The sequence below is a fragment of the Camelina sativa genome, chromosome 17 (genome assembly GCF_030686135.1).
Source record: "Camelina sativa cultivar CO46 ecotype springtype chromosome 17, ASM3068613v1".
NCBI classification, from domain to species: Eukaryota; Viridiplantae; Streptophyta; class Magnoliopsida; order Brassicales; family Brassicaceae; genus Camelina; species Camelina sativa.
The window spans coordinates 38,709,530-38,980,877 of record NC_141896.1 but is presented as its reverse complement, the minus strand read 5'-3'; the positions used below and the strand labels follow the sequence as shown (position 1 = coordinate 38,980,877).

The following is a 271,348-nucleotide window of genomic DNA, read 5'->3' as shown; positions in this document are numbered from 1 at the left end:
AGCTCAAGCCGCGTCCGTGCCGCGACCGTACCATGACCGTGTCTTCGGGTCACATCAGTTTCAGTCGAAGAAAGGATCTTAATACTAGCTTACCTTTGTCAAAAACAAACGCATGTTAAAAAAGTTTTTCTCCTTTAAGTATGTTTTTTTTTTTTTTTTCCCTTTTTTGACTTTTATTTTGCTAAAAAAGTTTGTGGATAGGATAAAACATGTATTCCGTTTGGTGTTAAATCCCGGAGATTAATTAAATTATAGAGTGGTTTTAATTGAACAATCTACACACCGTTGAGTGCCCGAGACATTGGCTCTACATGGGAGCAAAAAACTAGATGCAAAAATACTTATTGAGCTATTCGTGAACTTTGAGAATATATAAGGCAATTCTTTTCAGGGACGAGTGATGAGAACCAAACCGGTGTGTGTAAACCAGTGTCAACTAAGTTAAAAATTGAGATGAGATGTTGCGCTACGTTTTCTCTTAAACTAATGAGATTGTATATCCAGTTATATATCTACTACTTCACGTTGTAAACTCTGTAATTATTCCCAACCCTCATCGTCCTACTCATTCTTGGAACAGAACCTTTGAATGAATGTGTTATTTTTTTAGCAAATAAGTTTTTTACTCTCTTTAAACTCTCTCACAAGTCACAGCTTCTAAAATCTTTCATAAATTTTTCTGAAATAAATCTCAGCAATCATCTTTTGAACACATGTTTTACTAATTTAACTATCCAAATTCCAACAATTAAGAACACTAGTATAAAATAAGGAAAATAAAAAAGTTATTTAACTTAATTTCAATAAATAATTATTGTTAATATGTAATCGCAAAAAATATATAAAAAAACTAAAAATATAAAATATGAATTAAAGGGGTGTGGTAAAGTGTTGAATTTCAGTAAACGAAACTAATGTAAAATGAAAAATAGTGGATGTTGAAATAATATATAGTGGGAAGAGCATGGCAGCATGGAATTTAGGTCCAGTTATAATATTAGGCCCCAATTTTTTTCCTTTTTATTGTACAAATAGATCTCAAAATTGTGAAACTTTACGATTTTCTCCTATGTTTTAAAGTTTTCTTAGATAATTTCTGTAAAATATAGAAAATGATGCGGAATGTAAAAAGATAATAAGAGATCTGTTGGAAAAATAAAACCATTGTACATATAGTCTAAGACTATCTCCAATGTAATTTCATATTTGCCTCTAAAATAGAAGAACTCTTTTATAAAGGTGACTTCTACTCCAATGTAATTCTTTTTTTTCTCTAAAAAATATTCCAAATAGATTATGTTTTATTTTAGTATTGAAACCTTTTATTTATAAACTTTACAAATTAACCCATTTACTTCAAATTTTACAAAAACATTATTACATTAATAATTTCAAAAATTATTTGATATTGTTAATAATTAAAAATATTTATTTTATTTATTTTAATGATAGATATATAAAAAAAAATTTAGAGACTATTTTGCATATAAAATAGTTTAAATCTATTATAAAGACAAAAATAACAATATTTATTTTAGAGGTGGATATAGAAATGGGTTGGAATAGATTTTACTCTTCAAAGAGTATAGTCAAATATAGAAATCAGTTGGAAATGCTAAGATCCGAAATTTATGAATGTTTAGTGTAAGCCCATATTTAACTTGTTTATATGAAAGCCCTTACCCATTAAGTGTAGGCTTCTGCATAAAACCCTAGCGTCTTTCATTTCCTCCTCGTTCTTGTCACTTCTTCGCTTGTGTGCTCTCTTAATCACGAAAAATCATGGAATCAAAGCCAGAAGAACCTGTTGTTACTTACGTCTGCGGAGGTAATGCTCTAACCATCTTCTTCCTCTCGAAAATTTCTTCCAATTTTTGGTTTTAAAATTGGGCAGGGTTTTCTTGGAACTCTTTCAACCCTAATCCTTTAGGCATGCATGAACCAATCAGACTCTGTTTGATCTATTTGACTTGCGGTATTTTTGAGGCTTTTTGCTTAAATCAAGCTTTCTGCCAAGCAGCCTCAGACATTAACTTGTTTGTCTGAATCATTTTGGTTTGTAAGACTGTGGTCAAGAGAACACTTTGAAGCGTGGAGATGTGTTCAAATGCAAAGAGTGTGGGTTCCGTGTTCTCTACAAGAAGCGTATCCGTCAAAGTCAAACACGGCGCATACCGGCGAACTAAATACTAATCTTTAATCCTTCCTTTTGATTGTTGATAAAATTCTGTAAAACTATATGACTTCTCAACGAAGTTTTCTGATCGGTGCTGTAATCCCTGACTGTAGATATCTACTCTGAAGTAGTCTATCTCTCTACTTTTGCTGTGTTCTCTTCTCCCAATTGGTCAGCTTATTCGGTGAAAAAGGTTGTGTCACCGAATAAGAGGAAGAGAGAAACTACCAAAAAGGGTACTTGCGAAATTCCTTGTAGGAATAGCTATCAGAAGAGTGAATTAGTGCTTTATGATCTGATGAATCCTTTAGTTGTAATAGCTATGTGTGAACTAGTCTCTTTCTTTTCTCTTTGTGAGTTCTTCTCCTTACTCACCCGAACATAGTAACTCCTCTCCGTTTCTCTTGACACTTGTCTATTACATCGTACTTGCTTCTCTTGTCCTCAGTGTAACATTTATATCCGTGTTGCTTTTGGATTTCATCATAACCACAAGGACTTCCCCCTGCCATGAAGACCTTGCTCTCTCTTTCACTCGTGGTACTTTTAGTTAGATCTCCCTCAAACACCATTTCATAGCCTTCGCTTCTCTCCTCCCATGTTGCTTGTTTTGATCTGTCTAACCTGTAAAAACATTTAGCACACTAGCTTGTTAACTTTCCATCTTTTGGCAAAGAATTTGAAACGCAAGGAAGATTCTCTTGATTTGTTTGGTCTAAAAAGGAAAATGGGCTTTATCATCGATCAAAGTTTTTTTTTTTTTTTTTTTTTTTTTTTTTTCATCTGTAAACAAAAAACAACTAGTTGTTAAAAACTTCAAATAATATACCGAAGCAAATGCCAATAATTAGCATTCACCAAAATATATTTGGAAAAAAATGCATCTTAATGATATTACAGTACCTTACCAATGACCATATATGATGATACAAATATATATCTGAAGTTTGACATCGAAAAGAAGAGAAGGAAACAGAGCCAAAGTCAACTTGCCGGACCACCATAATCAGTTAAGATTTGTTGATAAAAATCGGCAAGTCATCCTTGGCTCATCCTCATTCTCTATTTTTCCATGCAAGACTCCATGATACAACTGGTGTGATGACTCCCATCATCATCAATTCTTTTTTGTAGCTCTCATATTGTTTTGTGATCTTTTTTTTTTTTTTTTTTTTTTTTTTTTGATAATTCAGGGTAAATCCCCAGGCCTATGGAGGGACCCGAGACTAATCCCTGGGAGAGGTGCAGTCCACGGATAGACCCTCTCTTCGGGTATTCAAATGGGCCGTAAACAAAGACCCATATCCATGTGGCCACATAGTAAATGAGTTGTGGCCACATTGTACCTCTCATATTGTTTTGTGATCTTGTTGTGGCAAAGTTCTTACTCATGATGAAGGTATTTATAGACATGTGTAGTGCGATAGATATGTGTGCATAGACTTTTTGCAATATTATTAGAATAGTCTTATCTTTTATCTTTTACTCAACCAGAATAGTCTTATCTATGCATGGTTTTAGTTTAGTGCATCAGGCAAAAAACATTATTGGAAATTTGACCACAACCGTATATTGAAGAATATGATTACTTTAGAAGATTGGCTGACCTTTATACAGTATTATCATATTCGAATTCCTTTTTGTATGAATAATTAATATTCGTACTTCACTGCTTTCAAAGGCATATCGTATATGTCTGCGACATAAAATTCCACCTGTCGTACTTTTTTCTTACTATTGGACTCATAATTTTGTGGTTGATTATGACAAAAGAAGTTTAAACATAAGTCAGAATATATTACCGACAGAACCGTCTTTGTTTGCTAAATGTCGACAAAATCATCTTAGTTTAAACATAAGTTTTCGGTTCTCGTTTGCGGTTTTTCTAAGTGATAAAGGAATTTGTTTTGCAATTTTTTTTTTTTAATATCGAGATTGATCTTACCTTTTTTTTAGTACTAGAAAGTAAAAAAAAAAAAAATCCGTAAAATTTTTTAAATTAAATTTGCTTTTTTTTTTTGTTGAAAATATGTGAATTTTTATTAGTGAAATTGGATTGTACAAGATACAATAGCTTTGTTACCGGAAGATAGAATTTTGCCAAAAAAAGTCAAAAACAAGACCTATAGGTCTTAGATAGATAATGAAATAGGGGAAAAGACCCTAAACATATTCTTAACTATTCACGCATCAAATTCTTGAAATTTTTCCTGTGGCTCTTTGTGAGAATTGCATCCCTAATCTGCCTGTCCAGTCTCTTGAACAATACATGCGGTGGAGTTGTAATATTGTTATGAAATCGATTGTTCCTTTCCAGCCAAATAGCATACACTACAAGAAAACATATCGAATTCCGACCAGAACATTAGTCGGAAAATAATAGATGACTACTTGTGCGATCAGTCTCCTAAGAGTTTGCTTAGAAGTAGCATCTGACATACCCATCCAAGCCGATAAAGCTTCCCAAGTATGAAATACAAACGGGTTGTACCCCAGTCTTCTTGTTGTCTGCAGCCACTACTTATTGTTTTTTTTTTTTGTGTGAAATTTAAATGAATTTTATTGTTTGTTTGGCCGATGCAGCAACTAAAGAATTAATAATTAGTAGGTCAAAAGTTTAAGAAACAATGGGACATACATATGGGTGTAAAAAAGAATTTCACAATTTTTGGTGATACACACAAACCTTTCCCGGTAAAATCTCCTTTTAAAAAAGTTTTCGTTTATGAATGTTAATACGTAGTGTAACGCTTAAATAGGAACCGTGTAATTTCATGGATATATTCTAAACTTCCAATCAATATGCATTTAATGTGGTACCAGTGAAGTTTATACTATCGAATTTGATTGTAGATACATGTTTTATTTGAAATATGAGATTTGAGTTTGCTTTTTAAAAACGAGAAAGAGGCTAATGAAGACACAAGTGAATCTAGCAGATAGTTGCAATTCCGACAGTGAACTAGTGCAATTAGCGATTTGAAATCTTGAAATCTAGACAATGATATTCACTTTCGTACAAATTTTAAGATTTTTCTTTAATGACTATGATACTATAGAAAAGAAAATGAGAAAATTTTGTGGTAAATGAGTTTAGACAAAAATGGAAATGAGTGCTTAATTTTATAGTTGACCCTATAAAAATGTTTTAATGTTCCAAAGAATCTTATCTTACCTTTGGTCTGACCGAATTGGTATCTAGTTGACCAATCGGATAGGACGTTTCATAATGTCATGGTGTGATCCATCGATAGATAGAATAAATATTAAGTATTAACTTTGCAGATTAAACTAGTTTACTAAATTTATCTACGAGCTTGTCTTTAAGAATGAACCTCAGAGCATAATTATCCATAGTCTCTCTTATAAGGGGGTTGTTAAATTTTTTATGAATTAATTATGTATTATTTTGAATGTAAGAACCAATGATCTTTTATTGGTAGGTTCTAATTTTGAGTCTCTTACTTTTAAAAATATTATTTTTTTTAATTTAAAAATTTTAAATAGAATAGAAGTGGTATAAATGTGTAAACATTTAAGATTTTATAAAATTAGAAAATATTTCATTTTAATTAATTTTCAAACATACAAAACATAATAAAAATATTAATACATATTACAATAGAAGTATAATTCATAAATAGAGAAAATGATTAATTTGCTCCAAATTTTGCCCAAATATTCTCAACCAAATCATCTTGCAAGCGTTTCTGTTTTTCTCGATCACGAACATCCTTTCGAAGCTTGAGCATAGTAGCGACACATGAAGGCCTGGGTGTTGGAAGCGTGTAGTCAACTTCTAAAGCTCTACTTGAATCCATTTGTGCGAATTCAGTTTCATCAAACAGAGTGTACCCATCTCGTTCGTCCTCTACTATCATATTGTACAATATGATACTCGCTCTCATTATTTTCCCAATTTTTACCTTATTTTATAAAAGAGCCGGGTTTTTGACTATGGCAAATTGAGCCTGCAAAACTCCAAAAGCACGCTCTACATCTTTACACACATCTTCTTGTTGTCTCGCAAATAAAGAGGCTTTTGGAGTTTGTAGCAGTGGAATAGATTGGATAAAAGTAGACCATTTTGGATAAATACCATCCGTCAGATAGTAACCCAATTTATACTCATGTCCGTTGACATTGTATTTAACTTTAGGAGCTTGACCATGCAAAATATCATCAAAGACTGGAGATCGGTCAAGAATATTAATATCGTTTAATGTACCTGGTAGTCCAAAGAAAGCATGCCAGATCCAGAGATCATACGAAGCCACCGCCTCTAAAACGATTGTGGGCTTTCCAGATCCGCGAGTGTATTGACCTTTCCATGCGGTGGGACAATTCTTCCACTCCCAATGCATACAATCGATGCTTCCTATCATGCCGGGAAATCCGCGAAATTCGCCACTGTCGAGTAGTTGTTGAAGATCTGCTGGTGTGGGTCTTCTTAAGTACTCATCTCCAAATAAATTTACGACTGAATCTGTAAAATTGTCCAAGCATGATAGCGCCACGGTTTCAGAAAGTCGGAGGTATTCGTCAAACGCATCAGCTGCAGAACCATATGCCATCATACAAATTGCTGCTGTACACTTTTGCAATGTAGACAGACCCAACCTTCCGGTAGCATCTCTTCTTTGTTGAAAATAAGGAACTTCATTTGCGAGCTTATCCACAATACGAATGAAAAATGGCTTGTTCATTCTAAAACGGCGACGGAAAATGTTGGGAGGGTAAGTAGCATCCTCACTGAAATAATCATTCCACAAGTGGTCATGACCAACTTCTTGATTTCTTTCAATGTGAATTCGCTTTTTTTTTGGTTTAGGTGGTGGTTGACTTTGGATTGGTGGAATAAGAAGATTTTGCCATACATGATTGGTGATTTGATCTCATGTTTGATTAAAACATTCATCAAGTATGTCATCAACATCATTTTGGGAAGAAGAAGCCATTTTTAGAGAAGGATAATAAAGGAAAGGTACTTTGGTGTTTAAAATTTTGAGAAGGAGTAGTGTTGGTAATCAGGTTGGTGTGAATATTTTCTGTGCTTGCATTGGACATATAGAAAATTTTATGGTCAAAGTAAAACTATAATTTTGTGGTACACAAACATTGGATACAATATGTGGTCTAAAATGATAGACAAACATGTGGTAGAAGTACAAAAATACAAAATTATAGTACAAACACGGGTAAGAGTGGCTTTTGGTGTACTTGTACAAACACGGCTTCTTTTGGTGTCACGGGTAAGAGTGACTTGCCTCTTGTCGACCTGCATTACAATGACAAACCAATTACCATAACCAACTGATTAATTACAAAACCAACCAAAACCAACTGATTAATAACAAAACCAACTAAAACCAACTGATTAATAACAAAACCAACCGATTAATAAAGCATCCAAATACACAAACATAAACACAAACAAACTGAAACAAAAACATAGTTAAAACATAGTTAAAACATAGTTAAAACAAAAAACTACAAGGAATCATCCTACAATGATAAAACACTGCATCCTTTAACATTCAAGCTGATGATATCATGTCATCAATTAGCTTATCCTTAAGAGTTTTTTCTGATTCAATTAGTGAATCCTTCTTGGCAATCAGATTTTCAAGCATCACATGCTTCATATGCTCCTTTTTCATAGCAAACTTCTTTTCTTTCAATTCGAAGTCCTTCTGCTTCATCTCATACATCCTCGACACACACTCCAACTGAAACTCCAAGTAAGCTTTTCCATCTTCCTCCACATCAATCAGTTGGGTGTTAGAGCTTTTTTTGGACTTCCCCTTGGCAGCCTTAACACCAGGAGGACGGGGCAATGGTTCATCCACATCAATCAGATGGTGTGCATCCTTTTCAGACCCATCAATACTCACTCTTCCACTTTTCACTCTATTACCTTTAATAGATGTGGAAGCACACCATTTTTGATTGTATCTTAAGTCTCACCATGCATGCTCCAAGGTAAAATTTTGTCCATGATCATTAAAGTATATCTAATGTGCTAACTTCATCACATCATCTTCATTCTGTCCACTAGACTTCTCCCTAGTCGCAGCCTCATAACATCCAACAAACTTGCACACCAAGTCGTTTATCCTCCCTCACCTCTGCTTACAGTGACTCGTCTCTCTCTTTGGCCGACCAACAACATTCGGACAGGATGCAAAGTATTTTGCAATCCTTCCCCAAAAGGATGCAAGTCTTTGCTGGTTGGAAGTAATCGGATCCTTGCTAGTGTTGAGCCAAGCGCTGACCAACATGATATCATCCGTTGCTAACCGTGCATGCCTTGACTTGCGGTTTTCTTGAGGGGATGGAGGTTCGGATGGGGGTTCAGATGGAGTTTCAGAACATGGACTATCAAGAGGAGTGTATTCGAGGTTTTGGTTATCAAGTTGGCTGTGTAACAGGTTCATATAGCTAGAGAAGGGAAGATATGGATTCATAAAGTCGTCTGAATCCATATCGTGAGAAAGAACTTCTTGTGTTAATAGGACGATTAAAGAGATTGCTAAAGGGTTTATGGTTTATAAGAAAGAACTTGTGTAATTTACTTTTGTGTGTTAAAGAGTGGTAAATGGTTTATAAGAAAGAACTTATGTGTTAAAGATATTGGTAAATGGTTTAAATTTTCAAATTAAGTGTTTACCTAACACAAAGCAACAAGTACTAAAGCAATGACATCAATGACAAAAGGGTATTAATCACAACCACCATCCAAAAGCAATGACATCAATCACTCACTCGACTTATACCTAAACTAACACCAAGTAAATTAAGAAAGAGAAAGATAATAAATTACCTTCATTGATGCCCGAACAGACACAAGGTCTCTATACTCATGATCTAGCTTTCTTTTTGCTGTTAAAGAATGAATAAAAAAAAAGAGAGTTAGATTGGAAAACAAACATTACATGCTAAACTAAACAAACAAGAACCATGACTATCAAAACAAACAAGAACTGTGAAGAGATGGAAATGTCAAGTAAATCTGTGAAAAGATTACATCCTCTCTTTCATAGCGGCTTGGACTATAAGAGTAACCACCTTCTTCTCCAAATTGTTCTGATCCTTGTCTGCAACAAACAAACAATCACCATTAGCAAAACCAATCCCCAGGAGCTCAATATATCTTTATACAAAACCAAGACAACAAAGTCTTTACAACAATCACCTACTTGTTTTGTATAGTCTCAAGTTTTTACACTTGTTTTGTAAAGTCTCAGTCTACCAATAATCTTGCTCTTACACTGCTAACCAAACATATACAGAGATTAAGGATTCGTCACTACCAATATAAAAAAAATGGATAGTACCGGATAACATGGATACCAAAATCCCTAATTTTCCAACTAACATCAAATAACCCTAATTTCCGATCCAAAATCTAAGAACCCTAATCATAAAACAGTAGTACTAAATCTAAGAAACGTACCATGTGATTCCAATTGCTTCAATCTCTTCCAATTTATTTGACTCCACAATACGAACCGCATCCATCTCCAACTGAAACTCGATTTCTTTCTTTCGCGATTGACTTCTGAATCGCCTTCGCCACTAATAGCCTTCTCTCCATTCCCATCGAATCCAAACCCTTCCTCTGAAGCAATTGGTCCTTCGATTCCAAACCTTCAATCTTCTGATTCCAATTTGTTTTCTCGTTTCGGAGATACAATCGCGAGAGAGAGAGAGAGAGAGAGAGAGAGAGAGAGAGAGAGAGAGAGAGAGAGAGAGAGAGAGAGAGAGAGAGAGAGAGAGAGAGAGAGAGAGAGAGAGAGAGAGAGAGAGAGAGAGAGAGAGAGAGAGAGAGAGAGAGGAGGAGAGAGAGAGAGAGAGAGAGAGAGAGAGAGAGAGAGAGAGAGAGAGAGTATCACCCCCAATTTTTTTTCATTTTGTATTTTCTATTCACCCAACAGACAACTGACATGTAGCGCCTCTTAACCTACATTCGAATATACTACATAAAAAGAGATCTTAGATTTTTTCTTTTGTTCTGATTTATTTTTTTGCCTAAATACATTAAGAACTCTCCTATGAACCCACCGATGGAGAAGGTTTCAAACGATTTTGAATTGCTTTCACACACGGGTACCAATAAGGCAATAATCACACACACGTACCAATAAATAACCATATTTTTTGTATGATATGAATATTAACTTATCATACCAATCCCATTTTCGATCTTTTCACAGATGATACAGAGAATAGAGCTAGTAGCGAAAAACACCGAAAATCTTCAGAATAACAAAGCAAACAACAAATCTACAAACACAACAAACCAAATTAACATGCTAACGAAAGGACAGGATGATAACAACTTGGACGGACCAGCAAACATCCAAACACTACAGCAAAGCTCAGAGTGCAATATGCATTGAAGTTGCCACGAGCAACCAATTAAGATCCGAGACCAGCCCTCAAATCCCAAACAAACACTGCCTACAGGCTACAGCTACTCCGTTGACGAAACACGTAATGACCCTTCAACTAAACAAACATGCAACTAGTGAGCTCCTTTGACGATAAGATGAGTTTCCAATATATTCTCATCTTAAAAGGCAAATCTAGAATTTTCTATTTGTATTCCATTTTTGTCAACATTTATATTCCATTTTATCCAAAAAAAGAACGAAATTAGTGGGTACTTTTTTGTTTTTTTAAAAATATTATAAATAACCTTTCAGGTTTGTTAGACGATCGATAACTTATTTTTGTCGATCAACCACAAGAATATGAGTCGAATACTAAAGGAAATTACGACATGTGGATTTTTTGTCGCAGACTATATATATACGATGCCTTTGACTTTGGTCTAGTGAGGTTAGAATAAATTTGGAATTCGAATATGATAATAAGGTCAGCCAATTTTCTAAAGTGATATTCTTCAATATACGATAGTGGTCAAAATTCCATTATTATTTTTATTCTTTTCTGCATGCACTAAAAAACCATGCATGGTAAGAAGACTATTCTTATGTGACAATACTGACAACTTTAAATTTAAATAAAATCAATAGACACATATCTCATGTCTATAAATACCTTCATCATGAGTAAGGGTTTTGCCACAACAAGATAACAAGACAATATGAGAGATTGAGAGGTATAACAAAAAGACATAATGATGACGAGAGAGTCGCACCAATTGTATCATGGAGTCTTGCATGGAAAACTAGAGAATGAGGATGAGCCAAGGATGACTTGCCGAGTTTTATCAACAAATCTTAACTGATTATGGTGGTCCGGCAAGTTGACTTTGGCTCTGTTTCCTTCTCTTCTTTTCGATGTCAAACTCCAGATACTATCTGTCCACATATCATCGATCATACATCACGACTAGGTTGTAGTGTCACTGAAATGTCAAATGTGTTTTTCATATGCGTACGAGTACTTGGTGACTGCTGGTAGCATTTGCATTTTTTTTGAAAAATAGAAGTATAGAACATAAAACATTTATAGACCATTTAAATAGATGAATCATACATACACCAGGAAAAAAACACTCAATTATTTCTCAAGAAGCATGTGCAAAGCGATAAAACAAACAAAGACAAAAGAAAGAAAAGTGAATTCATAACAAGTCTTTGTTTTTAGTGTTTCCTGCATTCATTTTCTTCAACACCAAAAATCAGTCTGAGCATAAGGACTTGTTGATAACTTTCTCAGATTCAGGCAATGAAGCAGCAACACTGTTTCGTTCAACGCATCTCTTTCCCCAAGCCACGATCTTCGGACATGCAGCTTCGACAGAGAAGTCACCACATTCCTCGAGTGCGTAGAACCAACTGTAGAATGGGACAAGAACTACAGTATGTCTACATAACCAAAGGTCTCTCCTCCAAAGTAAGATTTGTCTCCAAGCTAATTTTCAAGAACCTTCATGCTCTCTCTCAAGAAACTCTTTTATGCCTTTGTCATGTTCTTCTCCTATCTTGTTTCCCCAAATCTTTCTTCCTCCTTCAAATGATATCTGCATAATGGTGAATGGAGTCAAAACCAAGTGGACATTAAAACAAACCGAACAAGAAATAGAGGAATTGATAACAGAAATGCGTTAAATCTATTTACCGTTTTATCAGCGAAGTCATCCCAGAACCTTGCAGTGGCTCTAGACTGAGGATCAGTGGGCAAGAAAGAGGCAGCCTTGGTCCACGTCTCATCAATAATAAAGATTTAGAGACTAGTTTGCATACAAAAAAGTTTAACTCTATTACAAAAACTAAAATAACAATCTTTCTTTTAGAGGTGGATATATAAATGGATTGTAATAGATTTTACTCTTTAAAAATACTAGAATTAGATTCGTGCTAGAGCACGGGTTAAATTTCTTGTTTATTATGTAATTTGTATTTAAATCACTATAAATGTGATTGTTTTATTTGTTTTGAAAGTTTTTTTTTTTTTGGTAAAACACTATGCCATGAAATCATATTCTGAATATGACTTATGGAAATAAGATATATTTTGTAAGATCTATTTTAGTAGATTTAGTATAAAACTTTATAGTATGACTTTGAAGTATGACTTTATAGTATGATTTCAATGCTTGATAAATCAAAGTTTATGCTTATTCGTATTCAGAATCATTTTGGTCTTTTTTTCTAGTATAACTTTGAATTTTTGCTTAGTTTTCTTAGGCGATGTGGTTGAGACATTTTATACATTTTTTTATTATCAGTTGAGCAATATATGTCCGTTTAAAAAAATTTTAATTACATTATATGAAGAAAAAATCATAAATTTTATTAACTAAATATATTATATAATAATTTAAAGTAATTTAAATATAAAATCAAATAAAAATGAAAGAATAATTTATTTTGTATGGAAATAACATCTATTTTGTAACATCTATTCTAGTAGATTTAGTATAAAACTTTATAGTATGACTTTGAAGTATGACTTTATAGTATGACTTTGAAGTATGACTTTATAGTATGGTTTCAATGCCTGATAAATCAAGGTTTATGCTTATTCGTATTCAGAATCATTTTGGTCTTTTTTTATAGTATGACTTTGAATTTTTGCCTAGTTTTTATAGGCGATGTGGTTGAGACATTTTATACATTTTTTTATTTATCAGTTGAGCAATATATGTCCATTCAAAAAAAAATTACATTACATTATATGCAGAAAAATCATAAATTTTATTAACTAAATATATTATATAATAATTTAAAAGAATTTAAATATAAAATCAAATAAAAGTGAAAGAATAATCACATTTGTTTGTTTTAATTAGGTTGAAAGATTTTCTTATCTTTTAAATGTTTCATATAATTGATTTTATATGTTACTATAATTAACTAAATCCATACTATTTCTAATTATCAAAAATCAAACTAATCCGTATATTATGATACACCTAAACTATGAATGTCATAATTAAGTCTATAACCAAAAGTCATATACATATCTATTATATTGTCTAAAAAAAGTTATGTAATTCCGAAATAATATAGTAGGGATAGGGATAGTTGCAAATTTAGAAATGAGTTGGAGATGGTAAGATCCAAATTTTATGAATTTTTAGTGTTAGCCCATATTTAACTTGTTTATATTAAAGTCCTTAGACCTTGTTTATCGGGGAGATCATGATAGAGTTCTTAGGTTTTTGGGTAAAAAAAATTAATCAGAATTGAAAAAAAATGTAAGATGTCCCCTTATATAAGAGACGGAATCGTGGTCTAAGGGGCGATACGTGTCGCCATTATATTGGTCTAAATAATAATACAAAAGAGAAAAAAAAACATTTCGTCGATTTATTTCTTTTTTCCTCTCTTTCTCTCGGTTGCGATTAATCGACGATTACGATTGATGAATATGGAATCTGAAGCTTGAAGGCTTTAAATCGAATGACCTGGAATCAGAGGAAGGGTATGGATTCGAAGAGACTGGAGAGAAAGAGATAAGTAGCAACAGTGATTTGGAAGCCAATCTCCGAAGAAAGAATCGACTAACAGTTGGAGATTGATGCGGGTTGAATATGGAGTCGATTTAATCGGTAGAGAGATTGAATCTATTGGAATCAGAAAGGTATGTTTCTTAGTACAATTGTTTGAATCGGAAATTGTTTTATGATTAGGGTTTTTTTTTTATTTTGGATCCAAATTGAGGGTTATATGATGTTTGTTGGAAAATTAGGGTTTTTGTTGTGCATGTGTTCCAAATTGATCATTTTATTTGATATTGTTTCACCTTCAGTTTCATTTATCATATAGTAAAGCAATACCTCTGAGTTGATTTTCTGATGATTCTCATTGTATAGTGTGGATTCAGTCTTTTTCTAGATACTAATGTTCAGGTGGTCTCTTTGCAGGCTCCATCTGTGGTCTTCATTGATGAATTAGATGCTGTTGGAAGGGAGCGTGGGTTAATAAAGGGTTCTGGAGGACAAGAAAGGGATGCCACTCTTAATCAGGTTCCAAACATTTTAGATTGTGTAATAGTCTTCTTCGGTTTTTAAGGGATGAAAAATTTATTCGTTTTGTTGTGTGTTACAGCTCCTTGTTTCTTTAGATGGTTTTGAAGGAAGAGGAGAGGTCATTACCATCGCTTCCACAAACAGACCAGACATTCTAGATCCTGCGCTTGTGAGGCCTGGAAGGTTTGACCGCAAAATTTTTATCCCTAAACCTGGTCTTATTGGACGGATGGAGATTCTGCAGGTAATGACTTGGTCTTGGTGTATGTGTTTTTGTATTCTTAAACTTGTAAATTTGCAAAGTTCTTCCGCAATGTAGAGTTTGTCCTTCGGTTCAAAGCTATATCTTTGTTTTGGTGTTGCTGTTTTAAGTCCATGCTCGTAAGAAGCCAATGGCTGAAGATTTGGACTATATGGCAGTTGCTAGCATGACAGATGGCATGGTTGGAGCAGAGCTTGCCAATATCGTTGAGATAGCAGCAATTAATATGATGCGTGATGGAAGAACAGAGGTGTGATCAATATTTTTAGTTCGAATAGTATCTGCTTTTACTTTTGGATGGGTTTGGTTTGGAATGTTAGGATAGTGTACCAATGGTAATATGGTGTGAGTGAATTTGATTAAGCTCTTGGACGTTGTGCTAGAGAAGCAGTTTAGGCTAATAATAAGTTGAATTTATTTTTGATACCAGCGAGTAATCGTATATTCTCTGTAACTCTAATGCAGTTAACAATAGATGATTTGCTTCAAGCTGCACAAATATGTATTAATATTTTATTATGTTTTATATGTTTGAAAATTAATTAAAATGGAATATTTTTTTAATTTTATAAAATCTTAAATGTTTACACATTTATACCACTTCTATTCTATTTAAAATTTTAAAATTTTTAAAGACAATATTTTCAAAAATAAGAGACCCAAAATAAGAACCTACCAATAAAAAGAAAATTTTATCTAAGAGATCATGGATTCTTATATTCCAAACGGTACACAATTAATTCATAAAAAATTTAAGAACTCCCCTTATATGAACCCCCCAATAATCTTGCTCTTACCCATTAGGTATGGCTCATTAATATGTTCGAGGCTTCCGCATAAAACCCTAGCGTCTTTCATTTCCTCCTCGTTCTTGTCACTTCTTCGCTTGTGTGCTCTCTTAATCACGAAAAATCATGGAATCAAAGCCAGAAGAACCTGTTGTTACTTACGTCTGCGGAGGTAATGCTCTAACCATCTTCTTCCTCTCAAAAATTTCTTCCAATTTTTGGTTTTAAAATCGGGCAGCGTTTTCTTAATTGGAACTCTTTCAACCCTAATCCTTTAGGCAATTTCATAATTGGCTTAGTTAGGAGGCATGCATGAATCAATCAGACTCTGTTTGATCTATTTGACTTGCGGTCTTTTTGAGGCTTTTGCCTAAATCAAGGTTCTCCCAAGCTGCCTCAAACATTAACTTGTTTGTCTGAATCATTTTGGTTTGTAAGACTGTGGTCAGGAGAACACTTTGAAGCGTGGAGATGTGTTCAAATGCAAAGAGTGTGGGTTCCGTGTTCTCTACAAGAAGCGTATCCGTAGAAAACGGCTCATACCGGCGAACTAAAATACTAATCTTTAATCCTTCCATTTGGTTGTTGATAAAATTCTGTAAAACTATATAACTTCTCAACGAAGTTTTCTGATCGGTGCTGTAATCCCTGACTGGCGATATCTACTCTGAAGTAATGTATCTCTCTTTTGCTGTGTTCTCTGCTCCCAATTGATCATCTTATTCGGTGAAAAAGGTTGTGTCTAAATAAGAGGAAGAGAGAAACTACCAAAAAGGGTACTTGCGAAATGCCTTGTAGGAATAGCTATCAGAAGAGTGAATTAGTGCTTTAGTATCTGATGAATCCTTTAGTGGTAAGAGCTATGTGTGAACTAGACTCTTTCTTTTCTCTTTGTGAGTTCTTCTCCTTACTCACCAGTCACTCCAACATTGTAACTCCTCTCCATTTCTCTTGACACTTGTCTATTACATCGGACTTGCGCTTATCTTGTCCTCAGTGTAACATTTATATCCGTGTTGTTTTTGGATTTCATCTAACCACAAGGACTTCTCCCTGCCATGAAGACCTTGCTCTCTCTTTTCACTCTGTGGTACTTTTAGTTAGATCTCCCTCAAACACCATTTCATAGCCTTCACTTCTCTCCTCCCATGTTGCTTGTTTTGATGAGTTTTTACAATGTACTTTTAGACTCACGTAGTCTTTAGCAACACGATTTGTCGAACCTGTAAAAACATTTAGAAGACTAACTTATCAACTTTCCATGTTGTGGCAAAGAATTTGAAACGCAAGGACTCTTGATTTGTTTGGTCTAAAGAGGAAAATGGGCTTTATCATCGATCAAAAATTTTTTTTTTCATCTGTAAAAAAAAAAACTAGTTGTTAATAACTTCAAATAATATACTGAAGCAAATGCCATTAAATTAGCATTCACCAAAATATATTTGGAAAAAAAAAATGCATCTTAATGATATTACAAGACCTTACCAATTACCATATATGATGATACAAATATATATATCTGGAGTTTGACATCGAAAAGAAGAGAAGGAAACAGAGCCAAAGTCAACTTGCCGGACCACCATAATCAGTCAAGACTTGTTCATAAAATCGGCAAGTCATCCTTGGCTCATCCTCATTCTCTATTTTTCCATGCAAGACTCCATGATACAATTGGTGTGATGACTCCTATCATCATCAATTCTTTTTTGTACCTCTCATATTGATTTGTGATCTTGTTGTGGCAAAGTTCTTACTCATGATGAAGGTATTTATAGACATGTGTAGTGAGATAGATGTGTGCATAAACTTTTATGCAATATTATTAGAAATAATGGTATATTTTATGTTTTGATCAACAGAATAGTCTTCTTATCTATGCATGGTTTTAGACTTTTAGTGCATCAGGCAAAACAATAATCGAATTTTGACCACAACCGTATATTGAAGAATATAATTACTACAGAAGATTGGCTGACCTTTATATTATCATATTCGAATTCCTATTTTGTATGAATAGTTAATATTCGTACCTCACTACTTTCAAAGACGTATCGTAAATGTCTGCGACATAAAATTCCACCTGTCGTACTTTTTTTCTTACGATTAGACTCATAATTTTGTGGTTGATTAGGACAGAAGAACTTATCGATCTTCTCACAAAATATTGCCGACCAAATCGTCTTTTTTTTTTTTTTTCTAAATGTCGACAAAATCATCTTAGTTTAAACATAAGTTTTGGGTTTTCGTTTGAGATTTTTATAAGTGAAAAATAAATTTGTTTTGCAATTTTTTTCTGGTAACTTGAAAGTTATAAAAAATAATTCCCTAAAATTCTCTACTATATTTGTTTTTATTGTTTTGTGAAGAAATTTAAATGAATTTCATTGTTTGTTTTGGCAACGTATATAGGCAACAACTAAAGAATTAATATTTAGTAGGTCATATATTTAAGAAACAATAGGACATACATATGGGTGTAAAAACGAATTTCACAATTCTATAAACCAAATGAAAAAAATAAGTTCATGACATTTTTGGTGATACACACAAACGAAGCTGCTCTCTTGATTTGCCTTTCCTGGTAAAATCTTATTTTTTAATAGTGTTTGTTTATGGATGTTCATACGTAGTGTAACGGTTAAATATAGAAATCGTGTAATATCATAGACATCTTCCAAACTTCCAATTAATGTGTTACCAGTGAAGCTTGTGCTGAATTTGATAGTAGATATTCCCTCCGTTTCAAAATATAAGATGTTTTAGAGAAGTTTTTTGTTTCATATTATAGGATGTTTTCAAGTTTTTATGCTATTTTTAGATTAGTTTTGTATTTTAAATTATGCAGTATTATTTCTGATTGGTTGAACTTGTTAAAAGTAAAGACGTCTTAATCTGCATGCTTTAGTTAAAACATCCTATATTTTGAAACGGAAGGAGTACTAGATTACATATTTTTCTTTGATTTATCGAATTCGATGGTAGAAAAATGTTTTATTTGAAATCTGAGATTTGTGTTTGCTTTTTGAAAACGAGAAAAAGGCTAATGAAGACGCAGGTGATTAACTCATGCAATTAGAGGTTTGAAATCTAAACAATGATATTAACTTTCACACGGATTTTAAAATTTTCTTATATGACTATGATACTATAGAAAAGAAAATGAGAAAATTATATGTGGTAAATGGGTATTTAAAGAAATAAGAAATGAGTGATTAGACAATCATTAGTGGTCGTTACTTTTCCCAATTTCTTTTAATAAAAACTAATTAAAAATACAAAAAGGAGAGAGAAAGAGAGAAACACCGTTATTTAGGGGGTGTTATTGAACAAGGATTTTAATAGATTTCAATTATTAGTGGATTTTAGAATTCAAAACTTTTCTAATTCATTTAACGTGATATTGTTGTCATTATTAGTGGATTTGAATGACATTACTAATGGATTTGAAAGTCATTAGATTTTATTATTTTTGAAGTTAGACAAAAATAAAATAAATTACTCATAATTATATCAAATAAAACAAAAATATGTCCCGGCAATATTTTCTGGTTTTGTCGATCTGAGTTGGAGATCTGATTGGGGTTTCTTCTTGATTTATGGTGGTGGATCTCTGCTGGAGACTTTTGTTGTTTGATTCAGCTGTTAAGAGTTTTGATTTTTTGGATTTGAGATGGAAAATCAATCTTTTAGGGTTTTCTTTCTATGTGATTTCTCCCCTGTTCTTCAATCAAATGAAACAAAAACAAGAGGAACAAACATCTTCAATCAAAATGAAACCAGAGATATAAGAAAAACCAGTGAAATTGTGTAAACAGTTAATTTGATAGGCAGAATCAGATATGAGGATCTGCAAACTGTGTCAAACCCTAAAATGATAGATCACAGTGGTCTTTTGGCCATAACTATATTTTATTTCTTAATTCTTAGATTAATCTCTTGAATCAATTTTGAAAAAAGAGAGAAAGATAAAGAGATTGAAATACTTGAAAAATATGTGAGATTGTGTTTGTTCATCTTTTTGAAGTGAAATACGTTGAAATCTAAAATAACACCAAATCCAATGGACATTGAATAACAGTGTTTTTAAAGAATTCTAAAATCCATCAAATAAATCCATAATCCAATAACAGCAGATTTTAATGTACTTTTTTAAATACCTAATTGAATAACACTGGATTCCAAAATACATCAAATTCTTTTAAAATCCATTATTCAATAACAGCCCCTTAAATTACTTGTTAAAGAAACGTTACTTAATCTTTTTTAACACTTGTCTGTTTCTTATTAATCATATATTAAAATATTTTTTTATTTTTATTTTGAGTAACGGTGAATACTATTTCTCCGGTAATGATGCTCTTTTAAAGTTGACCAAAAAAAATGTTTTAATGTTCCGAATAATCTTATGATATCTTACCTTGGTCCTACCGAATTGATATCTTTTTGTCCAATCGGATAGGACATTTCATAATGTCATGATGTGATCCATCAATAGATAGAATAAATATTAACTTTGCTGGTTTAATTAGTTTACTAAATTTATCCACGAGCTTGTCTTACAAGAATTACTTCAAACGAGATTGGATTGCTTTCAAACATCCAAACACTCAAGCAAAACTCAGGGTGCGATATGTCTTGTAGTTGCCACGAGCAATCAAGAACCGAGACCAGCCCTCAAACCCCAAACAAACACTGCCTACAGCGACTCCGTTGACGAAAACACGTAATGCTCCTTCAACCCAACAAACATGCAACTACTGAGCTCCATTGACGATAAGATGAGTTTCCAATATATTCTAATCTTAAAAGGCAAATCTAGAATTTTCTATGTGTATTCCATTTTTGTCAACATTTATATTCCATTTTATCCAAAAAAAGAACGAAATTAGTGGGTACTTTTAAAAAAAAAGGAATATTGTAAATAGTCTTTCAGGTTTGTTTTAGACGATCGATAACTTCTTTTTGTCGATCAACCACAAGAATATATGAGTCGAATACTAAGAAATTACGGCATGTGGATTTTGTGTCGCAGACTATATACGATGCCTTTGGTTAGTGAGGTTCGAATAAATTTGGTATTCGAATATGATAATACGACTATAAGGTCAGCCAATCTTCATTAGTGATTATATTCTTCAATATACGACAGTGGTCAATATTCCATTATAATTTTTATTCTTTGCTGCATGCACTAAAAAAACCATGCATATGGTAAGAAGACTATTCTTATGTGACAACTAACAACTTTAAATTTCAATTAAATCAATACACACATGTCTATAAATACCTTCATCATGAGTAAGGGTTTTGCCACAACAAGATCACAAGACAATATGAGAGGTATAACAAAAAAGACATAATGATAATGAGAGAGTCACATCAATTGTATCATGGAGTCTTGCATGGAAAAATAGAGAACGAGGATGAGCCAAGGATGACTTGCCGATTTTTATCAACAAATCTTAACTGATTATGGTGGTTCGGCAAGTTGACTTTGGCTCTGTTTCCTTCTCTTCTTTTCGATGTCAAACTCCAGATACTATCTATCCATATATCATCGATCATGCATCACGATTAGGTTGCAGTGTCACTGAAATGTGCTTTTCATATACGTACTAGTACTTGGTGACTGCTGATAGCATTTGCATTTTTTTTTTTGAAAAATAGAAGTATACAGATGAATCATACATACATGATACACCAGAAAAAAAAAAAAAAACTCAATTATTTCTCAAGAAGCATGCGCAAAGCGATAAAATTAACAAACAAAGACAAAAGAAAGAAAAGTGAAAACATAACAAGTCTTTGTTTTTAGTGTTCCCTGCATTCATTTTGTTCAACATTAAAAATCTGTCTGAGCTTAAGAACTTGTTGATAAACTTTCTCAGATTCAGGCAATGAATCAGCAACACTTTTGCGTTCAACACATCTCTTTCCCCAAGCCACGATCTTCGGACATGCAGCTTCGACAGAGAAGCCGCCACCACATTCCTCGAGTGCGTGAAACCAACTGTAGAATGGGACAAGAGCTATGTCTACATAACCAAAGGTCTCTCCTCCAAAGTAAGATTTGTCGCCAAGCTCATTTTCAAGAACCTTCAAGCTCTCAAAAAACTCTTCTATGCCTTTGTCTTGTTCTTCTCCTTTCTTGTTTCCCCAAATCTTTCTTCCTCCTGCAAATGATATCTGCATTTTGGTGAATGGAGTCAAAACCAAGTGGACATAAAACACAAACCGAACAAGAAACAGAGTAAATGTGTTAACAACAATTACCGTTTTATCAGCGTAGTCCGCCCAGAACCTTGCAGTGGCTCTAGATTGAGGATCAGCGGGCAAGAAAGAGGCAGCCTCGGTCCACGTCTCATCAATATACTGAACCTGGACAAGCGACTCACAGATTGGTATGTTGTTGTGGATAAGAACAGGGACTTTCTCGTGAACAGGGTTTGATTTCAACAAAAGCTCACTCTTGTTCCACAGATCTTCCTCTTGAACCTCGAACTCAACTCCTTTCTCTCTCAGCGCAATCTTCGTCCTCATCGCGTAAGGACTTGCCCAGAAATCCAAAACCACAACTTTGCCGTTCTCTTTCCCCATTGTTGGTTCTACACAAGCTCCTTGACACAAACTAGTAGCCAAAACCATATATATATATACACACACACACACACACACGACACACTCATGTATGAAATTAATAAATGGAAATGGTGAAGACGTGGGAAAGGGATTGGAGTAAACAAATTTAAGAATGTGCTGTCTATGAGATCGTGAGATCAACTCAAAGTTTAAATCTTTCGATGGATTAAAGTTGACTTATGATACAACGACTTAATACGAGGAATTACAATGTATATTAGTTATATATCATGCAATATGAACAAATCCTTGTACCAGAAACTCTCAATCTCTTGTCTTCTCCAATGCCTTAAGTTTCAGAGCAGCACTACAAAAACACACAAAAACAGAAACCTCCAGATGAGAAAACTCAAACCGAGTCAAACACATTCTTGATCAAATGGAAGAAACAACTTTCTTGGTTTCAGAAAATTTGATATTTAGACTTCATTTGTTACATAACAAAGCTTCTAGTGTTTATGCAAGTTTAATATATAATTGAATAGTATTCAATAGTAATAGAATGATTAGGTGGATATGGTAGACATGTTAATGTCTTAATAATAATGTTTGTTTGTGTGGGAACATTCAAAACATAAAGCTTTATAATACAAGAGAGAATATACGTTAGCCTTTTGGGGAATCTTGAAAATAAAGTATTGAGGGTGAATGACAAACCTGTTGAGACAATATCGTTTTCCGGTTGGGCGTGGACCGTCATCAAAGACATGGCCAAGATGAGCGTTACAAACAGCACATACAACTTCTTGTCTAGGCATGAAGATGATAGAGAGGTCTAGCTTTGTCTTCACATTGTTTCCAATTGGTTTGTAATAAGATGGCCACCCTGTTCCACTATCAAACTTTGTTGACGAACTGCAAGAAATCATTACTTCGACATATTAATAAACCATTCATTCATATGGAAACATAATCAACATATAGATGTACAATTTCAATTTCACACCAATAACACAACTTACTCAAATAAGGGCGTGTCGCAACATATACAATTGTACACTCCTGGTGTCTTTGAGTTCCAATACTCCCTGAAAAAAAAAACAAAAGAGCAGCCTCATTGGATTGTATGAAGATGTTAACTCCATATATTTTGACTACAAACTAGTAAGAAAAGGCGATAAAGTTCAAAGAGCGTTCAATGATTCATCATCACATACCCAGTGAAGGCTCTCTCTGTTCCCTTCTGTCTAGTGATGTAGTACTGTTCCGGTGTAAGCCGTTTCTTCCACTCATTTTCACTTAGAGAAGCAAAGTCACTCTTCTCAGCCTCTGCACCCATAATAAAAGTCTCTCAAAATCTTATAACTCAGAGCTTACTAATTTTTCTAAACAACATGGCATTGAAAACAACACTGTCCACACAATCAATAAGTTCTTAAATCTGCTGTTTCACTACTTCTCCGAACCAATTGAGTTAAAATTCTTGACCTAAATCTCTCTTCCAAAACACGGAACATAACATCTTGGATAAAGCCAAATCAATTGATGGACAAAACTCGTTAACCTAACTAAACCCACAAAGAAAGAAATCATTTTTTCCGCTAATTAAAATAAAGGTTCAATTTTTATAAAAAGAACCTTGGACGTTGTCTGGTTTCTGAGAAGAACTAGAGGAACCCATGGAACGAACAAAGAGATTCAAGTTTCTGGGTTTTGAAAGAGAACGACAAGCGAACCCAGAAAGATTCGGCGTAGAGACGGAGTTGAGCCTTGTTCTTGCTGAGAGGAAGCTTGATTGTATGGTTAAACCACTAGAAGAAGCCATCACAGAACACAATCACCTACTCAGTATATAATGGTTGTCGCCGAAACTTGTTCTTCAATAAACAACAACAATTTGAACAAGTCTTTTCTTCTGTGAACGGAAGAAGGGGACACGTGGCACGTCGAGGATGCGAGATGAGATCTGGAACTCTAGCTGCCACGTCGACTCATTCGTGCCATGTAACGAATTTTTCCAAAGGTAACCGTTATTGGGCTTTTTAGTGTACTTGTGATAAACCCATTACAAAATCGAGATTCGAGAGAACATGTTTTTATTTTTTTGGCATATTTTATATTAGGTCTCGGCATTCGGGTATCCGTTCGGGTTCGGTTCAGATATTTCGGGTTTTCGGGTTTTCGGGTTTAGAGGTATAGGACCCGTTCGGGTATTTCTAGACTTCGGGTTCGGATCGGATTCGGTTCGGATATTTCGGGTTCGGATTCGGATTACCCGAAGTTCATAAAACTCAAAATTTTAGTGTCTAAATTATTCAATAATACACAATATATCTAAAAATTTAGAGTATATTCTACCCAAGTTTACTAATAAACAGTTTAAATACTTCAAATTGTCGAAAATATCTAAAAATCTGAATATTTTGAACACTTATATTATTAAAATTATAAATATTACTAATATATTACTACTATATATTAATAATGTTGGTATATTCAGATACCCGTTCGGATTTCGGTTCGGATTGGGTTCGGATTCGGGTTTTCGGATTTAGAGATTTAGAACCCGTTCGGGTATTTTACAATTTCGGATACGGATTCGGATCGGGTTTTTTGGATCGGGTTCGGATCGGATATTCGGATCCGGGTATTTTGCCCAGGCCTATTTTGTATATTTCTTCACAAATGTTCACATGAAGAAGGTTTTATAACACAGCACATCTCATCATCACCTATAAGTAATAGGCTTTGAATGGTTGTACGGTATGGTGTAGACCGGACAATGTATACCACTATTTTGATATTCAAAACATTGAACTGTAGTATGGAGTTTATAATGGTATGAAGCTTTAGTGGAATGAAAACTGCAAACTAACAGTGAAATTACATTGGTATGGAGTTGTATGCTTAGATGCATACTAGTATAGAGATTTTTAGTATGCAACAATGCATACTGATATGCAATGATGAATGGTAAATCAAGTATGCAACAATTTTTTTTTTTTAATTTTTGTCAACCAAACATTAAATTAGAAAATCACTCCACGGTTGGTTGCCCAAACTATTCAGTTTGCATAACTATTTTTTATTTTTATATGCATAACTATTAAGTTTTAAATTGATCTCACTTTTTTTATGAATAACATTTTTTATTTATTTAATGCTCGTATTTGTTTTAAAATTTAAATTATAGAGGTGAACGAGATGTGTTCGCTCAAAGATTTTATGACTTCATCAATGTTTGGTCGGCTAGGTTAGGTTTGACAATCAACTTTATACGAAAGTTTATACCAAAACAAATTTGTCAAACACATTAACAAACAACAAGAAGATATCATGTGCTATAAAGCACGGATCAACATTTTTTCCAAAATTTATAATGTAATAATAAAAATTATTGTTATATTTATTTTTATATTTATTTTTAAAATTATTTTGTATGAGACAGTATTTATTTTTTAATATTATAATTGTTTGATAAATCTACATATATATTTTAAAATACAAATTATTTTATAATATTATAGTATTTAATTTGTTTGATATATATTATTATTTTATATTGTTTGTTGTATTTGAATCATTATTCTGTGAAATATTTAAAAGTATTAATTATTATATTCTAATCGTAAGCAAATAAAATTTATTAATTTATCAACCGAATATATTTAGGTTTGTCAACCCGCTGATGTGGAATATTAAAATACACATTTTTTCTTTACAGATTGAGTAATATATATTCGTTTTTAAAAATTTAAATCACAACATATTTGAAAAAAAACTACATATTAATTTATCATATGTATTATATGATAACTCAAAGTCATTTGTAAATAAAATAAAAGAAAGATAATATATAGGAGAATAATAATTTAAAACCTTAACAAAATCTTTCAAATATAGTTATTAAAATAATAATTTGGATAAATAAATATGAAATCATAATTTTTAAAATTCTGACTGGTTTACAATTTTTAAAACTAATTAATAATTTTCGTCCATTATTAATTAGAGACCGAAATATTTTTTTTTTTTGAAAATAATAGTTATTTTAAAATTTTATTAGTCTAATATTAAAATTATATTTTTATCCTTACTAAAACATTAAACATTTGCCTTAAGACCAAAGGCATGACAATGTAATTTTTTACACTTTATAAGATTAGTTTTATATTTGGACTTCTCAATTAATATGATTAACAATTTTATTATTTTATTTGATTAACAGGTAGGCAATTATTTAAAATCTTATTTAACATCAAAAGAAAAAAGATCTAGAGTTAAAAGTAGATTTGAGGTAAAAAGAGTTTCTTGAGATGATGTGTACGTCATAATACAAAACACTACTCTTGCGATTTCCTTTGAAAATTTTAGTACACATGTTGCATTTTGGTGGACAAGTAATTCTTATTTGATCTTTTAATAATTTTTATTGAATTCATATCTAATTTTTTGAGAGAGAGAGAGAGAGAGTTACTCTTTTTGTGTACATTTGAGAGAGAGTGAGAGTTACTACAAGTTTTTAAAAGTATAATTACGAATGTGCAATTAAATTTTGTTTAAAAATATTTAATTATAAGATATTCATGATATATCTTTTTACCAACTTTTAAAATCGACAGAAATAAAAAAAAGGAAGTGCAGGATCATGCTCTTGTTGTCGTGGGAAAATACCAAACCACAATTGGAATACAAAATTAATGGGGAGAACTTAAAACAGAGTCCTATGATAGGTGACAAAACTGTAAAGATAATGGTGCAAAACAACAATATGATTTCTTTTGATGAAGAGAATCATGTTTTTTTTTCATAAAATTTTATTGTTATTTAAATTAGCCATAGGAGAAAACAAATAGTTGTATTTTGTTTTGATCTAACGATATTGGTCATGCTGCAATGGGAATTTGTACTTCTAACACAAAAATATCATATATATGTTCCTAATGGAACTTTGATAGATGATAAAACTTTTGATGTAAATTTTAGGGAGGTTAAGAGTGTCATTAGTAAAGATCTGTAATAATTTATTTTATATATATACATATATTTTTTTTAATTACTAAAAGGTTCTAGGCTTAGGTATTTACCAAAAAAAAAAAAAAAAGTTTCTAGGCTTAGGTCCGTATATCCCCTCAGCTCAAGTACCAGAGCGTTTTATATGGACTAGAACATTTTATCTTATATTTTTTACAACACTAAAAACATTTTCTAAACCAAGTTTTAAATCTTATAAATGTATTTTGCCAATAATATAGTATTATTTTATTCGTCTCAAATTGGTTGTCGTTCAAGATTTTTCTACACATATTATGAATATTTTAACTTTTCTGCTTCATCTCTAATTTGACACGTGATCATATTAATGTTAAATAATTAATTATTCTACAACGTTTTAGATTTTTGGATCTTTTCTGACGAAAAATCATTTCAATTTTTGTATCAAATTAAACAAAAGATTATCATATTGTTGTGTGGTTACTGTTATCACACTTATCTGTGGCATCCATACAAAAATAACTGAAAGCAAAATATTAAGAAAAACAGAAAAATATAATAACAAAGCAGAATAAAGTGGAACTATAGGGAAAATCCACTGCGTGCGTTGTGATGTTTTGGCCGAAGAATCTCACCAATAGTAGAAAAGAAAAAATGCCAACAAATCCAAAAGATTTATGGACTTTTTATTATACCAATTGCAATTATGGAGAAAACATAAAGGGGATCATAAAAAACATTCATTCTTCTGCTGTTGATATGTTCACGTAACACATTTCAATGCAGTCCATATTGAAAGACAAAAAAAAGTCACTATCCATAATATAAAAAAAAAAATCCATTTAAAAAAACACACTTAAATAATAAAATGGAATTATATAAGTTTCACAAGAGAATGAACATAAATTAATAGAGAATCATCTTTTTATTTTTTATCTTTTCCGATTTATTTATTGTTCCATTTGACGAAAAGAATATTAAAATTTCTTAATTAGTCCGGAAAAAGGCCAAAGCAAGAAACCAAAACCCATCATTCCTTTTTCTTCTTCTTCTTCTTCATCGCCACAGCCACAGCCACCGAATCAGATTTTTTGTATATATCTACGATCAAAGCATTCTCGTTTTCGAATTCTGATAATGGTTGTTCTATAAAACTCGCATTTCTTAGATTAGTCTCATCAAAATTTTGCATTTTTTTTTTCTTATCCCAAATAAAATACCACTGAAAGAGAGAAATTAGAAAAAGCTCGCAACTTTTTGATTCCTCTGTTTGGAATTTTTGTTCTGATCTGAAAAATAATGGCTGCGATCACTGAGATGCCCACTGATCCAAATAAGGTAATCAACGATGGTGGTGACGGAATTGAGAAGACGGAATCTAAACCGGAAACCGAATCGGACCTCAAAACCAAATCATCCAAACCGGAATATGATCAAATGAAGAAGCTTGTGGCTATGTTCAAGAAACTCAATCCTCAAGCTAAGGAGTTTTTCCCTTCTTACAAGAAGAATCTCTCTTCTGACGATTCTAAAAAGCCATCTGCTGAAGACAACAACAACAACAACAACAAAAAGGATGGCACTCACCGGAGGGTATGTAATAATCCTGTTTCTCACTGATACATTTTGATTGTAAAGTTTGGATTTTTTTGTTGAATCTGTTAATGGGTTTGGGTTGTTTTCATATGATTGTCAGATTACGTTTCTCAATTGAGTTATTTGTGCTGGAAAGTCTCTAGCTTTGAAGGTTCAAATAGAAAAGTTTTGGTTTTTGATCTTGTTTTGTTTGTTCTGGTTGTTCCATAAGTTACATTGTCAAGTTTTGCAACACTTAAGTTTTGTTAAAGTCTCTAGCTTTACATAAGTTTTGGTAAACTGTCTGTTTTTTTTGTTTTGTGGATTACAGAGAAGAAACAACTTTAACCAAGGGAGGAGACTGAGGTTACCTGGAAGAGCTTCTAAGGCTCAGAGGGAGGATAGTATTAGAAGAACAGTATACGTCTCTGACATTGATCAGAGTGTAAGTTACCTTAAAGACTCTCTCTTCAGGTTTTCAGAAATGTAGTTCAATGTTGCATTCATTAATTACCTATATAATATTGTTTTTTCAATTAGGTGACTGAGGAAGTCCTTGCTGGCTTGTTCAGCAGCTGTGGACAAGTAAGTTGAACTCCTTTTTAAGATTTTTATTGCCGGTTGTTATCTATTGTTGTTGAAGTAATGACATAGCATTCTTCTTCTGAAGGTTGTTGATTGTCGAATCTGTGGAGATCCAAATTCAGTTCTTCGCTTTGCGTTTGTTGAGTTTTCTGATGACCGTAAGTTAAAGCTATTGGAGTTTTTTTGTTAATCTTCTTTACCAAAAATTCAAGTCTCAAATTTGACTTACATTAGTATTGAATGTTTTAAATAAATAAACAGAAGGTGCACGAGCGGCTTTAACTCTCGGTGGAACATTGATTGGATTTTACCCAGTTAGAGTCTTACCTTCAAAAACTGCTATTCTTCCAGTGAATCCCACATTTCTCCCCAGGGTAACTAGAGACTGCTATCAAATTCGATTCTAGTATATTCAGTGTTGTAACTAAAACTTGTGGTTTCCACTATTTCCTTTGGTGTTTTATCTTTATCCAGTCAGAAGATGAAAGAGAGATGTGTACAAGGACCATCTACTGCACAAATGTTGACAAGAATGTAAACACTTTTTTTCCAGTTAATATATATTTTGCATTTACGTCCTTGTTCCCAGTTTGAAGATAGTTCCTTTAAACTGCAGGCTACTGAAGATGATGTCAAAACCTTCTTTCAGTCTGGATGCGGTGAGGTCAGTCCAGAATCCAAACACTCTACTATGTTCTTCTTTCTGAAAGATAATATGAAATTTGTGAATGCCACAATAATACTCAAGTTTTCTTTTTTTTTTCTTTCTTATCTGCATAGGTTACTCGTTTAAGGCTTCTCGGTGACCAAATGCATTCTACTCGCATAGCTTTTGTTGAATTTGCCATGGTAAGCTCCTCAGATTCTGGTAAAAAACTCAGCTATTGTGTCTTACTGAACATCTGATTATATGTTTGTTTTCGGGATGAAAAAGGCAGAGAGTGCAGTTGCGGCACTAAACTGCAGCGGCTTAGTCTTAGGATCTCAGCCAATAAGGTACGTACAGGTTTCTCTTTTGTAATAAACCTTTCATTGAATATTCAAAATATGATATTAACTCTTTTGATTTCTTCAGGGTAAGCCCTTCAAAGACGCCAGTGAGATCACAAATCACTCGATCACCATCCACAAGCTAGGAGAAACTGACTCAGTACTAGCTTTTGCTGATGAAGGAGGGTGATGATGCAACATTTAGTTTTTCCTTTAGTAATATTTTCCAGTTGTCATTTTCTTTTTCCTAGAGCAGTTATATTTCCAGTTATGTAGTAGCTGGAAAGCAAAAGAAACCATGAGCATGCTCTTGTTCTGAGTTCTGAAACTTATTTTTAGTCTGAGACTACTACATTACAGTTTAATATCTTTCTCAAAGGAATTTTTGGAGCATTTTGGGGTGTTCTCGTGTAGGGTCTAGGCTTTAGTGAATAATCTTTTTTCGAACGGACTCATTGTTTTAATGTTTACCAACAGTTCAAAAGATGTTACCATAATGAAATTACAATGTTGTGTATATCAAATCAGGTCCCCAGTGTTGTACTATCACCATCTTCCTCACGAAAACAAAGTGGTACGATGCAATGGAAATTGACTGCATAAAGTTTTCCTTAAAACACAGTGGGAAAATATGAATGTGTCAAATATTCACTCTGTCATTGCCTGCAGTGTCTCTTTGCAATATAGATGTTCTCTTAAACTTCAACGTACCTCCAGCTCGGCTTGAAGCTTTTTTTCCAGCTTCCTTCAATCTGAGGTTAGTTTTCTTCCTGCAAGGAAACAAAGCAACAGTATGAATATTTTACTGAATATGGATACGTCTTCTGTCTATGTAAGTTCTCAATGTCATAGAAATACATGTCGCTACTATGTACCTTCAACGCATGAGTTCTTCACCATCAATCACCACCCGCTGGATATGCTTGATCTTGAACCATTCAAATTTTTTTCTGAATATCTTTTCTTTCAGTATAGGACAACCATTTATGCGCAGGAGAGACAGGGAGGAAGGAAAGCCTTCATCTGGTAGTGATGCTAACTTATCACATCCGCTGATTTCTAGCATCCTTAGAATCCTTAACGCTCTAAGTGCTTTGTTATTCAAAGTCCGGAGATTCTTGAATTCGCTTATCCGTAGAGAGTTAAGACCCCAAGGCAGGAGGTTAAGGTTTTCATCTGGTGGGAAAGATTCAACGTCATCATTTCCTCCCTTGATCTGAACATCACGCAAGTTAGGAAGGTTATTCAATTCCCACGCCATAGGTCTGAGCTTTGTGCAGAAATTGATGCAAAGCGTTTGAAGACTTTTCGGGAAACCGTAGTAAGTTCCCGAAGCATAGAACACAACGTGCTGAACTTCAGGACACTCGTTTATATGGATGGAAAGAAGAGAAGTGAACTCCTTCAAATCTGGAGGCAGTTTTTTGAGATTCCCACAATTCGAGATTAACAGTGACGTGAGTTTCAAGGTTCCCAGTCCGCTAGGGAAAAGTTTCAGCATCGGGCAATCCATAATCTCTAAGGACTCAAGAGCTAAACCAGCCACGGTGAAACCAATCAGTTTCTCACAGTGTCTTAATGAAAGGCTTCTGAGATTCTGGAAACTAGCAAACCGGAATTTCTGGAGATTGCTGCAACTACTGTCTATGAAGAGATCCTCGAGCTGTGGGAATATGAGATTTGTTTGCACAGTTTCTAAAAATTCCAACTTCATGCAATCTCTTATATACAGGGTTTTCAAAGTGGTGGAAGGGTATTCTCCAGGCAAAGCCTCCAGGGAATGGCAACTAACGACTAAAAGTTCTTGGAGACTGGGACAATCTTGCAACAAGCTCTCTGGTAGATATTTTTCTCTGAGGCATCCTTCAATATGTAGTCTTTTTATACTTGCAGAAACTTTTTTGAGCTGCGGAACTTTTGTCACTTTAATACTCTCAAAACCAGTTTCATCTTCGTCTACCTGAGGCATCCTTTTCCCATGAGTGCTAGCAGCAGCATCACTAGACGAGGTTCCAAAAATATCTTCATTGTTCCGTGATGAGCTTTCAGGTTCTGGCCTACATAGCTCCTTGTTTTCTTTATGCAGCTCTTCGTTTCTAGGCAAATATGGTTCTGAAATTTTGCCGTAGTCAACTTTAGTGGAATCTGGAAGCCCCTTCAAGAAATTTTTTGTGAGTCTGGGGCAACTTTTAATGGTCAGTTTATCAAGGCGTGGAAAGATCCGACCTTCTAGTTCAGGAAAACGCCATTCTTCCCATCTTGGCATGTCGTAGAAACTTAGATCCTCAAGGCATGGAAATGGTTCTAGGGTCGAGACATTGTCGTTCTCACCGTAGAAAAACTCTAGACCAACCTTCTGCAGTATCTTGAATTTCTCAATGCTAAGGTACTTTAGTTTTGGTAGCTGTCCCAGTGACGGCAGCAATATACAGAGACTGCAGCTTGTCAAAGAGACAGAGGTCATGCTGGTGAATGAAGTATGACCCAACCACTTAGGAAATGTTGCACCCCCATACGAGTTTATGCTAACCTTTTTCAAGTTATGATGAGGTTGCAGCATTTGGAGCAACCCACTTTGCTCACAAGCTATTGTATTGCAACCAGAAATTTCCATATTCCATGTGAGGACCAACTTTTTGAGGAGTGGCTTTTCCCTCAAACAAGCGGCACTTGTTTCTTCTAAGGTAACCACATTTTGCAGCTCAGAGATGTGAAGTGTCCCTCGAAGATGAGAAAGTTCTCTCAATTCTTCCAACGAGGCCCCATTCAGATTTCCTACAACGAAATTTGACAGATTCTGCAAGCTTGTAAGTTTACTAATTCCCAATGGCATCTCTACTAATGGAGTCCGTAAGAGGACGAGATAACGCAAGTTGATGAGGTCTACTATGCTTGCTGTCAGTCTTCTTAGTTGACGGCAATTTGACAAGAAAAGCGTCTGTAGATTATGGAGTCCCATCACAAAAGCTGGAATTTCTATCACTTCGGTGTTGGACAGATCTAGATATCGCAGCGTCATTAGTCCCTCGAATGATTCAGGCAATCTGGTTATATGGTAATGAGACAAGCTAAGAATACGTAGACACCTCAATGTCTGTTCTGAGAAGTCTGGCAACGGGTCCAGAGCTTTCTCTACTAGTTTAGAACACCCAAAAGATGAGACAACTAGCGGAAGAAAGGTTCTCAGATACTTAGCTCCACGGATGAGAGTGGAAGCTACAGAAGAATCCCATTGCTTCCCACAAAAGGATATATGTCGGACCCTCTTTGGTATCTGCTGCACTAAACTCTCATCTTCCAGCCTGTAGCAAAAATCTACTGCAACAGTTTTAGCTAAATCATTCATGAGATCGTGCATTGTAAACCTTTTCTTAGAGTCCACTGACTGGAGAAAAGATCTAGCAACTAAATCATCGAGGTACTTGTTACCAGTGTCTTCCAATCTTTGGTTGCTCCCGGTCCCGGGTTGGTATAAGAGGTCAGCTGCCATCCATAGAAGCACCAAGTTCTTCCTATCAACCTCGTAACCCTTTGGGAATATGGAGCAGAATGCAAAACATTGCTTAAGGTGACAAGGGAGAGAATCATAGCTCCGCCTTAGAACTTCAAGGACATCGGTAGTGTAGTGTAAGAAATTGCTTGATACAACTTCCCATTCACTGAGATCTGGCTTGGATTGGAGATGAGATGCGATAAATGTTGCTGCTAATGGCAAGCCCTTACATTGTTCTGCGATCTTTTTGCCAACTCTTTCTTGTTCTTGGTCTATAGAGCTTACTGACTTATTCTCCAAAACAGAACTACGGATCAGCTCCCAGCATTCTGTGTCAGTCATCAGCTTCAGTTGGTAGGTTTGAGCGGCCTGCGTGATAGAAGCGACAATATCATTTTGAGTAGTTATAACTATTTTGCTTCCTTCGGATGCGCCAGTGAAAGCAGAGAGGAAAAGTTTCCATTCTGAACTGCCCTCAGACAAAAAATCATCTAGAACAAGTAGAAACCTCTTCCCCGCAAGCGTTTCCATCAGCTGACCTTGAAGTGAAGGTAGATACTCAGTGTTAGCTACAGCAGAAGTGATTGTTTGGAGAACATCTTTGGTTACCCTGAAGACATCAAATTCTTGACCAACATTGATCCATACTTTATGATCAAAATACCTGGCCAGATTTTCGTCATTGTAAACGACTTGTACGAGTGCAGTCTTTCCAATCCCTGGCATACCATTAACTGAGATAACAAGAGGAGTTCCACAGGGAACTATACCAATAGACAATATCAAATTGGTTAAGGCTAGCTTATCTGCCTCTCGCCCAAGATATCTGTCATGCGAATAAAGAAGACGACTCATGTGTGACCTTGGCACCCACTGTGCTTCTCTCAGTCCAAGCACTTTTATTTGACCCACAAGACGTTCCAGTAGTGCAAGCACGCCGGGTATCTTTTCATGAGCCATGTCATGCATCTTTTTCTCTTCTTCTTGCGGAAAATTAGAATTCCATGTCCAATGCTTCCGAGTAAGTAATGGAATCATAGATAGGACTTCGAGAATATTTTCTGCCTTGAAGGAAGCATCTTGGAATTCAGTGAGCCACCTTCTAACTCCTTCAACATCATCTGCTTTTTGATCTGCATCAGCAAGCACCTGAGTTCCAGCCAGCAAAGACGCCTTCATTTTCCCCAGTTCATTGATTTCCGAAGGTGTCGTAGCAATACGGTCAAGCCGGTTAAACGCCTCCAAACAATCTAATAAATGAGGGTTTGTCATGTTCTCTCCTTGAAAGCTTGTTGAATGAGACTGAGAGACTTGTACGCTCTATGCCTTTCGTCCAGGTTCTTTGTCTGATCACCCGCAACTATGAGAGGATGAAGGGAGACGACTTTCCATCAAAACATAACCAATAAAGATACTCCTAATATTCCAGGATGTCCAAATCTGCTTCCGTCCTTACCATCATCAAATTAAAGGTTTTCTTAGTTGTAAATACTTTTATTTTTTTAGAAAGATGCACGACGTAACGTGCAATTTATTATGTAGCTTTGTTTATCGTAAATTAATACTAGTTTAATACTGGTACAACAAGTTTTCATTTGTTTATTTATTTAAAAGTCAATGGAATGGCCTAGTGGATCTCATCAACTGCAAAAATAAAGATGGAACAAAAATAACCTTCAATTTCTTGGTTGACGTTAGCTTCACAAAGACTGAAAGGATGTTTCTCGTTGCGACGATTCTCTCAGGTATCATAGCAGGTCTTATCAAGGCTGTATCGTCTGCTGTTGTCAAGGAATTCCTAAAGGCGCAAAAAGATAGTGAGACAATACATGAGAGGGTGCACACCGCACTTTTGATTATAAGTGCAGTGCTTATTGATGCAGAGGAGAAGCAAATTAAGAACCATGCAGTGCAATCTTGGCTCAATGAGCTAAAAGACGCCTTATACCAGGCCGAGGATGTTCTTGATGATATTGCTACAGATGATCTTCGCAAAGAATCTACCAACTTGTCTGACATGGTAACTACCAAATTGACTTACATGATGCCCGCCTGCTGTTCGATCGGCGATTTAAAGAAGGTGAAGGAGAGTCTCGAGCGTCTAGCCTCACAGATAGGTTACCTCAACTTGAAAATCGACACACAGGCGATGACACACATAGCAAGATTGAGGACAACATCTCTATTTGAAGAACAAAGAGTGTTCGGTAGACATGCAGACAAGGAGAAGATCAAAGGATTCTTGAAGCCGGATGATAAAGACAATATGAAGATGGTTGGCAGGGCAACAATAGGAAAGTACCTGGACAATGAGAAGCACTTAGAGAATCAAAGCGTGATATCCGTGATAGCCATTGTGGGGATTGGAGGGGTTGGCAAGACCACACTTGCACAAGTCATGTACAATGAAGAGCACTTAAATAATCATTTTACAAAAAAAGCATGGATTTATATGTCAGAGGGGGTTGATGTTTTCAGCCTTACCAAGACAGTTTACGAGTCGATCACTTCAAGCCAATGTTATTTTACTGACTTAAATCTACTTCAGGTTAGCTTGAAAGAGAAGTTAGGAAAAGAAAAAATTCTGCTCGTTTTTGATGATATGTGGAGCTGGAGTGAAACTTGTAAGGAATGGGATCTGCTATGCCTACCCTTTGCATATGCTGCTGAGGGGAGCCGGATTATTGTGACGACAAGAAGTCACCATGTTGCAAAAAATGTTTGTGCCGCTAGCTACACCCTCACACTTCAGCCTCTATCTGATAAAGAATGCTTGGAGCTGTTCAAGGATCGAGTACGTGATGCTCATGATCAAAATCTAAATCCAAAACTGGAAGATCTTGAAAAAGAGATACTGGATAAATGCAAAGGCTTGCCTTTGGCTGCAAAAGCATTTGGTGGTCTGTTACGGTTTAACAGAGAAGTTGATAATTGGAGGAGGATCCTAGACAGCAAGATCTGGACTCTTCCAAGTTGTTCGACCAACATACTCCCAGTTTTACGAGTCAGCTACCATTACCTTCCACCTCACTTGAAACGATGCTTTGCCTACTGCTCCATATTTCCAAAAGGGCATGCTTTCGAAAAGGAAAGAGTAGTTCTTTTGTGGATGGCTGAGGGACTCGTGGAGAAGGTGGATAACACAGAGAGAACAGAACATGTTGGAGATTTATACTTTTCAGAACTAGTTTCAAGGTCACTGTTCCAACAAGGCAGGGATACAAAGTTCACAATGCATGATCTTATCAACGAGCTAGCTCAATTTGCAGCAGGGGAGTCCTCCTTCAAGTTTGAGAATCAAATTCAAGGAGTTTCAGGAAAAACCAGGCACATATCATTCTTACGAGACCAATATAGTGGCGAGGCTATAAAGTTTGAGGTACTGCACAATGCAAAGTCTTTACGAACTTTTCTTCCTTTGAGCGATGGAAACTCTTCCGAAATCTGCAATTTAAATACTATGGTCAGAGACAAGTTACTTCCGAGTCTTACCTGGCTGCGTGTATTGTCTTTGTCACACTATAGTTTGGTGATGTTGTCCGGTACTTAGACCTTTCTGGAACTGATCTCAAGAAACTTCCACCATCCGTTTGTTTTCTGTATAATCTTCAGACTCTTCTGCTAGCGTACTGTTACAATCTGATCGAGCTAGACGAAGCTATCTGCAATCTTACCAGGCTGAATCATCTTGATCTGACTGATACAGTGGACTTGAAACAGATACCAAAACACTTTGGTAGATTGAAGAAGCTCCAGACTCTTACCAGTTTCGTTGTTGGCAAAGGGGAAAAGATCTCTGTACTCAAGAGAATTTACATAACTTGGCGGAAAACTCACAATCCTCGACCTGCATAACATTGGGGATATCAACGACGCGGAAGAAGCAAATTTGGAGAGCAAGACCCATCTGAAAGAGATAGATTTTACTTGGAGAACACAAACTCGTGTCGAGAGCTATTATCCAATGAAGGATAATGAAGAGGCAATCTTTGACAAGTTACGTCCAAATAACCAGATAGAGAAACTCACCGTAACAAAATATTATGGGAAAAGTTTCCCTACGTGGATGAGTGATCCTTCTTTCGCTCGCTAGCATCGAACGCTTAAAACTCATTGAGTGCAAAAATTGTAAGCATCTGCCATCTCTTGGGGGACTTCCAGGTCTCAAGGAACTCTGGATTTCAAACCTCAAGGAGCTGAAAAGCATAGGTTCAGAATTCTACTACAGCAATTCTGAACCGAGTGTTCAAAGACTACAACAACCGTTTAAGTCTCTTCGAGTATTGTCATTTGAAGACATGCCAATTTGGGAAGAGTGGGTGAATGTAGAGGTCTATGGAGGAACACTATTCCCTAACCTCGAGGAACTTGTGATAGAAAGATGTCCAGAACTGGTCAGTAGTCTACCGGGCCGTTTCCCTTCTCTGATCACTCTACTAATTCATCAGTGTCAAAAGTTAGTTTTTCAGCCGGATGTACGTAAGTATAAACAGCTTCAACAAGAAGGAATAACTAGAGACAGTGAGCTCTCTAGCCACATTTCCGCTCGCTGAGCAAGTCAATAAGAAAAGAAACTAAACGAAGGTTTATTGAGTAAGTCTTTAGTCGCTCTGTTTCTCTTTTGTAACAAAACCTTTCATTGAATATAGGTTTTTTTATATGAAATGTTTTGAAATCTTCATGGGTAAGCCCTTCAAAGACACCAGTGAGACCGCGAATCACTCGACCACCATCGCCAAACTAGGAGAAAACAGAAGCGAAGAGGCTTGCTGATGAAGGAGTGAAGTGATGCAACACTCAGTTTTTTTTTTTTTTTTTTTTAGTTTCAGTCCTCCTTCTTTTATTATAGAGCAGTCAATTTCCAGTTACAGCAGCAACCATGAACAATGAACATGCTTCTTGAATTTGGAGTTGTTGTTCGGAGTTCTTAGACTTATTGAGTCATATCATCTTCCTTAAAAGGAATTATTTTTGGATCATTTTTGTTCTTCTCAGGCAGCAAAAAGAATTACTGTTATGTTGACGCTAATTATGAGGTTTCTTGGATCAATGTAGAAGTATAATTTATTTTTCCTCGGGTATTAAAAACTCTGGGGACTAAATTGCAAAATAAATAATTGGATCATTTTGGTGCTTCTTATTAGTGAAAAATATCTAAGTACGTATTCGTTTGTCACCTCGTTGTAGGGCGAATCTGATTCATGATTAGATGTAGGACAATAAGTAAGTACTCGTGTTATTGTTAGCATAATTTATCCGACAATAGGATTTTTGGATCAATTGGAAAGTATAGTTGTTTCTCCGTCGGATATAAAATCTTTAGGGACGAAATCACAAATACGCAGTTCTTGGTCACCTGAAACGGTGTCGTGCAGGAAAACCCCCTTCATTTTTCCGATTGAACACAGTAGAGAGTAAAAACTCAAAACCCTCGAATCCTCTCAATCGATCGACAACCGCCATTGTTTACAAAAGAAGAGATCTGTAGATGAGAGGTGCTTTAGGAAGAAGATTCACAAACCCTAATGGCTTCACCATTGCATCCATAGTCAAACAAACTCCATTTCTCACCCAATCCACATCTCATTTCTCCTCCGACTCCGCCGGCCGTGGTCGTGGACGTGGTTCCGGTGGTGATGGAGGGTTTCCCGCCGCTGGAAGGGGACAATTCGGTTTGAATCGTGAACCGGAAAAGGCTAGCGAACCGGTAGTGGTTCCTGGACGTGAACCGTCGTCGTCATCTGCCGGCGGTTATGGTCATGGTCGTGGTCGCCCGATCCAATCTGATTCGGTATCTCCTGCGTTTTCTTCTTTCGTTAGACCTGATTCTTCTAGCGTTGGCCGTGGTAGAGGATCCGTTGGGTCAGACTCCGTTTCACCTTTCGCTCCTGAACCTCCTCGCCATTCGCCGCCTCCACCGCAGCAACAACAACACTCACAATCGCAGCAGCAGAAGCAACCCAGTGATGAATCTGAGGGAAGTCCTGTATTTTCGAAGCTACAGGAGATGAAGGACGTTACTTCGTCGCCACCTCCACCACAACCAGAGTCTAAATCTGGTCAAGCTGATCCACCTATTACCATATTCAATGCGTTAGGAAGTGAAGTTTCACATCCAAGTGGAGCAGGTCGAGGGAAGCCTCTTGTGGGATCTGCTCCAATCCAACAAGAAGAAAACCGTCACATTAGACGTCCTCAGCCTCCACCACCGCAGCAGCAGCGTTCACAACCGCAGCAGAAGCGGGTTCAAACGCCTAGGGATGAAACTCCCAGGCCAAAATTGAGTATGGAAGAGGCTGGAAGAAGAGCAAGGAGCGAGCTTTCGCGGGGTGAGGCTGAAGGAGGAGGCGCTGTGAGGGGAAGAGGAGGGAGAGGAAGAGGAAGAGGAGCTAGAGGGAGAGGCAGAGGAAGAGGTGGTGAAAATTGGAGAGATGATAAGAAAGAAGAAGAAGGTGAACAAGAGGCTATGAGTATATTCGCTGGAGATTCAGCTGATGGTGAGAAGTTTGCTAAGAAAATGGGACCTGAGTTGATGAAAACGTTAGCAGAAGGTTTTGAGGAAGTATGCGAAAAGGCGTTGCCTTCCACTACTCATGATGCCATTATAGATGCCTATGACACCAATCTCATGGTAACAGTTTCTGTGTTTTGTTAAGTATACAACTTCCTTTGGTGACACTGAAACTGAAAACAGTATTAGGAGTAGTGTCATGTCATTAAGATTGATTCATTTTGCTATAATGTGGTAGAATTGGTTGTGTTGGATTTGCAGTTTAGAAGTTGTTTGACTTAAAATGGACAATTTACAAAAGTAAGGAATCAGTTCGTCTTGTAGGATTCTCAGATATATATAACTTCCTCTGAGGTTTTTGTTCTTTCATTGTGAAATTGGTCTTTCAGCCAAATGACTGATGGAGAAAGTTCCTTTGTTGTTGTTTGGTTTTGCATTGTAATGGATATTGAGTCTCTAAGTCTTCTCTGTCTTTCTCTGTTTTTTTGCTTTGTAGATTGAGTGTGAGCCAGAATACATTATGCCAGACTTTGGATCGAATCCTGACATTGATGAGAAGCCACCAATGTCTCTGCGTGAGTGTCTTGAGAAAGTGAAGCCTTTCATAGTGGCTTATGAGGGAATCAAGGATCAAGAAGAATGGGAGGTAAATACCGTTCAATTTGTGAATTTTGTTTATTATGAAATCCATGCAATTTTTGTTTCAGTTGATGATCACTTGAAATTTCTCCCGTTTTTGCAGGAAGCAATTAATGAAGCGATGGCACAAGCTCCCCTTATGAAAGAGATTGTTGATCACTACAGTGGTCCTGATCGAGTAACTGCTAAGAAACAGAATGAGGAACTCGATAGAATTGCTACAACGATTCCGAAAAGTGCACCTGATTCCGTGAAACGATTTGCAGATCGTGCAGCTCTTACTCTTAAGGTTTGATCTCTTTAACCAAAACCCAAACTTTTACCATCAAATATATCTAAAGAGGTATTGATGTTTTTCTGAAACTTTTTGGCAATGCAGAGTAATCCTGGTTGGGGCTTTGACAAGAAATACCAGTTCATGGACAAGCTCGTTTTGGAGGTGTCACAAAGCTACAAATAGATAACTCAGATTTTAAACTCCTTTAAAAGCTTCATTGGCGGTTGAGTTTATATAGATCGTACTCTAGATCTTGCCTCTACTTAAAACGGTACCCATTTCTTTTGAACAAGTACTCGAAATTTGGGCGTTAGCTTTTTTCGTCATGCGTTTTGAGGGTTCCCGTAATAACGGCATTGTTCTTTCGATTATTGTTACTCAAGAGATTGTATTGTATCCTTTTTCTTTAAGGGGTCATAAAAGGCTTAAGCCTGTTCTTAAAAATTCTGTGTAATAGAAAAGAGAATGGTTCTTGACTGTTAGTGTTAATGCATGCCTTAACAGAGAAGTAGAGATCAGTGTCTGTTCATCGAAAATCTTTTTGTTCGAACTTCGAACCAATAGCGTAGAAACATATTTGGTCACTTGCATAATTGCAGCTGCGGTTGTGGGACTTGTGGCGGCAGCTTTAACCGTAACCATGATCTCGTCACATAGTAATATTTACTTATTTAGAGACTTTCTTTAGCAAAGTTGATATGCACACTGGTTCTATCTCTTTCTTTTATGAAACACTTTTCCCACTAGTTGATGTATGTTGGGAATGTGATATTCTTCTTTTTAATTAATACACATTTACAATTTATAATTTATAATTTATAACATATAATAGATAATATTGGGGTGTAAACAAAACCTTTTTACTATATATATAATAATTAGTTTATGAAAAAAAAAATTGTGACTGCATGGTAAGATTCCTAGTTGATATTAAAAAGAAAAAAAAAACCTAAAAAGTAAAATCTTGTGAAAGGTAAGAAGTTTTTTTTTTTTCGTCTGAATGATTTCATTGATATACCACAGGTGAATTACAAGGTGAAATTACAAGAGCTGGCAAGGAAATAAATCCTTCCAGAGGCTAGAGCCGGCAAGCACAAAACGGTTCTGGAGACTTAAAGGGAAAAAACCCAGACAAGCTTAAAACATAGCATCCAAATAGATTACAATCCGGATCAAGATCTAGAGATCCAAAAAAGACAATAAAAACTTAAAACTTCTTATAAAATTAAAATTAAAACAGATCTGAGATAAGAAAAACCACACAAACGGATTAAAACCAGAATCTCCTTTACCACAATACTTGACCTGGATTGAAGTGCCGTGCGATCCTCTTTTTGTTGCTCCGGCGTGGAACTACGGAGGCGGTGAGACACCTTCAAGCCCTAAAGACTCTTCAAGAGGAAAGAAAGGGATCTAGATCTACGATGGTGAGATTTCTTCATCTGAGACAGTGAGCGAAATCGGTTGATAACTGTCTCTGCCTTGGAAGGAGCGGCCAAATCTGCAAATGTGCTTGACTGAAACACAAGAACCAAACGACAAAGCAACAAAGCTAAGGATAAGAAGATTTAAGCTTTTTAAAATCTAGATCTGAATACTAGATCTAATGCCGTTGGGAGAAAGAAGATGGATGAGCCGAGATATAGAAGAAACAAAACTAAAACAAAAGAGAGAAACCGACTCCGGTGCTAAGGAAGCCACCGGAGCCGGTTAAACTAAGCAGCGGCGGTGGTTTTAGGTTAGAGAAAAGACAGAGAGGTTTTTAGGTTTTTTTTAGAGAGAGAGGGTGTGAAAAGGTAAGAAGTTAGTAAAATCAATTATTACACACCCAATTTCTGAAATACAATTGTTATCAATATTGAAACATCGTTCTGTTTTATTTAAACTCTGTCTATCTCACTCTTCCCCTTCGAGCACGTTGAGAGAATGTGAGAAACTGTGGCCAAACTTTCTTTAGTGGTTGAGTTATTGGACCTCCAATAATGCATATTTGTATGTTATCCGGAAATAGGACTCTAACTTAAATCTATGGTTTAGTAGGTCTCTAAAATGTCTTTCACGGAATTAGATAAAAAATCAACAAATCCCTGGTTTTCCTATTAAATGCGTATTAATCCCCTCATTATGTCACATGCATGCATCTTCTACATTCGTCTTTAACTCTGCTATATATAAGTTCCCAAACGAAACCAAAAAGAAAAGAAAAAAATTCATGAATGATACGTATAAACTTATTGCTATAGTCATCATCGCCGGCGTATTAACGGTAGTTGTTTTCATAATGTTTTCATGTTTCATGGGCAAGAAGAAGAAGAAGAAGCTTCAGCTACAGCAGCAGCCACAGACACCGCAATGGCTGCGAGGAATTGTTTCTGCTCCTACATATCAGCCAAGGAACATTGATGTGGAAAGTGGTAAATGATAATTTTTTTTCTCTTAAATATATAATGTAAGTTTTTCATCAAGGTGTGGCAGATTTGACGTCGATTTTTGTTTTTTTCATGAAGATGGCTTTCGGAGTAAAAGCGACACCATTGTGAAGAAATCTCTTGCTCCGATTAAACCATTCACTGTAGATGGCAGCTCGCGCTACCAGGCGACTAAAAGATTGGAGAGGGTTCGGGGTAATAGAGATGATGGATCAGCTTTCGGTGGTGGTTGTGGTGGCAGTGGCGGCGGTGACAGCGGTTGTGGTGGCAGTCACTGTGGTGGTGGTGGTGGATGTGGTTGAGGGGGAGGAGGAGGTGGAGGAAGTGGAGGTGGATGTGGGGGCGGCTCTTAAAACTCGAGGTTCTCTTAGTTATTAATTAGGTAATTATAGTTATTTATTTCTGTTTTGGACATTAGCTTTTTCGTCACCGGATTTATTACCGTGGTAATAACGGCATTGTTGTTTCGATTTTAGCTATTGTATCCTTCTTTAATGGGTTATATAAAGGGTTGATCCTGTCTTGAATCTATGTAAAGCATAAAAGATCGACTCTTGATTGTTTTTAGGTTCCAATGTCTAATACATGTAACATGCCTTAAAACCTAACAGAGACGATAAATCAAAGAAAGAGATATTAGAGTTTAATTTGTTTATTCATTTCAAAATCTTTTTGTTTGAACAATTCCGTAGGAACATATATATATATGGTCACTTGCGATAGTTGCATCTGTGGATACTGCCGCCGCTACAACCGTAAACCACGATCTGCTGCTATGGTAGTATGGTCAAACGAAATGTTCTAAAAGTGTGTGTGATTTCTTTTTCTTTCCTTTTTTCTTACTTACCACAAGACAAACAAGCCTTGCGTGGTCCGAGTCCTATTACCACATACTATTAACAAGTAGCTTTAATATATATATATGGAGCTATAGTACTCAAAAGAGAGTTTATTCATTTCTCAACAAATTTGCTTAGGTATGTAGAATTGAATGGATCTCCTATGTATTTGAAAGAAATAACGGCCACATTCGTTAGCATAATCGAAATTTCCTATGCAATTTCTTGTATCGTTTAAAGACAAATAATATGTTATGAATATTTCGTAAGTTTTATATATACAAAGTCAATGAACGGAGATTTAGGTGTTTCTACATATAAAGGAAAAAAACATTTCATCACACATGTATTATAGATACATCTTTTTCGTAAAAACAAGGACAAAAGCTGTCGCTGAGTTTTACTATACGATCTCGATGGTTCGTATGTTTTGCTGTTTCTTCAGCCGGAAGAAGAAAAAGCCTTCGTCATCCTCGTCTTCACCGCCGCAAGATATCAAAAAGGGTAAACCCGGAGAGAAAGATGGAGGTCTTCGTGTGATGACGTCAGGTAGTAAGACAAGAACTAGCAGGGCTTTTAGCCGCGGCAAAGGGTGCCTTTGTGGTGATGGTGCAGGCTGTGGAGGTTGCGGCGGTTGCGGAGGTTAAAACATTTCATTGTCATTGTTATGTAATAATGGTTTTCTTATTCGTGTGATCGTAATTTTTGTATACATATACGGTTGTGATCATCCTTTGTGAGTGGAAATGAATGTACAATATATATTAGATGCTCTACTGTATGATGAATCATGTAAGTGAAAATTACTACTATTTTGTAATTTTGAAATTTACGGTTTACAATTGGTTAGAGATACACTTTTCCTAAATATATACGCTCCAATATAAACTTTCAGTACAATCAATATTTTAATCAAAATTTTGTGAATAAATTACTTTTTATTTTTTGGCCAACAAATTACATTTCTAAGGGTAATAGTGATTAATATTATATGACATGTCATAGTATTCTTTTTTTTTTTTTAAAACGAAACTATTACAGTAGTGTATATATACATTATACTGAAATTCCTCTAAACTTTTCCGTACATACTTATAACTAGATTTGGACCCGTGCTACAGCACGGGTTGAAATACATTTTATTATTTTTAAAATATTATATATGTATTTGTATATAATATTATTTGGATGCAACTCATGCAAATAATTTTTATTGTAAATATTATTCATGAAATGTAAATGTATTATGTAAGTCTTATATTGTTAATTTTAACCCGTGTTAGAGTATATAAAATTATTAATCCGTGCTAGAGTGTGTCCAGCAGCTTCCGTGCTAGAGTATATAAAAATTTAACTCGTGCTTGAGTTTGTAAGTCTTAAAATTATAATATAAAAACAAAATTCAATCTGTGCTCTAGCATGGTCCTAATTTTTATTGAACGTTATGGTTTATCAATAAAATCTGTGGAAAGTAAATTTCTAATATTGTGTTTAAAGATCTTTGGAAACAACTTGATATATGACTAAAATCTTCTAAAAATACAATTTGAAAGATCCATGATTTTATTTATTACCATTAATATATCAATTATCAATTTGGAATATTTCCAATTAAGGTTGCACCCAATATTTAGGTGTAACCATTAATATATGAATTAATCTATAACCTATCTATAACCTATTTGTAATCATTTATAATTAATTAAAAATATAAAGTCTACAAAAAATATGTTGTGTACTTCTTTTTATTAAAAAAGAGATCATTTGAAATAACTCCGCGATTATAATTTTAAATTAAATAATATAATTTAATCACTATAATATAAACTATATTGTGTACTTCTCTTTATTTTATATTATAATATAAATAATATAAACTATGTTATGTACTTTTCTTTTATTAAAAAGAAGATCATTTGAAATAACTATGTTGTGATCTTCATGATATATTTGCTCCACGATTTATGGATTTATTATTTATTATCTATAGGCATGGGCATTCGGGTACCCGTTTGGATTCGGTTCGGGTATTTTGGGTTTTCGGGTTTTCGGATTTAGAGATATAGGATCCGTTCGGGTATTTCTAGACTTCGGGTTCGGATCGGGTTTGGTTTGGGTATTTCGGATTCGGATTCGGATTACCCGAAATTCACAAAACTCAAAATTTTAGTATCTAATTTAGTGTAAATTATTCAATAATACGCAATATATTTAAAAATTTAGAGTATTTTCTACCCAAGTTTACTAATAAACAGTTTAAATATTTCAAATTGTCAAAGATATCTAAATATCTGAATATTTTGAACACTTATATTATTAAAATTATAAATATTAATAATATATTACTACTATATATTAATAATGTTGGTATATTCGGATACCCGTTCGGATTTCGATTCGGATCGGATTCGGATTCAGGTTTTCGGATTTAGAGATTTAGAATCCGTTCGGGTATTTTACAATTTCGGATACGGATTCGGATCGAGTTTTTTGGATCGGGTTCGGATCGGATATTCGAATCCGGGTATTTTGCCTAGACCTAATCTATATACTCCACGATTTATGGATTTATTATTTATTATCTATATATAAAGGGTTATCTTATGAAGAGTACATGGTTAATGTATATCTTATATATAACTTATTAGTATGCATTTGTAACCATTTATATAGTCTACAAAACTTAAGTTGTGTACTTCCCTTTTATTAAAAGGGGATTCTATATGGCTCGGTTGTTCTAAGCTAGCCGTTTCTTGTTTACATCGGAAAATTTGAGTCATTTTCTTGTCATACGTTTTATAATGATTTTGCGGTAGAGTAACATACATTTTTCAACAGTTATCAAGTTAATTATCATGTATCTGTCGTGAAATTGTTTGGATATTGGATGAATTTTCCTTTTCAAAAATGTCTCTCTTTTCTTTTTTCTTTGTTTCCTTCTTTTCTCGTAGATTTGTATAAATAGAATGTTTCCAACATTTGCAGCATGCGTGACTGATGTGTTAATGTGTTATGGACCGGGTAAGTCACGCTTTCTATTTTTCGTAATTTGACGGGAATATATAGCTTGCTTGGTCTTCCAGCAAGCTCAATAGTATATCTAGTTTCATTAAAATATTCGATCCAAAAAGATAAATGTGTAATATATATCAAGTGTAGACATGACATGAGTATATATATGACATATCTAATGAATATATTATAACCCATAAATCTAAAAGTCATATTTTCCGTGGAATTTCAACTATTCAATCTATCACTTGGTTCTTATTTTAGATTTGACCGTATAATATATACATTTTTATTCTTTCTTAAAAACTAAATAAATAGTTAGAATTATTCCATTTATTTGCTAGTAGATTGAAATTTCACTGTAAATACTTGTATTCGTACGCTACAAATTATATAGGTTAATGTTGTCAGCTTATATATTAAAAGTCAACGGAAATATGGGGCTAATTAATTACACTTCCAGAGTATCATTTTGGCATTATAATGTTTTGTTACTATTATCGAGGTGGGTCTTCTCTTATGCTATTACGTGTGTCGCAAGGAGGCCGAACCGATGGATGACATCAAGAAACGTGAAACGACGACGACCGAGGACGAAAGATGGAGGTTTTGTTGTACGGTTTATAATTATTGCACATGAGTGATGTGTATAGACTGTAAATTAATTTAAGTAACGAGCTTTCAATTTTTATATATGTAATTTCACGGTAAAGGTTGCTTGGTCTTCAAACGAATCTATCAATCATCTAAATTCGTAAAAAAATATTTCATTCAACAAGAGAATGGGATGATCATATATGAAGTGTAGTTGTTGCATAGATGACATATCTTATGATTATTCAATCCAAAAATATATAAAGTCTTATTTCCAAAAATTTCAACTATTCATTCTATTAATAGGATCTCATTTTATATTTGACTACGGTATAATATGTATCTACATTTGTTTTCTTGAAAAGTTATTAATCAACAAGAACGGATCTATTAATTGCTAGAAGATTGAAAAATTCGACTGCAATTTCTTGTATACGTCAGAAAAATATATACAAATATGTTCAATATGTTTTAAGCTTATCTTTAAAGCCAACGGTAACTTAGACCTATATATATGAATGGACAATACTTTATATTTGCATCATTACATTTTCAGAAACATTTAAAGACAAAAAGGTTCATAATTAAGTAGTATTGCCATTATAAATTTAAAATCTTTTGTTAATACTAGGCCATCGCGATGGGTCTTCTCTTATGCTATTACATGTGCCGCAAGGAGGAGGAGCCGACGTCATCTCCTCGGGGAGATGATGTAAAGAAAGGTGAAACGGCGGGAACAAAAGATGGAGGTCTTGTTGTCATGTCGTCTTCGGGAAAAAGTAAGACCAAAGGGTGTTGTTGCGGCGGAGGAAATGGTCGTGGTCCCTTCGCAGGTGGAGGGGGTTGCGGCGGCGGCGGTGGCGGTGGTGGTGGAGGTGGTGGCGGTTGTGGTGGAGGTGGTTAGAAATTAGGGTTATGTAATAATTATGATTTCTTGTGTGTGTGATTTTGGGCATGTAAGATACAGAAATGATCACTATGTGTGATTTTGGGCATAACAAAAAATAAAAATAAGATTACTATGTAAATTTTAATTCTTGCCTAGAAAAAGGAGTATATATGAATATCTATATTTATTTGTCAATGTGCTAAAAAGGTAAAATAAATAAATTAATGTACATATATATATATATATACACTAAATAAAGTCTTATATCGATGATATTGGAAATTTAAGTGATAACTTATATAAACTTGAATTCCAATCATATATAATGAGTTTCAAATTAATTAAGGCCATGAATGGTAGGGAGTTTTTAAATGGTTTATAGATTATGGTTTTTTGTTTTTAGTTTTTGGTTTTGATTTTTGAATTTTTAGTTTTTGCAATAAAAGAAAAATGAGAATTGTCGCAAGTGTTTTTAAAAAATCTCTAATAATGTGGATTTTGGTTTCTATTAATAAAAACCTAAAAAATATTTTTTAGGGAATTCATTAGACTAAAATCTTGATTGAAGAAAAAATAGGTTTTTCAAAAACAAAATCCAAAAACTATTGTAGAATTTACTACCATCGCCTAAATTATGTTTGATATATTAAAATTTAGATAAATAATAAATAGGAGAATTTTTGGTTTAAGGAATAAAGGAAGATATACGTTCTCATCAAGTATGAGAAAATTCACTTGAATGAGTTTATTTTAGGTTTTTAAAAGTTTATCGCTTCTCACTTTCTTGTAAGACTCACAACGGTTTAACAATATATAAGAATTTTTTTTGTTTAGATGATCTAATCTTATTATATATGATAATTGTTTTATAATTATCTTTTTATATATCATCTACTTTATAAAATTCAACTAAAATTAATTATAAATACAATTCTTAACACATACTAAAAATATTTAATTGATCAAAAGTACTATGTCAGATGACCAAAAACGAATTGTTATATATAACTATATACAAGTAAATTTTAAATATCATATGAAGTACCTAGAAATCTACAAAACTTCAATTTTTTGACATGGCATGTGATAAGTAATAATAACCAATTATTCCACTGTTACAGACTTTTCAAATTATGATTGTTATGATCAAAAAACTCTCATTATCTCTAGAGCAAAAAAAAAAAAAAAAAAAAAAACCAATCTCACTATGTAATGCATCTCGTCCATTTCTTGGACCTCCAATAATGCATATATTTGTATGTTATCCGGATATAGACTCTAACTTTAAATCTATGGTTTAGTAGGTCTCTAAAACTATTTTCCGGAACTGGACTTAATCATCTGCGACACTAAATGCTCGTTAATCTCATATCTCATGCATCCTACTTTTTTTCTCTTATCAGATCGAAAATTGTCATAATAATTTTTTGGTTAACTTCACAAAATTACAAACCATGCAATTACTACACTGTTTCCAATTGATATCTTCAATATTTTCCGTTATTTCTTTAAAATAAAAATATATGGCCTGCAGTGTTTTAGCTAAACATAGAAGACGATAATACACACATTAGATACTATAGCATGGTCCGTTTAATTTATACAAATTCTGCAACTTGGTTGTCCACCACAACTTCCGTACTTAGAAAGGCCATTTAATCTTAACCATTTTCTTTCTTTAATTATATCAATTGGTTAGTCTTCTTAATGGTTTGCTAAAAAGGACCATGTCAAAAGAGGAAACAAAGACTTTTAATTACAAGCAATTTGGTTAATCAAAAGTCTCAATCAGTTCGGCTGGCGAAACCATTTGAGCGTCGTTTGTTCCTAGTAACCGGAGCTTTTTTTTGTTTATTTTTTTTCAATTGTGAAAACATAACAATACCCGGTTCAGTTCAACCAAGCAGGTTAGGTAATTATCATCTTGTAAGTTGATTCCATTATTCTTATTTTTGAAAAAAAAATTAGAAGAGAAACTTTTGTAAGAAACAAATTGAAAGTCCCTTGGCTCATTCCGGTAAGTTTATCTACATACATAAAACTATATTAAAGTGAACAGAGACAGCAATGAAGAAAATGTCATTTTCTCATATATATGCGTATCACCACAGTTTCACATTTACCTTTGCTAATATAATAACGATGGTGATGTGTCGTATCTTGTGTTGTTTCATCACCTGCGGCAAGAAAAAGCCTTCGTCGTCGTCTCCGCTGCAAGCGGTCGAAACGGTAAAGAAGCCTCCGCCGCAAGTGATCGTAAAGGAAAAGAAAAAGCCGCTGTCACCAGACACACCACCGCGAGTTAAAAGGCCTCGACGCCGTCGCGACACCTATAATGACGTCGTCATTTTCGCAGGTTGTGGTGGTGGTGGGTGTTAAGGCGGCTGTTTCAAAGATGAAAATTTTCCGTTGTTACGTTATCACAACTAATACGCGTAATGTGTATGATTTCTTCAACGTACGTAACGTGTGATATATATGTGCTTATTTGTGTCGTGAATTTAAGGTGTGATTCTGAAAATTCAATTTGAATGTATCATGTATTTATCACTAGAAGTCATCCCGTGCGGATTTAACTTATATTGTTGTTCAATTTTAGTAGTTTGGAGATTATTAGTTTTAATTTGTTTACTCAGCAATGATGATTTTAAAAATATATTGATCATATTAATTTTTTTTGGTTCATTTGTTTGATGTTACATGAGTTTTCCTTTTATATATAGTATTAGACTATTTCAACACATGGAGAAACTTTTGATTTCATAGTAAAGTGTTTATGGTTTTTTCTTCTTTTAAATTTTCAATACATATTAGAGCATGTGCATTGGTAAGAGACCCATTGAGTTTCTCATCATATAATATTATTGTTTTAATATAGAGAAATTTAGGAACTTCTTTCTAATATGAGAATTTGTTAGAAATACCAGTTTTGAGATACTCTTTTTCCAAATATACTTTTTTGAACATTTTCATTTTGACCTCTTTTACACAGAGTATAATTTTAAGAATTTTTTTTAGGTCTGGTTCTTTATTTTACATTTAGGATATAGTTTTGATTGAGTAGGGTTTAGTATTTGGAGTTTAGAATTTAGAATATAGTCATTTTATATAGAGAAAATGGGTATTTTTGAAAAATAACAACATGAAAGAGTATTATTGAAAAGTGACATAGGAAAATGGTTTTTTGAAAATGTGCTATTTGATACTAAGATTCCTAAAAAGATATGATACTAATATACAATTAGCATATACTACTCAAAACTATAGAAGTCAAATTAATTATATATAGTACAGAAAAATGCAACTCATATCGTACCATGAGATAAAAAGACATCACAAGCTTAACAAAATGGTTTTTTAAGCATATGATAGTAACATACAATTTTCCTTTTTTTATAATAGTTTACAATACATTTTTTCTTAAAGATAAAGACTAATAAGAAACTAAATTTATAATGGAGAGACTCATATGCATCGTCCAATACAAAGAAGTTTTAGCCTGCTTTACCACATGAATGCCCAAAAAAAAAAAAAAAATAAAGATTCTAGAATATAAGAAAGAAACAAAACGTAACATGTTCAACATATTAAATCATGATAGTTCATTTTTTCACGATGTAGTAATATTAACATAACCAACAAATACGACAACCTGAAGTAAAAATAAAACATGGTTCAAGGCCCGACCCATAGGCCAAGCAAGTGAAGCCAAGGATTAGGGCATCATTTTTTCTAGTGCATATTTTAGGCCAAAATTTTTAGGTCTTTTATGTAGGATAAAACAAATTATAAGTTCAGTTATTATTAGATTTTTTTTATAAGTTCGAAAAAGATTAGAAGTTCAAGTTTTGTATAAGAGAACAGTATATTATTAATGTATATATATCCAACTTAAAAGAAAATTTTAATTTAGTTTTGAGACAAAAATTTAATTTAATTTAATTTAATTTAGTTTTAATTTAATTTAGTTTTTATATGTTATCCAAGTTTTGAGATTTAAAGTAAAATTTAATTTAGGAAAAACAAATTTGAAACTCTGATAAAAACTTTCCATATTCGAAAAGTTTGAAAACAATAATGAGTTATTAGGCAATATGATATTTATTTTCGTATAAATGTTTAAATGAACATAAAAACATTGAAAAGACAAAAAAAAATTTGAGCAAGCAAAACAAAACGAACTACAATATGGAAATAATGAAAATAATTTTTATTAGAATAAAAGTGTGTGAAATTTAATATATTTTTTATTTTATATATATTGTCTCTATTTCTAATCATTTTAATATAAATAGGATGATTAACAATAAATTAAATTTTGAAATTATTGTTTTCTGTTATATCATAGGGTGATAAAGCAATTATGTTTTGATATCATTATGTTTTTTTTAGTACATATAATTTAAACACAATCAAAATGTTACTTATAAATTTCTATTAAATACAAATTTGAGTTGTGTCTTTAATAAAATGTATATATGATTATTGAATGTAGTGTGAGTTTTTTATATATTAGAAAATCTTTTATATTAAATTAGTTTATCATAAATTAATTTGGTTTCAGTGTTTACTTTGAAATGTATGAAACCATTTTATAGTAATAGGAAAATTAGTTACAGCAAAGTTAATTAATTTTTGTATGTTCATTAAATAATTATGATAAATTAATTTATTTATAGTTTGGTTTTTTTCTGGAAAAAAAACTGATAAGTATTATAAGGGAAAAAGTATAATACCTTACTTTGATAGATAAATTAGGTTGTCCTATATATTAATTTTGTTTTCATATCTAAAAGTAATAGTTAACAACAAATAATTTTATAATATAATAGTTGACAACAAATAATTTTATAATATGATAAGTCAATTTTAAAATAATTAATTAAAACGATATCACAAAACATATATCTTATATATACTCTAAGTCTAACTAATTTTGTATAATAATTCATGAAAATAAAAGTGTGTCAAATTTAGTATACATATTTTTTCTTCTATAAATTGTCTCTATTTCTAATCATTTTAAAATAAATAGTATAGTTAACAATAAATTAATTGTGAAAGTATTGTTTTCTATTATTCTTGGGGGAGATAAAACAATTATGTTATGATACCATTTTTTAAGTACATATGTTTTGAAGACAGTCAAACTGTAACTTATAGCATACTATTAAATACAAATTTGAGTTGTGTCTTTAATACATTATATATGATTATTGAATACGATATGATTTATATATATATATTTGAAAATCTTCTATATTCTTAAATTAGTCTATCATAAATTAATTTGGTTTCAGTTTTTACTTTAAAGGTATGAAACCATTTTCTATTTTTATTTGGTTTCAATTTGTTTATATTTTTTAGTTGGGTTGATCAATATTTTTTTTTTAGGTTCTGTTGTGTGTGATTTCATTATGAATATATTAGATGCTAAAACTAAAAAAAAAAAGAAAGAATATATTTTTGTAACAATATTGAAATTCAAAAAGCAAACTATACAACAATTGTCTTTATTTTAACAAAATATACACACCATATAAGATACAAATAAAATAAAGTCAAATTAAAAAATAGAATGTTAAATTTGAAACATGTGTCACAAAAGTAAAGTGCCAAATGTCAGATTGTTAGGCAAAGTTAGAAAAAACCTTCGCTTATTATATAAGATATAAATAAACATGAACATAAGAGGGATCATCTATAGATGATAAAAAGATTGTGTAAATGTGAAACTTCTGGTTTGCGTAAAGTTATTTTTTAATATATAAGATGTATGTTCGACTCATCATCACATAAAGTTTTGCTTTGCATAAAGTTCCACTATCGATATCTTCATGATCTATTTGTGGGATCCCTCAGTGCTCGGGATGTTTCTTCTCATATAACGCGTGGATTCTTGGTCTCAACTCTCAAAGTTGCTCTAAAAAAAGTTTAACTCCATAGCCAGTTTCATAATTCGAAAACTCCTGTCAAAAAAAAAAAATTACCTAAAACATTACATTTACATTAATTGATGAAAACCCTACATTCGTTTACCATATACTCTATGATATTAATACATTTCACGAAAAAAACCTAAAAAACATTAATTTGTGTGAAACGGAACAGGTAATAATAACCAACTATTCCAATTGTTACATAACTATTTCTCTTGAAAATAAATATCGTTCATTATACCTTATTAAATCATATATATGGGGTTCGGACCAATTATTGGTAATGAGTTAAAAGTCTAAGATAAGTTCAAATTTAATTTGATAAACGCATAATAAATCAATCTCGACATGCATGCATCTCGTCTACTTCGCGGCCAGATGTTCACCAGTGGTCGACTTCTTGGACCTTTAGGAAAGGTAATTTGTATTTGTATGTTTTCCGGGTAAATTCTAACTCTACCTTATTTCTTTGATACATACATCGAATTCATTGTATTTCACTCCAAAGGCTTTTTCTGTAACTGAGGGTGAAAATAACTTTGATTCATTCGATGTATGTATCATCCAAAAACTCATCACATATATCCATTGTCACAATATTTCCAACTGATATATATATACTCAAAGGTGTACAATTGTGGTGATATATCGATGCTGTGGGTTGACGACGTTGTGGCGGACGTCGAAAATTAGATTTCTATAGTTATAATGTAATTATCACATCTTTACATTTCGTTTTGCTCAGAAATATACAGATTTGTATGAGTCTCTCTATTGGATTATCTTAAATTCACGAATTTATTTTCATATTCTCTAGTGGATCCATGGACTTTCTGTGTGATATAATATCTAGGAATTCACATATACATATAAATTTATACTTCAGACGTTGACAAAAGAAATTTATTTACATAGACTAGTATATAAATAATCTAGATTTCGTGATACAACAACTTTTTACAATATTCAATATTTCCACTTGCTATCTTCAGTATTTTCCGTTATTACATAACTCTTTCATTCTTTCCGATAAATTATACAGTATAACATTATTACCTAAAGAATAGAGCTATATTAATCTATCTATATCCAGAAGAATAAAACTTGAGAATATATTCATGGTTTTTATATTATTAATTCCCTTTCATAAAATACCTCTCCATATATAACAAATTATTAAATTCATTAATGAGATATTATAGCATGGTCTGTTTTATACAATTTCTGCAACAATTGGGTTGTCCACCACAACTTTTCTTCCGTACTAAGAAAGGCCGAATAGTCTTAATTCTTTCTTAATATCATATGGCTAGCTTGATATTTTTATGTTGGCTAAAAGTACCATGTCAAAGAGAAGATAGATGATTAAAATAACTATATATATATACACTTTAATCACAATCACATTGACTAATCCCAAGTCTCTCAATTAGTCAGATGGCAAAACCATTTTGAGTATCCTACTTTCCTTTGTTCCGCCTAATAACCGGTTTTATCTCTTCATTTGTGGATCACAACGATTACCCGGTTCAACCAAGTAGGAAACTCAGTAGCTTGCACTTTCTCGAAAAATTAAGAAATTGTATTACCAAAAGTCATATAGCTTGTAACTCAGTAGTAAAACATTTACCAAAAAAATCATTGCACTTAAATCGTTTTCATTCATTTATTTATCTTCCTACAAATTGTTGGTAAAGAAACAGAAAGATTACCACATTATAATTACATTTATGTAAAAACAAATTGAAATACTTTCGCAATTTTTTGTATATCTCTAATTATATATTATAATAAGCCATGGCTCATGTCGGCAACTTTATCTACATACATAAATATCTACATCAATATATATAAAAGGTCGCTTTATCATATATACGAATCACTATAGTTTCACATGCATCAAATTCATTTTTGCTATTACGATGGTGATGTTTCGTATCTTGTGTTGTTTCATCAGCTGTACCAAGATAACGCGGTCGTCTCCGCCGCAGGTGGCTGAAACGGAAAATAAAATTCCACCTTCGCCTCTACCACCCCAAAGGATCGAAACGACCAAGAGACAGCCGCCACCGGGAGTAGTTAAAATTGAAAAGTTTACAACGGTCAAAGATGGAGGACTTGTTGTTTCAAGGTCGAGTAAGACCAACATGAAGAGCTCACGTCGTCGCAAACGCTTTGGCAATGACGCCGGCAGTTTCGGCGGTTGCGGCGGTGGGTGTGGAGGCGGTGGCTGTTAATATGATTTAATAATTTTCTTGTCTTGAGCGTATAGTGTAATTTCTTTACTTTGCACACCTTGTGATCTTGAAACTCGTATGTATATATATATATATATAATGGATCATATAGGGTGGTGAAACGATTGCTCATATATATATATTTTGTTCAACCAAATACTTCTATTAGCAAAAATCAGACAAAGCTGGAAGCATACTACATTTTTGCTGCTCTGGAAATAAGATAACTAAAACTGGAAAAAGGATAAAGAATAAGAGAAACTATCAGAGAGAAAGCCATGAATATTTGGAATGGTATATCTAGTGTGTGTTGATGCCTGATGGCCTGAACCAAAACACACTACAATCCGATTCTATCTTGAGGTGTGGAAAATTAAGTTCCTGATCGTCTTTGAGCGAGCTACATCTCGACTCATATATAATTTGTCGAATATATTTATTCTGTGTACATGCAAATATAAGCCATTATTAACATATAAGAGAATATCATACTAGAATATTATAGTTAAAATAATCAGTGTTGTTTTTGTCAGCGTGAATTCAAGTTTTTTTTCGTAGACGTTATGGATATAGAATAATATACAAGAATGTTTCGTGTTTTCGGAAGATTTCGATATAGAATTAGATTGACCTTTGCTTGTTGTACTTGTACAGCACGTATAATTGGACACGAATATTAAACTCATATATTAACTGTAATGTGTTGTTTCTCCATGGACTTTCAACAATTCAACCTATCCTATTATATAAACGAAGATCTCTCTATTGACCGTATATATTTACAATTATAAACAAGAGGAAAATTCGCAGTATCTTTCAAGAAACAACTCGGCACTAGCGCTAGGCAGGCTATGTCATATATAAGCTTGTATTTATTTTTTATTTATTTTTGGGTTCAAATGTCTTAAGCTTGTATTATAAACAAATATATGCGTTTTCAACTTGAACGGCAATTTGGGACTATACTATACTATATAATAGATCACTTTTGCATAAATGTTATGTATATATATATATATATTCGGAAATCAGAAAACAAAGAACTACAAAAGTGATATTTTTTTTTTACTTTATTTATAACTCGTGATTGCGATGATTCGATTCTTATGCTGTTTCCTCAGCCGCAGGAAGAAAAAAACGAGTAGGAGGCGTTCCCGCCGCAGTAATGGAGGAGGAGGTTGTTGTGGCGGCGAAGATGGAGGCTGTGGAGGTTGTGGCGGCGGTTGTGGAGGTGGTGGAGATTAATTGAAGACGAATTTATATATAGTTATGAATGGCTTTTTGTGGCGTGCAATGTATTTATGTATGTAGATTTTAATGTGTGATATCTTATGAGGATGGAAATTTAATGTCTACTAGATCAAATTTATGTGTATAGTAGATTTTTGACTTGTATCACAAGTTATCTAATTAATAATTCACTTTCGTTGTTAATTTTAATATCTGCTTTGTTATTGTTCCTGTAATTTTCTGATCTACGGAAATTATTTTGTAGAGATATATATGAAGAAGAACTTAACACATTTGGGGAACAGAGATGAAATTATTAATTAGATCTTCAATTATTATTGTAGATTTCTCGTTTTTGTAACCAGTTTGTTATTAACATCGATTTTTAGCATATAACATTTTTTGTTTTTTTTTTGATAAGTGTCTCACGTACAGCTCCATAACATGTCTTGTGATTTATTTAGATACTGTAAAATCATGTATACGAGTCTTTGGATATTACTATAGTGTTTAGCCCTACCACACTTCTTTTTGTGGTCATCTTTGGTGTTTATGCGTAACATTTATCTCCCTTTCCTTACCCAATCTATATAAGACATCCCTTCGTCGTCGGGCCTGACTTGTGAAAATATGTGACGATCTGATCATAAGCAAATACGACGTTTTTACATCTAAACACAGTTTTGTCTAATACTATTTTGTCGACTTTTTAAAAAAATAGAAATAACTTTCACGCCACTATTTCAAGACTTTCGACGCTAATTAAAGAAAATACATCTAAGTGAAATAAAATAGGATGGCTGGTCGTAGGCCGCGAGGTATAGATCTTACTCGTAGTCGTAGAATTGAAACATCCCTTGTAATTTCTTCTATCTTTTAAAAACTTACTAAAATTAGCTAGGTCTATGTCATAAGCGTGATAGGTTCCGTGGGTTCTTCAACAATAATAATTCCTACGATGTTGAAAAGGACCTATATCGTAAAATAATGAAACTCAAGTCTTTATCTTGACTGTAAATAGGAATCAAGAGGGGAAGTCTCATTTGTCTGCTAGGAGAAGTGAAATTTCTTGTGCAGTTTCATGTATCTTATCAGAATAAAATTAGTTAACCCTCGCAAACATATATTTGTATATATATTTCAAAGTCAAAGGCAATTTGAGGCTATATAAAAAGGTTTTACATATCACATATATTGCATCAGATTTCAGAACCTTCAAAAACAAAAGCAATTAATACATTAGTTGGTTGACCGTTATCAAAAAGCTTATCTCTGTGATTTTGCATTTGCTATACGATCACACGATGTGTCGACTGTTATGTTGTTGTTGCTTCTGCCGCAAGAAGAAGAAGCCGCGAGATGTGAAAAAGGATAAAAAGGGAAAGAAGGATGGAGACCTTGTTGTTTTGAAGCAGACTAAGCCTAAGAAGAAGCGGCGCGATGAAGTAGTAGATATAAAAGTAGACTCATTTTGTTGTTGTGGCGGCGGTGACGGTGGTGGTGGCGGAGACGGCGGAGGTGGAGGCTGTGGTGGTGGCGGTGGATGTGGAGGTGGTGGTGGTGGAGGCGCTTAATATATGATCATATATTTGTTATTTCTTGTGTGTCATGTGTTTATTTGTTTGAAATAAATAAAATCTTTTATTTATATATGTAATGTAAGAATTATTTTAAGGTGAGATATATTGTTAGACTGGAAAGTGAATGTATGTATATATATACATAATATCTGTTTATTTTGATGAAAAATGCTATATAATTTAGTTGAATATATTCAATTAATTATAATTAATAAGAAACAAAAAGCTAACAGATATATAAATCATTGCTTCATAACTAAAATTTTTAAATTAAAAGTATATCATGCTATACTAAATTATGTATTCATTTTTTAAAAATATATCACACTAGAAATTAACTTTTTAAAAAATAATTATTTTTGATTCATCATAAGGTCAGCATTGTTTTTCAAATGAAACAAAAATATCATATTAACTGATATATAATACTTAATTAGTATAGTTAAATACACATAACTACATAAGTTTCTATCACATAATTTTCTAATATCTGCCATCGAATTCGTATGGCATACGGTATGACAAATCAACTTTGTATGTTTCTACACATATAGCGTATGTATTAACGAAGTCTCGCAGTCTCATGACTCACATCACCTATCTTGTTTTATACATCAATTTCCAGATATCTTCTTTTAATTAGAGTTATGTATGGCTTTATATATGATTGAGAGATGAAAACAACGTTTCAAATAATATCTGTGTAGAAAAAGAGTATTCAGTTTGATCTCAATTATGACCAATGAGCTAATTCATACACTATTTTATTTGATATAAGTAACAAATGAGCTAAAAACTATATAGAGATAAAATCAAAATTTTTTTTATCAAATATCTGCTTTAAAAATCTAAAAATAATTATTGTTAAACAAAAGTTAAGTCTTAAAACGACAACTAAATTAAAATGGAAAAAATATATTTTTCAAATCAATTTTTTCCTGAATTCTTGATATATTATCAGATATATAGCTGGTCAGTCCCCAACTTTTTCCTGAATCTTGAATATCTGACATCTCACTTTCATATATTGATTTACAAATAATAAAATCTTTGGATTGCATACATATAAGTATATAACCATACTTGTGAGGTTAATAACTTTGGAGTAGGTATCACCAATATAAAAATTTTGAATATCCAAAATAGTTAGATTGGCCACACACAGAGCCGTGCGTACATGTGACCAAATGAAACATTCGCCTACGGCCAATTTTTTGGAAAAATTATTAAGGTTTATTATGTACTTTTATCTATTATAATAACTAGAAGCTCATTGTTTATATAGAAACATGACATTTTTAGTCTTGGATAATAATATTGTTTATATGGTCTTTTAAACTAAAAACTTAATAAACCTAAAATAAACATAGAGATTAAAATTTATGATAACTAATATATTCACATACTAAGATAAAAATAGTAATGGCATCACTCTTTATGCCAAAAAGGGGTACAAGTTATTTTTTGGACTTAATATTTTGTTACTATTTTCATTTTTTATATGTAAGATGTTAATTATTATTTTACAAGTTTTTGTTTTATATCGATTGTATTTTCTTTTTAATATCGCCTCCTGCCTCCGTATCTCTAGGCACAGCTCTCTGGCCACACACACATATATTAAACAAAATACAATACCCATTGAAAATAATAGAGTTTCGAATACTTTCCCGCATGTCTGATGTTTCGAATACTCACGCGCTTTCGTATTTGACCAAAAGTATCACTCATACTTTGTAGAATGAAATCTGAAATACTCAACCTATTATGGTGATCTCATGTTACCTTTGACCGTAATATTAATATATACCGGTTCCTAAACCGTTGAACCAGCTATATCCATATTGTTAAATAGCTAAAATAATAGACAACATGAATACATGATACTCCAAACAAAAATAGGGATATATATGTTGCATTTCGTTTTCCCAACATTTTCTCTTTATTCATTTTATATCTTTGAGTTCGAAAAGTATATATCCCTTAATTTCTCTCATAAAATATAAAAAGTATTCATTACAGAAAAAAATGTATAACGGAATTAGCAAAGAAAAAAAGAGAATGAAATACAATAAAAGGAAAAGTCAAAGTTAAATTTTATACTAATTTTAGAAAACTACAATCATAAATAGAATAAATATTCTTCTGTATGATCAGCAGACACATATTCCAAGTTTGTGCAAGCGAGAAACCTCAAAAGCAAGTTTTAATAACTAATTAATTAATATTTTCTTTGTTAAAATAATCAAGAAGAAAATGTAAACTTTGAAGATATAATGGAGCCTTTTGTTAATGTAATTATTACATTATGTGTATGTGTTATTTTCGTGTTGATTGTCATATGCTGCGTCGTCTCGCATAGGAAGAAAGAGCACTTGTCTCAGCCGCGAGATTTGGAAAAGGGTGTAGCGGGAACAAGAGATGGAGGACTTGTTGTTTTCACAGGAAATGATACTACAACAGCTGTCGTAGCTGCAGATGTAACCACCGCGGATTCTGGCGGTAGCGGTGACGGTTCTTGTTGTGGAGGCGGTGATGATGGTGGTGGAGGAGATGGCGGTGGTTGTGGCGGCGGTTGTGGTGATTAATGGGTTTCTTATATTGTGGGATTTGATAATTATGCATGTAAATATAATTTGGAAAAGAATAATAGACCAGTAAACAAAAAAAAAACATAGAGTAGGTTCAATACAATTTCGGTATAATAAAAATTTTAAAAAATCTATAAACTGCTTCTCAATTTGTGTTTAAATAAAAAGCAAAAAAGGTAACGCACACTAATTAAATACCCGATTTCGTTTGGAATACAAATACAACCTACCACAAAGTCAATGCTTAACGAGAATTTCATAAGGGGTCATCATCCTCTCTCTCTAGTCTCTATATATACATCTTGTTGGTTCCTTTATCTGAGAAGTGAAACAAATAAAACTAACAGTTACAGAGTAATTAATTAATATAAAGAAGTCGTTGATCAAATATGAGTCCTGTGGCGATTCTGTTTATAGTGTTTGGGGCATTTCTCTTGTTTTTGTTCATCCTATATGGCTCATTCACTTTCTTTACGACAAAGCTAAGAAGGATGGCAAGGAAAGCATCGCCTGTCTCGGCAGCGGTTACGGTGGCGACTTCGGCGGTTGACTTTATAATCTTACCCGTGGCAACATGCAATTTTATTATCTTTGTTGGAAACTTGGAATGTGCATAACTTTTATCCATACAAGTTCTTTGTTTAAATTTGTTTGTTTTGAAGTATCACGGATCTTTCTATGTACGTACTTACGCAAAAGCGTCTATGCGTGTGCTTGTGTATTAATATGTGTATAATATATAAAAGTTTAAATTATTTTTCTTGTAAAAATTACCAACCGAGTGGTGGTCTAGCTAGTGGTTTTAAGAATGTCAACTCAAGATCCAAGTTTAATTCTACTTGGGAATATTGATTCACACCTTAAACGTGGTATTATCAACGGCTTTTTTTGTAAACCGGAGAAAATTATGGGCCAAAGATTCAGAACCTTAACTGTTTGTCGAAAAAAATAAAACAGAATACACCCGGAAAAATTGATTGAAAATTGAAAGTCTCTTACTAATTAATAATTTACTTAAGAATATTAGTCCAATATATCAGAAATGATTTAGAATATGAGCCAAAGACTGAGAAAAGCAGAATGGTTAAATCACAATTCTCAACTAGCTTGCCATATTTTATAATTTTTTATTAAACCTAAATACCCGTTTACCAATAAAATAAAACCTAAATACCCTTAAACATTATAAAATCATAAATACAAAGTCAACGAGACAACTTCCAAATACGTATATAAAAGAAAATACTACACACAATAAAGAGAAAGATAGATCAAAATCAAGATTTAGAAATCAAGTAAAACAGAAACCAAAATGACTCCTCTGAAGATTGTGGACATAGTGATCGGGGTAATATTCTTGATCGTATTTATCTTATGTCTCTTCTACTATCGTTACAGCAAGAGTCATAAAGACGGCAGGAAAGAAAGCACCAGCGGCGGCTGCTGCTGATGAAGACTTTAAATGTTTCTTTTAAAGATTTATATACTGATATACATTTGTGTTTTTCTGAAATATGTAAGAAAGTTATAATTTGGGTGTGTGTACGTGTGCGGGTGTTGTAGAGATGAGACAAACATATACATGAATCAACATATTTGTTTTGTTTTGTTGTTTTTTTTCTCGACCTGTATAATCCAACAATGCCGGTCGTCGAAATATTTGGTAATTTCATTAGTTAATTAAAAAAAAATCATTCACCAGTCACCAAGTCTTTTGAAAAAGAAACAATTTGACACCTATTATAGTAAAAGTTCTACATTAAATTATTATTCTTATTAAAATTACAGAATATTCTATCAGAGATTTCTAAGTCAAAAGGCATATATATCTCAAACTACTATGTCATTAGAAATTTCGTACATATTTAAGAACAAATAAATATAAGTATATATAAACTTTCAATTAAAGATACTAGCTGATATCTAATTTTAATTGAAACTAATAATTTCTAAATAATCTTAAACATGTTATAAGATCATATTTATTTTTAATGCTAAATAAATAGTAGAAGTTCTTAAATTATTTTCAAGTTATCAGATCATAATATTGTTGTAAGTTTTAAATGGTGAAAATAATTTAAAATTAAATTAGAGAAAATAATTATAAAAATGGCTGGACCAGCTTCAGCATTATCTTTACTTTTTCACAAGATATATATATATATATATATATATATATATATATAATTAATATTCAGTCCAACAAAAATAAAATGAGAAAAGAAAAGATATCATTAAATCCAACAGAAAATATATCCAAACTATAGCAGCATCATCTAACTAGAAAATCTTTAAAATACATGTATACATAACTAACTTCCTCCGCCACATCCTCCACCGCCACCACCGTGATGTCCACCAAAATCACCGCCACCGTGATGTCCACCAAAATCACCGCCACCGTGATGTCCACCAAAACCACCGCCACCGTGATGTCCACCAAAACCACCGCCACCGTGATGGTAACCAGCGTGATGGTGGCGGTGATGATCAGAATCGGAGACAGTAGGAAGAGACGCAGCAGCGGCTGGATAAAACATGTAGCTACCATCACCATTGCTTGTACTTACCGCGCTGGTTCTCTGGTTGTTGAGCTTTTGTGCAGGCCCATTCTTGTTACTCTCCTTCTTCTTCTCCAAAAGACACACCATTACTACAAGTAAAACTAAGAAACCATTACAACCTATTATGAAAATCAAATAAGTTTCCATGATCTCTCTCTCTGCAACAAACCAAATAAAAGTAAAAAAAAAACTGTGAATCGTATAAACTGTGAAACAATCACGTTTTATGTATTAACAAACTAATGCAAACGTATTTATACGTAGTTATTATCTATTAGTATCTATTTATTTATTTTCTATTTAATTTGGATAAGGACTTTGGCCAATTGAGCCTATAGGCGTATTTTAAGGATATCACTGATAATTTGGTACCATATTTTATTTTAAAATTTTAAAAACTTTATTTTTTTTCTTATCCAAACCAGAGGATAAAAATTTACAAAAATATTAGCAAAAAGTAAAGATCTAAAAAAACGAGCAAGCCAGTCAGCCTGTGCAGCTCCTGATCGAAGTAGGCTAAACTCATCCAACAAAACTCAAACTCAACAAAAATTAAAATTTTTTTTTTGAGTTTGAGTTTTGTTGGTTTGTTATTGACTTCACAATTTTGAGTTATACTTTGTGATAACTATTAGACCAAAACTTATTATTCAGAAGACATGAAAAGTTTTTATTGGTAAGGTGTGTTAAGTTGAGCTAATTATACTAAATAAAAGTATAATCTCCTAATGCTGTCCACCTAAGATTTAAAATAACCAATCATGATTTGACATGTCAACTTCCATATCAGCATTAGAATTTTGGCTAAAATTTACTTAATTAAACTCTTTCTTTAATATATGTAATCATAAAAAGAAAAACCATAAATATTTTTGTAAACGTTCCCAATTTTAGAATGCCTAAAATTTACTTAATTAAACTCTTTCTTTAATATATGAATCATAAAAAGAAAAGCCATAAATATTTTTGTAAACGTTCCCAATTTTAGAATGCCTAATTTCCTATGATTATATGTTAATATGGTTCTTAGATTATATAAGTAAATTATAAATAGACATCTAACTAACTAGCATTTTCGAAATTATTAAAAAATTGTACAAAATAAAAAATACCATATAGATATATATATATATATATATATATATATAAGATAACATATATTTTCTTACGCAAAAATAAAGGTAATTTTACGAATATTGGTTGTGATAATTGCCCGTCGTATCTTTCAAAATATAAATTTCTTCTTTCATGTGTTGATGGAAATTGTAAAAAATGTAAAACCCCAAAACATGAACGCCTCTTTGTTCTTATAAATACTTAGTGTTTTATTCACAATAAGATTATAACTACCTATCGTTTCTTTTTGGTTCGTGCCAACTTTTTTGTTTAAATATACATACTAATTCGTTAATAGTATTTAATTATAGGTTGTGTGGAAGCACCGTTGTGAAGCGATGCACGAAATTTAGATGTCGTGTCAACCACCGATGTCGAGAAGATTTATCTGCATGAACCAACGGTTTGTTCCAAGAACGAGAAGCAATAATCAAGAAGCTAATAGATGACTAAAACTAAGCCCGAGAGATTTTGGAAGAGTACAAGACGTACGTACGGAGGGACAGAGAAGAGAATGCAAGAGAGCGCTAATTAAAGATGTTGCATCGAGGGAATCTGGGATTGTAAATCTGGAAAAGACGGTAGAGAGACTACATAATGAAGTAGAGATGAAAGGAGAGGAGATAGAGAGCTTGATGGAGAAGATGAGTAACATCAAGGTTAAACTCCGTTGTCTAACCAGAAACTGAAAGTAACAGAACAAGTGTTTACGGAGAAAGAAGGAGAGTTGAAGAGAATATAAGCTAAAAAAATTAGAGAAACAAGCCTTACTCAAAGAGAAGATCTCAGTAACACATATAACGTATCGAAGTATGAGTATGATCAAAGAGATATCAAAGATAGTGAATTCAACAATACTAAACCGATTACAATCCCTGTCTAAAAAATTTAAGGACAAGCAGAAAAGTTATGTGGAAAGGGTGATTGATGCGATGAAGATTCTTTTGATGGCGAAGAAGTGTGTGGTAGAGATGAAGAAGGAGAAGGAAGAGGTGGAGAAGAAGCTTGAAGTTCATGTAAGAGAACAAGAAAGAGGAGAACTGAAGGAGACATTGTTGGGATTATTAGGAGAACAGAAATTAAAGAGAAGCAATAAGACATTTGTGGGCACAGTTGTGTGTATGGATTGAACACCAAAAAGACCGTTGTGAGTATCTTGAAGAGTTTTTCCCAAAATGGTTTTGGCAAAAAGACAAAGACAACCACAACGAGCTTCTAAGTGACTGGTTCTCTTTTCGTAAACGGGGACCGGAAATATTGAGACGTGGAAAATCAAATGTCTTAAAGGCCATGTGTGGAACTCACATATTAATAGCATGAATTATGTGTGTGTATATATATATATATATATATATATATATATATTAATGCACTATAAAGTACAAAAGACCATCCACAATGTTAAATAAATCAATTTTTAAGCATAACAATTTATCTTCAAAATAGTTGCTGTAGTTTTATGCAACCTGCCTCTCAAATCCAGCAGTGACGTTCTCCACACTTCTAGACCATCTATGTGTAGCATAATTGAATTAAGTGGACTGCTTTGAAATTGAAGTATTATTATGTCATGGAACAATATTGTAGTCTTCTCCTTAATTACTTGAATTGTAGTTGATATATGAAAAGTGCATATTGAATATTGATATATAGTTGTGATGTTTATTTGAATAAATAGAAGTTTATATATTTTATTAATAAATATATATATATATATATATATATATATTGATTTATATTATAGTGTCTGAATAATGTGTGTTGAAATAAAATAGTTACCTTAATAATAATTCAGAGACTAAAACTATTATTTTTGTCATGTGTTAAAAGTATATTATTATCAACATCAATATGTAGAAATGATATTTTTATGATTATTTTATCCATATATGATTTTTACTTTTTTTTCTTAGTGAATTTTTTTGTTCTTTCTGAATAAGCATAAATGATACTTAAATATATTAAATAATATTTGTCTTAAAAAGAATAAAAAATAAAGCATTATGGTATTGTTGCATATTATATGACATTATACATACCTATTTAAAAACAATCAATAAAAATATACCCGCGCTAGTTTAATGAAAGATAAAATTTGCTTTTAAAAATATATATAGTTTAATCAATCTCCTAGCTATCATGGAGGAGGATGTAGTTTAATCAATCTCCTAGGTATCCACCATGCAAATACAGTTTCGATTTCGCATGTATAAAAAAGATCAATCAAAATGCTATGTATGTTTCTCTTATATAGTCGATTTCCCAAACTAAAGAAAACTAAAGAAGGCGCACACGGTACAAAAAAAAAAAAAAAAAATCAATATAATATAGTAGAAGCATGGTTAAATAACTTCCTCAGTCGCCGCCACCACCACATCCTCCTCCTCCACAGCCACCACCACATCCTCCTCCATGATGCCCACCATCACAACCACCGTGATGGCCGGAGTCAGAGACAGTAGGGAGAGACGCAGCCGCTGGATATAGCATGAAGCAACCACCATCATGGCTTGTTGTTACATTTCTATGGTTTTTTGGCTTCTGCGAAGGCCCATTAGTGACTGTCTTCTTCTTCCCCAAACAACTTAACAACAACAAAACAGTCAAAACAATAATAATTAAACCACCAAAGCAGGCTAGGGAAACAATAAAATAAGTTTCCATGATCTCTTTCTCACTCTCTCTTTATGCAATAAAGAAACAAGAATCGTATAAATAAACTTTAATAGTTCACGTTTTGTTTCTTAACCAGTAAAACTATATTTATAGTCATTATCCTTTCGCACGAAAAAAAATCATTATCTATTTTCTATACAACTAGTATGATATTATCCCATTGTAAACCAAAATATATCGACGCATAAAACAAAACCTAAAATGTGCACACAAAAAAAAAAATCAAATGAATGAAGATAAAAAAATCATTTTAATCTTGACCTTTTTTTTAGTCTTTTGATTATTAAAATTCAATTTAAACACAAAACTAAAGGAGTATACAAATAACATGTATAGATTGATGCATACATTATACATATATAAACCATAAATTAAATTACAACAACCAAAAAAATTAGTATCCCATGCAGAGGAGTAGAAATAATAACATCACAAATCCAATAGTTAAAAGTTTCTTAACAAAATAAACAATCAGACACTATATACATCGCAACATGAAGACCAACATTATTGCAATATCCGTTACATAAGCAATATCTCGGTTAAGATCAGTCCAACTGCGAGATTGGCCGCTTTAACTTCCCGATGCATCGCTCCTATCTTTGTCGCAATAATCGATGAGCCATATGATTAAGATTACCATAACAAAGATAAGCGCTGCAGCCCCGGTAAGTATGACCACCCCCATCGATTGACCTTTCTCTTGAAACTTGATTTTATTTATGATTTGTTTTTTTTTTTTTATGAAGAGAACAAGATCTAGAAGTACACATATATATGGACGATGACTACTTGTATTAAAAAAATGAACCTCTTGGAAATATTCGAACAATTTGCCTGTAAAAGGCTTTGGTTTGATTGTATTGCATGTTTTTGACATAATCGTCGTTTTAGCTGCCAATTTGTAGTATGTAAATTATATAAATGTTTTGAAGTCTGTTTGACCTTCTTAATTAGTATATATGTAAAGAGTTGTGAAGAACATGATGGACATTTGAAATTGAAGAAATGGTCTTATATTATTAACTCCATCTTAAAAATAATTTAAGAATTACACATGAGATATTCTTACAAACACATAATTTTCACGTTACATACTTTTTCCAATTTGAAAATAATAAAAATATACTAAGTAAATGTTTTTTAAGTTAGTTTCTTAATTAATAGCAAGCTCAGCTATAAATAAGCCTTGCTTGCACCAAGCGAGCTGCCCCAGAGACCCCAGAATGAGGCTCACAAGCCATCGAATAGATCAAGTTATATGTCTTCTTCTTCCCCGACCAATCACATAATAAGAAGTTTATACCAATCAAAACAGTGAAAACGCAGGCTACCACAATAATACCATAAACTTCCAGGATCTCTCTCTCTCTCTCTCTCTGCAATAAGAAAATAAGAATCGTCTCAACTTTTAAAAAATTCACGTTTTCTTTCTTAACCAATACAACCCTATTTATAGGAGTTTAGGCAACAAACATAATGTAGTTAAGTAATTAACAAACAATTATCCAGAGAAAAAACAAAAACGTAAATAATAAACTCCAAGAAGTAAATAATAACTATTAATTAAGAAGTAAAAACAATTGGTAATTAACTCCAAGAAGAAAACTCATACCTCAATAACAGAGCTTGGCTCAGAGATGGATCAAAACCTCTTGCACCACTTTACTGAGAAGTTCAAACCCATTATTAGATGCATATATGTGGAATATGCCAAAATTTAAATCGAAAACATAGGAACTGATTCATAGGAGGATTCAGGAGCTCACAGTTCATCTTTTGGTTTAGTGGTGGGAGAACAAACTTGAGAGACATTCGGTTTTACAAGGTGACCCAGTGAGCTTCTTGCTCTCTGTTTGATGAAGTAAAACTCAACGTGCTTGCATGTTGCTTCACTGAAAACTACTTCAATGGCTGACACAAATCAACTCCATTTCCTTTCCAATCATCTTCAGGGTGAAAGCTATCTCTTCAAGATTCAGATGAGATTCATCTCCTGAAAGAAAATTATGTACTTGGCCCTTTAAGATGATCCAGCTAGACCCAGGATCCTTCTTTATTCCTTTTGATTTCTTGATGTTCCTTATCCGATCACAGTCTCCGTTTTTCCCAACAATTGAATACAGCTGGGACAATATGACATAAGGTGTTGCACTATCAGGCTCGAGTTCGATTTGTTTCTTAGCAGCAAGCTCTGCTAGATCGACATGTAAATAAGTTTTGCTGGCACCAAGCAAGCTGCCCCAAACCCCGGAATGAGGCTCACAAGGCATTGAAGAGATCAAGTTATATGCTTCATCAAGTAATCCACTTCTGCCAAGGAGATCAACCATGCATGCATAATGATCAGGTCCGGGTTCAATGCCGTACGAGAATTTCATTGATTTGAAGTATTTCCATCCTAAGTCTACGTATCCAACATGAACACAAGCAGATAATACAGCAAGAAAGGTAACACCATTTGGCTCTTTTTCTGTACTTTCCAATATGGAAAACAACTCTAGAGCTTTCTTCCCGAAACCGTTATAGGAAAACCCGCTGATCATTGTGTTATAAGAAACAATATTAGGCTCACTGATGCATAAGAAGATCTTGTAAGCGTCACTTGTGTTCCCGCATTTGCAATACATCGATACCAAAGAATTCTGAACTGACAAGTCACTCGCCATGTTCATCTTCACAGCTCTACCGTGGATCTGTAGTCCTTCAATTAAATCCGCCAAACTAGCAGTTGCGCTGAGGACACTACTGAAAGTGTAGGAATTTGGAGAAACCTCTTTCTGGAGCATCTTAAGAAACCAGCAAAGCGCCTCTTCATAATATCCATTGCTCACAAATGCAGATATCATAGCAGTCCATGTCACATCGTCCTTCTCAGGCATCATTCTAAACAACTCTACACATTTAGAGATTTCTCCTTTTTTAGAAAATCCCATGATCATACCTGTCCAGGATACCAAGTCTTTATCTGGCATCTTCTCGAAATGTTCATAAGCTTCAGAAATTTCTCCGCGCTGAACAAGACCAGTGATCAAGGAATTCCAAGAAACAGTGTCTTTATTTCTCATTAAGCCAAACACTGCTTTGGCCTCTCCCATATAACCAAGCTTAGAGTACATTGAAATCATCGAACTCCCTAGAAACAGATCAAACTCGAGAGGCATGCGTGAAACTAACCCATGAATCTGACTTCCTTCTCGATATCTGCCAAAATCACGACAAGCTTTAAACATGACAGCCAAAGTGTTAGAATTAACACTGACATCCCCTTCCCGTCTCATTCTTAAAAACAGACCAAACCCATCTTCAAAAAGACCAGCTTTAAAATACCCATCAATCATAGCAGTCCAAGTAATCACATTTCTCTCAGGCATTCTATCAAAAAGACTTCTAGCATCAACAAGTCTCCCCATTTTGCAATACCCATCAACCATAGAGCTATAAGATACCACCTCTCTCACCGCCATACCCTGAAAAACACGAACAGCCTCATTCCACTTCCTTGCTCTCAGATACCCTTTCAACAAAACATTCGAAGCAACAGGATCACGAAACTTCACAGGTGTCTCAGCATACAAAGACTCCGCCTTGTCAAACATCCCTGCCCGAACAAAACCAGTAATCATCGCCGCGTAAGACACAGCATTCTTCTCAGGTATACAACAAAACAATTCAAAGGATTTCCCCAAATCACACTTGTTTTTAATCATAGCCGTAACCATCGCGTTATAAGAAGTTGTAGCTCTCACAGGCATTTCATCGAACACTTGCCATGCGTTACTCATCTTACCATTCTCCGCGTATGCAGAGATCATCGCATTCCAAGAGACTATACTTTTATGCGACATCTGTCTGAAAATAGCTTCAGCTTCTTGGAGATTCCCGTTTCTAGCGAGCTTCGAAATCTGAGAATTACATTGAAAAATAGCAGTGCTCGTCCTCGTGTCGAGAAAGTTTGGATTTTTTGGGGTGATGGGATCGTGGTTAGAGAGAGCAAGCGTACAATTACATCTGAGACAAAGGCTGTGTCTGTAAACTAACACGTTTCTCGAAATCGACCTCATCACCGTTGACAATTTAGCGATTCCAACGGATGAGAGGCAGAGACAGAAATAAAAAAGCCGGGAAATTTTTTTAGGGTTTTTAAATCTCTATTTATATAGTAATTTTCTGTACAGTTTCACCAAGTTAATTGACAAAATATGTTTTTCACATCAGCCATAAATATTTCTTTGCCAATTTTTCAATATCAAATGTAAATAATTAATAGAGATTGTAGTATTAATCGACATTTCAATTTTAATTTGCAAAACATAACACTACAAAAAAAAACATGGAATTGCCGACTGCAAGTTGCGACTTAAAACACAGTCCCTAAATGCAAGTTAAATTAATTTTGCAGCGATACTTTTTGTTCTCTAAATTTTGTTTATGTAAATATTGTTATTTTGGTTTTTCTTTTTAACCAAACATTTTTATTTATTTAGTGTAAATTCTTCGTTAGTTAAAAATATCAAAAATAATAATGAGTCTTTCTCTGTAATTAATTAGTACTATTTATAAGTTTAATTCCAGTTTGCATAAAGCCATAAACAATAACCACACTTATGAGATAATACAGTTTCATTATATCCATGAGGGCTCTGCTGGTGTTTGTATAGTATGTTATATGTATACCACTTCCATTCTATAAAGTTCAAAAAGAGAGATATTCAAAGTAAAGACTGAGGCAACTTGGCTTGCCAAGACAAGTGCATATAAAACTAGTATACAATTGACATATTCTTGTATACCGAAACTAAATTATCCCCTAAAATTATTAATTAACAATAAAAATAAAAGAAAAAGTAAATAAAATTAAAGTCAAGGAAACAACTAGTATTACATTAGTGTATATAACAAGTAAAAACTGCAAATACAAAGTCAGAAAACAGCTAACCTCCACAAACATTACTGTGTATATATATTAGATACATTAATAGTGGAGGCTCGAGAATCAAAACAATAAAGGAAGAACAATTATGGATCGAAAAATTATAGAGTCTGTAATCTACTTAGCGTTACTTGGCTTTCTTCTTCTCAAGTATCATTTTTTGTTTAAAACCAAAAAAATATCATTAGCTGTTTCTTAGGTACGTGCTCGTGGTGGCCTTATATCACCGTACGTAATTGTTCGTCCTTGCTTTGTTTGTCTTTTTAAAATTTCGTTGTTGTTCTTTTTCAATATATATATATATGAAATATAAATGTTTTCAATTAAGTTTGTGCATGCGAGATATGTAAACATTTTATAGGTTAATCAACATATGCAATAATGTCAAGTCAGATCAACGTTTTCGAAAATCCCTGCTAGCATATTAAACATGGGACATACAAGGTTTCGGAGCAGTCCTAGTAACCACATAACACATTTGTTAAATGTGAACATCATGGGGAGACGGAGCAGTCCTAGTCCCTGCTAGCCACTCATCTGGATCTCACAGGCATTTCATTGGGGTATACTCATTTTACAATTGTCATCAAAACACTTTCTTGGTTTTCGGTTTATGCATATTAGAGACGGTAAGTGTAAGGAAACTCTGAATATCGACGAGGAGACATGAGATAGACCCCTTGCAAGTCAAGCTATTGTTCAAAAGAGAAAAATAAAAATTCAAGAAAACAAAAAGTAGGGTTTATATAAGCTCGAGAACTTCATTTGGTTCGCAGGTTTTCAAATTTAGTAAACCAGTAAACAGATACATGAACGTTGTTGATGTGCACAAAGATATACATTTTTAGTTTGATGATGATTCCTTTTCTCCCCCTTCTTCGGTATTCTTAGGCGTCTCTACTTTCTCATCTTCGGTTTTGATGTTCATGGCGGCGTCCATATCTCTAGTTTCAGGTTTTGTTGCTCCCTCTAATTTCTCCTCTTTAGCTTCAACATCTGTCAAATTCTCCGCAATATCACCACTTGAAACTTCCTTAGTATTTCCTAATGTTGTGGAATCTGCATGATCATCATCTCCTGTTCTCGCAATATTCCCATCGCGTGTAAGAGCTCTCGGTGTTCCTGTTTCTGTTGCCAGGTTCTGTACACAGGTAAATGAATCATCATCTTCATCAGAAGTGTCAGAATCAGTTCCAGAGTCAGATTCAGGAACGATTTCTTGTTGTCCATCTCTTACTTTCTTGGATCCTTTACGTGAAAACACATGCTTGAACTGTTTAGCAGACTTTTCAGCTTGTTTTAGAAAGCTTTTTGCAACATCCTTCATATGACCTTTACCTGAATTCTCCTCTGAATCCAAACTCTCACATTCTAAATTCTTTCCTGAAAGTGGACCTGATAAATTGTCTTCAACGATGAAGTTAACTCCAACATCCTTTTGGTTTATTGCCTTCAGATTGATCCGAGGTGACTCTGTCTGTGACTCCTCTTCAATGCTTCCAATTAAAAACTCTTCCTTTTTCCCATTCCTATGAAACACTGACCCAATTTTTCTCAATCCTCTACCAACAGACTTCATTGGATTCTTTGATCCCTCATGATTTTCGTCAGTGCTGCTGCTTTCATTTTTGGGAGATCCATCGTTGGGATTTCTTTGTATTTGGTTATCAAGACGTCTACTCTTGCCTTTTCTTGGTTCCCAAATCTGTGAGACTTCAGCTCCTGGCTTTTGAACCCAAATTGCAGTCTCTTCTTGCCCTTCAACGTTAATTGGCTCAAAGTTATCCACAACACTTGGAGATCTGTCTGACGAGAAAGAGCTTTGGTTTGCAGTATCAGAAGCAAAAGAAGTCTGTATGTCTTCCTTGTTTAGATTCGTTCTTTTGAAGGGATCTTCACTCAACTGTTTTCAGGAATGAAAAGGATTCAATAAAACTAATCTTAAAAGACAGTAGTGTGTTCAGAGAAAAGTTATACCTTTCCATTGTCCTCGATTACAGTTATAGCAAGATGCAGCCTTCCCACTTTGATGTTCTGAAGAGGCAACCACATATCGCTTCTTTGGCCGCCTCTAAACTCTCCGATATTCACTGAACATTCACTGCAACAAAACAGGAACCCGAAAACAATAAATCATTAATATTCACACTAGTTTGGAGAAGTGAATCTGAGGTTCAGGAACAAACCCAAGGGTATCATCCACAAATCGGTCTTTGTCTCGAACTTCAATGTTGAGTATACTTGGAGAGTCCCATGTAAAGATTGGTATCTTAAACTCTTCATGCCATTTTGGGGACAATGTTTTCTTCTGTATCTTGGTTTTGAATCGGTAAGAACCAAGTTTCCCTTTCACATAAGGATCAGCAAAACCTGAAACCAAAACATCCAAGTTTTTCAAACCGAAAGGAAAAAAAATTAATGCATGTCGATGTGGTAATTAAATGTCAAAACTAACCATTTAGATCAGACGGTTTAACATCTGATGCTTCAAAGACTTCAACTAAGACGTGTGCAACTGGTTCTTTCTCATCAACAAAGAACCAATTTTCTGGAGCCCAACAAAGGAAAAAAAGTGCAAGTTAATGAAAGCTTGAGCGATACCAGTCATTTCAAGTGGCAGGAGTGTAGACAAAATGTTACAAGTGACGAAATAAGAAAACAGATATATAAGATGGAAGCTAAGGACTAGCTGCAATAACTACCTGACTTTGGGCTAACAAATTTCTCCATGTCAACAACAAGCATATTTGGCTGCAACCAAATTGAAGGAATATTGAGAAACCGTAAACCAATATCTTTAGACGGAGCCATTTATTGCTTAAATCACAACCAGCAAACGTCATTCTTACCTGAACAAGGGTCTGTTCAAATGCGATTGAAAGAAGTTTATCCTGATTAAAAAATGACAAAAAGGGGTGACTTTTAGTGTGAAACCAAAAGTGTGAAGAAGAAGAAATTCAAAACTGTCTTGTAGAGTACTTACTAGCCATCCTGCGATGCCCGGAAGGACAGCAACATCAAGCCCGTGAGTGAAGATTGGTTTAACAGTCATCTGGAAATACGGAGGCTCAGCAAAACACACACGTAAGCGTCCCAAGAAAGGCCATCGACGAAGGAACTTCACTCCAATCAACACCTTTTAAGAGTAGAAGCGCAAAAGTGTGTTTACAAAGGGGAAACGATCACATCCAGATAAAGCAACGGCTGCACTACCTTTCCTTCCACGTGCATCCCCGTTAAATGCAGTTTTGTCCACATCCCAAAACCAAGCCGTTTCCTTAATTTCACAGCAAGTATTGCACTCATATCATCTGCTGCGAGAAAATTCATTCCAAGTTCTAGTACCTGTAATAAATTCCAGTATAAGCTCTACTTCTGCTCTAGATAATTAATGGAAGAGAACAAATTATGATGTTCTATGAGGTATTGCATTTATACCAAGTGATCATCACCCGTAGATTGGCGAAGGACCCTTATATCAGTCAGTAGAGGCGGGTTTCTTCCCATGTAAAGATGCTGTATCACAGCTTTTTTCTGCAAATACATCGTGGAAGACAGTCAATAATAAAAACTGAGTTCTTACAACTGAGGTGTGATTTCCAAATAAAACCAAAATGCCATTCACAGAGCTGTTGAAATACTATAAGATATAGAAAAGCAATATGGAATCAAGAACCAGAAAAAAAAATATTTGTTAGAGAAGGGTACCGCTGTCCAAGGTCTATACTTGTCCAAGAACCAAGGTATGATTGGACCCAGAATCTTTTGAGATGCAATCTGTTCCATGCAGATAGGCCATATCTTCTCCACAGCATAATTCATCCACCGCACAGATTCAGAGTCAGATAGAACCTGAGAGACGCACATCAAAGAACAACGAAAGAAACAAAATTTCATGCAGGGTAAGGAAAACTTGGGATAAACAAATCAAATCCAAATGAAGTTTATCACAGACAACAAATACACAGGCGAAAGCAGAAGAGGGAGCATCCTTAAGACAGTTCATAAAATGGGCTAAAATCTAGCAGCTTCATCGTACGATTTCAACCATTACAAGATCAAATGCTTAAAACAGAGAGAGAAAAAAGCAACCAAAGTCATAGTTTCCAACATCTTGTTAAAAGGTAATCTCTAATGATCTCTCTTTCCCAACCAAACTACAATCTAGGAACTTAAAGATAGAAACTTTCCACCTAAAGAAGAGTAGAGTACCCAAAATAAAGACATATAAAAGTTACCCTTCTCTGATTAGCTTGCTTCCTCTCTTCAAACTGCAACGTTCTCTTCAATCTCATCACATACCGTTCATGAACCTGAAGAAACCCCCAAACAAGAAAACAAAGCAACAATCTTTACACATTCCACTAAAAATCCAGAAAAAAAAAAAAAAAATCAATAACATCATCAGAGAAGAAACAGTACCAAGTAGAGATAAATGAGAGCGATGAAATAGAAAAAAGCGTGGGATCGATTCAACGAAGAGATAAACCAGAGTAAGAGCAACACAATGATGATATGATGAATTAACGAAGACTCCATCGTGTATACCCTTTCAATGATCACAAAAACAAAAAGAAACCCAGAAGAGAAAAATCCTAAAGATCAAGTCTTTTTAATCAAATCCATCTCAGAAAAAGGAGATATTATCCGAATCGATTCGAACTTTGAAGTGTTTTCTCCTGTTTTAGAAAGATCGAAAAAGCTAAAAAAAACGACAAGAGCTACTGTATCACGCGGAAGGAATCACAATTGTTTTGTAATTCGACGAGAGTGAGTTAGGAATTATCCGTTTTTCTCAAGTTCTAGAAAGAAAAAAAAAAAAGCTCAAATCTTTAAGTTGACTAGTCTTTTGAGATTTTCTTCCTCTTTTGTTGGTTCCGAGATCAAACGATGTCGTCTTCACGACTGTTCCCCCATTGTTTAATCAAATCGAATCGAATCCAATACCAAAATTCGAAATTTTCTTACTTTCCCATATGGTTGGAAAATCACTTGGCTATTAATTTGGTTAAGTCATTACTAAGCTTTAAACCATTCCAAGTTTTAAACTTTTCTTCTAACCTGGCTACCTAGATTTTACATTTATGAAGTCAAAACCAAATGTTATTATCATTAAGTATCTCAATTGTGTCGTTGACCATTGACCTCCTAACCTGATGAAATTGTGTCGGCAACACTTTCGTTTAAAACACTACAAGTTTAGGCCCATTATTAGCCCATTAATTTAGACTTAAAAGTCCATCTAAAAAACTTTGAAAGCTCTTCTTCATAGTTACAACCAGTGTTCAAGAAAGAAAACGGTCTAGGCGGCCGTCTAGGCGCTAGGCGCTCAGCAGACGCCTAGACGACCGTTTAGACCGCATAAAAATTACATAATATTATTTTAATATATATTTTTATTTTTAACTAAATATATTTAAAATTTTAAGTTTTATATTCATATACATATTTATAAATGTTCATATGTTATTAATTTAAATTAAATAAATGTATTTTTAACTAATTTTGGTTTATAATTTATTACTTTTATTTATTCTAACATATGTTTTACATAATTTTGTATATAATATCATATATATAACATTTTTTAATGTAAACGCCTAAACCGCCTAAACCGCCTAAAAACGTTTAAACTCCGACTAGTCGTTCTAGGTTTTAGGCGCTGGGTCACCGTCCACATATCGCCTAGCGCTTTATTGAACATTGATTACAACAGACAAGACAGAGAATCTCCGATAACTTTTTTTTTTTTGTTGTTCTGTTGTTCAGATGAATTACTTTTTTTAATCTTATCTGATAAAAAAAAAAATCAGTTGTGATCCATCGTTGGTCCCACCCAACAACGTATGTTCCGAGAAGAGGGGTGTTGACATAGACGCACATCACTTACGTTGCGTCTTTGATATTATAAACAATGGTGATGACACATTTTTCACGTCTCCGACAACTTCCTCTACTTCTCCAACCCAAATCTCTCATTACTTCTAGGTCTCGTCTCCTCCGTCCTCCTCCAACATTTCTCCGATCAGTGGTGATGGGTTCTTCTTCTTCATCCTCCTCCTCCTCCTCGAAGCTTCTCTTTCGCCAACTCTTTGAGAAAGAATCTTCCACCTTTACTTATCTTCTCGCCGACGTTTCTCATCCTGATAAGCCTGCTTTGGTATGTTTTCCTTTCCAAAGATTTGATTTTTCCAAATGGGTTTTGGGTTTTTTCGGTGTTTCGTGTCTCATCCTTCCAAAGATTTGATGCATGATGAATGTGATCAGATTGTTTTGTTGGGATCAATTGGTATTTGAATCATTTAGTTTTGGTTGTTGGATTTATCCAGATTAGTAGTGTATCAAGAGTGTGATTGAATTGGAATTGAAAAAGATCACCACTTTTGAATGTTCTTTGTTTGTCTGATTTTGTTGAATTGATGTTGTGTTATGTGATGATGAGCAGTTGATTGATCCGGTGGACAAGACTGTTGATAGAGATTTGAAGCTGATAGATGAGTTAGGATTAAAGCTTATCTATGCTATGAACACTCATGTTCATGCTGATCATGTCACTGGAACTGGACTTCTTAAGGTCTGCTGTTTCTCTTTATTGTGTTTACATTTCCCTGCTTTTGGTTTAAATCTGAAGTTTTAGTCATCTCTCTTTGTTTTGATTTTACACACAGACAAAGCTCCCGGGTGTGAAGTCAGTCATTTCGAAAGCAAGTGGTTCCAAAGCAGATATGTTTCTCGAACACGGTGACAAAGTATCTATCGGTGATATATACCTTGAGGTATGAAACCAAAGTTTGAAACCCTTGAGAGAAACTATAAAAGTCCAGAGAGTAGTAATCAAATTTTTAACTTTGTGGTAGGCTCGTGCTACACCTGGACATACTGCAGGATGTGTTACATATGTGACTGGAGAAGAGGCTGACCAGCCCCAACCAAGAATGGCTTTTACCGGTGATGCTGTACTCATCCGGGGTTGTGGAAGGACTGACTTTCAGGTACAATAAATAGAGGAAATTTTGTTATGAGGAACCAAAAACAGCAATGTGGATGCAAAAGATTATTTTTTTTGTAATGGGACATTGGTCTAACCTTACTATGCTATTGCAGGGAGGAAGCTCGGATCAGCTCTATGAGTCTGTACACTCTCAGGCAAGTGTTTTCAAACTTTCTTATGACTCCACAGGTAAAGCTCGGATCAGCTCTATGACTTTTATATAAAACGGCTTTTGTTGATGTTTGTACCAGATATTTACATTGCCAAAAGACACATTGATCTATCCAGCTCACGACTACAAAGGTTTCGAGGTAATGCTCTATGCAAATTTATTCACATTGGCTTGTTTAATGAAAATGCAATTCATCCACACAATTGCTTATACATCTTTCTGTTAATATTCAGGTAAGTACAGTTGGAGAAGAGATGCAACACAACCCACGTTTAACTAAAGATAAAGAAACATTCAAATCTATTATGTCAAGTAAGTCTTTTCCACTTGGTAGTATACTCAAGTATTTCCTCAGCTCATACATAACCGCGATTTTGGCTCTCACAGATCTGAATCTGGCGTATCCAAAGATGATTGATGTTGCAGTACCAGCAAATATGGTATGTGGACTACAAGATGTGCCTTCTCAAGTCAACTAAAACGCTACTCAGTTTGTTACTCTCTTTCGTCTATTCCTTCATTCTATATTTACCAGAAGCCAATAAAACTCTTGACAGTAGTTTGTTCAGGAGTGTGTGTTTGTCACGTAATTTTATCTTCATTATACAAAACTTGCTTCCGGTTAAGATAAGATTGTGTAAATTAGATTGAACATATGGAATTTGCTATGAAGATGAAGACAGTATTTGCGTGTTCAACTTTTGTTTGGTTTGCTGATTTGATTTGTCTAACTACTTCAATTAACATAATCTAAATGAGCTTTTCTAACAACTCATCCATGTTCTGCTGCTACGTGTCGATAACTGCTAAAAACCCTTAATCATATTAAACAATGACTCAGCATGAGAGAGACGAGCTTGCTATCTTTCTCAGTGGGATCTTTAGATTAGTTTGTCCATGGATGTGTTGGTCCAATGAGACTTGCTTCCGTGTTAAGATAAGATAATAAGAAAACTTGTGTAAATTAGATTGAACATGTGGAATTTGTTATGGATAAGACAGTACTTGCCTGTTGATTGATGTGTCAACTACTTCTCAATCAACATGAGCTTTTAAATCCGATGAAACAATGACTCAGCGTTAGATAGAGATGAACTTACCATCTCTTTCATAGTGGGAACTTGAAATTCGACAAACTCCTCAACTATGTTCAAACCTAAACTACTCATGTTTTAACAGAAAATAAACATGATTAATTCAAATTAATGACTTTTTTTTTTCTTTCTGAAAAGTATATTCACACTGTAAGTTGAAAACAAATGGTTGAATTATCATCTTTTTTATAAACAACACAACTTACTATCTTTACTTCTCACTCTATAAACTTTGTATTCATTTCGTGTTTCTCTTTACACCTCTCTTTCCCCCTAATTTCTCCTTCTTGTTCCAAAAATCTCCACTTCTAGTAGATACCCCAACACACACAACTATGGTATCATAACTTCGCATTTCCCAGGGTCTAGAGAAGGAGAAGGCCAAAACCAGGGGGAGACACTGTGTTTTATACATGTTCCTTGGGCCTTGTTTATGGTATTTGACTCCCAGGCTCGATCTTTACACCAGTCTTGATCTCAAGGGTGTATTCGGTGTTTGACCCCTGAAACTAGATGGTTCTATCATTGTGTCTTTCTTCATCCTGAAAGGGCTTGAAGCAAACTCTGCTAGGTTGTACCCACTGTCGAGCCCAGGAAATGCGTAAGACGGATGAGGAGGTGACAGGAAACAACTTTTGTATGCTGGCCCAAGTTGGCGTAAAGGACTTGAACATGGAGATACTGGCAATGATGTGATGGCTCTTACGTTTTCTCTGCTGCAACAACCAAATACGAGATTAGTTGACACGAACAAGCATCAAATAGATTGAGCTACAAACCCTTTACCTCGGACTCTTTATAGCTCTAGACAATGGCTGTCTTTGGTAATTATCATGGCTCAGTCTCCCTGGATAGGATTCCCTTGTAGGCTGCTCAAGAAGAAAGTCAAGTTTTAACTTGTGATGGTAGGAAATTAAATTGATTAAGCTCAACATATGCATTATACACATACCAGTGAGAAGCTTCCATCAAAGGAGCGTGGGGCGGCATCTTTCGGCATGCTAATATTAGCCACTCTTGTTGTGTGTACACGTAGAAAAGGGTGGTCTAGAAGCTGAGAAGCTGTAGGACGTACTGATGGATTTCGTTGCAGACAAAGCCTTATAAAATTCTTTGCATCATTTGAAAGGTGCTCAGGTATTTCTGGGGTGTCTTTGCTGTTTCCGATTTTGAAAATCGCAGCAACCTGGTAAGAATATTTAGAAAAAAAAGTTCAGAATAATAAAAAGAAGAGTGCACAAAAGATTATGCCCAATCTTCAGTATCATATACCCCTTCAAACTGGCTCCAAGGTGGCTTTGATGTTGCCATTTCGAGAATAGTACAACCCAAACTCCAGACATCGACTGCATGAGTGTAGCCATTTTGACTCATCACAACCTGGGAAAGAACGAAAGCATGATGTGATTATCTCTCAGCGGCAACGACATAATGCCTTTCCACACCATTTGCCAGAGAAAAGTTAAAGTTAAGAATAGTGGAACTACAGTACCTCGGGTGCCATCCAGTAAGGACTCCCTTTGAAAGAAAGCATAGTAGAAAACGCTGTTACCTGTTGCAAAAATAAATGGCTATTAGAGCTTCTGTAAGCATAAATTTCAAGAACTACATAATATAAAGGAGATAAAACAATTGATATCTTCTGTTGCCCATCGATGACGTTCTATATTCATATTTTGGTTATGGAGTACATAGATATACTTACATGTTTGGCCATCCCAAAGTCTGCCAACTTGATTTCACCATTCGGATCCACTAATATATTTGCTCCTTTGATGTCCCTATTAGAACAGAATCACTCTTTATTAACGTCCAAGAAGGGACAAAATTGAATTCCATTCAACCTTTAAGATGTCATTTTGAATACCTATGTACTGTATTTCGTCCATGTAGATAGGCAAGCCCCGCGAGAATCTGCCGCGTGTAGTTTTGGATAACAGGTTCAGTGAAAGAACCATACTCCTTAAGTAGTTTATGGATTGAACCACCTGACACGTACTCCAAGTAGACGGACAAGGTTTCTTCACTCTACAAGCATAACAATGTCCAGGCCAGGCTTCAATATAGGTTTCTATATAACAACAATATTAAGCTGCCCAAACTCAACAAAGCATTATATGATCTCTTCTTTCCTGAAGCTCACAAATATTGACACATACCAGTTCACTTCCGTAATACTGGACAATATTCGGATGACAAAGCTGGCTAAGCAAATTTATCTCCTGCAAATAGAATAGTGTGGTTAGAGGTGTGAAAAATAGTAGAGTATTTCACAATTTCGTTAAATAAGCTACAAGTAATCAGATTTTGACATATACAAAAGATGAGGCGAACTAGACAAACCTGATTTAGTTGCTTCAGACATTCTTTTGACGTTTGGTCGTCAGAAATCACCTTGACCTCTTTAATAGCACACATCTTTCCTTTCTCACTGTAAGATTGGCGAAAACATTATGCGATGGAAACAACCAATTTAAAAAGGAGGACGCTACAAAGTTATAATGTAAGGAGCTGGCCTAATAGAAACTTTTGCTTTCTATTGCCTTTATCTCGATAGCAGGTGAAGTTAACCTAAAATTTTTGATCGAGAAATGCAGACATGAACCATCAGACAACATAACTCAACAGCATATCACAGGTAAAACCCTCGCAGGAGCCATAACATATACGGATGTACTCAAGCCCATCACATGTAACACCATCTCTGGATACTTGTTTAAGAGAGCTACTAACCTAGATATCAATAGTAATGGCCTCCGGATCCACAAGATGCAAATATAGTTTCCACCTACGGAGAAAGCTAGCATCAAACGCCCTATCTATCTGAACATCGCACATTACATGATCTAGAGAAGTGGGAAGGTTTTGCTTAAAACCAAGGTTAGCTAACTAACTCCAGTCACCTAGAAATTAAACCAACTCGCTCACTTGATAAGATTTCTGAAACTATTGACATTTCTTTAAGCGAATCAGAGTAGAAAAAATCTGAGTCTCTCACCTGTTGAACCCTTGATAGACTTGGCCAAAGGTGCCACTCCCCAAAAATTTCCCTTTTTTCCACTTGGAAAACCCCGAAGGAGATGGCGTCTCGTAACCTCCTCCAATCCTGGAACCATGAACAGCAGAAGGGCTTGTAGGAGAAGTAGGAGGTCGAGGCAAAGGGTGACACTCAGAGGAGGAGGACCTTCCATCATCATTCCTCCCTGTAGAAGAAGACTCTAGACTCACAACTCCAGCCAATCGCTGATGCAACGGAGACGTAGGCCTAGCAGTTACTAGCTTTGGAGAAACTCTCTCGTTCAATTTCACATCACAATGACCTCTGCTATATATCCAAACAGCAATAAAAACGTAATCTTTAATTGCTTTAAGAGGTTCTTGATCCGTACAAGCAATCCAATGGAGTTAGTTAAGATCACTATGTCCTAAATAAAGAAAGGGGGAAGAAGAAAAAAAAAAAAGCAAACCTAGAGACAACAAGTTGACTCTGATCTTCAGCTGATCCAGAGGAGCTAACGCTAGAAACAGAGGTAGATCCAGAAGTGGATCCACTCACATGATCTTGATGGATGGAAACAGGAGAGAGAAGAGGACATGGTAAAGGATGACCTCTCTTCTCTGTAGAATCAGAGTCGAAACCAGAGAAGGCAGAAGAAGAAGAAGCTCCGTTGGCGAATTCACGACTGCAACGAGGTGTAGCAGCACGAGTGGGAGTGAGAGGAGGATCAACAACAACAACAACACCACAGCTTTTGATATCTCTGTCTGTGGAGATTCCTCTGCTATTGTTGTTGTTGTTGTTGTTCTTGCAGGACTTTCTTCCCCACCAAGTAGGCATATCACCAAAAGGAATCTGAATTTGAAAAAGGTGAGATTTTTAACGGAATCAATCGAAGATGAAAATTAGGGCATGAAGATAGAGGAGGATACGGAAGATGATGAAGAAGAAGATTTCATCGGCAAAGAAGAGAGAGAGAGAGAGTGGACAGCTAAGCACGAAAGGGTAGTTGGAGAAAGAGAGACACACAAGTTGGGACCTTTTTCACTTATTGTATTTATCTTTCTCTCTTCTCGCCGTCGGATAATAAAACCAAACCTGCTCTGCTCTGCTCTGGTAACTTTTGCTTCAAATTTCAGATATTTTTTTCGTTTTTTAAAAATAAAAATGTAATTTTGTTTTCAAACTTCAAATTTCAGAATGTTTTGTTTTGTTTTCGTATAAAAATGTAATTTTGCGATTGGCCAGCCTTTGCAACATATTTGGATGGAATCAAGACAAATCAAGAAGAGTTTTCTTCTTTCTCTATATTTCTATTTCTCGAAATGCAAATGTTAAAGCGGTTAAAAAAAATAATAATAATAAATTAGTTTTGGTTTGTGCAAAATTATAGCATAAGCTGCTTGTTAATTTTGCTATGTAATTCAAGAAGATGATGAGATAGAGTTAGCTTTAAAGCTTATCTATGTTTTGAACACTCACTGGAACTGGACTTCATAAGGTCTGTGGCCATACTACCGAGTCTGTAAACTCACAGGCAAGTGTTTCACACTCCAAATGCAAAGAAAGTGACTCATACCATTCAAAGATTCAATATAAAATGCTATTCTTTTTTTACCAGATATATCTACATTGCCAAAAAGACACATTGGTCTATCCAGCTCATGACTACAAATGTTTTGCGGTTACACAAAACGCATAATTCACATTAGCTTTTTGAATGTCCCACATAGGACAGGATGGATAGTAAAGTAATGCTTTATAAAATCTAAGGGCACCCCCACATCATGACCATTCATCCCCACGATACTAGCGTTACATCTTTGTGTAAAAACAATTAGGCACGTATTGCTGGAGAAGAGATGCAACACAATTTATCCACGTCTAGCTAAAGATAAATAAATTAACATTCAAATTCATTATGTCAAGTAAACATCAGTTCATCATAATAACCTAGATCCTGACTTGCGTATACAAAGATGATTGATGTTGCAGTACCAGAACAGATATGATATGTGAGTTACAAGATCATTATAACTCTACACAATTTATTTCTCTTTTCCACTCATCCTTCCCTTCTATATTTTATTAGAAGCCAGTTTGTTTGTCCAATATGATGATGTTGCATTCGATAAGATCATTAGAAGATTGTGTAAACTAGATTGAACATGTTACATGTGGGATATATTTGTTATGAAGATGATGAAGACAGTAATTGCGTGTTCAACTTTTGTTTGGTTTTGCTGATTGATGTGTCAACTACTTCAATTAACAATTAGCATAATCTAAATGAGGCTTTTTTCTAACAACAACCAGTCGTCCATGTGTCTGCAGCCTCGTGTCTAATTTGCTACAACCTTAAATCTGATTAAACAAACAATAATGAGATAGAGAGAGGATAAAGAATTTGACACGAGAGAATGAGCAAAGAAAAAGACAAAAACAGAGGAGCTTCTCCTTCATCTTACGGCACGTTTCAAGGTGTCCCTACTTATCCTCCTCCGCCGTATCCTCATCCTCCGTCGCATCATCCGGTCACTGGATTTCCTCTGTCGTCTCCACCTCCCGGAGCAGCTCATCACGACATTTCCGTTCATCAATACATCCAAGAACATCAAACCGTTCCTGGTAAGTAACGATCTCATATATTCAAGAGGAGATGAAAAGATTAAATTTTGTTTCATCTTTCGTCAACCCTTTTCGATAGTATCTCCATAGTTACTGAAAGGTTACTAAACATGAGACTGAGACTGTACCTGAGCTTTTGATACAAAATCAGATCTCTATAGTAAAAGTTACTTCTCATTGACAAGAGTTGTAAGATTCTTTAATATGGTATCAAAGTTTATTTCTTCCAGTAAGCAATCTTAATTTTCTAAAAAGCTCTCTCTCTGTTCAGAAAGCTTTAAAAGCAGCAAATGTGTAACTAAATTTGCAGGGTACCCTGTTTCTGAAGGAAGACCTGCAAGAGAAAATCATCTTCCTTGTTGTGGTCTTGGCCTCGGTTGGTTCTTGTAAGTTTTTTTTTTTTGTTTTCTAAGCAGTCTCAAATTAGCTAGACTTGGTTTCAACACATTTTGTCTGAAAAAGCTCAAGTTTCTTTCTGTTAAGGTTCATCATTGGTTTTCTCCTTGGTGCAATCCCATGGTACATAGGCGTATTCATTCTAGTGTGTGCTAGGATCGATCCGCGAGAGAAACCAGGATACATAGCTTGTTCCATCGCAGTGAGTCTTTCACACTAAAAGATTACTGCGTTTAATACATTAATCTTTAACTTGATTCAGGTGTTTAACACTTTACTTTCACAGTCTGTTGTTGCTACAGTTGCCATAGTTCTTGGTGTCATGGGTGGAAGAGGAGCCTGGTCGTGAAGTGTCGAAATTAAAACATTGTTCATCAAGTATCGGAGAAACTGTCTTTGTTTGTTGTTGTTATTAATAGTAGTGATTTATATGTGTGTGTGTATGATGTAATGTATCAAAATTGAGCTGTGTTTTCAACAGTTGTTTTTGTTGGAATCTCATCATTGATTAATCCTGCACAAGAGAATCAGATATGAGAAAGTGAAGTTAGAAGAAGAAGACAAGGAAGAGTAAATGAAGAATCGTAAGTAGAAGAAGAAGAGAAGAAGAAGAATGTGTTTTGTCGTAGGAGAAAAAAGAAGAAAGAAGAAAAAGGATCAATGGGCCATGATGTTGTATTCAGGCCTAACTAGTTGAGTGGGTTTGTTTTGTGAAACTAAGAGAACAATTATTGCTTAAGTAGGTTAAAAGGTAGAAGTAGTATAAATATGCTTTGTAATGGATCTGGACAAATTAAGGAGAATGAGAGGTTAAGCAAGTGGCTTACCAAAATCCTTCATGGTATCAGAGCTCCAAGGTCTTGGTGGCCTGGACGTTTGAAGAATCTGCACAAGAAACAAAGGAAAGTCAGAGGAAGCTGGTTCGTTTGAACACAGTAGAAGAAAACAAAGAAAGCAAAAATCAGGTACAAATCTGAGATTTAAACTTGTTGTTGGGTGAAAATGCAGAATCAACAAGTAATTTCGGTGTTTGACGGGAAGAAATTTAACTTGTGGGTTATAAAGACCAGAGTTCTACTTAAGTCTAGAGGGTTGTAGAAAGTAGTAATTGAAGGAATCCAAGATGAGCATAAAAAGAATACAAATTGGGAGGAGTTAAAAGAGAAAGATCAGGCAGCCTTACAGTTGTTGTGTAGTGCTGTCTCAGAAGAAATTCTTAGTGATTATTTGTTTGATACTAAGACCTCAAAGGATGCATGGGACGTGTTAAAGCTGAGATTCGAAGAAGATTCAAAAGGGTCAGTGACACAAGCTGCAAAGACAAATAATCAACAAGAAAGTTCATTCACTGGCACACATGATCAAGATGAAATTGATAAAGATATTTGGGTGATAGATAGTAGAGCTACAAGTCACATGGTCAATGACAAAAGCTGGTTCACTGAATTAGGCACTAATACAAGAGCCTGGTTAAATCTGGGAAGTGGTGAGATAGTTCAGACACAAGGAAAAGGTACTGTCTCTGTAATAACAGAATCGGGAAAGAGGAACATGAAGGATGTCCTTCTAGTACCTAGTCTAACTCACAACTACCTAAGCGTGCAACACATGATGGAAAATGGTTGCAAAGTCATGTTCAAAGAGCTAAGTTGTATAATTACGAATCAAGAAGGAAAACAGATACTGGAAGCTCCTATGTCTGATGGATGGTATTGCATTAAGTTCGAGAAACCAAAAGAAGAAGGGCACAAAGAGCAGAAAAAGATAACAAGACCTGAAGTTGTTGATAAAGGCTGTGAAGATGCTGAATCTGTAAAACTGCAAAAGAAAGAAAAAGAACAGTCACTAAGGTGTGTGACTGTGGGACTAAATGATCTTACAGAGAATCATGAAACTCAAGGAAATGATACGCATAAGCAGAAGACTGGCAATGAAACAAAGAAGCAAGAAGTCATGAATGACTTACTAAAATGCACTTATGAGGGAGAATCAGCCAATATGCCACAAAAGAAACATCAACCTTTGATGGAAGACTGCCTGAAACCAAAATTCATAAATCAACAAGTTTTCAATCCAAGCGAAGGTTTTGAAAAGAAGGTCTACAAACTTGTTGGTCATCAAACCAAGAGGGAGAAGTCTGAGATAAAAGGATACATCCATGATGAAGCCAAGGTTAGAACAGAGAAAAGTTTAGTCACTATCAAGAGAGAAACTGAGCTTATTGATGGAAAATGTGATGACACAAGTCAGAGAATTGAGAAGCTCAAGACGGGGGTTAAAGAAGATACCAAACAGAGAGACAAAAGCTTAGCTAAGAAGGAACAATGGTTTTTTGAAGATGCAGCTGAAATGGGCATAAAGAAAGGTAATGAGAAACAAGAGGCAGATGTGGGGAAGGCTCACGAAACTGCAAGGCAAGAGAACAACAATGGTTCTCAGAATCGAACAAAGTCAATGAATACAAGAGTCGCAGAGAATCATAAACAAATTGAAGAAAAAGAGGTCGAGTTACCGTTGAGAGTAGAGGAGAAAACAGACTTTAGCAAGAGTGAGAATCAATACTTTGATCCAACCAAATGCCTATTGCATAAGACTGTTCAGAGAGGAGAGATTCAACGATCAGACCAAATCAAGCAAAACCAGAATGAAAGCAAGAAAGAGGTAAGGAATTTACCTTTATTGATTGAGTTGAAAAGCATCGAGAGAGAGCTCGGAGATAAGAATTCTACACAAAACAATCTGCAAGAAAAAGACCCTGAGAAATCAGTTGAGGTTGAAGAGAGACAGAGGGAAGGTATTAAGTGCAAGAGGGAGATTGAGATAAGGAAACTATCTTGGTGGGATGAGCAGAAAATCATAGAGAAAGAGATTGACATGAATCTCGCACGAAAGCACCTGCACAAAAGGGAGGTTCAAGTCTTAGCTGAGATTGATATAAATCAGAGACAAATCGACATGGGAATCAAACAAGAGGAACGGTTGATTTCGAAAGAAAATGGAGAAGATATGAAGAGAAAACAGATTGAAGAGAAAGTTAGAAAGAAGAATCAAGAGGGAGATCAATTCCTTAAGAACAAGAGGATGAGTGAGAGGAAGATAAAGAACTCACACGCATGGGGCAAGCTGGATTTCGTCAAAGAGGAAATTAAAGACATAAACTTCGCACAAAAGAACCTGTATAAGAAGAAGTGTCAAAAATCAGCTGTGATGGAAGAGAGACAGCAGAAATTTAAGAAGAAACACATGCTAGTGAAATCTAGAAAGAAGAACAAAGAAAAATCCGAGATTAAAAAGAACAAGAAAATGAGGGAGAAGAAGAAAAATAATTTACTTGTGTGTAATGATTTGAACTATCTTGGAGAAGAGACTGATGGTCGGATTCATGCTCCTGGGTATATGCAGAGGAAGAAGCCCCATGGTTCTGTCAAGGTTGGTGAAGAAGAAGAGAAATCTGAGATGAATAACAAATTTAAGAAAAAGATGGTTTTGCAGGAACTGAGAGGATCTACAGAATTTGGAATGATGAGGGAGCTAGTGATGTTACCAGCAAGGATAACAAATATTGTGAAACAAAGTTGTTCATGGAGCAAAAGGTTCTTTGGAGAAGTACAAGGTGAAAAAGGGATCAAATCCCTGGATTGGAATTTGGGAATTTTGGGGATTAATCAAAAGATGAGAGAGGGAGTGTTGGAATCTCATCATTGATTAATCCTGCACAAGAGAATCAGATATGAGAAAGTGAAGTTAGAAGAAGAAGACAAGGAAGAGTAAATGAAGAATCGTAAGTAGAAAAAGAAGAGAAGAAGAAGAATGTGTTTTGTCGTAGGAGAAAAAAGAAGAAAGAAGAAAAAGGACCAATGGGCCATGATGTTGTATTCAGGCTCAACTAGTTGAGTGGGTTTGTTTTGTGAAACTAAGAGAACAATTATTGCTTAAGTAGGTTAAAAGGTAGAAGTAGTATAAATATGCTTTGTAATGGATCTGGAGAAATTAAGGAGAATGAGAGGTTAAGCAAGTGGCTTACCAAAATCCTTCAGTTTTGACTTGAAAAAAGATTTGAAAAGATCTTTATCATGGGGACAAATGAATCTCATATTGACTTTTCAGACTTAAACTTTTGGTTAGGCAGAGGATTGAAATAAAGTTAGGATTTATGTTTTACTCTGCAGAGTTAGTTCAGAGTCAAAATATTATCAAATTTAGATCCCTCGAGCAAGTTGTCAACCAATTTAAGGCAGAACAGGAACTAGCTCATTGAGTGTTTTCCTCTACTTCTGATAGGAAAAAAAAAGAACAAAGAAAAACGAAACAGAGAAATACTAATAGCTTGGAAATACACAACAGAAAAAAAATAGAGACAAAAGATAGATAATGTGATAAGTTCTGTCTGAGAGGGAGTACAAACACTTACATAAGCGTCAAATCCTATACGTAATTTGGAAATGCGTGAACCCTACACCCACTATGCAAAATCGGAACTTCAATGTTCACTCTTGTGACAATGTTGGTCTCGAGATTGTAGTACAGAAAGAAGAAAGGATCTTGTGAGGAGTTTGGGTATAACACAATTTCACAACTACTAATCATTCCAGCAGGGCCTCCATAACTTAGTTCATTCGGATATGGAAGCCTTTGGTAGATACGCTTTGACCATTCATGTTTCTTGGCATCCTCCAAAACCCACAACTCAAAAGTATGAGGGCGACTATCATAATCACAAGCACCTAATTTACCCTTGTAGTCGATCAATCTAAACGTGGAAGATCTCCATACTTGTTCCATGTCTTGATCAAAGTTAGTAAAACTAAAAGTCTCAGACCTAAGCGATGGCGCTGCAAGGGATTGTACCCTTCAGGAACCCTGCTTGATAATACAAAACACCATTGATGCATATCGTATTATCATCGCGATAGCCATAAGGATAATGGATTTTGAAACATTGGATATTTCTCCATAAGAGATTTTTATTTTCAGCCCCTAATGTGAGAACTTGATACTCACTGGATAAGAATGTGTATGAGTCACGAAACCAAACGATACGCAATATCTTGAACTCTTTGTCGATTGGATCATACCCAAAAGCAAAATTAGAATATCTTACATGTTCCTTAATCCACACTGACTTAATCTCATCCATTCTCTGTCTGGGCAAGGCTAAAACCTGTCCTGTGATGGGGTTAGAAATCACCGCCACTGCTCAAGGGTTCTTTCGATAATGTTTACGACAGACCAATCCGCCAACCGGAGGACGACATATACTGAAATTTAAACCACGTGTCCTGTGATGAAGGGTGGCTACAAGAGACGTGTTATCATCCGGATTGTGAGGCTGAGGTGAAGAGTAGACGAACAACTCTCTTTCATATTCGATGGTGAAAAGGATCCGCGGTGGAGCCTGGGACTTGATCGGGAACAAGATGTTGTTGTTATGACGGCGAATTATGGACGACCAGAGCTTGGATACGCAACGACATTGAGCTAAAGACTCCAACGGCAATCTCGAAAATATATTACTAATGACAAGATCAACAGGAATCAGACCAAAGTATTCTGTTTCTTCTCCGGAGATTGAAGACATCCGTTGATTCATGGTGGATGGATTAAGGGGCACGCTAGGTTTCGTGGCTCTCTGGCTTGCTTTATTACTTTCCATAAGTTAGGGGTTTTCTTAAGGCCCAATATTATTTTCTTGGCGGCTCCATACACTCCTTCATTGTGGCCCACTTGTAAACGATTAACCAATTTTAAATTTACAAACAAAAAAATTACTTAAGAGCGAGCAATTCCATAACTCGATGATCATATATTTCTTCTCGTTTTCATGAAGATTAGGCCACCAAAGAGGCAGAACACAGGAACTCAACTGTGTGTTTCCTCTTATTTGGAAAACAAAAATGGAAAACCCATGTTTTGTAACTAAAAACAGAGAAATAATAAATCCAAAAGACACGCAAGAAAAGAAGAAGAAAGACAGAAATTGTGATATATCAAGTACTATTTGAGAAGAAGTAAACATTTACATAAGTTTCATATCCTCAACAAAGTTTGGAAATACGTTAATCCTCTGCCCACGAAACTTTTCAATTAGTGGAACTTCAACTTTAACCCCTGTGAGAATGTTGGTCTCGAGGTTGTAGTACAAAATGAAGAAGGGATCTAGTCCTGGGAAGCTTGTGTATAACAGAATTTCGCAACTACCAGTCATTCCAGCAATGCCTACACGATTAGCTCTATTCTGTACGACAGTCAACCACGGATGATTTATGACTCTGTGAACACGCTTTGACCATTTACATCTCTTGTCATCCTCCAAAACCCACACCTCCAGAAGATTGTCGCCAAACTCAAAACTACAAACACCTAGTTTACCCTTGTAGTCGATCAAAGTGAAAGTGAATAATCTCATCCGTTCTTCCATGTCTTCATCAATCTTGGCAAAACTAAATTTCTCAGACCTAACATCAAAGCAAAGGATGGCACGTTTGCCCTTATAGATCTCTACAGGATAGTACAAAACACCATCGATGCATATCGCATCACCGTTTAAAGAAAAATGAATTTTGCAACGTTGGATCTTTCTTCTCCACACGAGATTTTTATTTCCAGACCCTAACGTGAGAACTTGATAATCATCGGACAAGTTATGTGAGCCACAACTACTACTACGCAACCAGGTGATACACAATACCTTGAACTGTTTCTCTATTGGATCATACCCAAAAGAATATTTTGCTTTATCGAATAGCCACTCTGACTTAGCACCCTCCTCCAAACTCAGGTTGGGCAACTTTAAAGACTCTCCTGTGATGGGGTTAACGATCATGTATCCTTTATACTCGATGGTGAAAAGGATCCGCGGTGGAGCAGTGGACTTGATCGGGAACAACTGGTTGTAATTTGGAAAGCGAATTCGGGACGACCAAAGCTTCGATACGCAACGACATTGACCTAAAGACTTCACCGGCAATCTTGACAAGATATTACTGATGAAGATATCAAAAGGGATCCGACCAAAGTAATCTGTTTCTTCTCCAGAGGTTGAAGAATAACGGATCCGTCGATTCATGGTGGATTAAAGCGCACGCTAGGTTTTGGGGCTCAGCTCGAGTATGTGCTTTAGACCTACCGATCGGCAAAATAAATTTTGGGATTTCGGTTAGACGAGCTGAAACCGAACGGTTATTCAGTTTTGTTCTCTCATTCCATCTTCTTCTTCCACATCTGCTTCTGTGTGTGTCTGAAGAAGAAGAATTCGGCCGCTGCTTCTGTCTGTGTTCGAAGAAGAACGCGGATCGGCCACTGCGTTTGAAGATACCAAAATAGAAAACCTAAGTTGTTTTAATGTCTTTTGAAAACGTGGACTTTTTTCTTTCATTTAATTAGTAAGCCCAATATTTGTTTTACGGGCCATACTTTTTACTTTTTACAGAAACACCAATTTTGTTGTAATTGAATCTCTCTCTCACCAGTTCCGTGTTTATGTAACTAAAGATAGTAACACTAAAAAAAAAAAGACTGAAGATAGATAATACATGTGATTACTTCTGTTTGGGTCTTGGGAGATGTAAACACTTAAGATAAGTGTCATCTCCTCTACAAAGTTTGAAAATGCATAAACTCTACAATAGTTGAACTTTCCTAATACTGGAACTTCAAGACTTACTCTTGTGATAATGTTCCTCTCGAGATTGTAGTAATAGATGAAGAAAGTATCTCTTGTATAGTCAATTTCACCACTAGAAATCGTTCCAGCAATGCGCACACCAGAGCTCATCCATTCATTCCCCCAAAGAGGGGGCGGCATTTGGTAGATATGCTTTGACCATGTATGCTCCTCCGCATCCTCTAAAACCCACAACTCAAAAAGACTAAGGTAATTATCATAATCACAAGCACCTAACTTACCCTTGTAGTCGATCAAAGCAAACCATAGTAGCTTTTTATCAATGTTAGTAAAACTGAATTTCTCACACCTAACATCAAAGCAAACCATAGTATATTTTCCGTTACTGAGCCTTGCTGTATAGTACAAAACACCACTGATCCATATACCATCACATTCTAGAGGGTAATGAAGTGTGCAACACTGGATCTTTCGCCATGAAAGATTTCCAGTCCCTAATGTCAGAACGTGATACTCACCAAACGACTCTTGTATGCCGCAATGCAACCAGGTAATACGCAATACCTTGAACTGTTCACCGGTTGGAATCATACCCAAAATAATATTTTACTCTTCCGTTATTCCTCTCTGATTTCCATATCCTTCCATTCTCAATTTGGGTAAGGTTAAAGACTCTCCTGTCATGGGATTAAAAACACTCGCAAATGTACAAATCCCTTCAGAATGTTGACTACAGACAAGTCCACGGACAGGGCGACAGAATTTAGGGGAGTTTTTAACACAAGTCCTCCTCTGACGAAAGGTGGCTACAACAGACAAGTCACTCGTCGGATTGTGAGGCTGTGGTGAAGTATTGAATAACAACTCTGTTTCATCTTTGTAGATGAAAAGAAACCGCGGAGCCGGGGACTTGATTCGGAACAGCTGGTTGTAATTTGAACGGGGAATTATGGATGACCACAGCTTTGATACGCAACGACACTTTCCTATCAACTTTAGAGACAATCTTGACAAGATATTGATAACGATATCAACAGGGATCGGGTCAAAGCGTTCTATATCTCTTGTAGAGCTTGAAGACGACCCTTTATTGCACCTGGTTTGCCGCGTACGTTTACTCATCATGATGGATGAAACCCTAGATTAATTTTTTTTTTTTGGGGAGAAAGTGTCCGATAGTTGATTTGCTTCCTTAAATAACACAAAAGCAAATATAGGATCATGGATTCGACAAAACAGTAACATGGAACTAGGCCCAGTTCTTGAGTTTAATGGATTCGATTCGGTTTCTCTCGATAATTCGTTAATTTATGTGAAAACGATCCTTTTAGTAATACTTCCATCGAATAGTGTTTTAAATTAACTAAATCGATTTAATGTTTCACCAAATTGTTTTTTGTTTTCTTGGTATGAATTTTGACAACATGTTTGTATAACAATATGACAACATGATTGAGCATTGATCGGATCAGGAGGAAATCAATCACCAATGTTAAATAAGCAGAATGCTACGTACGGAGTCCAAATCTTGTAATCTTATTAGAACATTAGCATTGACATAGGCTTGCACAACAAATCAAGCATCCATTACCAAAGAGCCAACCTAGTTTTGTTACATATTTCGTATTAACAACTCTGTTTTTTTTTGGTCAACAGTATTAACAACTCTGTTCTAAGATCAGAAAATCCATAAAAGACAACAAAGTATAGGGCAGAATCACTGATCTTAGACATGACGATATGTAAACATATTGAGAGAGTGCGGAGCTACATTGGATATAAATCTTGGCCGGGTGAAATTGGGAACTAGCATATCACAAACAATCGTTAAAGAAAAAAACAGTATCTAATTTGTATTCCATTTCATAATTCAACCAATGATGTATATTGACCATTTATGTTCCTTGGCATCCTCTAAAACTCACAACTTAACAAAAAGAATTATTATTACAGTAATAAATATTACAATAACAAGCACCTACCTTACCCCTTGTTATCGATCAGACTAAAAGTGAAAGGCTGTGATATCGTTGTTGCCATGTCTTATTGATCAATGCCAGTAAAGCCTAACATGAAAGCAAACAATCATATGTTTTTTGTGATTGATCTTTGCTGGATAATACCAAACACCATTGATATATGCATATCACAATCCCACTATCCAAGTAAGTAATACACAATACCTTAACTCAAAGCAAACAATCAATGGTGGATATGATGAGGAGAAAGATGTTCTTTTGGGTTTGATTCAACCCACAAACAGTTTAAGGTATTGGCGTATATATTAAGGTTGGTTGTCGATTTGATCAAACCCAAAAGAACATCTTTCTCCTCGGTTTATTCTCTCTGACTGCATCCCCTCCACTCTCACTCAGTTTGGGTAAAGGTTAAAGACTCTCCTGTGATATGGGGATTAGTTAAGAGACAAACCTATTAGTAATTCTTACATCGAAAAGTTAAATCAAAATAAGTCGTCTTCATGATAATCTCACAACATGTTTGTAAAACAGTTTCATTGATTACCAAATACAATTTTTGAAAATTTGACCGGTTAAGGAATCAATCACCAATGTCAAACAAGCAAGATGCTACGTAGTCCAAATATTCTAACTCCTTTTGTCATCTAGAATAATATTATTACCACTGAAATATCCATAACACAGAAGGCTTGCACTACCAAAAAACAACCCAATATAGTTAGGTTATATATATTTTGGAACAAGATCTCTGGTCTCTACTTCTAAGATAAAAGAAAATTCGTAAACAACGAACAAAATATAGGGCAGAATCTATGATTTCAGACATGACCAAAAGAAACATGTAAAAAATCATCGATCGAGAGATAGAGACTGCTCCATTACATCGAATTTAAATTTTGGCCGGGTGAAATTGGGAACTAGCATATGATGCAAGAACCCATTTGGATCGGCCGTAACACACAATAACATAAATAAGAAAAAACAAACAATAAAAATAAGGTTTGGTTCTTGATCAACGAAACGTGAGATCTTCTCATCCGATTTGCAATAATGAAGATTACTTGCAAGAGGGGATCGAGAAAAGATCATTGGGTTTTATTATGCCTCAAAGTCACTTTGTATTTAACCCTTTTTTTTTGGTAAGCACTTTATATTTAACCCTAATGGCGGCGATGTTTATAATATAAGCGCAAGAAGAAGAAGACCTTCAGTGTTTTGAATTATCTATTCTACCCTTCGGCCTATTTTTTTTTTTTAACCTATATTCGTATTCTGTGATTAGGTTATCCTTGGAGACTTGCTGCTTAAGTTTTTTCATGATGAATTATAACCCTAGATTTTGGATCTGTGATCATGGGATGGGATCGTATATTCTGAAAAACAGGGAATTAGGAAACTGAATCCTACTAGAGTCCTCTATCTCATGCTCCATAAGTTGGGCTTTATTAGGTCTCAAATACCTACTCACTTATTGCTGGCCCAATCACTCCTCTTGTTTTTTATAAAAAAAAAAATACATGAATTCTTTTATCTTTTTGAATCTCCTATATAATAAAACGGAAGTACACGACATTTTTTGTAGACTATATAATTTTTATAAGTTGATTACAAAATAGGTTATACAATAAATATAAATTGGTTACAAAAGAAAATATTATAGATTAATTAGTCAATACATGGCTATATGAATATATTTAAGAATATCTCTAAGAATCCTGTTAAATAAAATATTCTATTAATTATACAATTTCTAAAATAATATCTTTAGTATTTCATGTATTGTTACAAAATATATACTATTAGACATAAAAATATACATAGACGTAAAAAATGGCAATTTATTACATTTAATCGTGATTTCCAATATCTTATTGTGCAGTTGAAAATAAAATCTTAACTAAGCACATGTCATATTAAAAAACTTTCACCAATCATGTTCAAAAATTAAAATAAAAACAAACAACAAACTTCATTTCTCATATATATACTAGATGAAGACCCGTCCGATGTGCGGGTTTAAAGTTTTATAAATTAAATTAAATTTATAAAAATATATTAAAATTTGTTGTATGTTATTTATAAATTTTTTTTTTGTTATAATATACTGATTTATATCCATTTACAAATCTTTTATGTATGTTACTATTAAAAGTGTATTTTTTTTACTTCTAAATATACTCTCTGTTACAAATATAGTTTTTTAATTACTAAAACTGTTGGATCAAAAAATATTTTAAATAAAAAATATATTACATAATATACTAATCAATGATGTATCACCACAATAATGTATGACCACCATGGAAAAAACCTTGGATCGGCCCTCATCCCTTATAGAGAGAATCTTGCGTCCAACCTCCTCCACCATGGAAAGAACCTTGGCTCCGGCTTCATCCCTTGGGGAGATAACTTTGTGTCTAACCTCCTCCACCTTCTTCCCTTGGGGAGATAACTTTGTGTCTAACCTTCTCCACCATAGAGAGAACCTCGGCTCTGCCCCCCTCTAATATAGAGAGAACATGTTCACGTCTTTTTGCTATCTCAAAATGGCTTGCTTCGATAACCAATGAAAGCAAAAACCTATTTCTAACGTCACAAAATCTTTTGATAGAAACTAATGTTAAATTTCCCGTATTCGTGATAGTAACTATGCAGATGTGAATGTACAATAGTTGGCTTAATGTGTTTATATATTACATAATATTCTAATCAATGATGTATCATCACAATATCTATGACTACCATAGAGAAAACCTCAGCTCCGCCCTCATCCCTTATGGAGAAAACCTTGCATCTAACCTCCTCCACCATGGAAAGAACCTTGACTCCGCCTTCCTCCCTTGGAGAGATAACCTTGCGTCCAACCTCCTCCACCTTTTTCCCTTGGGGGGATAACCTTGTGTCCAACCTTCTCCAGCATAGAGAGAACCTCGGCTATGCGCTTCTCCTGTGTGGAGAGAAAATGTTCACGCCTTTTTGCTATCTCAAAATGGCTTGCTCCGACAACCAAAGAAAGTAAAAACCTTTTTCTAACGTCACAAATTTTTTTGATAGTAACTAATGTTAAATTTTTTAATGTATTTGTGGAAGTGTCTTTGACACACCATGAATGTAGCCTCTGTAACGCCTCAACCGCCACCTTGCTTAGTGAGCCTATGTCTACTCTCAGTCCATGGGTCCACCATCATAAGTGGGCCCTACATCTATTTCCGGCTCATGGACCCACCCATATTTGAAGGCCGGTTTGTTACGTCTGCGAGGCTTTAAAAACTTGTTTACTGACCCTACAAATTAACAAATGATATTTTCCTATTTTTTGTCCTCACTCGCACAATTCCGACAATTACTTCCAGGAAGGCCACCCATCATGAATATCTCTCAGAACCTTTGACCGAAAAAATAAGTGCATTTTGGTGACATATGTGACCAAATTAATTATTTTAAACCTTTTCGCAAACCAGGGTGTCATAGTTTTTGAGCTCCTATGAATCTATCAACAACGATTTATGTTTTCCAATCTATCTATCTATGTTTGTTGTAAGCTTGTGTCTGATTAGCCTATTTTATCCATCCATTAGGTTGATGAGCTTCTACTCGTTACTTCCCTTTGGGATTGAATGAATAGTGGTAACAATTATGTTTGCAAAAAAAGAGAGAAGGGTTTATGACCAACCAATCAATGTTGAGAAATTAGAAGAACCTTAATTTGACATAATTAAAGAAAATTATACGCACAGTAATAAATAAATTCCAAATAATTCAAAGTGAAACTATAAATTAAATAAAACAATCTAAAAATACAACAATAAATTTTAAAATACAGTATTAGGATAAGAAGACGCATATATTAATCTTTTTTTTGGATCAACATATTAATTTTACCTATTCCCAACTGAATAAAGAGAAGTTATGAGAAAATTTTGGTTTAAAAAAATAAGAAAAATTTACCTTCCTATTAAAAAAAATTTCCAATTAAACAAAGTTGAAAGCAATGTTGTTGAATAAATAATTTAAATATGAGACGATCTATGTTAAAAATTAACTGTATATTTTCCTTAATCCCTTTTTCTATATTTTTTTGTAGAATTAGTAACTTCAAATTAAATATAAGTAAATAATATTACAATTTCAAATTTTATGAACATATATATATATATATATAAATAATCTCCTTTAATTATTTATTCTGTAATTTTTGATAATTATTTTTTTACATTATTAATATTCTTTAGAACAAATATTTTATTTTTGTTGCAATCAAATCTCTCCTATTAAATGTTAACTTTTACAGATGTCAAAATCTGAGATTGATAATTTGACACATGTCAAAATCTTGTTAATGGCTAACTTTCAAAACCCAACTTTATATAATAAGATTACAAAATTAACAATACAAAACTTACAAAATAGGTTGTTTTTCAAACCATCATATTTAACATATGATTTTATTGCATAATGTTTTATCAAAAAAAACTTTTAAAAACTATCATATAAATTATATTTTATTCTAAAATTATAATATAAATTAATAAAAATAATTTCAATGTGTGCTCTAATGCGGATTCAAATCTAATAGCCAGATTAACATATTAAACACGTATATTGTACTTCGCTTCTTCTTGGAGTTTTTAAGGCGTCTCCATGCTAATTTTACAACATCATGTGAAAAAAAGGACATGTTGTTTGTACTCCAGCACTTCATGGTTCTACGAATGATAATTTTGAGTTTTGACTAGATCAGGAAACAGTCAAACACAAACACTACATTAATTAGTCCTAACTCCTAAGCCTACGAGTTTTGCATAGTGGCATCCATTGGTGCTTTGAGAATCGTTAAGCCATAATCAACTAAGATCGAGAATGCTACCAAATATAACTAAAAGACACTGTAATAAGCTGACAACTTTTTTGGTTCAATGAATTCAAGAAACAAACTTTAAAAACTGTGTTTCTGTAACATAAAAAAAAAAAAAAGACGTATAAGGTAAAAAAAAAAAAAAAACACAAAAGACAAAGATATAGATCATGTGATTAGTTATGTCTGGATCTTTGGGAGAAGTTAACACTTTAGATAGGCGTCAGATCCTCCTCAAAATCTGAAAATATGAAAAATCTACTATAGGAAAACTCTTTGAATATTGGAACTTCAAGTCTCACTCTTGTGATAATTCCGCTCTCGAGATTGTAGTAATAAATGAAGAAAGGCTCTTGTACATTGCTTGGTCCATAGCACGGGTACAACACAATCTCGCCACTAGAAACCATTCCTGCAAGGCTTATAGAGCTCGCTGCACGGGGCATTTGTGTTTGGTAGATATGCTTTGACCATTTATGTTCCTCGGCATCCTCCAAAACCCACAACTTAACAAGAAGATTATCGTAAATAGTACAATTACAAACACCTAATTTACCTTTGTAATCGATCATGCTAATAGTGTAAGGATCTGAGATGCTTGTTACCAAGTCTTCTTGATCAATGTCAGTAAAACTGAAATTCTCAAACCTAACATCAAAGCAAACAATCATATGTTTTTTGTTATTGATATTTGCTGGATAATACAAAACACCGTTGATGCATATCCCACTAACGCTTAGAGGACACTGAATTGTGCTGCATTGGATATTTCTCCATATGAGAGATCTATTTTCAGTCCCTATTGTGAGAACTTGATACTCAGTACTGGACGACCACTTGTCTGAGCCATTACACAACCAGATAATACGCAACGTAGAATATGAGAACTGATGATTCTATTCATTAGGAGAATACATATTTATACAACAAGGTAATCAGGTTGTTAAGATTGTAATCCAAGGAGTCTTGGAGATTACGTTAGCTAAACAAGATAAAGACAAATGAAAGATAACCCTTATCTACTCTAATACACCCCCTCAAGATGGACGTCGGTAACAGAGACCAATCTTGGTAGAAAGATCAAGAAAGCGAGTACGAGGCAGTGGTTTGGTTAGAGCATCCGCCAGCTGATCAGCCGAGGGAATGTAAGCAACCCAAAGCGTCTTCCCTTGAACTTGCTCCCGAACAAAATGATAATCAAGAGCGAGGTGCTTCATGCGCGAGTGAAAAACAGGGTTGGCCGAGAGATAAGTGGCGCCGATGTTGTCGCAGTAAAGAACAGGAACATTGACCGACTTGAGACCGAGTTCAGCCATAAGGGAAGTAAGCCACTTGACTTCTGCAGCTGCCGCCGTGAGAGCCCGATACTCAGCCTCAGTAGACGAGCGAGCAACACCAGTGTGTTTCTTCGAGGACCACGAGACAGGCTGATGACCCAAATAAGCAATGTAGGCACCCGTTGAAGTGTAATCATCTCGATTCCCAGCCCAGTCAGTATCAGAGTATGCATGAAGATTGAGAGGCGACTTGGAGGAGAAGAAAATACCCAAGTTTGCGGTGCCAGCAAGATACCGAAGCACTCGTTTTACTGCTTCCCAATGAAGAGTTTGGGGCTGATGCATATACTGAGAGAGTCGATTCACGGCAAAGGCAATGTCTGGCCGAGTTAGTGTGAGATATTGAAGACTGCCAACCGTTGCCCGATAAACAGAGGAATCAGGCAGTATATCACCGGAGGAGAGAGTAAGAACTTCACCAGAAGACATCGGAGTGGCGACTGGTTTGGCATCAGTCTGTGATATATTTGGTTTGTGTGAGGTGCAACCCATCCTTGGTGCGGTAAGCTTCCATACCGAGAAAGTAAGAGAGTTCACCAAGGTCTTTCAACGAAAATTTAGCGGCAAGGAGATCAGTGACACTCGTGATAGCAGCCATAGAGGTGCCAGTGATGATGATATCATCAACATAAATGAGCATGTAGACAAAGGAATTGCCAGAGTGTTGAACAAACAGAGATTCATCTGCAAGTGACTTCTTGAAACCGATACTCACAAGAAAGTCTTTAAGGGCAGTGTACCAGGCACGAGGCGCCTGCTTTAGCCCATAGACAGCCTTATTGAGTCGACACACGTGATTTGGCTTGTCCTTATCTATGAAGCCTGGTGGATGGAGCATATAAACCTCTTCTTCAAGCGGACCCTGCAGGAAGGCATTATTGACATCAAGTTGTTGAAGAGGCCAATCTGACGCAACCGCAGTACCAAGAACTAGACAAATCATAGCATGCTTGATAACTGGGCTAAATGTGTCATATAAATCAACACCAGGCCGTTGATGAAAGCCTTTGGCGACAAGGCGAGACTTGTACTTCGCGACCGAGCCATCCGGATTTCGTTTGATCCTGTAAACCCATTTGTTACCAACGATGTTAGTAGCAAGAAAACGATCAACAAGATCAAAGGTGTTGTTTCGAATGAAGGCATTATATTATGTGCCCATCGAATCCCTCCATTTATCATCTTTAAAGGCTTTTGTGAACGTCTCAGGTTCCACCTCGGTCAAGACAGTGTGAAGTCCATACTTCGTATTTGGTTTCTTGATGTTGTTCTTAGAGCGAGTTGTCATGGAGTGAACATTTGTCTGAAGAGGTGGTGGGAATGTAGACTCCGTTGTAGCTGGGGCAACAACCGTAGCAGGGGAGACTGCAGATTCCAAGTCATGAGATGGTTCAGAGACGTCGACTGCAGGCGAAGGAACAGGACACGGGAGAGTGGCCAAGATAGGTGTTTGCGGAAAGATTGGAACAAGGGATGCGGAAGCATAATCAGAGGAAGTAGTGTTTGGAGAAGGAGGTGGTGTTTGAGCTGAGAGACGAGGGAAAGGAAATACCGATTCAACAAAAAACACATGGCGAGAGATATATACACGTGATGTCTCGAAATCAAGGCAAATATAACCACTTTGAGTGAGAGAGTACCCCATGAACACACACGGCTTGGACTTTGGCGTGAACTTATGTTGACCATACGGCTTGAGCCACGGGTAGCAGAGACATCCAAACGAGCGTAGCTTGTGATAGTTTGGAACTTCTTGGAACAACATCTGATAAGGACATTCAGCCGCCAAATTTGAAGTGATGAGACGGTTGATCAAGTAGACAGCCGCAGCAAAAGAGTAAGTCCAATAGATATTTGGTATTTGAGCGTGAGTAAGGAGAGAAAGACCCGTTTCCACTATGTGACAGTGCTTCCGCTCTGCCATTCCGTTGTGTTCAGGTGTGTGTGGGGGACTTGTGAGATGTGAGATGCCATGACTTGCAAGGAACTGTCGGAGTCCAAGGTACTCGCCACCATTATCAGAGAAGAGTGTAGTGATTTTAGTGTTGAATCGGTTTTCGACTAGTGATTTAAAAACAGGAAATATTTGAGCAAGTTGAGATTTTGTTTTGAGGGGATAGAGCCAAGTATAGCAAGTGTAGTGATCGACAAAGATGACATAATACTTGTATCCATCAATAGACATAACAGGGGATGTCCAGACGTCCGAGAAGAGAACCTCTAATGGACGACTGGAAGTGAGAGAAGAGGTTGAAAACGGAAGCTTGTGACTTTTATTGATAGAACATGAATTGCAAAACAATGAAGTAGAAACAGAAGAAGAACTTGGTAATGAAAATTTAGCTAACATAAGGCAAAGTGTTTGGTTGTTTGGGTGTCCTAAACGAGAATGCCAGTCCGAAGGAGACGACTTTATTGTTGAGAAAGCTGAAGCAAAAAGTTTGGAAGCAGAAAGAGGCCACTCATACACCCCCTCATTGGCCTTGCCTTTGAGAAGTGTTATCCCCGTGTGTAGGTCCCTCACCTGAAAATCATATGGACAAAGTTGAACCATGACATTATTGGTTTTGCATAATTTGTTAACTGAAATGAGATTTCGCTGCATTTCAGGTACACATAAAACATTCTGCAAATGAAGTGGTTTCGAGTGAGAGGGAAACGAGACAGAACCAGTGTGAGTAACGAGAAGCCCTGTGCCATTACCAATCATGACCGAGTCATTGCCAGTATAAGGTGTTTGTAGTGACAGATTGTTGAAGTCACTGGCAATATGATGAGATGCGGCACTATCAAGCAACCAAGGTGTCAAGTCAGGGTGTGAGCTCCTTGTGGTGTGATGTGCCTGTGGTCGCCATTGTGGTGAAGGGAGAGGCAGATGAGGGGCACGCGGAGACCAGGAAGAAGAAGGAGCAGGCCCGCGGTACTGATCGAACTGTGGTGCAGGGTAAGGTTGTTGCGGTGATGGAGAATGATATTGTGGACATCGCTTAGCACCATGGCCTTGAACTCCACATATCTGACACTTTCCAAGATAGGGTCGCGATGGTTGATAACCACCACGGGACGGGTTGTAACCACCACGAGAAGATGAACCTCCACGAGAAAATTGTGTCGTATTAGCGGTTGCAGGAATCGAGAAATCACCTTGCCTTGCAGCTTTGAGAGTATTCTCTCTGTTGAGAAGCTTCTCATGCAGCTCATCAATGGCGATGGGTGTGTCTCGACCTTGAACCATTTCAACAATGGCTCTGTAGTCGTCACCAAGACCATTGGTGATGTAATCAAGCAAATCTTCATGAGGTAAAGGGTCACCAAGCAGCGCAAGACGATCGGACTTGTCGATGATGCCGCGCATGTAGTCACTCACGGTCTTGGTTCCCTTGTGAGATTCCTTGAGTTGATCCTTGATTTGGCGTACATGAGAACGAGATGGTTTCCCATAAGTGTTGGTGAGAGTCTTCCAGATGTCAGAGGATGTGGTGGCACGAGCAACAATTGCTTGAACAGGAAGTGAAAGAGATCCGAGCAGAGCACTGAACAGAAGTTTGTCCTGGCGTTTCCAGGCAGCAAAGTTGGGATTAGGTTGATCAGCAGCGGTGGCAGTGTTGATTGTTGCCGGTGGTGTGTTGTCTTCATCGGCAATGAAGCAATGAAGCTCATGTGCTTCGAGAAGAGATCGGATTTGAAGACGCTAGGTGATGAAGTTGGTTGGAGTCAGTTTGGTGATATTGCTCATGTTGAGTGAGATCAATGTCTTTTGAGGTTCTGAGACATTGAAAACAGGGGCTGATTCAATGGAAGTAGAGGATACTTCAGACATGATGAGAGAAAGGAAGAAGTTGTGCAAAGAAGAAGAAGATAAACGTGAGTGCAAGAGGAAGAAGAAGAAGAAGAGAAGGAAGAAAGCGGCGGAAGAAAAAAAAATTTTAGGTTAGGATCAGATGTTCTGATACCATGTAGAATATGAGAACTGATGATTCTATTCATTAGGAGAATACATATTTATACAACAAGGTAATCAGGTTGTTAAGATTGTAATCCAAGGAGTCTTGGAGATTACGTTAGCTAAACAAGATAAAGACAAATGAAAGATAACCCTTATCTACTCTAATACGCAATACCTTAAACTGCTTATCGATTGTATCAAACCCTAAAGAATATATTTCTCCTATGTTTCTCCTCTTTGGTCGCACCCCCTCCAATATTCTCAGTTTGGATAAGGTTAAAGACTCTCCTGTGCTGGGGTTAAAAACCACCGCCACTGAATAATTGTTTTTGATATGATGAAGACAGACCAGTCCGCGGATAGGGCGACAGAATTGAAAGAAGTTTGTGCTACTGATCCTATGATGAGGGGTTGCTACCAGAGATGAGTTCATATTCGGCTTGTGAGGTGAAGAGTTGAAGGAAAACTCATGTGTGTTTTTGAAAGCGAAAAGAAGCCGCGGCGGAGCCGGGAACTTGATAGGGAACAGGTTGGTGTAATTTGGACGGCGAATTGTGGATGACCATTGCTTTGATACACAACGACACCTTGTTATAGACTTTAGAGATAATCTTGACAAGATATGGATGATGAGATCAACAGGAATCGAATCAAAACTTGAAGATCCTTTATCGGATCCGGCTACGCTTAGGTTATTCTCGGTACCTTGCTGCTTACGTTCACTCATCATGATGGATGAAGCCCTAGATAAAAAAAACTGGAGAAACTGTCCGGTTGTTAATTTTTTTTACATCCTTAAAATTCTTATTATACTCTAGGGGGGTGTATTCAACTTGACATTTTAAGTGATTTGTTAAAATTTACAAATCCTATGTTATTCAATCATGGATTTTTAAAAGTCTCCTGAAATCCACTGTTATTGAACTGATGATTTAAAAATCTACTTTAAAATCCACTGTTATTCAAAACAATTTGTGGATTTGGATTTTAATAAGTTTTAGGGATTCTGAAGGATTTGAGAGGATTTGTTTAGTTAAAAATATAGAAATCCAAATCTCATGGTTTTAGGTGAGATTTGAAAGAATTTCACCATAAATCATATCAACTTCCCTAAAATCTATCAAAATTCTAAATTTTCAAAATCTCACCAAATTCTCCAAAATCATAGTTCCAATACACCCCCCTAAATCACACAAGTCACCCAACCAATCATATTTTACTATATAGATTTGTGCCTTATATTTCAAAGGATCAATAAAAATAAAATAAAATACAAATTCAATAAAGGAATATAGAAATTATAAGCAACTTCATCTTATTTTCTCACACGAGTTCATCATCCAAAGATTCATCTTACGGTTATCTCAAAATTGTAAATCCCCAATAAAATCTTATGTAATGACTCTACTGCATTCTCACAAAAGGTGGGTAGAGAAGGCAGCAGTAGATTCTTCCGACCGAGTCCCAGTGGCAGAGTGAAGTAATTAAAATACCTAGCTAACAAGACTTGTGTCAATCAAGATTGTTTGGATCTGAATCGGCCAGAATACATGTTCTGTTCTGTACTGTGAATATACCTTACTTGAATTCTGGATTTTATGTAACCATTTTGACTTTCATATAGCCACGTTAATGAATCAATCCCAACAAGGGGAACTTCATCATATTACATTCCATGAACCTTTTGTCTCATTTTGTTTTCTTTTCTCAAATCTCTTTTCAATGGAACGAGCTTATGGGGTCACTAATATCAAATCCCACATACAAATAACTCTCGATCTTGACAGATGATAATGATGTGCCTGATAGGATGGAGTAAATAAATTTGAAATGACACCAGAAGCGCTTAAGTAGTGAAGAAAGCAAGACTTGGCATTTAATTATCGAGCAAGATATGTTTCAGACATGTACCAAGTAAAACCAAGCGAGCATATACAAATTTTACCAATGAGATTCACATAATACAATTTAACCAACGAGACACCAAAACCTCCGGATAATATTAATAAAAAAACAGTCTTTTCTATCATAGTGGCATCGATTGCTAGCTACTAAACAAAAACCCTCAACAAAATGTAGGGCAGAAGCTCTGGTTTCAGACATGACATAAATAAAACATGTAAAACAAAACAATAGACAGAGAGAAACAACAGAAACAAGATAAAAAAAAAACAAACGATAAAGAAAAAAAAAGATTTGGTTCCTCTGATCAACGAAATGTGAGATCTTTTCTTCCGATTTGCGATTATGAAAGATTAATTGCAAGAGGAGATAAAGAAAAGATCATTGGGTTTTGATTTATGCCTGCAACGGAACAAAAACAGCATTGTAAATCTCGCTGCTCTGATCTCTCAAAGGCACTTTGGATTTTAACCCTAATTGCGGCGATGTTTATTTATAAGCGCCAAGAAGAAGAAGAAGAATACCTTCAGTGCTTCGAATTGTCTACTTTACCCTTAAACCTATTTTTTAACCTATCTTTGTATTCTCTGAAAGGGTCAATAACTTTGGAAATTTTCCAAAGATTACCTATACTTTTAAATTTTCTATTTAGTCCTAATCAGCTATAAATAAAGATTAGTTTAAAAGCAAGACCGGTTCGGTCTGATTAGAGCATGTCCAATTAAATTCAAAATACACATTTTTAATAGGGGCGATTTGTGCAGATAAGGAACAATGGAGTAATTATTTAAGCCGAGATGTGTTGAAGAGAGGAGTGAAACAAGTGAAGTGTATAGTCTGAAATTATGCAGAGTGTATAGTTTGCACTGGAGAAGAAATAGATAGGTAGAATGTCGGTATATGTATGTAATTAGTAGTTCTTTAAACACTTCAATAAATTTTCTCTTTACTTAACACTTTTATCTTGAGAGTTCACTTAAATGCTAAATCCGTAGCATCAACTTGTAAATATCAGAACAAGCTCTACACTCGACCTCTGTCTTAAGTTAAGTACAGTGGCTGCTCCTTTCACTGAAATGGCTCCCTCCAATGTAATAGTAGCTAGCTAGGTACAATCTCAGCTCTTTAAGCTATCTCTCAAAACACTTGTTAGTCACTGTATTATCTCCGGATCATCGTTTTCAATGTAAGTAAAGATCAAATACAGAGAGAAAATAGATATGTATCTAAGAAACAATAAAACCGCTCGGGTAATCCTTCCTTGATGCGTCATTCTGCGGAAGAAACCGATACCGCATGGAGACAACCTCAATGTCTCAATGTCTATGTATATGATTGTCATCTCAATGACCCAAAGTATTCCGGTGGCCAGACCTAGAGAAGCAAACACATAGGTTACTGAAAATATTATTGTCACAGTTTCATTCATAATAACTTCATAGCTAGAAATTTTGAGATTAGAAGGATTTACCCGCAGAAGAGCTTTGCCTTCGATGAGACTGTAAGGTATAGGTCCAAAATGGCGTGAATCAGTTGAAGCATACAAGTTATCTCCCTGAATCCAAACATGACCTTTTGGAATCTATTACACAAGACCCTTAATCAGACAAGCTTTGGTGCTGTAAGAAACCAAGATTGGTCCGTAGTGCAGTGCAGAGGTATAATACAACAGCAGAGAGCCTAAATGCTATAACGAATCTGACTTTAATCGAAACCAGTCACCAGCAAATGATTTACATTCTAGAGTCTAGACCATTCCAAATCATCAATCATACACACATAAACCCTAAAACCCTATAAATTTGCAAATTCCATCTTCTTTTCACCGTAAACTCTTAATGCTATCACTACTCTGAGTTCAGCTTTAGATCGAAGCCAGTAACTAGCAATGTCTCACCTTCTAAACCATCCCGTATCATCATCACATAGATAACCTAGAAACCCTATAAATTTTTCACATTCCATAAACTCTTACACCCTAAAAGCTATAATTACTCTCGACTTTAATCCAGTTTCAAGCAATTCTTCACCTTTTAGACCATCATACGCAGATAAACCCTAAACCCTAGATTTCTTTTGCAAAAATTAAATCAAATAGTTTAACCAAATGCAACAAAAAAAAGATTGAATTTTTAAAATCGAGAGATGGCTCAATGAGCATACCACAACGCTGACTGAGCTATCACCAACCAATGGGTCAGCAGAGAAAGTGAGTCTATCGCCTTCTAAACCCAAGACTCGCTTCGTCACCATCCTGTTTGGATCTCTCGGAGATCGAACCAACACAACATCACCAAGCCCAATCTTACCAAACCGATGTGATAAATGTTCCGCCAAAATTACATCGCCGGTGAGATTAAGCGTCGGAAGCATACTTGGACCTTGAACCTAAAACCCCCAAATCAAACCAAAAAAAAAAAATTTAGATTTTGTGAAGAATACAAAAAGAGATAAACAAATTCAATTTCGCTTGAGTTACAAACAATTACAGACGTGAGTTGAGGAGATTATGTAACGATCCGTGACATGAAGCAAGCAGAGAAACTTGGCTACGATTGATACATTCTCGAACGCTTCCTTCGCTGTTCCACGCCATTGATTCAGAAAACTCAGCACTCTCGTTCTCATCTCTCTCTCTCTCTCTCTCGGAGAAGCTAATCTCGTCTGAAAAAGGCTGAAGACGAAGAACGAGGGAACCTAAACACTTAAAACGACATGCAGTTAGTTATCCCACACCTTAAACGACACCAAGTCTTGACCTTTTAATGTGTTTTTTCACTTGTTAATGTCAAAACGACAAGTAGTGGAGTTGCGTAAACTAAAAACGTCAGGTTTTCTTCGTTAATTACAACCAAAGCTACTAGTGTGAGAATTTGTTCTTCTTCTTCCTCAAATCAAAACACTTCACTTAGGATTTATCGCCGGAGTTTTGAAGATGGACAGGGTTCTTGCAGCGGTTCCATCAGCAATGTGTGTCTCTCTGCGCACTAATGCTGAACCAATTCACCATTTTCCCGTAAAGTTCTCGAATCGGGTTCTTCAGACAGGGGACTGCGTTTCTTCTCTAAGGAAAGCTTCGATTTACCCTTCTCCAAAAGGCAATTCTTTGATTAGAAAGATGCATTGTGGTGAAAAATCGCGTGGGATCGTTAAATCAGCAGCTTCTTCAGGTAAAGGTTGAACCTTTGTTGTTGTCTTTCATTTCAGGAAAAAAAAAAAAAACAGAATTTGATTTGAAATTTGTAGTTGAGTTTGCTTTTGGAGTTTAGGGTTAATCAATCATTTTGATTCTTTCTTTTAGAAAGCAGAAAGAACAAATTTGATTGCAATTTGAGTATTTACCAAGTTTCATTTTGGTCTGTCTGGCTTTTGTAGTTGGAAATGCAGAGGACTATGCTGAAGAAACGGCTACAAGCGTGAAGTTTCAGAGATCAGTGACATTACCTGGTTGTTCTTCTCCGTTGTCTTTGCTTGGCACAGGTTAGTTTTTATCATATCTGAACTCCCTAGCTTCAAAAATGCTAGCGTTTCTCAAAGCTTTTATCATATATCTCTGTGGGGTCTTGTGTGTTTGAAATGCTTCTAAACTTGCTCTGAGACTTCCTTTAATGGATCTATTTATGAAAAATGCATCAATGTTTTCAGGGTTTAGGGAGAAAAAGTTTGCTATCATTGGTGTCAAAGTCTATGCTGCGGGCTATTATGTGAATGAATCTATCCTGAGTGGGTTAAGCGCTTGGAAAGGTCGATCTGCTGATGAGATCCAAAGTGATTCATCACTGTTCAGTTCCATTTTTCAAGGTAAGGAAATGTGAAAACTGATAGCTTTCGTCATCCATCATTGATCCCTCTCTCTCTCTGTCTTAAGTCATCTTCCTCTCATCAATGCAGCTCAAGCAGAAAAAGCATTGCAGATTGTTCTCGTGAGAGATGTTGATGGTAAAACTTTCTGGGATGCATTGGATGAAGCCATTTCACCGAGAATCAAATCTCCATCTTCCGAGGATACTACCGCTCTCTCTACATTTCGCGGGATCTTCCAAAGCAGATCTCTCAACAAAGGAAGTGTCATACTCTTGACTTGGATCAACCCTTCTAAAATGCTTGTAAGCACATTTTTTCAGGCTTTTAGAATTGTTTTTACACATGATCTTTTGTTGTTGCTTGCTCATTTGTTGGCTCGTCTGTTAGGTTTCTGTTTCTTCGGGAGGATTGCCAACGGTTGTGGATGCTACGATCGAGTCAGGCAGTGTTATATCTGCCCTGTTCGATGTGTTCTTTGGAGATTCTCCGGTTTCTCCTACATTGAAATCCTCAGTGGCGAACCAATTAGCTATGACTCTTGTGTGAAAGTAAAGTATCATACTGTAGTTGTATATCATGAATCTTGTAATGTGTTAGTCTCTGTTTATCTTTTTATCTTCTAAACCAGATACTCGAAATCTCAAGTGAAACTTAGTTAAAATATATAAAGAGCATAGTCACTCTAATTATTACCAATTTGTCTTTTAAGATGTAATGGATCTTAACATGATATAGAAGCAAACTAAACTAAAAAAATGGGTTTGATCCCCTGATGTAGTCCAAAAATAGTGAGCCAAACAGGTGGAAGTTAGGTAAGAATTAAATCTTTAGAAGTGTAAGTCAGTATTATAGTTTCTACAATGGGAAATAAATATGATTGTGGTGGAGGACAAGAAAAGGTGAATGAAATCATATGGTTTGGGGGCAAGTTGAGGAAGTGAGTCGTTTTCTTGGTGTGGCCTTTACCACATGCAACTTCCTTCTTCTCTCTCAGTGGACCACAAATTACACAATTATAAATTGATGATGCATTGTCTCTTTATTTTCATCAACATTACTACAATATCTTTTGCACAAATTTTTTAGTATTATTTTGGTTACGGTTGACCCCTTTTGTTTTTCCCATCTTTATATTTGGCTCACAGTCTTTTTTAATAATATGTAATACAATTAAAGAAAACAAAAAAATCTGCTTAGTGGAGATATCTGCTTAGTGGAAAAAAGCATGATTCATTCATGTGATGCGATGGTAATATTGTGTTCCCTTCTGTTGAAATGTGAATGCATTTTATATTTCATATTTTTGAAAATTATTACTAAGAAACAGTTAAATTAGTAGCTAATTATTATTCAACAGATAATAATGTGATGCATGCTGGTTATATTGTCTTATTATGTAGAGCCTGATCTAAATTAGATAATATGTAACACAAATAAAGAAAACAAAATAAATCTGCTTAGTGGAGATAGATATTGGCTCCTCCAATCAAAACTCTAAAACAAAAAAGGACACAGAAAAAAAGCATGATTCATTCATGTGTTGAGATGGTAATATATTGTGTTCCCTTCTGTTGATATATGAATGCATTTTATGTTTCATATTTTTAAAAATTATTACTATAAAACAGTTAAATGATCAGTAGCTAATTTTTATTCAACAAATAATAACGTTAGGCCATCATTAACGGCAGAACTATTGGTGTGTTTTTAGCCCAATTTTATTAATAAAAAAGGGAATAATGAGCTTAGATCAAAAATTTTGGTCTTGAGATAGAACTGATCTAAGAGCATGTGCATCAGCGTACTTTGAGTCCGTCCCACATAATTAAAATTTTAATTTTAAATCGAAATGAATGAATTATGAAAGAAACTTATCTACAAACGGGACGTATTTTCGTCCGTCCTTCATAACACGTGGACGTGGCGGTGTGTAATAGGTTGTTGTCGTTTGGGTAGGGTGAACCGAAAAAAATCGTGGTCTCGAGTCATTTGTTTTCTCTCCGTCTCTCTTTCTTTACTCTCTCTCTCTCTCTCTCTTGACGGCGATTTGATTCTGAAGGCCGATCTCCTTGAAAATTGGCTGAAGCAAAGGCAAATCCAAAGGTCCTAGACTACTTGTCTCTCGAGACGCGCTCTGCGAAAAGCTTTCTCGATCGTAATCCAAAGGTACTAGGGCTTACAATTCTCCAATTCTATTGAAATATCTCTGTTTGAGCTTGTAGATGCAGATTTTTGGGTATCATTTTTCAATGATTTTTTAATGGTTTTCGTAGACGAAGTAGTTGTTTGGTTTAGTTCGAATTTTGAACTTCAATGGATTAAAGTCTTGATTTTTAGATTCTGGGTATGAGCTTATTAGATTTCTTAGTTGTTTATTTGATGTTTTAGAACATATAATTAAGTCTTGGATGAATTGATGGAGATATCAAGCTTAAAGATGTTTACTTTACTTAATTCGTTTTAGCATATAATTTTTTTTTGGGGTGTCTTGTGTTTAAAAAAGGTTCTGTAATGAAGAAATCTCGAGAAAGTGGTTTCTTGTTCTGTGGTTTGTGTGGGACGATGGTGACAGAAATGCTAAATCTAGAGAATGTCCACTTTGCAAAACAACGAGAAATGCTAAAGGTATCCATGAAGTTTTCTATTATCAAATGCAAACAGTTTTTGTTTATTTGTTTCTTTGTCTCTTGGGTTAATTTTGTTATTTTTGCTTTTACTGTTTTCTGATATCATTGACAAGAACATAGCTTACACAGTTTCTGCTGAGGTATGTTTCTTTGTTGCATCGTATAATCTGTATGTTATTCATAAGCTGTGTTGTGTAAATTTGTTTCTATTTCACAGAGTTATGATGATTTCTATGCTCTTTATTTGTGTTAGTCCATTGTTATTAGGCTATGAACACGCACAACACACACACACACAATGAAAACAATCATTTCCTGCTATGTAGTTAGTTTCAGGCTTGAACATTTGGAGACTGTTTTTTTTGCAAGAACATTGTATCATGAACATTAGTATACAACTCATGCTCTTTGCTTATTACAGGATATCAGAAGAGAATTAGGAATATCTCTGTTTGGTAAAAAGACGCAGGAAGAAGCAGAGCTACCAAAGGTTTGTAATAAGATAACAGATCTTTTACACGTTTTTTTCTTTCTCAATCCATGGCTTGTGATGTTGATGGATGATTCGTCTCTTTGCAGATCAAAAAGGCTTGCGAGAAATGCCAGCACCCAGAGCTTGTATACACAACCAGACAAGTATGATACTCCAGCTTTTTTAATTCTGTGGTTTCAAGTTCTTGTCTTCTTTGATTCAACTTCAAAGAATTGTGTTCATGGGATATTTCTGGTTTTTGCAGACGAGATCAGCTGATGAAGGACAAACAACATCCTACATTTGCCCCAATTGTAGTCATAGATTCACAGAAGGTTGAGGTTATAATCATCTCTCCAGCATGTGATTCAGATTTCACGAGAGCATACCAGTTTTGTTTCTTACATCAATATTATCTATCAACTTTCATATCCATTGTGATCATTAGAACCTTATGTGTAGTTCCTTGCATTTATGTTACGATCTCATACATTCAACTTTGTAATTTTCTTATGTTTTTAATGTCAATGTTATATGTTTTATTTAAATTAAAACTTTAATATGTTTTTACTTATTAATTTAAATAATTAATTTTTAAAATTAAAATACTATTATTTTTTCCAGGAGACCAACTGTGAGGGAAACCAATGCTCATACCAAACTTAAGAAACTCTCAAAATAAGATTAATATATTTGAAGAACCAAAATTTGTCCTACACCAATGCACATGCTCTAAAGCCCAGTTCTCCTTTGTTTCCTATATTCTGATTGGTCGAGATATTTTGGAGAGAAAGAAAAATATTCATTTCTCTCATCCTTCTTTGAAATCGAGTCTATAATTCTCAGGAAGAAGCTAAACTGAAGAAGGATTTGAACGGATCCGATGCTCAATACCATCGCGCTAAGGAAAGGATTGCTGCGAAAGACTCTTTCTCCGCGAAAAACTTCGGCGTCGAGAGTCGCAATCTTAAGCAAGTCGGTGATTTGGTTTCAATTTGGTGAAACGAGAGGATTTGGGAATTAGGGTTTGAAATTTGGATTGGATGATAATTTGGTTAAGTAGGATGATGCTTCTGTATCTGGAAACGAGATTATTTGGGGATTAGGGTTTTGATCTTTAGTTATCAATCAAAAAAATCGTAGCTAAGTAAGAATCATTGGTTTGAAACTGAATGTGGGTTAAGCGAAAACTATAGGATTATGTTATGTTGTGGAAAAATCTCAGCTTCTTTAGGTCATGATCTTCCCAGAGATAGTGATTAAAAATGTTTTAACTAAATAGTTGGTGTTTACTAGAATGTAAAGGCTTTGGTGCGTTTATTGATTGTTATGTAGTTAACTAGTTTGAGGATGTCCATGAAGCAGGTGTTCAGCCTCCTAACATCTCATATAGTGGATCAACAGTCAACGCATCAGCGGATACATCTCTTCCCAACAATCCTATGGGACAGATTCCTCGGTTACATTTCCCTTCGTGCAGTGACATATGTGACTACGAACTGGAGAAGCTGAACAAAGAACAAGGGACCTTAAGGAAAAACTTTGAAGAAACGGTTAGTTTGTTGTTGTTTAGTTTATTTAGTTTATTCTCGGTAAAATCTAATCTTTATTCAATTTTCTGTCTTCTCTGCTCACTGTCTTGTTGTTTGTAAACAGACATTAGAGTTGAAGGCTGAACTCGAGAGAAAGATGGCTGAAGCATGCAGTGAGTACGAGTGGAGCCTTTAAGAGTTTGATTGCCATGAACAGTCTCTTGGCGAACGCTTACAAGTGTTCACGTCAAGTGAAGAGTGCAGCCACAGATACTGCAGCTGTTAGAGGTAATCTTTAAGAGTTAAGAAAAGTGAATATCGAAAAAGCGAATGAGCTAAACAATGACACTCACACTTTTTCCTTCTTTAGCAGCTAGGAGCTCCCAACATCCAACGCAGCAGCAGCAAGCAGTACAAACGGACATGACTATGAATTCAGCTGCTCCTTCTCGACCCTCAGTCACAACAGCGGAAGCTCCAATTCCTTCAGGTCCTCCTTTGCATTTACCGCGCTGCAATATGCCTCAACCGAGACCGATATCTCAGCAAGCAGTACAAACAAACACGAATATGAATTCAACTGCTCCTCCACAAGGCTCAACAACAACAACAAGAGTTGTATGTTTGTTTTTTTTTTTACATTTTATTTACAATGTTTTTTTGTTTCATAAAAATTTGGTATTGTATTTTGAATTTTAGTAAAAGTTTATAAGTTTGCAATTTAAATGTTATTTTAAAAGTTTTTATAATTGTAAAATGTTTAAAAATATTATATAATTAAATCTTATGATCTTAAACATGTTCTCCCAATAACTAACTTTTTAACAAAAGATCTTAACTACTGATATTACATTATTTTCACTATATCTTTATTCTAAGAACACCAAAATTAGTTTCCCTATTAATGATGCCCTTATGCATGCAGATTATATTTTTGTCATATTATGTAGTAGACTAAAGCCTGATCTAAATAGATTAGATAGGACCAGCTTTGCAACTCATTCACATGTTTGAATGCCATCTCAAATACAACAACAAAATCTTTATATACTTCTTTTTTTCTTCAAATTCAATCAAAGATCAGATAGTATAATATTAAACCTTTTTTTTGTGTGTGGATTGATTGCCCCCTCTTGTGATAAAACTTTTTATATGAACCACACAGACACTAATTTCGTTGGTCTTTTCAATAAATACAAACGCCAAACTGTGTGAAATTGACATATGCGAATATCATCAACTATACCTTTAGTTTCCACACGAATTACTTCCAGCAAAGACTATGACATTACCCAAATGTTGATTGCACTCTTTTTTTGACAGCCAACAATTTGTTGATAATATATATGTAGATTCATTCCTATCACGTGGAGGGTTAAATTGACCACTTGAGAAAAAGAGTGGCGACGATTAAAAATAAAAAAATAAGATAGGGGTCAAAATCGGAAACTAAAGAAACATAAAAAACGGTCCAAGTCGAGCAACAGGTGTCTTCTTTGCTCTTTAACCAATGTGAGTCATTTTCAAAAAAAGGTCGTCTCCACTCAAAATGAAAGTTTACCCTCAAAGTTGTCAAGTAATAACGAAACTGCCACTCATCTGGGATTTAGTCACACCCGTACGCAATAAAAGTACCCATTAGAATTAGTAATTATTTTAAGATTCAAATTTTTAGGAATACTCAAAACAAAAAAAAAAAATCTCAACTTTTTTTAAATTCTCTCTCTCTTCTTCTTTCTCTCTCGTCTCTTCTTCGTCTTCTACGATCGCTGCTGGATCTAGGTCTTCTTTGTCTTCTGTTCTGCTCTCTCGTCTTCTTCACAGACTGAGTTTTGATTAGAGTTCGTTCTGTTTTGAGACTTTTAGCAAATTAGGGTTTTTTTTCTTTTAACTTTTCGAAAAAGCCAATCGAGATTTTGATTTCTGGTATAAAAAATTTGCTATTTTCTTCGTTATTTCTGAGATTATATCGAAAGAGTTGAGTTTTCTATTTCCGTATTTTGTGTTTTTCGATTCAAGTTGATAAATTTGAAGACGATGCAACAAAATCAAGTGAAGAAGGTTACTCTCTTGCTCTCTCTCTCAATCATGCTTTGGTTTAAATATGAGAAATAGAGAATAAAGTCTTAATCTTTTTTTTCTTTCATAAATTACCAAAAAAGCTTTCCTTTTCCAATTGCAATAAGGTTTAGTTGCATGAGCACATAATAAAGTCTTTATCTTTCTATTTATTTGAGTTTGTGGATAAGCTTTACTGGATTCTTTATAAAGTTTTCTTTTGTTGATTCATCAGGGGACGAAAGAGATGGAGTTTTTCACAGAGTATGGTGATGCTAACAGGTATCGGATTCTTGAAGTTATTGGTAAAGGAAGCTATGGAGTTGTGTGTGCAGCGATTGATACACATACTGGAGAAAAAGTCGCTATCAAGAAGATTAATGATGTCTTTGAACATATCTCTGATGCGCTTCGGATTCTCCGTGAGGTGAAGCTTCTTAGGCTTCTACGGCATCCTGATATAGTGGAGATCAAAAGCATTATGCTGCCTCCTTCTAAGAGGGAGTTTAAAGACATTTATGTTGTGTTTGAGCTTATGGAATCTGATCTTCATCAAGTTATTAAAGCTAATGATGATTTGACTCGTGAACACCACCAGTTTTTCCTTTATCAGATGCTTCGTGCTTTGAAGTTTATGCATACAGGTGCAATTTGTTTTCGTTGTGTTGAAGACTTGAGATCCGCAGCTTTGTGTTTTTTAACTTGTCTGGTTGTACTTAACTGTTTGTTTACTGGGTGTAGCTAATGTTTATCATCGTGACCTTAAGCCAAAGAATATACTGGCCAATGCAAACTGCAAGTTGAAAGTTTGTGACTTTGGATTGGCTAGAGCATCGTTCAATGATACGCCTACAACAGTCTTTTGGACGGTTAGCAGCCTCATGGAAACTTTTTGACTTTTGTTTGCTAACTGTTAAACTTTGTCTTTGTTACTGTCCCCACTTTTGTGTGTTTGACCTTTCCTTTTGCTTCATTTAAACTGGATGCAGGACTATGTTGCCACAAGATGGTATAGAGCACCTGAGCTCTGTGGGTCATTCTTTTCAAAGGTATGTGTTACTGTGGACTTGAAACACGTTTTTTTTTTATGCGCACTAGTTGTCTATGCTCTAGGTCTTATGTACAGAATAGTGTTTGTTGTAGAATATCTGCAGAATAGTGTTAAAAGAAATAGCTGATATTTGATGGTACTTGAATAAGTATAGAGTTGTGCCCCAGTGGGATATTAAAATAATTCTTGTTCAGGGATGACTTTGATCTCTCCCGGAAGTTGAAAATCTGTGAATCAGGTAACCTTGTATCAGGTTATGTTCATTGAGTGTTTTTGTTTTGCATATGCAACTTCATATTTTGGATTTTTTTTTTCCCCTCAGTCTGATTTACAGTTAATATTATTTTGCAGTATACTCCAGCTATCGACGTTTGGAGCATTGGCTGCATCTTTGCAGAGGTACTAACAGGGAAGCCATTGTTTCCGGGGAAAAGTGTTGTTCATCAGTTGGAGTTGATTACTGATCTTCTTGGCACACCAAAATCAGAAACAATCTCTGGAGTATGATTCCTTTGTCTGCTTCACATTCACTGGCAACATATATTTATATACTGAACTGTATAGCTAAAAATCTATATATCTGATACAGGTTCGAAATGATAAAGCTAGAAAATACTTGACCGAAATGAGGAAGAAAAATCCTGTCACCTTCTCGCAAAAATTCTCCAAAGCAGATCCTTCAGCACTTCGTCTTTTGCAGAGGCTGTTGGCTTTTGATCCAAAGGACCGACCCACTGCTGCAGAGGTCTCTGTTCTGTCATTGTCACTTTGTTGTTAGATACTTGTTTCTTTCGGAAGCTGCCTTGCTTCTTTTGTGTATCTTTGCTGACTTTGCTAGCTTTTCTGTTTCCGGAATTTGGATAGGCATTGGCTGATCCTTACTTCAAGGGTCTTTCTAAAGTTGAAAGAGAACCTTCAAGTCAGCCAATATCGAAGATGGAGTTTGAATTTGAGAGACGAAGACTGACGAAGGACGACATTAGAGAGTTAATATACAGAGAAATACTGGAATACCATCCTCAGTTGCTCAAGGACTACATGAGCGGCTCAGAGGGATCTAATTTTGTATATCCAAGGTTTTAATTTCTCCCTACCTTTTACTATTATTCGCCAAATGAAACATCCTTCTTTTCCTTCTCCCTTTGAATTTATGTTAAACCTTTTATTTATGTCGCCTGCTTCTAACTTTTCGTCCTTGTTTTGACTTTTTCTCTTGCAGTGCCATTGGACATCTTAGGCAGCAGTTCACTTACTTAGAGGAAAATAGTAGCAGAAATGGGCCGGTCATACCTCTCGATAGGAAACACGCATCACTTCCTCGGTAAGTTTTTTCATTCCATGCATGTCAACTGCGGAGAATATGAACAGTTTTTACTCTTCCTTCTGTTGCAGCATAGCATTTGTTAAGTATATGGTCCAAAGGCAAACTTTCATCTGTTCTCTACTCTTCTTATGGAAGTTGATGATTCTTTTTTGTTCTTCCTTATGTTGCGGCATAACATTTGTGAAGCATATGATTCTATTCTAATGGATATGATTGTTTAATACAGGTCTACCGTTCACTCAAGTGTAGTCCATTCTACCACTCAACCCAACGTGAGCGCAACAGAGAGTAGACGTGTTTCTTTTGAGCCTTCAGGAAATGTAGTTACTTCTGCAGGGCATCCATCAACTTCCACATATCCTACTAAATCTATTGGGCCTCCACCAAGAGTACCGCCGTCGGGTATAACCTCGCCCGCATTACTAAATATAATTTTCCAAAACTTCATAGACTTTTAACCAATTGGACTACTGTGTGTCATTAGGTAGACCAGGTCGTGTTGCAGAATCGTCTGTACCTTCTTATGAGAGTGGTAGGAACCTCAAAGAAGCTTATTTCAGAAGCGGGGTATCATCTCCACACTGCTACTTCCGGCCAAACACCATGACAAACCCGATGAACCGCAACGTAGAAGCTTCTTCTTTTCAGCCAAAACCACAAACTTCTGTTCCTCAGTTCAGTCCCACTGTACCGCCAGCTGCTACATCTAACCAAACAGACGTTGAGATGATGAACCAGCCAAACCCTTATATCCAACAACAGCTCTCCAAGATAGATCAGTTAAGCAACAACAACAACACGCAGATGGCCCTTGATGCTAAGCTGTTGCAAGCACAATCGCAGTTTGGTCCAGCTGGAGCAGCAGCGGTTGCAGTAGCAGCACACCGGAACATAGGCACAATTAGTTACGGAGCAGCAACATAGACAACAATTACAGACAGATCTTTAACCACATCAGTTTCTCCACCAGGACCAGGTGATCCTGGTCTCTCTAGTTTTTTATGTAAGTATTATTCAGTCAGGCTCTGATTCAAAACTATGTTGCGGCAATGATATAATAAAGACTTTTTAGTTTTGTAACTCACGAGAACAAGATCGGCCTTGGATTTTTAGTCTGATTGCGGGTCAGTCCCGGTGATTGTTTCGGTTATCTTGTTGGCTCCGTAATCTTTGAATTTTCCATAAGCGTAGTTCACAGTAGAGAAGAAGATGGTGGTGATTATATACTTCTTAAACTTCTTAATCGGTCCCATTAGTTCTTCAACAATGAGGAATCTCTCTGATTATTTGAAAACCTGGTCTTTGATTTGGTTGATATAGACAAAATTGGGCCAAAGAATGTGGAAGTAAAAACAAAAATCGTTGGTCCTTAGATTGTTCTCCTCCGTAAACCACTCTTTTGCATAGTATAATTAGTCAGTTTTATTCAATGGTTCACAATGAGAGAAAGGACTATGTTTACCAACATTGCCCATTAAAGAAGAAAGGTCCATTAACTAATAATAATAATAACCAAACTCACTTTCTGATTTTTTATTTGTCCCCTTTAACAAGCATGTAAATGTAAATGTGCTCTATTAAATTTTTATTAACTTAAAAAGGAAGCAAATAAAATTATTTCGTTACGTGACGGTGACATTAAGCATCTGGCATTGAATGATCCGTTATGTTTTTAATCGCAGGTTTCTTTGTTTGGTTGAACTGATATTAAATCTCAGGTTGACATGTAGTTATCTTTTTAATCAAGTAATTAAATTTTTGAACTGACATATGTACGTTACATCACAAACATAAAACAAACTAGGGGCTATAATTAATTACCAAAATTAACCTTTTACATAAAAAAAACTTAAACAATTTATATGTTAATTTCTGTTAGGGAATATAATTTGCAAAATAATGCAAATTATATTTTTCTGGGTCAGGAAAAAAATCAAAATATATTTACTTGTCCAAATTTTAATTCCATTATCAATTGTTTGAATGTCTTATTTTGGTAGGAGAGCCAATAGAAGAATCACATTTATGTTGTAAAACAAAACAAAACAACAAAAAAAAAGGAAAAAGAAAAAAAGACATGAGTTTATTAATGTCGGACGCTAGTCTCACGTGAAATCCGTAATATCTAAAGACAAGTAAGGGTAAACTCGTACATACGCTCCTACGGTTCTCCGTAACTGTCTCACAATATAAGAGGCGCAGTGTTGAGAGACGCACCGTAGACCGTAGATTCCCTCTCTTCTGCTTCTTCTTCTTCTTCTTTCTCCTTCCTCTCTCTACTGTTTCTTGCGTTTGATCTTTTTTTCTTTTACTATCTCTGTCTCTCTATTATTCTCTTGGTGAAAGTTTTCTCTCTTGGGTCTATCTGCTTCTAACCTGAATTGTGTCTGGTACGTGAATTTGTATCTCTCTCTTTCCTGTTTCTGTAATGCTTTCTTAAGCTAAGTTTGTGAAATGTTGTACGTGAGTGACCATAATTGATCTGCTTGCCATGTCTGTTTATGATCCCATACGGAAATGTTGTTCGTTTTTGTTAGTCTAAGATCTGTTTTTGTTTGCTAAATTTGGATCTGGATCTGATTTCCTTTTTTACATTTGAATATTATGATGATCCGTTCTGAGTTTTTTCCCATATGATGATGCTGTGACGTGTTCTGCAGATTTTCAAAAGATGGGTGATACTACTACGTATACGCCAAAGAACATTCTCATCACTGGAGCTGCTGGATTCATTGCTTCTCATGTTGCCAACAGGTTAATCCGCAGCTATCCTGATTACAAGATCGTTGTCTTGGACAAGCTTGATTACTGTTCAGATCTGAAGAATCTCGATCCTTCCTTCTCTTCTCCAAACTTCAAGTTTGTGAAAGGAGATATCGCTAGTGATGATCTCGTTAACTACCTTCTCATCACTGAGAGCATCGATACCATTATGCATTTTGCTGCTCAAACCCATGTTGATAACTCTTTTGGTAATAGCTTTGAGTTTACCAAGAACAATATCTATGGTACTCATGTTCTTTTGGAAGCCTGTAAAGTTACAGGACAGATCAGGAGGTTCATCCATGTGAGTACCGATGAAGTCTATGGAGAAACCGATGAGGATGCTGCTGTAGGGAACCATGAAGCTTCTCAGCTGTTACCGACTAATCCATACTCAGCCACCAAGGCTGGTGCTGAGATGCTTGTGATGGCTTATGGTAGATCATATGGATTGCCTGTTATTACAACTCGTGGGAACAATGTTTATGGCCCTAACCAGTTTCCTGAAAAAATGATTCCAAAGTTCATGTTGTTGGCTATGAGTGGGAAGCCGCTTCCGATCCACGGAGATGGGTCTAATGTCAGGAGTTACTTATACTGCGAAGACGTTGCTGAGGCGTTTGAGGTTGTTCTTCACAAAGGAGAAATCGGCCACGTCTACAATATCGGGACAAAGAGAGAAAGGCGAGTGATCGATGTGGCCAGAGACATCTGCAAACTTTTCGGGAAAGACCCTGAGTCAAGCATTCAGTTTGTGGAGAACCGACCCTTTAATGATCAAAGGTACTTCCTTGATGACCAGAAGCTGAAGAAACTGGGATGGCAAGAGCGAACCGCTTGGGAAGACGGATTGAAGAAGACGATGGACTGGTACACTCAGAATCCTGAGTGGTGGGGTGACGTTTCTGGAGCTTTGCTTCCTCATCCAAGAATGCTTATGATGCCCGGTGGAAGACTTTCCGATGGCTCTAGTGAGAAGAAAGATGCGTCAAGCAATACGGTCCAGACATTTAGGGTTGTAACACCTAAGAGTGGTGGTTCTGGTGACAAAGCTTTCTTGAAGTTTTTGATTTATGGTAAGACTGGTTGGCTTGGTGGTCTTCTAGGGAAACTATGTGAGAAGCAAGGGATTACATATGAGTATGGGAAAGGACGTTTGGAGGATAGAGCTTCTCTCATTGCGGATATTCGTAGCATCAAACCTACTCATGTGTTTAATGCTGCTGGTTTAACTGGAAGACCTAATGTTGACTGGTGTGAATCTCACAAACCAGAGACCATTCGTGTAAATGTCGCTGGTACTTTGACTCTAGCTGATGTTTGCAGAGAGAATGATCTCTTGATGATGAACTTCGCCACGGGTTGCATATTTGAGTATGACGCTGCACATCCTGAGGGTTCTGGTATAGGTTTCAAGGAAGAAGACAAGCCGAACTTTTTTGGTTCTTTCTACTCGAAAACCAAAGCCATGGTAATATTGTTCACCTTATCAATATTCTCAATAGCCACAAGTGTCTTTGTTCATCATTGCTCTGTTTTTCCACCAGGTTGAGGAGCTGTTGAGAGAATATGACAATGTATGTACCTTGAGAGTCCGGATGCCAATCTCCTCAGACCTAAACAACCCAAGAAACTTCATCACGAAGATCTCGCGCTACAACAAAGTGGTGAACATCCCTAACAGCATGACCGTACTGGACGAGCTTCTCCCGATTTCAATCGAGATGGCGAAAAGAAACCTAAGGGGGATATGGAACTTCACCAACCCAGGGGTGGTGAGCCACAATGAGATACTGGAGATGTACAAGAATTACATCGAGCCAGGTTTTAAATGGTCCAACTTCACATTGGAAGAACAAGCAAAGGTCATTGTTGCTGCTCGAAGCAACAATGAAATGGATGGAGTAAAATTAAGCAAGGAGTTCCCAGAGATGCTATCCATTAAAGAGTCACTGATCAAATACGTCTTTGAACCAAACAAGAGGACCTGAGCCTTCAATGAACATCACACTCTTCGCCACAAGTGCTTACTTTTAAACTGTCTCTTTTTTTACTTTTTGCCTTTTCTTCCAACAGAAATATCTTTTTCTATTTTACTCATCGTCTTATGATCCTTGTAGGTAGTTTCACTATACTGATTCTACTAAAATATGATTTACCATTATTATTTATATAGACGAGAGTGTTTCTTTTTCTCAAATCCTACAATTATTTTCTCAGATTTTTTACTTATTAAGACAGACAGGTTATTATAAAAACGTAGTCACTTACTGGTTGTGGCTATTAGGGCATCCACCAAGGCAGTTTCAGAACACTTGAACTTGATCCTTAAGCTATAGCCTGCGAAGAGAAGCAACAACAAGTTGTTTTTAGAACAAACCCATGTACCTGATGTGAATTTGGTAAGGTTATAGTTTGCTTACGTGAACAGTTGAGGGCGAGAACGAGAGAGCTGAGAGCGTTTAATAGGGGAGAGAATAAGGTTTCGTAGAGTTGATTGGGGATTAGAATTGCCACCACCACCACCATATACAGGATGTCCTCCTCCTGCTCTTCTGTTTCCAAGATCGGATGGAATCGCGGGTGAGTCAGTGGAGATGTCGAACGGACCTGAGTTTGAACTGTTCTGTCTTGCTGGCCATATCTCATCTTTAGGCCCTGGTGTTGCAGGAGAGAAAAACGACCGGTCTGCACGAAATAAGTCAACTTGATATGGAGATATATAACCAAGACTCAGAATCATAAGATCACTAAGTTCAAGCACATATATAGTGTTGTTAATTAACCTTTGCGAATGGGCTCTCTGTTCTCCATCATGTTAACTGCTGGGTTTGAGAAAAAATCGGGTTCTTGGTGTCGGGGGTAGAAGTTGTTTGCTGGTTGGATGGCTGTACGTTTGACTGACTCATACTCACTTCTTAGCTGGTCATACATCTCATCAAGCTTCCTCTTCTGTCTGGTAATTAAAACACAATTAAGGTACCTTGTTATTACAGTGGAGTTTAATATAGGGAGCAGAACCAGGATAACAAATACGTATCTTAGGTTACTGACCTTGATTTCTCAGAGAACTTCTCTTGGAGCTCTTGCTTATCCTTGGTCAAGTTTTCTACCTCTTGCTCCATCATCTGACACCTCTTACCCATCTTCTGGTATGCCGTATGCACCTGCTCCATTTTCTCGCTAAACTTTGCTTGCATACCTTCACATTTCTGACGACACTGTGCGACAACTCTATTCATCTTGTACTGCATCTCTAAGTCCCTTTGGGCGATGTAAAACATTACACTTCGGTATGCACTCTTCATCACTAGATTCAGTTAAGAAAAACAGGAGGTCCTTGAACCTTAAACTGTTGTTTTATCAACTCATACAAACGCAAAAGGCACAGTCAGTTGATGGATAAAGTTATAGCATTGAGTTTAGTATTCAAATACAGAGAGACATTTTTTCAATTGAAAAACAATATTGCAACTGACAAATTCTAATAAGAGTGAAATGGACTACATTTATGAAAAGGATACGTATTTGTGGAGAAATTCCAGCCATCGCCATCTGATAACACAGGTAAACAATGAGGAGATGTGAGATGGGAATATTGGAAACTGGAAAAGAAGAAAAGTTATAGTAACCTTGCATATATTCCAACTCAAACACTTACATTTATCCATTCTTCATTTGGATTGATATCCACAGGTTTCATAAGACTAAGATGAAAGATAAGGACAAACAGTCAAGTAGAATATAAGGCGACCAAGGTTAAACTGAAACTAGGCAAGTAGCTTAGGGAAGATTTACCTCTTGGAAAGTACTTGATCACAAATGGGACATGCCCCATCATTACTGAGAATCTTGCTGGCATCTTCAGTGCCTTTTCATAGTGTTAAGGTCATCTTATTCAAACTCACAAGTGTTGCTAAATAACACAAACAGGTACGCAAAAGAAAAGTGTAGATTGGATACATAATAGATGACCGCATGTAGTGGAAATGGCCCTGCCCTCCAAATCCCTCCAGCACGCGTTGCATCTCATGTCAACCTCTAATTTAAGTATCTCAAGCTGCTAAGCACCTGCAAATTAAAATTCATATCAAACGAGCTGAAGAATCATGCTCTAACTGAAACTTCCATTATCCATAGAACTAAATTCTTTGAATTCACCAATAAACTTCCATTTACAATATACAGAATTTGACTAAGCTACATTCATTCTAATTGGTGACGAATTGGTACAAAGCAATAAAAACGAGTTTCAAAACTTATAGTCAGCACTGTGATAATTTTGAGTTCAGGAAGACATATAAACGATTTTCAAAAACAGAAACCCTAGAAATTGGGGATAAACTGCACAGATTCCAGAGATGAGCAAAAAAAATCATCGCGAAGTAGAGATTACGGGGCGGATTTTGAAGATTCGCAGACTTTTTGACTTGCATAAGAACTGAAATCAGGGATTCGACAACACAGATGAACTCAACGTAACAGATTCCGACTAATCTATGGGAGTTTTCTACAAAATCGGAGACAAATAGGTTTTCTGATTTCAACGATTTGAGATTGACACAAACCTCGAAATTGGAAAAAAAATCTTAAGTCTACAAACGAAATCGTAGCAGCAATGTGAAAATCTAAGAAGCAATTGAAGAAGCTAACCTTCGATTTTGATAGAGCGATAAAGAGAACGCGTCGCACAGGAACAATAAATTGACGGCGATTAAGCTCACCGATCTGACGTAATCTGAAGAAGATCATCAAAAAACAAGTCAAGGATCTCAAAACTAGAGAATCGAAGAAGACGAAAGATGAAAATACGAGAGAAAACACAAGGATCGTAACCTCTCACTCTCTCGATTTCAATGGCGGCGCGAGAAACGAAGATTTCAAATTTCCAGAACTAATGCGCAGTAGTAGAAACTAGAAAATGATGACTTCAGTGTTCAGATAATCCCAAACGACGTCGCGTTTTGCTAAAGGTTATGTTATGACTTATGACAAAACGACGCTGTAGTATTGAAACTTTAAAACTTTTAAGGACTATATATGAAACGACGTCACTCTGTTCAAGGTTATGTTTTATCATGTATCGACCAAACGACGTCGCTCTCTAAAAGCTTATGCATATGGCCAAACGACGCCGCTTTCACGTTTACTAGCCTTAAGTTCAGACTCTTCCACTAATTTTCATTGATCTTATCAGACGAGACAAAACAGCATAATACAGAATCAAAAATTCAAATGCCGTAAGCTTTTATTTCATGGTGACTATAACACTACTCAAAACACAGATATACACAACAACAACAACAACAAAAAATCTCCTCTTTCACATTGTAAATGAAGAATCCTCAAGTCCTTAAAAACAATAAAAAGGGAAAGAGAAGCAAGAAGGAAGAAAGAATCTTTCTTGACACTCAATACAAAATACAAACACCAAAACTCAAAATTTTTCCAAATCTTCAAACACCGCGTTGTTGTTGATTCCAGCTCGGAGGCATGCGATCAGAAGTGATGGGAGTAGCAGCAGGAAGACTTTTGACGTTAATGTTAATAGGATATAACCGGTATTCGATATCCAATTCTCTACATAATCTACCAATCTCTTCAAGTAACTGACCCCTCCTCACATATCTCTCTCCCATATCTTGATGATTCATCTTATGTGTTGGCCACATTGCGATCTTTATAGTGTTCAATCCAATCATATCTCTGAACACAATCATCGGCGATGGATACCAATGATCCTTCTTGTTATCCACATAGCTGCATTAACACAAACACGAAAATATTTATATCAGGAAACGTTTTATCAAAGTTTATGATTAAGGGTTTAGGGTTTTAGCTTCTAACCTGAGTATCCTCTGTTTTAGGGCTGTTGTCTTTTCAGGTGGAGTTGCTATATGGACAAAGAACTCAATGGCATCTTGCATATCGGGACTGCGGTAATAGTTAGCGATAGGTTTTGTGCCGAGAAGACTGTTTGGGTATACAACCTTCTGATTATCAAATCGAAGAAAGACAGTAGTCAAAATGTTCATCTCTTCCACAATCAACTATACATACAAAAAAAAAAACAGAGGATTAGCTCTTTCTTTGAAGTATTTTGAGTTGCCTAAATGCAGAAACAGAGTTTTATGGAACATACCTGGACACCGTCTATTTCACACCTGTCACCGACATCAAATGGATGCATAACGAAGACGAAGATGACAGCTTCAAAGATGGTTTTACATGAGTTTCCAAACACAAAGACTACAAGAAGAAGCTGAGAGCTAATGACAAGCAAGAACTTGGTTGTAGCGATTCCAAGAATGAGAAGCCAGATGATTAAAATCACAATGCCGACTAAAACATCGATGATTCGATGAAGCCTGTTCACTGCTGTTTTTGTATCGTTTAAAGTTAAAGCTAGTGCTCTTCGTTCTCTAAAGGCATTAACCTAAAGAAACATATAAGAATTGACTTTAGCATCATTTTCATACGTAAGAAAGCTTTTGATATATTTGAAGTTAAAACCAACACTTACCACCCAATTCTTCAGACAAGATTTGCTGATTTTGTGACTTTCAGAAGCTCCTTCAAAGAGACTCATTGCTCTTTCAGACTCATCTTCAGACAGAAAACGCATAAAGTCTTCTATATATATGTACCTAAGACCGGAAAAAAAAAATCCACTGTTATTAATCTTGATCTTAACAAACATCAAATCAAAGTTGTTCACAAGGTCACAATGTATATATATACCTGGATCCAGGCTCAGCAACGTTCTGAAAGATCTTCCTCGCTGCAAGTTTTGCTTCGAACTCGCTTCTGATCTGTGTGGCTTTATCATCTTCGTGAGTCGTTGTGTCTTGTATCTGTTCATCCAAAGTAGAAAGAGTTCCTTTTCTTATAACATTCATCAGTCTCTTCATTTTCCAAGCCGATACGTTTTTAGTGTTCATCCTCTGTAAATGATCGATCCTTATCCCTTCGTCCTCTCCTTCTTTCTTAGAACCAGACCGCGATAGCACCGGACTTTTCCCCACTCTGCTCGGACTCTTCTGCATCCTTCCGCTTCCAATGGTCACATGTGGTGAAGAAGAAACCGTCTTTGGACCTAGAGGAGATAGCTTTCGTCCAACTATCTCCAAGGTCTTTACATCGTTTGCTACTTTCTCCTCTTCTATATGAAGCTCAACTCGAGGAGGTCCCGAGAGAGTCTCAATCACATATTGAGTAAACAAGGATTCTTGAATCCGATCGAAGTAAGTACTCATATGGAAAGAGGAAGCAAGAACTTTAACGAGTAAAGTCTTTATGAGCCAGAAAATAACACCAACGAGTAAACAGATTAACACTTTAGTCACATACTTGAGCACTGTGCTTCGCATCTCTCTTTCGACTTTCTTGTCGAACAAGAAATGCCACGCGATCAACACAAGCCCTAGCCAGAGACAGTTCTGTACCGGCTTTCGAATCCCGTAAACGAAATACAAAACTTTTTTTCTCCAAAGGAAATTGCTTTCGACGAAGTAGACGAATAGCTTCACAAACCAACTCGAAACCAATCTCCCACATATCAACACAAGAATCATCACGTCCCATTTCCATAGAGCTAGGTCCCAAAGTGTCTTGCCGCGCAAGTAAGGCATCACTAGGCTACAAACCAAAGCAGCAATGATCAGAATCAGAAAAATCCACTCGATGATAACCCAAACACAAATCTTCTCCTTCCTAAAACCTTCCGGTAGATCCTCCTCCGAAAACGGATCGTCCTCTTCTTCCAAATCCATGGCTCCTCCCTGGTTAGGAGTTCCCGGTTTAGTGTTTCTCCCACTAAAACCGGGTTTTAAATTCGCGGACTTTGGAGTCCGACCAGAAACCATCTCCGGGTACGTCGGAGTCGAAGGATCCATCAATCTAGATCTCGTCTTCGTCTTCATCAAAGTCTTGGTCCTCATCGTCGATCTGTTCGAGCTACACTTGACAACCTCTGATTCATCTAATCTGTTTTCATCTTCGTCGCTACTATCACTATCTTTAACAGACGGAGAAAGCGTGACCCTGTTCTGCCTCCGTCTAATCGCATCAACGGTTCCGTTATTCGCCGTCGCCGTTACCGGTGACGCAGAACCGGAAACAGTCGGTACACGTGCGGGAGAAATCGTGTTGCTCTGAAGCTCAGGCATGTTAGCTTCCATGTCGAGAGAGATTTCATCGCCGGAAGCTTTTTGCTTGTTGAGGAATTGATTGATGAGCTTCGACGGTGGATCTGGCTCCTCTGGAGGAGGTTTGTCACTACTCCGCCGCCTGAAATCAAAGCTTCCGTCGTCTTCTTGACCTCCCGGTTGTGGTTTAGTACTGTTCTTCTTATCATCATCATGCCAGAAGTTAATGCTTGACTCTCTCCAAAACTTTTCGGGATCACCATTGTCTTCACCGTCGATCTTTACAACAAACTCTCGCCGTTGATCAGTCGAATCAACGGCCATGTTTGAAAAAGAACCAAAACTTTCTCTGGTCTTGTAGTATTAAAAAGTTTTAAAGAGATAGAAAGAGGAAAAAGAAAAGTTGATTCTTGATTTCTACAATGTAATGAAGGATATTTAAATGTTTTTGATTAGGTTTTGTTTTAATTGATAATGTTGAAGCATGTGAGATTGTGATGATCTTGCCTGAGGCTAAAAGACAATGTTTCAGCCTAGATAAGAAAAAGATTACTATTTTATTTGGTATTGGTATGGGAATAAGACGAACATGGAGTAATGGACCAGGTGATATTTATTATCATTTTTCTTTTTTCCGCTTCCGAGCCATTAAAAAACAGTTCACGACTGCGTTACGTACCTACTCAGACCGATACAGAGACTCGTGTCTTGCGCTCACTAGCAAATTGCGGGAAAATAAATAAAAAAGTAGACAATTAAAAGTCAAAAGTAACACAAAACGGTGTTGGAACTTGGAAGCTAATCTAGAATTTTTAAATTGTTGAAAGAAAAAAAAAATGGGGGCCATGTTCAGTGTCCAAAAACGAAGCAGTTGAACAAGTAATAAAAATTGTTTTGTAATAACCATTAGAAGTAAATAAATAAACCTATCGGAATTTGGTGAAACTAGCTTACGTGGTGAGATCTCACGGCGCAGAGGTGATAAATGAATTACATTAATGGTATATGAGTCAGCCACGTGGTTGGCTAAGGTTTGGTCTGCTTCATAGTTTTTAATTTTGTATATTTTTTTGGTTTTGTGAGGCGTATAAACAAAAGGGAGAGACCTAATTCAAAACAATGTAGAAAACGACACGAAAATGACACCTTTGTTGATAAAAACGGCAGGTCGATCTGGACACAAAAAATGCAGCTTATTTAGCTAACGTGAACAGACACACATGTTTCAATAAGATTGGCCACCTAAGAATTTGTTTTTACATATCTTATAATTTGTCTAATAATATAACTAGAAAATTATTACTGGCCAGATACAAGAAGAAAGAACAATATAAATGCATGATCAGAAGAAAACAGTTTGATACATGTGAGTATGTGACAATTAAAAAGCTGGTTGATGCATGTGAAATGATCCAAGATTCTTATCAAGATTTTCCTAGATTTTTTTTTTCTTTTTTTGGAAAAAGTGTAAAAAAACCAAATCATTTATTGTTTTTCGCCCAACAAGCAAGCTTAGATATTTTGTAAAATTTAACTTCGGTCTATGTTTAAACCGGAAAAATTCTCGATCTTCTCATATCCAAACGGGCCTGAGTTAAAAAAAATCCCATTGCGCTCACTGAATTTATTAAAATAGCCCAAATTCAAATCTTGTTCTGTACTTCTGTTGTATGTCCCATATCGCTAATTTTACAAGTTAACAGAATGTTTTATACTCTCTCCGTTTCAAAATATTTTATATTTTGAAACGGAGGGAGTATATCTTTAGAGACGACCATGTGATTGTCACCTTCACTAAAATTGGAACGATACAGAGAAGATTAGCATGGTCCCTGTGCAAAGATGACACGCTTTATTCGAGAAATGGTCCAAATTTTTTTTTTTTTTTCTAATTTTTCTCAAAAGCAAGTTCTTCTTCAGATTTCCGGTGCAAATCTACATTAACCGGGAACCGGTTTGGTTATATGTAATCTAATACTATCATACCGGTTCAGAGAATCGTTTCCTCTCTCTAAAACCCTTTCGCGTCACTCTCCAGAGAAGAAAGATCTCAGGAGCTTCAATGGCTGGCTTATTGATTACTACTATTATCCAGTAAAATCTACTAAATTTCCTATTTTGGTTGATTTCTCAAGTTTGCCATGGCTGTTGTGCTAAAATCAATTCTCAAAAACCAAACTTTGTTTAATACTCTCTTGAAGAAACCACAATGCGTCTCGCCTTTGATTGTCTCCAGAACCTTAACTTCGGAAGCTCATAAGAAGCCACTCTCTGTTTTTTTCGAAGAGGCTGTTGGATTGAGACCCAAATCAGAAACTAGCGAAATCGAAGAAGAAGAAGAAGGCAACGAATTGAAGAGGAAGCTTTTGGAATTGGAGAGGAAACTCATAGAACTGAAGAAAACGGAACCTGTGAGACAGAAGAAACAGAAGGAGAAGAAGGTTGTGACATCTGAGGAGACTGAGAAGAGGCATGATAATCTTTACAAGTTGTTTAAGGGAGATGAAGAAGAGAAGAAAGAGGTAAAGAAGAAACGTAGTCAGGAACAAGAGGATGTGATTAGGGTTTATAAGGAGCTTCCTATAGAGATGGTGTCGTTTGTGAGGCTTCTGCATAAAGAAGGGTATTTGAACAAGGCTAATTTTATCACTGGAGAAAAGTTGAATATGGGGAATCTTGATGAAGAGTATTCTAGAACTTTTGTTAAGTTTGCTGCGGAGAGATTTGGAAAAGATTACCAGGAAATAGCAAAGTAAGAATCTTTTTTACTTGTGTATTGATTGATCATATATTGTGTTTTGTTCTGTTGGATTGTTACAACTACATCTTAGGCTTCGTTTTGAGAAAATGTTCATGTTAGTATCCAGTTCGTTTGCGACACCTTTTAGAGTTTGCATTGTAGTATATGACACATTTCTTGGGGAGTATAGGTTGGGGTTGGAAAATGAGGGGTTCAATTGCTAGTTTTTTTAGGAAATGAGGAATCTTTTCTGATGGACTGAGTTCTTGTCATTGAATCACAGGCTAGTTGTAGCATTGATTGAGATATTCTGATGAAAGAATTGATTGAGATATTATTTGTCGACTGTTGAGTTTTAGAATCTTGTGTATGGTCTTGATTGCCTTACCCTGCAGCATTTTATTTGACTTTAGTTAAATTGTTGTTTGGATAATTGATGGATAAAGATTATGTTTCGTTTAGAGAAATGTTTGCTGACATGTTCATCTTCATGGGTCTCAGTACGCTGTTCATTTGTGCTAGCTCTATTGGAAGGACTAATGAGGAACCTTTGTGATGAATTGATGTCTTGTGTTTCGATCATAGGCTAGTTGTCCCATTGATAGAGAAATTATGATGTAAGAAGTGATAAATACATTCGTAGATGGCTCAAATGTATGGTCTTGATTGCCTTAATCCCTGCAGCATTTTATTCTTTCCCTTACCTAGCTAGGTAATTTGAAGTTGATTCTATCATCTTATTGTTTCTACTGCTTTCCATAACCTCAGATTTAACATGCAGGTGGTTATCAGGTAGTGACCTGAAGAAGATTGTGCTCTTTGGTTGTCCGAGTGTGGAAAAAAGGGCAGTATTCGCTGCTAAAACATTGCGCAACTTTTTTGATATCCATGAGAATAATGTAAGCTTTATGTATACACTTTCACTACACTGTCTTTATCACATTTTGTAACTCCCCAACTGCATCTAACCAAGTCTTTTTTCTTTGCATAATAGGTCTGCAATAAATGCGTGTTAAAAGAGAAGTGCAAGTTTCCAAATCAGAGTGTATGGGATGGCAAAACAAAACACTTGCACTTGTCTGTTGTGATGAAAGTCATCACACTATATCCATTAGACTTGACTCATCCAAAGCTTCAAGTTCCTCAAGAGGTACAAGACTCAGTCGCAAGATTGCTGACAGAGATTCAGAACCTAAGCCGAACTATCTGTACTCCTCTCGCATGAGTTATAATAACCTTATCAAAGATTTGTTTGTAGTAGAGACTATTATGAAGAAGAGTCCTTCACACCCACCTTTACTTGCAACAGTTAAGGGTACAGATCCGATAATATCAAGTTACGTTTTCACAGAAACAAACTCCACTGTAGTGATAGTGAACCTTCTGGATAAAAAATTTCAAAAAAAAATTTGGACCAACTCTCGAATAAAGCGTGTCATCCTTGCACAGGGGCCATGCTAATCTTCTCTGTATTGTTCCAATTTTAGTGAAGGTGACAATCACATTATCGACTCTAATGATATATAAAACACTTGATTAACTTGTAAGATCAGCGATATGGGATTACGATATGAGTATTATTAACAAAATCCACTATAATGTTAGTGAACCTTCTGGTTGAGTCAGAAACTTTTTGGATAAGTATGAAAGGGATGGGTCTTCTGACTTCAGAAGAGACAAAGAGTCGTCTGAAAAAACAAGCCTATCATCAACAGCCACAGGCATTGCTATCAAACGTGGCGGTAAGGTGGAGTTGTAAAGTTTAAACCTTTGATAAATTCTCGGTGACTCCGAGTTTGTCTCGCATGTGGATTTGAATACTGAAGAAGAAACAATGTCTGTGGAAAGATCTTTGGAAGCTTGGGAAGAGGTTCAAAGACATGGACATGACCTAGCTGATAGACTTGCTCAGGGCTTTAACGGTTTGATTCATATCAACCCACCTTCGTTTCCATCGAAGCTATTCATCGACCAACCTATCAATGGCGTTTCGGCGATTGTTGATATTGGGAACAAGATTGGTCAAGCTGGTGTTGATTTTGGCGCTGGATTAAATGTCATGGTTCATCAATTTTTCAGAAGGTTGCCTATACCGTTTTGGCACGATGGGACTGTTTCTACTGAGAGGGAGACTATTACGAGGAGCCATGGGGCGTATGTAGACACAAAAGAGAACTCAGGGCTTTCTAAGACTGATACTGCTTCTTCTGTTACTGTGTTGGAGGAGAAAGTTACAGACTTTGATTTAAGTACTATTGGATTACATAAGAGACCAAAGGTACTCGTTGTACTTCTGCAATTTCAAGTTTTTTAATTTTTGTTTCTTACTGATCAAAGTGGCCATAACTTTGTATATAACTGTAGATATATCTAGATTCGATTTCTTAGAGATTTGAGTATGAACATATGCAAAGTTCAAGAATTTAGATGCTTTCTTATTGAGATATTGTGAAAAATAGCATTTAGTTAAGCTATGGCTTCGGTTGGTATGTATATATTGACATTGTGAATAAAGTTCAGTGGAGTTAGTTTTTTGTCAAAGGTGAAATTTGTTTACAGATAACAGTTTCTGCTCCTTGTAGGGAATAGTTGAGCTATCGTCAAGTTATGAAAGTAGAACAAGTGGTATGGAACATTCATTAGCAGCCAGGGGAGATCTTTGGAGAGTAGAAGCTTCTACTTCAAATTCCGCTGCGAGAGATGATAGCTCGTCTCTCTTTCTACTTCAGCTCGGACCTTTGTTATTTCTGCGCGATTCAACTCTTCTGTTACCTGTTCATTTATCAAAGCAACACTTGCTCTGGTACGGATATGATAGAAAGGTATGCTTAATGCTTCAACCTTATTATATTTTTAGTCTCAATGGAAGTATGATTGTGTTACTTGTGGTTAGTCTTCTTATCTCAAACTTTTGCTTACTGTTTCAAAACTCGGGTCATACTCATATGGTAAATCTCTTTTCAGAAAGGTAAGCATTCACTGTGTCCAGCTTTGTGGTCAAAGCATCGAAGATGGCTTATGATGTCCATGCTCTGCCTCAATCCTTTAGATTGCGTAAGTGTCTTTACTTTAAAATCTTTCTATGCGTGTGTGTATGTGTGTTTGTTTGTCTTTTCATATTCTTGCATAGTGGAACTAATTCTCGAAGCTTTGTCTTTTTCTTCCCGGCTCATGGAACAGTCATTTATAGACTTGCAATTCCCAAATGGACAGTTAACATATGTATCTGGTGAGGGACTGACGACAAGTGTCTTTGTTCCTTTATGCGGTGGTCTTCTTCAAGCGCAAGGTCAATATCCAGGAGATATGAGATTTAGTTTCTCCTGCAAGGTTGGTTAATAATTTGATCAAGTTATAGTCACTCACAATTCCTTTATTCAAGAGCTTAAAAATCTGTTTTTTTGACTTTGATGATTCAGAGTAAAAAGGGAACACGAATCACACCAATGGTAAATTGGCCTGACAAATCATTTGCATTGGGTGTTTCTCAAGCCTTGGCTTGGCGTAGGTCTGGTCTCATGTTGAAACCTGCAATTCAACTTAGGTAAACTAAAACCGGCCTTTCTCTTTTCCAACTTAGGTAAACTAAAACCGTCTCATATGTCTTTGAACTCATAAACACGGAAACAGCATGTGCTCAACATTTGGTGGAAGCAATCCCGGGGTGAGAACCGAAGTTATTCACTCGTTGAACGATAATATCAATATGATATGTGGCTGCGCATTCACAGCTCATCCTTCAACATTTGCATCTGTTTCCGTAAGCTTATATTTCTCTTTCTTTCTTTTTCTTTAAACCAAACCTAGTTTGGTTGTTCATTGCTCTCATTTTGGTTTTTCCTCTAAAACCTCAGTTTGGTCGGTCAAAGTGGAATGGGAACATTGGACGAACCGGAATAGTTGTTAGAGCTGATACTCCTCTTCCAAACGTTGCCCGACCATTTTTCTCCATTCAGATTAACAATGCTTTCGAGTTCTAAAAATATGTAAGGGCTAAGTTTTTGGTTTGTGTAGTCTCGTCAAAAAGACTAAATTGTATATAGTAAATCACACTCATCAATCCCACAGAGAAATTTCACAGCGTAATAACAAAACCTGAAAAGAAATCTTATTTTGTACAGTAAATCAAGCAAGAAAAAAAATACAATTCATTACTCAATCTTCACATCGGTAAGATCATCTAACAGTCCCCTCGACGAAGATGATGACCTTCCTTCTTCTTGCTGCTGTAGGCTAACATCTTTGCTAGGCTCAGAGAAGGAAGAGTCAACCCAAGGACCCTCCATAGAAGAGGAGCTAATGTGTTGTTCACTGTTTCTTGTATAGGTTGAGACTTGTGACTCGCTGTCTTGTGACAAAAGCTCAAAGGCCTTGAACCTCATTGCAGCTGAATCACTTGGATCAGCTTCACGTTTCACCAGTGGTGGTTGGACTTTGATTTTTCCTTCCAGCATTTTTACAACAGATGACATTGGTGGTCTCAGTGTCGGAGATGGGTTGGTACAGAGTAAAGCTATGTTCAACATTCTCATTGCTTCTTTCTTCGAAAAGCTTGTACCGAGATCTGGATCCACAAGCTCTAGAAGACTCCCTTGTTCTTGCAAGACATATGCCCAATCAAGAAGGTAAATAAACTCTTCTCTTGGTCTGTAATTTGTATTGCTCTTTCCACTGACAATCTCTAAACAGACAAAACCAAAGCTGTAAACATCTGCTTTGTCTGTTAAGTAACCTCTCATTGCATACTCTGGAGCCATGTAACCTCTGCATCAATGAAATATACATTCTTGTAAGTGTTAACCGATGAATTTCAGAAAAGTTAAGTAATAAAGACTCACATTGTTCCTGCAATCCTTGTGCTGATATGTGTATTCTCTTCCTCGTCGAGCTTGGCTAGACCAAAATCAGAGATCTTAGCATTTAGAGACAGATCAAGAAACACATTCGTGGCTTTTATGTCTCTATGAACAATCTTCAGCCTTGATTCCTCGTGTAGATAATACAATCCTTTCGCAATCCCTAAGCATATCTTGTTCCTTGTTGACCAATCCAAGTGAAGTTTTTGTTTCTCTGTGCCTGTAAATGTACATGCTTGTGTTTGTCTTTGTGCCTGTAAATGTACATGCTTGTGTACATATAGTTATACATACTTATTGGCGCTTAGATGTCAAATGTAATCGGCAGCAACCTGCACACATCTGTGTTTATAATGAAGCTTTGAAATTAATCTGACACTTTTAGGTTACACGATTACAGAAACAAATCATCAATTCTGAACCAGTTGATTTAGACAATAGTTCAACTTTAAACAAAAAGAGAAGATTTTGTATCAAAAAATTTGATTGTCAACTTTAATAGCAATTGCCATGAGAAACATGTAAGAAACGACATGATTAAACAGAAATTTTTGAGATGAAGAGGCAGTGATGAGAGATAAAACGTGACGTATGGGTTTGGTGATATTAGACAATGGGCATCGCTTTTTTACTAATGCAAGTAGCACAGTTTTGAGAACAAAACTCTTCAACCAAATTAGCCAAGTCTACAAGTTTTGTTCTTTGTCTTTATTTATTAAATAATATTGAAAATAATATTAGTTTTGTGGCTCGAAATTAAGGAAATGCAAATTTTGGAAAGTTGATACTGACGTATGTTTCAGGTGTGAAAAATGCTTTCATTTCATAGAGGACACTATGAAAACATTTTTCACAGAAGAGTTGACTTAGGCTACACAGCACTTTGATTTTTCTATTGTCCTCACTAAAATCCAAATTTCTAATTTCATTAAACACGTTTTTAGGGGCCAAGAACGAGTTTATGGTCTTTCAAGTCAAGTCTATTGGATTTGCAAGGACTCATAAGATTTTTAGTAGGGAAGTTTTTTCTTCAAAAAGACTTCAAATCATCAAGTCAATGGAGCTTCATGTGTTTGTTTTTTTTTATATATATGTAAGTGACCTGCAACACTAATTTACCATATCACTACTTCATATTACTTTTTTCATTTCCACAAATATGAAAGCTTTCTTGTCTAATCAGAAAATGAGCTTCCTTCTTCGTTCTATATGTTTCCTTTTTCTCGTTTCAAGTTTTCTAAACACGTTTGTTTCTTCTACACAACGCTTGTGTCATTCTGACCAAAGGGATGCTCTTTTTGAGTTTAAGACTGAGTTTTTGATTCAGATACCTGATTCAGATGTGTTTTCTTATCCGAAGACAGAATCATGGGTGAATAAAAGTGATTGCTGTTCTTGGGATGGTATCACCTGTGCTGCTAAGTCGGGCAAAGTGATCGGGCTAGACCTTAGTTCCAGCAACCTCCATGGCCCACTTAAATCCAAGAGCAGTCTTTTCAGACTGCGTCATCTCCGAGATTTGAACCTTTCTTACAACAACTTCACCGGTTCACCAATCCCAGCTGAATTTGACAAACTCATGGAGCTAAAAAGACTTAATCTCTCCCAGTCTTCACTATCAGGCCAAATTCCAATCAACCTTCTTCAGCTAACCAAGTTGGTGTCTCTCGATCTTTCTTCTTATGATTATTTATTTTTATCCATTGATGGATCCTTTCTTCATCTACTTGCTCAAAATTTGAGGAATCTTAGAGAACTGGATTTGAGCGATGTAAACATTTCTTCAGAAATCCCCCATGGGTTTTCGAACATGCAATCTCTAAGGTCACTACATCTTGAAAGTTGCAACCTGTTTGGAGAATTTCCAAGTAGTGTTCTTCTGATACCGAGCTTACAGTCCATTAGATTAAACAATAATCCAAATCTAAGAGGCAATCTTCCCATGTTTCGTGAAAATAACTCTTTAGTAGCGCTGTCCACTAAAAGCACAGCCTTTTCAGGTCCCATACCCGACTCCATCAGCAGCCTCAAACATTTGACTTCTTTGACCCTTTACTCCTCTCAGTTCTCGGGGAAGATTCCGTTTTCACTTGGGAACCTTTCTCATCTCTCTATTCTCGATCTTTCTGGGAATAATTTTGTTGGTGAAATCCCATCTTCGATTGGCAATCTAAAACAATTGACTGTTTTGATGTTAGCGATAACAAGCTCAATGGAAATTTGCCAATTTCGATACTCAATTTGACCCAACTACGTAGACTCTCTCTCTCTTCAAATCAGTTCACAGGTTCCCTTCCACCAAACATCAGCCAATTCTCCATCTCCAAATTAGAGTCTTTTCTTGCTTATGATAATTCTTTTACGGGAGACATTCTTTCATCCCTACTCAAGATTCCCTCAATGACCCAAATCTATTTGAGTTATAACAAATTCAGGGACTTTACTGGGATTGGGAATATCTCTCTCTTCTTGCCTAATTTACGAGAATTTTATATTGACAATAGAAATTACGACAGAATCGGTCTAGGAGTTGACTTAAATGTCTTCTCGCCTCTCAAGAAGCTAGAGACATTATTTCTCTCAGGCATCTCTCTCTCAACAGCAAATATCACTAATGATTCGGATTTTCCATCAAAATTGGCACGTTTGTATTTGCGAGGCTGCAACATCACTGAGTTCCCTGAATTCATAAGAAACGGAAAAAAATCTACAAATACTAAATCTTTCCAACAACAAAATCAAAGGTCAAGTACCAGACTGGTTGTGGAGACTGCCAAAGTTGTTCGAGGTGAATCTCTCTAACAACTCTCTCAGCGGTTTTAATGGATCCTCAAAAGTTTCTCCTGAGAGTCAAATCAGTACTGTTGATCTAAGCTCAAATGCTTTCCAAGGACCTCTCTTCATCCCATCCTCGAAGCATCTCTGATATTTTTTTGGTTCTAAGAATAACTTCACTGGGGAGATCCCTCGATCAGTATGTGGACTAAGCTCTCTGCAGATCTTAGATCTATCAGACTACAACCTCAATGGCTCAATTCCTAGGTGTTTAGAGACTCTGGTGATGAGTTCTCTTTCAGATCTGGATCTCCGTAACAACAAACTCAGCGGCATTCTTCCCGAAATATTTCACAACGCCAAGAGCTTAATAACACTTGACGTCAGCCAAAACCGATTAGAGGGCAAAATTCCCGCTTCTCTTGTTGGTTGCTCTGCCTTGGAAGTTCTGAACGTGGAAAGCAACACAATCAACGACATGTTTCCCTTCCACTTGAATTCTTTACAGAATCTTCAAGTTCTCGTCATTCGCTCTAACAAGTTTAATGGCACATTACATAGTGTTGATGGTGTTTGGTTTGGATTTCCTCAGTTGAAAATCATTGATGTATCACATAATGACTTCGTTGGTACATTGCCATCTGATTACTTTTTGAACTGGACTGCGATGTCTTCCAAGAGAGATGATAATATAGAACCAGAGTACATTCAGAGTTCTTCACGAGGCGACTACTTTTCACTTGTGTTGATGAGTAAAGGAGTGTCAATGGAGATGGAACGTGTCCTTGCAATCTACACGGCCATCGATTTTTCAAGAAATCAACTCCATGGAGCTATTCCTAATTCCATTGGTCTGCTGAAGGAGCTTCGTAATCTCAACTTGTCAAGCAATGCTTTCACGGGCCACATCCCATCTACTATGGCAAACTTGACGAATCTGGAGTCACTAGACCTATCCCAAAACAAGATTTCTGGTGAGATTCCTTCATAGCTTGGGGCACTCTCTTCTCTCGCGTGGATAAACGTTTCACATAACCAGCTTGTAGGTTCCATACCACAAGCCACACAGTTTCTACGACAAAATTGCTCCTCCTATGAAGGAAACCCGGACTTAATGGTCCTTCCCTTAAGGATGTTTGCAGAGATATCCAAACTCCAACACCACCACAACCCGAACTGGTGGCGACAAAAGAAGAAGAAGAAGAAGAATCATTCAGTTGGAACGCAGCAGGTTTAGGTTTTGCACCTGGAGTTGTATTTGGGCTGGCGATGGGATACATAGCAGTTTCATACAAGCATGAGTGCTTCATGAAGAGATTTGGCCGAAACAAGCAACAAAGCATCAGAACTCGTTAAGAGTCACTCATCGATCATTCTCTCTTCCTTATCGCATTGTTGCTATGTTCATTAAAATTTTGTTGTATATCAAGTTTTTAAGCGTGTGCTGAATCAAGTTTTGTATAATATGTTTTGAACTATTATTAAACCAAAATTAAGACTGGCAAAAATAAAAGTTGGTAAAAATAATAGAAATATTACAATTTCGTTAGATAATTTGACTTTGGTTATTTACTACCGTAAGCACCCATATCTAAAAGACAACAATACGATTTGTTGAGTGAATGCAATGTTACATTCTTGGTTAATTCAATAACAAAACATCAATATCAAGTTTTGCTTATTGTTTCAAAACTCGGATGGTAAACCTCTTTTCAGAAAGGTATGCATTCACTGTGTCCAGCTTTGTGGTCAAAGCATCGAAGATGGCTTATGATGTCCATGCTCTGCCTCAATCCTTTAGATTGCGTAAGTGTCTTTACTTTAAAATCTTTCTATGCGTGTATATGTATGTGATATATCATGGTTTTTGTGGTTTTTAACCATGATATAAGGAGTCTTTTAGTGTCTTTTCATTTGTTTCTAGATTGTTTTTGAGTCTTTACAGGTTTTTAGCATGAAAGGAGCGAAATGGAGCAATTTGGATTGTTTTGGAGCATAAATCTCGAAGAATCAATTTGAAGTCTGATTATACGAAGGGCATCGATCGACACTAGAAGAGCATCGGTCGACACCCATTGCAAATCGAGACAAGTCTTCAAATTTGGAAGTTTTACAAAAGTTGCCCCAAAGTTTTCCATATTTGCAACATAAGTCCCTGACGTGTTTTAGGACATATAAATAGTGTTTTTAGATTTTCCAAACCCTTAAGTTATTTTCTAGCAGTTTTTGAGAGAGAGATATTGAGAGCTTTTTGGGAGAGATCTGATCTGCTTTGTAGAGAAGAATTTCTTGAACTCCCTTCTTTTACTTTTAATATCTATTCATGTTATTCAGAATTATGATTTGTTCTTCTTTGATCATGTCTGAGTAATTTGCTTGTTAGGTTTAGGGTTTTTCATAGGGTTTTTATGATTTATTAGATCTGAGATTTTTAGGGTTCTTAATCTTTTATGATCTTCATCTTTGGTTGTTCTTCACAATAGTTCTTGATTGATCACCTAGAATTGTTATCTTAGGGAAATAAATTGATATGAGAATATAATTGTTTTCCTGATTAAACCATTGATGAGCAGAATTGTTTTTTTACAAAGAGATTTGAATGAATAATTCTGTGAACTTATCTAAACCTGTTTTTAAAGCTGATTTATTACTTGGAATTTTACAAAGAGATTTGGATTTTCTGGTTTTAAATTTAGATATTATCTGCAGTGAGAACTGATTTAATTTATCAAAAGTTTAGAGTTCTAGATCTGATTTTTATTGCTTGAACCTTAATTAATTTATCTGATTTAATATTTCATAATTTCCTGAGAAATTCCCTAGGCTTAGCTCTTTTGATTTTCTGAATTCACATCACTTTTATTTAAATATTTGCATTGCTTTATTTCAATTCAATTTAACTAGTTTAGCGTAATTTACAAAACTTTACAATCTATTGTGTTTGATCTTGAGTCTCTGTGGATTCGACCCCTAAGTACTGCAATTGATCTCTTGTTTGAGAGAGTAGCTCTAGGGATAATTTGAGCATATCAAATTTTGGCGCCGTTGCCGGGGACTCTCTGATTCTACCATTAGATTTAAGTTTTTAATTTCGTCTAAATTTTTCTTTTTATTTTCTACTTACACGTTTTTGTCGTTTTTCTTCTCTTTGGTGTTTCAGGTGCATGCCTCCTAAACCTCACACAAGGAACAACAAGTCTGGTCCTACTGTGAATTTGTCAAACAAAGAGTTGGGAAAGCTTGAACGTGAGAACAGAAAGGCAGCTAAATCTCTGAAGATGGTTAATACGATCATTCTGATGCGTGATGAGGCTGGTGTTTTGAGGGATCAAGAGGGCCACTTGCGCAATGAGCATGGCCAAAAGCTTGATGCAGAAGGAAACGTGATTCCTGAACCTGTTGTCAACGAGCAGGCTGTTGTGAACCAGCAAGGTGGTGTCGTTGGAGGTCAGGCTGTTGTCAACGAGCAGGCTGATCCGGATCTTGGTGTCGATCGACACCAACCAGGTGGCATCGATCGACACCCACCTGCAGACGTGCGTGGAGCTGCCAACCACGTACAGAACCCTGTTCGAAGACAGGAGAACAACCGGGATCTGATCAGGACCATTGCTGACTACAATCGGGCTGATCTGGTGTATGAGAACCGGTCTGCTATTGTTCCTCCTCCATTCCAGAGGAATGACTTTGAGCTGAAGCCTGCTTACTTTCAGCTAGTTGGGCAGAGACCTTTCTCTGCTTTGCCCCATGAGAAGCCTCTGGACCATATTGAGCATTTTGAGGATCTTGTGACCAGTATCAAGGCTAATGGAGTGACTGAGGACTTCATATTCTGCAAGCTCTTCCCATACTCACTTGCAGGAGAGGCATCTCAGTGGTTGAAGCAGTTGCCAGCTGGATCTTTGACATCTTGGCAACAAGTCAAAGTGGCTTTCCTCAACCATTTCTATGATGATGCAATGTCAGATGAGTTGAGAGTCAAGCTATCCACTTTCAAGCAAAGACCAGATGAAGCATTCAAGGCAGCTTGGGTGAGATTCAAAGCTTATCAGAGGGACTGTCCACACCATGGTTTTTCAAGGGTTCAATTGCTGAGTATTTTCTTCAGAGGGTTTTCTTCCTGGAAGAACTGAGTTAAACCCCAAGCATGCTTGCAATGCCATATCAGTGAGAGATGAAGATGATGGTGACATTTTTTCTGCAGAACAAGGAGAAAAATCGGCCAATCTGTCGGATCCAGATGATGGCATCGATCGACACCACCTGGGTGTCGATCGACACTCTAGCCAGACGAACCCAGAAACTGCAAAATCTCAGGTTCCAACAGTTGAAAGGGTCTACAAGCCTAAGGTTCCTTTTCCCAAGCCAAGAAAGTCTAAGCAGGAGATGGAAGAAGCTAGATGCAAGGCAATGATGGATAAGGTGATGATTGAGATGCCTTTGATTGATGCAATAAAGCTTTCACCACCACTTAGGCGCTATGTCAAGAGAATGGTATCAAATGGTTTGAGCCCTGAGGAAGGAGCACTGCTTACAAAAGATGTTAGTGCAATTCTGTTGAACCAGCCTGTTCAGAGGAAGAAGGAGAGAAAGCAAGAAGTGGTTGTCTCTAAGGAAGTGAGTGCAATCATTCAATGTAAGACTGCAGAGAAGTTACCAGATCCTGGAAGCTTTGTACTTGATTGCTCTATCTCAGCAGGAAGGTTTTCACACTCACTTTGTGACCTTGGCTCTAGCATCAACTTGATGCCACATTCTGTTGCTGTGAGACTTGGGATGACAGAATTCAAGCCAACTCAGATTTCTCTAATCCTAGCTGATAGATCCAGAAGAACTCCTGAAGGTATTTTAGAGGATATTCCAGTTGAGGTTGGCAACTTCATGATTCCCACTGACTTTGTGGTGCTGAAGTATGATCAAGAGCCTAAAGATCCTCTTATCTTAGGAAGGTCTTTCTTGGATACAGCTGGTGCAGTCATTGATGTGCAGAAGGGACACATAACACTGAATGTGGATGGATTGAGTATGCATTTTGAGATGGATAAGCTGAGGAGAGCTCCTACTATTGATGGACAGACTTTTTCTGTTGAAAAAGTTTCTGCAACACGAGCATCAGGCTCAGTGTCGATCGATGCCACCAAGACGGTATCGATCGACACCCCTCCACGACCGAGACAGAACAGCTCCAAAACTGATGTTCCAAGTCAGAATCCTGTTCCCCAACAGAAAGTCTCTCAATCCACACTCCAAAGCCCTCAGGTAAGGCAAAGGTACACCTCTCCTTCTCCTAAACCTCTTCAAATCACCAATAAGAATTTCAAAGAGATAAAAACTGTTTTACAGTTAACCAAGCCACGAGATTATCGTAGAGCGCTTGTTTCTTCTATTGATGATTTTGCAGGAAAGAAAAGATACCCTCCCATACCTAAATCCCGCCCTGGTCCTGTTCCTCACATCCTTGGCAGACCTCATGCACCTAAAGCTTATACACCACCATGGATGAAGAGGATTTCAATGTCATGTTCTGCTCCACTAGGTTCCTGAGCTCCAGCACAGTCAAGCTAATGACTGAAAACAAGCGCTTAGTGGGAGGCAACCCACTGGTAAGTTTTTCTTTTTCTTTTGATTTTGATTTCTATTTATTTTATTTTTATTTTTGCTTTCCTCTTACTTGATAACACTGGGGACAGTGTTGTTTAAGTCTGGGGGAGGTTAGTACTAACTATGTTTTCTGTTTTTGAGTTTCAGTTGTGTCAGTCAAAACCATAAAGTTTGAGTCAAATTTTTCAAATTTTTCTTTTTGTCTTTGGGAATTATGATCTTGACTAATAATTTCTCTTATTTGGCTAACACTCTAATGATTATTTGTTTATGCTTGATCTCAAAACTGAATCTTAGAAAGACTATGAGCCTTATCAACAATCCTGAAAGCCCTTATTCAATGGATATCTGATTGATCTAACATTGTCTCAACTTTTATCAGGATTTTAACCGGACTTAATCTCTTACTTTGGGGTTGGAAATCAGTGGACTAGATATCTTCTTCAGGCCATACAAGACAGTGCAATTTTTCAAAGTATGTCTCCCCTCTCTCTTCCCTTCAGTGCTTTAAGAAAAAAATAAAGAGAATAAAAGATGAGATGATTTTGATCAGTTTAGAGAGGTAGGTAAATTACCAGTGACCTCATTATTCTACTCTTGAGTCAAATGATCACACAAAGCTTGGAAGCGAGGGGTAGGTAAATTACCGATGACCCCGGTATTCGCTTACACCTTTGAAAAAAAAAGAAAAAAAAAAGAATGGAAGTGAGAAAAGGGAGAGGAAAGGAGATGTAAGAAGAATGTCTTGGCCTGAAAAGAGTCCATATGCCACTGTTCAATACACCCAAGGTAAGAACTCACCTGTACTTGCTTTAATATTGACTAATGAGATGACAATGGAGATTTCAGAGATTCCAAAGGATTGTGGGATTTGAGTAAGGAATGTTGATGCTAATCATGGTTGAGTATAAGAAGTAAGTTCTTGAGTCAGGTAAATGAAGAGTGCAAATAAGAATCATTATGCAGTTGAGTGAGTTCCCAGTTTTCAAACCTCTTTCACAGGTCTAAGCTTATGTTTTGCTTGAGGGCAAGCAAAGGCTAAGTCTGGGGGAGTTGATATATCATGGTTTTTGTGGTTTTTAACCATGATATAAGGAGTCTTTTAGTGTCTTTTCATTTGTTTCTAGATTGTTTTTGAGTCTTTACAGGTTTTTAGCATGAAAGGAGCGAAATGGAGTAATTTGGATTGTTTTGGAGCATAAATCTCGAAGAATCAATTTGAAGTCTGATTATACGAAGGGCATCGATCGACACTAGAAGAGCATCGGTCGACACCCATTGCAAATCGAGACAAGTCTTCAAATTTGGAAGTTTTACAAAAGTTGCCCCAAAGTTTTCCATATTTGCAACATAAGTCCCTGACGTGTTTTAGGACATATAAATAGTGTTTTTAGATTTTCCAAACCCTTAAGTTATTTTCTAGCAGTTTTTGAGAGAGAGATATTGAGAGCTTTTTGGGAGAGATCTGATCTGCTTTGTAGAGAAGAATTTCTTGAACTCCCTTCTTTTACTTTTAATATCTATTCATGTTATTCAGAATTATGATTTGTTCTTCTTTGATCATGTCTGAGTAATTTGCTTGTTAGGTTTAGGGTTTTTCATAGGGTTTTTATGATTTATTAGATCTGAGATTTTTAGGGTTCTTAATCTTTTATGATCTTCATCTTTGGTTGTTCTTCACAATAGTTCTTGATTGATCACCTAGAATTGTTATCTTAGGGAAATAAATTGATATGAGAATATAATTGTTTTCCTGATTAAACCATTGATGAGCAGAATTGTTTTTTTACAAAGAGATTTGAATGAATAATTCTGTGAACTTATCTAAACCTGTTTTTAAAGCTGATTTATTACTTGGAATTTTACAAAGAGATTTGAATTTTCTGGTTTTAAATTTAGATATTATCTGCAGTGAGAACTGATTTAATTTATCAAAAGTTTAGAGTTCTAGATCTGATTTTTATTGCTTGAACCTTAATTAATTTATCTGATTTAATATTTCATAATTTCCTGAGAAATTCCCTAGGCTTAGCTCTTTTGATTTTCTGAATTCACATCACTTTTATTTAAATATTTGCATTGCTTTATTTCAATTCAATTTAACTAGTTTAGCGTAATTTACAAAACTTTACAATCTATTGTGTTTGATCTTGAGTCTCTGTGGATTCGACCCCTAAGTACTGCAATTGATCTCTTATTTGAGAGAGTAGCTCTAGGAATAATTTGAGCATATCAGTATGTGTGTTTGTTTTCCTTTTCATATTCTTGCATAGTGGTACTAATTCTCGAAGCTTTGTCTTTTTTTTTTCCGGCTCATGGAACAGTCATTTGTCGACTTGCAATTCCCAAATGGACAATTAACATATGTATCTGGTGAGGGATTGACGACAAGTGTCTTTGTTCCTTTATGCGGTGGTCTTCTTCAAGCGCAAGGTCAATATCCAGGAGATATGAGATTTAGTTTCTCCTGCAAGGTTGGTTAATAATTTGATCAAGTTATAGTCACTCACAATTCCTTTATTCAAGAGCTTAAAAATCTGTTTTTTTGACTTTGATGATTCAGAGTAAAAAGGGAACACGAATCACACCAATGGTAAATTGGCCTGACAAATCATTTGCATTGGGTGTTTCTCAAGCCTTGGCTTGGCGTAGGTCTGGTCTCATGTTGAAACCTGCAATTCAACTTAGGTAAACTAAAACCGGCCTTTCTCTTTTCCAACTTAGGTAAACTAAAACCGTCTCATATGTCTTTGAACTCATAAACACGGAAACAGCATGTGCTCTACATTTGGTGGAAGCGATCCCGGGGTGAGAACCGAAGTTATTCACTCGTTGAACGATAATATCAATATGATATGTGGCTGCGCATTCACAGCTCATCCTTCAACATTTGCATCTGTTTCCGTAAGCTAATATTTCTCTTTCTTTCTTTTTTTCTTTAAACCCAAACCTAGTTTGGTTGTTCATTGGTCTCATTTTGGGTTTTCTCTAAAACCTCAGTTTGGTCGGTCAAAGTGGAATGGGAACATTGGACGAACCGGAATAGTTGTTAGAGCTGATACTCCTCTTTCAAACGTTGCTCGACCATCTTTCTCCATTCAGATTAACAATGCTTTCGAGTTCTGAAAATATGTAAGGGCTAAGTTTTTGGTTTGTGTAGTCAAAAGACTAAATTGTATATAGTAAATCACACTCATCAACCCCACAGAGTAATTTCACAGCGTAATAACAAAACCTGAAAAGAAATCTTCTTTTGTACAGTAAATCAAGCAAGAAAAAAAGAGAAAATTATACAATTCATTACTCAATCTTCACATCGGTAAGATCATCTAACAGTCCCCTCGACGAAGATGATGACCTTCCTTCTTCTTGCTGTTGTAGGCTAACACCTTTGCTAGGCTCAGAGAAGGAAGAGTCAACCCAAGGACCCTCCAAAGAAGAGGAGCTAATGTGTTGTTCATTGTTTCTTGTATAGGTCGAGACTTGTGACTCGCTGTCTTGTGACAAAAGCTCAAAGGCCTTGAACCTCATTGCAGCTGAATCACTTGGATCAGCTTCACGTTTCACCAGTGGTGGTTGGACTTCTCTTGGTCACTTGGATCAGCTGAATCACTTGGATCCTCATTGCTTGTTTCTTCGAAAAGCTTGTACCAAGATCAGGATCCACGAGTTCTAGAAGACTCCCTTGTTCTTGCAAGACATATGCCCAATCAAGAAGGTAAATAAACTCTTCTCTTGGTCTGTAATTTGTATTGCTCTTTCCACTCACAATCTTTAAGCAGACAAAACCAAAGCTGTAAACATCTGCTTTGTCTGTTAAGTAACCTCTCATTGCATACTCTGGAGCCATGTAACCTCTGCATCAATGAAATATACATTCTTGTAAGTGTTAACCGATGAATTTCAGAAAAGATAAGTAATCAACACTCACATTGTTCCTGCAACCCTTGTGCTGATATTGTGCTAGACCAAAATCAGAGATCTTAGCATTTAGAGACAGATCAAGAAGCACATTTGTCGCTTTTATGTCTCTATGAACAATCTTCAGCCTTGATTCCTCGTGTAGATAAGACAATCCTTTCGCAATCCCTAAGCATATCTTGTTCCTTGTTGGCCACTCTAAGTGAAGTTTCTGTTTCTCTGTGCCTGTAAAAATAACCCACAAGACACTTTAGCTTAAAGATCAAGAACCTAAAACTATCTTTCACAGATGGACAAAAAGACTAACCAAGGAGTGCGCGAGCGAGACTATTGTTCTCTAAGTACTCTTACACAAGTAAAAGCTCTTTCCCTTCAATGCAACATCCATAAAGTTTCACAAGATTTGGGTGTTGCAACGCAGAGATCATTCCGATCTCAGTCACAAATTCTCTGTTTCCTTGCTTAGATTTTGATGAAAGCTGCTTCACCGCGATGGTCATTCCATCAGCAAGAACACCCTAATAACCAAAACCCATTAACACTAATTATAATCCAAACTCGAAGAAAGTTGTGAAGATGTGTAAAACCAAAGCAATCATGCATCACCTTATAAACCGGTCCAAATCCTCCTTCACCAATCTTGTTTTCTGGATCAAAGTTATTAGTAGCACGTTTGATTTGTTTCAATGTAAACGAACCTATCTGCAAATCAAGTCCCCGAAGCTCTTCTGATAAAACCAAAATGTAAGATTTGAAAGAAACAATTAGATCTTGAAAATGAGGAGCATTTCTTGAAACATAGGAATGATGTTTTCTTTCTTACCATTTTCATCCACTTCTTCTTTTCCACCTAAGTAACCTGTAAGCCTGAGGATTAGGAGTACCAGCAACCCGAAAGCTGCACACGCTGCAACTGCTCCCTTAGAAAATTCTTTTCCGGTATCAACCTTAAAATCTACAATAGAGAAAGAACATTCATTCGTTCACTCACTCCAAAATTATAATAAACAGTTGAGAAAGATTGGAAAGAAAACTCACTTGGTGTAATAGTAATGGCAGATATGAGAGGCCCGTAAACACCTCGTGTTGGTATTATGTTTGTGCCTTTCCCTAACCACTTCAAGTGAATCTCCAACGTACTTCCATTCACCTGAACATCATTAATTTGCCTTAGGAACGGTTTACCAACTCCACCTGCTCTCTCTGCTATGTTAAAGTCCCTCTCCAACAAATTCCCCTGCACAATAGAATCCCATTGTGAACTTTGATCGAAGAAAACTGAAACTTGGTTTTGAAACAAAACTTTCATCGTTGTTCTGCAAAACTCACTTGAACATAAATGTCGAATACTCGCCGCCCTAAGCTACTATAAGTCTGGTCATTTGAGAACATAATCTCTGCAAAATGGAGCTGCACTTTGTAACTTCCTTTTATCATGCACAGTCCATAGTACTTGAGTGATTGTGAAGCGAGACGGGCTTATTTGTAATACTCTGGAGTTGATTCATTGATCAAGTTAAATGTGTCAGTTGCTATGTAAGTGGCCTTGTCATTGCCTAACCAAGCTCCAGAACTACTGTATCCCCATTTGTCAGAGACAGAAGAGAATGTTGATGCTCCTCTCTTGTTTAAGTCTTCTACATACATGTCTTTACCAAGCTTGAGTTGGTTTCCTCCACAGTTGATGAACAAGGAAGAATCTGCAAGAAACTTATTCAGTTTTTGTTCCCTAGAAAAGTTTGAATCATGAAAGATACTAATTTTTCACTTACGTTCTGCCTCTCTAGGACATGGAAGATTCTTCCTCAAGCACCATTGAACACTACACAAGTAGGTATTATTTCTCTGTAAGTATCTTTGGTTTAATGAACCGAAAGGAGGGGAATAAGAAGACTCACGAGTCATCGGTTGCTGACGGGTAGCTGGAGATCAAGTTCCTGAATGTTTTAACCAATAGTGCTGATTAGAAAAACATATAGACGAGATTAAACTAAAGATCACTGATATAAAACAACAACAATGCTTACACATCAAGCTGATTACAGCTTAGAGTAGGTGGCTGAGTGAAATTGTTGTAAGATAAATCGCTGAAAACAGATCAAGAAAATTGTTGTATTCCGAATTTAAAACCTCGAGGCAGTTAGTTAGTTTGCTTACATGTTTTGTTTACTATCCAGAATGAACTGAGGAACTGGACCAGTCAATGAGTTATTATTCAGATACTTAAAGCAGCAAAGTAACTAACATTCAGTTTTTGAAAGATTTATATCATCTTTATATGTTGATAATTTGAAACATACATAAAGTTAAATGTCTCAAGATTCCGAAATGTGTCTGGAATTACACCGGTTAGCATGTTTGAGCTTAAAGCTCTGCACACACACATACTTTAAAGTGAGATCTTGGATCAAACTATTAGCCTTTAAGCTGTAGAAGTAGCAAGAGAATTTGACTTACAGTAACTTCAGCTTACTCAAGGAGGTACCAATGTACTCTGGAATAGGTCCCCTTATCAAACAATTTCTTAGTACCCTGATGAAATTAAATAAAAGAAAAAGATACTTAAATGGTGTTTGATGAAACTGAGTTTATAACTTGAGGTGAGACAAACTTCAACACTTACAATCGTTGCATATTAGTCATATTTTGCAGTTCCGGAAAAGAAGAGGCCGGTCCATGCAAATCGGTTATCCTCCTGATATAAAGAGAGCTTTATTAAGCTCAGAAGTTTTGACGAGCATGCAAAAAAGGTATTGTTAAACTCTTTGGTTACTTACAATTCAAGCAAGTTCTTCAAGTTTGATATTGAAGTTGGAATTGGACCTTCCATTGATGTGCCTTGGAGGTCTCTGCAAATTAACAATTCAGTCTTACTACAAACTTCACTGTAAGCTGAAAAAATTAAATGAAGGTGACTCACAGCCTAATAAGCTGAGTCCAGTTTCCTATAAAATCAGGTAGGTTCCCAGATAGAGAGTTTGCATCAATCCGACTGCAAGAAACAGAGGAGGTTTTGAGAATCATTCCAAAGAATCAACATTTTTGAAGTCTCACTGTATGTCTTTCTACTTACAAATCAGTCAAGTTCTTGAGATTGCTTAAGGACTCAGGGATCCGACTCGTGATGTTGTTTGAAGAGAGTAGCCTGTAATCATAAATACACCAAATCATCAAGTTAAACAATAACAATATATAAGAAAAAAAAACAAAATATATGATAAAAGATCTTACAATCTTTTCAGACTTCTCAAGTTCCCTAGGTTTGAAGGAAGTTGTCCTGTGAACAGATTAGTTTCCAATTGCCTGCAAAAGTTTTTTTTCCCCCATATTAGAGTCTCTTCAGTTCTGGTTTGAAGGAAATAGAATTCGATATGTAATATTACACTACAGTAAGTGTAGTAATCTCTCCGACTTGAGGAGGAAATGGTCCGGAGAGACGGTTTCCGGCTACAGACCTGTTTGTTGCAGAAAACAAAAACGCAAGAATCAGTACAACTTTATCGATCATCACAGGAAAGATATAAGCATTGGAGAGAGAATGGTTACAACTTACAAGATTTCAAGCGGAATTCGAGACAATGTCGTAGGTATTGTTCCACTGAGAATGTTCAGCTGAAGATCTCTGTAAGAAAAAACCACGAAAAAAGATTACTTAAGTCCCAAGCCTCAGACATTTTGCTATGATCCATTGACAGTAAAAGCAAGAAACAAAGATCAAGGTTCATACATCTCTGTAAGACGCGTGAGGTTCCCAAATTCTGGCGGGATAATTCCTCGCAAATTGAAACCTCTAAGCTGTCTGTTTATGAAACTGAAAAAAAAGAAGAAAAAAAAATTCATTTTCAGAACCCTAACTCTGTTTCTTGTTATGTAAGTTACGGAAATATGAAGTTTATTTGTGTAATGGCAATGGCACATACATGTTTGTGACACGACAGACTGAACTGGAGTTGAGGGTACAGTCGCAGGTGATGTTACTGGTTGCTTTGGGCGACGAGCCGGAAACAAAGTTCCACTTCCCGTCCAAACAAGAAGTCCTCTCGGTGTTCACTGTTTGGTTTTGAAGCTTCCTAAAGATCGTTCGCAATGTTTGTACTGTTCAAAACAAAAAATGGTCAAAACATTTGATGGTCAAATTTTAAAGTCAAACTTTTATTATGTAAAAATTCGTATTATACATACATAAATCTGTAATAAATAAAATTGACATGTTTACGTAATCAGGCGAGTTATAAATTTGACATGTATTATATGGGTGTTGTTTAAAAAATAATAAAATAAGGAGTTAAAATGTATAAATCTATCAAATTAGTGATATTTTATATCGTTTAGTTTATTTGTTCAAATCCGATCAGCAATATAACCCGTGCTATTTTAGTCACTTAATATGTTTAAATATTCATAGCTTTAAATTTTTTATTAAGTTTAGATATATCAATTATAATATTTTAAAATTTTTAAAAGTTTAAGATTTACTATGCATGGTAAAATTAAACAGTTGAATTAAAAACCATTTTAATAATAAAACTTTAAAATTTGGAGTTATAAAATGAAGCTTAATATGTTTAAAATTTGGAGTTATATAACCCGTGCTATTTTAATCACTTAATATGTTTAAATATTCATAGCTTTAAATTTTTTATTAAGTTTAGATATATCAATTATAATAATTTAAAAATTTTAAAAGTTTAAGATTTACTATGCATGGTAAAATTAAACAGTTGAATTAAAAACCATTTTAATAATACAAACTTTAAAATTTGGAGTTATAAAATGAAGCTTCTTGTTTCATTGTTTGGATTTGGATTCATTTTGATTTAATTTACAATATTTAATTCATAATATGATTCTAAAGTTGATGTAGGAAGTTGAACACACACTTTTATATTAATTGAGTAATTATATATATATATATTTTTTAAATCAAATCACAATATATGAGTTGTTTGAATTTGAACAATAAGCAATTGTATCGATTGTAACTTTTTTGAAAATGAATATTATGTAAAAAATACTTGTATGTAAATATATAAATGTGAGTATTTACATTTTTTTAGAACAGTAATTAATTGTATAATTTTCACAATCATTATATTTATCTTATAAAAAAAAGTAGTCTGTCCCGGCTCCTACGAATGTAGGAATTTGGCTACTGGGCCGGCCAGTTGTGGTCCAATGGATGACAAAAAAGAAAAAGAAAAAAAAGTAGTCATTTTTCTTGTAAATAGCAACATAAAATTAAAATAAGTAAACAATATTATAATTTTGAATTTTATGATATATATATATATATATAATTTATTTATAATGATTTTGTCTAAATTTTAAAGCTGTTTAAATTTTATAATTTTCTTATAAAGGTTTTTTTTCTTTAAAAGATTTTAAATAAAATTAGGTTTTCTTTACTCTATTTTACTTTTATATAAAATCTTTTAATGGTATGTTTTGAATTTTTACATTTTTATTTTAATTTTTTTAAAGAAATTTAGAATTGACACGTGTCAACATCTGAATGATACAATTGACACATGTCATGATCTTATTAATTAGTAATTTTGACATCAAACTTTATATAATAAAATATTATAAGTTTTATGAAAGAAATACATGATTACCCAAATTGCACATACATTAACGTACAAGTATTAATTTATATAAATAATAGACATCTTGGAGAAAATTAAATTATGATATACTATTAGAAAAGAAAAGAAAAGAGAATTTGACTTACTTAACAAGTGATGAAATTAAATAAAAGAAAAAGATACTTAAATGGTGTTTGATGAAACTGAGTTTATAACTTGAGGTGAGACAAACTTCAACACTTACAATCGTTGCATATTAGTCATATTTTGCAGTTCCGGAAAAGAAGAGGCCGGTCCATGCAAATCAGTTATCCTCCTGATAAAAGAGAGATTTATTAAGCTCAGAAGTTTTGAGGAGCATGCAAAAAAAAGTATCGTTAAACGTCATTAAAAAAAGCATGCAAAAGTATTGAAAAATGTCATTAAAATCCCCAATTTAGCATTTTCGTTGATTTAAATCACAAAATCTTCATTTGTTAAAAAAATCTTCATTTCTTTCCTGACTTCTATTTAAATCATAAATTTTTATTGACTTTGCCGTTTGAAGCACAACATTAACTGGTTAGACGGAGATATTAAACGGGGTTAATTAGGCGTTAATAAGATCCATTAGTTGGTAAAACAACATCGTTTTCTTTTTTAATTACATCCTCAATTCGAACCCGATTATCAATTCCTCCCAAAATTCCCAAATCACAAACCCTAATTTGAGATACCTCCTTTCTTCTTCGATTAGATCTTCTTCTTCGAATTCAACTGATGACTCCGGCTCCAGAAACACACTTCGATGGCACTCCTCGGTCAAACGAAGCTACCACCGATGTCTCTGAGCTAGAACTCATATGTTGAACTCGAAGAAGAAGAGAGAAATCAAAGAAGAAAAGAGATTATCGATTATCGATTTCTTAATATGGGGGATTTAGAGTGTTATAAATAGCGTCGTTTTGCTATTAACGGATCTCATTAACAGATAATTAATCCCGTCTAATTTTTCTGTTTGGCCACATAATGTTGTGCCTCAAATGACTAGGTCAACAAGAGTTTGCGAATTATTTGGAAGTCAACAAAAGATTGGTGTTTTTTACCTCCAAATCCAGAGTTCGTGCTTTAAATAAACGAAAATGCTAACTTGGGGATTTTAATGACATTTTTCCCATTGTTAAACTCTTTGCTTACTTACAATTCAAGCAAGTTCTTCAAGTTTGATATTGAAGTTGGAATTGGACCTTCCATTGATGTGCCTTGGAGGTCGCTGCAAATTAACAATTCAGTCTTACTACAAACTTCACTGTAAGCTGAAAAATTAAATGAAGGTGACTCACAGCCTAATAAGCTGAGTCCAGTTTCCTATAAAATCAGGTAGGTTCCCAGATAGAGAGTTTGCATCAATCCGACTGCAAGAAACAGAGGAGGTTTTGAGAATCATTCCAAAGAATCAACATTTTTGAAGTCTCACTGTATGTCTTTCTACTTACAAATCAGTCAAGTTCTTGAGATTGCTTAAGGACTCAGGGATCCGACTCGTGATGTTGTTTGAAGAGAGTAGCCTGTAATCATAAATACACCAAATCATCAAGTTAAACAATAACAATATATAAGAAAAAAAACAAAATATATGATAAAAGATCTTACAATCTTTTAAGACTTCTCAAGTTCCCTAAGTTTGAAGGAAGTGATCCTGTGAACAGATTAGTTTCCAATTGCCTGCAAAAGTTTTTTTTCCCCCATATTAGAGTCTCATTAATTCTGGTTTGAAGGAAACAGAATTCGATATGTAATATTACACTACAGTAAGTGTAGTAATCTCTCCGATTTGAGGAGGAAATGGTCCGGAGAGAGGGTTTCCGGCTACAGACCTGTTTGTTGCAGAAAACAAAAACGCAAGAATCAGTACAACTTTATTGATCATCACAGGAAAAGATATATGCATTGGAGAGAGAATGGTTACAAGATTTCAAGCGGAATTCGAGACAATGACGTAGGTATTGTTCCACTGAGAAAGTTTAGCTGAAGATCTCTGTAAGAAAAAACCACGAACAAAGATTACGTAAGTCCTAAGCCTCAGACATTTTGCTATGATCCATTGACAGTAAAAGCAAGAAACAAAGATCAAGGTTCATACATCTCTGTAAGACGCGTGAGGTTCCCAAATTCTGGCGGGATAATTCCTCGCAAATTGAAACCTCTTAGCTGTCTGTGGAAGAAAATGAAAAAAAAAAAAAAAATCCTTTTCAGAACCCTAACTCTGTTTCTTGTTATATAAGTTACGGAAATATGAAGTTTCTTTATGTGTAATGGCACATACATGTTTGTGACACGACAGACTGAACTGGAGTTGAGGGTACAGTCGCAGGTGATGTTACTGGTTGCTTTGGGCGACGAGCCGGAAACAAAGTTCCACTTCCCGTCCAAACAAGAAGTCCTCTCGATGTTCACTGTTTGGTTTTGTAGCTTCCTAAAGATCGATCGCAATGTTTGTACTGTTCAAAAAAAAATGGTCAAAACAGTTGATGGTCAAATTTTAAAGTCAAACTTTTATTATACATACCTAAATCTCTAATAAATAAAATTGAGGGCATCGCGGTCAGGCGATTACTAATTTCACATGTTTTATATTAGTGTTATTAAAAATAATAAAATGAAGATTTAATCTGTATTGTTCTATCAAATTAATGATATCTTATATTTTTAGTTTTTTTGGTTCAAATCCGTTCAGCAATATAATCTGTCTGTGCTATTAATTTTTTTTTTGAATTACTAAAAAGTATTGGGCCTAAGCACGTACATTCTCTCGGGCCATAAACACGAGCATTTCAAATGGTTCTTTTCAAGCGGCGTCCTTCAAACCAGCAACCTCTAGACTTTGCTAGAATCTTTACCAGTTGAGTTATCAACGCTTGGTAAAACAAATTTAACCAATCTGCTGCAACAAATTATGTTCATGCTATTTTAATCTCTTAATATGTTTTAATATTCATAGCTTTAAAATTTTTATTAAGTTTATATATATGAATTATAATATTTTAAGTTTTTTAAAAGTTTAAGATTTACTATGTATGGTAAAATTAAAAACTAATTTAGTCATATACAAACTTTAAACTTGGACTTATAAATGAAGCTTCTTACTTGTTTAGATTTGGATTTATTTTGATTTAGTTTATAATATGATTTTAAAGTTGATGTGAGAAGTTGAACACACACTTTTATATTGATTGAGTAAATATGTCTATTAAAAAAAATCAAATCACGGTATATGAGTTGTTTAGATTTGAATAATAAGCAGTTGTATCGATTGTAACTTTTTTGAAAATGAATATTATTTAAAAGATTTTAGTATCTATATATATATACTAGCAATCGATCCGCGCTACGCGCCGTAGTTAGATGAAGGTGTATTCCGAGTTTTGTTGTGTATATTTTTTTTTGGTTTTTGTAAATTCATCTTTACGTTAGTTTTTGTATTTAATTTTGATTGTTTATGTTGTTTTGTTGGATATTTTAATAAAAATATGTTTTGGAGTAAGTATAATTTAGTTTGCTGTTTTTAAAGGAAAAATTGAGATCACCTTGTGTGTTTATAATGCTTTTAAAAAAGTTATTATTAGAAGTTAACATTGTTTAGTTGAAGTTGTTGTTTTGTTGTAGATGTTAGTTGTCATTAATTTATTATTATTTTTCATTTTGTGGTTGGATTGTTATTTAATATTTTCATATGTATTTTGTAAACTGTTGGAATAATTTTTTTTGTCAATGTTTTGGTTTTTGGAGTGAAAAATATTGTGGATTTTATTAAGAAAAATAAATAAGTTATTTATTGTGGATTTTATTGTCAATTTTTTTTCTAGGCTATTTTTGTTTGTTTCAGTCAGACCCAATTTCTCTGTAAGGCTTCTAATTTGTGGGTTAATTGGACCATTATTTGTATGTCATTGAGTTGAAATTGATTTGTTCTTTTTCAAAATCCGATGTCCTCGTGAACGGATAGGAGAAGAGCAATTTTCCGATCTAGAGGTCTATTTGAGGATTGAACTTATGTTTTTGATGCTCGTAATCGTTTTTTCAGTCATTCCTATCGTAATCATTTTCCCTTGATTTTTTTTGGGGGTTTGCGTATTTGGTTGATTCGTTGCTCGCTTCGCATCTATTGGGGATATTTGGTTATCCCTTGTTGATTTTGTTAAAGGTGAATGTCATTTGGGTTGCAAATTTGTTTATATGAAAATATGTTGGCTTCTTTAGGTTGTGAGTTGTTTTGTGTTATTTGTTGTAATTTTTTTCCCGTTTGTCCTGTGAGTGATTTTTTTTGATTCGGTGTAAGTTGTGTTTTGGGGAAAATTAATTTTCTTTTTTATATTGCTGTAATTTTATAAAGTCCAGGTTGTTTTTTTGTTTCTTCGGTTGTCTTTTTCATATAATTTTGTGTTACGGTTATTTGATTGTGACATTCATATATCTGAATCTTTTTGGTTTATTAAATGTGTGTTCATCTCTTTGCGTCTTTGTCTTTGGTGATGGATTTGTGAAGTGCTGCCAAATAATTATTTTAACTGATTTATAGTTGTGTTTCCTTGATTCTTTGAAAGTGTTGTTTGGGTTGCCTTGTTTTGACATTTGAAATTTTAAATTATGATCAGTTTAATAGAAATCTTTAACTATATTAGTACCACTAGTGAAAAACTATAGTATTGTTTTCTTATTTAAACATTTAATTTATTTTACATAATTATTTTTTATTTAAACTTTTGATTAATTATAATTAACAAAAATATGCAATAAATGTGTAACATCTGTGAACCGGAATTCCGATTTGGGATGTGCATCGATCGATGCAGTAGGAGCATCGATCGATGCTGGCTCAATTCTGTGCGTTTTGACTTAAGTCAAACGCTGCGTTTTGGGGTTAGGGAAAACCCTTAGATGCGAGTTTTGTCCCATTCGTGTTGTTTGGCCGTTTTTGAGAAAGAACGAGAGAGAGAAAGAGTTCTTGAGAGTTTCTGGAGTTTTCTTGGAGTTTTGGGGTGTTCCTGTAGAGATCTGTAGCTGGGATCGTTGTAGGAGCTTCCTAGAAGCGTTTTCTTGCTTGCTTGTGGTTCAGATTTGTCTTGGCACAGATAAGTGCAGGACCATGGCTTATCTAAGCTAGAGAATTCAGTGATTTGCTTGTTGTTTGTTGTTAGACGTATTAGATTGTTGTTAGGGACGTTAGGAAGCTTTCTTGTGGCTTGGGATTGAGTTTTGTGGTTGTAGGAACGAAATCCGGCGAGAAGCTTCGGAGAAATAACGGTGCTCGACGTTGCGTCGATCGATGCATACCTTGCATCGGTCGATGCAAGTGCGAGGACGGCGCGATGAACTTTAGGGTTTTTCGTGTGCGTCGAGCATGCATCGGTCGATGCGGACTGGGTATCGGTCGATGCAAGCTATACTTGCGTCGATTGATGCAGCTTTTGTATCGATCGATGCTTCTCCAGTTGGCATCGGTCGATGCTATTGTGGCATCGGTCGATGCTAAGTCCTGTTTTATGATTGACGTGTGTTGATTGTTGTGTGAAGATTACTAATACTCTATTGCTTGTGTGTATAGCCCAGTAGATGGGAGGATTGCCTTACTGAGTGTTTGTAAAATACTCATGCATTGCAATATGTGTTTGTGGTGCAGGTAAAGGCAAAGTGTGATCGTGGAATCCAGGCAATGAAGAGGAGGATGTTCTAGGGACTCGGATTTTATGTTGTCTGGCATTGCTAGGTTGCTAGAGTTGGGTCATTAGAACATTGCTAGGTTGCTGGTTCTATGATTTATGTTGTTTTTGATATTGTTTATGTTGGAATATTGCTATATTTTATTATTGGATTATTATTGGATATTGGTTGGTTATTTCCGCTGTTGAATGTGTTTGTGGATAGGTGGCTAGTGGGTATGGGACCACTAGTTGTACTTTATATTATTATATTATATTTATTATTTATTAAAAAAAAAGGGTCGGTCCTTTCATTTTGGTATCAGAGCCCTTACGGTTCTAGGTTTGGGTTCACTAGGCTTTGTGCTGTAGATGTTTGGGATTGCATGTCTTGATTGATTATGTGAGTTAGTCAATTGTGTGTGGCATGGAGTCCTAGAACATCCTCTTCGAGCCTATTGGTGATTCCACGGTGAGTTTCTATTTCTGTGTTAAATAGTAATTGTTTGCTTAGCCTTCTGTTCATGGTAGTGCAGATGGTTAGAGAGGATGCTGTTGCTGGTCGAGGTCGTGGACGCGGTCGTGGTCGCGGACGTGGTCATGGTAGAGGCAGAGCCCCAGGGGTTAGTGAGACCGAGGACCAGAGTGTGACAGCTGAGGGTGTTGGCGAGTCGCAGGGTGTTCCGGGGGATTTCGTGAGTGTGGCCGGAGGGGGCGGTGTTGATGCTCCAGTGGCCGGTGATGCTAGGGTCTCAGGTGTGGGAGCCCCAGCGGGTGGAGTCCCTGGTGTTGACATTGCGGCTTTGCTAGCACAGGTGTTGGAGCGGTTACCACCTGTGGTACCGGCTTAGGCTCGGGTAGTGCCACCAGTGGTGGCGGAGGAGCGGCAGCCAGTGGCTGCGGATGTGGGGGTCCATGGTCGATATCTCACCATGTTGAAAGAGATGGGTCGGTTGCGTACTGAGCAGTTTTCAGGAGGTGTAGATCCTACTGCTGCGGATGCATGGAGGACGAGAGTGGAACGTAACTTCCACACTCTGAGATGTCCTGAGGAGTTCTGGGTGGACATAGGGGTCTACTTTTTGAGTGGTGATGCTGAGTTGTGGTGGAGATATGTGGCTGCTAGGAGGGTGCAGCGGGAGATGACTTGGGCTGACTTCGTTTTGGAGTTCAACCGCAAGTATTTTCCTAGAGAGGCTTTGGATCGTTTGGAGGTGCAGTTCCTTCAGTTGTCTCAGGGGACACGGTCAGTGCGGGAGCTGGATTTAGAGTTCAGTCAACTTCTGTGTTATGGGGGTCGGGCTATGGAGTCTGAGGAGGCTCAGATCAGGAGGTTTTTGAGGGCTCTACGTGATGATTTGAGGGTTCACTGTAGAGGGCGGAGTTATGCTACGCGTGCAGAGCTGGTTGAGACTGCAGCAGAGATTGAGGAGGATATCCGGGCACAGTCAGTGGCGGTGGCTCCAGCAGTTCAGCCTAGTAAGGCTCAACAGCAGAGTGGTTCTAGCAGGGGCGGTAGGCATGCTCAGGGAACCAAGTGGAAGTGGGAGGCTACGCAGAGGCCGAGTGGTGCAGGTTGCTTTGGTTGTGGAAGCAAGGATCACAAGGTTGCTAGTTGTCCCAAGAGGAGTGTTCCGACGGTAGGGCCCCGGGTATGTTATCATTGTAGGGAAGCAGGGCACATCAGGCCTTTCTGTCCCAAGTTGCAGCCGGTAGCAGTGGCAGCGTTGCATCAGGTGCAGCCTGGAGGTCAGCAGGTGGCACGGATTGAGCAGACGCCACGTGCTTACACGACAGCAGAGACTGGTGGAACCAGTGCCGGGGCGATCACAGGTATAATTTCTGGTACTTAAACTCAGTGAATTTTTTAGTAGGTACAGATTTTTGTGTTTTCCTGTGATAGAGTGTTAGGTTCTCAACACATGAGATTTGTGTAGGGACCTTGTTGGTGGGCAGGTTTAAGTCCCACGTTATGTTTGATTCTGGAGCTTCTCATAGCTTCATTACCCCGGAGTGTGCAGAGTGTGCGGGAATCAGAGAGGATCCTGGGGAGCGTACAGGAGTTGTTAGAGTTGCTGGAGGCAAGTTCCTGAGAGTTATTGGACGAGCTAGAGGGGTTGATATTCAGATCGCAGGAGAGTCGAGGCCAGTGGATTTGCTTATCAGTCCAGTGGAGTTGTATGATGTTATTCTCGGGATGGATTGGTTGCATCGGCATATGGTGCATTTGGATTGCTATCGGGGTAGAGTGGAGTTTGAGCGTCCAGGAGGGAAGTTGGTTTTTCAGGGTATTAGACCGACTTCGGGGAGTCTCGTGATCTCAGCCATTCAGGCTGGGAAGATGATCGAGAAGGGCCGTGAGGCTTATCTGGTTACTATATCTATGCCAGAGTCAGTGGGGAAGTCTACGGTTAGCGGTATTCCGGTAGTAGAGGAGTTTGAGGATGTGTTTCAGTTTTTGCAGGGATTACCACCATCTCGGTCGGATCCTTTTACCATTGAACTGGAACCGGGGACGACACCGTTATCCAAGGCTCCTTACAGAATGGCTCTAGCAGAGATGGCAGAGCTGAAGAAGCAGCTAGAGGATTTGTTGAGTAAGGGATTCATCCGTCCTAGTGTGTCACCGTGGGGAGCGCCGGTGTTGTTTGTGAAGAAGAAGGATGGGAGTTTCAGGTTGTGTATCGATTATCGGGGTCTGAACCGGGTCACTGTGAAGAACAAGTATCCTCTTCCTAGGATCGATGAGTTGTTGGATCAGTTGAGGGGTGCTACTTGGTTCTCTAAGGTGGATCTAGCGTCGGGATATCATCAGATACCGATAGATGAGGCAGATGTGAGGAAGACTGCTTTCATGACGAGGTATGGGCATTATGAGTTTGTGGTGATGCCTTTCGGGTTGACTAACACACCAGCAGCGTTTATGAGATTGATGAACAGCGTGTTTCAGGAGTTTCTGGATGTGTCTGTCATCATTTTCATCGACGATATCCTGGTTTATTCTAAGAGTCCTGAGGAGCATGCAGTGCATTTGAGGGCAGTTGTGGAGAAGCTGCGGGAGCAGAAGTTGTTTGCTAAGTTGAGCAAGTGCAGTTTCTGGCAGCGTGAGATGGGCTTTCTGGGTCACATTGTTTCTGCAGAGGGGGTTTCTGTGGATCCAGAGAAGATTCAGGCTATCAGGGATTGGCCTAGACCGCAGAATGCCACAGAGATCAGGAGTTTCCTTGGTTTGACAGGTTACTACAGGAGGTTTGTGCAGGGGTTTGCAAGCAGAGCACGTCCTATGACTAAGTTGACAGGGAAGGATGTTCCTTTTGTCTGGTCAGAAGAGTGTGAGGAAGGCTTTGCAAGCCTGAAGGAGATGTTGACTACTGCGCCAGTGTTGGCTTTGCCTGAGCAGGGAGAACCCTATGTGGTTTATACAGATGCATCTAGAGTTGGTTTGGGGTGTGTTCTGATGCAGCATGGGAAGGTGATTGCTTATGCTTCGCGGCAGTTGCGGGTGCATGAAGGCAACTATCCTACTCATGATTTGGAGATGGGTGCTGTAGTTTTTGCCCTGAAGATTTGGAGATCTTATCTTTATGGTGCAAAGGTACAGGTGTTTACAGATCATAAGAGCCTAAAGTATATATTCACTCAGCCTGAGTTGAATTTGAGGCAGAGGTGGTGGATGGAGCTTGTGGCGGATTATGATTTGGAGATAGCTTATCACCCTGGTAAGGCTAACACGGTTGCAGATGCTCTGAGTCGGAAGAGGGTAGCTTCGGCTCAGGAGCAGGAGATGGAGTCTCTGGTAGGAGAGATCAGTGCTTTAAGTTTGTGTGCTGTTTCACTGGAACCGTTGGGTTTGGAAGCAGTTGACAGAGCAGATCTTTTGAGTAGGGTGCGGTTGGCACATGAGAAGGATTTGGGGCTGGTGAATGCCTCAAAGGATGTTGATTCAGAGTATCAGGTCTCAGATAATGGTACTATTTTGGTGCACGGTCGGGTTTGTGTGCCCAAGGATGAGGAGCTGAGACAGGAGATTCTGAGAGAGGCTCATGCGAGCAAGTTATCCATTCATCCAGGAGCGACTAAGATGTACCGTGACCTCAAGAGGTATTATCATTGGGTCGGGATGAAGAAGGATGTAGCTAGTTGGGTCGCGAGGTGCGATGTGTGCCAGCTAGTGAAGGCTGAGCATCAGGTTCCTGGCGGGTTACTGAAGAGCTTACCCATTCCTGAGTGGAAGTGGGATATAATTACCATGGATTTTGTGGTAGGATTGCCAGTGTCGCGGACTTTTGATGCTATTTGGGTCATCGTGGACCGGTTGACTAAGTCAGCACATTTTCTGGCCATTAAGAAGACTGATGGAGCAGCGGTCTTGGCTAAGAAGTATGTGAGAGAGATAGTCAGATTGCATGGGGTGCCAGCGGGCATTGTGTCTGACAGAGATTCTAAGTTCACTTCGGTGTTCTGGCAAGCTTTTCAGGCAGAGATGGGTACTAAGGTGCATATGAGTACAGCTTATCATCCCCAGACAGATGGACAGTCTGAGAGGACGATCCAGACGTTGGAGGATTTGCTGAGGATGTGTGTTTTGGATTGGGGTGGCCATTGGGCAGATCACCTGAACCTCGTAGAGTTTGCTTACAACAACAGCTATCAGGCGAGTATTGGTATGGCTCCTTATGAGGCTTTGTATGGGAGGCCGTGTCGTACACCAATATGCTGGACTCAGGTGGGGGAGAGGAGCATGTACGGGGCAGATTTTGTTCAGGAGACCTCAGAGAAGATTCGGGTTCTCAAGCTGAACATGAAAGAGGCTCAGGATAGGCAGAGGAGTTATGCTGATAGGAGGAGGAGAGATCTTGAGTTTCAGGTAGGAGATAGAGTGTACCTCAAGATGGCCATGTTGCAGGGTCCGAACAGGTCATTGACTGAGACTAAGTTGAGTCCGAGGTATATGGGTCCGTTCAGAGTGATTGAGCGAGTTGGACCAGTGGCATATAGACTGGAGTTACCCGAGGTTATGCGTGCTTTCCACAAGGTATTCCATGTGTCTATGTTGCGGAAGTGTCTCCGTGAGGACGATCAGTTGTTGGCTAAGATTCCTGAAGATCTTCAGCCTAACATGACTTTGGAGGCGAGACCAGTGAGGGTTCTCGAGAGGAGGATCAAGGAACTTCGGAAGAAGAAGATTCCTTTGATGAGAGTCCTTTGGGACTGTGATGGTGTGGAGGAGCAGACTTGGGAGCCTGAAGCAAGGATGAAGGCAAGGTTTAAGAAGTGGTATGAGAAGCAACCACGACTTGAGCTTGCCTAGTCTGGTTCCGTCTGTAATCCGTGGCTGGAGCGGGAATGGAGTATTCCAGCCCATCTCTCTTGTTACTCGGTCACTTGGGGTGGTTGGTTGTGCGACTCAGTAACAAGATGAGGTGGTGCTCGGGGTAAAAAGTTTCCGTGAGGCGGGGTTTGGGGGAAAGTTTCCCGAAATAGAAGTTTCCTAAAGTGGAAAGGTTCCAGAAATGGAAAGTGCTATTTATGGAAAGTTTTCGGGAGAGAGAATTTGTCCATTTTTAGCGGTGGGAAGCCTTGGAGGGGGCTTGTGTGGCCTTTGTGGCGGACTTTTGAGTCAGTGTGCCGTGTGCGGCGGTCTTTTTAGACAATGTGTGGTCTTTGTGACAGGTTTTTTAGCCAGAGTGCCTTTGTGGCGGTCCTCTTTAGGACATTTGTGTGGCCTTGGTGGCGGTCCTCTTTAGGACATTTGTGTGGCCTTGGTGGCGGTCCTCTTTAGGACATTTGTTTGGCCTTTGTGGCGGGCTGTTTAGCCAGAGTGTCTTTGTGACGGTCCTCCGGGACAGATGGCCTTTGTGGCGGGCTTTTTAGCCAGAGTGTCTTTGTGACGGTCCTTTGGGACAGATGGCCTTTGTGGCGGGCTTTTTAGCCAGAGTGTCTTTGTGACGGTCCTTCGGGACAGATGGCCTTTGTGGCGGGCTGTTTAGCCAGAGTGCCTTAGTGGCGGTCCTCTTTAGGACATTTGTTTGGCCTTGGTGGCGGTCCTCTTTAGGACATTTGTTTGGCCTTGGTGGTGGTCCTCTTTAGGACATTTGTTTGGCCTTGGTGGCGGTCCTCTTTAGGACATTTTGTTAGCCTTTGTGGCGGCCTTCGTGGCGTGTTTATGATCCTTGTGTGGTCATGAGGTATTCCAGTGAGGGGATATGTGGTTGGTAGGACATTGTGATGTTTTACGCGAGCCACGGGAAGGAAACCTGGATAGGGATAGGACTCAGACGTGTTCAGAATCGTTTGCTCGCGGCTCTTGGAGGACTTTGGTTCTCCTAGTACTGCCATATTCGGAGACTTTGTGACTTTGGAGTATGGTTGGTATATCGACTTCGGACGATGGTCCGGAGGCGCGCTGTAGGGTGACGACCCGAGAGACGAGTTGGATTTTTCCTTATATATTATGGCATGCGGGCTTAGGCCCGATGAGGAGCCAACATTTGGCATGCAGACTTAGGTCTGATGAGGAGCCGATGAAACTCAAGGTTTAGGCCTATGAGAAAAAGGAAGGTCCAAAAGTCGAGAGCAAATGACGCCTGGAGCGTGAGTCTATCGCCTAGAGGTGACCTTCTGTAGATCGGTCGGAGGAGTGCAAGCCGTGGAGACGGTTGCACGGGAGTCCTTGGCTGATGGTTGTTTGGGATTCGAGGACGAATCCAGTTTGGCGGGGGAGAATTGTAACATCCGTGAACCAGAATTCCGGTTTGGGATGTGGATCGATCGATGCAGTAGGAGCATCGATCGATGCTGGCTCAATTCTGTGCGTTTTGACTTAAGTCAAACGCTGCGTTTTGGGGTTAGGGAAGACCCTTAGATGCGAGTTTTGTCCCATTCGTGTTGTTTGGCCGTTTTTGAGAAAGAACGAGAGAGAGAAAGAGTTCTTGAGAGTTTCTGGAGTTTTCTTGGAGTTTTGGGGCGTTCCTGTAGAGATCTGTAGCTGGGATCGTTGTAGGAGCTTCCTAGAAGCGTTTTCTTGCTTGCTTGTGGTTCAGATTCGTCTTGGCACAGGTAAGTGTAGGACCATGGCTTATCTAAGCTAGAGAATTCAGTGATTTGCTTGTTGTTTGTTGTTAGACGTATTAGATTGTTGTTAGGGACGTTAGGAAGCTTTCTTGTGGCTTGGGATTGAGTTTTGTGGTTGTAGGAACGAAATCCGGCAAGAAGCTTCGGAGAAATCACGGTGTTCGACGTTGCGTCGATCGATGCATACCTTGCATCGGTCGATGCAAGTGCGAGGACGGCGCAATGAACTTTAGGGTTTTTCGTGTGCGTCGAGCATGCGTCGGTCGATGCGGACTGGGTATCGGTCGATGCAAGTTATACTTGCGTCGATCGATGCAGCTTCTGTATCGATCGATGCTTCTCGAGTTGGCATCGGTCGATGCTATTGTGGCATCGGTCGATGCTAAGTCCTGTTTTGTGATTGACGTGTGTTGATTGTTGTGTGAAGATTACTGATACTCTATTGCTTGTGTGTATAGCCCAGTAGATGGGAGGATTGCCTTACTGAGTGTTTGTAAAATACTCATGCATTGCAATATGTGTTTGTGGTGCAGGTAAAGGCAAAGTGTGATCGTGGAATCCAGGCAATGAAGAGGAGGATGTTCTAGGGACTCGGATTTTATGTTGTCTGGCATTGCTAGGTTGCTAGAGTTGGGTCATTAGAACATTGCTAGGTTGCTGGTTCTATGATTTATGTTGTTTTTGATATTGTTTATGTTGGAATATTGCTATATTTTATTATTGGATTATTATTGGATATTGGTTGGTTATTTCCGCTGTTGAATGTGTTTGTGGATAGGTGGCTAGTGGGTATGGGACCACTAGTTATAGTTTATATTATTATATTATATTTATTATTTATTAAAAAAAAGGGTCGGTCCTTTCAAAATGAATATTTTAACTTTATTTTAAAATAAAAAATTAAATTCATATGATTTAAAAATAGTGATGGGTCTAGAGAATTTGAATGAAATAGTGTTGGGCCAACAGATTTTAGATGAAATTTAGTTGATCAGTTTGTCATTTGTATGATTGTTTAAAGGGCTTATTAAAATCTGTAAGGCGGTTGTTTTGTGTTATTTGTTGTAATTTTTTTTTCCTGTTTGTCATGTGAGTGATTTTTTTGATTCGATGTGAGTAGTGTTCTGGGGAAAATTAATTTTCTTGTTTATCTTGCTGTAATTTTATAAAGTCTGGGTTGTTTTTTTGTTTCTTTGGTTGTCTTTTTCATATAATTTTGTGTTACGGTTATCTGATAGTTACATTCATATATCTGAATCTTTTTAGTTTATTAAATGTTTGTTCATCTCTTTGCGTCTTTGTCTTTGGTGATGGATTTGTGAAGTGCTGCCAAATAATTATTTTAACTGATTTCTAGTTGTGTTTCCTTGATTCTTTAAAAGTGTTGTTTGGGTGTCCTTGTTTTGATATTTGAAATTTTAAATTATGATCAGTTTAATAGAAATCTTTAACTATATTATTACAACTAATGAAAAATTATATTCTTGTTTTCTTATTTAACATTTAATTTATTTTACATAATTATTTTTTATTTAAACTTTCGATTAATTATAATTAACAAAAAATATGCACTAAATGAATATTTCAAAATAAAAAAATTGAGTTCATAGGATTTAAAAATAGTGATGGGTCTAGAGAATTTGAATGAAATAATGTTGAGCCTATAGATTTTGGATGAAATTTAGTTGATCAGTTTGTCATTTGTTTGATTGTTTAAAGGGCTTATTAAAATCTGTAAGGCGGTTGTTTTGTGTTATTTGTTGTAATTTTTTTTTCCGTTTGTCCTGTGAGTGATTTTTTGATTCGATGTGAGTTGTGTTTTGGAGAAAATTAATGTTTTTGTTTATCTTGCTGTAATTTTATAAATTCCGGGTTTTTTTTGTTTCTTTGGTTGTCATTTTCATATAATTTTGTGTTACGGTTATCTGATTGTGACATTCATATATCTGAATCTTTTTAGTTTATTAAATGTGTGTTCATCTCTTTGCGTCTTTGTCTTTGGTGATGGATTTGTGAAGTGCTGCCAAATAATTATTTTAACCTATTTGTAGTTTTGTTTCCTTGATTTTTTGAATTGTTGTTTAGGTTGCCTTGTTTTGATATTTGAAGTTTTAAATTATGATCAGTTTAATAGAAACTTTTAACTATATTATTACCACTAATGAAAAATTATAGTATTGTTTTCTTATTTTAACATTTAATTCATTTTACATAATTATTTTTTATTTAAAATTTCGATTAATTATAACTAACAAAAAATATGCACTAAATGAATATTTTAAATTTACTTTGAAATAAAAAATTGAATTCATAGGATTTAAAAATAGTGATGGGTCTAGAGAATTTGAATGAAATAGTGTTGAACCTACAGATTTTAGATGAAATTTAGTTGATCAGTTTGTCATTTGTATGATTGTTTAAAGGGTTTATTAAAATCTGTAAAGCCCATAAAATTAAAGAAGATGTAATTGACATGGCAGCTGAGGTGGCTGAACCATGAGTGAGAAAATCTAACTTTATATATATATATATATATATATATATATTGACAGCATATCTATATATTATGAAAGAAATACATGATTACCCAAATTGCACATACGTTAACGTACAAGTATTAATTTATATAATACTAATAATAGACATCTTGGAGAAAATTAAAAAAACACCCCTTTAAATTAGTCACGCATTAATAAATTGACCTACAATAATAAAATATAAATAACTCTATGGATGTTGTAAGGTCCTTTCGTTAACCCAACTTGCACATATATATACAATATTATTACCCAACATGCACATATTAAAAAATAGGGAAAATGTCATTAAAATCATGAACTTTCAAATTTTGGCCATTTAAATCATGAACTTTGTTGTAGGCCATTTAAAACATCAACTTTTATTGTTTAGTTTTTTTAAACATGAAGTTTCGTTGACCAAGCTAAAAAGACATGACGTTAAATTTGATAATTAACCAACTAACAGACGTTACTGTGCCGTTAGTCACTCCGTTACTGACAAAAAGACGTCGTTTTAATGGAAGTTTTAATTTAAAAAATGTCATTTAAACCATAAAATTTTAAATATAGGCCATTTAAACCATGAACTTGTAAATCTATGTCATTTAAACCATGAAATTATAAATCTATGTCATTTAAACCATGAATTTTCAAATTAATGTCATTTAAACTATAATACATGAAAAATGCGATCAATCCTTCAAACTCTAGTGTAGTGTCTTAAAACAAGATGATCAATCCTTTGAACTCTAGTGTATTTTCCTAATAAATGAAAAAGACTCAAGACAAAAACAAAAAGACACAAATTACATGACAAAGATCGAAAAAGAAGGATGAATTGATGTTCTTTTTTCTTTTTTTTTAGAATCGTATCATGTGGTAGATTCGAAGAAAGAAGAGAGAAACTAAACTAGGGTTAAACGGTTTAGCCGGTTAGGCTTATATACTTCTGCGGTTTCTAATAAACCAATCAGTTGGTGGAACCTTGTCCTGTGGGAAGATTGTTAAAGGGTGGGGACCAGGGTTCGACTAATGCCTGGCGCACCAATAACCTCTTGTGGATTTGGATGAATAGTTCCATTTACCCAGTGAGGGGTTAGGATTGATGCCCTGCAGGGCCAGCTTGTGGTCCGTTGGGACGGCTAGCAGTGGGCTAGTAGGGTCCACGGATGGTCCGATGGGGCAGCTAGCAGTGGGCTAGTGGGGTCCGCAGGACGGGTTGTTACAAAACTCATGTGATTATGTGAAATAACATGATATATGGACAAAAATATCATGTGATTCTATTTCATAGCATGAAATTTTATACGTATCTTGAATATCAGATCTAATTTTAGATGTTACGTCGGTGAGTGGCGGAGAACTCCGACGAGAGGAGGAAACAGAGAATAGACTGTGATGAAAGAAGGATAGATTTTTAGAGAGAAAGAAAAATAAAATTGGTGGTAAAGAGATCTGGTGAAAGAGAGATAAGAGAAAAAGAAAAAAAAGATTAAATCTGCGGGTGGTAGCGAGAAGATAAAAAAATTAAAAGGAATTGCAGAGATTATGAATATGGTGGTGGTGGTGGCTGGACACTGGCGTAAGAGAGATAGATATGGAGGAGAGAAGATAACTGAAAGAAAGAGAAAAAAGAGAGAAAGAAAGAGAAAAAAGGAAGAAGGAAGAAGGAGAGCTTCGTAATTTTAAGTTGCATAGTCGACAGAACTACATTGGTCATAGTTATTTTATGAATTAATTCTAAAAATATAGTCATCTAGTATAAATACTCTTAAATATACTCATTTGGTTTTTTTTTTCTTTCTCAAATTTATTTCATTATGTTAGATTAAGGCTAAAACTCTATAAAAAAAATTGGACATTTTCATTATTTTAGGTCCTAGCTATTTTAAGAACTATATAGATTATACATACTCTTTTTTTTGTATAACTAGTAGCGTGGGTTTATTTAATTCATTCTGGTCAAAACTATACATGATAAATTACAGCTATGAAATATTATCTTTAAAAAATTTTTAAATTACTATTAAGGCAAAAAAATATTTTAAATACACAATTTTGAAAAATGTAAAATCAGTTATGTTAAAAATTCAAATCTGATAAAAGAATCATGAATTTATATTAAAAGTTATACATTTTTCTTTTTCTTATTCGTGAGCATCTTAACATTAACTTCATTTTTAGACTACCACACAACTTGTTAGCCAATCAAACTCCACGAGCAAAATCATTGCCTATTTTCTCGTAAAATTTATGTAATTCATGAAAACCAACATACTCAAAAATTCACTCAATTATTGATACTTCACGGTATACTTACTTAGTTTTAGATTCACACCTATTGAAACTTCTCAAACCAAAATCGTTAATACTATAAAATTGTAAATTACTTGGAAATAAAGTAATATGAACAAATGTATAGCTAATAAAACATATGTGCTTGTCGTCCATTCTTCTTTAAATCCCAAAACTTGACTCAAACATCAAATCGAGGTCTTGTGATGTCAATCCTTTATCCTTAGACCCAAAAATAAAAAAATTTACTGAAAGAATATCAACTCATCTATAAAATCATACACAAAAATATGTTTTACAGCTCATAATAGATATTTTTAAGATATTTGAAATATAAGAAATAAAAAGCACAAACTTAGATAAATAAGATACTTTTAAGATATTTGAAAATCAGATATATAATATTTAATGATATGTAAACTTTTAAATTTTTAATAAAGATTAAATATTTATAATATTTTAAAGTTTAGATGTAGTTTAAATATTAATAACATTTTAAATTTTAGAGTTAAATATTAATAATAAAAAGTTAAAGTAATTATAATATTTGAAACTTTCTATGGAGGTATTTATAATAATTTTAAACATTTTATTAACTTTAAATATTTATAATATTTGTAACTTTAATTTTTTTTAATAATTATAATATTTTAAACTTTTAAACTACATCTAAAATTCAATATTGTTAATACCTTTTAAACTTTTTATAACTTTTTAAAATATTATAAGTTTATAAAAAAAATTTAGAAGTTTTAATTTGCTAAAATCTATACTAATTATAAAGATATAGATAAACTTTAAAAAAATTTTAATTTGCTCAAATAAAAAACCGGAGTAACCCAAATAAAACTTTCAAATTTAGACATCTGATAAATCAAGCTTACTGCTCATTTGTAGTTGAAAGCATATAAGTCTTATATATAATGGTTTCATCTAGTGTCTAAAATTTTCTAGCCGATGTGAGACGTCGTTGTACATATACTTATTCATAAATATTTTAATATAATTCTTTTTAATAATTTAAAAAATGTTAAATATTGTGATGTTTGATCCCGATTGGTCGTTTAAAAAATCTGAATATACAAAATTCTGGAAATTTTTAAAATTTTAATTAATGAAGTGAGTAATCCCTATTGGATGTTAATAATATAGAAATTTTTGTAAATTATAAAAATGTTAAATAATGAAGTTGCTAATCCCTATTGGATGTTTAAAATCATAGGTGGACAGTCTTAGAAGCTTATAGTCAATACTTTTATTTAGTATAAATTACCAACAGATTTTGGCATATGCTCTTACATCCCATCAAATCAGGGATTAGAGCATTTTATATGATCTTTCTCAAGCGTCACTCAAACTGACAACTTCTAAAATTTGTTTGAGAATCTTTACTAAAATTCTCTAACATCCAATAGGGATTAGCCACTTCATTATTTGTATGAACACAGACTAAATTGTATCTAGTAACTAAAATCTAAAATGTATGGAATCGGGAATGGGCACACGTTGGAAGCGTGTATCTAAGTTCATAAAACCGTAAAATTACAATTTCGATGATATTACTATATTTCATATTGATTATGTACATATATATATATATATATATATATATATATATATATATATATATTATATCATATTGATTATGACAAAAAAAAAATCAAATATAATGTTGAGACATACTTGATGTCGTTATATTTTTGAAAAAAACATTTTGCTAGCCTCTAAATATTAAACTAACAACTAGTACATTTTCTTCTTTTTTTAACAGCTATTTTCATTTAATCAGATTGTAAGTAATTACAATGCAAAGATGTTACAGGGAAGCTTGGAACATAGTAATGAGATCGAAAATAACTACTGTTTGGAATAGGTGATTTTGCTAATATTTTTGTATTAATCAATAGCTGAAAAGTGTAAAACAAATAAAAAGGAAAGCACAACAATTAGCACGATTAGAATTTAGAAAAACAACCATTCTAACAATACAAACAACTTTGAAACCACACAATAACAAGTATAATTAGATTATTATTTAAGAAAACAAATTTAAAATTACATTTTTTTATTTGTAGTTCATAATTTGGGAAAAAAATTCAGAGGCTTACGGTAACAAAACTGCAAAAAGACTTCTCATCAAGTTTGTTTATTTATAAGGTTAATAGGTTTTTTTTTTGTCAACGGGCTTGCAATTAAAAACTGAAAGAGAAAATATTACAAAGGTCCAGCCTTAGTGTTTTTTGGGCCAAGCCCAGTGAGCATAGAGACAACATAAACAAAAGATCGTGAACTTGAACCTATCAGTAAGTTAACCTAGCCGATGGAATAGTAACCGTCCCTCGATCACCTAGAGTGTGGAGAACCATTGTTGCAGCATCAAGGCAGACATCGTTGGGTTGGATGACCTATATGAATCGATTCGACTGTGGATCGTGGAGTCAATAAGGCGGATGAGTTGGTCAGGAGTTTTGAAGTGTTGTCGATGAAGCTGATTATTTCTCTCAGACCAGATCAAGTAGGAAGTACACTGCCAAACTAATAGAGTTAATCGACGACTCTCCTTTGAGCCTCGTAGGGTTTGCAGCTGATTCACGGTTGAGCCCCATGTCGGTAGAGATTGGATCTGGCATCTGGTTGCAATCGATCTCCATACTTTCCAAGTGTAAGAGCAAAGGTAGAAGAGATGTGAGCGATTTTTTGGGTAGAGGTTACATATGATGCATCTTGGATCAATTTGTAATCCCAAGTTCAGAAGACGATCCCGAGTGGGAAGGCGATCTAATATTAGAAGCCAGGTGAGGAAGCAATGCTTTGGGATTCTGCCTGAGATCCATTTTACTTTAGCCCAGGGTAAAGTGGGCGAGGGATCTCGCAGCTTGTCATACACAAGTCCAGTGGAGAAACGATTGGCAGTAGCTCCCGCGGCTCCAGTAATTTCCCAGTCATAAGTGTCCTCATTGTCAGTGAGGTTTACTGTCGTGAGGTAGACTTGAAGGGATACTTGCTCTTCAGATCTCGCATGAGGCAAACACCATCGACCACGCGAAAATAGTTGGGCGAGAGTGGAGTTCTTGGGGATCCCTAAACTTGAGTTTGAAGGATTATGGAGAAATCGCTGTATATTTCCAAAAGGTGACCAATTATCCGACCAGAACCTGCAAGTAAGACCATTCCCAATTTTTAGCTTTATCCAATCATATGCTACATCCCTAGTTTTTACCAACTTGTTTGCCATCCATGAGTAGTTTGGCCTTGGTTTCATTGTACAGAAGTTGCTAAGTGATCCACGAAGAAAGTGAGACTTGAACCAGGCTACCCAAACTGATCCCGACCGAAAGAAGAGCAGTCAAATAAGCCTAACAGTGCAAGCTCTATTCCAGTAGGTGAGATCTCTTATTCCCAGTCCTCCTTGATTTTTTTGGCCTAGTGACATTGTCCCAAGATACTCTAGCAGAGTGATGACCTTCTAAAGTTCCCTTCCAGAGAAAAGTACTACATAATGAATTTATCTTTCTGATACAGGTCTTTGGGAGAACAAATGTGGAGCACCAAAAGTTTGATAGACTAGCAATTACAGTGTTGATAAAAAGGAGTCGACCTGCATAAGATAAGGCCTTTGTACACCAGTTATTTATTTTACCTTTTACCTGTTGCAAGAGTGGTTCACAGTCCTGAAGCGAGAGTTTCTTTGTGCAGAGGGGTACACCGAGATATCTCACATGTAGCACTCCATGAGAAAGACCAATATTGGTGGCAATAAGGTTGGTTTCAGCATCAGACATTCCTCCAGTGAAGAAGGATGATTTTTGGACACTTATCGCGAGGCCAGAGAGCTCCTCAAACTCCTTTAGTACTTGCAGGACATTCTGCACCAAAGTTAGCAACCCATTCAGGAATATGAAAAGATCATCAGCAAAACAGAGATGGGTAAGCTTTGCCGTCTCACAGTGATAGTGATAACCTATTTTTCCATCCTCAGCAGCTTTGTTCAACATTAGGGAAAGGGTGTTCATTGCAATCACAAAGAGGTAAGGAGATAAATGGTCACCCTTTCTAAGTCCTCTTTTACCTTTAAAGTACCCATGTACTGATCCATTGTAACCTAACATGAAGTTTGTAGTGCAGATACAAGCCTTTAGCCAGCGGATGAATTGGTCAGGTATATCCAAACCTTGCAGACAAGTGAAGAGGAAATCCCACGAGAGAGTATCAAATGCTTTCGCTATGTCAATCTTGAGTACAATTCGCTTTGGACCTTGGGCTTTATGATAACCATTTACAAGTTCACCTGCAAGGATCGTGTTTTCCAACAATAAGCGATCCTAGACAAAGGCTGTTTGGTTGGAGACAATCAACTCCGGGAGAAGAGGTTTTAGTCTACAGACAAGAAGTTTGGAGATCACTTTGTAGAGCGTGTTCAGGCAAGATATGGGTCGGTGGTCAACAATCTTCGAAGCTCCTGGCCTTTTTCGTACTAACGTAAGTATTGTAGGATTCGCTGAAGATGGCAGGAATGAAGAGTAGAAGAAGTGACTAAGTGATGCAGTAACTTCACCACCAATCAAGTCCCAAGATGCTTTGTAGAAACTGGAAGTTAGGCCATCAGGGCCAGGCGCCTTGTTTGGGTTTAGTTTGAAGAGCACTAAGGTGATTTCAGTCACCGAGGCGATTGCTAGCATCGAACGGGTCTGGACTACACTGCATCTGAATGGATTGATCAGACTTAGCCAAGTTAGAGTACTGATGTAGTGACCCTCACTAAGGGTAGAAATCCCAAAATAAAAATTCGAGGAAATGACCCGGAAAAGGCTTAAGGAGGAAGTGAAAGTTAAACAAAGAAGAATGACCCAAGAAAGTCCGAAGAAATATTCATAGGTCGGAGAATGTCCGAGCCGAGAAGGAGGTAACCGGAGTTGCGATCGAGACCTTAAGACCGATCAAAAATTATCAGTTTTTGCGGAAATGGCATCCGCGGAAGAAACGGTCAAGTACCGAGAAAGATGTTTGTGTCGTCTGAGACGTACCGCAAAGGCTAAGCAAAGTTGCCGAGAGTGCCGAGAAAAGTTGTCCGAGAGGAAATCGGGATGTCCGAGAAAATATCGAGAAGGCCGAGAGAAGTACGGAAACAACCAAGAAAAGATGTCTGGGAGTTACCGAGAGGGCCGATAGCCATCGAGGAGCCGAGAGGATTATCCGAGAGTTGCCGAAAGGATCGATAGCATCCGAGGCATCGAGGAAATGATCCGAATATTGGTCAAGAGAATTGATAGCGTCCGAGAGACCGAGGAAATTATCCGGATTTGGTCGAGAGAATCGATAGCGTCCGAGGCATCGAGAGAATTGTCCAGAATTGGTCGAAGATTTATCGACGATGGTCGAGAGCTGTCGAGAGCTGTGACCGAGAGTTGTGTCCGAGCGAGAGCGAGAAACTCGAGAGTTGTCGAGAGCGTTAGACGAAGAGGACGGGTTTTGTCGAGAATGGTCGAGAAGTACCGAGTGGCATCGACGGATGACCGATGACTGGCTGACCCGACAAGATTCCGGAATTTGCGGAGTTTGTTTCTCAAAAATCAACCAATGAGAATTCATGCAAGTTAGGAGAGGAATCAAAGGAGGATATTCTATGGAATCTCCACAACAAAGTTGGAAGTGGAAGACATCATCATTTCCATGCAGCCAATTGCATTTCATGCAAGGTGTGAATGCAAAAACATGCAAGATTCCTTTGGACAAGTGTTGCTCACACTTAACAAGTGTACAAGCAAGAGATTTTGTCGCCATAAGGCTTGGTAAACGCCCATCATTCATTGGGCCAAGTCGCCACACTTTTCCTCTATATAAGGACCTCTACTTCCTCTTATTTTTGCCCAAAAATCTTAAGTAAAGAAGAGAGAAAGAAAGAAAGGAGAGGAAGAGAGGAAGAGACGAAATTGAGAGAGTTTGCCGAGAGAGATCGCCGAGAGCGACGAGAGAGATCGTCGAAAGGTAGATCGAAGTGAAGCGCTGCTCGCGTCGAGAGAGGGCGACGAAGAGACGGAGTTTGGGGTAAAGTTGATCGAGAAGCTGTCAAGCGCGAAGGGGAAAGTGTCTGATCTGCGGTGCCGTGAAGTCCACTCATCACCGATCACGCAAAGGTGAGTTCTGCGGTAATTGTGTGTTGCATGTAGACTAGATTAACGGTAAAATCAGTTAAATTGTTGCATGCACAAATTTGGTAGGATTCATGCTAGATTCATGTTAAAGACTACATCGAATCTGAGCTAGGAATCACCATGCAAGACCGTGAATGAATTTGGATGCATTTAAGTAATTTGGACTTACTTAAAATTTGGACAAGGCTATTGCATGCAAAATGAGAGTTGAAGTTTGTTAGCAATTTTGATTGCTTTTAAACCGGTTGCATGCATGATTAAAACTTGGTAAAATTTATTTGCAATTTCATTGCATAAATTCGAATGTGGTTAGCTTGCATGCATGAATGCATGAATGGAGTTAAGGATTTAAAGGAGTTAAATCTCGCGAATTAACTTGCATGCCTAATTGGACGTAAAGGATTTAATTGGGTTAAATCGCTTATAAATTGGCTTGCATGCATGAATGAACTTGTTGCAATGTTTTTGCTTAAGTTGCTTAATATAAGTTGCATGCATGAAGGATAATCTTAAGTTGCTTGAAATATATTTCTTGCTTCTTGTTGATTATAGCCTGGGTTATTCTTGATTGATATCTTGCTATGTGCTTGATTTATCAATGGTCGAATTGTTGTTGTGAGTTTTATTTTAGCTTAGCCTCTTGAAATTGGTTCTCGAGTCTAGCTAGAATAGTGAGTCGATTTTTCTGTTCCAATAAGCGGTTGTCACGCGTGAGTTCCCGACGACCACTCACACGGGGACACTGTCACGGCTAGCTAGCTACTAGCGTGACCGCTACATGACAATGTAGCTAAGTTGTGGGCTCATTGCGGGTGACCTTTGTGGTCTCGGCATAAGAGGGATGGTATGGAACGGAACAGATAATCGAGGGCCCTTAGGTGAAAAGAGTCTAGAGTATTCCAAGTGATCCTTGTAGTATTCTAGATGTCTCATTGATTTGGTAGGCGAAGGAGTCTATGTAATTCGAGTGTCCCTCGTTTTACTCTAGATTGTCCTTATGAGTCCCGCGTTTGGGTCAAGAATCTAAAGTGTTCTTTAGTCGTCTTGTATTGTGTATAGCGATTCTAGATCATCGAGTCGAGTCGTATGGATCTAACCTCTCTCGCTTGTGTGTGGTTTAAATTGCTTCCGCTATGGTTTTCGTTGCGTTGCTTTGATAACTTGCTAGTTGTTTAACTTGCTTGTTTTCTTTGCTTGCCGGGTAGTCGGGTTGGGAAGATAGTATCCTGTTTAGGAGAAAGGGGTACCCAGGCTCACTGAGTAATCTTAGATTACTCATGATATTATTTTTGGTCTTGCAGGGAAGCCTAAGTGAGTCTAGAGCCGGAGCAAACATTAAGGTACCGGATAGGGTTTTCCGTGTTCTTTGTAAAATCCTATATTTTATAAACGGTTATGTTTAATTTCCCGACTATCTTTATATATTGCTTTAATGATTTATTTTCGGTGAATTATTTTATTAAAGTGATATATACGGTTTTCAGGAAAACATGGCAAGTTGCAAACGATACTCGGCCTTGTCCGGGCCAACACAATGCGCGCTGTGGGACGCAAGGGTTGCAAAGCCTTAGCGAACCTCGGCCGTGGGCGGAGTCGCGTCCAGGAGGACTGGTCGGGAAGCTGCAGCTTCCGTCCCTCGACTGGACCACTAGGGTGCGGTTCCCACAACAAGTAGCGTATCGGCGCCGTCCGATAGCCTCCATGGTCATAGAGCGGTTCGGGGGCGTTACAACTGAGGTGGGAGAAGCATGGTAAAGTGGATGGTGCTAAGATTGCCTGAAAATGAGCTATAGCATGTGAGCTCATCTCTACAGGGTCCGTTAGGATATCCCCCGAGTCCAGGTAGAAAGACTTTATGGTGTTGTAGCTTGCTCGCATCTGACAAACTTTGTGAAAGTACGAGGTATTTAAGTCCCCTTCCTTCAACCAGTTTACTCTCGATTTCTGCTTGTAATAGGATTCTTCAATGCTTCGGAGGAAGGTCCACTTAGCATGAAGTTCCTTCTCAAGCTGGAAGTTCAAAGTTGATGGATCCTGAAGCACTTATACCTGCACATTTAGCAATAAACGGTTAGCCTCACTCACTCTCTCTTGAATTTTTGAAAATTTTTTCACGATTTAGCAGCTTTAGTTCTCTTTTAATGGCCTTTGCTTCCAGCAAAAATCTGCAAGGGTGAAAGCAAAGCTTCCGGCCTGAATCCATGCTTCCTCCACTGTCTGGTGGAACTTTGGGTGTTTAACAAGGTAGTTAAAAATTTTGAATGGCTTGGTTCCAACACGGGGTATGATGGAGGCTAGGTTTACAAGACTAGGGGAATGGTCTGAGGGCAAGGGTGCAAGGAATGTAGTGATGCTATCCGGGAAATAGGTCAACCAGTGATCATTGACAAGAACACGATCCAACTTCTTTGCTATAGGGGAGGCTGGTTGATTGTTACTCCAGGTGAATAGAGGACCTTGAAACCTCATATCGAAAAGGTCCAGATGAGTGAGGCAGTCCTTAAATTCAGTCATAGGAGGGGTGAGTGAGTTAATAGTAGAGGATGAGTGTTCAGCAAAGTGAGTGATCTGATTAAAATCTCCACCCACTAGCCATGGACAAGTGGATAAGGAGAAATACTGTTGGATTTGTATTAACTCCACCCAAAGGTTTGTTCTCTCCTCCATGATATTTGACGCATAGATCGCTGTGAATACAAATTTAAACTTGTTTGCTACTGTAAATTCACAGGTGAGTGTTTGCTTTGACTGATGCAGTACTCTCACGTCAGTAGGATCCTTCCAGATGATAACTATGCAGCCATCCTCATCTGACAGGTGATTCGAGGTAAATTTCTATCTTGGGCAGATCTTTGCCATTATGTGGTTCAAGTTACGATCCTTAATATGTGTTTCCAAAATTGCTCCATAAAGAGGTTGATTAGTACTAAGTCAACTACAAAAAGGCTAATGCTTATCCGGATCATTTAGACCTCGGATATTCCAAAAAAAATTGTTTGATATCCATTACTGTTGGGCAGGGGGCTCTCCCGAAGGAGTAGCGGTGTCCAGCAGCATCTCAGTAATGGGAGAAGCAGGAAGGTTAGGCAACAAAGCAGGTGTGGGACAGGTTTGGGATGGGGAAATCTGGAGGAGTGAGGGGTGGGACCGGGAACATTTCAAGGAGGTTGAATGGCGTTATTCTGATGGGGGAGAGTGGGGATATGGGAGCCCATCATGGGTGATGGACGCAGGAAGGCCCAAAATATAATGCTGGGATGGGGTTTGATTAGTTATGATTTGGGAATGTGAATCAGGACAATGAGTAGAAGATGACAAAGTAAGTGGGGTAGCTTTTAGGGGGGGGGGGGGTAAAGAAAAAGGGTGGGAATCTTTTGATCTGGAATGGTGGGTTGAATTGGTGGGGACAGGGTGTAAAGGCATGTTATTTATTGTTGGAGGGGCTTTTGGTAGTTGGGGAGATATAGACGAAAATTGGTTAGAGATGAGAATAGTAGTAGAAGGAAGAGAAGTTGTCTGTTGAGGTTGCTTTTTGGAGACAGTAGCACAGAGACCTCCCTCATTAATCACCAGAGAGCTCATTTTTGAGACGGTAAGAGAGTCAGACATCTTGCCTTTTCCTTTTTTCTTTGCACTAACCGACGTCTTCTCTACATTGTTTGTTGAGCCAGGGACAGCGTCCTTCTGGGAGTCTTGAGGAGGAGGGAGCTGAAGACAATTCTTTGCGATGTGACCCAGTTCCTTACAGTGAGAGCACGTTGGGGGAAGCGATGGGTAAGTCACCTTAACTTCAATCACCTGACCATTATCTCTTGTATACTCCACAACATCAGGTAGAGTCTTTGTGAGATCCACAATTACCTTCGCAGGAGAGATCTTTAGGCTGACCAAGTTCAAAATGAAGTCATCTGTTTCTTTTGGCTCACCTACTAGTCCATCTATTAGACTTATCCCTTCCGTGGTACGCAGGTCTAGGGGGATATCAATCATATGAATCCAGATGGGGATGGAGGCGAGTGTAGGCTTCTCAGAAGAGTAGTAAGGAGTCCATGGAGAGGTATGAAACATAGAATCCCCTATATACCATATGCCTTTTTCAAGAACCTTCTACTTGATGTAGTCATTTGGGATTCTTACAAGCATTGATCGAGTCATATGGTTCATATGGATCTCAAGGCGTTTTCCTTTTCCCCATATGTGATTCAGAACACTCTGGATCTGATGATAAGAAGGGGGTCTACCATTGAAGAAGCAGATGATGAAATCCTTGTGCAACGCATCACCTCTCGCAAACACCTCATCAGGTATGTGAATACGAGGTTGACCAGAGTCCGCAATGGAGACCGGAGCGAGTCTTTTCAGAGATCTGCTAGTATATTGCTTCAGTCTTTCAGCCGGACTGTCTTTTCCACCTACTGCAGTAGTTGTTGTAGTCCTGCTAGGAACATATGCTCCACGTGACACAGTAGTAGTTGGGGTAGGGTTAGGAGTCAAGGAATATGGAGGGAGAGGTTGATGGTCAACATGGTTGTTAGTTTGGGTGGGAGAAGGGTTAGATCTCGCTGGGTTGGAGGTAGAAGCTTTATTTGTGATGATGGGGGAAGTTGATTTAGAGGGTAGGACAGTGTAGTTTTCAGATCCGGTGATGTTTGCCGGAACAGTAGTTGCAGATCTAGGATTTTGACTAAGATCTGATATAGGGAGATCTACCTAATGCATCTCAACATCCGTAGTAGTGAGGGCGATTCAGTGACGCACACAACACTCCTATCACCAGGCCCAGCAGTTTGAGCAGTTTGAGACAAGAGTTTTGGAATGGGTGAAACAGAGGGGGATAGGGGAGGGAAATGTGACAGGGACCTAGAGGAGGAAGGGTCAGGAGGATCTGGAGGGATTGAAGGGGGGTTGAGGTTACCACCAGCGGCGGGAAGTAGCGGATTCAGGGCGGAAGCACGGCCATTGGAGAACCAGCGATTCTGCATCGGAAACCGAACCAGATAGAAAAGTCAACGAGAAGTCACAACTGTGGTTCTTTGAATCTTCCAAGTTTTTTGCTGGTTAATAGGTTTTGTTATTTACATTTGTAAAACAAAATAAGTTGGGCCACGAATTAAAATTAAGGTCTAAAACAACTTAATGACTTTTTGTTTCATCTTTCTCCGATCTGACATTACAATGCTTCCAACTCTGAAACGTGCCATTCCATCGCGCTTTAGCTTCCGATTCCATCGTGCTTTTTAGTCTAAAAGTACTCACCAATCCATAGAAATTTCACAGCGGTAATAACAAAACCTGAAAAGATTTTCTTATTGCAACAAGTGGATTTTTGAACTTTGAAGATTAAACCAAGTAAAAAGAGAAGGAAATTTTGATTGATAGCAATAAGTTCTGTTTGAAGAGAAATCAGAATAAAAGAGTCTTTAATGATTTACAATTTCATCACTCAATCTTCACATTGGTAAGATCATCTAAAAGTCGCTTTGACGAAGATGACGAAAGTCCTTCTTGCTGTTGTAGGCTAACATCTTTGCTAGGCTCAGAGAAGGAAGAGTCAACCCAAGGACCCTCCAAAGAAGAGGAGCTAATGTGTTGTTCACTGTTTCTTGTATAGGTCGAGACTTGTGACTCGCTGTCTTGTGACAAAAGCTCAAAGGCCTTAAACCTCATTGCAGCTGAACCACTTGGATCTGCTTCACGTTTCACCAGTGGTGGTTGGACTTTGATTTTTCCTTCTAGCATTTTTACAACAGATGACATTGGTGGTCTCAATGTCGGAGATGGGTTCGTGCAGAGTAAAGCTATGTTCAACATCCTCATTGCTTCTTTCTTCGAAAAGCTTGTACCGAGATCTGGATCCACAAGCTCTAGAAGACTCCCTTGTTCTTGCAAGACATATGCCCAATCAAGAAGGTAAATAAACTCTTCTCTTGGTCTATAATTTGTATTACTCTTCCCACTAACAATCTCTAAACAGACAACACCAAAGCTGTAAACATCTGCTTTGTCTGTTAAGTAACCTCTCATTGCATACTCTGGAGCCATGTAACCTCTGCATGGATGAAATATAAATTATTGTAAGTGTTAACCGCTCTCTATGAATTTTAGAAAAGATAAGTGATGAACCCTCACATTGTTCCTGCAATCCTTGTGCTGATATGTGTATTCTCTTCCTCGTCGAGCTTAGCTAAACCAAAATCAGAGATCTTAGCATTTAGAGACAGATCAAGAAGCACATTTGTCGCTTTTATGTCTCTATGAACAATCTTCAGCCTTGATTCCTCGTGTAGATAAGACAATCCTTTCGCAATCCCTAAGCATATCTTGTTCCTTGTTGGCCACTCCAAGTGAAGTTTCTGTTTCTCTGTGCCTATTAAAATAACCCTTAAGACACTTTAGCTTAAAGATGATGATCTTTCAATCTATCTTTCTCAGATGGATAATAAAAACTAACCAAAGAGTGCGCGAGCGAGACTGTTGTTCTCTAAGTACTCGTACACAAGCAAAAGCTCTTTCCCTTCAATGCAACATCCATAAAGTTTCACAAGATTTGGGTGTTGCAACGCAGAGATCATTCCGATCTCAGTCACAAATTCTCTGTTTCCTTGCTTAGATTTTGATGAAAGCTGCTTCACCGCGATGGTCATTCCATCAGCAAGAACACCCTAATAACCAAAACCGATTAGTACTCAAAATCCAAACTCAAAGAACTTGTGAAGATGTAAAACCAAAGCAATCATGCATCAGTACATCACCTTATAAACCGGTCCAAATCCTCCTTCACCAATCTTGTTTTCTGGATCAAAGTTATTAGTAGCACGTTTGATTTGTTTCAATGTGAACGATCCTGTTTGCAAATCAAGTCCCCGAAGCTCCTCTGATAAAACAAAAATGTAAGATTTGAAAGAAACAATCAGAATCTTGAATACGACGAGATCATTTCTTTCTTACCATTTTCATCCACTTCTTTTTTTCCACCTAAGTAACCTGTAAGCCAGAGGATTATAAGTACCAGCAACCCGAAAGCCGTACACGCTGCAATTACAATGCCTGCAAGCGCTCCCTTGGACAATTCTTTTCCGGTGTCAACCTTGAAATCTACAATAGAGTAAGAACATTCATTTATTCACTCACTCCAAAATTATTGTAAACAGTTGAGAAAGATTGGAAAGAAAACTCACTTGGTGTAATAGTAATGGCAGATATGAGAGGCCCGTAAACACCTCGTGTTGGTATTACGTTTGTGCCTTTCCCTAACCACTTTAAGTGAATCTCCAACGTACTTCCATTCACCTGAACATCATCAATTTGCCTTAGGAACGGTTTACCAACTCCACCTGCTCTTTCAGCTATGTTAAAGTCCCTCTCCAACAACTTCCCCTGCGCAAGAGAATCCGAATTTCAAACTAACATACTGATTAAAGAAAAAAGTGAAACTTGGTTTTGAAAAAAAATACTTTCTTCTTTGTTCTGCAAAACTCACTTGAACATAAATGTCGAATACTCGCCGCCCTAAGCTTCTATAAGTCTGGTCATTTGAGAACATTATCTCTGCAAAATGGAGCTGCACTTTGTAACTTCCTTTTATCATGCAGAGTCCATAGTACTTGAGTGATTGTGAAGCGAGACGGGCTGTTGTGTAATACTCTGGAGTTGATTTATTGATCAAGTTAAATGTGTCAGATGCTAAGTAGGGGGCACTGTCGTTGCCTAACCAAGCTCCAGAACTACTGTATCCCCATCTTTCAGAGACAGAAGAGAATGTTGATGCTCCTCTCTTGTTTAGGTCTTCCACATACATGTCTTTACCAACCTTGACTTGGTTTCCTCCACAGTTGATGAACAAGGAAGAATCTGCGAGAAACTTATTCAGGTTTTTTTCTTCCCTAGAAAAGTTCGAATCTTGAGGGTGTAGATGTGAAAGTTGGAATATTCCACTTACGTTCTGCGTCTCTAGGACATGGAAGATCCTTCCTCAAGCACCATTGAACACTACACAAGTTGGTATTATTTCTCTGTAAATATCTTTGATTTTACGAGTAAAAAGAAGGGTAAAAAGATGACTCACGAGTTATCGGTTGCTGACGGGTAGCTGGAGATCAAGTTCCTGAAAATGTAAACCAATAAAGCTGATTAGAAAAGCATATAGACAAAGTTAAGTTGACAAATTAAGTATATCAAACAACAACAATGCTTACACATCAAGCTGATTACAGCTTACAGTAGGTGGCTTAGTGAAATTGTTGTAAGATAAATCGCTGAAAACAGATCAAGAAATCGTTAAACGCAGATGTATTCCGAATTTAAAACCTCGAGGTAGTTAGTTAGTTTGCTTACATGTTTTGTTTACTATCCAGAATGAACTGAGGAACTGGACCAGTCAATGAGTTATTATTCAGATACCTAAAGCAGCAAAGTAATTAACCCTGAATTCAGTTTTTGAACTTTGAAGTAAGATTGTATAATCTTTATATCTTGATAACTGGAAACATACATAAAGTTAAATGCCTCAAGACTCCGAAATGTGTCTGAAATTAGACCGGTTAGCATGTTTGAACTTAAATCGCTGCACACACGCACATGTACATACTTTAATGTGAGGTCTTGGATCAAAATATTAGCGTTTAATCTCTAGCACTAGCAAAAGAATTTGACTTACAGTAACTTCAGATTACTCAAGGAAGTACCAATGTATTCCGGAATAGAACCCTTTATCAAACAGTTTCTTAGTACCCTGATGAAGTTAATAAGCACAGAAATTTAAATCTTGTTTAATGAAATGAAACAGAGTTTGTAACTTGAGTTGAGTCAAACTGTAATAAAACTTACAATCGTTGCATATTCTTCATATTTTGCAGGTCTGGAAAAGAAGAGGCCGGTCCACGCAAATCAGTTATCCTCCTGATAAATTAAGCTCTCTATTAAGCTCAAAAGTTTTGATGACAAGCATGCAAAAAAAGGTATTGTTAAACTCTCTGCTTACTTACAATTCAGTCAAGTTCCTCAAGTTTGATATTGAAGCTGGAATTGGACCTTCCATTGATGTGCCTTCGAAGTCTCTGCAGATTTAACAATTCAGTCTTACTACAAGTTTCACAGTAAGGTGAAAAATGATGGTCACTCACAGCCTAGTGAGCTGAGTCCAGTTTCCAATAAAATCAGGTATCTTTCCAGATAGAGAGTTTCCATCAATCCGACTGCAAGAAACATATGAAAATTTTAGAACCATACCAAATCCAAAGAATCAAAATTTTTGAAAAATCCAACTGTGTTTGTTTATACTTACAAATCAGTCAAATTCTTGAGATTGCTTAAGGACTCAGGGATCGGACCCGTGATGTTGTTTGAAGAGAGTAGCCTGTAATTATAAACAGACCAATCACTAAGTAAAACTACAATAGCAATATATAATAAAGAAAAAAATAAAATGTATAATAAAAGATAAATCTTACAATCTTTTCAAGCTTCTTAAGTTCCCTAAGTTTGAAGGAAGTGATCCTGTGAATAAATTAGTTTCGAAATTCCTGCAATTTGTTGTTGTTGTTTTTTTTGCCTTATTAGAGTCTCTTCAATTCAAAGTTTGAAGAATACAAGACTTAGATAGGAATATTACACTATAGTAAGTGTAGTAATCTCTCCGAGTTGAGGAGGAAACGGTCCAGAGAGACGGTTTCCGGTTACAGACCTGTTTTAGTTGCAGAAAACAAAAAAAACGCAAGAATCAGTACAACTTTATCGTATCATCACAAGGAAAAAAAAAGATATAGGCATTGGAGAGAGAATGGTTACAAGATTTCAAGTGGAATTCGAGACAATGTTGTAGGTATTGTCCCACTGAGAAAGTTCAGCATAAGATCTCTGTAAGAAAAAAGAAAAAAACACAGATTAACAAAGATTGCGTAATCCTCAAGCCTCAGACGTTTTTGCTATGATCCATTGACACAGTAAAACCAAGAAACAAAGATCCCGGTTCGTACATCTCTGTAAGGTGTGTGAGGTTCCCGAACTCTGGTGGGATAATTCCTTGCAAATTGAAACCTCTAAGCTGTCTGTTGATGAAAAACAAAAGAAAAGAAAAAAATTGTATTTTCAGAACCCTAACTCTGTTTCTTGTTATGGAAGTTATTGTAATGGGGCACATACATGTTTGTGACACGACAGACTGAACTGGAGTTGAGGGTACAGTCGCAGGTGATGTTACTGGTGGTTACTTTGCTGACATTAAAGTTCCAGTTTCCGTCCGCACAAGAAGTCCTCTCGATGTTCACTGTTTGGTTTTGAAGCTTCGTAAAGATCGCTCGCAATGTTTGAACTGCTCAAAAATGGTCAAAACTTTTGACGGTCAGATTTGAAGTTCAGAAATAAGAGATAAATACTGTAGTTTAAAAATATCTCAACCTCCAGATTCTCAACGTCTCTTTCATTAAGGCAACTTGCACATAAAGTAGAAATATTTATTTATTTATTTATTATTTTAATAATACACATGTTGGAGAAAAGATTTTTTTTTTTTTTTTTTTTGAGTTACATATATATATAATTCTATTTGGATCTTCTGATAATCCATGATTCATGACGACCAATACCATTCAATAAATTCATTGACGACCAATATCATCAAGAGCAAAAGTATAACTTTTTTTTATTAAAGACCGACAATAATATAATTTCTTTTTCTGGTAAAGGATTAACAAAAACAATATAGTTTAGTTGATTTTTTTTTTTAGGTGCACCAAATTACAGAGTTTAGTCGGTAACTTGAAAAAGATAACTTTCTATCAATTGAGTTTTTTTCCACTAAAAGCAAGCATCCAATTACTTTTTCTTCATTAAACAAAAAAAATTTGAATCGGATAATTTGAGAAAAGGATAACTTTATATTGAAATTGAAGAGATCTAATTGAAATGTAAATATTAAAAAAAGAGTGAAGATAAGGCACCTTCATCTTCTGGCAAAAGTTGAGCATTTGATCCGTAAAAATCCAAGTAGATGATGAAGATGAGAAGAAGGGCATACATAACTTTCTCGGCCGAGTAAAAGAAACCCATCATCCTCTCGTTTTTTTTTTTTCCCTTGGAAAAACCAAACTCAATTCTCAAAGAGAGAGATAAAGAAGAAGAAGAAGCAGAAAGAAGTGTATAAGCTTTTTAGTGTTCACTTAAATAAAATATATACATATTAATAACAAAATCTCATAAATATAATGTACTTTTTTAATATCTAGCCACCGGGGATGAATACTTTATTTGGGCTTCATTGACTTCTTTCTAGTCTTCGTTTATGTTTTTTAAATCATTAATAATTAAGGTGTCATATTAATAATTAAGGTGTCATAAATTCTGTGATTTTTCCTGGTTAATATTTGATTTTGTAATTTTTTTTCGCAAACACAACACAACTAAATATTTCCTCTCTTTTAGAAATTAGAATATATAATGTTTTAGTTAAAACACACACTATTTTAATGGAACAATTATCATGGAAATTGATATAGGCCTTGAGGTGAGAGCTACATGCCATGTTAGAGATGGATGGTGGTTACAAGGCTGGCCTTCGCACTTTCATTAGTAAACCAAATTGATGCGTCCAAGTGGTGGATTGACTTTCACACTCTCTCTTTCGTGGATACAAACAGATGATGATGTATGAGGATTATCTTTGGAATTAGAGAGATAATTTCTTTCAAATTTTTTTATTTATATAAATTAGATTTTTTATTTTTGGTAAAGCGATTTTAAAAAGCTAATTCCAAAATCTGTGTCTTAAAAGCAATTATACTTTTCTTACAATTTTATTTTACAGTACGCATTTGAACTTTATTTTGTTTTTTTTTCTGAAAATTTTCAGTTGTTTGTTATAAAATTTGATTGATGTGTACTGTATATCAGTAATAAGTTGGTTAATACTGTTGTGTCTGTAAATTAACTAAAAGAATCTTAATGATTCACAATTCATTACTCAATCTTTACATCGGTAAGTTCATCTAAAAGTTTCCTCGAGGAAGACGATGAACGTCCTTCTTCTTCTTCTTGTAGTTGGGTAGGCTCAGAGAAGGAAGAATCGACCCAAGGACCGTCCACCGAAGAGGGGCTTATGTGTTGTTCTCTGTTTCTCGCAAATGTTGAGGCTTGTGACTCGCTGTCTTGTGACAAAACCTCAAAGGCCTTAAACCTCATTGCAGCTGAACCACTTGGATCTACTTCACGTTTCACCAATGGTGGTTGTTGGACTTTGATTTTTCCTTCTAGCATTCTTACAACAGATGACATTGGTGGTCTCAATGTCGGAGATGGGTTTGTGCAGAGTAAAGCTATGTTCAACATACTCTTGGCTTCTTTCTTCGAAAAGCTTGTACCGAGATCAGGATCCACGAGTTCTAGAAGACTCTCTTGTTCTTGCAAGACATATGCCCAATCAAGAAGGTAAACGAATTCTTCTTTTGGTCTGTAATTTGTGTTGCTCTTTCCACTCACAATCTCTAAGCAGACAACACCGAAGCTGTAAACATCTGCCTTGTCTGTTAAGTAACCTCTCATTGCATACTCTGGAGCCATGTAACCTCTGCATGGATGAAATATATATTCTTGCTAAGTGTTAAGCGCTCGCTATGAATTTTAGAAATGATAAGTAATGAATACTCACACTGTTCCTGCAATCCTTGTACTGATATGTGTATTCTCTTCCTCGTCGAGTTTAGCCAGACCAAAATCAGAGATCTTAGCATTTAGAGACAGATCAAGAAGCACATTCGTGGCTTTTATGTCTCTATGAACAATCTTCAGCCTTGATTCCTCGTGTAGATAATACAATCCTTTCGCAATCCCTAAGCATATCTTCTTCCTTGTTGACCAATCCAAGTGAAGTCTCTGATTTTCTGTGCCTGTTAAAATATAACCCACAAGAGACTTTAGCTTAAAGATCAATAACCTAAAACTATCTTTCTCAGATGGACAAGAAAACAAACCAAAGAGTGCGCGAGCGAGACTGTTGTTCTCTAAGTACTCATACACAAGCAAAAGCTCTTTCCCCTCAATGCAACAACCATATAGTTTCACAAGGTTTAGGTGTTGCAACGCAGAGATCATTCCGATCTCAGTCACAAATTCTCTGTTTCCTTGCTTAGATTTTGATGAATGCTGCTTCACCGCTATGGTCATTCCATCAGCAAGCACACCCTAATAACCAAAACCGATTAGTACTCAAAAGAACTTGTGAAGATGTAAAACCAAAGCAATCATGCATCACCTTATAAACCGGTCCAAATCCTCCTTCACCAATCTTGTTTTCTGGATCAAAGTTATTAGTTGCACGTTTGATTTGTTTCAATGTGAACGATCCTGTCTGCAAATCAAGTCCTCGAAGCTCCACTAATATAACAAAGAAGTAAGATTTGAAAGAAACAATCAGAATCTAGAAAACGACAAGAGTATTTCTTGAAACATAGGAAAATTGTTTTCTTTCATACCATTTTCATCCACTTCTTTTTTTCCACCTAAGTAACCTGTAATCCAGAGCACTAGAAGTACCAGCAACCCGAAAACCGCACATGCTGCAATTACAATGCCTGCAACTGCTCCATTGGACAATCCTTTCCCTGCAACTGCTCCATTGGACAATTCTTTCCCGGCAACCTTGAAATCTACAAGAACAGGCAATATAGAATAGAGAGAACATTCACTCACTTACTCACTCTAAAGATATTTCAAACAGTTGAGAAAAATTGGATAGAAAACTCACTTGGTGTAATCGTTATGGCGGATATGAGAGGCCCGTAAACAGGTCTTGTTGGTATCATGTTTGTGCCTTTTCCTGTCCACTGCAGATGAATCTCCAGCGTACTTCCATTCACCTGAACATCATCAATTTTTCGTACGAAAGGTTTACCAACTCCACCTGCTTTATCTGCTATGTTAAAGTCCCTCTCCAACAAATTCCCCTGCATAAGAGAATCTCACTTTGAACTCTGATCCAAGAAACTGAAACTTTGTTTGGAAAAGGGTTTTCTTTATTCGTTTTGGAAAAACTCACTTGGACATAAATGTCGAATACTCGCCGCCCTAAGCTATTAAAAGTTCGGTCATTTGAGAACATTATCTCTGCAAAATGGAGCTGCACTTTGTAACTTCCTCTTTTCATGCACAGTCCATAGTACTTGAGTGACTGTGGAGAGAGACGTGCTGTTTTGTAATACTCTGGAGTTGATTTATTGATCAAGTTAAATGTGTCAGTTGCTATGTAAGTGGCCTTGTCATTGCCTAACCAAGCTCCAGAACTACTGTATCCCCATCTTTCAGAGACATAAGAGAATGTTGATTTTCCTCTACTGTTCAAGTCTTCCGCATACGTGTCATTTCCAATCTTGAGTTTTTTTCCTCCACAATTAATGAACAGAGAATACTCTGCGGAAACCCGAGAACAAAAATGTAAATGGTTTAGGGTTTCTTTCTATATAAGTTTGAATCTTTAAAAATGTACACTCACGTTCTGCATCTCCTGGACATGGAAGATCTTCTCTCAAGCACCATTGAGTACTACACAAGTAGAGTTGTTTTTTTTTTATGTAAGTATCTTTGGTTTTTGAGTTCTATGAACTGATAAGAGGGAGGAAAAGGAGACTCACGAGTTATCGGTTACTGACTGGTAGCTGGAGATCAAGTTCCTGAATGTGTTTAGCCAATAAAGCTGATTAGAGAAACATATAGACAAAGTTAAGTTGAAAAAACACGGATATGAAACAACAACAGTGCTTACACATCAAGCTGATTACAGCTTAAAGCAGCTGGCTGCGTGAACTTGTTGTTAGACAAATCGCTGAAAACAGATCAAGAAATTAATGACCGGGGAAGGGCAGATAATATAAAACGTTGGGGGTAGTTAGTTAGTTTGCTTACATGTTTTGTTTACTATCCAGAATGAACTGAGGAACTGGACCAGTCAATGAGTTATTATTCAGATACCTAAAGCAGCAAAGTAATTAGCAACCAGTTTAAGAAGTAATATTTATATCATCTATATTATGTTGATAATTGGAAACTTACATAAAGTTAAATGCGTCAAGATTCCGAAATGTGTCTGGAATTACACCGGTTAGCATGTTTGAGCTTAAATCTCTGCATACACACATACTTTAATGTAAGATCTTGGATCAAATAATTAGCCTCTCTAATCTATAGTTCGACTTACAGTAACTTCAGCATACTAAAGGAGGTACCAATGTACTCTGGAATAGGTCCCCTTATCAAACAATTTCTTAGTGCCCTGATGAAGTTTGTAGAATGTTAAGTATTGTTTGATGAACATGAGTATGTATATAACTTGAGTCAAAGTTAAACTTACAATCGTTCCATATTCGTTATATTTTGCAGGTCTGGAAATGAAGAGGCCGGTCCACGCAAATCGGTTATCCTCCTGATGAAAAGAGAGCTTTATTAAGCTCAAAATCTTTGAAGAGAGCATGCAAAAAAGGTATTTTTAGAATCTTTGCTTACTTACAATTCAAGCAAGTTCTTCAAGTTTGATATTGAAGTTGGAATTGGACCTTCCAATGATGTGCCTTGAAGGTCTCTGCAGATTGAACAGTTTAGTCACTATAAATTTTACAATTTTCTTTAGAAGAAGTAATCAGAGAAATGACGGTTACTCACAGCCTATGGAGCAGAGTCCAGTTTCCGATGAAATCAGGTATCTTGCCAGATAGAGAGTTTCCATCAATCCGACTGCAAGAAACATATGAAGCTTTTAGAATCATTCCAAAGAATCAAGATTTCTGAAATCTCCATGTATCTTTTTCTACTTACAAATCAGTCAAGTTCTTGAGATTGCTCAAGGACTCAGGGAGTGGACCTGTGAAGTTGTTTGCAGAGAGAAGCCTGTAATTATAAATACAACAAATCACTAAGTAAAACTGAAATAATTAACAATGAAAAAGAAAAAACAAAGTATATGATAAAGGATCTTACAATCTTTTCAAGCTTCTTAAGTTCCCTAGGTTTGAAGGAAGTGATCCTGTTAAACTATTACTTTCCAAATTCCTGCAATATGCTTCTTACATATTAGAATCTAGTCAATTCTGGTTTAAAGAAAACAAGATTAGATGTGTAACATTACAATTCAGTAAGTGTAGTTATCTCTCCGAGCTGAGGAGGAAATGGTCCAGAGAGACGGTTTCCGGGTACATTCCTATTAGTAAACAAAAACGCAAGAATCAGTACAACTTTATTATCATCACAAGAAGAAGTAAAAATATTTTTACCAAAAAAAAAAAAAAAAAAAGTAAAAATATGTATTGCAGAGAATGGTTACAATATTTCAAGCGGAATTTTAGACAATGTAGCAGGTATCGTTCCATTGAGAAAGTTCCGAGTAAGGTCTCTGTATGAAAAAACGAAAGGAAAAAACACAAAACAAAGACTGCTTGAGTTCCAAGTCTTGGACATTTTGCGAAGAATCAAGAAACAATGAGAAAAGAAAAAAATGTGCTTACATCTCTCGAAGACTCGTGAGGTTTCCGAACTCATGCGGGAAAATTCCGGGCAAGCTTAAACTCCTAAGCTTTCTGTTGATGACAATCAAGAAGAGAGAAAGTTTTTGTTTAAGAACCCTAACTCTGTTTCTTGCTTGGAAAGTTTAAGGAGATGAGAAATAGTCATATATATATACTTACATGTTTGTGACACGACAGATTGTGCTGGAGTTGAAAGTACAGTCGCAGGTGATGTTACTGGTCGGTGGGTTGGGGGATGAGCTGACAACAAAGTTCCATTTTCCGTCGGAACAAGAAGTCCTCTCGATGTTCACTGTTTGGTTTTGAAGCTTTCTAAAGATCGTTCTCAATGTGTGAACTGCTCAAAAATGGTCAAACTTTGTATAAATCAGGAAAGTCCAATTAATGAATTAAGAATGAGAGATTTAAACAACTACTAAAAAATATCTCAATCTAAACGTCTTTGTTATTGACTCAACTGCACATATTGAAAGAGATTTATTCGTTTACTTAACACTTCTTTGAGAAAAATTATATATTATCATATATTAGAAAAAAATAAAGAATTCTTACAATAAATCACTCATTTACAAGTTGATTCAATAGAAAATATATAGTAGGTATTATAATAAAATGGGAATCATGATCCCATTGGTTTCATTATTTTAATGATTCAGAAATTGAGATGCAAATGAAGTTAAAATGTTTATACATGAAAAAAACGAAAACCGTGTGTGTTCGTTTAGTCAACTAAATATTATGTGTACCTAATTTTAAAGCTTTTGCATCGTACAACTATCGAGATAGTAGGTCCACGAAATTCTATAAATCCAATATGTTCTAGCTTTTTATTTGTCAAATATGACAAAAAATGTGACTTTAGAAAATTTTAAGCTTATACCAAGATCTACGAAATTTAACTATATAATAAACACATCATATTGTATTTATATTTTATACTACAGAATCTGTAATCTATAAACACATAAATTCTTGTTCGTTTCTTCAAAAAATGTGACTTTAGAAAATTTTAAGCTTATACCAAAAGCTAATAAATGGATAACCTTTTTTAATTCTCTTGTGGAATTCTTGAATTCACAATCTAGTTAGGGTTTTTCTTTTTTTTTTTTGTCTCAAGAACAAGAATTGAAAGATTGAAAGGAATTTATATGACAATGTGTGTGTAGATTACACAAAAGATTGAGACGCACCTTCTTCTTCTAGCAAAAGTTGAGCATTTGATGATCCAAAATTTTCCAATAAGCAAATGAAGATGAGAAGAAGAGCATACACAACTTTCTCTGTCGAGAAGTTGAAACCCATCTTCTCGAGTATTTTTTCTGAGGAAAACACCAAACAGATAAGACACGAGACTAGAGTAGACGATTGAGAGAGAGAGAGAGAGAATATTAAAAGAGATTAGAGGGAGTTGGGAGAAATAGTTGTGAAAAAGCTTTTAGTGTTCATATATATAAATTAAATATCTCATTTTCTCCCAAAAAAAAAAATCTCATATGTCAGAAATAAAAACGTGATTCTACCAAAAAAAAAAAGTGAGAAAAAACAATCGAAATAAATGTATTTGTGATACTAGCCGTCGGAAATGAGCAATTTGTGTGGGGTGAACTGATTGCTTTCTAATCTTCATTTGTATTTCAAATTAAAAAGAAATATATATTATCTTAATTTTTTATTATTACCTTAAATATTTGATGAACTCAGATTTTACTTATCTTACAGATTCTACATATGTATTTGAATAAATAGTGACTAACACAGCAAGATCTACGAAATTTAACTATATAATAAACACATCATACTTTATTTATATTTTATACTATAGATTTAAATCCAATACATTTTAAAATCTAATATATTAATCGCGGTTTTGGTCGTGCGGAAAAAGCGGTATTACAGTGCAGTACGGTTTAACTGCGGTACGTGCGAGAGAAATATATTTGCGGGACAAGTGCAGTTAGTACAAAATAAGCGGTACAGAATAATATTTGATTGGTGAAAACAAAATTGCAGTTTTAGAATAAGTGGTACAAAATAATAAATAACTAATATAATTGTAAATTATTATTTTTTTTGTCTTAATAAAAAAATATTTCAAACCTTAAATACAAAAAATTATTCTAAACTATTATGTAGATATATTTTATGCAAAACTAAAAACATTATTTACAATTTATTAACATTGTGCTATTTATAACATATGTGAATTTATTATTATTTGTAATTTATCATTATTATTTATTTTGTTATTTATAATATATAATCATTTACATTAACCTTTATACTTTTAATTCATTAAATTATTTATCCAACATATTTTCCATGATTTTATTTGATAAAAATTATTATTTTTAAATTATTAAAATTTTGTAGTTATTTCCTACATATTTGAATTAATTTTTATTTAATTTGTTATACATAACTTATTAGAGAGAAGACAAAGGTATTTACAGTAATGCATGTTTTTGCTTTTATATATCAATTAGGATTTACCCTGTGGTACACCACGGATCCATTTTTTTGTTTTTAATAAATTAATAACGCCGTGTATTATGAAGAAATCAATTCAAATATTTATAACAAATAGATCAAAATTTAAGTTATATTTATGTATTAGTTTTGTTTAGTGTAATATTATATATTTATATTTTACTGTTAATTATAGGATTTAACCCACAGTTTACCGTAAAATAATTTGTTCTCTACATTATCATAAATTACTCAATTTAATATATCTAATATTGATAATGTTAGCAAAATAATGAAATGATAAATTATATGTGTAACACCAAATTAATGATAATTTAATTTATATTCATATTGATCCAAATCATTTGCACCATATAATTTTATTGCGTGTTATTTTAACTTTTAATTGTAAATATTCATTATATATTAAAATAACTCAAATGTAAAATAATATATATCTGGAAATACTTGTTTGGTTACAAAAATCCTAAATTTTTTTTTAAAATATATTCGTTTATAAAAATTCAAATCACATCATATGCTGAAAAAAACTAAAATTTAATTAACTTTATGTATTAAAATAGTAATTCAAATAATTAAATATAAGATTAAATAAAAGTGAAAGGAGAATTATATTTTAATATAAAATATTGCTTTAAATTAGGTAGATAGATTTTAGGAAATTAATATTATCAAATAAGGAAATGATTGTGTTTGATTGTAAGGATTGTAGAGAATTTAATTGAAATAAGAGAGGATGACACAAAAATGTACTTAAAAAATGTTAAGATAGATATAAAAAATATTTAAAAGATAGTGTAGTATTTTCTACGTCAAAACCGCTTAATAATAATCATAGGTAAATGTAAAAGCGGTCCAAGACATAAACCTTTGGACAAAACCGTAAATCATTGTTATTATGAATTGAAACTTGTTTGGATACAAAGATAAGAGAAGATAGCACAAAAATATACTTAAAAAATGTTAAGATAGATATAAAAAATAGTTAAAAGATAGTGTAGTATTTTCTACATCAAAACCGCTGGATAATAACCATAGGTAAATGTAAAAGCGGTCCAAGACATAAACCTTTGGACAAAACCGTAAATCATTGTTATTATTAATTTTTTGTGTGATTGGTAACTTTAGTGTGGTTTTGACAAAATGGTATTGAAAACCGCTTTTTGAGTGCTTTCGTTCACATCTTATATCTTCTAAGCCATATTTTACTAAATGTTATGGAAGTGCTTATCTTACACGTTCCTACCCAGAAGTTTCCACGTTCGGTTTCCGCTGTTTCTGATTAACATTCATTAATTAATTATTAAAGCTTTTGTAACAAAGTTTACATTTTAAAAACTTTACTACAACAAGACCGTGCGTCGCCATGCAAAAAAGGTTAAATTATTCTACTTTTAACGTAGGAATTGTTAAACAAATGACTAAGAGATTATGTTTTTGACTTTTAGTTTTACTTTCTCACATAGCTTTGTTTTTAATAAAGGGTTTATTATCTGTCTAATTTGAAGGTCCCGTAGTCCAAAAGGAATGGCTGTGTGAATGTTGTCTATAAGCAGCCATACTTAGCACAAAATCTTGATTGTTTATGGTTGTTAGAACTTACAAGGTATATAAAAGTTTTTGTCTTAAAAGTTTAATTAGCTTGACAAAACGATATCCCAGAAAGTAAATAATTTCTTTTACCTTTTTTATTTATCTATGATAAAGTATTCTTTTACCTATTTATGGATCTAATCTGTTGGAACTTCTAACATGTATTCTGTTTGTCGTAATATCTATATATTGCAAAATAGAGCGTGTCGTGTCGTCTTATTGGCTATTCAATCAAATTAGTTGTGACCGTCCAATTTCTTAATATATTAGGGGAAGAAGCCAAAGTTTTAGTTTGTAAGCCTATACTGAAAGTCTGAAACTATTCATTTTCTATTTTAAAACAAAATAACAAAGTTTTTACAAAAGTCAATAATGGGCCTAGCTATGCTCTTACAAACTGTTGTCTTAACTCTTAAGCCGCTAATTACATCAACGGCTCCTTGCCACTATTCAATCAAATTAGTTGTGACCGTCCAATTTCTTCATATTTATAAGGGGAAGAAGCCAAAGTTTTAGTTTGTAAACCTATACTGAATGTCTGAAACTATTCATTTTCTATTTTAGAACAAAATTAAAAAGTTTTACAAAAATCAATAATGGGTCCTATGCTCTTCTTACAAACTGTTGTCTTAAGCCTAAGTATGCAGTTTACTGTTTACCCTTACAAAGTTTGCCGCTAATTACATCAACGGCTCCTCGCCACTGTTACAATGCAAATCTTTTGTTTTCTCTCTGTTTCCTTTGTTATAAAAAGTGTTAATTCTCAATATTAAAATGTAATGTGGTTAGTTATATTTTATACGTTGATATTTGACGGTTTATAGTTTGTGTAGTTGTGACACATCGCAAATCTATGTATAAGAAAAAAAAGGGAAAATTGGAGATAAAGGACATTTTTTTTGAAAAATGTCCATATACACTTGGTTTTTTTAGGTTTGGTCATATAGGTTTTATAATAATCAAAATCCAGTTTTGCCCTCAATTTATAAAAAACTTAAAAAAGAAAAAATATATAAAGTTAATATATAATTAAGGGATAATTAATAGTTAAATTTATTTCCTAAAATAATCAGAAAACAAAACAAAATCCTAAACCTCTAATTGTAAAATAGAGTTCACGAAATCGTGATTTACCCAAACCCTTTTTCTTTCTCTTCTTTCTTGTTTTACGAAATCGTAAAAAAAAAAAAAAAACTTCGGTGATATCGACAGCGGCGGTGACTGGGTTCCTCTTGTGGTCGCGATTCATCGACGGAGGTGTGTTTTTATCCTTGTTTTTACTCATCTGGGCAAAGCTTCGGGGATATTGATATCTGGGCAAAGCTTCGGTGAAATCGCAAAAAAAAAAACAAATTTCGGTGATATCGACAGCGGCGGTGACTGGGTTCTCTTGTGGTCGCGATTCATCGACGGAGGTGTGTTTTTATCCTTGTTTTTACTCATCTGGGCGAATCATCAATTTTTAGTTTCCTCCCACTAATCGCTCAATTTCGTTTGCTTCTCTTCACAACATATTAAAATTTTCAGCATATTGTATTGTAAATCTTTGTAGTTTTATCATATTGATTTCGTTAGTTTTACAAGTATCAATTTTAGTTGCATGTTGATTTTTAATGCTCTTGATTTTTTTTTTTTTTTTTTTTGTGCACCCAAACTCTTAATTCAATCAGAAAGATACAGATGATATGGCAAATTCGGACAAACCCGAGTCGCAAAAGTGAACAGCAAAAGTACATGAGCAAGAAGGAATTAAACATAGAGACACAAGCTGTAGGGAGCTTGATATGGCACCAGGAGAAGTGATGAAGCAACCTATCAGAATCAAATCCAAGATAGAGTACGCAAACAACACAGAGTCATCAACTGGAACGGAGATAGTCACAATGTATGGTGACGTTAAAATGAAAAACAAACCAAAAGAGGTTGTTTTCTTCTGGAAACATCCTAGACCTGCTTCAGACGCGAGCAGGGAGGGTTCGGAGAAGTATCCGATAAACAAACTTCGCCGGATAAGGGCGGAATCCGAGCCAGAAGAGGCGGATCTAGATTGGAAGAAATTAGGGCCTACCTCAGACGCGAGCAAGGCGATACCAAGGGAGAAGTTGATAGACAAGCCGGAGGAGTATCCGGTGAAGCGACCGGAGAAGTGTCCGATGGAACCTAGCTCAAAGGATAAGCCGGCAGAGGACCGTCGAGTTTGAAGATGAGCGCAACGGTTAAAAGGCCATACCAAATAAAGAATCCAAATGGGCCTGATGATAGGAGGGTCCAAGAAGGAAATAGAACCAATCCATAGAGACGACTTCATGGGCCTGGCCCAACAAGAAAGCAACCACTGCTTCAGGAAAGAAAACCCTAGATCGAACAGCGGAACACCATGGCGGCGGTTGACGGCGGAGAAGTATCCACGAGAAGCAGCCATGACCTTCAGATCTAACAACGGAGCACCGTAGCGGCGGTTGACGGAGGAGAAGTTTCCCCGCGAAATAGCAGGATCCGGTCTAAGTGCCTTGACCTTCGAAGGAGAATCCACACAGCACGACGGCGGGAGGTTGCGAGACCAATAGCTCATAGGAGAAAGGAGTCGCAGATGACAACACGAACTTCTGAGAAACACCGACAAAAGAACAGCAACGGAGACAAACAAAGAGACCCCAAAAACAATTCTGGTGAACCGTCTCTGCCATCCCTGAGCAAAGCACGAAAAAGAGAAGGAGGTTCTGTCCTTAAACAGCGCGAGATCTACAAAGCAAAGAACGGGGAGGAAACACACAAGAGGAAGATTCCGACGTCGGCGAGCCATGGCTACGCCGACGTCGGAGCAAGCTAAAAAGACGAGTGCTTCGGGAATGCCGCCTGAGAGAGAAATTTGATCCGATCTTTTATTTGATCAAACTAAAACTTTATGCTCTTGATTTAACATTACTTCTTCCTCCATGTTTGATCTTTAGTCGATAACTTCCAGTGAAAAGTGTGAATGTTTAATGGGTCAATTTCTTAATTTTACCAAATCGGGTAAACAAATTCCTGAATTTTAAAAGACATTTTGATTTTTTAAGCTTTAGAAATCTCAATTTAGTTAGATAAATTGAATTTTTTTGGGTCAATTTCATTTTTTGTGAATGATTATTAGACAAATGTGTTTGTGTTTATTTGACATGTCAGGTGCACTTCGATTTAGTTTCTTGGTTCTTTGGTTTCTTTGTTCTTTGGTTTCTTGGTTCTTTGATTGTAATAAGTTTTTATTTGACTTGTCAGGTGCACTTCGATTTAGTTAGCTTCTACATGGATGAAAAATCAGGATCAATCGGAATGATAAACGGAGGTACTTTCATATATTTTGAAATAATAAATTAACTCATGGTAATTGTGATTCTTGATTATTGTGATTCTTGTCATGCGAGCTATACTTAACAACTGTTAATCTTGTGTTTGATTTAATTTTTCTTAATCTATTGTTCAGGCGTTGAAAAGGAGTATCCTAAACGCATTTTCAAATACGGTGATGAACCACAAGTGAAGCAGATAAATAATAGCTGCAGAATGTCTATCTTGACAAGAATCAAGGATGCTTTGCCAACAGAGTATGAGAAAGTGAAGAGTGATCCAGTGTTTGCAAATTTGTTTGCCATCTACGAGAATGGGTTAGGGTACTCTGCGCGTTTGATACACAGCATTATGTCTCGGCAGTTGATCACAGATAAGAAACATGAGCTTTGGTTTGTGTTTAGAAGGAAGCCGCTGAGATTTTCGCTGCAAGAATATTATGCAGTCACTGGACTCAAATGCAAGGATGATTTCAAGTTAGATTTGAAATCTTGGAATGAAGACAGTTGGAAGAAGGACAAAGGTTTTTGGGCTAGATTATTGAAGAGAGATGGGGAGATTACCATTAAAAGGCTGATGGATGTGCACCTACTAGAAGTTCACAAGTGGAACCTGAAGACAAGCTAAGATTTGTATATGTGTGCGTCATAGCTGGTTTGGTAATGGCTAAGGACGAGAAGAAAAAGATCCCTCTCTCATACATCAAGTTGGTGATGGATCTTGATAAGTTGAGAGCTTATCCTTGGGGTTTACATTCTTTTGACTACCTTGTGACCTCGATCATGGACACAAGAAAGGAGCTGAAGAAGACCAACAATTATATTCTTAATGGCTTCTCCTTTGCACTTCAAGTATGGGTTATGGAAGCAATTTCAGTGATTGGAGAATTGTTGGGAGAAAAGATCAACAAGGAATTCACAAACGGTGCTAGATGTTCTAACTGGAAGGGAGCTGCAAAAGTGTCTTATCAAGACATTATTGGACCAAAGGTTAGTAATTTATTTTCTTTGTTCTTCTTTAATTGTCATGGTCTGATTATGGTTCTGTTTTTTTACTATTGCTTAACCAAAATTTTTATGTATGTGTTTTTGGTAGGATATCGTCTATCCATACATCTCGAGGTCAGGAAATTTTGACATAATCGATGATATAGAGTTTTTTAGGCGTGATGAGATTGATGATGTGGGAGTCAAAAACGTAAACCATTTGGTGCAATCTGGTTACGATTTTAGAGACCATGAGTGGGGTCATGTTGAAAGTAATGATGTTGAAGAAGAGAAGATAGAGGAGGTTGTAAACGAAGATGATCATGTTGAAAAGGAAAGTGATGGAGACAATCAATTGTCTGGGTTGGAGAGTAGCGAGAAGAAGCCAGATGTAGATGTGGGAGCATCAAGCACGAAGAAGAGAAAGACAAAGCAGATTGATCATGGTGCAGAGAGTCGAAAAATGCAATTCCTATGTCAGCGAGCCGCAACGTCATTCACTCATGGTTTTGATGAAGAAATGAAATCATTCATTAAAGGTATGTTTGAAGCTTCTTTCAAGCCTTTTAAGGAAGAAATAGGCCAGCGATTGAAGAAGATGGAGGAGGATGTATCAGAAGTGAAGGAGATACTATCGACTATAGCATCAACTTCGACACAAGCCACACCACCATCCTTTAAACCAAAAGATGTGGTAAGTCAATAAATAATTTATAAGCTTTGGTTTGTATCTTATCGACTATATGATTTTGTCAAACTTATTGATTTATATTTTTGACACAGGGGAAATCACCATCCGTTCAACCAAAGAGTTTGGTACGTAAAAAGTAACTTGGTAAAAGTTGTCTTCGTTTTAATGTTTTGGAAAATGGCTACGTTTTTTTGTTTTTTTTTTAAATTCGGCTTTGTAAGTTATTTGAAAATATTCGGCTAATTGTAAACTTAAGTATTGTAATTGTCTTTGTGAACTTATGTATTGTATTGTAATCATTAAACTTTCTTTGAATTTATTTGTTTCTAAACATTAAACTTTGTTTGATCTTTTCATTGACAGGAAGATAACTTTCTTTTTGATGATTTGTTCACCAAATCGGGTGCCATAGACCTTAATATTGACAGTCAAGATTTATTGGGCACTCAAGATTTCTTAGCGAAAACAGTAGGACATCTATCGCAAAAACCATGTGTTCCTGGAGTTGATCCTCCAATAGATGCGGGAAAGTATGACGAGGATGCTGATTTGGTTTTTGTCTCCGAAGATAGATGGAATGCTTTGGAAGCATGGCAAAGGAATCATAGGTACGTGTTCTTATTTTTATTCTAAGCATCAATTTGATAATTGTCGAGATTTTTAAAATTTTAGCTTACAAATTACTATTTTTTCACAGTTACGAGCAACTTCAGTTTGGTCCATCGGTAATTAATCATGAATTGCTTAACCGTGTCATTACTCACTGCAAGTGGCTGCACAATCCAGTAAGTATTAACTTGATTTCTTCAATACTTAATTTGTTAATTATTTTACCATGGTTAAATTTAAATTTCACTTTTATTTGTTTTCAAGGAAATGGATGCAATGATGTATTTATTCCGGGAGAAAACATCTTTAGGTGAAATGAAGGCAGACCGTGTTGGTTTCATGAATTGCATGTTCAGTGAGAGAATCAAAGTGGAATACACCAAGTACTTGAAGACAAAGCGGCAGCACAAATGGGATAGTAGACTTCTCGAGAATGCTAATGGTGAGTTTCCTTCTCACGGAAAGACAGGAAAACAATGGGGTACAGATGTTGACAGGATATACGCTCCGATTTGCGTCAACGGCAACCACTGGATTTCTGTGTGCGTTAACTTCGTCTTAAGAACTGTTGAAGTCTTCGACTGTGCTGGACACAAGAATAGAAGGTATGTCGAGTGTTTCGCAACGTGCATCCCAAGGATTTTGAAAGAAATTAATGCAAAGGTGAATGGAAAAACATCTCTTTTGACACCATATGAAATCATAGACATGAAGGTGCTCTCCGATTTGAATAAGTCGCATAGCGATTGCGGGGTCTATGCATTGAAATACATCGAGTGTCATATGAAATCTCTAAGTTTGGATTTGATGAGCGATGAGAACATCAAATATGCGCGCTTGAAGATTGCTGTCGATCTGTGGGAAGCTGCAAAGGATCCAATATTACTTGAGCGTATGAAGAACTATGTCCCTCCAAAATCTGAGTCTCACCATATCGAAATTGACTGATTTGTTTCATCTCTTTAGTATGTCTTTAGTTTGACACATTGTATGACTTTCGTTTCTTTTTTTTTTAGCTTAATTTATGATATGATTTTTGTTTTTAGTTTTAGCTTAATGATATGACTTTGTTTTTTTTTTTTAGCTTAATATATGATATGATTTTTGTTTTTTGTTTTAGCTTAATATATGATATGATTTTTGTTTTTTTGTTTTAGCTTAATATATGATATGACATTGGTTTTTTGGAAAATATGAGCTTAATATATGATATGACTTTGATTTTTTGTTTCATCTTTTTATGATGTCGATGGTTTCTTCACCAATTCTATCAAGCAAATAAACATACTTTTAAGTCTGGTTTAATACCAAACCGGACTTTTTTTTAATTTTATTTAATACCAAACCTGAATTTCTTTAATTTCGTTTAAAACCAAACCAACTATCTTTAATTTGGTTTAAGAGCTAATCATAAATTAAAAACTTAACCCGATTATATACAAATAAACACATAAATCCCAAATTTTAAGAAACCTAATATCGACCTGGTACCCAATCAATTGCGAGAAGAAGATGAGCAATGTATCAAGCAATTCGACTAGATCGAATAATTCCCGTGCAAGAGTAAGAGTGGTTGGTGTTCCAAGGAGATGTTGGTGCGGGGAAGGAATTATAGCACTTATATAAAAATCTGATCCCAATCCTTACAGGAGATACTATCGTTGTGGATTTGCTGCATCAAACAAGGTAAATTGATTTGTTTACACGTTTTGTATATTTTTCATTTTTGATTATAACAGTTGGGATTCTTGTAGCTTAAGAACGATGATCACACCTTTAAATGGGTTGATGAGGCTTTAGTCAACGAGATAGATACACTCACTGCAAAGAATATTGAATTTGAGAAGCACCTCAAAGATTTCAAAACTGAGAGATTAGAGTTTGAGAAAATAGTTGATGAGAAGATGGAGAAGGAGATATTTGAGAAGATAGAGGATGCTTTGGCTGAAGCAAAAGCAAGCAATAAGAAGATGATGGTGATCATATTGATATTGTGCATGCTCTTGATTGGATGCAGCAAATTACTAGGTTGAGCGTATGAACATGATCATGTGTTTTATTTTGCTTTTTTTTTTTTTGAAATTTGTTAGTTTGTTTCCCTTTTGACCTTCACCTTCAAATTATGGTTTGTTTACCTATGACAATGATCATGATTTTTTGGCCGAATTTGCTAGTGTATGATAAAGTTTAAACAAAAAGTAGAAATGAATAAATCAACCATAAACTGGGAAAAATGAAATGTATAAACCAGTCTTGACAACTCATGAGTAGAGTTTAAACAAATACTAGAAATAAACTGGGAAAAATAAAATGTATAAACCAGTCTTGTAAACTCAAGAGTAGAGTTTAAACAAATACTAGAAATGAAAAATTCGACCATAAACAAGCCACCTTACCTAAATTGGGACATCACATGTTGTTCAGTTGTGTCCTTCTCTACCACAACGGCTACACTTGTGTCTCTTCGACGATTGTGATTGTTGAGACGCTCTTATCTTGTCTTCAACTGTTTCATGTCTTCGTTTCCTTCGTCTACCAGGGTGTCTTCTTGATTCAGGTGGTAAAACTTTTGCAGCCTCAATGTGGTCAGGGACGCCCCATTCGCTCTCTGGAATACCTATTGGATTAACAGTCTCCTCATAGTACTCTCTCCAACTGGTAGTGCTATACATATCATCAGCATATGGATACAGATCATTGCCTATATCAAAAGCTCCTTTAATGGCGTGTCTGCAAGGGAGTTTGCCCATTTGGAACTTCCCACATGTACATGTCCTTCTCTCCAAGTCAACCACAAAGTCTACCCCATGCGCTTTAACCTGTATTATGTTTCTTCCAATCGGATAACTTTTAAAGTATTTACCTTTCACTATTCTTCTTGACATCTTCTTCTCCACCTTAACAGTTAAAGGATCTTTTTGCTTGGCACTTAATTCTCTCCGCTCAAAAAACCAGCGTGTTAACATTTCTTTGATGCTGTCTAGTAAAGGGATTACTGGATACTCTCTAGGTGATCTCAAAGCTGAATTGATCGACTCTGCAGCATTGTTTGTGTTCTGGTCGTATCTGTATCCAGGGAAATGGCATCAAGCCCATTTTTTAACCTCAGCATCCTCTAGGTACTCTCCAATCGTAGGACTGATGTTGCAAATATCTCCAAAAAGTTTTTGAAACTCTGCAACTCTATAAGCTTTAGACGCTCTTGAAACCAAGTCAGCCACACCCCTTCCCTTGTGATATGTAATAACATTACCAATCAAGTGGTGGATGCAAATACCATGAGTAGACAATGGATATATTTTTTCAACTGATTTGCTAATTGACACATGCCTATCTGAAATGAAAGATAAATCTTTCTCATCTCCAATAACAACCTTTAGTTGCTCAAAAAACCACGCCCATGAAGAATCATTCTCAGAATCAGCAATTCCAAATGCTATTGGATACAAATTAGAGTTCCCATCTACTGTTGTTGCAACTAGTAGAACTCCTTTGTATTTGTTCTTCAAAAATGTTCCATCAACCACAATAACTTTCCTCATTCCCTTGTAAAATCCTCTTATTGACTGACCAAAAGACATAAACAGATACTTGAATCTACTCTCGCAATCAACTTCATAATTTGTATACGTACCCGGATTCGCTTCTTGTATCATGTACAAGTATTTTGGTATTTTAGCATAACTCTTCTCAGGAATTCCTCTAACTTCATTCACTGCATACTCACGAGACTCCCATGCCTGAGAGTAAGTTAAATCACAACCATACTCTGTACGAATAATATTGATGATATCATTCGGTTTAGGCCCTTCCAATACACCCTCATAATTCTGCATAATGAGATGTCCAATTGTTTTAGCTGAAGGTGTCCTACAAAATTTCTTCTTCTTCGAAGGAGCACAAGTATGGTCCCCCACAAACTTGTTGATCTTGAAATACGTAGACCCATTTAAACACTCAGCACGCAGACTCCATTTGCAAACATCCTCAATGCAGCGTATACACCAGAATACTGTATCAGATTTCATAACCCTATAGTCACAGTTGTACCTCATAGCATACAACTCCATTGTTGCTTGTAACACTTGTTTGCTTTTGAAATATTGACCCCTCCTTACGCTCACACCTTTCAACGACGTTCCAACACCATAACCGGCGTTTTCGTCGGATGTCTTCTTCCCTAAAACATCCCTACGTTTGGCATCATCAATACCCACAAATAAAGCTAGGTTTTCATTTGGTCTACCATCGCCATCTTCAACACTTGAAACCCCTGGTTCTTTATTCAAATCCAATATGACTTTGCTCCCAACATCCTCAACACCCCCTTTGAATGTCACACACAAATTTACTGTTTTCTTTTTTGTATAGTATGAAAGAAAATTTGTGACCTGGCTATTATTTATCATAACGACAGGAGGACAATCAGCAGTGAGATCTGTGGGTAAAAAACTTAGCTCCATATCAACCATACTAGGCTCTACTCCATAGGCTTCTGAAACCATAATCTTCAATTCTTCATGTGTTGTACTCGAATCTAAAGTTAGTAATCTTCCACGACTGTCTTCATCAATGATAAATCTCCACTCATGATTGTCAAACAATCTCCACTCTCCACTCTTAACATAGATGTGCATTGCCATGGCTCGAAAATGGTGAAAAGAATTGGGAAAAAACAGTTTAACACACCATTAAACGAAAACGATTAGGGTTGTTATTAGGGTTGTTTTAAAAATTTCTAAAATCATTAGAAAACTATATCTAGATTTCGTAGAACAGAATCTTAACAAATTATTACGATTTTACCTAATTATTAGAAAAATATTGAGTTTCCTATTCCAAATATTCACTTTCTATATTTAGCAATCACTAAAAGTTTCAGAGTATACCATCTACTTTACCGTAGTAGATGTCAACTAATTTTCTCAGAGATAGAGTAAAAGGAATAAAACATATTCTACAGATTTCAGAGGCTAGAGTAAACCGTAGAAAGATTATACTAAAACGTTTATAACATAGAGCAAATCGTAGAATACAAATTCTGAATTTTGTAGAATTCAGTATTTTCGGCCCCTAAACTATTTAGAACAGAAACTATTCCTGAATTTAGTATAACATGTACAAAATGTTAGAACGCATCATCTTAAATTTTCAGAACAGCAGAAAACGTTTTCTAAATTTTTTATATCAAATTTTATCCATCAAAAAAACCACTTATACATTTTTTTATTTTTTGGAAAAAAATTTATATTACCTCTACTATTGTATATCTACTTATTTACCTATATTTTATATTTTTAAACATGTTAAATATGGGTTTTTCAATTCTTATGGGCAATTTTGGAAAAATGACCATTTTCAAAAAAAAGTGTATATGGACAATTTTTTTTTAGTGATCCTTTATTTCCAATTTTCCCAAAAAAAAATCTGACTTTGGTCTTGCGGCTCTTGCCAAGCTTGATGAAGAGGACAACACTGACTCACATTAGCACTCGAATAGCTGGAACATTGTAAAGTGTAAAATCAATAGTCAAAAAGTCCATGGAAAAGGTTATTCCATGCAAGATTAATTTGCTTATATCACACAACACATTAATCGTTTGCAATATTTTTACAGCGGTTACTAACAGATAACGCTGACGCTTACAGCTTTGGTATTGTAGCTCTGAGATACAACGAGACGGAGAAACTTGAGGATGCTTCAATCCATAGAGAAACAACGAGACTTGAAAACATGAACACAATGAAAAGTATTATGAAATTAATGATAGGGCAATAGATAAGTACGAGCATGATCATGTGTGATCAAAGTAAATCATCATCAGATCATTAGCAAGTTTGTGTAAATAACAGATTAAGATGAAACTCAAAGAACTGTCTTTAGATTTCCAGAAACAATCTGAGTTCTTAGATACAAGTCAGAGAGAGAGAGAGAGAGATGTGGGAATCAATCTTTTTTATAAGTGTCAAAATAGACAAGCAGAGAATCCTAATGTAACTACTTACACACAAGATTTACATTTGGTTCTTCATTTCCTTTTTTTGTCTTTTCAATTGTTCTTCATCTTAAATCAATTTTCTTCCACAAAGTTGGTAGGCTCGCTTAGAACATACTTAGGTAGCTCATACTTTATTTTACTTTATTTCAAAGTATGCCATTTGAACTTTATTTTATTTTATTTTTTGAAAAATTTCAGTTTGTTTGTTATAAAATTTGATTGATATGTGTATATCAGGATGTGTTGGTTAATACTGTTGTGTCTGTAAAGTGATTAAAAGAATCTTAATGATTAACAATTCATGACTCAATCTTCACATCGGTAAGATCATCTAAAAGATTTTTCGACGAAGATGATGAACGTCCTTCTTCTTGCTGTTGTAGGCTAACATCTTTGCTAGGCTCGGAGAAGGAAGAATCGACCCACGGACCGTCCATCGAAGAGGAGCTTATGTGTTGTTCTCTGTTTCTCGCAAATGTTGAGGCTTGTGAATCGCTGTCTTGTGACAAAAGCTCAAAGGCCTTAAATCTCATTGCAGCTGAACCACTTGGATCAGCTTCACGTTTCACCAATGGTGGTTGGACATTGATTTTTCCTTCTAGCATTTTTACAACAGATGACATTGGTGGTCTCAATGTCGGAGATGGGTTTGTGCAGAGTAAAGCTATGTTCAACATCCTCATCGCTTCTTTCTTCGAAAAGCTTGTACCGAGATCAGGATCAACGAGTTCTAGAAGACTCCCTTGTTCTTGCAAGACATATGCCCAATCAAGAAGGTAAACGAACTCTTCTTTTGGTCTGTAATTTGTGTTGCTCTTTCCACTCACAATCTCTAAGCAGACAACACCGAAGCTGTAAACATCTGCCTTGTCTGTTAAGTAACCTCTCATTGCATACTCTGGAGCCATGTAACCTCTGCATATCAATGAAAATATAAATTCTTGTAAGTGTTAACACTCACATCTGCGATGAATTTTAGAAAAGATAAGTGATGAACCCTCACATTGTTCCTGCAATCCTTGTGCTGATATGTGTATTCTCTTCTTCGTCGAGTTTAGCTAGACCAAAGTCAGATATCTTAGCATTTAGAGACAGATCAAGAAGCACATTTGTCGCTTTTATGTCTCTATGAACAATCTTCAACCTTGATTCCTCGTGTAGATAATACAATCCTTTCGCAATCCCTAAGCATATCTTGTTCCTTGTTGGCCAATCCAAGTGAAGTCTCTGTTTTTCTGTGCCTGTTAAGTTAACCCACATGAGACTTTAGCTGAAAGATCAAGAACCTAAAACTATCTTTCTCAGATGGACAAGAAAACAAACCAAAGAGTGCGCGAGCGAGACTGTTGTTCTCTAAGTACTCGTACACAAGCAAAAGCTCTTTCCCTTCAATGCAACAACCATATAGTTTCACAAGGTTTGGGTGTTGCAACGCAGAGATCATTCCGATCTCAGTCACAAATTCTCTGTTTCCTTGCTTAGATTTTGATGAAAGCTGCTTCACCGCTATGGTCATTCCATCAGCGAGAACACCCTAATAACCAAAACACATTATAACACCAAACTTAAAGAACTTGTGAAGATGTCAAACCAAAGCAATCATGATAACCTTATAAACTGGTCCAAATCCTCCTTCACCAATCTTGTTTTCTGGATCGAAGTTATTAGTAGCACGTTTGATTTGTTTCAGTGTGAATGATCCTGTCTGCAAATCAAGTCCCCTAAGCTCTTCTGATAACACGAAAAATTAAGATTTGAAAGAATCAATCAGTTCTTGAAAATGAGAAAGAGCATTTCTTGAAAGAAACAATCAGAATCTTGAACTATAGAATGATGTTTTCTTTCATACCATTTTCATCCACTTCTTTTTTTCCACCTAAGTAACCTGTAAGCCAGAGGATTAGAAGTACCAGCAACCCGAAAACCGCACACGCTGCAATTACAATGCCTGCAACTGCTCCATTGGACAATTCTTTTCCCGTATCAACCTTGAAATCTACAACAACAGGCAATATAGTATAGAGAGAACAATCACTCACTTACTCACACTAACATAATTTCAAACAGTTGAGAAAGATTTGGATAGGAAACTCACTTGGTGTAATCGTTATGGCAGATATGAGAGGCCCGTAAACACCTCGTGTTGGTATTCCGTTTGTGCCTTTTCCTGTCCATTGCAAATGAATCTCCAACGTACTTCCATTCACCTGAACATCATCAATTTGCATTGGGAACGGTTTACCAACTCCACCTGCTTTATCTGCTATGTTAAAGTCCCTCTCCAACAACTTCCCCTGCATAAGAGAATCTCATTTTGAACTCTGATCCAAGAAACTGAAACTTTGTTTTTGAAACAAAACTTGCTTCTTTGTTTTGCAAAACTTACTTGAACATAAATGTCGAATACTCGCCGCCCTAAGCTACTATAAGTCTGGTCATTTGAGAACATTATCTCTGCAAAATGGAGTTGCACTTTGTAACTTCCTTTTCTCATGCACAGTCCATAGTACTTGAGTGACTGTGGAGAGAGACGTGCTGTTTTGTAATACTCTGGAGTTGTATCATTGATCAATTTAAATTTGTCAGTTGCTAAGTAGGAGGCATCGTCATCGCCTAGCCAAACTCCAGAACTGCTGTATCCCCAACTTTCAGAGACGGAAGAAAAAGTTGATAGGCCTCTACTGTTCAAGTCATCCGTATACGTGTCTTTGCCAATCTTGAGTCTGCTTCCTCCACAGTTGATGAACAGGGAAGACTCTGCGAGAACCCGGAAACAAAAATGTAACTGGTTGTTAGCTAGGGGTTTCTTTCTAGGTAAGATTGAATCTTTGAGATGTACACTCACGTTCTGCATCTCCTGGACATGGAAGATCTTCTCTCAAGCACCATTGAGTACTACACAAGTAAAGTTGTTTCTATTTTGTAAGTATCTTTGTTTTTTGGGTTCGGAAAAGAGGGAGAAAAAGGAGACTCACGTGTTATCGGTTACTGACGGGTAGCTGGAGATCAAGTTCCTGAAAAATGTTAACCAATAGTGCTGATTAGAAAAACAGTGCTTACACAAAGTTACAGTTGAAAAATCACGGATATGAAACAAAAACAGTGCTTACACATCAAGCTGATTACAGCTTACAGTAGATGGCTGAGTGAAATTGTTGTCAGATAAATCACTAAGAAACAGATCAAGAAATTAATGACCCGAAATAATCATCAAAGTCGAGGTAAGTTAATTAGTTTGCTTACAGGCTTTCTTTACTGTTGATGAGGAACTGAGGAACTTGACCAGTCAATGAGTTATTATTCAGATACCTAAAGCAGCAAAGTAGTTAACATTCAGTTTTTGAAAGTAGTTAAGATGTATATCATCATCTTTATAAGGTGATGATTTAAAACTTACATAAACTTAATTTTCTCAAGATTCCGAAATGTGTCTGGAATTACACCGGTTAGCATGTTTGAGCTTAAATCTCTGCACACACACACATGTACATACTTTAATGTGAGGCCTTGGATCACATTATTAGCCTTTAAGCTGTGGATTAGAAAGAGATTTTTGACTTACAGTTCCTTCAGCACACTCATAGAGGTACCAATGTAATCCGGTATAGGCCCCCTTATCAAACAATTTCTTAGTACCCTGACGAAGTTGGTAGAATGTTAAAACATTGTTTGATGAAACAGAGTTTATAACTTGAGTTGAATCAACACTTACAATCGTTCTATGATCGTCATATTTTTCAGGTCTGGAAAAGAAGAGGCCGGTCCACCACGCAAATCGGTTATCCTCCTGATAAGAGAGAGAGAGAGCTTTATTAAGCTTAAAAGTTTTGATGATAAGGTAATTGTTAAACTCTTTGGTTACTTACAATTCAGTCAAGTTCTTCAAGTTTGATATTGAAGCTGGAATTGGACCTTCCATTGATGTGCCTTGAAGGTCTCTGCAGATTTAACAGTTTAGTCACTACAAATTTTACAGTCTTCTTTAGAAATGACGGTTACTCACAGCCTATGGAGCAGAGTCCAGTTTCCGATAAAATCAGGTATCTTGCCAGATAGAGAGTTTCCATCAATCCGACTGCAAAGAAACAGATGAAGCTTTTAGAATCAGTCCAAATATTCCATCAATCCGACTGCAAGAAATCTCACTGTATGTATCTCTACTTACAAATCAGTCAAGTTCTTGAGATTGCTTAAGGACTCAGGGATCGGACCAGTGAAGTTGTTTGAAGAGAGTAGCCTGTATTTATAAATACACCAAATCACTAAGTAAAACTGAAATAACAATGAAGGGGAAAAAAAAAAGTATATAATAAAAGATCTTACAATCTTTTCAAGCTTCTTAAGTTCCCTAGGTTTGAAGGAAGTGGTCCTGTAAATAAATTAGCTTCCAAAACCCTGCAATTCGTTTTTTACATCCCTATTAGAATCTAAGTCAATTCTGGTTTTGACGAAAACAAGATAAGATATATGTTACATTACACTTCAGTAAGCGTAGTAATCTCTCCGAGTTGAGGAGGGAATGGTCCAGAGAGACGGTTTCCGATTACAGACCTTTTTAGTAAACAGAAACGGAAGAATCAGGACAACTTTACTATTATTAACACAAGAAAGAAAATGTAAAAATATATATGTGTTGCAGAGAATGGTTACAAGATTTTAAGCGGAATTTGAGACAATGTCGCAGGTATCGTTCCATTGAGAAAGTTCCGAGTAAGATCTCTGTAAGAAAAAAACGCAAGGGAAAATATAAACCGAAGATTGCTTGAGCTCCAAGTTTCAGACATTTTGTGAAGAATGAAGGAACTTTGAGAAAAAAAAAATGTGCTTACATCTGTTGAAGACTCGTGAGGTTTCCGAACTCATCCGGGAAAGTTCCAGGCAAGCTTAAACTTTTGAGCTGTCTGTTGATGAAAATCAAGAAGAGAAAGTTTTTGTCTTAGAAAACCATAACTCTGTTTCTTACTTGGAAAGTTACTGAGGTGACAAATAGACATATACTTACATGTTTGTGACATGACAAACTGAGCTGGCATTGAAAGTACAGTCGCAGGTGATGTTGCTGGTCGGTGGGTTTTGCGATGAGCTGCCAACAAAGTTCCATTTTCCGTCGGAACAAGAAGTCCTCTCGATGTTCACTGTTTGGTTTTGTAGCTTTCTAAAGATCGTTCGCAATGTTTGAACTGCTCAAAAATGGTCAAACTTTGTATAAATCAGGAAAGTCCAATTAATGAATTAAAAATGAGAGATTAAACAACTACTATAATAAATCTCAATCTGAACGTCTCTGTAATTGACCCAACTTGCACATATTGAAAGAGATTTATTCGTTTACAACACATCTTTGAGAAAAATTATACATATATTATCTGGATGGGACAAATGATCATATATTAGACAGAAAAAAAAAATACTCAAAATTTTAAGATAAATTGTGTATTATTAAATAATTTAGACTAAGTTAGATACTAAAATTTTGAATTTTGTGAATTTCGGGTAATCCGAATCCGAACCCAAAATACCCGAACCGAATCCAAATTCTAGAAATACCCGAACGGATTCTATATCTCTAAATCCGTAAACCCGAAAACCTGAAATACCCGAACCGAACCCGAACGGGTATCCGAATGTCCAGGCCTACTAGAAGAAGGTCTTATAATAAAATGGTAATCATGATCCGATCGGTTTCATTTTATCATACATGAATTTGAGAGACATGAAAAAACGAAAAAAGTGTGTGTAATTTTAGTCAACTATGTGTACCTAATTTTTAAGCTTTTGCATCGTGCAACTATGACGACGACCCACACCATTCAATTATTGAGCGAAACTCAAATAAATCCATAGTAATCTTAGCAAAAATATTGTTTTTTCCAGCTTTTATTTGTCAAATATGACGAAAATTTACTTTAGAAATTTTAAACCTTATACGAAAAGCTAATAATGGATAACCTTTTAAAAATACGATCTCTTGTGGAATTTACAATCTAGTTAGTTTTTTTTTTTTTTTATGTCTCAAGAACAAGAAGCATCGAATTATTGAAACTAAAGTCAAATTAGGTACTCAAAAATTGAAATCGAAGGAATTAATATGAAATGTGTGTGTGGATTATTGAGACGCACCTTCATCTTCTGGCAAAAGTGGTTGAGCATTTGATCCAAAATTTTCCAATAAGCAAATGAAGATGAGAAGAAGAGCATACACAACTTTCTCTGTCGAGAAGTTGAAAACCATCTTCTCGATTTTGTTCTGGGAAAAAAAACAAACAGACAAGACGTACGATTGAGAGCGAGCGAGAAAGAGATATAGAGGGAGTTGAGAGAGAAAGAGGAAGAAGAAAAAAAACAGTTGTATGATGATCTCATTTAGTGTGTTCATATATATAAATAAAATACACGTATCTCATATTCTCATTTCGTCCAGAAAAAAAACTCATATAATAAACAAATGAGAAAAAAAAATCCTGAAAATGTATTTTTAAGATATATGTACTTATATGTAGCCGCCAGAAATGAATAATTTGTGTGGGGTTTAACTGACTGCTTTCTAATCTTCATTTCTATTTTAAAAATAAATAGATAAATACATATTACTATTATCTTAAATATTTGATGAATTTAGTTTACTTTTCTTACACATTCTACATTTGTATTTGAATAAATAGTGATATGTTTCTGGTCTACATTTGATCTTAAAGAAATACATATTACTATATATTCTCTTTCTTACACATTCTACATTTATATTTGAATAAACATGGATTAACCAAGAAAGATCTACGAATTTTAATTATATAATTAATGTGTGCATGCATCATGTTGTATTTATTTTTTTAGATCAAAATTCAATAAATTTTAAAATTACTAATTTAATGCATATGAAAAAGGGATTATATTTACCAAATAATATGAAAGTGCTTATATTTATTTACATACGCTCCTAGCCTCCTACCCAGAAGGATCATCCAGGTTCGGCTTCCGCTGTTTCTGAGGAACATAATTAATTAAATTAAATTAAAGTATTATTATTGTAGTCAAAACACACTCTCTGTAGCTTTTTGTAAACTATTAAAACTTTATCTATAAACTAGAACAAGACCTTGTCTCCCCCATGCAAAAAGGTTAATTTTTCTACTTTGAACGTAGAAATGTTAAACAAATGACTAAGGGATATATGTTTTTCTTGACTGCTTTATTAGTTTTACTTTTACACATAGCTTTTAAATAAATAATTGATCTGTTTAATTTCAAGTTCAAGGCACCGGAGTCCAAAAGGATTGGCTGTGATTTTGTCTATAAGCAGCCATACGTACTTAGCCCAAAATCTTGATTGTTTATGGTTTATTAGAACTTAGTAGGTATAGAAAAAGATTTTTGTCTTAAAAGTTTATATAAATACATTTAATTTCTTTCACCTATTATGGATCTATATTTTAAAAAGTTTTAGCATAGTTATTCTGCTTGTAGTAATATTACATATTACTAGATTGACACCGTGCTCTTGAAATTCATTTTATTTATATTATATTTTTTATATAAAATAAAATTTATGTTATTGTTTTAAAAATCTTTTTTGGATAAAACATTATGCAATAAAATCATATGCTAAATATGAAATCTTGAAAAAAACACATATTTTGTAAGTTTTATATTGTTAATGATTCTAAATAAATATCCGTGCTATAACACTGGTTAAATTTTATTTTGTAATCTATCTTGTAACACACTATTTAACTTGTAACCAATAATCTATCAATTTCGTAATCTATCTTTGGTTAACGTTGTGATCTATCGATCAAATCTGTGGAAAATAAATTTGTAATATTGTGTTTAAAAATCTTTGGATACAACGTGATACAGGACTAAAATCTTCCAAAAATACAGTTTGCAATATCCATGATTTTATTTGTTACCATTAATATATCAATTGTCAATTTAGAATATCCCTAATATTTAGGTGTAACCATTAATATTAATATATGGATTAATCTATAACTTCTCTATAACCTATTTGTAACCATTTGTAACAATTTATTAAAAATATAAAGTCTACAAAAACTATGTTGTGTATTTATTTTTATATAAAATATAATTTATGTTATTGTTTTAAAAAGCTTTTTTGGATAAAACATTATGCAATAAAATCATATGCTAAATATGAAAGCTTGAAAAAGACACGTATTTTGTAAGTTTTATATTGTTAATGATTCTAAATAAATACTCGTGCTATAACACTGGTTAAATTTTATTTCGTAATCTATCTTGTAACCCACTATTTAACTTGTAACCAATAATCTATCAATTTCGTAATCTATCTTTGGTTAACGTTATAAAAAAGGGGATTTTACATCGATTATATGAGTAGCATATATATAATCTAAGATGTATTCTATCTAATATTCCAAGTAATTTTAGTTTTCATGAGATTTTAAATAATTTTGATAATTTTATGAAAGTTGATACGATTTATATTGTAAAAATTTTTGATCTCCCACCTAAACTCATGATATTTGGATTTCTGTATTCTTAACTAAAGAAATCCTTTCAAATCCTCTAAAATCCCAACAATTTATTAAAATCCAAATCAATAAATTGTTTGAATAACAATGGATTTTAATGTAGATTTTCAAATCATTAATTTAATAACATTGTGTTGGGCATAATTTTATCATAATAAATAAATAAATCTAATTTATTTAGTCAATGCATATTTTGCTGGATAAAGTCAGCGTAAATAAGAGTTTATCTTATAAAAGGAAAATCTTCTTGATTGGTTCAATGAACCGAGAATCTCGTGACTCACTCTGTCAAGAGACCGAGAATCTCGTGACTGACTCTGTCACGAGACCGAGAATCTCGCGACTAACTTCGTCGATGGACCGAGAATCTCGCGACTGACTTCGTCGATGGACCAAAAGTCACGCAACTAGATCTGTTAAGGGACCAAGAGTCTAGCGACCGACTTTACTAATGGGCCAAGAGTCCCGCGACCGACCCTATCATGCATAGAGTTGGCAAGCCCAAGACAAGTCCTAAGGGATTAGGGTAAAGGAATCTCTATATAAGGAGAGCGGCCTCTACAAGAGACAGGATCGAGAACGAAGCAAGAGACCTAAAACACAAGACACACGACTCAACTCTAGAACGCGGCTAGGGTTTATAGATTGATTCGCTGTGCCTTGAATTCTTGTATTTGAGCTTGAGACTTTGATTAATAAAAGCAACTATTCAACATCTGTTTCTTGTTTCCGTAGTTTTTAAACGAATCGATTAATTTTGCCCAAACACATTGGATTTCAGAAGATTTTTTAAAATCTATGATTGAATAACAGTAGATGTCAGAAAATTTTTAAAAATCTATGATTGAATAAAATATAATTTATAAATTTTACACAAATCACTTGAAATATCAAGTTGAATACATTCCCAAATAGTTGTGACAATCCAATTTTTTCATATTTAGAGGAAGAAGCCCAAAAAAAAAAAAATTTGATAACTAAAGAAGCCAACATTTTAGTTCCTTCAAACATATAATACTGACACTATGCATTTTTTCTTCTAAGACAAAATAAAAAAAGTTGTACATAAATCAGTAATAGTCCTATAGTATATATATGCTTCTTAGTTCTTACAAACTGTTTTCTTAAGCCTAGATATACGATTTTAAAATTAAAAATGTATATGCTTTTACCCTAAGGCCATGAATATTTTTCCGTTTTTAATTGGTTTTTAGTTTTTGATTTTTTTCTTTAATGTAAATTTAATTTTGATTTGTATCTTGTTTAGCTTTTTGTATCTTTTAAAACGTTTTTTAAGTCTTTTAATTTAATTTTTAGGTTTTTTTTGTTTAAAAAATTACTATAATAATTATAATAATTTTTTATAAATAAGGTAACTTTGTTCAAAAATCTTATATTTTTTTTTCTTTTTTGGATTTTGTAAGGAATAAACAAAATCTACTAAAATCTGCAATTCTACTTTTTAGGGAAAATATTTTTATCATAATTGAATGACTAATAAATAGATTTTTGCAAAATCAAAAACCAAAAAATACTCCAAAATTTGCATCCATTCTAATCAAATTATAGTTTTAGAATTAGAAAGTATAAAGAACAAGTTTTTTTTAATTAGATTTAGAATCTCTGTAAGTCTTATGGAACATCTCTCCATATAGTCTAGGTTTAAGCTACTCCTTAACCTAATAGACTATGATTTGCCAACCCAATTATAGATCTTTTGTTAACATGTGACTTCGATGTCTCAATATTAAAACGTAATGTCGTTAATTATGTGTTATGCGTTGATATTTGACGCTTTATAAATTTGTAAAGTTGTGACACATTGCAAATTCTAAATGTATAGAAAAATCTGACTTTGGTCTTGCCAAGCTTGATGAAGAGGACAACACTCACATTAGCACTCGAATAGCTGGAACATTGTAAGTGAAAAAGGTCATGTCATATTGTCATGCGAGATTTGCTTATATCACACAACAGATTAATTGTTTTGCAATATTTTTGCAGCGGTTACATGGTATTGTAGTTCTAGAGATAGTTCATGGAAGGAGTAATAAGATAGAACGATCCATGAACAATACTACTTTCTATCTTATCGACTCGTTTACCATTTTTCCTTTTGATAACATTTCACGTTAGCCATTGAGTAAAAGTCTCCAACTTTTTTGTTCTTGTTCCCCTAGGTGGAGGCATTGAGGGATCAGAATAATCTGTTGGAAACTGGTGGATCCGAGACTCGGATCAGATTACAACAGAAAAGAGGAAATGGCCATGATCCAAGCTCAGAGCTCTGTGAGAGACCGTTAATGTCAGAAGTGGTGAAGATGGTGGAAGGTAAGAAGATGGTGGAGACGGGGAAACTTGAGGATGCTTCAATCCATAGAGAAACAACGAGACTTGAAAACATGAACACAATGAAGAAGTATTATGAAACGATAGGGCAAGAGATAAGTACGAGTATGAGTATGAGCATGAGTGATCAAAGTAAATCATCATCAGATCATTAGCAAGTTTGTGTATATAACATATTAAGATGAAACTCAAAGAACTGTCTTTAGATTTCCAGAAACAATCTGAGTTCTTAGGTACAAGTCAGAGAGAGAGAGAGAGAGAGAGAGAGAGATGTGGGAATCAATATTTTTTATAAGTGTCAAAATAGACAAAAGCAGAGAATCCTAATGTAACTACTTACACACAGAATTTACATTTGGTTCTTCATTTCCTTTTTTTGTCTTTTCAAATGTTCTTCTTCATCTTAAATCAATTTTCTTCCACAAAGTTGGTAGGCTCGCTTAGAACATACTTAGGTAGCTCATACTTAGCACCTGCAGGGCAATAACATGACTAGTTAGGACCATCAAACATTCACAAGGCAAGCGAAAAAAGATTTGAATTTTCACCTCTTTCGTCATAGCAGACTGTGAGATCCGTGTTCTGAACAATGACTCCTGCACTGTCTACAATTGCTTGTGCAAGAGATATGTCAGCTTCAGCAGCAGCGCGCAGTGCGTCCCATATCTCTGCAATTACCAAGTGTAAAAATACACCATGTTGATACTAAGATTAGATGCGAACAGAGGAAAAACAAAGTATATCATTATTTTGACTCAAAGTTTCTATAATTTCCCTTAAATGTGGCATATATGGTTATGCTGACACAATCTAATTGCCCTGAAGATCAATGGTAAACACTTGAATTCTCAACCTCGTAAAATATCTTTTCACACAAGTCTGCTGATGAAGATCAGCAAAAAGGGTCCTTAGCTCAGTGGTAGAGCAATTGACTGCAGATCAATAGGTCACCGGTTCGAATCCGGTAGGGCCCTTATCTTTTTCACATTTTCATCCTTCCTAATCCCTACAATTCCTTTTCTACAAACCCTTAAATAATCCAATGGTAAATTAATGACTATCCCATATTCATCTCTATGTGTAACTCATCTCTAACAACCACAGGGTTCTTGGCTCAGTATCCATAGCTCACTGATTCAAACCAGTAGAACTTAAACCTCTCTTTTTCTCTCCTTCCCAATCACCAATATCCCTTTATCACAAAAGATTGCAGATCAATGCCTATTCTATGATCTTCTTTTTTGTGTAACTCATTAGTAAACAACCAAAGGGTCCTTAGCTCAGTGGTAGAGCAATTGACTGCAGATCAATAGGTCACCGGTTCGAACCCGGTAGGGCCCTAAAAACTCTATTTATTTTTGTTCCTCTCCCTTCTTCAATCACTAATATCCCTTTTCTGCAGATCAAAGACTAATCTCTAAATCTTCTCCATGTCTAACTCATTGCTAAACAACCAAAGGGTCCTTAGCTCAGTGGTAGAGCATTTGACTGCAGATCAAGAGGTCACCGGTTCGAACCCGGTAGGGCCCTTAGAATTTCTCTTTTTGTCCCCTTCCCTCCCACACTTATATATCCCTTTTCTACAAACCCTCCAATTCTTTTTTTGTGTAACCAAATGGTATAAAGCAAAAAAACACAACTCAAAACAATCAAAATCAAGGCAAGCTCAAGAAAACAAGTAACAGTTACCTTTCCTACCGCCATAGTGAGGAGCAGTGTCCCAAAACTCTTCTCTCAGTTTCATAAGCTCAGCTTTGGTGATCGGTTGGGTGTGCTTCCATGGTTTCGGCTTCCTAATTTTCTTCACTGACCCTGTAAACAAATAAGAAGTTATCCATCTGCATATATTAAAGGATCTATTTTCATCATCAATCATAAGGCATTTGACCATTAAGAATCCATTGGCAGAAACTAGCTTTATCCGTGTAGATCATTCACTTAATTTTCTTTCCATAAAAGAAAAGCCAACCATAGTTAGTAGATACTGTAGCACATCAACAAACATACACAGACAACAATTCTTAAACATAAAAATACTTCATTGGAATCAATAATTAAAACATCAAAGCTCATACTACTGCTATGAAGATTTGTAACTGAAACAAACCCCATCAGATCAGATAAAATCTAAACCCTAAAATTTCAAATGAACAAAATCTACATCAACCAATATTTTTCAAATTGGAACAAAAGAACATTCTAGCATATTAATTAGATATCTAGGGTTTTTTCTCATCGATTTCAAAAAAACAAGAAAAAAGTTTCCTTTTTTCGCCTTATCCAATAAAATAGAACAGAGTAAAGTCGTAGAGAACTAAGAAAGATTTCGATCTCACCATCTCCTTGCGACTGTGTTGATCCAGCACAACCCATTAATCTGCTTCTTTCAACCCTTCAAGTATAAAAAAAAACACACACACACACACACAAATTCTCTCGCAGAAACGGATTCAGACAGAACAAGGGTTTTGTCGAAGCTTCATCGAAACCAATCAAAGTCGGAAACTTTTCACCTTCCCTTTTAAAAGAGAAAGCAAAAGATATTTCTTTCCGAATCTTTGAGACACACAAATCAGATGTCGGTAGAATGAAGAAGAAGAAGAAGATCAAGACCGAGTTGAAGATGACGATGAATCGGCGGTGTTGATGATTGTGACATTATTTTTTTTTTTGTGTAAATCTTTTCGTTTATATAAAGATTTGATTTTTTTTTCTTGGGGTTTTTTTTTTTTTTTTTTTTGGCTTCGCTGTTTTCTCAATTAAAGGCAAAAGGTTTCTAAATCCAATGCGAACCAATGTTACATCACCCAATGAGATTTCACCACGTCATCCTAATTATTCTTTGGATTGAAGAATCTATGCACTTTAAATCTTTTTATCTTTTTAACTAATACTACTAATAATTGATCTTGGCTTAATTTAAGTTGATCAGGTTGAGAAAAAGAATTAGGCAATAATCATTCACTTTTTTAAAAGTCGCTACCAGATTTTTTTTTGTTGTTATTTAAAGAGTGAATAGTTGAATTTGTTAATTAATCCCTTCGATAATGATGTTACACAATAATGTTTCTTTATTCTTTCTCCTTTTAAATATGTTTGTGATAAACCTGGGATTTAGGGGTGTATTCAACTTGATATTTTAAATGATTTGTATAAAAGTTATAAATCATATGTTAATATGTTATTCAATCACTAATTTTTAATTTTTAAAAGTCTCCTGAAATCCATTTTTATTGAATTGATGATTTTAAAATCTACTTTAAAATCCACTGTTATTCAAAACAGTTTGTGGATTTGGATTTTTATAAGTTCCAGAGATTCTGGAGGATTTGAGAAGATTTGTTTAGTTAAAAATACAGAAATCCAAATCTCATGGTTTCAAGTGGGATTTGAAAGAATTTTACGATAAATCATATCCTTTTCTAAAATCTATCAAAATTCCAAATTTCCTAAATCCCATAAAATCTTCCAAAATCATTGTTTCAATACATCCCCTTTAATATTTCCATTGCACTGATATTCTTCTTTTTTTTAAAAAAAAAAAAAAAAAACTAGATTGTAATTTTTTTATTATTTAAACCAAAAAGATATTTACGTATTGTAAAATGTAAATAATCTTGAGAAAGAATCACATATTTTTATTAAGACACATGTTTTATTTTTTATATATTTCCTACTATTTATGTAGTAAGAGTTTATTTTAAAGAGATTTAAAACCTTTTCAATTAAGAAAATGATCAGAAACTGACTCAACTTCAAGTCTTCTCCAACCAGAAAAAACTGAAAAAGGATGAAGAAGTTTTTTTCCAAACAAGATTGTAATTTTTAATGATTTAAACCAACAAGACATTTATGTATTGTAAAATGTAAATAATCTATCTCATATTTCTTTATAAAGACACATGTTTTTTTTTTTTTGATATAATTCCTACTATTTAGGTAGTAAGAGTTTATTTTAAAGAGATTTAAAACCTTTTTAATCAAGAAAATGACCAGAAACTCAACTTCAAGTCTTCTTCAACCAGTAAAAGGATGAAGAAGTTTTTGGTCATGTTTTAGTTCAACTATGCTAAGATTAAAAAAAAACTTATAGATTAGCTAATCGGATTAGACAACACTTTCTCTGTGGTTTGAAAACCAACACTGATGTCACAAAGGATCTGGACAGAGTTTCTTACTTCTAATAAGACAAGAAACTAAGATGAACAAATAAATAATTTCATAACAAATCTATATTCGTTGTAAAATTTAGCCAACCGCAGAATCACGAAGCTCTTCTTCTACCCGAAGGCTTCAGATTACTGCGAACTTTAAGTGAAGTTAAAACCCGTAAAGGAACAATCTTTGTTTACTTCTTTTGAAGTATGATCATCCCCACAAAGGCAATTCCACGAGTGGCCACACCTATGAGAAGCAATATCATTATACATAAATTCCATTCGTTAATGTCGTAGCCACTCTTCATAAGCGATCCACATCGTGTAATCATCCATACTCCATAGTACCTGAAAATCCAATATACAGTATGAATCAAACCAAGCTTTTGAAAGGTAACTTTCCTTATGGTTTTGTTCCAACTTGTTTTCGTACCTTTGAGCATTTCCTATCACAAATGCCTCCAAAGCCCACTTTGGATAACTCAAGTCAGCCATGATCCTAATAGCTTCACTATTCTTCGGTTGGGTTGCTACAAGTGTCAAAACGACTGGAAGAAGAACAGAAAACTGCAAAATCAAGTCTGTCGATTAGAATACGTAGAGAGTATGATTCGTCTTCAAAAGGAAACTTAGCTAAAACTCACCAGCTGGGCTGAGCTCGGTTGGAGAAAGATAGCCAACGCATATGCAATACCAGTCACACAATATACGAGGCAGACCAAAACAATATAGTTATCGAAAAATGTGGATCTCGGATTCGTGAAGAAATAGAACATAGAGAGATAGACCAATGGCTTGACAAGTATATTGAAAAAGTCTATTGTATCTTTGGCAAGGAAGCAGGCCGAGCTACTCATCCCGGAAGCACTTTCTCTCCAGTAATGTAACTTGTCTAGTGAGAATGATCTTAAAGCTGCTATTTTGCAAAGAAGAGCTGACAGATGAAGTAAAAGCAAAAGATAAGATTCATGAGAAGTTAAGAACATGTATCAACTTCTCAGAAACTGATTGATATTAGTAATGATAGTTTAATAGAGGATTTAATCCAACTTACAGACTGCAATAATAGTGTAGGTATAGCCAGGAGCTCCAAAGCTTTCATCACTTGCTTTAATAAGTGATCCTAAACAAGCTCCAGCAAGCAACAATATCAAATAGTCTGTGGCTTGTAATTGAGCTTCTCTCATTCGCTGCTTAGCTATCCTGAAATCAAGAACATTATTCCGCTTTATTCAAACAACCAAGAATTCAACTGATCATAAGTAAGTCGTGGAAGATTTAAGAAGAAAACCTTCCAAGGAAATATTTGTATTGTAGCCACATAGAAGGGGTTCTTCTTTGGGACAAATCTCGAGACTTCAAGAAGTTATGCCGTATTTTATCACTACGCAACCTGAAATTACAATACACATCTCCCCATAGCTCTGTGGCAAATGTTTGGTTACCAGTGTCTGGATTCGTTTCAAGTCCAGCAGCACTGTTGTTCCGCATATCTAATGGAACCGAGTACCCTTTGTGAAGCATCCACCTTTGAGGAAGCTCTTTGTAACCAACACCAGAATTCCCCATTGATATCACAACGCCTTCCAGAACGTCAATGTAGTAGTCAGGAGGGTTGATACGGTCTGGAACATTTATTCCCAACCCGGAGAAGTATTCTTCGACATTGTTGACTGATCCATGGTAAACAATAAGTCCACCTTTCGCGAGAAGTACTAGATCACTGAATGTTTTGAACAAAGTATAACTGCAACAAAGAGACATAAATTAAAATACTTCATGGCACATAAAGAAGCTATTACCTCTACGGGTGTAACTTATTTTTCAAGATACCTTGGTTGGTGAACAACCATGCAGATATTGACTCCCTCAAGGGCTTCATGCCGAAGTGCTCTAAGAAGAAGCTGTGATGAGGCACTATCCAAGCCAGAAGTAGGCTCATCCAAGAATAAAACCGAAGGCTCCATTACCATTTCTAAACCCACATTCACTCGTTTCCTCTGCCCTCCTGAGATTCCCCGCTTCTCAACTGTACCAACTAAAGAATTCCTCACAGCTTGTAGCCCCAAAGAGTCGATGATTCTTTCAACCACAAGAACTTTGTCTGCTTTCGATAGACCCGCAGGTAATCTGCACTTAGCATGGAACCAAAGATTTTCTTCTACTGTCAAATTTCCATGAACAACGTCATCCTGTGGCACAAAACCAATAATTTTTTTATATGAGTGGATTGATTCGGGCTTCCCGTTTATAAGAATCGAACCACTCAAATTGCATCCAACAGCTTTCCCAGCCAAAGCAGAAAGTAGACTTGTCTTTCCTGCTCCTGATGGACCCATCACAGCTGTGATCCGACCTGGTTTCATGGTTCCTGTGACACATCTCAACACATGCTTACCATTGGACTTCAAGGTAAGAGTTAAATCTCTAAAAGATAACTCCATGAGAGGCCTCTTTCTCGTCTCAGTATTAGTAGCCATTTTTACTATTCCTGAAAAGGTAAGATTCTTATTCTCTTGCTCCATGGCTTTCTCCTTCTCAATCCGATCATACGCATACTTGAAGATTTGGCTCCGTGTTTTCTTAGTTTTGGGCAAATTCTGTCCTTTTACTCTCTTTCCTTCTATTTCAAGCCTCGCTCTTTCATTACTTATGGCGGCTGTCTCATCTTCGATCTCACAACTAGATTGCGCAGCAGAGGAACTCGCAGGACTTGAATATTTTGACATGTCTATATCATCATCTATCTCAGAAGCAGAGTCCCCACGACCCAACATTATGTGGGTATCCCCATCATTGGACTTTATACCTGAAATTGTCCGATTTATTTGTGAACGGATCTCACTGACATGCTTTTTTGCAGCTTTCCATCTCTGATGAGCTTTTGCTGTCTTCACCGCTGCTTCTCTTGACTTCGCCTGCCTCTTTTCCCTCGTCGTTAGGATTTGATCGGAACAATTGTAGATAATGAGTAGAATAGTACTCACTCCAGCCTACACAAACATATTGAAGTGCCACTATTTAAGTGGAAAACCTTAGTTTTAGATATTCATTGATAAGTGAAAAAACTTACGATAACCATAACCCCAAATGCATGCATGTTCTGATTTGCTGTGTTGGGATTGCAGGACGTTAACTTAAAGCAAGCTGCAAAAGACAAGACGTACTTAATAGATAAAGATGGAAATAGTAAACATTACTTAGTTCTGTGACAACAAGCAATCATGAATATTCGATGACATACGTTTTTCAGATGTAGACCCCATTCTGCAGTAGTGCCTAAATCAACATAAAAAAAAATATAACCAGTTAAACCAAAAACAGTTTGACACAAATATGATTTTCAGATGGATCATTCATTAACAGAGTAACAAAACGTTGAGGACAATATGTCAGGATAGAACGGAGTTTGAAGGGACTAAAAAATGAATACCCACTATCACAAGGTACTTTTTGAGTGGTGGTTGGACAATACGATCCCGCTGAACAGAATACTTCACCGCTGGATCTGATATCTGCCCATACATTCGCACCTCCACAAGTGTGGTTTGGTCGTCCTGGTGGTAATTGATAAGTATACCTACAGATTTGACATAACATCTTATCTTATCCCGCAATAATATCACGTGTATCATATTCGTATTTGTATCTAAGATGGAATAAAAATACTTACGGTTCACATAAGCTTGTAGTCTTATTAAGGGTAGCTAAGGGACAATGAGCACCAAGGGGACAAGCTTTTCAAAAGAATATATATTCAGAAACAATGTTAGTTAATGAGACCATATAGATGAGAAAAACTTAGAAACCATGAAGGCGTTTATGAATTGCTTACGTATCATGCAGGTGAGACCACGGGGGCAGAAAAACCCTTCACAGCAAACCATACAGTTTTGTGTTCTTTCAGGAAAATCTTTGGAGTTTTGCAGGTCGACTTGTTCGGTTGGTTCAACACTACAGCCCCATCCAGGTTCACAACCAGAGACCCATGAAGTCAAGTTGCAATTCATATTTGGTTGCAAGTGGCCTGGGGTATTCGACTTATTGAAAAAAGCATTAAAATAGAACTTCATCTCTGCTGCTGTACAGATACGCCTACCAATGTCACCTGTTCCAAACCGAAAACGTAAACACATAAAAAGAGATATGAAAATTATGTTATCAGATCAAACTCCAAGAACCATAACAGTGTTCCTATAAAATCATCAAATCCTCGAACTTCCATTCGATCTTTTTTTCAACAACTAAGTAGCAACTAGTTTTCTGTTTCGGTTCAGGCTAAGTAATAGGCAGTACCTTTGGTTTTCTGAATGCAAGAAGATAAGAAGTCCAAGTTGGTGGAGAAGTTAAAAGCTTTGTTCCAATCAGCATCCCTGAAATTTTGATTTTAACAAAAGGATAGTCCTGAGCAAAATACCTCACAAGACTATCGTAAGCTAAAAGAACATATATCACCTAAAGCACCTACAGTTAACCAAGTGAAGCTATCAATGCACCAACTATACTAAGATCAAACACTAAGCTGAAATCTTAATCAGAAAAATGAGACATTTGATTGCATTAGTGATACAAGTCTACAAAATTAGAAACCAAAGCAAAGCAAAGCAACTAAAGTGCAAGATAACAGTTTAAGAGAAAGAAAACTGACGGGTCTCTGACGCAAAACTTTGCTCTGGTACCGAGCTCACGATTAAGAGCAGCGGTGCTATTAGAAAGCCTGCTGTAAACCATCTGTGTAACGAGGGGAAGAACAGCTGGATTGTTGAACTCACTTGTGTCCCCAATAGTTTGACCATTCCCAACATAACAAACCAACCACAGAACTAAGATCACCAATCTGAGATTAGATCCATATTTGAGCCAACTTCGCCTGTTCACACTCATCTTGAGATTCAAAAGCCTTAAAGGACACATAATAGAAAGTGACTAAATCAGATGCAAAAACAACAACTAACAAAAACACAAGAAACCTTGCTTGATTTATCAAGTTAAATGAAACGTTTTGAGACATTGTGATTTGTGAATGGAGAGGGAAGAAACGTGAAGGAAGTTGGAGAAAACGATGGTGCAAAGACTAAAATGGTGATCTATATGCGCGACGAACGTGACTGAAACAATGTGAATAACGACCCATCTTATTTTAATCAACTGTTATGCTTGATTTAAGGTTTAGCTACATAAAGGTTGAATCTTTATTAGACTTATCACAATCACAATCTCAGCTCTTTTAACAAATTAACCAGAAACGAACTCCAAAACAATCTAATTTGAGAACCCAGAACAAACTTAAAAATTGCTTTCTTTTGTCTCCAGATCACATTCGAACACCATCACAAAACATCGCAAGTTTTAATTTTTATTCCTTAGATTCTCCAGACTAAAAAAAGTTAAACCAGGATCAACGGAAGACAAGTAAAAAAAAAAAACGTACATTGTGACTTGTGAGGCATTGAAGTTCATGACTTGGGAGCTGAAGAATCCATAAAAATTGAAGTTGCTAAATTTTTGGGGAAGCTTGTTAAAATAGTAGTCTGAGATATGCAGATTAAGCTGTCATCATTGTCATTGACCTTGATAAGAAGGAAGAAGAAGAGAGTGCGTTGAATGATTTCATTAGGACAAGGGAAGGACATAGAGAGACCTAGTAATTATAATAATTACAGTTTCTAAATCTATAAAAGTATCAACCTTTTTACCGATTGATTTAGGAATATATATATTTTCTTTCTAAGTTTATTCAAAAAATTTTCTAAGTAAAAATGATACGAAATATTTGAAATGTGGCAATTTTCCCTAATATACGCATTTCATTACTGATATAGTGACTAAGAAAATGAAATTTTTATAAATAGAATAAAAAATGCAGATTTCTCTTGTTCTAATATCAAAAAAGTTTTATGTAGAAAAGTCATTTCAAAATTGTAACCCTGACTTTTTGTATATAAATTGTAATTGACTATTCTATATATAGAATATTAATATTTTCTTTTTTGAAAAAGAGAATATTAATATTTTCATGACTATAAAATGTAGACAATAGAGAGAATTTGAATATTAGTCATCATGAAGAATTAAATTTAGGATACTTGTGGATTCGTCCATGTGTTACAACTTACAATCAACTGGTCCCATGATTTTAATGAATATTTTGCTGAGTCCAAATTTGGAAGACAGAAAATAACAAAAAAAAACACTGAAATTTTTTTATTAACATCAAGGGATGAGGATGACCGAAAACTCTCAATCAAGAACAAACAATAAATGACACTTTTAAAAACTTATCAAGAGTGTCTATAACCACATGTCTGTCTATGTGACGTGAAGAGCTAGAACATATCTTCTTAAGCAAATCAACTATGATGTTATTAATCATATTTGATATGAAACTCTGTTTGTTTTTAGGACGTGTTGTTTTTAGGACGTGTTCGTTTGCATGTAGTCAGCGATAGAAACTAGCGATATTAACAGCGACAGAATGTTGTTTGTTTCCCTGTCGCTAGTTCAGCGACCAGTGACAGCAACTGCCGTCAGCGATTAACGACCGTAATTTTCAATCGCTAAAATTTTTAGCAATTATCAGCGATCAGTCGCTGAAATTAATCGCAGTCGCTGAAACTAATTGCTAGATACAGTGACAGGCAAACGAACAACATAGCGACAAAAAAAAAAGATTAATTAAATATGATCAAAATTAAAATTATTTAAATAAAAGTATAACTACATATAGTTATTAAAATTAAACTAAATCTAATTAAATAAATAACAAATTAATTTGAATATATTTAAATAAAATTCTAAAAAAAAATAGTTATAAAGAAATTAAATTTAACAATATTAAAATGAATAAATTAAAAATAAAATTCAAATTAATTATTTAAAAATATATAAATATGTTTTTAAATTATTTTCATGGGTAGATATAATTTATATTTTTAAATAAAAATATAAATTATCAAAAAAAAAAATTTATTAATTTAAAAAATATATATATAGTAATTAATCGCGGTGACAGTTTCTAGCGATAGTCGCTAGCGATAGTCGCTAGCGATAGTTGTCACTGGAATCTGTCGCTGGTTGCTAGGCAAACAAATAAGACTTATATCGTTTTCTCCATCCACTCAGGCTCTGTCCAATAGGGTGGTTCGAAATGCAACAACCTTAGGCTTATTACCCGCTAAAAATATTTACTCAAATATTTACATAACAAAAAGAAAAAAAATTGTTTAAAAAGAAAGAATTGTTTTATATCTATTTGTGTAATAAGAAAATGATCAGAAACTCACTCAACTTCAAGTCTTCTTCAATCAGAAGTAGTTTTTGGTCATGTTTTAGTTCAATTATGCCTAATTCTAAGAACAAGCCATTAGTTTTCAATGAGCTTTATAGATTAGCTAATCTGATTTGACAACACTTTCTCTTAGGTTTGAAAACCAACATCACAAAAGATGTGCACAAAGTTTCTTACTCTTATAGGACAAGGAAACATATAATTTCATAACAAAGCTTATATTCTTCTGTCTATCCGGAAGCTTCGGATTCCTGCGAACAAACGAACGGTCTTTCTTCACTTTTTTTTAAGTAAGATCATCCCCACAAAGGCAATTACACGAGTGGCCACACCTATGAGAAGCAATATCATTATACATAAATTCCATTCGTTAATGTCGTAGCCACTCTTCAGAAGCATACCACACCGCGTAATCATCCATACTCCATAGTACCTGAAAACCCAATATATAAATCAAACCAAGCTTTTGGAAGGTAATTAATTAACTTCTTTATGCTTTTTGCTTTTCCAACTTGTTTTCGTACCTTTGAGCATTTACTATCACAAATGCCTGCAAAGCCCAATTTGGATAACTCAAGTCAGCCATGGTCCTAATAGCTTTACTATCCTTCTCTTGGGATGAAACAAGTGTTAAAACGACTGGAAGAAGAACAGAACACTGCAAAATCCCCAATAAGTTTGTAGATTAGAACAAGTAGAGAGTATGAATCTTCTTCTTACAAAAACAAACAAATATAAAAAACTCACCAGCTGTGCTGAGCTCGGTTGGAGAAAGATAGCCAAGGCATATGCAATACCGGTCACACAATATACGAGGCAGGCCAAAACAATATAGTTATCCAAAAATGTGGATCTTGGATTCGTGAAGAAATAGAACATAGAGAGATAGACCAATGGCTTGACAAGTACATTGAAAAAGTCTATTGTATCTTTTGCAAGGAAGCAGGCAGAGCTACTCATCCCGGAAGCACTTTCTCTCCAGTAATGTAACTTGTCTAGTGAGAATGATCTCAAAGCTGCTATTTTGCAAAGAAGAGCTGACAGATGAAGAAGAAGAAAAGCAAAAAAAAAGACACAAGATTCATAAGAACATGAAGAAAGTTTTCAGAACTTGATTAATAACAGTAATGATCCAACTTACAGACTGCGATAATAGTGTAGGTATAGCCAAGAGCTCCAAAGTCGTCATCAGCACCTTTTTTAGTAAGTAATCCTAAACAAGCTCCAGCAAGCAACAAGATCAAATAGTCTGTGGCTTGTAACTTAGCTTCTCTCATTTGCTGCTTAGCTACCCTGAAATCAAGAACATAACTCTGCTTTATTCGGACATCCAAGAATCAGTTAATTGCTTCCAAGGAAAATTTGAGAAGATCAAACCTTCCAAGGAAATATTTGTATTGTAGCCACTTGGAAGGGGTTCTTCTGTGGGACAAATCTCTAGACTTCAAGAAGTTGTGCTGTATTTTATCACTACGCAACATGGAATTACTCTTCACATCTCCCCACAGCTCTCTAGCAAATGTTTGTTGTCTTTTACCGTGTGAACTATTACCAATGTCTGGATTCATTTCAAGACCATCAGCACTGCTGTTCCGCATATCTAACGGAACCGAGTATCCATTGTGAAGCATCCACCTTTGAGGAAGCTCTTTGTAATCAACACCAGAATTCCCAATTGTTATGCCTTCAAGAACGTCGATGTAATAGTCAGGAGGGTTGATACGGTCTGGAACATTTATTCCCAACCCGGAGAAGTACTCTTCGACATCGTTGACTGATCCGTGGTATACAGTAAGGCCACCTTTCGCGAGAAGTACTAGATCATTGAACGTTCTGAACAAAGTATAACTGCAACAAAGAAACATAAATTAAAAAACTTCATGGCACATAAAGAAGCTATTACCTCTACGTGTAACTTGTTTTACAAGATACCTCGGTTGGTGAACAACCATGCAAATGTTGACTCCCTCAAAGGCTTCATGCCGAAGTGCTCTAAGAAGAAGCTGTGATGAAGCACTATCCAAGCCAGAAGTAGGCTCATCCAAGAATAAAATCGAAGGCTCCATAACCATTTCTAAACCCACATTCACTCGTTTCCTCTGCCCTCCTGAGATTCCCCTCTTCTCTACTGTACCAACTAAAGAATTCCTCACAGCTTGTAGCCCCAAAGAGTCTATGGTTCTTTCAACTACAAGAACTTTTTCTGCTTTCGATAAACCCGCAGGTAATCTGCATTTAGCATGGAACCAAATATTTTCTTCTACCGTCAAGTTTCCATGAACAACATCATCTTGTGGCACAAAACCAATAATTTTTTTGTATGAATGGATTGATTCTTGCTTCCCGTTTATAAGAATCGAACCACTCAGTTTGCAACCAACAGCTTTACCAGCCAAAGCAGAGAGCAGACTTGTCTTTCCTGCTCCTGATGGACCCATCACAGCTGTGATCCGACCAGGTTTCATGCTTCCTGTGACACATCTCAACACATGCTTACCATTGGACTTCAAGGTAAGAGTTAGATCTTTATAAGAAAGCTCCATGAGAGGTCTTTTATTCCTCGTCTCAGTATTACTAGCCATTGAAACAATTCCTGAAAAGTTAAGATTCTTATTCTCTTGCTCCATGGCTTTCTCCTTCTCGATCTGATCATAAGCAGCCTTGAAGATTTGGGTCTGTGTTTGCTTTTCTTTAGCCAAATTCTTTCTTTTTACGCTCTCTTCATTACTTACGGCTGAACTAGACTGCGCTTGCGCAGCAGAGGAACTCGAATGTTTTGACATTTCTATATCTTCATATACTTCAGAAGCAGAGTCCCCAGGACCCAACATCATGTGGGTATCACCATCATGATCGGTTTTTTTACCTGGAAATGTCCGAGTTATTTGCGCACCGATCTCACGTACATGCTTTGTTGTAGCCTCTCTAGCACCTTTCCATCTCTGATGAGCTCTCGCTTTCTTGACGGCTGCTTCTCTTGACTTGGCCTGCCTCTTTTCCCTGATCTTTAGGATGTGATCGGAACAATTGTAGATAATGAGTAGAATAGTACTCACTGCAGCCTGCACAAACATATATAATTGAAGGCCACTTTGTTAGTAGTGGAAAACCAAATTAGCTAGTCTTGGATATTCCAGTAATAACTGAATAAAAAACTTACGATAAATATAATCCCAAATGCATGTATGTTCTGATTTCCTGTGTTGCGTTTGCAGGACGATAACTTCAAGCAAGCTGCAGAAGACAAGACGTACTTATTAAGAAATGGAAATAGTAAACATTACTAATTATATTGGTTATGTGACAACAAGGGATCATGAATATTGGATAAGACTTACGTTTCTCAGATGTTGACCCCTTTCTGCAATAATGCCTAAATCAACATAAAAAGGAATAACCACTTAAAATATAGACAAACTCTGATTCTCAGCTAAATCATTAATCTGATATATTCAAGTTATCCATCTAAATGTTTTACTTCCAAATGAACCATCCAAATGTTCCATCTAAATGATACATCAAAAATATGTTAATTGGTTTCCAACTTTTGTTGGTTTGATGCATATGAATGAACATTTGTTTGTTTGGTTAGTCTACATCTCCAGTTTTAATTAGAAAATGACTAAAATACTCTTGTTTTAATTTAACTATATTATTAATTTTAATTTTTAAGTATAAAAGTGACATAGAAAAAGGGGTATTTGTGAAAATCCCCCTTAATCTAACAAATCATGTTATAGTAATGTTTAAAATTACAAACTGATTTTTCTCGCATAAATTAATATTCAAATTTGCATTTTTTAAAAATATAAATTTCTTTCAAGTAACATTTATAGAAAACATAATTTAATGGTTATCGCAAAAAATTTTAATTTTATGATTTACAGTTCTGGCGGGAAAATGTGATTTGGGATTTTTGCGATAAATATATAATTTTATGGTTTTAGCGGGAAAATATGATTTTACGGTTTTGGCAAAAAAATGTGATTTGGAGTTTTGATAGAAAATATGATTTTGCGGTTTTGATAGAAAAATATTATTTTTAATGTTGGCGGGAAACATATTTTACAGTTTTGGTAGACAAAATATGGTAATTTGCAAAATAATAGTAAAATTATCATTTAAAATTTTGAAGACAAATGAATAATTAAGCCATATCTATCATTTGTTATTCTTGACTGAACCATCTTCATCTAAATAGTTCAACTAGATTCATCCAAATGAATTTTATTTTTATGCCTAAATTTTTAAATAAAAACGAACAATAAAAGCAAATAAACATGACCATAACATAGTAAGACAACGTTGATGAAAATTTGTCAGGATAGAACGGAGTTTGAAGGGACGGAGAAATGAATACCCTTTTTCACAAGCTACTATTTTATCTGTGGTTGGGCAATGCGATCCCGCAGGACAGAATATATCACTGCTGGAAGTGATAGCGGCCCATTCATTCGCACCTCCACAAGTGTGGCTTGGTTTTCCTGGTGGTAATTGATAACTATACCTACAGATGTGACATAACATCTTATCCTATATATCCCGCAATAAAAAACTTACATGAATCATATTAGTATTTGTATCTAAGATGGAATAAAAAAAAAAACTTACGGTTCACATATGCTTGTAGTCTTATTAAGGGTAGCTAAGGGACAATGAGCACCAAGGGGACAAGCTTTTTCAAAACAGAACAAAAAAAATTCAGAAACAGTGTTAGTTTTAGACCATGTAGATTAGAAAACACCTTATAAATTAAACCATATGAAGGCGTTTTATGAACTGCTTACGTATCATACAAGTGAGGCCACGAGGGCAGAAAAACCCTTCACAGCAAGCCATACAGTCTTTTGTTCTTTTAGGAAAATCTTTGGATTTTTGCAGCTGCTGGTCGACTTGTTCGGGTATATCAAGACTACAGCCCCATCCAGGTTCACAACCAGATTCCCATGAAGTCAAGTTGCAATTTACATTTGGCTGCCACTGCCAGTATTCCGTGTCATTTGCTTTATTGAAAGAAGCATTAAAATAGAACTCCCTCTCTGCTGCTCCACAGATACGCCCAACAATATCACCTGTTCCAGACCAATAATGTAAGCACATAAAAAAATATGAAAATTAATCTAAGTCATCAGATTAATTACTCCAAGAACCATAAGAAACGTGAGAGTTCTGAAACAACCAAGAATCATCAGATCGTAGATCTTCCATCTTTTTACAACAACCAAGTAGCAAATATAATATTCTGTTTTGGTCGCGCTAACTGCTAAGTAAAAGTCTGTACCTTTGGTTTTCAGAATGCACTTAGATAAGAAATCCAAGTTGGTGGAGAAGTTAAAAGCCCTGTTCCAATCAGAATCCCTGAGATAGTGATTTCAACAAAAAGGATAAACAACCTGATCAAAATATCTCACAAGACTTTTGTAAGCTCAAAGAGTATATTTTCACCTACAGCACCTACTATTAATTAGCAAGTGAAGCTATCAATTGCATCAACCATACTAAGATCAAAGAATTGAAAGTTCCAGATTCAAATTTTAAGAGAAAGAAAACTTACAAGTCTTTGAAGCAAAACTTTGCTCTGTTACCAAGATCACGACTAAGAGCAGCGGTAGTATTAGAAACGCTGCGATAAACCTTCTGTGTAGCGAGGGGAAGAAGAGCTGGATTGTCTTCGAACTCACTGTTGTTCCAAATAGTTTGACCATTCCCAACATAACAAACCAACCACAGAACTAAGATAACCATTCTGAGATTAGATCCATGTTTGTGCCAACTTCGCCGGTTCACACTCATCTTGAGATTCGAAAGCCTTAAAGAAGAACACATAATAGAAAGTGTGACTAAATCAGATGCAAAAACAACAGCTAACAAAAACATAAAGGTTGAATCTTTATTTGTCTTATCACATCACATCACAAAACAGCTAAACATCGCAAGTTTTAGTCTAAACTCCAGAGACTATAAAAGAGCTAAAACAGGATGAATGGAAGAAAAAGAAAACGTACATTGTGACTTGTGAGGCATTGAAGCTCATGACTTGGGAGCTGAAGAATTCATGCATGAGAAATAAAGTTGCTAAATTCTTGGGGAAGCTTTTTAAACTAAAAGAGAAATAAAAGATACGTATATTATATTTGACTTGTGAGGCGTCGAAGTTCATGACGTGGGAGATGAAGAATCCATGAAAAATGAAGTTGCTAAATTATTGGGGAAGGCTACATACTTGACCTCGACAAGAGGGAAGACGAAGACGAAGACGAAGACGAAGACGAGGGTGCGTTGAATGATTCTTTAGGACATGGACATGATGTAGACCTAGTTCAAACTACAGTTAACTAAATGAGAAGAAAAGTAATCGGATGCTGGATGGAGATTTTTATAACGTGAGTTTCGGTTGATACATGATGTTTTCATACCAAAAAAAAAGAAAAAGGATGTTCGTACGTAAAATAACAATTAAGAGAAAGATGACAAAGATTTGTGCGTAAAATAACCGTTAGACAAGAGAAAGATGACAAAGAAAGGAGATTGTGATTCAATTGTGTGGCCAAATTGAACCACCCGAAAGTTCAAAGCAATTGCATTTCCACTTCAATATCAGTGACGTGATGACTGATGGGCTACACTACCCAAAAAAAAAAAAAATGCTATGATATTTAATTTGTTCCAAAAATAATCAGCTATGATATATAATTTGTTTTTACTATATAGTCTTTTGCATCCATTACTATATATCATTTTTAACAGCCTAATAGTGATTGGTTTAAATTTTAAAAACTTTTACTTTAACAAAAGAATTAGAACCCAAAATTTTCTCAATTAATCTTTTATTGATTTTTCTCTTTTTATAATTTCTACAACAATTATTTCATTTTTTTTTTTTCATTTTTTACTTTCATTTTTTTGTTAAATTTAGATTTAAAATGTTCAGCTTTTAAGGTTTATTTTTCATAGTTTTTAAATAAGATTATCGATTATTGGAAGTCATCATCAAATAGTGGATATCAATTACAACAAATTTTTGGATATAGATTTTTTTTTGTCAGCGATTGTTTGGATATAGATATAGATAAAAAAATTTTATTGTATCACACAAATCAAAATCTAATCGTTTTTTTGTCGTATGATATAATAACCAAAGAAAGAAAGTTACATAGCTTCAAAGATAAAGAAAAGCAAAAACAAATACTTGATGATGAGGCTACAAGAGCCCTCCAAGTATGAAACCCGCGACATTAGATAGAAGAGGAAACCAATTTTTTTAGCAGCCATCGGCCACCAGGATATCCTGGAGCCATGAGAGACCGCCCAACGCTAGGTATGATTGGAGGCGGCTATCCAGTGTAACACTTCTGGCAACATTCCGAGCTGCCTTATTAGCTGTAGCAGCGACCTGTTTACACTCCCAAGATATTAAACCGAGCAAGCAATTGTGTATTTCTCGGAGGAGGAAACAATACCGAGGCCAGTCATGTAGATGGTTAATAGCCTTAACCACCATCACACAATCAAACTCAATGATTACATTATCAATATGCATAATCTGCAGGGCTTCATCATCCATTTAAAGACCTGTAATCCTACTAGTATTATAGGAACATCTGAGAGCCTTTCTCGCATGATAAACCACCGTCCATACTCATCTCTGAGAATCCAACTTCCTCCAATCATCGAGGATTTGTTTCTCCAAGAGACACCTACATTACACTTTAGGACCCCCGAAGGTGGTTTGCTCCATCGTGGTTCCATTATCATCATCTTTTTGTCCCACGCTATGTCCAGTGGCGGAGCTAGGAATTCAGTTTACCAGGGTCAAATTTTTTTTAAAGGGTCAATTGTGTTATTAAAATTTTTTATGGGGGTCATTTGTGCTATTTTATCAAGGTCAATTTGATTTTTTTCCTAATATTTCACCTAATTTTATAAATTCACCAGGGTCAATTGACCCTTATGACTCTGAGCTGCCTCCGCCACTGGCTATGTCCATCCATTCTGCAGTTTGTTGTGCTTCCTGAGATGCTTTGAGCACCAAGTCTCGAACATCACCTTTTTTTCCCTTGAAAGATCAAAGTGTTTCGATATTTCCAAATTTTCCACAACAACTTGGGAATTACAACTCTTGTTTCCTTAAGGATAGCATTGTTGCGCACAATTTCAGCTAAATGTTCCTAATTCTTCGCCACATCTGTATCAGAGAAGCCTCCATAAGGCAAAGGGATATATGCTAAAGCAAAAGCTTGGCGAGATGCATGACAAATCTAATCGTTTATATTATTTAAAGTTGTAATTTCCAAAATTTACAATTTATATCAATTGGTTTCAAAATCTTAACAGCTAAAATTTCTTAAGCATTAAGCACAAGTATGTACAATGAAAATTTTCACAAGAAAAGTTTCTACATAAATTTTTTTTTACAGTCTCATGACTCATCATCACTCATCAGCTTGAAAATGACTCGGTCGTAAATAATTGGCACCTCATCATCTAAGCACCCGTCAAATGTACAATTGTTGTTTTCCTTTACAAATCAAATTAGCTGAGCCCAGAAAAAAATAGAAAAGCCCAATAAATTCGCACTTTGAGATGATATCATAATTGGCCCATTAATAAACCCAACCAAATCCAAAAAAATATTCTCATTCATTGCTACTACATGAATGACCAAAAACACCCTTCGCGTATCTCGAGACCTCTCCCTAAACCAAGTCACAACGGCCGGTGTAAATAGCCTCAACTTTGAAGGGTGTTTCCGGAAACCTCAATTTGAATCCCCCAATGCTCACAACGCTTTGCTTTCTTGCTCTCTCTCTGTCTGTCTTTTGTCCTTTACAGTAATTTCACATTACTACTACTCTCTTCTTCATCTCCTTCTCTGACCGTTTCACTCCTCCAGCTCTCATATTCTCTCTCTCATCTTCAACCCTCTCTCTCTCTCTCTTGAAGCTTTGGACGAATCTGTCTGTAAATTTCCAAGGAGACATTTTTGTGGGTTGGTATAAAGAAAACAGAGAGATCTATTTCCTGGTGAGTGGTTTAATAATTTTTTTAATTTTTTTTTTCATTAATTCAATCAAGTTTTCGTTTGTTAAACATTCATGTGGGTTTCTGGTGAATGATTCGATTCCATTATTGCTTAATTTTTTTTTTTTGGTTTTACACAAAGTTTTAGTTTTTATTTTCAATGGAAGTTTCATGTCGCTGGCCGTGGGCCTAATCCACCATTGTTGTTAGCTAATACACTAATAATGTCGACTTTAATTTGTTCATCTTTTTGTATATTTAGTCGATTCTCTAAAAGGGTTTTAGGACTTTCTTCTTTTACAGCAAAAAGTTTGAATCTTTTTGTTTTTCCTTTTACTCATCTCTGTTCTGTATTCTTTTGCTTTCTCATTCTTGAGTTGATTTGTGGTTTCTGTTTGGGTTTCATTTTAGTCTGCAGGGGTTTAAGCTGAAGTTGCTTTGTCGATTCTTCTATTTCTTTCTTCAGATTTACTCTACAATGAAGTGAGATTTTTCGAACAAAATAAAATAAATTAAGAAAGAAAAACTTGGGACGGTAGCAAGGTACGACCTTTGAGTCTTTGACTTTATTAAGTTTTGTTTGTTATAGAAACTTGCTTCTGAAAATTGTCAAGTGTTTTAGTGCTTATGTTCACATCTTCAAGTCTCATAATCACTCTTTAACAAATCCTCTTCTTGATTAAGCTCTCTTGGAGGGGTTTAATTTAAGCAATAATGCTCTGTTTCTAGGGTTTGTAGATGAGAAATGTCTTCAGGTTCTGTTTGGTTAGCTGCATAGCGTCTTAGACCGCTGTTGGTAGTGCGTTCTAGAGTCTAAAACCACAATGAGACATTGTGGGTCTTGTGTCTGATTGTACTAAATGTGTTTGGTGGGTTTGTCAGGCATTGAGGTTGTCCTCTTGTTTCAAATGGTTAAAAACTAATTTTTTACCCATACATTTTGGTTTTAAGGTTTGTACTGTTTTCACATTAGGGTTTTTCTTTTTCTTTGTAACAACATAGTACAGTAATATAGATTTGTTTCTTAAATGCATCTTTTCAGAGATGTGAAAGTTAACAATTTCTACTTAATTATTCTCTCTGCATAAGTCATGTGTTTTCTGCAGAGATTATATGGGTGCAGTTTTTTTAGTATTTGTTTGATTCTGTAGCAGCACATTTTGACTAAATAGCCTCGCAGAAAGAGCTAACATATTCACATAAAAAATAAGAAAGAAATAAAAAAGTAGATTGGGTTCATTCATATAAAGAAATGGTATGCAGACAACTTGCTTATTCTTTTATTCCTACTCTTTAGAAAAATAGCATTTTCTAAGCATGAACCATTAACTCTTCACAACTCTTGATGAATATTTTAAAGAAGTATTGATTGTATATATGCATCTTTTGTGATATTTATGTGTAGATCTCTCTTTTGTGAATTGATCACTCTTTTTGAAAACATTCTTTTACTTTGAGCCTTTTTTTTTTTGCCTATAGTTACTTCACTAGTTTCTTTGGTAAAGCAAAGTCCTGTTCTGAGAATATCTCAAAAGATGCTTGGCCCTCCATTAACGGTCCTTGATCCAAGTATTAAAGCTTGTTGCTCTTTTTCTTTATGTATCAGTATCATTCATCATTACAAGTCTCATTTCACTCTCTTTTTTTCCTTTGCTTTTTAATTTCTTTTGCGGTGATTCTTGTCTTATTTGTTACTGTGTTCTTGATACTGTTGTCTCCTTACTAAGCTCTTTTTTGTAATGGATCTGCAGATGGAGACTGTCAGACCAATGGTTGTTGTTCCTAAGGAGGGTAAACTCAGACGCAAGTTTGCTAAAGTTCTTAACATTCATAAGCTAATGGGTGTTGCTCCAGAAGAGGAAATGAAGAAGATAAAATTTGATTCCAAGACTGCTAATTTGACTGAATCTTTCTACAAACTTGAGGAAGAGTATGAGAGAAGTCTAGCATTGGAAGCTCTTCTTGCAAAGCTTTTTGCAACGGTTTCTTCCATCAAAGCGGCTTATGCACAGTTACAGCATTGTCAGTCTCCGTATGACTCAATTGGGATTCAAAAATCAGACAACTTGGTAGTCGCCGAGCTTAAGACATTGTCTGAGCTGAAACAATGTTTCTTGAAGAAACAAGTGGATCCAAATCCTGAAAGAACTCTGGTTCTCGCGGAGATTCAAGAGCTGAGGAGTTTATTGAAAACGTATGAGATCATGGGGAAGAAGCTGGAGTCTCAGTACAAGCTCAAAGACTCAGAGATTGTATTTCTGAGAGAGAAACTTGATGAATCGATGAAACAGAACAAGTTGACAGAGAAGAGACTAAACCAAAGTGGACAACTTTGCAATCCTCTCGACAACCTTCACCTATCAGCGCTAAACTCAACGCATTTCGTTACTTATCTGCACCACACAGTCAAATCCACCAGAGGATTCGTGAAGCTAATGATCGAACAAATGAAGATCGCGGGATGGGACATTTCATCGGCTGCTAATTCGATCCAGCCTGGTGTTTTCTATCACAAGCAAGACCACAAGTGTTTCACTTTCGAACACTTTGTCTCCAATGTAATGTTCGAAGCGTTTCATCTACCTTACTTCTCAACCTCAAGCAGCGATTCAAGAAGCTACAAGAAGAAGAAACAGAGCAAAGCAGAGAGGGAAATGTTCTTTGAGAGGTTTAAAGAACTGAGGTCAATGAAAGCGAAAGATTATCTAACGGCACGGCCTAAATCAAGATTCGCTAGGTTCTGTCGAGGAAAGTACTTGCAGCTTATACATCCAAAGATGGAGCAAGCTTTCTTCGGACACTTGCATCTGAGGAACCAAGTCTCGGGTGGTGAATTCCCAGAGACGAGCTTGTTCTCTGGCTTCCTCGAGATGGCGAAAAGGATTTGGCTTTTGCATTGCTTAGCTTACTCGTTCGAGCCTGAAGCTGAGATCTTTCGAGTACCAAAAGGTTGTAGATTCTCTGAAGTGTACATGAAGAGCGTAACGGAGGAAGCGTTTTTCCCGGCGACGGAGAGTTCGCCGGAATCAGAGCCGCGTGTAGCGTTCACGGTTGTTCCAGGGTTTAGGATCGGGAAGACCTCAATACAATGTGAGGTCTATCTCTCGGTTTCGTGATCACCGTCCGATCTAAGATTCCAAAACGGACGGTGAGGATTTGTTGGATTGAGATGGTGGGGCATCAAGGACGATTTGGTAATTTCGACAATGTGGGAAAAATTATGTGGGCCGTTGGATCAGAAGTAGCGAAGTAGTGTTTGGTCTTAATGTGTCTTTTGAGTTTTGTCGATATTATTTTAGTTCAGAGAACACAAGAGGCATCTTTTAGCTGTTGTCCATTGAATATTTTCTCCTTTTTTTCTAATATAATATGTAAATATTTTATGATTTGTCTTTTATGTTTTTTTTTATTAGCCTACTTAGCTCGGAGAAAAAAACAAAATAAGGAGCGTAACATTGGAATTCTGAATTAGTGATGTATCGAATTTTTTAGGGGAATAAAAGATTTGGTAAATGATTGAAATTTCATTAATATTTAAAAACTTGAAATGTTGGTAAGAGACCAGTAGTAGTAAATTAGCATGTATAATAAGCATTGGATCCATTTCGAAATGTATTGCTGGTCTATGAACCATCCAGCACTATGTCTCCCTGTCTCGTGTTGGCACATGCACATTTACAATTTTTTTTTTTTTTTTTTTGATAAAACACATTTACAATTTTCCTCCACCATTTTTTTTGTTCATTATTTAGGTTTTTAAAATTCTTAGATAATTGTTGGAGAAGTTAATAATATGAATTTAGTTTTTGTATTTAGTTTTAGATTTAGATTTTGGTTTTAGCTTTTTTTTATTAGAAAAATTTCAAAGAAAATAGGTTTTGGTTTTTGAGAAAAATTAACGTAAAAAAAAGAAGCAAAAACCACATTTCCTAAATTATAGGATAACTAAAATTCTAGAATTGTGAATGGGAAATTACAACAAAATAGTTTAAATGTTAGAATAACCAAAATTTTAAAATATAGTTTAAAAAAATATATGATACTACAGTATTAATTTCTTTTAAGTATATGTAGTTTACACGTATTGGTATTTGGTGTGCATTTATTATATAGTTTTGTTTTTTTGTATTTCAATGTTTAGTGATGAAGGCGTCAAGGCGATGATGCTTCTCTGTGCCGAGAATCTAACATCAATTGACGAAATATTATGGTGGGGTTCGAGATCTATTAACCAAAAGGACTGAAATATAAAATCTTGAAAAAACTTGGTTTCAATGTTTTGTCGGAAATGCTCCTTTTTTTTTCGGTGTGATAAGCTCCTTTCTTTTTTCTTTCACTTTAATTGTATTTATTTGGCGGTGCTTTGAATAAACTAGATTGATGATCTTCATAATTTTTACAACCTCTTTGATAGATCTTTTGGGTCCATAACTCATATCCAATATCTTTTACATGCTCACCCATGGATGGGTCTTTAGGCATGTACCGGTCGTTTTTTTATTGCAGACATATTTAGAACAAATGTAAGAGGAAGTCTGCCTTTCCAACAACACACCATTTTCTTTCCCAAGAATTTCATATGAGAGACAATGGGTGTCATATGAGAGGAACAAATTGTAATGGAAATTAATTCATATGACTTCATAATCGAAAAAAATAAAAAGAACTTGATAGGGCCGATATATACACAATGACACTTAATTTGCAAAAGCGTCGATATATACACAATGACACTTAATTTGCTCTATTACTATTTATACTTCAATAGCGACCACGAGAAGATGTTGATGAAGAGGTAAACTATATATACAAAGCTCTAAACACAAGAGTTGATATCTTAAAGGACCTAAAAAGCTCATAGAAATATAAGAATTCTTTGAAAGTGAAACATTTATAGATAAAATCCAAACAATCTAGTTGAAAATTATAATATAAATTATAAAGTCTCAAGTTATAAAGTCTTGAACACACTTAGACTAACTTCAAATCCTCTACAAAGTCTAAAAAGATCTGAACGAAAGTTTGAAAAGGCTTAAGCAACTCTTCAAATCCCTGAATATGGATTCTTGTATAAGTCTTGTTCTCGATATTGTAGAAGAAAATGTAGAAAGGCTTATACCACGACGAAAACACAATCTCTCCGGTAGCCGTCATTCCGACAAACCTGTTATCACGGTAGACTATGTCTGGCAGTATGCATATACGTTTGGACCATTTATGTTCTCCAACATCTTCTAGAACATACAACCCAGATCTTTCGTTATGGAGTGAACCAATATACTGATGTACACCTAATTTACCTTTGTAATTGAACAAAGTTAGCTGCCGAGTAGAGTAGTTCATGTATGGTTTTAATTTAATAAAGCTGAATTTCTCAAGCCCAAAATCGAAGCAAACCATACATTTAGAACGGTCACTTGGAAAATAAGCTACGTAATACAAAACACCATTGATGCATATTTCATCATCAATAGAATAATGGGGAAGTACTGGGTCTGGGATCGTCCTCCATATACGTTTTTTTCCATTCTCCAAAGTCAAAATCCGATGAGTGTTGGGTGTTCCATAACGTGACCATGTCATGCACAACACTTTGAACTGTTTGCTAATCGGATCAAAGCCGAAATAGCTTTTTCCAACACCCGTCGCTTTCACTCTGGGTAAAGATATGGACTCTCCAGTGACAGGGTTACAAATCACCCGCGCTTTTTTTCTTCGAAGGAAGACCAATCCGCAGAGCTCGGTACATTGACGAGTTGGAAAGTATTTGGCCATGAGCTATAGACTTTGCAGAGACGCTAGAGAATATGTCAATAAGAAGATCAACTGGTATTGGGTCTGAGTATTCTCTTACCGAGTTTGAAGATTGTGAGACATTCTGCTCCAAACGATTTTTTTTCTTTCTTCTTTTTTGACTGCGCTCCCGATGATGATCTTTCATGGCAAATGTTTCAAACCCTATTATTATCTCTTTACAAAGCTTGCGATGAACGAAATTTACCTTTATAATGCTACGATCCTAGATGGGCTCCCTAGGCCCAATTACTTAATTAATCACCTAATTTTTTTTCCCCTAATTACATAAATTATCTATGAGCAATACCAAAACAGAGTCAAATCATATTTCAATCAAATGACGCAACGCTTTGATTCATTTGTTCATTCCGTTAAGAAATTTCAATTCTTCGGTTAATTTAACGGAGAGTTTAGAGTCATGGTTAATATTTTCTTATAGATCACTTCGTTGTTAGTACGTTAACGATGTAACTATCCCAAATGATTACAAGTAACCAATTTACCTTTTACCGAGACACTCTTCTTCTGCTGTCCGAACTCCGAAGACATAATGTAGAGTATAAATCTTTTACAAGACCTTTGCATTGTTGAAAGGATATCTATACTATTAATTGGGGAGTACACATATGGACAAAAAAAAAATAAAAACTATAACATATATTCATGTTATCAAACAGACCAATTTACCTATATAATTAAAAAAAAAAAAACCTTTCCTAAAACAATGGTAACAATTATTAAGGAAATAAATGACTTTTAACATTGCCGAGCAAGATTATAATGGTTCCAACATTATCCCATTTTAAAGTCAATTATAATTGACAACTAGAAAATGTAAGTAGAAACAAAATTTCTACGACTATAAACGTGCATCATCATCACAAAAGATTAGAAAGAGTATTAGAGTGGCATAAATGCAGAATATTATAACCCTCTGAAATCAATCCTAAAATTTGGAGAAAATAATTGTGAGGACCTATAGAGTGGGTTAACATGTATATCTTTTTTATTGTCTCAAACGACATAACAACTTTAATTGTATGTTAAAAGTGTTAGATTCTTTTTAGTAAAGCAAAATATTTGACATTTTTAATTAGAACTGAAATAATATAAAGCTTAAAAATATATTTTTTTAACGCGTAATTTTCAGTTTTTAAAATATATTGTACTAATCAAAATTGTAATAGTATGAAACTATGAAAGTATTATAAATTTTTAGAACGTCTCATAAAAAGTTATTATATTTAGACAAATTATTTTATTTTGAGCCAAAGTATATATATATATATATATATATATTTATTTATTTTCATAATACCTAAGACTATTAATTATAAACTCACAAAAATCAAATACTTTAAATAATTAATAATATATCCAACTGTTGTTAGTTTGTAAATATTCAATACTCTTTTGCAAAATCAAACCAATTTGAATTTTTCTGTTTTCCGTTTTAATATGATTACTTTTTGTATTTTTTTGGTTATATTTGGGTAATTTTGGTTAGTTACAGTTATCTACTAAATATCCAAACCGAACCAATATTTCTAAAATATCTGAATGTTTATTATATAAATATATCCAAATTAACCGAAACCTAATGCAACCCAACCAAAAACAAATAGTTAACCGAATTCCCAAGCCTAATTTTGACTCTTGGTTCGAGTATTCAGTTAAGAAAAATAGTTCATCATAACTAACCAAAGAACGGGTTATTGTCTGAACAAAAATTGTTATTATAATTCTGTTCTCAATTCGAGTATGTGGAACTATTTACTATTGTAGATCTTGCGAAACATGTATTTTTAGAGTCAAACGATTTTAAATTTGTGGGACTGGTATAACATGCCGGGATTGATCCCTATTTAGATTATCAAGTTTACAATGTTTTAATTTATTTAAGCATTTTTTGTCCAATTTGATAGTTTATAAGTATGACATAAATTTAAATGATCAATCTGGATTAGCTAATGCTAATCATATATTTTGACTTTACATTTCTTTTCGGTTTTTGTTTTTTGTTTTTTTATTCCTCCTATCAAACCAATACAAACAAAAACAATAACACTATGGCTCATATCAATTAAAAACAATCTACTCATATAAGTTGGTATTCTTAACTTTTAAAGATATTTATCTAACAGTTCAATAGTAGATATGAATTTCAATATCTTGAAATATGATTTCTCAGATAAATCATAATTCTGATATATAAATTCCAAAATCTTGGAAAAGAAAATTTTAAATAAAAAAATCCTGCACGTACGTGCGGGTCCAATCTCTAGTACTCCCTCCGTTTCAAAATATAGGATGTTTTAGAGAAGTTTGTTGTTTCATAATATAGGATGTTTTCAAATTTCAATGCAACTTTTAGATTAGTTTAGTATTTTGTATTATGCAGTATTGTTTTTGATTGGTTGAACTTATTCAAAGTAAAGTCTTCTTAATCTGTGTATTTTACTTAAAACATCCTATATTTTGAAACGGAGGGAGTATATATTAAATTGAATACAACAAAGACAATGAACAAAGCGCACAAAAGAGAGAGAGAGAAAAAAAATTCACCTGCTACAATTAGTGGTCATAATTGAATTGGTAAAGTCTATGCATGGTTTCGTGTAGAACAAGGCAGATACTACGTTTTGTTGGATACTGAGAGTTGACTTCCACGATTTTTTCAGCTTATTTTACAACGCTACACAGACGATTAGTACCCATGATGAACAAATTGGTTCCGAAATTGATTCATATGATTTTAAAACCTTAAAATAAAAAGACTTGATGGGGAAGAAATATGGTTAATAATGGATGGCTTGCAGAGTTTTGACACACAAACGACACTTAGCTATATATATAGACTATATTGATGAGTTGTGAGTTAGAAGAATTGTGGTGTAAAATAGAATTATATTAGCTCTGTTTAATAAAAAAATAGAATTATATTAGCTCTGTTTCTAAAGAGGAACAATGTTTTTAAGAGCTGAACTTACAAAAACTTAATATTTTCTACATAGTCCAGAAAGATGTGAACAAAAGGACAATACGGAAACATTTATATTTTAAACCCCTCAATATTGATTCTTGTATAAGTGTTCCTCTCGATACTGTAGTACAAAATGCAGAAAGTGTTTGATAGGTTTGATAGACAGCCAACAGTACCCGTTGCTTTCACTTTGGGTAAGGTTATGGACTCTCCAGTGAAGAGGTTAGAGGTTATAAATCATCCGCGTTTTTCTTCCCCAGTTCTGTAGGAATACCAATCCACGGACTACTTGAGGACTCATTGCATTGGTTGCATTGATACCAGATGGAAGATATTTGGGAAAACACTTATGACTCTCATTGCATTGGTGGCTACAAGAGTAGAGTTATGATTGGGAGGTTGAGGCGAAGAGAAGACAAATGACTCTCCATTAACTGTGAAGAAGAAAAGGATTCGTCGACGACCTACAGTCAGGTACAGCTCCGTGAAATCAGGACGGTTAAGTAGGGATTTCCAGAATTTGGATACGCAACGAAACCTAGCTAAAGACTTCCCCGGGACTCTCGAAAGTATATCAAAAAGAAGATCATCTGGGATTGAGACTGAGTTTTCTTCTCTTACCGAGCTCGATGAGGGTGTTATCACTAGACCTTCTGAGAACTGCTGCTCCAGATTATTTTTCATGGCGGCCGATGTTTCAAACCCTAGAATCACTTTTTCAGAGCTTCTTTTAATGATGCACGAACGAAATTGAGCTGATGACGTTTATATATTGCCACGATCCTAGATGGGCTCTTTAGGCCCAATTCATTAATCACCCTTTTTTTTTGTCCCTAATTACGTAAATTATAATTATCTATCAGCAATACCAAAAAAGATGTTAAGGCTTTGATTCAATTGTTCATTGTTCCGTTCAGAAGTTTCAGTTCTTCGGTTCATATAACAGAGAGGTTAAAGTCAGTCACGGATAATATTTTCTTATCCCGCAAATGATTACCACCAGGAAGCAATTTGCTTTTACTGATGAGACACTCTCTTCTTTTGTCCAAAATTACATGACATAAATCTTTTACAATACCTTGCTTAGTTCAAAAGGATTAGTGGATTGTAATAACAACTTGGTAAATACGCCTGAGTTAAAAAAAAAAAAACAAACTAAAGTAAGAACAAACGTCGTTTTTATCTAACTTAAATTGAATTCAAAACCACAAATAAATTAAACATAGCGCACTAAAACAGAAAAAAAAAAGTTCCACCTCTAGTGTTCATAATTGTTCAGATTCTCCGAGGTACAGTATACGAAACAAGCTTACTAATCCTAAGCTTAGTGAGCATTTTTGTTCAAATTTGTATTTGTTTCTCCGATAAAAGTTCGAATCTTTAAGACCTAGAGAATATTTCCTCTACCAAATCCAGAGGAAAATCGGGCACCATCATCCACACAGCTCCCAACGAGAGAACAACGTTAGGGTTCGGTTATGTTTTTTTCTTTTTACGTTTGCTCCTAACTATGCCCACATACTCCTTATTTGGGGCGATCACACTTCGCACATTTCAACTCCTCTTAGCACCAGAAACTCATTCGCCGGAGAGGCTTTACCAATGCCTCTGTTTTCGCCAATGTTGCAAAGTGCAAAACAGAGGAAATATGCCCTAATTTCAGTTAGTATCGCCATTATCGCTATTAATGTTAGCTCTTACTGATTCAGTCAGTATCGCCATTGTCGCCTTTGGTCACTTTGTAATCAAAACACCTCATGTAATTACATCATCATTTGACTAAATGGTTTTTAAAAGTTTAATTTAAAAAAGAAACTCTCAAATCCAAACCAAAACTGGACAACACAAAGAAGAAAGGAACCATAAAAATATCCATTATATTAATTATACAAACAACATTATAGCCTTGAAATTTCATATCACTGGATGATCAGCTACCAAATGTTTTTGTTTTTGAACAAAAAGAGGATGGGCAAAATAATTCACTTGATTTGAAATAAACTTGGAACATAATTGAAAATAACTGGCCTCGAATTATGGCTTACCCGACCTTGGATGGGGGTTTCTGTGTAATATTCACCATCCTCTCCAATAGTGTATACTTCTACTAATTTCCCGCCGCACACTACACATATATTACAACACAAGGACACTTTCTTCTCCGCATCAATTAATAGACTCGTGAAAATGTCAAAAGGATAACTGAAAATAGGTAAATCCACTATATAGTATTTGCTCCACAACAACTCTGATTCTATATCAATTTTTTTGTTGGTTACCCACATCTCTATCTTTGACCTATCAAAGCTCCGTTTTAATGCCGAAAGCTGTTCTTCTCTACCAACTGATAGAGTCACTTCACCATGAATCTGAAATACGGGAAGACGTAGACGTTTAAATCGCTCTGCTGTAAAATCAAAACAAAGTACGAATTCATAATGTTCTTTTGTATCAGTAGCAACCCAATAAGTATTTCCTTTCAAAGACGATGATGCACCACTTCCGTAACCATGATATTGTATATCTATGGCCCAATCAAAACCAACGTCTTTAAGAACCCTCCATGAATCAGAGCTAAACTCATATATTTCAAACTGCTTTGTACTAAAATAACCCCACCATCTTAAGATTTTGTAGCTACGACAAGATTTGTTGTTTTGGATATATCCTAGAGTAAACCTAGAGTACACCTTGTCATCAGTTGTGCCTAGGATCCACGTGGTTTCTCCCAAACACGGATTCCAAACCACGAGTCTACAATCTTTGGTGTGGCATAACAACAAACCATCGCAATAAAAAACGTCGACTATGTCAACTTCTTCTAAACTAGATTGGGAATCCTTAAGGCCAAGTGCGCCTTCAAACTCCATAGCAGGAGGAGCAACGTTGAGATTGACGCTCACTGGACAAACCCTATCCCCATTCAACATGAGAACCATAGACTCCTTTGGTGCTTTACTTAAGTGCTTCTCAATGAATCTTTCATCTTTGAATATAGCTTTCCATCGTTTGCAAGTTGATCGTAACCTTTTCACAGATGTTGCTGGAACCCTGGAAAGAATTTCCTCGACCAAATCTAGCGGAAGGTCGGACATCACCGTTTGTTTTCTCTCTTTGTGATATGATCTCCCAAGGAAAACGAAAGCGACTACTTAGGTCTCTTAAAGTAGAAATGGGGGTTTGTCCTGATCTAGTCTTTAAATATATATACTTGCTTTTTATTTTTAACTTTTTATTTTTATTTTTCCATTTTCCTTAGAAAGAATAAAAAAGGTCATATAGTATATGTAGTATTAATAAAAGATGAAGGGAGTCTCTTTAACCATGACACAAAAGCATGTTACAATTATTATTTTGTTTTTGATTAAAATTTAAATCATACATTAACTCTTAATTATATGAAAAATTGACATGTTTCAACTTATTATTAAATAATTAAAATAGAATTAGCTATAAATAATATCACACACTTATTGTAAATAGATTAAAAAGAATTTCTTACTGAATTTAATAAAATTATACATAACATAATATCAATATTTTGAGTGAGAACTTATTTCATATTTTTGCTATGTTTGTGATAATGTATCAATACAATAAAACACAATGTATTGCTTTCCTCTTCTGACACATCAGCTTCTGTATTGAACCAGGTGTTGACACCTCAGTAAAAATCAACAACCTATCAAATTATAACAATTAATACAGGTCAGATTTTCTCTTTCTTTTGTGGACAAAGAAAATAAAAAAACACTTGGTAACACTGCGTTTAATCAATTGTTAAATTTATGTTCTTTCGTCGCTGTCTCTTCCTTATGTCATACCAACCTTCAACCGACTGTTGTTTATCCCATGGCTCTCTCTACCAATCTGAGTGGATCTGAGGCTGATGTAAGCCCCATCGTTGGTCGATTGGATATGGTGGATTTCTTATGCTTTATGATAATGGATTACCACGTACAGCATCGTAGTGGTTCGTCTCAGCGATTGTTTAAGTATGGCGGAGCAATTCTCTGCCTTCGTCACAATACGAAATCGTCGAGGTTCGAATTAGCTCTATGTTATGCATCACTAGTTTTGGTTGCAATTCAATTGGTGACAGCTTGTCTTGTGGGAATGTTGTTAAAGAAGTGAGACCAGGGTTCGAGGAACGTCTGACGCACCAATAACCTACTGGTGAATTTGGATGAATAGTTCCTTTCCACAGTGAGGGGTTAGGATCGATGCCCTGTAGGGCCAGCTTCGGGACTATGGGGGCAAGCTAGCAGTGGGCTAGTAGGATCAACAGGACGGGTTATCACATGATCAGACCCCACTATTTTAGTTTCTTGATGTTTTGTCTGAAAAGTTTCAAGATTTGATTTTGAGGTGTTGGAATGTCTCTCTTTTTTTTCTTCTTCGAATTCGTCTGAACAGATCTCTCTGTTTCCCTTGGAATTATCGATCTCTCAATCACTCATGCTGTAAAGTATTAGGATCATCCTCCATCTAAATCCTGATGAGTCTTCTTTACTTATTTACTTGGTTATTGCAAGTTAGTCTGATTTTGCAATGATGCTGTCTGGAAACTATATTTGGTAAATGAGAGTCACAAGGGTTAGTTATCACCATTTTTATCCATATATTTCTACTAACTGTAAACTGTAGGATTCTTTAGGGCTATAACTAAATGAATTTATCGTCAATGCATTAGTCAACAAAACAAAGAGTCATATATACATGATATTTTTTCATACCACCATTACGTTAGAATGGCTTAGAGATAGGGACAATAGTTGACTTATTATGCCTCCGTCTAAAGTTCATATGATAAGTATCTCTCTCCACTTTTTTAGAGTGACTAAGAAACTAATGTATCTGTATGGACATTATGTAGAAGATGATTCAGATTCTTATATTCATTTTCAGAATGCCTCCTTCTCCATAGCTGAAATTGCTTAGGACGAAGTTTAATTCTTAAAAAACTGAGTTCTGTAAAAATGTTTGTTGTTGTCCCTTTTTTATTGCAGCTCTTGGAGAGCAAGATACAAGAGACAAAAGCAAAGAAAGATATGCTCCTTGCACGTGCTCGAACTGCCAAGTTTGTATCGGTTCCTTATTATCCACAAACAACATTCACTGTTTGAAAAAAAAACAAAACAAAAAGCACTTCCAAACCAAGTACATAATATACTTAATTGACATTAAAAAAAAAACTACATCAATCCAAAAAAAAAAAAAAAACAAATACAACGAATCAAAACCACACAATGAATCATCCACAAAACAATTCATAAATAAGATGCTAAAGATATAATGAATTTCTAATCCAACACAAACATACAAAACAACACATAATAAAAAAGAAAAAAAATAACCACACACAATAATTAAATTACAAAAAAAAATACACATAAAAATCTTCCCTGCAGCGTAGCGCGGGTACTATCCTAGTCTTATATAATATGAGAAAGTTTTTCCTAGCTTTTGCTATCATTTCGACATTTGGCATCCTCTTTTGATTACTTCAGCTTTATTTTTTTTTAATATATATGAAAATTTTTGTCATTAATTCTTGGATAACGTATTACAAAAAGAATCACATACTAGATATTTTTTCATAATTTTGTTAATATGATAATTTGATAACTCTCACTTATTATCCTAGAACATGATTAGGAATCTCAACCATGAGAGTACTATCCTCAAAATAAGTTGGTGATGTTGTACGATAAAGATTGCGAATTGTTGGATCCATCTTCGCTACCCATGGAAACCGTAATTGACCATCTTCCTTGAACTCTGGTGGAAGTATGTCAGAAGGTGGACTTACATTACCCGTGATTTTTGCAGTCTCGGATGAAAGTAAAAATTCAGGGATTGGATCTTTTAAATTCAAAGGAATTTTTAGAGGCTTTCCCCAAGCTCCAAGAGAAGGAACGAATAGAACAGGAGATTTTACATCAGATACATCAGTCGGAGCATAATCAGTCATTTGAGCTGCAGACTCTGTGATAGCATTGGAGGCATCAACAACACTCAGGCTCGACGCATTATGTTGGTCCGGTGATATTGCTGCCGTGATGTCAAGTTCAGTCACCATCAAAGAGGAAGACAACATACATATAGAGGCGGAGGAGAAGAAGAGAGGCTCGCCAGAAAAACGTTTGTCGGAGAGAGCAGACTATAGTTTTAAATATTATGAACCCGGTTTCTTAAAAAAATTTATGGTCCGGCTCTGTTGTTCAGACCACCACCATAGACTTCCCCCACTTTAGGAAGACACTATATTTCACTCTATTTGTGACCTGTTCTTCCAACAGAGTAGAAAGCGACTTAAAATAATCCCCCAATTTCATCACTTTTTATAGAGTTGCAACTTGCAAGAGGGGAGAACCAAATCTTGGTGCAGTGACTCCATCTTTGGAAGAAAAGGCAAACTGGTTTTGTTGCATAACCCAGCAGATGCATATCCTCCAATCAAAATATTGTACATGAAACACATGACCCATACGATTCACCATTTTCTTCTGAGTAATCAAACATTTTTTTACCATTGTCAAAAAAAAAAAAAATCAAACACTTCTTTAGCGAACGAGGACTCCAATATATTAATTTACGTTATTTTTCTTTTGCATCTACCTTACTTAATTTGAACCAAACTTGGAACATAATTGAAAATAACTGGTCAGGAAATGCATACTTCGTTTGTAGTAGAATCCATACAAGGGACTTCTGTGTAGCATCATGCATCGTCCTCTCCAATAGTGTAAGCCAAGTTCCCGCTCGTCATAATATCCACATTACAACACAAGGCCACTTTCTTCTCCTCGTTGATTAATAACATTGTTGTTCTTTTCTTGTAAATTATTGTAAACAATATTGATTATAACGAATAAATCTTATATTTAAATGTAATTTGTTAAAAAGATTACCAAATTTGGATAAATACTCTCTAAAGTTCCCACCACATCTTTGAATAGAGCATTACATTGTTTGCAAGTTTAATTTTAAAAAAAAAGAATCTCAAATCCAAACCAAAACTGGACAATACAAAGAAGAAAGGAACCATAAAAATACCAAAAAAATATCCATTATATTATACAAACAACATTAGCCTTGAAATTTCATATCACTGGATCAGCTACCAAATGTTTTTGTTCAAAAACAAAAACAAAAAACGAAGAACAAAAGAGGATGGGCAAAATAATTCACTTGAATTGAAATAAACTTGGAACATAATTGAAAATAACTGGCCTCGAATTATGGCTTACCCGACCTTGGATGGGGGTTTCTGTGTAATATTCACCGTCCTCTCCAATAGTGTATATTTTTACTAAGTTCCCGCCGCACACTATACATATATTACAACACAAGGACACTTTCTTCTCCGCATCAATTAATAGACTCGTGAAAATGTCAAAAGGATAACTGAAAATAGGTAAATCCACTATATAGGATTTGCTCCACAACAACTCTGATTCTATATCAATTTTTTTGTTGGTTACCCACATCTCTATCTTTGATATATAAGAGCTCCGTTTTAATGCCGAAAGCTGTTCTTCTCTACCAACTGATAGAGTCACTTCACCATGAATCTGAAATACGGGAAGACGTAGACGTTTAAATCGCTCTGCTGTAAAATCAAAACAAAGTATGAATTCATAATGTTCTTTTGTATCAGTAGCAACCCAATAAGTATTTCCTTTCAAAGACGATGATGCACCACTTCCGTAACCATGATATTGTATATCTATGGCATGATCAAAACCAACGTCTTTAAGAACCCTCCATGAATTAGAGCTAAAATCATATATTTCAAACTGTGGTTTACTGAAATAACCCCACCCTCTTAAGATTTTGTAGCTACGACAAGATTTGTTGTTTTGGATATATCCTAGAGTAAACCTAGAGTACACCTTGTCATCAGTTTTGCCTAGGATCCACGTGGTTTCTCCCAAACACGGATTCCAAACCACGAGTCTACAATCTTTGGTGTGGCATAACAACAAACCATCGCAATAAAAAACGTCGACTATGTCAACTTCTTCTAAACTAGATTGGGAATCCTTAAGGCCAAGTGCGCCTTCAAACTCCATAGCAGGAGGAGCAATGTTGAGATTGACGCTCACTGGACAAACCCTATCCCCATTCAACATGAGAACCATAGACTCCTTTGGTGCTTTACTTAAGTGCTTCTCAATGAATCTTTCATCTTTGAATATAGCTTTCCATCGTTTGCAAGTTGATCGTAACCTTTTCACAGATGTTGCTGGAACCCTGGAAAGAATTTCCTCGACCAAATCTAGCGGAAGGTCAGACATCACCGTTTGTTTTCTCTCTTTGTGATATGATCTCCCAAGGAAAACGAAAGCGACTACTTAGGTATCTTAAAGTAGAAATGAGGGTTTGTCCTGATCCAGTCTTTAAATATATATACTTGCTTTTTATTTTTAACTTTTTATTTTTATTTTTCCATTTTCCTTAGAAAGAATAAAAAAAGGTCATATAGTATATGTAGTATTAATAAAAGATGAAGGGAGTCTCTTTAACCATGACACAAAAGCATGTTACAATTATTATTTTGCTTTTGATTAAAATTTAAATCATACATTAACTCTTAATTATATGAAAATTTGACATGTTTCAACTTATTATTAAATAATTAAAATAGAATTAGCTATAAATAATATCACACACATATTGTATATAGATTAAAAAGAATTTCTTACCGAATTTAATTAAATTATACATAACATAATATCAATATTTTAAATGAGAACTTATTTCATATTTTTGCTATGTTTGTGATAATATATCTTATATAATATGAAAAGGTTTTTCTAACTTTGGCTAACATTTCGACATTTGGCATCTTCTTTTGATTACTTCAGCTTTGTTTTTTTAATATATATTAAAAGTTTTGTCATTAATTCTAGGATAACATCTTATTATATAAAGTTGGATTTTGAAAGTTAGTTATTCACAAAATTTTGACATGTGTCAACTTATCAATATCAGATTTTGACATTTGTAAAAGTTAATATCTAATAGGAGAAATTTGAGATTACAACAAAAACAAAATAATTTGTTTTAAAAAGTACTAATAATGTGAAAAGATAATTATCAAAAGTTACAGAATTTATAAAAAAAAAATACAAAGATTTTTTTAAATAATTATAAGGAGATTATATATATAATTCATAAAATTTGAAATTATAATATTATTTACTTATTTTTAATTTTAAGTTATTAATTCTATAAAAAAAATAGAAAAAGGGATTAAGGAAAATATACAGTTAATTATTAATTCTAAATTTTGTAAATACTCACTTCTATATAACCATAGATCACCTCATATTTAAATAATTTATTCAAAAACAGTGCTTTCAACTTTGTTTAATTGGGCAATTTTCTTTAATGGGAAGGGAAATTTTTCTTATTTTTTTAAACCAAAAATTTCTCCTACTTTGTCATTTTCAGTTGGAAATAGGTAAGATTAATATGTTGACACAAAAAAAAATTAATATATGTATCTTCTTATCTTAATACTGTATTTTAAAATCTATTGTAGTATTATTAGATTGTTTTATTTAATTTATATTTTCATCTTTTAATTATTTAAGATTCATATATTATCATGCTTATAATTTTCTATTGCTTCTTTAATTATGGCAAATTAATTTTCTTCTAATTTCTCAATCTTGTTTGGTTGGTCATAAACCCTTTTTTTTCAAACATAATTGTTACCATTATTCATTCAATCCCGAAGAAAGATAATGAGTAGAAGCTCATCAACCTAATGGATGGACAAAATAGGCTAATCAAACACAAGCTTACAACAAACATAGATAGATAGATTGGAAAACATAAATCATTGTTGATAGATCCATAGAAGCTCAAAGACTGTGACATCCTGGTTTGCGCAAAGGTATAAAAGAATTGATTTGGCCACATATGTCACTAAAATGCACTTATTTTTAAGGTCAAAGGTCCTGAGATAACTTCATGATGGGTAACCTTCTTGGAAGTGATTGTCGGAACTGTGCAAGTGAGGACAAAACACAGAAAAATATCATTTGTTAATTTGTAGGATCGGTAAACAAGTTTTTAAAGACTCCTAGACGTAACAAACCGGCCATCGAATATGGCTGGATCCACGGGCAGGGAATAGATGTAGGGGCCACTTAGGAAGATGGTCCCATGAACTGAGAGTGGACATGAGCTCACTAAACAAGGTGGCGGTTGAGGCGTTACAAAGACAAAGGCTACATCATGGTGTGTCAAAGATCCTTCCATGAATACATTGAGAAATTTAACATTAGTTACTATCAAAAGATTTTGTGACGTTAGAAAAATGTTTTTACTTTCATTGGTTGTCAGAGGCTCGGCTCATGTTCTCACCACACAGGAGGAGAACAGAGCCGAGGTTCTCTCTATGGTGAAGAAGATTGAACACAAGGTTATCTCCCCAAGAGAGGAAGGTGGAGGAGGTTTGACGCAAGGTTATCTCCTTAAAGGAGGAAGGCGGAGCCAAAGTTCTCTACATGGTGGATGATATTGGACGCAAAGTTCTCTCCATAAGGATGAGGGCGGAGCCGAAGTTTTCTTCATGGTGGTCATACATTATTGTGATGATACATCATTGATTAGTATATTATGTAATATATTTTTTTATTCAAAATTTTTTGAACCAACAATATCAGTAATTAAAAAAATTGTGCATAAGTGAAAGTAAAATAGTTGGCTTAATGTCTTCATATACACATTTTCTAGGTGGTGATAAAGAATATATTTGTAACATAGAGTATATTTAGGTGTAAAAAAATACACTTATAAAAGTAACATACATAAAAGATTTGTAAATCGATATAAAACAGTGTATTATAACAAAAATAAAATTTATAAATTGTGCAAAACAATTTTTTAAATATTTTTGTTAAACTTAATTTAATTTATAAAACTTTAAACCCGCACATCGGGCGGGTCCTCATCTAATATTACAAAAAGAGTCACATACTAGATATTTTTTCATAATTTTGTTAATTTGATAATTTGATAACTCTCACTTATTCTCACACATTACAATCTACTAATTAAATTTGTTTCAATCTAATAGTTAATTCCAACAAAACATATTACATAATATTTCAAGATTCTAACAAATTAAAACTTCAAAACTTTCTATTCTTTCTCTAGGAATTTTAATAATTTAAATATATCTCTAATTTAAGTTTCGTCAATTTAGTATGTCTACAATTTATCCTTAATTACTATTTTCTTATTTTCCAATTGGACTAAGTTGGAGTTACAATTACCACATATGTTTTATATTTAGTGTATTAAATGATTTAAATATGTAACATATGAGAGAGTCCTGAATTTTTAAATATGTAACATAAGACTAAGAAGAAAAGACTAATCCTAATTGCTTACCTTACTTATTTAATAAAAATAGTAGATTTTATATCAACTATGACACAATTCTATACTATTTTCTTTAATATATAGTGTCCGATGAATATTTTAAAAATCAGCAAAGCGAAAAAATAAATTTATATTCGGCCGAAATGTTTTGTTCGTCTCTGCTATCAAATTGTATTATTCAATCGATGCCACGACTGTGGGAATTCTATACTATGAGAATTCCGCTTATATACTATGAGAATTCCGCTAATAAATTTATATTATACCGCTTATATACTATGAGAATGTTTTCCTAACTTTTGCTAATATTTCGACATTTGGCATCTTTTTTCAATGAAACTTGTCATCTTTTATTTGATTACTTCAGCTTTATTTTTTAATATATATTAAACGTTTTTGTCAATAATTCTAGAAGAACATATTACAAACAATTTACATACCAATTTTTTCATAATTTTTTATAATTTGTCTTTTGGTATTTTTCTGATGTTTTCTCCATTTTTTCATAATTTTATTACTCACATTTATTCTCACACATTACAATTTGCTAATTAAATTTATTTCAAACTAATAATTAATTCCAAGAAAACATATTACATAATATTTCAAAATTCTAACAAATTACAACTTCAATCTTTTCTATTCTATCTCTAGGAATTTACAATTTAAACTTATCTCTAATTTTGTCTAATTTAAGTTTTCTCAATTTAGTATTGTCTCCAATTTATCCTTAATTACTATTCTATTATTTTCTGATTGGACTAAGTTGGAGTTACAATTACCATATACGTTTTATATTTAGTGTATTAAATGATTCAAATATGTAACAGATGGGAGAGTCCTAAATGTTTAAATATATATGTAACGTAAGACTAAAAAGAAAAGACTAATCCTAATTGCTTACCTTACTTATTTAGTATAAATAGTAAATTTTATTTCAACCATGACATAGTTCTATACTATTTTCTTATATATATTTATATAGTGTCCGATGAATATTTCAAAAATGAACGAAGCTAAACAATAAATTTATATTCAGCTGAAATGTTTTGTTCGTTGCCACTATCAAATCGTACCATTCAAACGATGCCACGACCTATCAAGTATTATACCGCTTATTTTCCTTTTGATGTTTAACTTTTCGGACTATTGAACCGGTCTCATCATATTTTCGCTTGGTGTACAAAATATTGAACTTCATAGTCAATCTCATTCACTATCAATATGAATTATGAGTGTACTAAGTTGTTTATGTTTGAACTATATTACGTGAGTTGACTGTCTTTAGGCAAGAAAGATTGTCTTTTTTTCCTTTCGATTTTGTCAATTTTTTTCTATCAGTTACTAAAGAAAGTAACAGATATGTGAAAGATTGTTTGTTTGTTATTCAACCCTTGAAGTGCTATTACAATGGTTCGACTCTTTATATAGAGGTTACATTGGTTTTAACCTAGCTTCTAGAGTCTTCTACTATGATGTTGACTGGCACATGGCTTAAGCATCATAGTCACACGATTCAAGCACTGCAAACATGTTCTTTGTCGACATATCTGTACTGATTGTAGGGATTGCAGGTTGTGCAGGGATTGCAGGTTGTACTAATCCTCTGTTTTTGGCTTGTTCTGTATTTAGCCGTTGAGTAATCTTGGGCTTGAACTCTTGTTCTCTAATTTTCACATCCTTATTGGGCTTCGCATGTATAGGTCCTTGTAACGTAACTTTGTCGTTTTGATTGTTGTTCTTGACACTCCCCCGCAAACTTGGAGTGGGTGGGACACCAACGCCAAGTTTGGACCTTAGAAACTCAAATGCTCGTTGTGGAAGAGACTTAGTGAAGATGTCAACAAGCTGAAGATTCACAGGGATGTGATAAACAATAAGGTTTCCGAAAGCAACTTGCTCACGCACATAGTGGTAGTGTGTGGCGAAGTGTTTTGTGCAAGCGTGGAAGCTTGGATTTGCAGTGAGATAGACTGCAGAGAGATTATCACAATAGAGTTCCGGTGTAGCTTGTTGTGGAATCCCCAAATCATGAAGGAGATTGACCATCCAAGTGATTTCAGAGGTGGCTTCATACATAGCTCTGTATTCGGCTTCAGTTGAACTTTTAGACACCGTCGGTTGCTTCCTTGAGGACCAAAAGATCATGTTACGCCCTAAAAAGGTGCAGAAGCCTCCAATTGAACGGCTAGTAGATGCGCAGCCAGAGTAATCGCTGTCACTATAGACTCGCAACTTGTAGTCTGTATTCCTGTCAAGCAAAACTCCCATTGTAGTAGTGCCCTTTATGTATCTGAGAATCCGTTTTAGGAGATTGAAATCAGAGACCGAAGGATCATGCATCTTTTGGCATACATAATTGACAGCGAATTGCAGATTTGGTCTCGTCAGGGTGAGATACTGAAGACGTCCAGCTAAGCTTCTAAAGTATTTGGGGTTGGCGAACAGTGTAGTCTGTTGCGGTGTTCGATTGAGTTGTTGAGGGAGAGGCGTGGCAATTGAGGCACAATGTGACATGGCTGCTGCGGCTAACAAGTCTTCAGCATACTTTTTTTGGGACAAGAACAATCCATTTCATGATATGAAATTTGAATACAAAGAAAATAGTGAAGCTTTCCAAGGTCTTTCATTTGAAATTGCTTGCTTAACTCGTCGAGCAGAGATGAGAGCAGAACTGATGAGTTTTCTGTGATCGCATATCGTCAACGTAGATGAGAAGAATGATAACATCTTTGCCTTTGAAACAAACGAACAAAGAAGGGTCTCTCAAACTGCAAGTGAAACCAAAACTCAGCAGGAAGTTGCTAAACTTGTCAAACCAAGCTCTTGGGGATTGTTTTAACCCATAGAGTGACTTGTGCAGCAGACAAACATGATCTGGATATCTCTCATCAATAAATCCAGCTGGCTGCTTCATGTAGATTGTCTCAGTGAGATCTCCATGGAGGAAAGCATTTTTTACATCCATTTGCTTTATTTCCCAGTTTCTAATTGCTGCAAAGTGTAGAACAGCTCTGACTGTAGCATTTCTGACAAATGGACTATAGGTTTCAAGATAGTCAATGCCTTCCTCTTGGTTGAATCCTTGAGCAACGAGGCGAGCTTTATACTTATCTAATGAGCCATCTGCGTGAAGCTTTACTCGAAAGACCCATTTGGAGCCGAGAACATGCATATCAGGAGATAGAGGAACTAGCAAGAACGAGTTCGCTTCTTTGCAGTTCATCATTTCTTCATTCATGGCAGCAGTCCAATTTGGATCCTTTAAACCTTGTGTGTGAGGAGAGCGTACCAGGGATTTGGTTTAGAGATTCCTGCCTTGGAGCGAGTTGTCATAGGATGCGTAGAGACCTCTGTAGTCAAGTCATTAGTCACTGCAGTTGTATCCTCTGTAATCAAGTCATCTGAATGTGTAGCACTTGAGGCAGGTGAATGGGAATTGTTGCCTATAGGAGCATCGGAGCTTGCGGGACACTCAAGACTCCCTTCAACAGGCTCAAGTGGTGATCCAAGTGAATTTAGCTGCGAGCTACTGGGAGTATCTGAGACTTGGACTGGCGGTACCGATAAAGTTGATTTTACAAGATCAAGATTAAGATCATCGGTGGCGTTGCAGACTGCAGGGATGATTGGAAGTTGCTTGAGCCATGCCGCATACAGAGGCGTTGGTGAGGACTGTTGAAGAGAGCTGTATGTGTTGGCAAAAGGAAAGCATGTTTCATCGAAGATGACATGTCGACTGAAATAAACCCTTCCAGTAGGAGGATGAAGGCAGCAGTACCCTTTATATTTTTCAGTATATCCAAGAAAGACGCAAGTCAGAGATCTTGGATAAAACTTGGCTTTAGCATATGATCGAAGAGTGGGAAAACAAGCACATCCTAAGATTTGAAGAGCAGTATAGGTTGGTTTCTTGCTAAAGAGTGCTTCATAAGGACTTATGTTACTCGTAAGAGCAGATGTTGGAAGTAAATTGCAGAGAAAGTTAGATGTGAAGAATGCTTCCACCCAATAGCTTTGAGGAGTGGTACTTTGAAACAGCAAGGTAAGTGCCATCTCTGTTAATTGTCTGTGCTTTCTCTCTTCAATCCCATTTTGTTGAGGAGTATGGGGACAGGAGATAAAATGTTGGATACCTAAAGTTTGCAAATGAGTTAAAAAAAACTTTTACTCATGAATTCTCCACCACCATCTGATTGAAAAGTCCCTATTTTTGTTTGAAGCAAATTTTCAACAAGGAGCTGATACTTGATGAAGATGGAGCAAAAATCAGATTTTCTCTTTAATGGATAAAGCCAACAATATCTGGAGAAGTTGTCAATAAACACATCATAAAATCTGAATTCTTGAATAGAAGAAACAGGGGAAGGACCCCAGAGATCACAGTGGATTATCTCTAAAGGTCTTGTAGCAAGAAAAGTAGAAGAACTAAATGGAAATCTTGAACTCTTCCCAAGCTGACATGACTCACACACCTTGCTGGTACTTTTATTAACTTGAATTGCCTTATTTTCAGAGAGGAGATTTAGAACTTGCTGATTTGGATGTCCTAATCTCGGATGCCATACTTCAACACTTGTTTTGACTTGTCTCGTTGAGTAGTACATCTGATATTTAGGATCATCCAGCTTGTATAAACCATTAGTTTCCCTTCCCTTTGTCAGAATGTGTGTTGCTTTGTCCTTTATAATAACATCGTCAGAATCAAATTAAACTTTGCATGGATAGTCTTTAGTCAATTTTGATACTGACAGTAAGGACTTCGCTATTTCAGGACACACTAAGACATCATTAA

The 271,348-nt window shown here is 35.6% G+C and overlaps 32 protein-coding genes, 5 long non-coding RNA genes, 6 other non-coding genes and 17 pseudogenes across 76 annotated transcripts; 31 read left to right on the top strand and 29 right to left on the bottom strand.

The window, feature by feature from the left end:
• Positions 1-1,706: 1,706 nt before the first annotated feature.
• Positions 1,707-2,275, top strand: LOC104758721 (uncharacterized). Its single transcript, XR_762764.3, has 2 exons — positions 1,707-1,828; positions 2,065-2,275. It is a non-coding gene; the product is annotated as an uncharacterized LOC104758721 (long non-coding RNA).
• A 12,220-nt stretch (positions 2,276-14,495) lies between these two features.
• Positions 14,496-15,308, top strand: LOC104758720 (uncharacterized). 2 transcript variants are annotated; one of them, XR_015585652.1, is made up of 3 exons: positions 14,496-14,621; positions 14,704-14,868; positions 15,045-15,308. It is a non-coding gene; the product is annotated as an uncharacterized LOC104758720 (long non-coding RNA). The 2 variants fall into 2 exon arrangements; XR_762763.3 differs by having other exon boundaries at positions 14,997-15,308.
• A 387-nt stretch (positions 15,309-15,695) lies between these two features.
• On the top strand, positions 15,696-16,370 carry LOC109130091 (DNA-directed RNA polymerases II, IV and V subunit 12-like). The gene is made up of 2 exons (XM_019239310.2): positions 15,696-15,846; positions 16,113-16,370. The coding sequence occupies exons 1-2, from the start codon at positions 15,801-15,803 to the stop codon at positions 16,226-16,228; spliced, it is 162 nt and encodes a 53-aa protein (XP_019094855.1). The 5' UTR covers positions 15,696-15,800; the 3' UTR covers positions 16,229-16,370.
• On the top strand, positions 15,963-16,080 carry LOC147924894 (small nucleolar RNA U19). The gene has a single exon (XR_015588037.1). It is a non-coding gene; the product is annotated as a small nucleolar RNA U19 (small nucleolar RNA).
• A 4,930-nt stretch (positions 16,371-21,300) lies between the features above and the next one.
• On the bottom strand, positions 21,301-22,319 carry LOC104758719 (glutathione S-transferase U28). The gene is made up of 2 exons (XM_010481643.3): positions 21,948-22,319; positions 21,301-21,860 (listed from the first exon to the last, which is right to left on the bottom strand). Exons 1-2 carry the CDS (start codon positions 22,317-22,319, stop codon positions 21,486-21,488), a joined length of 747 nt encoding a protein of 248 aa, XP_010479945.3. The 3' UTR covers positions 21,301-21,485.
• Positions 22,320-22,404: 85 nt separating this feature from the next.
• Positions 22,405-24,278, bottom strand: LOC104758718 (peptide methionine sulfoxide reductase B1, chloroplastic). The gene is made up of 5 exons (XM_010481642.3): positions 23,892-24,278; positions 23,471-23,582; positions 23,276-23,341; positions 22,971-23,168; positions 22,405-22,620 (listed from the first exon to the last, which is right to left on the bottom strand). Exons 1-5 carry the CDS (start codon positions 24,076-24,078, stop codon positions 22,578-22,580), a joined length of 606 nt encoding a protein of 201 aa, XP_010479944.1. The 5' UTR covers positions 24,079-24,278; the 3' UTR covers positions 22,405-22,577.
• A 3,873-nt stretch (positions 24,279-28,151) lies between these two features.
• Positions 28,152-30,791, top strand: LOC104758716 (polyadenylate-binding protein-interacting protein 8). Of its 2 annotated transcripts, none has more exons than XM_010481637.3 (10): positions 28,152-28,841; positions 29,155-29,268; positions 29,364-29,408; positions 29,494-29,566; positions 29,670-29,782; positions 29,883-29,942; positions 30,025-30,072; positions 30,189-30,257; positions 30,343-30,404; positions 30,484-30,791. In XM_010481637.3, the coding sequence occupies exons 1-10, from the start codon at positions 28,548-28,550 to the stop codon at positions 30,542-30,544; spliced, it is 939 nt and encodes a 312-aa protein (XP_010479939.1). In that variant the 5' UTR covers positions 28,152-28,547; the 3' UTR covers positions 30,545-30,791. The 2 variants fall into 2 exon arrangements, with proteins under 2 accessions (XP_010479939.1, XP_010479941.1); XM_010481639.3 differs by having other exon boundaries at positions 28,183-28,841; positions 30,347-30,404.
• A 44-nt stretch (positions 30,792-30,835) lies between these two features.
• Positions 30,836-35,529, bottom strand: LOC104758717 (putative disease resistance protein At3g14460 pseudogene; annotated as a pseudogene). The gene is made up of 2 exons (XR_015587158.1): positions 31,274-35,529; positions 30,836-31,168 (listed from the first exon to the last, which is right to left on the bottom strand). The product of XR_015587158.1 is annotated as a putative disease resistance protein At3g14460 pseudogene (transcript).
• Positions 35,530-35,590: 61 nt separating this feature from the next.
• Positions 35,591-38,872, top strand: LOC147924893 (putative disease resistance RPP13-like protein 1 pseudogene; annotated as a pseudogene). Its single transcript, XR_015587157.1, has one exon. The product of XR_015587157.1 is annotated as a putative disease resistance RPP13-like protein 1 pseudogene (transcript).
• Positions 38,873-39,104: 232 nt separating this feature from the next.
• On the top strand, positions 39,105-41,762 carry LOC104758715 (uncharacterized). The gene is made up of 4 exons (XM_010481636.3): positions 39,105-40,522; positions 40,899-41,048; positions 41,145-41,330; positions 41,421-41,762. The coding sequence occupies exons 1-4, from the start codon at positions 39,380-39,382 to the stop codon at positions 41,499-41,501; spliced, it is 1,560 nt and encodes a 519-aa protein (XP_010479938.2). The 5' UTR covers positions 39,105-39,379; the 3' UTR covers positions 41,502-41,762.
• Positions 41,763-43,437: 1,675 nt separating this feature from the next.
• LOC104758714 (uncharacterized) lies at positions 43,438-44,276 on the top strand. Its single transcript, XR_015585849.1, has 2 exons — positions 43,438-43,732; positions 43,826-44,276. It is a non-coding gene; the product is annotated as an uncharacterized LOC104758714 (long non-coding RNA).
• A 15,424-nt stretch (positions 44,277-59,700) lies between these two features.
• Positions 59,701-60,236, top strand: LOC109130141 (uncharacterized). The gene has a single exon (XM_019239345.2). It carries the CDS (start codon positions 59,792-59,794, stop codon positions 60,059-60,061), a length of 270 nt encoding a protein of 89 aa, XP_019094890.2. The 5' UTR covers positions 59,701-59,791; the 3' UTR covers positions 60,062-60,236.
• Positions 60,237-62,242: 2,006 nt separating this feature from the next.
• Positions 62,243-62,655, top strand: LOC104758712 (uncharacterized). The gene has a single exon (XM_010481632.2). It carries the CDS (start codon positions 62,344-62,346, stop codon positions 62,653-62,655), a length of 312 nt encoding a protein of 103 aa, XP_010479934.1. The 5' UTR covers positions 62,243-62,343.
• Positions 62,656-66,737: 4,082 nt separating this feature from the next.
• Positions 66,738-67,561, top strand: LOC147924892 (COP1-interactive protein 1-like; annotated as a pseudogene).
• A 2,453-nt stretch (positions 67,562-70,014) lies between these two features.
• Positions 70,015-73,236, bottom strand: LOC104758711 (pentatricopeptide repeat-containing protein At1g53600, mitochondrial pseudogene; annotated as a pseudogene). The gene is made up of 3 exons (XR_015586047.1): positions 70,784-73,236; positions 70,630-70,682; positions 70,015-70,393 (listed from the first exon to the last, which is right to left on the bottom strand). The product of XR_015586047.1 is annotated as a pentatricopeptide repeat-containing protein At1g53600, mitochondrial pseudogene (transcript).
• Positions 73,237-74,666: 1,430 nt separating this feature from the next.
• LOC104758710 (C2 domain-containing protein At1g53590) lies at positions 74,667-78,965 on the bottom strand. The gene is made up of 12 exons (XM_010481630.3): positions 78,370-78,965; positions 78,186-78,260; positions 77,656-77,799; positions 77,386-77,481; positions 77,161-77,292; positions 76,931-77,083; positions 76,797-76,838; positions 76,650-76,698; positions 76,403-76,495; positions 76,134-76,317; positions 75,925-76,048; positions 74,667-75,850 (listed from the first exon to the last, which is right to left on the bottom strand). Exons 1-12 carry the CDS (start codon positions 78,484-78,486, stop codon positions 74,792-74,794), a joined length of 2,268 nt encoding a protein of 755 aa, XP_010479932.1. The 5' UTR covers positions 78,487-78,965; the 3' UTR covers positions 74,667-74,791.
• A 680-nt stretch (positions 78,966-79,645) lies between these two features.
• On the top strand, positions 79,646-81,808 carry LOC104758709 (persulfide dioxygenase ETHE1 homolog, mitochondrial). Its single transcript, XM_010481629.3, has 8 exons — positions 79,646-80,107; positions 80,393-80,521; positions 80,616-80,723; positions 80,805-80,939; positions 81,052-81,093; positions 81,190-81,249; positions 81,344-81,422; positions 81,498-81,808. Exons 1-8 carry the CDS (start codon positions 79,862-79,864, stop codon positions 81,587-81,589), a joined length of 891 nt encoding a protein of 296 aa, XP_010479931.1. The 5' UTR covers positions 79,646-79,861; the 3' UTR covers positions 81,590-81,808.
• Positions 81,809-82,357: 549 nt separating this feature from the next.
• Positions 82,358-86,332, bottom strand: LOC104758708 (mitogen-activated protein kinase kinase kinase 3). Of its 6 annotated transcripts, none has more exons than XM_010481625.3 (11): positions 85,672-86,332; positions 85,203-85,526; positions 84,548-84,635; positions 84,364-84,426; positions 84,072-84,232; positions 83,910-83,985; positions 83,697-83,756; positions 83,477-83,584; positions 83,157-83,390; positions 82,991-83,073; positions 82,358-82,920 (listed from the first exon to the last, which is right to left on the bottom strand). In XM_010481625.3, the coding sequence occupies exons 1-11, from the start codon at positions 86,040-86,042 to the stop codon at positions 82,665-82,667; spliced, it is 1,824 nt and encodes a 607-aa protein (XP_010479927.2). In that variant the 5' UTR covers positions 86,043-86,332; the 3' UTR covers positions 82,358-82,664. The 6 variants fall into 6 exon arrangements, with proteins under 6 accessions (XP_010479927.2, XP_010479930.2, XP_010479926.2 ...); XM_010481628.3 differs by having other exon boundaries at positions 82,358-82,917; XM_010481624.3 differs by having other exon boundaries at positions 85,203-85,529; positions 85,672-86,307.
• A 1,136-nt stretch (positions 86,333-87,468) lies between these two features.
• On the top strand, positions 87,469-89,044 carry LOC104758707 (large ribosomal subunit protein eL20z). Its single transcript, XM_010481623.3, has 4 exons — positions 87,469-87,830; positions 88,141-88,216; positions 88,314-88,428; positions 88,513-89,044. The coding sequence occupies exons 1-4, from the start codon at positions 87,623-87,625 to the stop codon at positions 88,573-88,575; spliced, it is 462 nt and encodes a 153-aa protein (XP_010479925.1). The 5' UTR covers positions 87,469-87,622; the 3' UTR covers positions 88,576-89,044.
• A 3,482-nt stretch (positions 89,045-92,526) lies between these two features.
• Positions 92,527-93,816, bottom strand: LOC104760017 (putative F-box protein At1g53815 pseudogene; annotated as a pseudogene).
• A 389-nt stretch (positions 93,817-94,205) lies between these two features.
• Positions 94,206-95,511, bottom strand: LOC104760016 (putative F-box protein At1g53550 pseudogene; annotated as a pseudogene).
• LOC147924891 (putative F-box protein At1g53550) lies at positions 95,410-99,147 on the bottom strand (annotated as a pseudogene).
• A 3,749-nt stretch (positions 99,148-102,896) lies between these two features.
• Positions 102,897-108,694, bottom strand: LOC147924890 (putative F-box protein At1g53550). Its single transcript, XM_087494288.1, has 2 exons — positions 108,141-108,694; positions 102,897-103,557 (listed from the first exon to the last, which is right to left on the bottom strand). Exons 1-2 carry the CDS (start codon positions 108,692-108,694, stop codon positions 102,897-102,899), a joined length of 1,215 nt encoding a protein of 404 aa, XP_087350414.1.
• A 2,306-nt stretch (positions 108,695-111,000) lies between these two features.
• On the bottom strand, positions 111,001-112,598 carry LOC104758706 (mitochondrial ATP-independent inner membrane protease subunit 1a-like). Its single transcript, XM_010481622.3, has 4 exons — positions 112,363-112,598; positions 112,033-112,257; positions 111,341-111,451; positions 111,001-111,243 (listed from the first exon to the last, which is right to left on the bottom strand). Exons 1-4 carry the CDS (start codon positions 112,495-112,497, stop codon positions 111,208-111,210), a joined length of 507 nt encoding a protein of 168 aa, XP_010479924.1. The 5' UTR covers positions 112,498-112,598; the 3' UTR covers positions 111,001-111,207.
• A 66-nt stretch (positions 112,599-112,664) lies between these two features.
• Positions 112,665-114,369, top strand: LOC104760015 (fatty-acid-binding protein 3, chloroplastic). The gene is made up of 5 exons (XM_087494506.1): positions 112,665-113,039; positions 113,245-113,349; positions 113,515-113,670; positions 113,761-113,975; positions 114,061-114,369. The coding sequence occupies exons 1-5, from the start codon at positions 112,805-112,807 to the stop codon at positions 114,217-114,219; spliced, it is 870 nt and encodes a 289-aa protein (XP_087350632.1). The 5' UTR covers positions 112,665-112,804; the 3' UTR covers positions 114,220-114,369.
• A 1,396-nt stretch (positions 114,370-115,765) lies between these two features.
• Positions 115,766-117,125, top strand: LOC104758701 (uncharacterized; annotated as a pseudogene).
• A 2,812-nt stretch (positions 117,126-119,937) lies between these two features.
• On the top strand, positions 119,938-123,817 carry LOC104758699 (mitogen-activated protein kinase 18). 2 transcript variants are annotated; one of them, XM_010481615.3, is made up of 10 exons: positions 119,938-120,365; positions 120,598-121,006; positions 121,104-121,231; positions 121,352-121,411; positions 121,765-121,914; positions 122,003-122,158; positions 122,278-122,489; positions 122,633-122,734; positions 122,964-123,139; positions 123,222-123,817. In XM_010481615.3, the coding sequence occupies exons 1-10, from the start codon at positions 120,342-120,344 to the stop codon at positions 123,659-123,661; spliced, it is 1,857 nt and encodes a 618-aa protein (XP_010479917.2). In that variant the 5' UTR covers positions 119,938-120,341; the 3' UTR covers positions 123,662-123,817. The 2 variants fall into 2 exon arrangements, with proteins under 2 accessions (XP_010479917.2, XP_087350631.1); XM_087494505.1 differs by lacking the exons at positions 119,938-120,365; positions 120,598-121,006; positions 121,104-121,231; positions 121,352-121,411 and adding an exon at positions 121,603-121,651.
• A 913-nt stretch (positions 123,818-124,730) lies between these two features.
• On the top strand, positions 124,731-127,700 carry LOC147924889 (trifunctional UDP-glucose 4,6-dehydratase/UDP-4-keto-6-deoxy-D-glucose 3,5-epimerase/UDP-4-keto-L-rhamnose-reductase RHM2-like). The gene is made up of 3 exons (XM_087494963.1): positions 124,731-125,127; positions 125,398-126,971; positions 127,048-127,700. Exons 2-3 carry the CDS (start codon positions 125,409-125,411, stop codon positions 127,489-127,491), a joined length of 2,007 nt encoding a protein of 668 aa, XP_087351089.1. The 5' UTR covers positions 124,731-125,127; positions 125,398-125,408; the 3' UTR covers positions 127,492-127,700.
• On the bottom strand, positions 127,639-130,453 carry LOC104758698 (E3 ubiquitin-protein ligase CCNB1IP1 homolog). Of its 3 annotated transcripts, none has more exons than XM_010481610.3 (10): positions 130,337-130,453; positions 130,154-130,238; positions 129,464-129,571; positions 129,299-129,371; positions 129,162-129,207; positions 129,025-129,055; positions 128,555-128,810; positions 128,287-128,456; positions 127,924-128,188; positions 127,639-127,840 (listed from the first exon to the last, which is right to left on the bottom strand). In XM_010481610.3, exons 3-10 carry the CDS (start codon positions 129,531-129,533, stop codon positions 127,834-127,836), a joined length of 918 nt encoding a protein of 305 aa, XP_010479912.2. In that variant the 5' UTR covers positions 129,534-129,571; positions 130,154-130,238; positions 130,337-130,453; the 3' UTR covers positions 127,639-127,833. The 3 variants fall into 3 exon arrangements, with proteins under 3 accessions (XP_010479912.2, XP_010479915.2, XP_010479914.2); XM_010481613.3 differs by having other exon boundaries at positions 127,924-128,158; XM_010481612.3 differs by lacking the exon at positions 127,639-127,840 and having other exon boundaries at positions 127,920-128,188.
• Positions 130,454-130,728: 275 nt separating this feature from the next.
• On the bottom strand, positions 130,729-134,505 carry LOC147924888 (mechanosensitive ion channel protein 4-like). Its single transcript, XM_087494962.1, has 5 exons — positions 132,242-134,505; positions 132,024-132,147; positions 131,643-131,936; positions 131,348-131,550; positions 130,729-131,260 (listed from the first exon to the last, which is right to left on the bottom strand). The coding sequence occupies exons 1-5, from the start codon at positions 133,969-133,971 to the stop codon at positions 130,957-130,959; spliced, it is 2,655 nt and encodes an 884-aa protein (XP_087351088.1). The 5' UTR covers positions 133,972-134,505; the 3' UTR covers positions 130,729-130,956.
• An 879-nt stretch (positions 134,506-135,384) lies between these two features.
• On the top strand, positions 135,385-137,745 carry LOC104758695 (uncharacterized). Its single transcript, XM_010481607.3, has 3 exons — positions 135,385-136,399; positions 137,169-137,286; positions 137,382-137,745. The coding sequence occupies exons 1-3, from the start codon at positions 135,789-135,791 to the stop codon at positions 137,610-137,612; spliced, it is 960 nt and encodes a 319-aa protein (XP_010479909.1). The 5' UTR covers positions 135,385-135,788; the 3' UTR covers positions 137,613-137,745.
• LOC147924887 (U6 spliceosomal RNA) lies at positions 135,426-135,525 on the top strand. Its single transcript, XR_015587907.1, has one exon. It is a non-coding gene; the product is annotated as a U6 spliceosomal RNA (small nuclear RNA).
• A 45-nt stretch (positions 137,746-137,790) lies between the features above and the next one.
• LOC147924886 (U6 spliceosomal RNA) lies at positions 137,791-137,890 on the bottom strand. Its single transcript, XR_015587885.1, has one exon. It is a non-coding gene; the product is annotated as a U6 spliceosomal RNA (small nuclear RNA).
• A 53-nt stretch (positions 137,891-137,943) lies between these two features.
• On the top strand, positions 137,944-141,235 carry LOC147924885 (uncharacterized). Of its 4 annotated transcripts, XR_015586513.1 has the most exons (9): positions 137,944-138,665; positions 138,970-139,209; positions 139,352-139,441; positions 139,568-139,717; positions 139,807-139,931; positions 140,018-140,147; positions 140,242-140,373; positions 140,509-140,557; positions 140,714-141,235. XR_015586513.1 is itself a non-coding variant. In XM_087494596.1 (8 exons), the coding sequence occupies exons 1-7, from the start codon at positions 138,222-138,224 to the stop codon at positions 140,365-140,367; spliced, it is 1,305 nt and encodes a 434-aa protein (XP_087350722.1). In that variant the 5' UTR covers positions 137,944-138,221; the 3' UTR covers positions 140,368-140,373; positions 140,714-141,235. The 4 variants fall into 4 exon arrangements, 3 of the variants coding, with proteins under 3 accessions (XP_087350722.1, XP_087350721.1, XP_087350720.1); XM_087494596.1 differs by lacking the exon at positions 140,509-140,557; XM_087494595.1 differs by lacking the exon at positions 140,509-140,557 and having other exon boundaries at positions 140,620-141,235.
• LOC147924884 (putative LRR receptor-like serine/threonine-protein kinase At1g53430 pseudogene) lies at positions 140,539-141,527 on the bottom strand (annotated as a pseudogene). The gene is made up of 2 exons (XR_015587518.1): positions 141,226-141,527; positions 140,539-141,151 (listed from the first exon to the last, which is right to left on the bottom strand). The product of XR_015587518.1 is annotated as a putative LRR receptor-like serine/threonine-protein kinase At1g53430 pseudogene (transcript).
• Positions 141,528-142,186: 659 nt separating this feature from the next.
• On the top strand, positions 142,187-145,531 carry LOC147924883 (receptor-like protein 7 pseudogene; annotated as a pseudogene). Its single transcript, XR_015586512.1, has one exon. The product of XR_015586512.1 is annotated as a receptor-like protein 7 pseudogene (transcript).
• A 250-nt stretch (positions 145,532-145,781) lies between these two features.
• LOC147924880 (uncharacterized) lies at positions 145,782-153,563 on the top strand. The gene is made up of 6 exons (XM_087496999.1): positions 145,782-145,824; positions 148,127-152,093; positions 152,183-152,307; positions 152,394-152,523; positions 152,620-152,751; positions 152,881-153,563. Exons 1-2 carry the CDS (start codon positions 145,782-145,784, stop codon positions 149,560-149,562), a joined length of 1,479 nt encoding a protein of 492 aa, XP_087353125.1. The 3' UTR covers positions 149,563-152,093; positions 152,183-152,307; positions 152,394-152,523; positions 152,620-152,751; positions 152,881-153,563.
• LOC147924882 (small nucleolar RNA R71) lies at positions 147,993-148,093 on the bottom strand (annotated as a pseudogene).
• Positions 151,935-152,745, top strand: LOC147924881 (uncharacterized). The gene is made up of 4 exons (XM_087496998.1): positions 151,935-152,093; positions 152,183-152,307; positions 152,394-152,523; positions 152,620-152,745. The coding sequence occupies exons 1-4, from the start codon at positions 151,935-151,937 to the stop codon at positions 152,743-152,745; spliced, it is 540 nt and encodes a 179-aa protein (XP_087353124.1).
• On the bottom strand, positions 152,920-159,967 carry LOC104760014 (putative LRR receptor-like serine/threonine-protein kinase At1g53440; annotated as a pseudogene). Its single transcript, XR_015587517.1, has 23 exons — positions 159,883-159,967; positions 157,461-157,635; positions 157,268-157,339; positions 157,094-157,162; positions 156,924-156,995; positions 156,772-156,843; positions 156,614-156,685; positions 156,461-156,532; positions 156,318-156,389; positions 156,164-156,235; positions 155,998-156,072; positions 155,837-155,912; positions 155,698-155,762; positions 155,568-155,627; positions 155,439-155,477; positions 155,313-155,362; positions 154,870-155,240; positions 154,579-154,777; positions 154,364-154,495; positions 154,147-154,268; positions 153,848-154,058; positions 153,551-153,765; positions 152,920-153,476 (listed from the first exon to the last, which is right to left on the bottom strand). The product of XR_015587517.1 is annotated as a putative LRR receptor-like serine/threonine-protein kinase At1g53440 (transcript).
• A 334-nt stretch (positions 159,968-160,301) lies between these two features.
• On the bottom strand, positions 160,302-161,704 carry LOC109125148 (putative leucine-rich repeat receptor-like serine/threonine-protein kinase At3g14840). Its single transcript, XM_019239054.2, has 9 exons — positions 161,674-161,704; positions 161,431-161,605; positions 161,248-161,319; positions 161,074-161,142; positions 160,910-160,981; positions 160,758-160,829; positions 160,601-160,672; positions 160,448-160,519; positions 160,302-160,377 (listed from the first exon to the last, which is right to left on the bottom strand). Exons 1-9 carry the CDS (start codon positions 161,702-161,704, stop codon positions 160,302-160,304), a joined length of 711 nt encoding a protein of 236 aa, XP_019094599.2.
• A 17,287-nt stretch (positions 161,705-178,991) lies between these two features.
• Positions 178,992-185,510, bottom strand: LOC147924879 (uncharacterized; annotated as a pseudogene).
• Positions 185,511-186,276: 766 nt separating this feature from the next.
• Positions 186,277-187,992, top strand: LOC109130010 (uncharacterized). Its single transcript, XR_002036173.2, has 4 exons — positions 186,277-186,435; positions 186,515-186,617; positions 186,813-186,900; positions 187,050-187,992. It is a non-coding gene; the product is annotated as an uncharacterized LOC109130010 (long non-coding RNA).
• Positions 187,993-188,193: 201 nt separating this feature from the next.
• On the bottom strand, positions 188,194-194,299 carry LOC104758692 (putative LRR receptor-like serine/threonine-protein kinase At1g53440). The gene is made up of 23 exons (XM_010481602.3): positions 193,781-194,299; positions 192,984-193,152; positions 192,818-192,889; positions 192,630-192,698; positions 192,454-192,525; positions 192,293-192,364; positions 192,127-192,198; positions 191,966-192,037; positions 191,828-191,899; positions 191,670-191,741; positions 191,500-191,574; positions 191,335-191,406; positions 191,178-191,243; positions 191,039-191,098; positions 190,909-190,947; positions 190,783-190,832; positions 190,324-190,694; positions 190,022-190,220; positions 189,792-189,938; positions 189,596-189,717; positions 189,295-189,505; positions 188,973-189,210; positions 188,194-188,892 (listed from the first exon to the last, which is right to left on the bottom strand). Exons 1-23 carry the CDS (start codon positions 193,890-193,892, stop codon positions 188,283-188,285), a joined length of 3,114 nt encoding a protein of 1,037 aa, XP_010479904.2. The 5' UTR covers positions 193,893-194,299; the 3' UTR covers positions 188,194-188,282.
• Positions 194,300-194,736: 437 nt separating this feature from the next.
• LOC104758693 (putative LRR receptor-like serine/threonine-protein kinase At1g53440) lies at positions 194,737-200,945 on the bottom strand. 3 transcript variants are annotated; one of them, XM_010481603.3, is made up of 23 exons: positions 200,536-200,945; positions 199,505-199,682; positions 199,325-199,396; positions 199,144-199,212; positions 198,949-199,020; positions 198,801-198,872; positions 198,639-198,710; positions 198,486-198,557; positions 198,334-198,405; positions 198,178-198,249; positions 198,025-198,099; positions 197,880-197,951; positions 197,733-197,798; positions 197,593-197,652; positions 197,462-197,500; positions 197,323-197,372; positions 196,870-197,240; positions 196,579-196,777; positions 196,307-196,480; positions 196,087-196,208; positions 195,806-196,016; positions 195,484-195,721; positions 194,737-195,402 (listed from the first exon to the last, which is right to left on the bottom strand). In XM_010481603.3, the coding sequence occupies exons 1-23, from the start codon at positions 200,645-200,647 to the stop codon at positions 194,796-194,798; spliced, it is 3,147 nt and encodes a 1,048-aa protein (XP_010479905.1). In that variant the 5' UTR covers positions 200,648-200,945; the 3' UTR covers positions 194,737-194,795. The 3 variants fall into 3 exon arrangements, with proteins under 3 accessions (XP_010479905.1, XP_087350713.1, XP_087350714.1); XM_087494587.1 differs by having other exon boundaries at positions 195,484-196,016; positions 200,536-200,821; XM_087494588.1 differs by lacking the exons at positions 198,334-198,405; positions 198,486-198,557; positions 198,639-198,710; ... (4 more) ...; positions 199,505-199,682; positions 200,536-200,945 and having other exon boundaries at positions 195,484-196,016; positions 198,053-198,099.
• A 3,590-nt stretch (positions 200,946-204,535) lies between these two features.
• On the top strand, positions 204,536-210,148 carry LOC104760013 (uncharacterized). Of its 2 annotated transcripts, XM_010482867.3 has the most exons (8): positions 204,536-204,840; positions 206,684-206,750; positions 206,889-207,741; positions 207,848-208,432; positions 208,522-208,554; positions 208,793-209,037; positions 209,127-209,214; positions 209,303-210,148. In XM_010482867.3, exons 3-8 carry the CDS (start codon positions 207,415-207,417, stop codon positions 209,984-209,986), a joined length of 1,962 nt encoding a protein of 653 aa, XP_010481169.3. In that variant the 5' UTR covers positions 204,536-204,840; positions 206,684-206,750; positions 206,889-207,414; the 3' UTR covers positions 209,987-210,148. The 2 variants fall into 2 exon arrangements, with proteins under 2 accessions (XP_010481169.3, XP_087350717.1); XM_087494591.1 differs by lacking the exon at positions 204,536-204,840 and having other exon boundaries at positions 206,518-206,750.
• Positions 210,149-210,550: 402 nt separating this feature from the next.
• LOC109129982 (uncharacterized protein At4g04775-like) lies at positions 210,551-211,071 on the top strand (annotated as a pseudogene).
• A 363-nt stretch (positions 211,072-211,434) lies between these two features.
• On the bottom strand, positions 211,435-213,150 carry LOC147924878 (uncharacterized; annotated as a pseudogene).
• Positions 213,151-215,278: 2,128 nt separating this feature from the next.
• Positions 215,279-221,561, bottom strand: LOC104758691 (putative LRR receptor-like serine/threonine-protein kinase At1g53430). Of its 3 annotated transcripts, XM_010481600.3 has the most exons (23): positions 221,158-221,561; positions 220,040-220,217; positions 219,867-219,938; positions 219,688-219,756; positions 219,517-219,588; positions 219,361-219,432; positions 219,203-219,274; positions 219,041-219,112; positions 218,904-218,975; positions 218,750-218,824; positions 218,600-218,674; positions 218,435-218,506; positions 218,281-218,346; positions 218,148-218,207; positions 218,013-218,051; positions 217,883-217,932; positions 217,424-217,794; positions 217,133-217,331; positions 216,887-217,033; positions 216,647-216,768; positions 216,361-216,571; positions 216,041-216,278; positions 215,279-215,952 (listed from the first exon to the last, which is right to left on the bottom strand). In XM_010481600.3, exons 1-23 carry the CDS (start codon positions 221,411-221,413, stop codon positions 215,337-215,339), a joined length of 3,276 nt encoding a protein of 1,091 aa, XP_010479902.2. In that variant the 5' UTR covers positions 221,414-221,561; the 3' UTR covers positions 215,279-215,336. The 3 variants fall into 3 exon arrangements, with proteins under 3 accessions (XP_010479902.2, XP_087350715.1, XP_087350716.1); XM_087494589.1 differs by lacking the exon at positions 218,148-218,207 and having other exon boundaries at positions 221,158-221,539; XM_087494590.1 differs by lacking the exon at positions 215,279-215,952 and having other exon boundaries at positions 216,037-216,278; positions 221,158-221,539.
• Positions 221,562-226,084: 4,523 nt separating this feature from the next.
• On the bottom strand, positions 226,085-228,676 carry LOC104758689 (uncharacterized). The gene is made up of 4 exons (XM_010481598.3): positions 228,239-228,676; positions 227,592-227,714; positions 226,451-226,570; positions 226,085-226,375 (listed from the first exon to the last, which is right to left on the bottom strand). Exons 1-4 carry the CDS (start codon positions 228,273-228,275, stop codon positions 226,311-226,313), a joined length of 345 nt encoding a protein of 114 aa, XP_010479900.1. The 5' UTR covers positions 228,276-228,676; the 3' UTR covers positions 226,085-226,310.
• On the top strand, positions 226,805-226,876 carry TRNAC-GCA (transfer RNA cysteine (anticodon GCA)). The gene has a single exon. It is a non-coding gene; the product is annotated as a tRNA-Cys (tRNA).
• TRNAC-GCA (transfer RNA cysteine (anticodon GCA)) lies at positions 227,172-227,243 on the top strand. The gene has a single exon. It is a non-coding gene; the product is annotated as a tRNA-Cys (tRNA).
• Positions 227,361-227,432, top strand: TRNAC-GCA (transfer RNA cysteine (anticodon GCA)). The gene has a single exon. It is a non-coding gene; the product is annotated as a tRNA-Cys (tRNA).
• A 1,301-nt stretch (positions 228,677-229,977) lies between the features above and the next one.
• LOC104758688 (ABC transporter G family member 24) lies at positions 229,978-235,995 on the bottom strand. Of its 4 annotated transcripts, none has more exons than XM_010481596.2 (14): positions 235,491-235,995; positions 234,708-234,959; positions 234,356-234,432; positions 233,895-234,167; positions 233,733-233,796; positions 233,493-233,639; positions 233,304-233,338; positions 233,133-233,206; positions 231,893-233,052; positions 231,351-231,806; positions 231,114-231,262; positions 230,704-230,993; positions 230,493-230,626; positions 229,978-230,407 (listed from the first exon to the last, which is right to left on the bottom strand). In XM_010481596.2, the coding sequence occupies exons 1-14, from the start codon at positions 235,517-235,519 to the stop codon at positions 230,251-230,253; spliced, it is 3,297 nt and encodes a 1,098-aa protein (XP_010479898.1). In that variant the 5' UTR covers positions 235,520-235,995; the 3' UTR covers positions 229,978-230,250. The 4 variants fall into 4 exon arrangements, with proteins under 4 accessions (XP_010479898.1, XP_010479899.1, XP_087350711.1 ...); XM_010481597.2 differs by having other exon boundaries at positions 234,708-234,929; positions 235,491-235,825; XM_087494585.1 differs by having other exon boundaries at positions 233,497-233,639; positions 235,491-235,679.
• A 1,427-nt stretch (positions 235,996-237,422) lies between these two features.
• Positions 237,423-243,798, bottom strand: LOC104758687 (ABC transporter G family member 24). Its single transcript, XM_019239139.2, has 14 exons — positions 243,353-243,798; positions 242,902-243,156; positions 242,629-242,705; positions 242,135-242,419; positions 241,959-242,022; positions 241,708-241,854; positions 240,686-240,720; positions 240,508-240,581; positions 239,280-240,409; positions 238,725-239,195; positions 238,489-238,640; positions 238,095-238,384; positions 237,872-238,005; positions 237,423-237,780 (listed from the first exon to the last, which is right to left on the bottom strand). The coding sequence occupies exons 1-14, from the start codon at positions 243,505-243,507 to the stop codon at positions 237,624-237,626; spliced, it is 3,426 nt and encodes a 1,141-aa protein (XP_019094684.2). The 5' UTR covers positions 243,508-243,798; the 3' UTR covers positions 237,423-237,623.
• A 2,348-nt stretch (positions 243,799-246,146) lies between these two features.
• Positions 246,147-249,756, top strand: LOC104758686 (protein GRAVITROPIC IN THE LIGHT 1). Of its 5 annotated transcripts, none has more exons than XM_010481590.3 (3): positions 246,158-246,371; positions 246,780-246,911; positions 248,120-249,756. In XM_010481590.3, the coding sequence occupies exon 3, from the start codon at positions 248,120-248,122 to the stop codon at positions 249,482-249,484; it is 1,365 nt and encodes a 454-aa protein (XP_010479892.2). In that variant the 5' UTR covers positions 246,158-246,371; positions 246,780-246,911; the 3' UTR covers positions 249,485-249,756. The 5 variants fall into 5 exon arrangements, with proteins under 5 accessions (XP_010479894.2, XP_010479892.2, XP_087350718.1 ...); XM_087494592.1 differs by having other exon boundaries at positions 246,162-246,371; positions 246,787-246,911; XM_087494593.1 differs by having other exon boundaries at positions 246,169-246,371; positions 246,835-246,911.
• A 1,583-nt stretch (positions 249,757-251,339) lies between these two features.
• LOC109129981 (putative F-box protein At1g53360) lies at positions 251,340-255,840 on the bottom strand. Its single transcript, XM_019239052.2, has 2 exons — positions 255,502-255,840; positions 251,340-252,146 (listed from the first exon to the last, which is right to left on the bottom strand). Exons 1-2 carry the CDS (start codon positions 255,829-255,831, stop codon positions 251,340-251,342), a joined length of 1,137 nt encoding a protein of 378 aa, XP_019094597.1. The 5' UTR covers positions 255,832-255,840.
• Positions 255,841-257,001: 1,161 nt separating this feature from the next.
• LOC104758684 (F-box protein At3g22700 pseudogene) lies at positions 257,002-258,319 on the bottom strand (annotated as a pseudogene). Its single transcript, XR_015586510.1, has one exon. The product of XR_015586510.1 is annotated as an F-box protein At3g22700 pseudogene (transcript).
• A 3,884-nt stretch (positions 258,320-262,203) lies between these two features.
• On the bottom strand, positions 262,204-263,612 carry LOC104760011 (F-box protein At3g22700 pseudogene; annotated as a pseudogene). The gene has a single exon (XR_015586509.1). The product of XR_015586509.1 is annotated as an F-box protein At3g22700 pseudogene (transcript).
• A 1,545-nt stretch (positions 263,613-265,157) lies between these two features.
• On the top strand, positions 265,158-265,854 carry LOC147924877 (uncharacterized). Its single transcript, XR_015586511.1, has 2 exons — positions 265,158-265,404; positions 265,510-265,854. It is a non-coding gene; the product is annotated as an uncharacterized LOC147924877 (long non-coding RNA).
• The last annotated feature ends 5,494 nt before the right edge of the window (positions 265,855-271,348 follow it).

Excerpts from the sequence above, each read along its gene's own strand:
- LOC109130091 (XM_019239310.2), top strand. The coding sequence starts at position 15,801 with ATGGAATCAAAGCCAGAAGAACCTGTTGTTACTTACGTCTGCGGAG. Across the intron at positions 15,847-16,112 it reads TGTTACTTACGTCTGCGGAG|ACTGTGGTCAGGAGAACACT; the intron begins GTAATGCTCTAA and ends TTGGTTTGTAAG.
- LOC104758719 (XM_010481643.3), bottom strand. The coding sequence starts at position 22,319 with ATGGTTTTGGCTACTAGTTTGTGTCAAGGAGCTTGTGTAGAACCAACA. Across the intron at positions 21,861-21,947 it reads CGGACTACGCTGATAAAACG|ATATCATTTGCAGGAGGAAG; the intron begins GTAATTGTTGTT and ends ACCAAAATGCAG.
- LOC104758718 (XM_010481642.3), bottom strand. The coding sequence starts at position 24,078 with ATGGCTTCTTCTAGTGGTTTAACCATACAATCAAGCTTCCTCTCAGCA. Across the intron at positions 23,583-23,891 it reads GAAACCAGACAACGTCCAAG|AGGCTGAGAAGAGTGACTTT; the intron begins GTTCTTTTTATA and ends TTATGGGTGCAG. Across the intron at positions 23,169-23,275 it reads TGCGACACGCCCTTATTTGA|TTCGTCAACAAAGTTTGATA; the intron begins GTAAGTTGTGTT and ends GATTTCTTGCAG.
- LOC104758716 (XM_010481637.3), top strand. The coding sequence starts at position 28,548 with ATGGCTGCGATCACTGAGATGCCCACTGATCCAAATAAGGTAATCAAC. Across the intron at positions 28,842-29,154 it reads AGGATGGCACTCACCGGAGG|AGAAGAAACAACTTTAACCA; the intron begins GTATGTAATAAT and ends TGTGGATTACAG. Across the intron at positions 29,567-29,669 it reads TGTTGAGTTTTCTGATGACC|AAGGTGCACGAGCGGCTTTA; the intron begins GTAAGTTAAAGC and ends ATAAATAAACAG.
- LOC104758715 (XM_010481636.3), top strand. The coding sequence starts at position 39,380 with ATGAGAGGTGCTTTAGGAAGAAGATTCACAAACCCTAATGGCTTCACC. Across the intron at positions 40,523-40,898 it reads CCTATGACACCAATCTCATG|ATTGAGTGTGAGCCAGAATA; the intron begins GTAACAGTTTCT and ends TTTGCTTTGTAG. Across the intron at positions 41,331-41,420 it reads GTGCAGCTCTTACTCTTAAG|AGTAATCCTGGTTGGGGCTT; the intron begins GTTTGATCTCTT and ends TTGGCAATGCAG.
- LOC109130141 (XM_019239345.2), top strand. The coding sequence starts at position 59,792 with ATGTGTCGACTGTTATGTTGTTGTTGCTTCTGCCGCAAGAAGAAGAAG.
- LOC104758712 (XM_010481632.2), top strand. The coding sequence starts at position 62,344 with ATGGAGCCTTTTGTTAATGTAATTATTACATTATGTGTATGTGTTATT.
- LOC104758710 (XM_010481630.3), bottom strand. The coding sequence starts at position 78,486 with ATGGAGTCTTCGTTAATTCATCATATCATCATTGTGTTGCTCTTACTC. Across the intron at positions 78,261-78,369 it reads CTCTCATTTATCTCTACTTG|GTTCATGAACGGTATGTGAT; the intron begins GTACTGTTTCTT and ends GGGTTTCTTCAG. Across the intron at positions 76,839-76,930 it reads CGGGCATCGCAGGATGGCTA|GATAAACTTCTTTCAATCGC; the intron begins GTAAGTACTCTA and ends TTTTTTAATCAG.
- LOC104758709 (XM_010481629.3), top strand. The coding sequence starts at position 79,862 with ATGGTGATGACACATTTTTCACGTCTCCGACAACTTCCTCTACTTCTC. Across the intron at positions 80,522-80,615 it reads CTGGAACTGGACTTCTTAAG|ACAAAGCTCCCGGGTGTGAA; the intron begins GTCTGCTGTTTC and ends TTTTACACACAG. Across the intron at positions 80,724-80,804 it reads TCGGTGATATATACCTTGAG|GCTCGTGCTACACCTGGACA; the intron begins GTATGAAACCAA and ends ACTTTGTGGTAG.
- LOC104758708 (XM_010481624.3), bottom strand. The coding sequence starts at position 86,042 with ATGCCTACTTGGTGGGGAAGAAAGTCCTGCAAGAACAACAACAACAAC. Across the intron at positions 85,530-85,671 it reads AGTCAACTTGTTGTCTCTAG|CAGAGGTCATTGTGATGTGA; the intron begins GTTTGCTTTTTT and ends TTGGATATATAG. Across the intron at positions 83,074-83,156 it reads TTGATGGAAGCTTCTCACTG|CCTACAAGGGAATCCTATCC; the intron begins GTATGTGTATAA and ends CTTCTTGAGCAG.
- LOC104758707 (XM_010481623.3), top strand. The coding sequence starts at position 87,623 with ATGAGCAAAGAAAAAGACAAAAACAGAGGAGCTTCTCCTTCATCTTAC. Across the intron at positions 87,831-88,140 it reads AGAACATCAAACCGTTCCTG|GGTACCCTGTTTCTGAAGGA; the intron begins GTAAGTAACGAT and ends CTAAATTTGCAG. Across the intron at positions 88,217-88,313 it reads CTTGGCCTCGGTTGGTTCTT|GTTCATCATTGGTTTTCTCC; the intron begins GTAAGTTTTTTT and ends CTTTCTGTTAAG.
- LOC147924890 (XM_087494288.1), bottom strand. The coding sequence starts at position 108,694 with ATGAGTGAACGTAAGCAGCAAGGTACCGAGAATAACCTAAGCGTAGCC. Across the intron at positions 103,558-108,140 it reads ATCGATAAGCAGTTTAAGGT|GTTGCGTATTATCTGGTTGT; the intron begins ATTGCGTATTAG and ends CTCATATTCTAC.
- LOC104758706 (XM_010481622.3), bottom strand. The coding sequence starts at position 112,497 with ATGAGAACGAGAGTGCTGAGTTTTCTGAATCAATGGCGTGGAACAGCG. Across the intron at positions 112,258-112,362 it reads ACATAATCTCCTCAACTCAC|GTTCAAGGTCCAAGTATGCT; the intron begins GTCTGTAATTGT and ends TGGGGGTTTTAG. Across the intron at positions 111,244-111,340 it reads AAGGCAAAGCTCTTCTGCGG|GTCTGGCCACCGGAATACTT; the intron begins GTAAATCCTTCT and ends TTGCTTCTCTAG.
- LOC104760015 (XM_087494506.1), top strand. The coding sequence starts at position 112,805 with ATGGACAGGGTTCTTGCAGCGGTTCCATCAGCAATGTGTGTCTCTCTG. Across the intron at positions 113,040-113,244 it reads TAAATCAGCAGCTTCTTCAG|TTGGAAATGCAGAGGACTAT; the intron begins GTAAAGGTTGAA and ends TGGCTTTTGTAG. Across the intron at positions 113,976-114,060 it reads TCAACCCTTCTAAAATGCTT|GTTTCTGTTTCTTCGGGAGG; the intron begins GTAAGCACATTT and ends CTCGTCTGTTAG.
- LOC104758699 (XM_010481615.3), top strand. The coding sequence starts at position 120,342 with ATGCAACAAAATCAAGTGAAGAAG. Across the intron at positions 121,232-121,351 it reads CTACAACAGTCTTTTGGACG|GACTATGTTGCCACAAGATG; the intron begins GTTAGCAGCCTC and ends AACTGGATGCAG. Across the intron at positions 122,490-122,632 it reads TCTAATTTTGTATATCCAAG|TGCCATTGGACATCTTAGGC; the intron begins GTTTTAATTTCT and ends TTTCTCTTGCAG.
- LOC147924889 (XM_087494963.1), top strand. The coding sequence starts at position 125,409 with ATGGGTGATACTACTACGTATACGCCAAAGAACATTCTCATCACTGGA. Across the intron at positions 126,972-127,047 it reads ACTCGAAAACCAAAGCCATG|GTTGAGGAGCTGTTGAGAGA; the intron begins GTAATATTGTTC and ends TTTTTCCACCAG.
- LOC104758698 (XM_010481610.3), bottom strand. The coding sequence starts at position 129,533 with ATGAGATGCAACGCGTGCTGGAGGGATTTGGAGGGCAGGGCCATTTCC. Across the intron at positions 129,372-129,463 it reads TACATGCGGTCATCTATTAT|GCACTGAAGATGCCAGCAAG; the intron begins GTATCCAATCTA and ends CACTATGAAAAG. Across the intron at positions 128,811-129,024 it reads TGGAATTTCTCCACAAATAC|TGATGAAGAGTGCATACCGA; the intron begins GTATCCTTTTCA and ends AACTGAATCTAG.
- LOC147924888 (XM_087494962.1), bottom strand. The coding sequence starts at position 133,971 with ATGGCCGTTGATTCGACTGATCAACGGCGAGAGTTTGTTGTAAAGATC. Across the intron at positions 132,148-132,241 it reads GTTGCTGAGCCTGGATCCAG|GTACATATATATAGAAGACT; the intron begins GTATATATATAC and ends TTCCGGTCTTAG. Across the intron at positions 131,937-132,023 it reads CTTGTCTGAAGAATTGGGTG|GTTAATGCCTTTAGAGAACG; the intron begins GTAAGTGTTGGT and ends ATGTTTCTTTAG.
- LOC104758695 (XM_010481607.3), top strand. The coding sequence starts at position 135,789 with ATGGCTGTTGTGCTAAAATCAATTCTCAAAAACCAAACTTTGTTTAAT. Across the intron at positions 136,400-137,168 it reads GATTACCAGGAAATAGCAAA|GTGGTTATCAGGTAGTGACC; the intron begins GTAAGAATCTTT and ends TTTAACATGCAG. Across the intron at positions 137,287-137,381 it reads TTGATATCCATGAGAATAAT|GTCTGCAATAAATGCGTGTT; the intron begins GTAAGCTTTATG and ends TTTGCATAATAG.
- LOC147924885 (XM_087494596.1), top strand. The coding sequence starts at position 138,222 with ATGTCTGTGGAAAGATCTTTGGAAGCTTGGGAAGAGGTTCAAAGACAT. Across the intron at positions 139,932-140,017 it reads AAACCTGCAATTCAACTTAG|CATGTGCTCAACATTTGGTG; the intron begins GTAAACTAAAAC and ends ACACGGAAACAG. Across the intron at positions 140,148-140,241 it reads CAACATTTGCATCTGTTTCC|TTTGGTCGGTCAAAGTGGAA; the intron begins GTAAGCTTATAT and ends CTAAAACCTCAG.
- LOC147924880 (XM_087496999.1), top strand. The coding sequence starts at position 145,782 with ATGGCTTATGATGTCCATGCTCTGCCTCAATCCTTTAGATTGC. Across the intron at positions 145,825-148,126 it reads GCCTCAATCCTTTAGATTGC|AGGGTTTTCTTCCTGGAAGA; the intron begins GTAAGTGTCTTT and ends TATTTTCTTCAG.
- LOC147924881 (XM_087496998.1), top strand. The coding sequence starts at position 151,935 with ATGGAACAGTCATTTGTCGACTTGCAATTCCCAAATGGACAATTAACA. Across the intron at positions 152,094-152,182 it reads GATTTAGTTTCTCCTGCAAG|AGTAAAAAGGGAACACGAAT; the intron begins GTTGGTTAATAA and ends TTGATGATTCAG. Across the intron at positions 152,308-152,393 it reads AAACCTGCAATTCAACTTAG|CATGTGCTCTACATTTGGTG; the intron begins GTAAACTAAAAC and ends ACACGGAAACAG.
- LOC109125148 (XM_019239054.2), bottom strand. The coding sequence starts at position 161,704 with ATGCCCTCAATTTTATTTATTAGAGATTTAG. Across the intron at positions 161,320-161,430 it reads GTCTGTCGTGTCACAAACAT|ACAGCTAAGAGGTTTCAATT; the intron begins GTATGTGCCATT and ends TTTCTTCCACAG. Across the intron at positions 160,982-161,073 it reads CGAATTCCGCTTGAAATCTT|GTCTGTAGCCGGAAACCCTC; the intron begins GTAACCATTCTC and ends TGCAACAAACAG.
- LOC104758692 (XM_010481602.3), bottom strand. The coding sequence starts at position 193,892 with ATGATGGGTTTCTTTTACTCGGCCGAGAAAGTTATGTATGCCCTTCTT. Across the intron at positions 192,038-192,126 it reads CTCAAGAATTTGACTGATTT|TCGGATTGATGGAAACTCTC; the intron begins GTAAGTATAAAC and ends TGTTTCTTGCAG. Across the intron at positions 191,099-191,177 it reads CTGGATAGTAAACAAAACAT|CGATTTATCTTACAACAATT; the intron begins GTAAGCAAACTA and ends ATCTGTTTTCAG.
- LOC104758693 (XM_087494587.1), bottom strand. The coding sequence starts at position 200,647 with ATGGGTTTCAACTTCTCGACAGAGAAAGTTGTGTATGCTCTTCTTCTC. Across the intron at positions 197,952-198,024 it reads TTTAGTATGCTGAAGTTACT|AGATTTAAGCTCAAACATGC; the intron begins GTAAGTCGAACT and ends GTGTGTATGCAG. Across the intron at positions 197,501-197,592 it reads AGCTGTAATCAGCTTGATGT|GAACTTGATCTCCAGCTACC; the intron begins GTAAGCACTGTT and ends AAACACATTCAG.
- LOC104760013 (XM_010482867.3), top strand. The coding sequence starts at position 207,415 with ATGGCTAAGGACGAGAAGAAAAAGATCCCTCTCTCATACATCAAGTTG. Across the intron at positions 208,433-208,521 it reads CCTTTAAACCAAAAGATGTG|GGGAAATCACCATCCGTTCA; the intron begins GTAAGTCAATAA and ends TTTTTGACACAG. Across the intron at positions 209,215-209,302 it reads GCAAGTGGCTGCACAATCCA|GAAATGGATGCAATGATGTA; the intron begins GTAAGTATTAAC and ends TTTGTTTTCAAG.
- LOC104758691 (XM_010481600.3), bottom strand. The coding sequence starts at position 221,413 with ATGAACACACTAAATGAGATCATCATACAACTGTTTTTTTTCTTCTTC. Across the intron at positions 219,433-219,516 it reads ATTACTACGCTTACTGAAGT|GGTTTTGGAAGCTAATTTAT; the intron begins GTAATGTAACAT and ends AACGAATTGCAG. Across the intron at positions 218,052-218,147 it reads AGCTGTAATCAGCTTGATGT|GAACTTGATCTCCAGCTACC; the intron begins GTAAGCACTGTT and ends AACATTTTTCAG.
- LOC104758689 (XM_010481598.3), bottom strand. The coding sequence starts at position 228,275 with ATGGGTTGTGCTGGATCAACACAGTCGCAAGGAGATG. Across the intron at positions 227,715-228,238 it reads AACACAGTCGCAAGGAGATG|GGTCAGTGAAGAAAATTAGG; the intron begins GTGAGATCGAAA and ends ATTTGTTTACAG. Across the intron at positions 226,571-227,591 it reads TCACTATGGCGGTAGGAAAG|AGATATGGGACGCACTGCGC; the intron begins GTAACTGTTACT and ends TGGTAATTGCAG.
- LOC104758688 (XM_010481596.2), bottom strand. The coding sequence starts at position 235,519 with ATGAACTTCAATGCCTCACAAGTCACAAT. Across the intron at positions 230,994-231,113 it reads CTACACTATTATTGCAGTCT|CTCTTCTTTGCAAAATAGCA; the intron begins GTAAGTTGGATT and ends TTCATCTGTCAG. Across the intron at positions 230,408-230,492 it reads GTGATAGGAAATGCTCAAAG|GTACTATGGAGTATGGATGA; the intron begins GTACGAAAACAA and ends TTGGATTTTCAG.
- LOC104758687 (XM_019239139.2), bottom strand. The coding sequence starts at position 243,507 with ATGAACTTCGACGCCTCACAAGTCAAATATAATATACGTATCTTTTAT. Across the intron at positions 242,706-242,901 it reads AAGTTTTGCTTCAAAGACTT|GGATTCTGATTGGAACAGGG; the intron begins GTAAGTTTTCTT and ends TCACTATCTCAG. Across the intron at positions 240,582-240,685 it reads GGGGTCAACATCTGAGAAAC|CTTGCTTGAAGTTATCGTCC; the intron begins GTAAGTCTTATC and ends TGTCTTCTGCAG.
- LOC104758686 (XM_010481592.3), top strand. The coding sequence starts at position 248,120 with ATGGAGACTGTCAGACCAATGGTTGTTGTTCCTAAGGAGGGTAAACTC.
- LOC109129981 (XM_019239052.2), bottom strand. The coding sequence starts at position 255,831 with ATGAAAAATAATCTGGAGCAGCAGTTCTCAGAAGGTCTAGTGATAACA. Across the intron at positions 252,147-255,501 it reads TAGCCACCAATGCAATGAGA|CTCATGGCCAAATACTTTCC; the intron begins GTCATAAGTGTT and ends CAAAGTCTATAG.